At 43.4% G+C, this 265,562-nt stretch overlaps 8 protein-coding genes, 2 non-coding genes and 1 pseudogene across 12 annotated transcripts; 7 read left to right on the top strand and 4 right to left on the bottom strand.

The window, feature by feature from the left end:
- Nucleotides 1-7,186: 7,186 nt before the first annotated feature.
- ANKS4B (ankyrin repeat and sterile alpha motif domain containing 4B) lies at nt 7,187-13,959 on the top strand. The gene is made up of 2 exons (XM_065893437.1): nt 7,187-7,350; nt 12,885-13,959. The coding sequence occupies exons 1-2, from the start codon at nt 7,187-7,189 to the stop codon at nt 13,957-13,959; spliced, it is 1,239 nt and encodes a 412-aa protein (XP_065749509.1).
- Nucleotides 13,960-18,726: 4,767 nt separating this feature from the next.
- CRYM (crystallin mu) lies at nt 18,727-36,175 on the bottom strand. The gene is made up of 8 exons (XM_065892844.1): nt 35,921-36,175; nt 35,267-35,420; nt 33,080-33,142; nt 29,765-29,866; nt 25,432-25,615; nt 21,713-21,834; nt 20,909-20,993; nt 18,727-19,066 (listed from the first exon to the last, which is right to left on the bottom strand). The coding sequence occupies exons 1-8, from the start codon at nt 36,088-36,090 to the stop codon at nt 19,002-19,004; spliced, it is 945 nt and encodes a 314-aa protein (XP_065748916.1). The 5' UTR covers nt 36,091-36,175; the 3' UTR covers nt 18,727-19,001.
- A 10,841-nt stretch (nt 36,176-47,016) lies between these two features.
- On the top strand, nt 47,017-48,185 carry LOC136135512 (apoptosis-associated speck-like protein containing a CARD). Of its 2 annotated transcripts, none has more exons than XM_065893388.1 (2): nt 47,017-47,275; nt 47,869-48,185. In XM_065893388.1, exons 1-2 carry the CDS (start codon nt 47,017-47,019, stop codon nt 48,183-48,185), a joined length of 576 nt encoding a protein of 191 aa, XP_065749460.1. The 2 variants fall into 2 exon arrangements, with proteins under 2 accessions (XP_065749460.1, XP_065749461.1); XM_065893389.1 differs by having other exon boundaries at nt 47,017-47,282; nt 47,930-48,185.
- Nucleotides 48,186-61,424: 13,239 nt separating this feature from the next.
- On the top strand, nt 61,425-93,873 carry UQCRC2 (ubiquinol-cytochrome c reductase core protein 2). The gene is made up of 14 exons (XM_065892429.1): nt 61,425-61,575; nt 64,334-64,417; nt 64,515-64,664; nt 65,610-65,674; nt 67,059-67,115; nt 67,335-67,459; nt 69,402-69,499; nt 78,931-78,988; nt 83,840-83,935; nt 84,238-84,437; nt 87,215-87,295; nt 89,915-89,991; nt 92,275-92,428; nt 93,604-93,873. Exons 1-14 carry the CDS (start codon nt 61,543-61,545, stop codon nt 93,685-93,687), a joined length of 1,362 nt encoding a protein of 453 aa, XP_065748501.1. The 5' UTR covers nt 61,425-61,542; the 3' UTR covers nt 93,688-93,873.
- Nucleotides 93,874-95,165: 1,292 nt separating this feature from the next.
- PDZD9 (PDZ domain containing 9) lies at nt 95,166-108,973 on the bottom strand. 2 transcript variants are annotated; one of them, XM_065893567.1, is made up of 4 exons: nt 108,943-108,973; nt 106,898-107,077; nt 100,209-100,398; nt 95,166-95,562 (listed from the first exon to the last, which is right to left on the bottom strand). In XM_065893567.1, exons 1-4 carry the CDS (start codon nt 108,971-108,973, stop codon nt 95,166-95,168), a joined length of 798 nt encoding a protein of 265 aa, XP_065749639.1. The 2 variants fall into 2 exon arrangements, with proteins under 2 accessions (XP_065749639.1, XP_065749640.1); XM_065893568.1 differs by lacking the exon at nt 106,898-107,077.
- A 5,937-nt stretch (nt 108,974-114,910) lies between these two features.
- Nucleotides 114,911-170,933, top strand: MOSMO (modulator of smoothened). Its single transcript, XM_065893591.1, has 3 exons — nt 114,911-115,016; nt 165,934-166,146; nt 170,749-170,933. The coding sequence occupies exons 1-3, from the start codon at nt 114,911-114,913 to the stop codon at nt 170,931-170,933; spliced, it is 504 nt and encodes a 167-aa protein (XP_065749663.1).
- A 12,415-nt stretch (nt 170,934-183,348) lies between these two features.
- VWA3A (von Willebrand factor A domain containing 3A) lies at nt 183,349-232,971 on the top strand. Its single transcript, XM_065893195.1, has 33 exons — nt 183,349-183,520; nt 187,316-187,394; nt 187,713-187,836; nt 191,965-192,092; nt 192,189-192,266; nt 194,311-194,365; nt 196,336-196,434; nt 197,825-197,931; nt 200,245-200,370; nt 200,682-200,790; nt 201,002-201,067; nt 203,032-203,157; nt 204,803-204,938; nt 205,048-205,151; nt 206,801-206,881; nt 207,302-207,396; nt 208,857-208,976; nt 213,695-213,769; nt 213,949-214,093; nt 214,537-214,732; nt 216,984-217,054; nt 220,242-220,394; nt 222,127-222,217; nt 222,891-223,001; nt 223,553-223,650; nt 224,458-224,595; nt 225,538-225,646; nt 228,369-228,513; nt 228,983-229,127; nt 229,543-229,694; nt 230,626-230,749; nt 232,634-232,731; nt 232,920-232,971. The coding sequence occupies exons 1-33, from the start codon at nt 183,349-183,351 to the stop codon at nt 232,969-232,971; spliced, it is 3,708 nt and encodes a 1,235-aa protein (XP_065749267.1).
- Nucleotides 212,006-212,113, bottom strand: LOC136135800 (U6 spliceosomal RNA). The gene has a single exon (XR_010656639.1). It is a non-coding gene; the product is annotated as a U6 spliceosomal RNA (small nuclear RNA).
- Nucleotides 232,972-238,922: 5,951 nt separating the features above from the next.
- On the top strand, nt 238,923-256,324 carry SDR42E2 (short chain dehydrogenase/reductase family 42E, member 2). The gene is made up of 12 exons (XM_065893194.1): nt 238,923-238,977; nt 239,842-240,038; nt 240,518-240,613; nt 241,888-241,945; nt 242,627-242,745; nt 243,445-243,520; nt 247,434-247,516; nt 249,093-249,230; nt 249,741-249,806; nt 251,426-251,489; nt 252,995-253,068; nt 256,085-256,324. The coding sequence occupies exons 1-12, from the start codon at nt 238,923-238,925 to the stop codon at nt 256,322-256,324; spliced, it is 1,266 nt and encodes a 421-aa protein (XP_065749266.1).
- Nucleotides 256,325-262,763: 6,439 nt separating this feature from the next.
- On the bottom strand, nt 262,764-262,845 carry TRNAL-UAG (transfer RNA leucine (anticodon UAG)). Its single transcript has one exon. It is a non-coding gene; the product is annotated as a tRNA-Leu (tRNA).
- Nucleotides 262,846-263,579: 734 nt separating this feature from the next.
- On the top strand, nt 263,580-263,943 carry LOC136135129 (large ribosomal subunit protein eL22 pseudogene; annotated as a pseudogene).
- Nucleotides 263,944-265,562: the final 1,619 nt, after the last annotated feature.

The raw sequence follows: 265,562 nt of genomic DNA, 5'->3' as shown, positions 1-265,562 counted from the left end.
CATGCAAATGGAAATGACAAGAAAGTGGGAGTTGCAATACCCCTCAAAATTAATGTTGAAAAAAAAAAAGAAAAAAAAATTAATGTTGAAGCCTCCCCCTCAAAAACCAAGGTACCTCAGAATGTGATTGTGTTTGGAGCTAGGGTCTTTACAGAGGTGATTAACTTAAAATGAGGTTATTAGGGTAGGCCCTAATGCAATATGACTGGTGTCCTTATAAGAAGAAGGAATTTGGGCATAGGCATATACAGAGGGAAGACAATGTGAAGACACAGGGAGAAGATGGCCTTTTACAAGTCAAGGACAGAGGCCTGGAACCAATCTTCCCCTCATCACCCTCAGAAGAAACCAATTCTGCCAAAACTTGGATCTCAGACTTCTAGCTTGCAGAACTCTAAGCAAAAAAAAAATCTGATGTTTAAGCCACCCACTTTGAGGTACTATTTATGGCAGCCTTAGAAAACCAATATAAACTCCCAGATTGAAATACAGCTCTGTGTGACTATAAAATATATACTCTTTTTTACTGTGTTGTAAGGTATAGGATGATAAAACCCCCAGGACCAAGTTGTTGTCCTTATTATCAAAAAGAAAAATGCAGAGGAAAGAGAAGAATGTTTAAGAAAATGCAGGGTCTAGTGTCTAACGTAAGAATCTGTGTTCTTAACCATACTGTACTCTGGCTTTATTTCAGTGCAGTGCTTGACATTCACATTTTCCTGTCTTCTCAGTCCAACTATCAGCTTTGAGAAAGTTGAATGGTTTTGATGGTATTTGATAATCTGCTTAACAGTGCTATACCACACCTCCCTTGTGGTAAATTCTGCCATCTTGAAACAAAATGGCCACTGATGTAGGTTTCCCAGTGATCATTGTTCCTGAAGTTTTTATAGGACTTAAACTTTGTGTGAGGATTTAGGTCATATGATTATGTTGATTGAGGTCTTCAATCCATAAAACCACAATTAATTAGGAAGGGGAAAAGACATAAGATAAAAGGAAATTTGTCCAGCTAACAAAGTCAGTTAATTCAAGCGTGGAATTTAAATTCATAGCCCCTGCTTAGACTATCTAATATTCACATTTTAAAGAATTTGTTTTTGGAAACCTTTATAAAACTCTCCACTGTTAAAACGTACTGCCATCTGGGGCTTAGCATTTATAAAATGTGCAGTTAACAGATGCCAAGAGATTCCTCATGCAAACCAGATGGTATAATAACAGCTCCATTTTTCTGGCAGAAAAAAATAGGACTTTGAGTGTCTTGAAACTTATGTGAATAAATTAAGCCCAATCAATACCTCAGGGACATTACAATTTCAATACTCAACTTATCCACCTAAATATTTTCATAAATGTTTTCATTTGGAGAAGAAAAAACAAAAGGGAAGACAATGGTTCTTTTGATTGCTTCATGCTTGTGTTTAAACAATGCTTCTAAGGAAAACAACACCAATGATCTTCACTGTGGGAAAGAAAGTCTCTGTATTTTAAGAGTTATATATGAGTTTAAATGACAAGCAGGATTGTTGAAATCTCTTTTGAATAGAAAAAGTCCACATCAGATAGGTTGAACAGTTTTATTACAGTGATAAAGAGGAAAAAGTACACATGTAAGTGACATTTCTTAATAATCCATATGAAAATGTCTTTACCTCAACAGATACATTTCTCATAAACCCATTCAGCACATGCGGTAGTGTGTTAACGATGCTTGGTTCTGCTCTTGCCTGATTCCTCTAAGTTTTCTGGGTAACAACAGGGCTTTTGTAATCCCTTTATTTTCATTTACTTTCTGCTATTGTTTTTATTTTCAATAGAATTCATAATAAGAGGCTCATTAGATGAAGTAATCTTGTTAAAAGCAAATGTTCTGCTTGGATATTTTCTTTTTCCTTATTACATAAAAATGTGCTTCCCTACCATACAAGTGAATTTCCTCTGTAATTAGATGTGAGTAGCTTTGAGGAACAAATAATGTCTGCTTTTGAAAGCCAGACCTCTTGCGGTGCAGGGGGCAATCCCGTTAATAAAAATATAGGTTGCACAAGCTGTTGAATTTCTTTCCCAAATAGCAGTGAATGGTTTTTCAGAACAAGGGAGAAGTTTGTTTTCCACTTTGCTGGCATTGGTTTTTCGTGGGGTAGACTGGAATTATCAACAACCACTAGTCTTTGTCCCTTCTTTTCCTCTCCCGAAGCAAGGGAACATACAGGATTCTGTTTTATAGATAGGTCAAAGCCCTGGATAAATCCTCCATCCAAGGACTACTTGGCCAGGATTGCATTCATGGTATATGGGACTCCTGTTCAGACCACTCAGCTATCAGGTAGCTGCTATTAAAGCAGGAGAGGTCACAGAATTATAGACACAACAATGAAGAGTTGAAAATGGCATTGCTCTATGGGAAAGAGGAGACCCACTGGTGAGAGAATCTCTCCAAATGCTGCCCCTGGAAGCTCGTTAACCCCATTTTCCTATGAGTCTTTGGCAAAAAGAAGTGGTGTCTAGGCAGAAGGGGTCTCAGAATTACATTCTTGGGGATCCTGGTAATAGGCTGAGTTTCTAGAGTTTTAGAAAAACAAAGGAGGAAATAGAGTCTACCCCTCTGAACCTAAGTAGCAACCAGAACAACACAGAAGACACTTGCAGGATGTTTCTCTAAAGTTATACTAATATTGCAGGAGTGTAGTGAGTTGAGGGCAGCAGGGTTGATTCCAATAGGATGGTTGATGAGGGCCTTAACTTGCTAGCTAATAGAACAATACAAGGGAGGGTCATCACCGCTTAAATCTAATCCTCAAAATCTCTGTGTATATGGCAGGTCTTCTCTGACCTTCCAAGCGTCCAGCAGCATACTTTTGGAACAGACTCAAATACTTATTTCCATAAGAAAAAAAGAGTCAAAAGTCACAATTGCCCCACAATTATCCAACCCCTCATAAGGAATTCGTGTCTACATTATACGTAAATCTGTGTTAGTTATTTTCATTAATCTTGGCCCTTACCATCTTCTACCAGTTTTTCTTTCTTTGGGCTTTGGGGAATAAGGAAGTAGACCAATTATTGAGCTATAGCGCTCTCTCCCTGTCCCCTAAGCCACAATCACACTACTTCCAGTTTGTAATACCATGCTTTATAGTCTGTAAGGAATTTTTTAAATCTCATTTCACCCTTATTCCTGTAAGCTTAGGTGATGATGATAGGATCATGAGCAATTTCCTCCAATTTTATCCACAAAGAAATAGAGACTCAAATAGATAGTATAACTTGTACCAGACCGTATGGACTCTAGGCCTTCTAGCTCCAAGTTCAGCCCTCCTTCTCAACCTCATCTTGAAGGGATGAAGTAAGGAGGATCTTCAGATTCATAAAGATTTGTTTCTGCTTTCCCTCTCCCTCCGCATCCATTCTTCTCTCAAGGAAAAGTTTTCCCAAGGAAATGCCAGAGGGTGCCAATATCTTCACCATAAAAAAAAAAAAAGCTCAGTTTTTTAACATTTCATAGGAGAGTTTAAGTCCAAGTCGTAAGTGCTACTGGAGTTGAGAAACTCTTCCTTCTCCTCTTTGTCTTGCATTTCCAATTCTTATTCCCCTCCTCTATAATTGTTCTGTCCTTCTTTTCCTTTGCTTCTACCCTAATTCTTATCATTCTGCTCTTCTCATCATTGGTATCATTATCATTAATATCACCATCATCATCTCTGTCTGGCAGCAGACTCCTTGTTTGATTGGCACTTAGCATTCTATTACTGTAGAATAGAATAGAATACTGTATAATAGAACAGAGTGTTCTCGTCTATTAATCCATCTTTGAGAAGCCCTTTCTCAGGTTACGTAAGATTTTCTATTTAGAGTACATTAGTGAATGCAATTGTGTCTAAATTAAAGTGGCTCATGCAAAAATGATAGAGCAACAGTGTTACATTGTTCTCAAAGTGCCCACAATCATGTTTGGGTATTTCACTTTCTCTAGGCTAAAAAAATTCCTTTTTTTTTTTAACAAACAAATAATGCTGCCTTCCAGGCTTTGCTTCTACAGCTTCCACTGTTGTTCTCATAGAAACCAAAAAAAGGAACACACACTGACCTTTAGAGCTAATTATTGTGAGAAATTTGCAGATGAAAGCTTTGTACTATTTCAGAGTGGGCAGATAATTTATATTGGACTAAAGACTTGGACAAAAAGAGATAAGAGGAATAAACAGTCACAGACTTCAAATATATACCTTCCTCACATCAATTACATGGACTATTATCCAAACTTATTAAATATTTTATAACAATATGGGAAATAGTTATGACGTATTAAAGAGAAGAAAAATTACAATGCAAAATGGTAAGTATTTGATGATGAAAGTGATGTAAAAGTTATATCACAAGAGAACATGTGAACTGTTAACCAGTTGTATAAGGATGATGGTTTCTAATTTTACTGCAGTGTCTTCAGAGAACATGATCTACATGAAGCCTATTATTTGATGTTTGTTGAGGCCTGCACCGGTTCTATTAAGTGGGCAATTTTTATAAATATTCTCGTGTGCTTGAAAAGAACATGCATTTTCTTTTGAGTGCAGTGTTCTATATAGGATTGTTAGATAAAGCTTCTTAATTGTGTTCAATTTTTTTATACCTTTCCTAATCTTTAGTCTGACTGATATATAACATTAAGGAGTTATGTTAAAATCTCCCACTATGATTGCAGATTTGTTCTTTCTCATTAAATTCTACTACTGTTTGTTTTCTCTATTTTGAGGTTATGCTATTAGGTACATACAGGTTTAGGAGTATCATATTTTCTTGATGAATTGTTCCTTTTATCATTATGTATTATCTCTCTTTATCCCTGGTAATATTTTTGGCTTAAACTATTTTTTTGTCTGATATAAATATAGCTGTACCAATTTGTTGTTAGTATTTGATTGATATAACTTTTACATTTTTCACTTTCAATTTTTTTTGCAATTTTATATTTTAGATGTCTGTTGTAAATAAGACATACCTCAGTCTTCTAACTGGTGAATTTGGTCTGTTTACATTTATTTTGATTGCAGATAAATTTGGACCATGTTTTTGGTCTTATATTGTGCTCTTCATTTACACTAATTTTTCTATGCTTTTCCTTCTTTCCGTAAGGTGGAAGTTTAAGTTAAGGATTTGAGATCTTCTTTTCTAACACAGGCATTAAAAACTGCAAATTTCCCACGTAAGTTATGTTTTAACTGCATCCTGTAAATTTTGCAATGTTTGCTTTCATTTTCATTAAGTTCAAAATATATCTGATAAAAATTTGTATCTAGAATATATAAAGAACTCCTATATAACTCAATAATAGTAAGACAACCTAATGAAAAAATGAGTAAAGAATTTTTTTAGAAGATGTAAGAATGGTTAATAAGCACATAAAAAAACATGCTCAACATTGTTGTTCATTAGGGAAATGAATATTTAAACACAATCATACCACATCACACCCACTAGGATGGCTGAAAATGAAAAGACAGATAACAAATGCTGCAAGGACATGGAGAAATTTGAAGCCTCATACATTGCTGATGGAAATGAAAATCGTACAGTCACTTTGGAGAACAGTTTGGCAATTTCTTAAAAAGTTAAAAACAAATCGTCGTGTAATTCAGCAATTCCATTCCTCGGTATATACCCAAGAGACAGGAAAATATGTGTCCACACAAAGACTTGTATGTTCATAGCAGCATTATTCATAAAAACAAAATGTGGAAACAATTCAAATGTCCATAAACTGTTGAATGAATAAAGCCAATGTGGTATATTAGTATAGAAGAAACTATTCAGAAATAAAAAGGAAGGAAATATTGTTACATGCTATAGAATGGATGAACCTTAAAAAATTATTTTAAGCTGAAAAAAAGCTAGACACAAAAGACTATACATTGTATGATTCTATTTATATGAAATGCCTACAAACAGCAAATCTGTAGAGACAGAAAGCAGATTCGTGGTTTCCTGGGGCTGAGAGTAGGAATGAGGATTGACTACAAATTAGCATGAGGGATATTTGGGGGGTTATGGATATGTTATAAAATTGGATTATGGTTGTTACCAAACAGAAGTTGGGTCTGCTCACCCTCAGTGCAGCAAAGCCAATCTACTGAAAATACAGCACTTATTGCAGAGTGCCAAGCAAGAAGAATGGGCAGCTTCTGCTCAAAAGACCCAACCTTACCAACGGCTTTCAGGGAAAGGTTTTTAAACACAGTGTAAGGGAGAGGGTCGCAGGATGTGCGATCAGCTCATCCACAGTTCTCTTACTGGTTGATGGTGAGGTAACGGGGATATTTTGGGAATCTCAATCATCAACCTTCTGGTTCTAACTGGTCTGGGGTCTACGTGCTGGTGGTCGGCATGCAGTTAACTTTTTTCACCTGGTGAGGGGTTTAGTATCTGCCAAACAACTCAAGGATATGGTTCGATATATTATCTATAGTCCTCAAGAAGGAACTAAAGGCCCTTGACTTTGTTTTATGGCTAAACTGTTATTATTTTGTTTTGCTTGATGGTTTTTCCTTTGTTCCTGTCTTTTCTCCCTTCTCTGATTAAGTTTGCTCTTTAGAACTCGGGGAAGGCCTAGGAGGCTACAGCTTTTCTATAAACAAGAGGTAGGGGACTAGGTGAGGAGGGGGGTCTGTCCCTGGGAAGGCCTCACAGGGTCCTGCTTGGTTTCATGGTGATACTTACAGAACTCTGAATTTAGTAATGATCATTGAATTGTACACTTAAAGTGGGTGAATTTCATAGTTTGTGAATTATACCTCAATATAGCACTTTAAAAAATAGACCTCTCTGGGGAACTAGACTAGTTCTGAGTTGTTTTGAAATTATTTTCTACGTTCTGTGCCTAGATGACCAATATTACATTCAGGACTTGTTAAAGGACAGAAAAAAAAAAAACAGTGCCTCAAAACATTCAAGATGAACACAGCAGTCCTCGGTATTCAATGTCATGGCCATTCCAGAAAGAAAAGGTCTAAGTTCAGTGCTGTGAACCTTTCTGGCTGCCTTCCACGGAGGGAGGTTGGAATGAGCTTTGCCCTGGGCTGACACTCTTCCTTGTCACTGATTAACAAGCTTCGTAGGAAGGCTGCTTCACTGACATTCTGCTCTGCCTGGAGAGTGATATTTGACAAAGCTTTGGTGAGCAGAAAAAATGTCCACTCGCTACCACCAAGCTGCTAGTGATAGCTACCTGGAACTTCTGAAAGAGGCTACCAAGAGAGATCTGAATCTTTCTGATGAAGATGGCATGACTCCCACACTCCTGGCAGCCTACCATGGGAACTTGGAAGCCCTAGAAATAATCTGCAGCAGAGGGTAATATCAACCTGATGGTTTTGATTGGAAACTGTTTATGGTAGGATTTTGCAGACAGCAGCAAGAGGCAGGGGAAAAGTGAAAATACTTTGCTTTCTTTCTAGTCTGTGTAAAAAATTGTCTTTTTTAGAGAAAAGGAGAAAATGCTTCAGAGATGCTCTCTTTTCACCTGAGAACTGGCACCATGTGTTGGCTGATCCTTTATGAGCCACACACACACAGATCCTGAACTCTAAGGCACTATTATTTGCCTTGGGGGAAGATATTTTAATTCTGTGTCTTTAGAAATCTTTTCCGGGCTTCCCAGGTGGCGCAGTGGTTGAGAGTCCGCCTCCCGATGCAGGGGACACGGGTTTGTGCCCCGGTCCGGGAGGATCCCACATGCCGTGGAACGGCTGGGCCCGTGAGCCATGGCCGCTGAGCCTGCGCATCCGGAGCCTGTGCTCCGCAACGGGAGAGGCCACAACAGTGAGAGGCCCGCGTACCACAAAAAAAAAAAAAAAGAGTGCCATGTTTTACAGGCTTTTGGCACATATTGTGCCAGGAAATTTGAACCACTTTATGCTTCCTCCAGCATTGTTCATTTCCTCACACTCCTGCCAAAACTGAGTAGTAGTATTCTTTTTATTTGTTGCCTATCTGATAGGCAAATAGACGGTGGTGCATTGTTTTCACTTGCATTTATTTGATTACTAGTGAGTCTAAATATTCCTTGCTATGTAAAAAAACATTTCTTGAAGGAGTGATTTTTTTTCTGAGAACAATTCCAAGAAAATCAAATCAACTTCAAAAGGAGAAACTGAAATGGAACAGATTCTCAGAGTAATTTAATATAAGCAAATTGCCTATTTTGTGACAATAATAGCAATCCAGCTCTAAAAATTATTGCCCAAATGTACTAATCTACAAAAAAGCAAGGGCAAAATATGATTACTTAAAATCTTTTCATTGAGTTTATCTTTTGGGAAAAGAAGGATAGGAAAAAAGTCAAATCAAAATTTTATGAATTTAGCTGAAGGAAACGATACATTGAACAACATCAGTATTGGACTCAGATCATCAAATGAGTTTGTGACTATCTGGACAGGTATGTGTAATGGTTCTATCAAGAAATGTGAAGGATATCAGGGATTGAAAGACAAGGACTGATTTTAGAAGGACCCCCAACTTGTCAATAGTAAACATTTTGATTTAAGTTGTACATTAATTTGGAAAGTTGTCTGTAAACAGAATTTATTTCAAGTGGAAATAGCTTAAATGCACCAGGGAAACTCATGAATCAGCTTACTGACAGTTTCATCTTTAAATTTGGAATTTTGTGTTTCTTAAGAGAAGAACAGTCTTTGGGGTCACCTCAGATTTTCTTCAATAGGAAGGATCATTTAAGGTCCCTCAGGATGGGAAAATTCCACTATTTTATGACCAGAAGCATGTAGATTTAACCCAAACTTTTTAATACCTCTAACATCCTTACCACAGTTCACTCCTCTCAATAATTTCTCTTTTAACTTACCCAATCTAATTTCAGGCAAACTTAATCCATATGTTTATGTTTACAGTAATGTCTTAGATGTTTTACAATCGCTCTTTTATGTCTTTTGAGTGTGGTGTTTGGTTAAAATAAATAAGAAGTGAAACTCCATCTTTGGGGGTGAGGTACTGTGCTCCCCTAAGATATACAACTATTTTAAGGTTGAAAGAGGTTTCCTTTGATCCGAGACAATTAAATCAGGAAAAAGGCTGTGCAACAGAACTGTGTTATTTAATATATTTGCTTTCCTTAGGTTCAATTTTATTTTCTTTCCTTCCTCTTTGAACTTATTTCCCTTCCCTTATCTCTGGTCACACTGAAGTATACTCCTGGTGCCACAAATATGTAACATCACCTATATGTGCGTCTGCTTACACTGTTCTCTCTGCTCAGAAGGAAGTTGCCAACTGCCAGCTTATGGCTGGGTCTAGCCCACAAATGTGTTTTATTTGGACTTCACTGTATTTTTCTCTTAAATTTGAGCCAACATTTAAAAATCAAAAAGCTTCACATGAAATTCTGGATTTCTGGCTTTGTTTGGAAAATGGAAACTCTGGCAATATTGTGTCTGCTTTTATTCAAGGTAGCAATCAGCCACAGCTGATCAATGTCTGTTCTTTTTAGATGGAACTTGCACTTAATTATGACTTCGTTGAAAGAACAAACCTGGCCCCATTAAGTTACTTACATTACATTCTTGGCTTCTTTAGGTTGAGTTTGAGACATCTGCTATGAGATATGGATGATATAAAGGACAAAAGACACAGGTTTTGCCCTCTGAAACATATTATCTAGTTGGGGGGCAGGGCATATTTGACAAATTAAGACTATAAGTGTTAAAAAGCCACAAGAGTCATCGCAGTACTGCAGGAATTTACTAGATGGGTGTGAGAAAAAAATAAATATATGAAATTAAGGATTTTGAGTTTAGAGACAAGGGAAATGGTAACAGGTAAAGTTTATTGAGTATTCATTATGTACCAAGCACATTTCTAATGCTATATGTATGTTGAGTGATTCATGTAATAGTTCTATGAGTAGGTAATATTATCCTAAATTTATAGATGAGGACTCTGAGTCCTAGAAAAGTTGAACTTGAGGCCTCACAGCAGGTAAAAGGGAAAAGCTGATGTGAGTTAACGTAAGACCATATTGTGTTGGAGACCAGTAGACTTGGAGGCAGGCCTGATCCAAAGTGTATTGCCCGTGTACTGGTGGGAAAATCAATTACGTGCTTGGAGTCTTATTTTACCCCTCTGATAATTATCCTTTTCTTCCTTCTCTAAGAGAAAGATTGTGCTTGTTGGTGGTAGGGGGGAGGTGCAGAGAATGTGTAAGTGCTTTGTAACCAAAAAGCATGAAGAAGCCAAGGATTCCCATGGAGGAATTACAAGTCTGATTCACCAAATTATAGGACACTGGTTGGGTCACCTTAACTAGTACAGCTCTCAACCTGCAGTGACCCTAACCTGGGGATCTTGTTAAACTTCAGTTTCTGATTCAGGAGGTCTGGGATGCAGTCCAGGATTCTGCAGTTCTAACAACTTGCAGGTGATGCTACTGCTGCTGCTGCTGCTGGTCCAGGGACCAAATTTAAGGGGCAAGGAATGGAAGGGCCACAGTGCATTAACATGCCAGTCGCAAGGGCATGGACCTTCTCTCCTGTTTCCACCTGCTACTTACCAGGAATGTTAAGAGGCCTTCTCAGGCTCTCTCTCCTGCCATCCCATGGGGCCAGCCTGGCCAAAGTTTACTGAGATCCTGATTTTGGAGTCTAGACTAGGGCAAAGGAAGATGCCCTTTAGTACCTGTATTATCAGAGTTCTCAACAGTGGCTTTGGGTCAGAGCCATAGTTAACAATAAGTTATTACTTTACTTTACCTTAAAAAGTTATTACTTTTCATTTGTGCCTATTTGTAACTCAAGGCCTCACAGGAGAAGGGCAAGGGGTGGGGGTTAAAGCCTGGGGCAATATTCCAGTAGATATTCATTCCTCAAATCTTTTTTATCTACCATGTACCCGATTCTGTGTCAGGCATGGGGTCCCTGGCCATAATGCTATCTAATAATGCCCCCAATTCTACCTTAAACCATTGCAGAACTACTCATAATTATGTGGAAATAAACTGAGGAATCAGTAGACTCTTTGTACAAATATTAGTTGTATTAGACACTGTTTGCTTCCTGCCCAGTATCCATTCTTCTCTTCTTTTTTTTTTTTTTTTTTTGGAATACATTTTTTTTAAATTACTTAATTTATTTATTTTTGGCTGTGTTGGGTCTTCGTCGCTGCGTGCAGGCTTTCTTTAGTTGCGGTGAGCGGGGGCTACTCTTCATTGCGGTGCGCAGCCTTCTCATTGTCGTGGAGCACGGGCTCTAGGCATGCAGGCTTCAGTAGTTCTGGCATGTGGGCTCAGTCGTTGTGGCTTGCAGGCTCTAGAGCTCAGGCTCAGTAGTTGTGGCACACGGCTTAGTTGCTCTGCGGCATGTGGGATCTTCCCAGGCCAGGGCTCGAACCAGTGTCCCTCGCATTGGCAGGCGGATTCTTAACCACTGCGCCACCAGGGAAGCCCCATTCTTCTCTTCTTTCTTGCTGATGGGGAACCAGTTTTGTTCAGTTTTCGCTTCCCTACCTGTGACTCAGAGGAGGGTAGCAGTGGTATACTGGAACTGGAACTGAGCGAGTGGGCTCGTTGCCCACTGTGCAATGGAAAGACCAAGGCAACAGTCTTTTGCAGAGAGAAAAGGCTTTACTGCGGGGTTGAAAACAAGGAGACAAGAGGCACTGCTTTAGATCTGGCTCCTTGACTGGCATTTGAATGGAGTATTTATCTTGGAAGTAGGGAACAAGAGGGGGAGGGTGCTCAGAAATGACTGATGGAAAGTAAGTACAAGTTTCAACGTAAGTTTCGAGAGTTCAGGCGTTCCCTGCACAGGCCAGACAGTCCTTCACGCCTCTTCATGGGTTGCATGTACAATTTCAGAGGTGGAGGAGTCCAGTACATAACATGCAGTGGACTTTCAGCCTGCGGCATTCAAAGTGTGCTCTCGGTCACCCTAGTCCCTCAGTGCGCCCGTGTGACACTCATGCTCAATGGGAGGGGCTGTCAGCAAGTTGTTTGCATATCTGTGGTTTCCCTGATACTCTGCGAAACAAGCTTGGTGTCCTCCATGTTACGATTTTTGTTTCTATCTTGTTTCTACCTTAGAGACCAAGATCCTTTAAGGTACAAGGTATAGTTTCAGAACCAGCTCTTACCAGCTCAGGAGAGATGACTGCTAAATTTTAGGAAGTTTGAATCAGATAAACAATCCATTATTAAAAATAAAATTATATAAACTTAAAATTTAGTAAACTATATTAAAAAGGTAATACTCAAAACTTACTACTTTCTAATTATTTTACCACACTTTACTGTTATCTTTGCTCTTAAGATTACGCACATCTATTAAATATCTATGTGGTGGGAATAATTTATACTCAACTGACTGTGCACCTCTTCCAAATTCTGTGTCCAGTAATGTCACATTAGGAGCTTGAAGTGTGCTATGGTGGTGTGTTTACATCACAGAAATTGGCGCGTGCTATATAAATCAGAGCTTGATTTTTTTCCTGGGTGAGCTGGTTGTTAACGTTTACCAGCACACCACGGGGTAATGCTATACAGGGAAAAAATCTAATTGATTTAAGATAAACAAGGTAGCTCTATTTCCTTTCCCTTAGGCATGTGGCCCAATTCTGGCCAATGAGACAAGAAAGTTGCTCATGTTGGGAGTTTCTTAGAAAGCTTTCCTTGCTTCTAACGAGGAGATACAGGGTAGATATGGGCTCTTTCTGTTTCTGGCCATGTGATGTCTGGATGTGACATATGTGGACCTTCAGAAGTTATCTTGTAACAGTGTCAAGGCAGGATTAACATGCATTTTGTTCTTGTTTTTATTTTTTAGACCTCATGTTCAGAGAAAAAAATTAGCACGTATTTTTTATATTTTCTCTTCTAGAGGGGATCCTGATAGATGTGACATCTGGGGAAATACTCCTTTACATTATGCAGCCTCCAATGGTCATGCCCACTGTGTCTCATTTCTGATCAACTTTGGAGCCAACATCTTTGCCCTGGACAACGATTTACAGTCTCCACTGGATGCTGCTGCCAGCAGAGAGCAGAATGAATGTGTTGGTCTCTTGGATAATGCTGCCACTGCCCAGAACATCATGAACCCCAAGAAGGTCACCAGGCTGAAGGAGCAGGCTCAGAAGAATGCCAGGAGGCAGATCAAAGAGTGTGAGAGGCTCCAGGAGAAGCACCAAAATAAGATGGCCCGCACCTACAACAAGGAGGAATCTGGGACTCTTTCTTCTTCCAAGGACACTTTCTCCAGGTCATCCCTTTCAAATGTTTCTGCTTCCAACACATTTGGGTCACTGTCAAAGGGCATTAAAGACACCTTTAAAATAAAGTTCAAGAAGAATAAAGATACAGCAGAGCCGTTAGGGAAGGAGAGAACAAGTGGGCAGAAGAATGTGATGGAAGTGTTCAGAGAGGAGGACGAAGACCCCTTCTCAGGGGACTTCAAAGAGAAGCTCCAGTTCTCAGTAAAGGCGGACAGCTGTGTGCAACACGAATCCATTCTCAACCGTCCAGGTCTAGGAAATGTTGTTTTTAGAAGGAACAGAATATTGAGCCCTGAAGACATCTCAGACAGCAAGAGGGAGTTGGGGTTGAAAATGCCCAGTGAATTGCTTCAGAGACAAGGAGGACCTGAGGCTGATGAAGAGGGAGCGGAAAGCCACCATGAAGATGATCCGCCTTGGGATGAGGATGAAGTGGAATGGGAGGAAGATGTGGTTGATGCTACTCCCCTGGAAGTGTTCTTGCAGTCCCACTACCTGGAAGAATTCCTTCCTATTTTCATGAGAGAGCAGATTGATCTGGAAGCTCTGCTGCTTTGCTCTGATGAGGACCTTCAGAGCATACAGATGCAGCTGGGTCCCAGGAAGAAAGTCCTTAGTGCCATAAACAGAAGGAAGCAGGTGCTACAACAGCCTGGGCAGTTGGTCGACACCAGCCTCTGATGGAGTGTTGGGTCAACTGGGTGAGTCTGCAGCAGTGGGGTGATGCTGTGGCCCACTAGAAACATTTCAGGCATTACCCACTCTCTACCCAGTACCAGACTACTGGGTTTCTAGGGTTTTGGAGGTGTCCATCTGAGAGGCCCAAATTCTACTCTGAGAAATACTCTATACCTGTCCACATAAACCGCTAATGAGAAACTCAAGGAGACCTGGGAATAAGAAAATGACATTTCTCTTCAATTATCTTTTTTTTTTTTTTTTTTTTTTTTCAGTACGTGGGCCTCTCACTGTTGTGGCCTCTCCCGTTGCGGAGCACAGGCTTCGGATGCGCAGGCTCAGCGGCCATGGCTCACGGGCCCAGCCGCTCTGCGGCATGTGGGATCCTCCCAGACCGGGGCACAAACCCGTGTCCCCTGCATCGACAGGTGGACTCTCAACCACTGCGCCACCAGGGAAGCCCTTCAGTTATCTTTTTGATATTTTTGAATACAGAAAGGATTAAATGGATGACAGAGAAGGGAAAAACTTTCTTCACTTCTGGACTTAAAATTATAATCTCTCATCACATTAGCTGCTGCTTAATTTCTGATCCTCATAGCTAGGGATTCGAACTCCAGTTCTGTCCTTAGCTCTATGACTTTACCTGTTGGTGGAGACTAAAGTTCCTCCATTGGCCCGTGGCATGATGCCCAACTTAAATGTGTCTAACCCTTCAACAGATGTTCACATGTTCACAAGTAATAGAAATGGGTCTATAGTACTCCTGCCTGGGAACAGAGAGAGGATGGCAGGTAGAGAGAGAGAAGAAAGAAACAGAATGTATGGTACCTGTATGGACTGAATTTTCTCCCTCCAAAATTCTTATGTTGAAACCGTAGTCCCTAATGTGACTGTATTTGAAGATATTTCCTTTATTAAAGAGCTGATTAAGGTTAAAGGAGGTCATAAAGGTGAGGCCCTAATTCCATATGACTGTTGTCCTTTGAAGAGGTAGAGACACTGGAGATGTGCACACACACAGAATAGGCTATGTGAAGACACAGCAAGAAGGCAGCCATCTGAAAGCCAAGGAGGAAAGCCTCAGGAGAAATCAAACCTTCTATCACCTCGATCTTGGACTTCCAGCCTCCAGAGCTGTAAGAAAATAAATTTCTATTGTTTAAGCCACACAGTCTGTGGTACTTTGTTACGGCAGCTCTAGCAGACTAATAATACAGTGCTTAAGGAAAAAGAAATCTAGGTTCTCTGTAGGGAAAATTCAATTGTAAAAGTAAATGTTACCTTTTATGCTTATTATATACATATCTTTTAGTTACTGTTGTCTATCACCATTTCTGCACGTCTGAATACATGTAGGTTCTACAATATAAACTGTCAACACTAATACTGCTGCTGATGTTATTTAAATGGAAATCCCAAATTTAAGTTGAAACCCTACTTGAATAGCTAAGCTTCACTGGATTTTTATAGCCAGCCTTGCATTAAATGGAATTGACCATTGATTATGTGTATAATATAGAAAAAGCTTCAGCATGCTTCCTGATTCACAGCTGTCTGTGTTACTTTAAGAGGCACCATGGAGGATACAGATGCTTAAATCTGATGAACAACTGGCACATTCTTCCTCAATGAATGGATCGAAAAGGTTGTCAGTCATTGAACAAATATGTTACACTAGGGGATGATTATGTTCACAAATACTGCATTTCATTGTTCTGGAGTAAACTGCAGTTGTACATGAAATAATGTACATGAAAGCAGCAGCCACATAGAAGGCACTCAGAAAAAGTTTGTAGTGTCTCAGTCTTTCTCTACTAGTATGTCCTTATTGTAGATGCCAGGATCCTCTCTCCAAGTAACCCCCAGAATCTGCCTAATGAGACACTCATTGCTAGGATATAGGAGAAGTATAAGCCCCTAGGAAAGTACTACTGTTAACAAAAAGGATGCTTTCCAGCAGTGCTTTGTACATCATTGTCAGAGGTAAAAATAATATAGAAAGCCTGACAATGTATTCTAGCAAATGAGAGGTAGCATAAAGAATTTTGAGCTGGCAACCAGCATTGCTACTTGGAAGATGATAGAATAGTAAATGGAAAGGTACTCTTAGGGAAAATAAGAAAAGACAGGCCAGCAAAAATGTTACTGGAATTCAGCATTATAGGATTTAGTCCTGCTTCATGGGATTTGATTACTTCTAGTTGGAATTTGTCCATGTTGCCCTACTGGAGGGGTAGCAATTTGCTCAGAAATATGGGAAGGGGATGTTTGCCCAGCAGGACTGGAAGTTCTCACCAGGACCATCCCATTGGACTTTATGTCAGTTCTGTGATGAGATAAAGGGATATGAATTTGAAAACACCTCAAGCAAGTGCATGTTCCGTGGGTTTAAAAACCTCACATAAAACTTCCTTAACATTGCTGGATTAAAAAGGAGAGAGCAAACATAATCCCTTTATATAATAACAGTGAATAACATAAAACACAGTGAGGCCAGGATGGGTTGTTAGAAGGTGTTGGGTTTTTTTTTCTCCAATAGTTGCATTTTATTTTTATTAAGGTATCCCAGCTTACAGACTCCATAGGCTCATCTACCATTCTCTAAATAACTCCTGTTCCATTTAAAGGGTAAATACTATTATTGATGATTATTGCAAAGACTGGCTTAAAGTGTATGAACCAAACAGAATTACCTTTGGTCTTACATATCAAGGAGCAAAGGAGGCAAATTAAACAGTTCCAGCTCCTGGGAATTCTCCTATGCCCTAGCAGAGAAGCTAGGTTCTGCCCTACTACAGTGTAATAAGCTCCTTTAGGACAGGGAATTTGCTCTGTCCTGTATTCACTGATATATCCCTTGTACCAAGTGCCAATCCATCACACAGCAGGTATTCAATAAATATTGCTGAACAGAATGTGATGCCTAGGCGGAAGGCGGGATGCAGATTACTCTGGTCTGTTGATTCCTATGATTCTGACCAACTTCAGTGGTTCACACGGCATTTGAGGTGGGTGGGCAATGTGAAATGGAAAAGAGTTAACTTTGAAAGGCAAAAAACTTCTTATTGCAACACTACTTTCGATCCATTTCCTGCCCTAACTCTAATATAGTTGGAGAGAGTCATCTTTGGTGTGAGGACTATTTCTTTTCTGTTAGCAGCCTAGCATGAGTTATTGTAGGGACTCTTATGAATGAAAGAAGAAACCTATGAATAAATTAAGGTGCTTTTGATAGTCTCATCGTCACACACCCTTCTCTACACATCCTTAGAGTTGTGACCATTAAGATCCCCGGGAAGACTCCATAGTCACTTGAGGTGTGCAGAGCAGATCACGTGGGTATTTTGTTCTAGCACGAAGGCTAGACAGTCTGGCAAACATGATAAACTTTTGGGTAAGCTACCTACAGCATGAAGAGGACCTGCCAGGAGGAATTTGGGTAAGAAAACGAAGCAAAATAATATGCTTCTCTTTGCTGCTGACTTATAACCAGCCTAGGGATTGGAGAGAGAGTATTTGAATGGGTCTTTGACAGGACACGGACAACACAGCTCTGCTAGTAACCCAGGGGACCTGAGGAAAGCATTGCTGCAGCTCAGTTTTCCCACCTGTAATTTGAAGAGGTTGGACTGGATAATTCCTAATGACCCTTCAACAATGATACTGTAGTGCACACCTGTAGATTTTGCCTACCCAATATACAGTCCTCCCCCTTTTTGGTAAGAGACCCCTTTCCTTTTGTTAGCTAATGTGGTCAGATGGGCTGATTGCACCACTGACTTCAAGGCGGGGGGGCATGTGACCCAGGCCTGGATAATAGGGGAATTAGATCCCCCTGGATGATGCAGTGGTTCAGGGATAATAAGCATATGGGCCTGACCTGGCCAAACAGCATATTCCATTTTCTTTAGCCACTGTGTGTGTTATGCATATGGGCATAGGCCCTAGATGGTCTGGTATGTCTCCATTCTGAAACTTTTAGCTGTTAAGGAAGAGAATGTCTCTTTCTGCCAAGGTTGCTGAAGAGGACAGACTATGATTCAAGAGCTGCTGGCACCCATCCTGCCACTATCAGGGGAGAGCTTACCTGATAATGCAGCCAACACCAAAGAAAACAGAGCCAAGGAACAGAGAGAGCAAGACTGGGTCCTGATGACACTTGGACCCCCTGGATCCAGCTATAGCTGAAACCAGTTACCTGTGTACTTCTTAATTATAAGAGCCAAAGAATCCCATTCTTCACTCATTCATTCAACTTAAGGTAGTTTGAGTTGTGGTCTCTACCGATTGTGACTGAAGGAGTTCTGACCAATAGAGAAGCTCTGCTGTTCCTTGAAATTTCAATTATAAGAAGCCAGAAACAAAAGGCTACATAATATATGATTCCACTTATATGAATGTCCAGAAAAGGCAAATCCATAACAACAGAAAGTAGATTAGTGGTTGCCAGGGGCTGAGAAGAAGGGGGAATGGGGACTGACTGCTAATGGCTACTGGGTTTCTTTTTGGAGTGATGAAAATGTTCTGAAATTAGACAGTGGTGATAGTTGCACAACCCTGTGAATATACTAGAAAACAATGAATTCTAAACACTTTACACACTGAACACTTTAAACTGGTGGATTTTATGATATGTAAATTGTATCTCAATCAATAAAATAGAAAAAATTTAACTATAGCCATCGGAGCTCCTGCAGGGAGTGAACGGGAGCATTTCATCCCCTCACTTTCATTGCTGTGAGGGATGGAAGTTACCAAAGCAAGAACTGCAGAATTGGAAAAAGCTTTATTTCAAGGGATTACAAAAGGTAGTGAAATACAGGGGAAAGGGAGTGCTAATATAATCTGGCATAACAGAGAATGGCCACTTAGTTTTGCTTTCTAACTACAAACACAAAAGGGGATCTCATTATTTAAGGTTAAGACAGGATAAGCACAAAACTATAGATCACTGGGCTCCCTCATTTAATCTAGAGATTATGAGACAACTAGTTTAATACCCCTTGAGCTGTAGCATCCATTCAACACAAAGTTCCTTCGTTTTATTTACCAGATGACCAGGAATCGTACACAAGTTTGGCTGCAACCATGTCTTCCACCGCCATTCCTGGAATGGACAGAAATTTGGTTCACCTTTTGTCAGAACAACTTTTCCACAAACAGCCCAGATCCCAGAACTGGCAGTCCCCTGATACAGTGTCCATCAGGGTAACAAGGACTGATACCCAGAGGTGAGTTCAGGCTTGAAGTATTGGCAAAGGGCAGGACAAGGCAAGAAACGCCCACCAAAGAAATTTTACGTATCCTTCAGACGTTAGTTCAGGGGTCAGAAAACTTTCTGTAAAGGGCCAGATGGTAAAAATTTCAGGCTTTGCGGGCCAATTACTTGCAATTACTCAACTCTGCCATTGGAGTGCAAGGGCAGCCATAGACAACAGGGAAACAGATGAGCCTGACTGTGCTCCAAGAAAAGTTTCTTTATGGACACTCTAGTTTGAATTTCTTAAATTTTCACATGTCACGAAACATTCTTAATTTTTTCCCCAATCATTCGAAAATGTAAAAACCATTTCACTTGTGGGCTGTACAAAAACAGGTGGTAGGTTGGGTTTAGCCCGTGGTCTGCAGTTTGTTGGACCCTCTGGTCTAGTCCAAACCCTGAATCCTTCAGCAACGGACCCTTTGTCTTATAGTTTTGGGCACATACCTTAAGCTTGAATGGACATATGTTCTTAAAGGCCAGGGGCTGGTTTTTATTAACTTTTGTAGCTACCACTGCACCCGGTACGGAGCTTGATACATAGCAGGTATTTAATATGCACCTGCTAGATGAACGGATGTGCCGATAAACCAGCCCCCAAAAGTGAGAAAGTAAAAATTGCTCAGAAGTGTAGAGCAGGGCTATGCAGTGCTGTGTCTCCTGAAGGGAGCCGGCTGACCTCTGATCTGCTAGGAACAATGAGACTTTCAGACCCAGCTAGACCAGTGTGATGTCTTTGAACCAGGCTCTAGATAAAGCTTATACGGTGTTTGCCTGTCTTTCTGTGCATGAGGTTTAAAAAAAATATTTAACAGATGGCAAGGCATGGATACTGACTGACCGGCATGGGTGCTGGGTGGTCAGAGTACTCTTAATACTCTGCCATGCATTAAAGCTTTGGTTGCTTAATCATTAACAAATACGTAAGGTCTGGTGAGGCTGAGGGGCTCAGGGCAGCAAATATTTACCAACCATTTTGAGAGTATTTCAATATTTTAGGTGTAGGAGCTGAATATTAGCTCTGTTACCACGTGTGTCCATTTCCTTAAATCTGGTGGGATGGGAGAGCTGGGCTGAGGGGCAAACCAGCCGCTGGGAGCCCCTTCTTTGTTGGGCTTCTGCCTGTGCTAACTCAGGTAGTAATGGGGCTCCCCACTGAAGACCTTAAATCAGCAAGCAGAAAGGTAGGGAAGGAGGGGGAAAAAAGGTCTCAGGCTGTACTTCCTGTCTGGGTCTCTGTCAGGTTGGGGCTCCCTGCTATTTCTCTTAAGCTCCCTGTTTTTAAACATCTTTTTCTCCTGTCCTCCCATCTCTGAAGGATATCTTCTTCTGAGTGTCATTGTCTTAATGCTGACACTTGCTGTGTGCACACTGTTTTATATACACATCTCACTTAATTCTCACAAAAACTCCAGGGAACAGGTGGTGAGAAAACTGTGGCTCAGAGAGGTGAGGTCACTTGCCCAAGGACGCGTGTCCAGGGAGTGGCAGAGAAAGGAATCCAACCCAGGACTGACCAGTTCCAGAGTTCATGGGCTTCACCACTATGCCGACGTAAATAATTGACCTGAGTGATAGATTTCACAATGCTTCAGCTGTGGAGCCTGCTGACCCATTCCTCTTCCCACCCATGGGTAAACCTACCTTGTGCTCTGGTTAAGTTTGTGCCTTGGGAGCAATGGCTCTTACCCAAAGACTTGAACACCGTAGTCTTCTCACAGTGGGCTGGTTTCACTCCCTTTACCACTTCTCCGAGCTCAGCGAAGATCTCGGCCTGTCAAATGAACACACACTGACCCAGGCCATGGGGCTAATGTCTGCTCAGGGCCGGCTTCTGAAGCCAGGACAGGGTGTCCCTGAACTGGATAAGTGATAAACTTGATAAAAGGACCTTTTGTAAACTGGATGATGTCAGGAAGGAAGCCTCCACCTTAAACCTCTTTTTTTTTTGGTGGTGGGGGGTGGAGGCGGGCACGGGTACCATCTGCCTCTGTGATACTGTGATTGCAGAGATACAAATCTGTAGCCAGGGGAATGTCCTGCCAGGATACTGTCAGTGAGGAAATAGGCCTGTTCTTATCTGAGCACTCATTTTGGCAGCCCCCTTCTTGCCTCTATGCCCTGATTACAAAAAAAAAGGCCAGAAAGTGGCCAACCCTAATCCTAATTTGTTGGCCACATTGGGAAAGTTTCCAGGCTGTAACAGCCTCCTATCTTCCAATCCTACTGCTTTATAGGACAGCCCAGTTCAACAGAAAAGTCCATCAAGCCGCTCTCTTCAGGCAAAGGGGACAGGAAAACACATCACCACATAACTGCCACATTATTCTGGGAGGGGATTAGAAAAGGTTGAGAGATGTTTGGGAGTTGTCATCCCACAAAGAGGTAAGGGTTACCGAGGTCTGAAGCAGGCCAGACAGAAGGGGGTGTTAATGAAACCCTGGGATCCAGGTGAGGCCATCCAGGAAACAGCCCACCAGAAAGGAGGCTCACCCCTGACAAGAGGACATCTCCAGACTCTTTCAGGGCAGCCTCCTGGGAATCCACATACAGCACAGCCTGTGTCATGAGCTCATCATCCAGCTCTCTCCAGTCAGGTCTGCTGGCGCCGATGGCTAAGAGAGAGCAAAACAGACCCTGAGCCTAGAAATGGTCACAAGGGATACCAAACACTCCAAAGAATGAAAGGGGTGGGGAAAAGGAGGTGACAGAGGACACATGGGAACAGATGTGGAATGCCCCATTTCCCCAGGCCAACTCCCTCCCAATCGACAAGACTGAATTCACTAATAAGAATGATACCTGGGCATTTTTTCCTTTCCATTTCATATCCATTCTCATTACTAAAAAAAGACTTCGAGGCAACTTGGCATTCATTTACTGTGTGCCTACTATCTGTGGGATGTTTCACACATACTATTTATAGTCCTCACAAGCACACTTCACATGTGATTCCCATTTAAAAAGTACACAAACTGAGGCTCAAAGAAGTGGTACATGCCAAGGTTAAGTATCTAATAAGTGCATCTATAGCTCTGAGACAGTACATGCCTTTCATGCTTCTTCCACTTATCAGGAACAGAGACTTCCTTACAAAACCCCTAAAACTAGAGACATTACTTGGAGCTTATTCAGACCCCACGCTCCTCTATCTTCTGTCTGTCTGCTTGTTCAATCATTCCCATCCCTCACCCCCAACCACTTCTCCCTTAATTCACGAGAAAAGAGCCCAGTGTTAGGGTCAGAGAGAAGCCCCAATAAAGAGGAAACTGGCTGCACCCTGGCACCAAGGTTTCACATCCTCTGCAGAGCCCAGAACCATAATGATGAATCCAAGGAATCATGACTCCTGGCACTGGAACACAGGAATACGCAGAGGCTGCAACCAAATGCCTGCAGGGCCAGGAAGGTAATGAAAATGAGCAGAACTGGTCAGAGGAAGTGGATTGGAAATGGTGGAGACTGAGGTACAGAGAAGAAAGCAGACCCTTCTAAAGCAGACAGTTATTGTTCAGCTCAAGCTAATTGTTGCCATGTGAGAATGCAGGGCCACTGTTAGAAAGCCTCCCCTACCCCTGCTCCTTTTTTAAAAGAGAAGCAGGAAATCTCTTTGCATGTGTTAGTTCTTGATTTTCAGAACACTCTACGGTCTGAAAAAAACACATCTGCTGGCTGGATCCAGCCCATGCCAGCCAGTCTTTGGAAACTGCTATAAAGCTTTATACAAATATAAGGCAGCATTTACAAGCCTTCTCTCACTGCCATCCAGTTTTCTCTACTTGTTCCCTCTCCTGCTGTTCTCCCTCACTCTAATTTTCAAAGAGAGTGGTGTCAAAATGTCCATCTTGAAGGCTGTTTGTGTGAGAAGTTCTATAGAACAGAAGCACCAACTAATGAAGCTCATAAATAAATCATAAGCTGGTGGGAAAAACCCTAGCTTCTCAAGCCCCCTCTTCTGATTGCTCCTGTTGCCCCCAGTCTGGAAGCAGGGTGAGTTCTCGAAGGACTGCATAAGGCCACTCAGGCTGATGGAGATGGTCCGGGTAGCAAAGGGAGGGGCTTGACTCGGGCTGGGCCTTGGCCTTCCTGCAGTGGGGCGAAAATGGGTGAGGGTCAGACACTGGCTGTTGGGCTGCAGGGATAGGATGAGGGACGTGCAGGGGGGGTTGGAATTGGGCGTATCTTTAGCCAAGCTGTAAAGTAAGTAAAATCTGTTGTTGGTGTTTCCCTGTTGACTGCACTTACAACATACTTAAGTATATTTAATGCCTCTGTGAATACATAAACCAATTTCGTCTTTAGGCTAGGGAAAGATATGAGATGGCTTGACTCTCCTTCCTGGAGAGAGACTCAAAGTGTGACAGGGATCCAACATGACGGATAGTCTCTGTTGTTGGCTTTGAAGGTGGAGCGTCCACATGAAAAGGAATGTGGACAGCCTCTAGGAGCTGAGAGCAGCCCCAAGGAAAAGGGCACCTTTGTCCAAAACACAAGGAACCTGCCACGACCATGTGGGCTGGGAAGAAGACTCCGGGCTCTGGATAAGACTGCCACCTGAACAACACCTTGATTTCATCCTTGTGTGAGCAGAGGACTTAGCTAACCCATGCCCAGACTCCTAACCACAGAAACTGAGATAATAAATATGTGCTGTTTTAAGCTGGAAAAAAAAAAAAAGAAAAAGCTGAAAAAATGTCAAGTCAGTCTTGCTGAAGATTCAGCTCTTGTCCATTTCACCAAGAACTGGTTTCTCTTGATTCCCTCAGTCCTTCCAGAAATGGTCTTACTGTTCGAGTCTGGCTTTATGAAGAGTAAGACCTACCCCCTGGACCCACATTCATAATACCAGTCCCACCCAGGCTGAGACCTTCAATTTGCTATGGCCCATTCCTCAATCATACCACGTTTTGTTTCCTTCATAGAACTTATCCTCAGCTGGAACCATCTAGCTCATCCGTTCATTTACTTGTTTGTTGTCTACCTCCCTTCTCTGGAATGTAAGCAGCGGGAAAGCAGTGATCTTGATTGCTGGTTTACTGTGGCCTCCTCAGCATCTAGAACAGTGCCTGACACATGGTAGGGATTCAATACATATTTGTGAATGAACTTGGCCCTTGCACGTGTGTGCAGACATTTTAGATTTTGAGTTCACACTATGTGCTTGTCACTAAAACATGGGGCACTGATATCATGTTTAAATTCTTGAGTCTTCAATTGTTTGCTCATCAGAATCCAGTCTTCTTATTGAAAGATACCATAGGGTATCATTTAAGATCTTGGGCTCTGAGGGTGTATTACCTCAGTTCAAATCCCAGTTTTGCCTCTAAGAACCTCTGACTTTGGGCAAGTTTCTTAATCTTTCCATGCCTTGGTTTACCTACCTGTAAAATGGGGGTCATGATAATAATAGCTCCTACCTCATATGGTGGTTGTGAGGATTCAGTGATATAGTACATACAAAGAATTTAGAACAGCACCTGCAATAGTAAGTATTCAATATAGACCAGATCTTGTTATAACCCCCAGGGCCATTTGAGGATCTTCAGAGGCCCCAGGAACTCTTATGTTTAGAGTCCCAACCATCCTATCCCACATATTAAAAAGCATCCACTTGTCACATTAAATGTCTTTGGTGTTGTAATTTTAAAAAATTTGTTTTTGTAATTCCAAGTGTCGTTAAAGAACAAGTGAGTCATTTGGCTTTTGTAATTTAAATTTCATAACATTTAAGAACTGAGCTATAGGGCTTCCCTGGTGGCGCAGTGGTTGAGAGTCCGCTTGCCGATGCAGGGGACACAGGTTCGTGCCCCGGCCTGGGAAGATCCCACGTGCCGCGGAGCGGCTGGGCCCGTGAGCCATGGCCGCTGAGCCTGCGCGTCCGGAGCCTGTGCTCCGCAACGGGAGAGGCCACAACAGTGAGAGGCCCGCGTACCGCAAAAAAAAAAAAAAAAAAAAAAAAAAAGAACTGAGCTATGATTGATCATTTGCTATAATGATACACTTTATAAAACTTTCATTAAATTTATTAGTTTCAGGTTTGTGATTTTTGTTTCATATTTTGGAGTATCATTTTTTTCAGAACTCAAATGTTTCTGAGGCCATTAAAAAGCTCAAGCATTTTGCATGAGTAAAACAGCTCTGCAGATGCAGCCCCCTTGGTCCAGCCAAGGGAGAGTCTGGCCACCCAAGGCTCATGGAGCCACTCTGCTTACCATTGATGTGAGCCCCGGGCTTCACCCATTCACCAAACAAAATGGGCTCCGTTGCCATGGTGACTGTGATGATCACATCTGCCCCGGTCACAGCCTCCTGAACCGATGAACAGACCCGTACCTCTCCTTGCACTGTGTTCGCAAACTTCTCTGCATTTTCTTTGGTGCGGTTCCATATCCTCACCTTCGTTGGGGGTAATAAGAGGGACATTGGTGCCATGATTATTTGGCTGTTTATGTTTCATTAAGCCCAGGGGTGCAAGGAAAAGTTGAACCACTCTGGGGTTAGGGCTGTAGTTATTTAAATCATTCCGTATGGTGAATGTACATTTGTCTGGGCCAGATATTTGAAAATGACCTTTCTCTATCCCATTCGCCTTTCAAGAAGGGGGGAAGTTTTTCACTTCTAGCTTGGGACACACAGCCTCAGTAGCTTAATAGCTACTATATAGCTTAATGATTAGCAGAGCAAGTTCTGGAGCTAGACAGGCTTAGAATCAATCCTTGCTGTCACTTACTGTTTCTGAAGTATATTTAACTTCATTCAGCCTAAGTTTTCATGTCTGTAAAATGCAAATGATAACAGGCAAAGTCAGTATCAAACTCACAGTTTATGTTTGGGAGTCTGTAAAGGAGTCATAACAGGTATGAGATTCACAAACAGGATGTGCAGGGCTGTGCTTGGAATAGCTTGATCTCTGAAGGATATGTAGGGAATTAAAATCTGGAAGGGTTTCAGGAGTGAATGATGCAGCAGAGTAGAAGGCCAAGAGTAATAGCTACGGTTAGGTTCCTGGGAAGCGCTGGCGGGAGAGGGGGGGTCACTGGCATCACCAGGAGGTGGGGACTTGCTAGCTGGCTTAACAGATTTTGATGTCTGTGGTGGCAGCTGTCAGCCTTCAACTGAAAACAAGGCCTAAAGAATCTCTCATAAGGAAATATAATAAATATGGAAATAAATGTTATGTCTGAGTAAGTTCATTAACTAAGGTGAAGAACAATACAATATGTCCATTTATAAGAGAATGGTTAACTATACCATCTTGCTTGATAGAAAAATATGAAATACCATACAAAAATTAAGTAATCTGGAAAAGTGATGCTGTTACAACATGCAGTGAAAATACAGTATATACAACTGTGTATATCTAACATGATTAAATCTTTAAGAGGTTAATATTCAAAATATACAAAGAAATTATAAAATTTAATATTAAAAAATAAAGCAACCTTATTTTAAAATGGGCAGAGGACCTGAATAAATATTTTTCCAAAGAAGGCATACAAATGGGCAACAGACACATGAAAGGATGCTCAACATCAATGGAGCATAGGGAAATGCAAATCAAAACCACAATAAGATATCACCTCCATTTCCCTTGGCATGACGACTATGAACAGACCTATGGTCAATTAATCTCTGACAAAGGAGGCAAGAATACACAATGGAGAAAAGACAGTCTCTTCAATAAGTGGTGCTGGGAAAACTGGGTAGCTACATGTAAAAAAAAAATGAAATTAGAACATTCTCTAGCACCATACACAAAAATAAACTCAAAATGGATAAAGACCTAAATTTAAGACCAGATACTATAAAACTCTTAGAGGAAAACATAGGCAGAAAACTTTTTGATATAAATCACAGCAATAACTTTTTGAATCCACTTCCTAGAGTAATGAAAAAAACAAAAATAAACAAATGGTACCTAATTAAACTTAAAAGCTTTTGCACATGAAAGTAAACCATAAACAAAACGAAAAGACAACCCACAGAATGGGAGAAAATATTTGCAAACGAAGTGACCAGCATAGGATTAATCTCCAAAATATACAAGCAGCTCATGCAGCTCAATATCAAAAAAACAAACAACCCAATTAAAAAATGGGCAGAAGACCTAAATAGACATTTCCCCAGGAAGACATACGGATGGCCAAAAAGCACATGAAAAGATGCTCAACATCACTAATCATTAGAGAAATGCAAATCAAAAGTACAATGAACTATCACCTCACACCAGTCAGAATGGCCATCATCAAAAAGTCCACAAACAACAAATGCTGGAGAGGGTGTGGAGAAAAGGGAACCCTCTTGCACTGTTGGTGGGAATGTAAATTGATAAGCCACTATGGAAAACAGTATGGAGGTTCCCGTAAAAATCTCAAAATAGAGCTACCATATGACCCAGCAATCCACTACTGGGCACATACCCTGAGAAAACCATAATTCAAAAAGACACATGTACCACAATGTTCACTGCAGCATTGTGTCCTAGCTATTAATTTACAATAGCCAGGACATGGAAGCAACCTAAGTGCCCATCAACAGATGAATGGATAAAGAAGATGTGGCACATATATACAATGGAATATTACTTGGCAATAAAAAGAAATGAAATTGAGTTATTTGTAGTGAGGTGGATGGACCTAGAGTCTGTCATACAGAGTGAAGTAAGTCAGACAGAGAAAGACAAATACTTTATGCTAAACCATATATATGGAATCTAAAAAAAAAAAAGGTTCTGAAGAACCTAGGGGCAGAACAGGAATAAAGACACAGATGTAGAGAATGGACTTGAGGACACAGGGAGGGGGAAGGGTAAGCTGGGACAAAGTGAAAGAGCAACATTGACATATATACAGTACCAAATGTAAAAGTGATAGCTAGGGAAGCACCTGCATAGTACAGGGAGATAAGCTCGGTGTTTTGTGTCCACCTAGAGGGGTGGGGGAGGGAGGGAGGGGATATAGGAATATATGTATACGTATAGCTGATTCACTTTGTTATACAGCAGAAACTAACACACCATTGTAAAATAAATAAATAAATAAGTAACCTCCAATAAAGATGTTAAATAAATAAATAAGTTAAATAAATAAATAAATAAACAAACCACTTGTGATTTCCAGAGGGGGAGGGTTGGGGGATGGGTAAAACAGGTGAAGGGGATTAACAGGTACAAACTTCCAGTTTCAAAATAATTGTCATGGGGATATAATGTGCAGCATGGAGAATATAGTCAATAATATTGTAATAACTTTGTATGGTGACAGATGGTAACTAGACTTACATTGGTGACCATTTCGAAATGTATATAAATATCAAATCACTACAATGTACACCTGAAACTAATAAGATGTCGTATGTCAATTATACTTTAATAAAAAAAGCAGAGAAAAACCATACAGCTACGTTACAAAAAGCAGACGAGAGAGATTGGAAATGTTAACTACTTGTCTTTGAAAACAGATAAAAGGGAATTTTTCTTTTGTTTTCTTCATTACAGTCTTCATTTCTCAAAGCAGAAGTATTATTTTTATCATAAGAAATCATACCTTAAATATACTCCACCCCTCTCACACACATAGAAAAAAATAAAAGTAGCATCAAATGTATCAAAAATAATAGGAAGTGTGAGCCAGCCAGAATGGGGAAAAGTAGACTAACATCTAGGCTGCAGAAGGCATGCTGTGGCCTCCTGCTCTCTAGGCCTCATTCCCAGCTCCTGAATCCCTAAGCCTGAATACTTAAGGACCCCAGATTCTCCTAAGAGAAACAATAGAAAGGGGCCAAAAGAACACCTGAATGTATGTAATGGATATGACACAATCCTTTAAGTAACCGAGTAGGCTCTCTGCGTACTTCGGCATACCCTGCAAACTGAGAAACTGGAGGGGGTGATTCAGGCCTTTCCCCCAACTCTTCACGTCCAGTGGGACTTCTGGGCAAATCGTTAAAAGAATGGTCTAGGGGGCTTCCCTGGTGGCGCAGTGGTTGAGAGTCCGCCTGCCGATGCAGGGGACGCGGGTTCGTGCCCCGGTCCGGGAAGATTCCACGTGCCGCGGAGCGGCTGGGCCCGTGAGCCATGGCCGCTGGGCCTGCGCGTCCGGAGCCTGTGCTCCTCAACGGGAAAGGCCACAGCAGTGAGAGGCCCGCGTACAGCAAAAAAAAAAAAAAAAGAATGGTCTAGGGACTTCCCTGGTGGTGCAGTGGTTAAGAATCCACCTGCCAATGCAGGGGACAGGGGTTCGATCCCTGGTCTGGGAAGATCCCACATACCACAGAGCAACTAAGCCTGTGTGCCACAACTGCTGAAGCCCGTGCACCTAGAGCCTGTGCTCTGCAACAAGAGACTCCACCACAATGAGAAGCCCGTGCACCACAACAAAGACCCAATGCAACCAAAAATAAATAAATAAATAAATTTATATTAAAAAAAAGAATGGTCTAGATGGTGGGACTCTCAACCTGACAATTTCAGCATAACCCACACTGTAACAAAGGAGTACAGAGAAAGGTCACTGCTACTTCCTCCACAACCCTCCCTGGACCTACCTCCTTAAAGGAGAACTGCTCTGTGAAGACCTCATAATGGCTATAAGCCTGGACGCCAGCTCCAAGGATACACAACACTTCACTGCTGGGGGGTTTCAAAAACTATTTGAGAGAAATGAGATAGAAAAGGTCAAGGGAGACTCTAGGAGCCAGGAGAAGATCAAATACAGTTTGAGAATCAGGTGAACTTCAAGACCTCTCAGGCAATCAAGGAGATGTCATTGTGTATTTCCGTTTCCCCAGAGTGGGGAGGGAGGGAAGGAGCCTTCATTGGGTACCTAATATATGCCAGTGCTTAAGCCTCATAATCTCATTTAGTCCAGACAATCGACCCTATGAGCTAGATACTCCCATTGTTATCCTCCTCTTACAGATAAAGAAATTGAGGTCCAGAGAGGTTAAGTAACTTACTCAGGGCCCTATGACTACTGAACGGCACAGTGCGGCTCTAAAACCACATCTTTCATTCTCAAAGCCCACATGCTTTCTGCTGTGCTACCCTATCTCAGGGGCGTGATAAGCCACACCTACTTCTGAGAGCTGTTAGTTGCTTCTGGAATCCATGAATCCTTGGGAGCCTAGGTTCTCAGCTATATTTGCTGTGCCCACTCTCTGTTGATCCTGACTCAGCCTCCGTCTTCCTTTAAAGAGGGATGTAGAGATGGCATTTGTGGCACCTGCTAAGGGTGTATGTGTGTCTTTATTTGTGAGTGAGGTTCTCTGATCAACTCTGCCGTAAAGTCTTTCTGAGCACCCTGACAGATTTCACCACTTCATAGCACTTGTTTGTTTACAAATTTATTTTCCTGTACTGGTATGTAAGCCCCGGGAAAACAGAGACAGTCTTATTTGCACAGAATTGGCACATATCTACCATTACCTATGAGAAACACAGCAGGGTTTCTTGACCTCAGCACTACTGATATGTGGGCTGGATAATTCTTTGTTGGCAGGTGGGTGGGCTGTCTTGTGCATTATAGGATGTTGAGAAGCATCCCAAGTCTCTGTCCATTAGCACCCCCTATGTCCTCAGTTGCAACAACCAAAACTGTCTCCAGACATTGCTAATTGTCTCTGGGGCAGCTGGCCAAATTGTTTTCAGTTAAGAACAACTGGCATTGAGGAATGACAACACTTGCTCCTCAAACCATCCATATTTAATAAGACCGTCTTCTGCCTTTCCTCTATTTCATTTAACAAAAATTGAGCTCCTTGGGGCTGCTCTTTCTTGCAATGCTAATTATTGAGATTCTGGAGTGCAACCTTAAAAATGAAAGTATTCTTAATTATTAATCACTTGCAAAAAGGAGTCTCAAATATTGGCAGGTGATTAGAGATGATGTCTCCTGTAGCTGCAGAAGGAGAGATAGCATTTTGTGCCATCAACTATAGTTCAAAGAACCTTGATTTGAAAAGTTTTCAAAATGACAATATCCACAAGACTAGTAATCTTATGCTCCTGTCCAATAAGGAGAATTATGTAATTTTTCCTTAACTAATTTTTTTTTTCTGTTCTCAGTTAATATGAATCTATTCTTGGAAGTACACGTGGGCTTCAGAAATTGTTGCAGTATCCTGTAAAGTAACCTTTAACCTCTGACAGAAGAATTAACCTGGTTGATCATCAGAATCAACCAGATACCATAAAAAGCCAAAACATCCAGTTTCTTAGGCCCTACCCTCAGCGATTTCAATTCAGTGGTTTTGGGAATCTGAATTTAAAAAAAAAAATTCCCCAGATGCTGCTGCTCCTGCATAGCCTGGGTTGGAAACTACTGATCTGGGACGAGAAGACGCACAGCTACCTGGGTTGTCTGACTACAGGAAACCCTAGACTCCATTTCCTTCTGCACAAAATGAGGCCAGTAATACTTGTTCTGCCTTCCTCCCAGAAATCCAAAAAGTGATTTATTTCAAACAATGGTTTGGAAATTATTTTGGAAAAGATCAAAGTCCTTTTCAAAGGTAGGGCAGTATTGTTAGAGTCGCTCTGTTCCTAAGTTACCAGGGAACATACTTCAGAGTCCCTTGATCATTTCAATCTGAACTGGGTCTGCATATAATTTTTCAAAGCCAGTTCATCAAGCTGCACACTGTAGTCTACTCCCTTCCTATATAATTACCAGGTTTATGCCCACAGTCTTCCCTCCCCATCATGTGTTTAGAAAACCTTAACACACTCACAATTTGAACACCTGGTCTTTTCTCCTCCAACCCTCCGATAGACCCCACATTTCCTTTATGCTCAGGCCTCATAAACCGGCATTCCCAGACCTTTAATGTGAAAGTTCCAGCCTTTAACTGTTCCTACAGATACCTCGTCTTCTTAACCCTAGCCTCTAAAAATACTGTTCTTCTTGTAGGATGCCTTGGCACTGCTTAGAAATATCATCACCTCTATCACTTGCTTTTCCTTCTGCCTGGAGAAATCCTCCCCTCTTCCTGTTTCACTCACTTACTTCTTTTTCGGTCTTTACTCAAATATCACCTTCCCAGTGAGGTCTTTCCTCGATAATTTAAAATATCACCCCTTCCCAATGCTCTCAATTCTGCTTTATTTTCATCCTTCTAGCTGGTGGTGGGGGTGGGCGTGTTATTTTTTTTAAAGCAAGTCCTAGCCTATTAGTAAACTCAAAAGGGGTTTGCTGTTGGTTAATTATTTTTTTTAGCAAATCATACTATGTATTTTATTTTTTATTTTATTTATTGTCCCACCTCCCCTCTGCATGTAACTCTCTGTTTCGTGCAGTACCACATCTCTGACATTTAGAACAGTGCCTGATATGTGGTAGGATCTCAGTCAATACTTGCTGAATGGATACATCTGTGTGGCTTGGATCTGTTTATCTCCCCCTCTGCTTCTTGTGCAGTACTGACTCTGGCCTATGGGGCAACCACACTGATTTGCCAGGAGCAGTGTGGTAGAGGGGAAAGAAAGCAGTCCTGGGAGTCAGAGAGATCAAGTTTTAAATTCTTGCTCTGCCACTTGTTAGCTGTGTGACCCTGATCAACTCACACAACCTCTCTGAGCCATATTCCTTATACCTGGCAAATGAAGATAATCATATCTACTTTGCAAGGTTGGTGTGAAGATCAGGAATAGCACATGTGAGGTACCTGGAATCTTGGGCTCATTAAATGGTAGCCAATCATTTCGTGAATCACTGTGCTCAGCTGACATCCCATATATGGCATATGAAGTTCCAGCTATGCCCAAAGAAGTTCCAAATGAGCTCCTCACTTCTACCTTAGACATTCAAACTTGAGACACTCAATCCCACCCACCAGCTCAGCACAGCCAGGCACTAATCTCACCTTGGTGGCGATGGCAGACACTGCAGCTGTTCTCTTTGCAGTTATGATATTTCCATCCATGACCTTGGAGGAAAGGAGAGACAGTGAACAAGGGGCACCCCTATCCACCACTTAAGCAGAGAGAAGAAGCTCTAGAAGCGTTAGCCCTAGGAAGCATCATAATATTCTATAAAGAGAAGGCTTTGCCTGGATACAATCCCTCCACTTACAAGAAATGCAACTTTGGGCTTCCCTGGTGGTGCAGTGGTTGAGAGTCCGCCTGCCGATGCAGGGGACACGGGTTCGTGCCCCGGTCCGGGAAGATCCCACATGCCGCGGAGCGGCTGGGCCCGTGAACCATGGCTGCTGAGCCTGCGCGTCCGGAGCCTGTGCTCCGCAACGGGAGAGGCCACAACAGTGAGAGGCCCGCGTACCGCAAAAAAAAAAAAAAAAAAGAAATGCAACTTTGAAAAAATATGTTAATCTTTAAGCACCGATTTCCTACCTGTAAAAACAAAGATCATGGCAACCACTCAGAGGGTTTTTGTGAAGATTAAATGCACTGGCATACATGAAAACATCTAGCATATGGTGAGCCCTCAAGAATTGCCCATCTGCTTTACTTGCCCTGGGATTCTCAAAACATCAAATTAAGGAGAAACTTCAGGAATAAGAGTAAGTCACTTGACATCTGTGCAAGGGCCCTGAAACTCTATCTCAGGGGCTCTCAACTCCTCCTGCACATGTGGGGAGGTTTGTGAAGATACAGATGACCAGACACAACCCTTAGGTTGACTGAATCTGAACACTAGGGATGGGACCCACACACTGTTGTTTTTCAAAGCTCCCCAGGTGATTCTGAATTACGCCTTGCTAGTAATAACTCCCATCCTTTGCACTGTTCTCTGTTTATATTAATCATCTCAGTTGGTCCTCACCAAGTAGTATCAGTACTCTCATTTTATGGACATGGAAGTCAGTTGCTTGGCTACTGATCGGATTCAGGAAGAATCTCAGGCCTTGTCATTTAGTTCCAAAGCCTGAGGTGGTCCCAGTTTCCTGGGGAAGCACTGTTGGTAGGTAGTATGGATGCCATTTCCATTGGATGAGCAGAGACTGGGAAGAGCTACATACTCTTTTCAGGGGAGTAATAAATGGGCAGCTTCCTTGGGGAACCAGAAATTCTGAGGAGAGTCTAAGGATCCAGGGGTGGTTTGGATTAAGGAGTCTGTCCCTGATGAGGACTCAACCGGCTGGCCTCAGAGCTAGGCTGGAGGGCACAAAGCACTTTCACTAACCAGTTGTGTGACTTCAAGCAAAGTGACTCTAATGCTCTGAGCCTCAGGAACCTCAAAAGAAAGCGGGTGGGGAGGTGAGGGTGTAATAAAAACTCCCGCAGAGGAGTGTGGTCAGAATTGAATGAGACCAATTTCTCCTGCCTGGTACATGATAAGTGCTCAGTAAACAGCAGTGAGAAAGGCAGTAGAGCATAGTCTTAAGACAGTATAGGCCTTGGACTTACACAGAGTGGGTGTGAAGTCCATCCAAGCCACTATGAGCTATGTAAATTTTGGTAAGTTTGGCATAGTTGCTCTATGACTCAGTTTTCTCATCTGCAAAATGGAGGTAATAAATTTACTTGCCTCACGGAGTGGTTCTAAGTATTAAGAGAATTAACACATACAAAGTATTTAGAACAGTGCCTGACGCACACAAGGTGCTTAATAAATTTGGACTACTACTATTTTTTGATATTATATTATCATTAAATGTTAAAACAGGTCATTGTGTACCCCTTAGAGAAAAACTCCCAGGTATTAGAGAGCACCCCTACTCTGTAACTCACGTAACTCCACATTGCAGAGATGCACTAAAAAAACGTTTCCTTGGCTACTGGGTTTGTGCAAGCTGTATATTTGGAGTAACCGGTATAGGACAAGAACATTACAAGAATGACGAGATTATTACTTCCACACTGTCACACACTTAAAGCAGCAGTGGGCTCTGGTGCTGGGTTATGCATCCTTAGGCAGTTCTGGAATCAGATACACAGTCACAGATAACCTTCACTGTCACTGGCATCCAGTCACTCAGAGAGGGTCATGGGTGGTCACACTCAAAACTCCCCCTGGTCAACAGAGAACTAACTTCTGAGCCTAGCTCTGTGCACAGGGGCCCTGACCCACCCCTGGCCAGGGAGTTGCTCACCGCCAGAAGGGAGCCATCGCTCGGCTGGAAGAGTAGCACAGTGGCCTGATGGGAGGGGACAGTGGAGGCGGTGCTGTGGCCCTCATAGAAGGTGACCAACTTGGTGGTCAGGGCGTCCTCTGCTGCACTGTAGGCGGGCATGACCCCCAGGAAACTACAAGAAGAGAGAGAGCAGCTTCAACCCCTTCCGGTCAATGCTGAGGTATCCTATCAAGTCCCCATGTCCCTTCCTTTCTCTTTCCTGGCTCAATGCCCTACTGGCCTTCTCCCTCGCCCCCCCACCCCCGTCCGTCTGCCATTCCCTTTGGCAGTATGCTGAGTACGTTCAAGAATCCGGCTCTGGATGAGAAAAGTCACCCCAGTTCTGCCACTTACTAGCTGCGTAACCCTGGGTACTTCACTTCACCTCTCTGAGTCTCGGTTTTCCCATCAGTAAATGTTGCATCAATACCTACCTATATATGGAGTGTGTTGAATTAAACAAGGTAATTCCTGTAAAGCGCCCACTTGACACGGTTGCAAAAATCAGGTGGGAGCTGTTATTAGCAGTGGTTAGGTAAGCCCTCCCTTCCTTCCTCCCGCTGCTTCCATTCTCACCCCTCCTCTTCCTCCTTTCCAGTTTCTCCAGACCCTGGCCCGGCCTTCCTCACTCACCCACTGTGTTTGGCCACGGGCACCACGGTGCGCACCGGCTGCGTGACCCCTCCTTCGGGGCCGCTGGAGAAGTTGGCCAGAGCCGCCTCCAGAGGCGGAATGAGTAGGCTGGAGCTGCGGAGGTGGTCCTGCACATCTGCCGCGCTCAGGAACGCTGGCACAGAGCTCATGTCGCCGCGGACCTTCTACCTCCGCGAGCTCACGGGGATCCGCGCTTCCAGCGCTGTGCCCTATGCGAGAGCGCCCAGGGCGCGCTGCCGCCTACAGGTCACCGCCCAGCTCCGGGGGCGGAGCAAAGCCGGTTTCCTCCAACCCCCATCCGCAGGGGTGGGCGAGCTGGGTCTGCTCCAGACACAGGTTCCGGAAGATTGGAGGTGACGCGGCGGGCTGGCTGGCAGTTAGTACTCTTGGGTCCACTTTCTCAATTCCTGTAGTTAGCTGTAGTCACATTCCTTGCAAAACATGTTAGTTTGGCGCCCTACCTTCTTCCCTCCCCCCAACTCCACTATTTGCTGTCTAGGTCCTGCTGCCTGGGAAAGAGGAGACAGAGGGAGATGGGGGCAAACAATGATGGGCTCCCTTATTTCTTAAATTATTGCCTGCTTTTTAGGAGCTCTTAGATGAAAGGAGATAGAAGGTTATTAAAAAACATTTTCCTTTAAATTCTGTCCCCATCTGGAGTCTCTTATCCCAACCTCGCTCCCACCCCTACCCCATCCCCACCCCGAGATCCCGGGCTGTTGACCGCTTCGAGTGCACAGTATTCTCCTGGGCTAATTAATTGAACTAACCTTCATCTTTAGAAAAGGGGGAAGTTCCCAGGACAAGATATAATGGCCTTAGTCACAAATCGCCAAGTGCATAAGTTGTCATGTCAGCAGAGGAGTTGGGATCTGCCCTTGAAGTGAGACTCCAGAACTCTACCCCTAGCCATTAGGCTACATTGGCAGAGAGGGTGTAAGAGGGCATTTCGGGCCAGGTTAAACCCAGGGGTGGAAGGAATGTTGTCTCCTCCTTGATGACAGAGTTGGACTGGAACCAGGGACTGATATCTAGGAGCACCAAGACATTAAAACTGGGATGCTTCTTGAAGTCAAGCAGCTAAGAGGGTGATTCTTTGGAAGGGAATTACATGGTTAAAGAGATTAAACATTTAGATAGAAGGCTCTTGTACCAATGCAGAGGGTGAAACAAATGAGCAAGAGTGTAGCCTGGGACACAAGTCAGGAGACTCCAGTGCATAAGTTGTGCTCCCCTGATATTTTCACTGGGAGCTACATAGGGCACTTCTTAGGAAATGGTCACATCATAATGAAAGACAGTGTAGTAAGTGTCAAAATATGTACCAATGAAATAATAAATCACATGTAATGTACTTAGCACAGTGCTTGGCACAGAGTAGCCACATAATAAATGAAAACCTCTTATATCATCAAAACACAGAGAAGATGTGGCGGTGGTTGGAAAAGCTTATTTCAATTACACAAATTTGTTTCTTCAGTTCACCATCCTTAGAAATGCAGGCCCAGGGCTGCTGGGATTACGGAAATGTTTACGGCTCATTATTTGTGTTGTTATAATTATTATGACGTAACAATTATTGGGTTTAAAAAATGACAGAGGTATAAAGAAAATAGCAGTGTGTCTCATTATTCTTGAGGAAAAAAAAGCAAAACCAAATACTCACCAACTAAAAGAGAAATGAAATAGGAAAGCCAGATGGTTTTTTGTTTGTTTCCATTGTGTATTTAAAAATTGAGCCCTGGTCAAGTAGAAAGCTTTTGTATTTGTTTCTAGCAAATCCTGTAGGAACAGGACTAGTCTGTAAATCACCTCAAATCGTGTTCTTAAAGCTTTGCGTACCATCACCCAGGCCCTCACTAAAGTAGCGCTGGGAAAATTGGTCTTGATTGAATTAATTCTGTTGGGACTGGAGACCCAGGGAACTAACTGGTCCCAAGTATCCAGAGCCTTTCCAAAATGAAAGTTATACAATATGCAATATCTGGTTAGGATCAGGAGTTGCACAACCTGGGCAGGTAGAAGGGAATTCTTAGGTGATCACATATGCTAGGAGTCCAACTGCCAGGTTCTGTTGAAGCTCTAATACCTCTTTGAGATCTTTTATTATTTACTTTAAATATATTGTGTTAAAATTTTTACTACTCCTTTTAGCTTCACTAGGAGCAAAATTAGCCTGCTATTGTAGTTTAATATGCTATTTCAATCATTTTGAATTTGCATCAAAATAAATGCATGATTATTCAAAAGACAGTAGGTCTGTGAGTCACCTCAAACCATCTTCCTCATACGGCTTTGGGTGATATCACTCAGGTCCTCAGCAAAGTTTTAGCTGCCAAACATGGTGGTCTGGTTTTAGCTCAAGGGTCTGGAAAGAAGTCATCATAAAAGGGGAGGGCAGCCTTCTTCCTCCTTCCCAGCCTGGTGTAGCAGCAGTGGTTCTGGGGAGGCTGGTAGGAATTCCAGGGGAGCAGCACAGGTCTGGTGGCCAACTGAAGATCAATGATCTAGAATATAGGTTAGAAGCTGTTTTGCAGTGTGGACTGACAGCAGATTAACCAGTGTACAACAAACATTGGCCCAAATTGTCCAGAGGGAAGGGGGTTGCTGGTGCCACACCACTTGGCTGGGCTATGGAGTTAGCATACTTTTGTATAACATGTAAATAAATACCTTTCTAGGCTTAGTTTACAAGGAGCTTCCGTGGAAATTATCATATTGTTTTTTTTTAACTCATTGATGTGATACATTGGAAGAGCAGATATCCTAACATCTCAATTTGTTTCTAAGGTTTTTATTGGAGTTCTAATGCTTTGGAGATGAAATCCCCAAGTCATTTCCAGGTAGAGGATTAGGAACTTTGTACTTTGTGATTCCCAAGTAAAGGCTCTGTGGTCAGCCAGTTTGGATTTGAATCCTAGTTCTGCCACTGTACATGCTGGATGACCTTAAACAAGAGATTTAGCCACTCTGATCCTGTTTCCTGCACTGTAAAATCAGATAGTATTAGTAATATTAGAACCAACCTCCCAGAGTTGTGGTGAGGCATAAATGAAATCATTTTGTGAAGTGTTTAGCTGGTAGGTGTTTAATAAGTATTGTATTATATAAATATTATTGATGCTTTTTAGTTTATATTATTAAAATAATGAAACTACTATTAGCAGTAATGACTTAAGAGAAAGAGTATTAATAAACTTATTAGTAATGTAGGGGCCAGTAACCAGGATGCTGGTGTAACTCTTCCTTCCCTGCCCTCCACTGAGACCTTGTGCTGGGACATGCCTAGAGGGTTTACAGGCCCCTGTGCCTACACCTCTGGAAGCTCCTTGCTAAGCCTCCACAGACTCTGGGGAGAAGGTGGCCACTTGCACTTCCCTACCCTTCCGTACTGCCACTACCACACTGAAGCTGACAGTAGGGCAGGGCTGTCACTAGGGTAAGCCAAGCACAGTGACTGAAGTACTCACTTCCAGCGCAAAATTTAGGGACATACTCAGAACTCAAGATACTCAGTACTGAAGATTAAAAAAAATTTTTTTTTTTTTTTTGCGGTACGCGGGTCTCTCACTGCTGTGGCCTCTCCCACTGTGGAGCACAGGCTCCAGACGCGCAGGCTCAGCTGCCATGGCTCACGGGCCCAGCCGCTCCGCGGCATGTGGGATCTTCCCGGACCGGGGCACGAACCCGTGTCCCCCGCATCGGCAGGCGGACTCTCAACCACTGCACCACCAGGGAAGCCCCTAAAAAATTTTTTTTAAATGTAATATTGAAAAAAAAAAAAACACTAAAAGAATTCCATGATAACGAAACTACCAACATTTTAAATAAAGCTAGGATCAGGAGTACTGATTTTTCCTTTTGTTTTAGCCTCCCATATAGCACCTCATGGTACTTTTAAGTTTTTTATTTTGAAAAAATTTTTAAATGTCATATTAAAGTATTTATCTTGCTTATTGAGTTGGTTTCCCCTTAAACAGGCAGGCAAGGCATCCTGGTTACTGGCCTCTACATTACTAATAAGTTTATTAATATTCTTTCTATTAAGTCATTACTACTAATAGTAGTTTCATTATGTTAATAATGCCAAGGCAGGTGTCTCACTCCTAGTCTGTCTTCGGGAAGTGGGGGACTGTATGGTGGGCCAGGAAGAGCAAGTGGTAAAATATTTGGGAAACCTGAGACAGGTGGGTTGGGCGAGCCAGCAGCTGGCAGGTTGCCAGGAAGGTAGGGGCTCCAGGGTCCGTGGGCGGGAAAGGGGCCGAGGCAGCGATTGCTGGGTCCTCCCGCCCGACTGGTACGGGATCGGGCCTCGCCTTTGAGGGGTCTGTGAGGGGAAGAGGCTGCAAACCTGTCCGCGGGGCCGCCGGCGGGGCGCTCGGTAAAGCGTTGGAAGGAGGTACCGCGCTCTGTCGACTGGCGCCCCTCAACGGCGGGGCGAAAGCAGTTACCAAGGCCTCGGCCGTGAGTGTACGGACCTCCTCGCCCTTCCTCCTCCTCCCTAAGCCCTCCAAATCGGGATGCTCCGCCTACCCCCCCCAATCTTCCTTCCAGCCCAAGAGCGTGCTTCCTCTCCTCCCCCCGCCCCTCCCCTCCCCGCCCCAACTCCCTACAAACACGCAAAAACCCACTAGGGACTTAGAGTTAATTTTTAACTGTTTTTATTTTGGTTGTAACAGTGATTAGAAGGAAGGTTTTGGGAGGTTCAGTCAGCTTTAATTTTAATTTGACTTTAGACAAATGAGTTGACCTCTGAATCTCAGCTATTATGTAGGAATATCATTTTACCCATCCCATAGGATTTTTCTTTTTTTAAAAAATTGAGGTAAAATTCACCATTTTAAAGTATTAGAATTCAGTGGCTTTTATTACATTCACAATGCTGTGAAACTGTCACCACTCATTCCAGAACACTTTAATCTTCCGTAAGATAAACCCTGTACTCATGAGCAGTCATTCCTCATTCCCCCCACTGGCAACCACAAATCGGCTTTCTGTCTGTACGGATTTACCAATTCTGGGCATTTCTTATGTGGATGGAAATAATCAATAATCCAATTAGAGCCAAATTGAGGATGATCGTCCGGCAGACGGTCTCTCAGATAACTCTGAGGAACTGCTCCAGAGAAGCATTTTCCGCATAGTTTTATATCTCATCAGAACAAAGAACACCAAACAAGTCAAGAATACATTCCTTCAAGATTTTACAAAAACAAAAAAAACAGATCAGCCTGTATACAATGAGTCAGTATGGCCTTGGCACCTGGGAAGGGAGTCTTATCTAAGAAGTATGCAGCACTGACATCCCAGGAAGGGAGGCATTTAATCTTTATTTTTAAAAAGGACATTCTTTACTTCAGGTACCCTTTTCTTTAATGATTAAAGCAGATGTACTATGTATGTTTGATAGGCTACGAATATCCTGTTTTAGCTAGCATAAAATTCAAGTTAAATCCTGTATAAGCTAGAATGACTGCCTCATAACTCAATATGTGAAAATTTCTTCCATCACATTTATATATAGAATCATTATAATATATGGTCTTTTGTGTTTGGCTTCTTCCACTTAGCATATTTTCAAGATTCATGAGTGTTGTGTCATGTATTACATTTTGGATAACACCACATTTTGTTCATCCATTCTCACGGACTTTCGGGTTGTTTCCACTTTTTGGGTATTATGAATAATGCTACTGTGTACAAGTTTTTGTGTTGACATATGCTTTCCGTTCCTAGAAACCTAGGAATGGAATTGCAAGGTCATATTGTTACCAAGCCTAAGCTCCTTCTGCTCATCGCACAACAGGCCAATAAATCGGGAGAGGAGTTGTTGGAATAAGGAATAACGATTTTAATGGGAAAGCTAGCAGACCGAGAATACGGCAGACTAGTGACTCAAAAATCCACCTTACCTCAGTCCGAATTCGGGCTCGTTTTATATACCAGAGGGGGGAGGGGGCGGGGCCACTGTGGCACCGACCAATGGCTGAGCGGGGCTGCTACAGCTCGCGCCAGCCTCTCAGGTCTCACACCCTGAGTAGAAAGGTGCGACCCCAGAAAGCCGCCGGGTCTGAAGAAGTACCAGGTTGCTCCAGCAACGTCGTCCTCCAGGTCTAGGTGAAGCGAGGCGCAAAAGCCGCTGAGACCCCGGTGGCCACGTGGAGGCTGTTGACACACCCTTTCCTGGGATCGCTGTCTGAGGCGGCGGGCCCCCTGGGCTCAACCCGGGGCTGGCCTCACCGATCAGTTCATGACTGATGACGTGGCCTGGGAGCGGGTGTCCCCAGGGCGGAGCTCCCGCCCGCCTGCCCGCTTGCGCAGTGGGTGGCCGGCAGGTGCGGGGCCAGGCCGGTGGGCTAGGCCCAGCCGGAGCGCGGAGAGGAGCAGCGGAGCAGCCCCTGCCCCAACTGCGCAGCCGCCGGCGCCAGAGAGGGAGGAGGAAAGGGCACGTCACAGTTTGGGTTCGGGCTGGGGAGGCCGCTATTACAATATGGTAATTATATGATTAACTTTTTGAGGAATGGCCAAACTTTTCCACAGCTGCTATATACCACGTTACATTCCCACTAGCCGTGTGTGAGGGTTCCAGTTTTCTACATTCTTGCCAACACTTTCTGTTTAAAAAATTAAAATGTTTTTAAAATTATAGCCCTCTTAGTGGGTAAATGGTTTCTCATTGTGGTTTTGGTTTAAATTTCCCTAACAGCTATGTTGAGCATCTTTTCATGTGCTTGTTGGCCATTTGTATAATTTATTTGGAGAAATGTCTATAGATCGTTTTGCCTTTTATTTTATTGGTTTGTCATTTTGTTGTTGAGTTGTAAGAGTTCTTTATTCGTTCATAACGTGAAATCCTTATCAGACATATGATTTGAAAATGTTTTCCATTCTATGACTTGTCTTTTCACATTTTTGTCCTTTGATGCTCAAAAGTTTTGATTCTGATGAAGCCCAATTAACGTATATTTTCTTTTGGTGTCATATCTAAGAATGCATTGCTGAATCCAGGTTATGAAGATTTACCTATGTTTTCTTCTAAGAGTTTATTGTTTTAGCTCTTACTTTTGGGTGTTTGATCCATTTTTAATTAATTTTTGTATATATTGTGAGGTAAGAGTCCAACTTTATTCTTTTGCGTGTGCCTGTTACCAGGCCCTCTCCAGATTCTTGGACAGCAATACCATAGAAATGAATTTCACTCCCACAAGGCTCTTAGGTAAGCAAAGCTTTTTATTAAAAGGATAGTTTGTGCACAGGGGAGAAGGCAGAAAAGAGTGCCAACTCCCCAAGGACTTTCAGGGAACAGGTTTTAAAGCGAGTGTGAGGGAGGGGGCAGCAGGTGACCGATCAGCTTGTGCTCGATTCTCAGATTGGTTGGCATCAAGATGAAGTTTCAAGAATCATCAACCGTCAACTGGTGTGGGGGTCTATGCACTTGCGGTCAGCAGTTCTCATCTGGTGGGGATCTGCCTCCTGCAAAAACAATTTGGGAATGTCTGCCAGGCCTTTATCTATATCTTTCAGGGAACTGGAAAGCTTTAGGCACTTTGTTTTAAGGGATCTGTGAAGCCTGCTTGAGCAAGGTCGTTCCCTGGGTCCTTTTCAAAAATGGCTGTACTCTTGTCTTCCAGTCTCACGCCTATTTAGTTGTTTAAGCACTGTTTGTTCAAAAGACTGTTATTTAATTTGTTGAAAATCAATTGACCATAGATGTACGGGCTTATTTTTGGATTCTCAATTCTATTTCATTAGATTAAGATATATCTATGCTTATGCCAGTACCAAACTGCTTTGATTACTGTCACTTTTGTAGAAAGTATTGAAATCAGGAAGTGTGAGACCACAAACTTTGTTCTTCTTTTTAAAGAAATTTTTGGCTATCCAAGGTTCCTTGCAATTCTATGTGAATTTTAGGATCAGTGTGTGCATTTCTGCAAAAAAGGGAGCTGGGAATTGACTGACTCTGTAGATCAATTTTGGGAGTACTGCAATGCTATCAATATTGAATTTTTCATGAACATGGGCTGTCTTCATTTATTTAGGTCTTCTTTAATTTCTCTTCCCCCAGTTTTACTGAGGTATAATTGACAAATAAAATTGTACTGTATTTAAAGTGTACAACACGATGATTTGATATATGTATACCTTGTGAAAGAATTCCCACATTCAAGTTCACTAGCATATCAATCACTTCACAAAGTTGCCCCCTCTCCTTTTTTGGTAAGAACACTTACAATTTACTCTCTTAGCAAATTGCAATTATACAATACAGTATTATCAACTATAGTCACCATGTTTTACATTAGATCCTCAGAACTTATTCATCTTATAACTGAAAGTTTGTACTTTTTTGCCAACCTCTCTCCATCTCCCTCACCCCTTAGCCATGGCAACCTAGAGATTACATTTAATCTATAGATGACTTTGGGCAGTAGGAACATTTTAACAATAACTCTTCTGATCCACGAACATGGGATAGCTTTCCATTTATTTGTGTATTCAATTTCTTTCATTAATGTCTTATTTTCAGTGAATAGATCTTTCACTTCTTTAAATTTACTCCTTATTTTATTATTTTTGATGCTTCTGTGAATGGGATTGTTTTTTGTCTCCTTGTTGAACCTGTCGTTTTGTTCTTGTATTGTCTTCCTGATTTCATTAAATTGTTTATGTGTTCTCTTGAGCTCTCTGAACATCTTTTGAATAATTATTTTGAATTCTTTGCCAGGCAATTAAATTATCTCCATTTGTTTGGGGACAGTTACTGGGAGTTTGCTATGTTCCTTTGGAGGTGTCATGTTTCCCCAGTTCTTTGTGACCCTGGTAGTCTTGTGTAGGTGTCTGCACAACTGAAGAAATAGTCACCTCTTCCAGACTTTATGGACTGACTCTGGTAATGAAAGACCTTCTGTGGGTGGGAGCATGCTGGAGTCTGTTGTGACTCTGTATCTAGTGGCGCAGGCTGCCAAGGGCAGGGGCATGTGGCAGCTCTGGGTACAGGGTGGGGAATGGGGGCATGATGTCTCTCCCGGTCAGGCCACAGGGGTCCACAGCATTGACAACTATGTGGTCCTTGGTGAGCATAGTGGGGTATGTGCAATGGCTACAAGGGCTATTGGGGTCCTTGTGGTGCCTCCAGGTCCAGAGGCTACATACAAGGGCAGGCAGCAGTGGCATGGAGCTGGTGGTGGTGTGTACATACCACCAACTGGTGCCTAAGTAATGGCAGAGGCTGGTTGCGGATACACACACAGTGGTAGGGGCCAGGGCCAGGAACGAGGGCCAGGGCCACGTGAGGGTACACAGGCAGCTTCAGAGGCCCTGGATGTTGGTATATGTACATTCTGTGCCTGCAGGATCTCACATCAGACACGCACAGCAATGGAGGCTTAATGGGGATCTAGCTGGCTGGGTGCAGGTACACAGTTTATGGGGACAGCTGCAGGTGAGCCTAATGGTGCAGGCCAGTGACAGGAGATAAGGCCAGAGCTGAGTCCTCAGGCAGCTGTGGGGGCCCCAGCTGTCAGTGTGCAATTCCATGGCTGCAGGATATTGCTACAGGTATGCACACTGCCTTAGAGGCTGGTGATGGGAATCTACTATTATTGTATTGCTGTCTACTTCTCCCTTCAGTTCTTTAAATATTTGCTTTATATAGGTGCTCTGAGGTAGGGTACATAAATATTTATAAATGTTGTATCCTCTTAGTTAATTGATCCCTTTATCATTATATATTTTTTTGGAATTTTGGGTTTTTTTTATACACCAGGTTCTTATTAGCTATCTATTTTATACTTATTAGTGTATATATGTCAATCCCAATCTCCCAGTTCATCCCACCACCACCCCTCCCCTGCTTTCCCCCCTTGGTGTCCATACGTTCATTCTCTACATGTGTCTCTATTTCTGCCTTGCAAACCGGGTCATCTGTACCATTTTTCTAGATTCCACATATACACGTTAATATACTTCCTCCCAGAGGAAGCAGCATTTAACTTAAGACCTAAAGTCTTGAGAGTTTGTCAGACAAAAAGTGAGGGAAGAGAGCTCCAGGCTGAGGGAACAGCATGTGCAAAGGCTTGGAGAAGCAAAGGAGCCTGGCAGATTTGAGAAACTGAGAGGCCAGTGTGGTTGGAACTCAGAGGTGGAGTGGGGGGCAGGGTGTGGTGCAAGACAAGGCTGGTGAGGTCCACAGGGACAGACCAGCAGGGCCTTCCCAGCCATGTTAAGGTCAAGTTAATGATTCTGGGCATAGCTTGGCCTCCAATGCCATCCCACGCCACCTTTCATCTGCTCTTCTGGGTCAAGCCCTCTGACCCCAGAATTGCTCTCTACCCATGACTTTCCCTCCAGTCAAGAATTTTCTCAACCATTGCAAGTGTCTCTTGTCATCACTTCCCAAGAAATTCAATTCCTGGGGGACCAAATTCTGGCTCTCCCAGGAAGCATTTGGCAAGGTCTCAGGTACCATCAGGTAGCCCATGTTATGTTGGAATATTTACTAGGTGGAAGAGTGAGTGTTATTATCCCCATTTTATAGATAACGAAACTGAGGTTTGGAGAGATAAAGCACACACAGTTATCTCTACACTCTTTTTGACACCTCATTTCTCCCCAGTATTCCCCAGAATTTGGGAAGCTACATGGTCTGGCTGTTAGGATTCTATGACTCTGATTCTATAACATGTCAGAGAGGATGCTAAGGTTTAGGGAAACATGGAGATTTCAGGGTTCTAAAATTCCACAGTTCTAAGCCTTAGCACTCCAATAAACCAGGTTCCTGATGTGTGCTAGCTAGTCCAAGCCTGGAGAGGCAGGCACCACCCATGAGCCCTTTCCACCTGGTCTCCTGGGTCCCACCTCATAGACCAGCCAAAGGATGCGATCTGGGCACCCCCTGATAGCCAGGAGAGGATGGGAAGGAACGGGATAGTCGGGAACCTTACACCCGAGGGCAATGTTCTGGGGCAGAGGCCGGAGTTGAGAGAAGGCGGAGAGTTCCAGGTCCCGCCGCAGAGCAGACTTCCTGCTTGGCAGACAGCCTGAGTGAGCTACAGTGGGGGACCCCGGGAGCCATGGGGTGCATGCGTGATGCCAGCCTGGATGCGCTGGAGAACCTGACTGCAGAGGAGCTCAAGAAGTTCAAGATGAAGCTGCTTTCAGTGCCGCTGCGTGAAGGCTGCGGACACATCCCACGGGGGATGCTGCTGCCCATGGATGCTGTGGACCTCACCGACAAGCTCGTCAGCTACTATCTGGAGGCCAACCTCACGGCGCTCGTGCTTCGCAACATGGGCATGCAGGAGGTGGCGGAGCAGCTGCAGGAGACCTTGGGCAAGGGGGAGCTCACCTCCTCCACCCTCCGCGCAGAGGTCCAGACGAGTATGCCCTCATCTGTACCCTCCTCCCAACCCGAACATTTGCCTCTCCCCGCGCTTTCGCTTCCTGTTCCTCCTACCCTTTAATAAAAGCATCTCCTGCTGGGAAGGCTTGGTACTGACCTTGGCTTCCAGACCAGGAGATCCCTGACCCCAGAAAGACTTGGAGACACCACTTAACATTTTCTTACAGGCCCTGGAACCGTGCCAACCGAGATGAAGGCCCCTCGCCAGACAGCAGCCAAGTAAAGCCTTCAACACCCAACCTCACCTACCTGGGCACCTCACCAGCCCCGCCCCACTGCACCCCTGCACAGCCTAAATCTGTTGTCCCAAGGCCAAGAGCACCCAGAGAGCGCAAAGCTAGGCCAACCCTCCCCACCCACCTACTCACACACCTCCAGGGCCCGAGCCTGGTTGGGAGGAGAAAGGGAGACAAAGTTAAACTCATCCCACTATATGTAGAGTCCCGGTGGCATGCCCACCTTGAGCCCCACCGCTTAGGGTTGCATTCAGGGCAATTTCTGAAGAAAGCCTAGTGTTCAAGAGGGACAGGCTCCAGCACCCACCCTGGTCCCAGCTCATCCCCTCCCCTCCCTCCCACCCCAGCACTGCACTTTGTGGAGCAGCATCGGGCGGCCCTCATTGCGCGGGTCACAGACGTGGATGGGGTGCTGGACGCCCTGTACGGGAAGGTCCTGACAGAGGACCAGTACCAGGCAGTGCGGGCGGAGCGCACCAATCCTACCAAGATGAGGAAGCTCTTCAGCTTTGCTCCAGCCTGGAACCTGACCTGCAAGGATCTGCTCCTCCAGGCCCTGAGGGACACCCAGCCCTACCTGGTGGTCGACCTGGAGCAGAGCTGAGGCATCTTCCCTAGCAGCGGTCCCACAGACAATCCCTGGCTGTTCCAGCCATCTGACAAAGGGCCTGGAACTGTGGGGGGCCATATTTGACAGATGCATTTAGAAACAGACTCGTCTACCAAGCTTCTCAATCTCTCACTTTTTCATAGGAAAAAAAATTTGCAAAATGAAAAAAAAAGTGACAAGAGTATCATCTAAACAGGACAGAAGAGCACAAGCCACCGAGTGTCCCTAGGGCTCCTTCTGGCACGGACACCAGCAGGTGTCACTCCTCCCTCTGCTCCCTCCCACCTAGTGCAAGAGGGGTTATAGGTCACACTTTGCCCAGAAAACATGCCAACCACAAAAGCAGAACTTTAGGAAACGAGTTCTAGTAGCTGTTCCTTCTCTTGATGGAATTGTGCCAACAAAAGAAAATATGGATATTTATTTCCAGAAAACAGCACTTAAGGGGCCTTTCCAGAGGCTGTTAGGGAACCAGGATCCTAGGACAACATCCTGAGTATATCTTGCACCCAAATTCTTTCTGGCCTGCAGGGGGTGGATGCAAAGCAACAGGCAGGCCCCAAGGAGGCCAGATATCCTATCCTTAGGAGTCAGATCATCAGACTCGGGGATCCAGGTATGAGGGTGCAAGGTGTACCATTCACAATGATACAGCAGCGCAGAATGAACAAAGCTGTATGAAGACTTCACTTGGAATACCCTCCCTAAACACAAGAATTAGCAAATGTAGTTTTTATTCCCCGCCTCCCTACACACACACACACACACACACACACACACACACACAGACACACAGAGTCTGTGTAACATTTCCCTATTCTGATGACCAGATCACCAGAGCAACAGGAGAGAACAAGTAATTTGCTGTAGGAGGAAGCTACCAAGAAGCTAAGCTAATGACCACTGTCAAGGCTACACAGTCACATGGGACTGCTCCTAATGCCATTTAGGACTCCAGGAGGAAAGCTGAGCTTCCCCCAAATCGGGAACCAGCCCCAATACTGAGGATCCCCTGGGCTTATCTTCTTTAGTCAGCCACCCCATAAAATAAATGCTGATGTTCCCCATTTCACCCTCAGCCCTTTTCTACCAAGTCTTCTTAAATCTTATAAACCAAGCCTTATTCAATCCCTGAGATGTGTTTGTTCACTTATGTTCTTCAAGGACCTTACCATTTCCCAAACTGAAGTTGTCTTCCTTTTACCACCCCTGTATCTCGACATATGGCAACAACAGCAGCCTAACCAGAAAACAAGAAATCCTAGCCTGTTCCATAAGCCCAGATTTAGTCAGTCTTCCAGCTTATATCCAAACACCTTCCTTTTCAACTTCACTACCCCCATCTGGCTTATGCCTTCATGTCTTACCCACAACAGGCTTCCTGATCTCCCTGCTTCTAGTCAACCACCTTCAAGGTCCTGAGTGATCAAAACTGATGATGGAAATGGACTCCCTTCTAACACTAGGACACCTAAGCCCCTCTTCCAGCCTGATCCTGAATGATCCATCCAACCTCTCCTACCTTCCTTTTCACCTACCCCTGAATCCCAACACTGCTTACACCCCATGCCCTAGCACACATTGGTCCCTTAACTCTGGACACCTTGAAACCCACCTGTCCTAGCATGCCCACAGGTGGCCTTCCTCTGGTCTCCAGTGGCACTTTCACGTACTGTCCCTGTGGGAGAGCAAACCATATTGTCATGTCTATTTTCACACAAGACCCTCCCATTAGAGTAAGCCCCATAAAAAGACATATTTTCAACTTCTGTACAGTGCCTTGCATATGAAAAATAATAAACAGCATTTCCTGTGTATGTCTAGTGTCTGACAGAGGATTTCTTCAAAAACTTCACAAGAACCCAGTGCTTCTCATGAGATGGAGCCATAACTAACACTTCCCTGCACAGCAGATGCTCAAACAGAGCAGCTACAAAAACCAGGGCAGGCCTGAGGCAAAAGGTATGGTTCTAAGAAACAGCTCCACTAAGTTGATAGACTTCTTGGGGGCTTTATTTTTCCTTTTTATTGGAGGGGGAGGAAGGGCGAGGCTCAGAGTTCTACCAGCCACAGCATACTGGTTAAGGACACAACTTCTGCAGCCAAAGGATAGATTCAAATCCCCGCTCCACTTCACTCACGAGTTATGAGACTTAAGGGCAGTTTGTACCTAAGCATCCCCATCTATAAAGTACGGACAACAGGACACAGCTCATCACCTAACAGCAGATGCCCACAGTGAGCACACATTAGTGCCAACAGTGATCTCCAGGATGTTTTTGTTTGTTTGTTTGTTTTTTGCGGTACACGGCCCTCTCACTGTTGTGGCCTCTCCCGTTGCGGAGCACAGGCTCTGGACGCACAGGCTCAGTGGCCATGGCTCACGGGCCCAGCCGCTCCGCGGCATCTGGGATCTTCCCGGACCGGGGCACAAACCCGTGTCCCATGCATCGGCAGGTGGACTCTCAACCACTGCGCCACCAGGGAAGCCCTCCAGGATGCTTTTGTTCCTAGATGCTCAATGGCTTAGGCTCCTCAGTGGCCCTCAATCTGAAACAATCACCATTTTCTGCCCAAACCTCTAAGCATCACAAGACTGAAAAAAGAACAAGCAGATCAATACCCAGTGTTCACTGGGCCTGTGCTAATTAGAACAAAAACCCATATGCAAGACCCAGCCTTCTGTGAGTGACCTTTTTCTTAGCTCCTGGCTCAAATTGTCTACACAGAAAGTTTTATACCAAATCACTTACCCCTTCACAGAGAAGGTGGGGGGAATGAGCAGAAAAGGAGTCTCTGCAGAACTTTAGAGCATGGCTCTAAAGTGTGCTGCTGAAACAGCAGCATCAACATCACCAGAGAGCTTGTACCCCACCAAGACCTACACATAGAATTAGAACCCACCTGCTAACCATACTTCCAAGTGATTCAGGTACATATTCAACTTAGACACACAACGCTACAGGGAGGATCTGGCTCTGCCACCTCAGTTAGACTGCGACAGGTTTGCAGAAGCCTTCTTACATGGGGATTTGCCTTGCTTTTCACTCAGGGAAAGAGTACACAGGATGGGCCTGCTTCCCCTCAAATTCTGGGAAAAAATAAAATAAAACAAACAAACAAATAGAAAACAGCCATCAGGCTAGATCTAACAGACAGGTTCTTAACTGTGAGCAGGCTGCAGTGAGGCCCTAAGGATCCTGCAGAAACAGCTACAGAAAATCAGCGCAGTTGTGCAACACTGCCACCCTGAGGTGCATGTGCAAGACGCTACCTAGAAAGCCTGGCTCCCGTTCCCTTCAGTTTCTTCTTCCTATACCCACCCCACCCCACCCTCCTTGACATTCTCTACCTGCAATTGCCTAAGCTTGGTTCCCCGCTACACACAAGGAACCCCCAATCTTCGACCCTGTAGGCCAAGCTCCCTTCCTGTCTCCAGTCCCCACACTGGTGGCTCTCAATCATCCTTCCTGTTAAAGGAGCCCTTCTTGCTAGCACTATAACCCCAAGGTTTAAGGCTAAGGCCACAATCCAAGGAGCTGAGAGAGCACAATCCATCCACAGAGCACTATTCCCAGACCCAAACTCCTGACATCCGTCTGTTCCTGCCTCAAGCATATTAGGAATTTTAGTATGGTTGCACAGGTCCCAGGCCTGAGCCCCGTGTCCGCCAAAGCCTCTGAGGGTCCTGCGGTCCCAGCGGACCCGAGCACCAGCCCTCCCCCGTCCAAGCCTCTGTGGTGGCCCATGGGCCACCCCTGACAAAGCCTCCTCCGGCCACATGGGTCCAGGCGGGCCAAGTGCCACCACCCTCCAAAGCCTCCTCTGGCTGTCCCGGCCCCTGTGGACACACCTGTGGAAGCCTGTGCCCACCTGGCCTACACGAGCATGTGTGCTCCAGGCCAGGTTCAGGAGCAGATGCTGGTAAAAGGAACACATGCAGAGGTGGGGCTGACACAGCAGGTCCAGAGACCTACCTAGAGGTCTCGGAGGGCCTCCTGGGGAGGCGGGGATTGGCTGTAGCTCACTGTAGGGGCAAGGACACTGATAGCAGAGGCACCAGGGAATTTTTCATTTTTTCAATTTTATTTTATTTTTTGCTGTTATCCTCTTTCATTTTGTCATTGCTTCATTTTTATTTTTTTCTAATATATTTTTTATTTTTCTTATTTTATTTTTATTCTGTTATTGTTCTGCTCTTTTCCACTTGTTGTCTGTTTTTGTTTTTGTTTTCTTGGTGGTAGTGGTTTGTTCTTTTGATATTTTTGTGTTGTTTTCTTTCATTTTGTTATTTTTTTGCTTTTTTATCTTTTGTTTGTTTGTTTTTGTCATTTTAGTGTTTGTCTTTTCTCTTAGCTTTTCTTTTAGTTTGTTTTTTTATTTTGTATTATTGTTTGTTTTCTGTTTAGTTTCATTTCTATTACTGGTTATGGTTTGAGGGCCCTCTTGTTTGTTTTGGTGTTTTGTTTTTTGCTAACCATATTGTTTTGTTGCTTTGCTTTTTGTTTGCTTGGATTTGTTTTTGTTATTTGTCTCAGGTTTTGTGTTTTCTTTTTTTGTTTGTTTGGTTTTGTTTTTATTATTTGCCTTGGGCTTTGTCTATTTTAGGGTTTTTCTATTTGTTTGTTTGTTTTTTGCCACGCCATGTTGCTTGTGGGGTCTTGGTTCCCAGGCCGGGGGTCAGGCCTGAGCCCCTGTGGTGGGAGCACCGAGTCTGAGCCACTGGACTACCAGAGAACTTCAGGCCCGAGGAAATATTAATTGGTGTGAGCTCTCCCAGAGGTCCTCATCTCGGCACCAAGATCCAGTTCCACCCAACTGCCTGCAAGCTCCAGTGCTGGACGCCTCGGATCAAACAACCAGCAAGACAGGAACACAGCCCCACCCATCAACAAAAACGAGACGACAGAGAAACATGTTACAGATGAAGGAGCAAGGTAAAAACCTATTAGATCAAATAAATGAAGAGGAAATAGGCAATCTACCTGAAAAAGAATTCAGAGTGATGATGGTAAAGATGATCCACAGTCTCGGAAATAGAATGGAGGCATGGATTGAGAAAATATAAGAAATGTTTAACAAGGACATAGAACTAAAGAACAAACAAATGGTGATGAACAACACAATAACTGAAATGAAAAATACACTAGAAGTAATCAATAGCAGAATAACTGAGGCAGAAGAATGAATAAGTGAGCTGGAGGACAGAATGGTGGAAATAACTGCCGAGGAACAGAATAAAGAAAAAAGAATGAAAAGAAATGACTGTCTCAAAGACTTCTGGGAAACAGTTAATGCACCAACTTTCGAATTATAGGGGTCCCAGAAGAAGAATAGAAAGAGAAAGGGTCTGAGAAAATATTTGAAAGGATTATAGTCAAAAACGGCCCTAACATGGGAAAGGAAATAGCCACCCAAGTTTAGGAAGCACAGAGAGTCCCATACAGGATAACCCTAGGAGAAACACACCAAGATACGTATTAATCAAACTAACCAAAATTAAAGTCAAAGAAAAAATATTAAAAGCAGCAAGGGAAAAGCAACAAATGACATACAAGGGAATCCCAATAAGGTTATCAGCTGATTTTTCAGCAGAAACTCTGCAGGTCGGAAGGGAGTGACAGGATATATTTAAAGTGTTGAAAGGGAAAAATCTACAACCAAGATTACTCAACCCGGCAAGGATCTCATTCGGATTTGATGAAGAAATCAAAAGCTTTACCAACAAGCAAAAGTTATGAGAATTCAGCACCACCAAGCCAGCTGTACAACAAATGCTAAAGAAACTTCTCCAGGCAGGAAACACAAGAGAAGAAAAAGACCTACAAAAAGAAACCCCAAACAGTTAAGAAAATGGTAATAGGAACATACATATCAATAATTCCCTTAAATGTAAATGGATTAAACAATCCAACCAAAGACACAGACTGGATGAATGGATATAAAAACAACACCTATATGTACGCTGTCTACAAGAGACCCACTTCAAACCTAGGGACACATACAGACCGAAAGTAAGGGAATGGAAAAAGATATCTCATGCAAATGGAAATCAAAAGAAAGCTGGAGTAGCAATACTCATATAGGACAATACAGACTTTAAAATAAAGTCTATTACAAGACACAAGGAAGGACACTACACAATGATCAAGGGATCAATCCAAGAAGAAGATATGACAATTGTAAATATCTACGCACCCAACATAGGAGCACTTCAATACGTAAGGCAAATGCTAACAGCCATAAAAGGGGAAATCCACAGTAACACAATAATACTAGGGGACTTTAACACCCCACTTTCATCAATGGACTGATCATCCAAACAGAAAATAAATAAGGAAACACAAGCTTTTTTTTTAAATTTAACTTTAGTTATTTATTTTCGGCTATGTTGGGTCTCCATTGCTGCCCGCATGCTTTCTCTAGTTGGGGCGAGTGGGGTCACTCTTCCGTGCAGTGCGCAGGTGTCTCATTGCAGTGGCTTCTCTTGTTGCGGAGCACGGGCTCTAAGGCGCATGGGCTTCAGTAGTGTGGCACATGGGTTCTACAGTGCAGGCTCAGTAGTTGTGGCGCACGGGCTTAGTTGCTCCATGGCATGTGGGATCTTCCCGGACTAAGGCTCAAACCTGTGTCCCCTGCATTGGCAGGCAGATTCTTAACCACTGTGCCACCAGGGAAGCCCCAGGAAACACAAGCTTTAAATAACACATTAGACCAGATGGACTTAATCAATATTTGTAGGACATTCCATCCAAAAACAACAGAATAGAAATTCGTCTCAAGTGCACACAGAACATTCTCCAGGATAGATCACATCTTGGGTCACAAATCAAGCCTCAGTAAATTTAAGAAAATTGAAATCATATCAGGCATCTTTTCTGACCACAACGCTGAGACTAGATATCAATTACAGGAAAAAAAACTGTAAAAAATACAAACACATGGAGGCTAGACAATATGCTACTAGGGAACCAAGGGATCACTGAAGAAATCAAAAATGAAATCAAAATACACCTAGAAACAAATGACAATGAAAGCACGATGACCCAAAACCTATGGGATGCAGCAAAAGCAGTTCTAAGAGGGAAGTTTATAGCAATACAATCCTACCTCAAGAAACAAGAAAAATCTCAAATAAACAACCTAACCTTACACCTAAAGCAATTAGAGAGAGAAGAACAACAACAACAACAAAAAAAAACCAAGGTTAGCAGAAGGAAAAAAATCATAAAGATCAGATCAGAAATAAATAAAAAAGAAATGAAGGACACAATAGCAAAGATCAATAAAACTAAAAGCTGGTTCTTTGGGAAGATGAACAAAATTGATAAACCATTAGCCAGACTCATCATGAAAAAAAGGGAGAAGACTCAAATCAATAAAATTACAAATAGGGGACTTCCCTGGTGGCACAGTGGTTAAGAATCCACCTGCCAACGCAGGGAACATGAGTTCAATCCCTGGTCTGGAAAGATCCCACATGCTGTGGAGCAACTAAGCCTGTGAGCCACGACTACTGAGCCCACGTGCCACAACCACTGAAGACTGTGTGCCTAGAGCCCATGCTCTGCAACAAGAGAAAACACTGCAATGAGAAGCCGCACACCATAACAAAGAGTAGCCCCTGCACGCTGCAACTAGAGAAAGCCTATGCGCAGCAACGCAGACCCAATGCAGCCAAAAATAAATAAATAAAATAAACAAATAAATTTATTAAAAAAAAAGAAGAATGGTACAAGAGGCAAGGAAGGACACTACATAATGATCAAGGGATCAATTCAAGAAGAAGATATAAAAATTATAAATATATATTCACCCAACATAGGAGCACCTCAATACATAAGGCAAATGCTATAAAATGGCTATAAAAGAGGAAATTGACAGTAACACAATAATAGTGGGGGACTTTAACACCTCACTTACTCCAAAGGACAGATCATCCAGACAGAAAATTAATAATGAAACACAAGCTTTAAATGACACAACAGACCACATGGACTTAATCAATATTTATAGGACATTCCATCCAAAAACAACAGAATAGAATTTCTTCTCAAGTGCACACAGAACATTCTCCAGGACAGATCACATCTTGGGTCACAAATCAAGCCTCAGTAAATTTAAGAAAATTGAAATCATATCAAGGGTCTTTTCCGACCACAACTCTACGAGACTAGAAATCAATTACAGGGAAGAAAAAGTAAAAAACACAAACACATGGAGACTAACCAATATGTTACTAAATAACCAAGAGATCAATGAAGAAATCAAAGAGGAAACCAAAAAATACCTAGAGACAAATGACAATGAAAACACAGCAGTCCAAAACCTATGGGATGCAGCAAAAGCAGTTCTAAGAGGGACGTTTATAGCAATGCCTCAAGAAAAAAGAAAAACTCAAATAAACAATCTAAACTTACACCTAAAGCAAGTAGAGAAAGAAGAACAAACAAAACCCAAAGTTAGTAGAAGGAAGGAAATCATAAAGATCAGAGCAGAAATAAATGAAATAGAAACAAAGAAAACAACAGCAAAGATCAATAAAACTAAAAGCCGGTTCTTTGAGAAGATAAACAAAATTGATAAACCACTAGCCAGACTCATCAAGAAAGAGGGAGAGGACTCAAATCAAAAAAATAAGAAATGAAAAAGGAGAAGTTACAACAGACACTGCAGAAATACAAAGCATCCTAAGACACTACTACAAGCAACTATATGCCAATAAAATGGACAACCTGGAAGAAATGGACAAATTCTTAGAAAGGTATAACCTTCCAAGACTGAAAAAGGAAGAAATAGAAAATATGAACAGACCAATCACAAGTAATAAAATTGAAACTGTAATTAAAAATCTTCCAATAAACGAAAGTCCAGGACCAGATGGCTTCACAGGTGAATTATATCATTTAGAGAAGAGCTAACAGCCATCCTTCTCAAACTCTTCTAAAAAACTGCAGAGGAAGGAACACTCCCAAACTCATTCTACAAGGCCACCATCACCCTGATACCAAAACCAGACAGACATACTACAAAAGAAGAAAATTACAGACCAATATCACTGATTAATATGGATGCAAAAATCCTCAACAAAATACTAGCAAACAGAATCCAACAACACATTAAAAGGATCATATACCATGATCAAGTGGATTTATCCCAGGGATGTAAGGATTCTTCAATATATGCGAATCTATCAGTGTGATACACCATATTAACAAATTGCATAATAAAAACCATATGATCATCTCATAGATGCAGAAAAAGCTTTTGACAAAATTCAACACCCAGTTATGATAAAAACTCTCCAGAAAATGGGCATAGAGGGAACCTAACTCAACATAATGAAGGCCATATACGACAAGCCCAGAGCAAACGTCATTCTCAAAGGTGAAAAACTGAAAGGATTTCCACTAAAATTAGGAACAAGACAAGGATGTCCACTCTCACCACTATTATTCAGCAGTTTTGGAAGTCCTAGCCATGGCAATCAGAGAAGAAAAAGAAATAAAAGGAATACAAATTGGTAAAGAAGAAGTACAACTGTCACTTTTTGTAGATGACGTGATACTATACATAGAGAATCCTAAAGATGTCACCAAAAAACTGCTAGAGCTAATGAATGAATTTAGTAAAGTTGCAGGATACAAAATTAATGTACAGAAATCTCTTGCATTCCTATACACTAATGAAAAATCTGAAAGAGAAATTAAGGAAACACTCCCATTCACCATTGCAACAAAAAGAATAAAATACCTAGGAATAAACCTACCTAAGGACGTAAAAGACCTGTACTCAGAAAACTATAAGACACTGATGAAAGAAATCAAAGATGACACAAACAGATGGAGAGATATACCATGTTCTTGGATTGGAAGAATCAATATTGTGAAAATGACTATACTGCTGAAAGCAATCTACAGACTGAATGCAATCCCTATCAAACTACCAATGGCATTTTTTACAGAACTAGAACAAAAAATCTTAAAATTTGTATGGAGACACAAAAGACCCTGAATAGCGAAAGGCAATCTTGAGGGAAAAAAATGGAGCTGGAGGAATCAGACTCCCTGACTTCAGACTATACTACAAAGCTACAGCAATCAAGACAATGTGGTCCTGACAAAAAACAGAAATATAGATCAATGGAACAGGATAGAAGGCTATCCTGTTCCACGCACCTATGGTCAACTAATCTTTGACAAAGGAGGCAAGGATATACAATGGAGAAAAGACAGTCTTTTCAATAAGTGGTCCTGGGAAAACTGGACAACTACATGTAAAAGAATGAAATTAGAACACTCCCTAACACCATACACAAAAAGAAACTCAAAATGTATTAGAGACCTAAATGTAAGACCGGACACTATAAAACTCTTTGAGAAAAACAGAGGCAGAACACTCTTTGACATAAACCACAGCAAGATCTTTTTTGACCCACCTCCTAGAGTAATGGAAATAAAAACAAAAATAAACAAATGGGACCGAATGAAACTTAAAGGCTTTTGCACAGCAAAGGAAACTAGAAACAAGACGAAAAGACAAACCTCACAATGGGAGAAAATATTTGCAAATGAATCAACGGACAAAGGATTAATCTCCAAAATATATAAACAGCTCATGCAGCTCAATGTTAAAAACACAAACAACCCAATCAAAAAATGGGCAGAAGATCTAAATAGACATCTCTCCAAAGAAGACATACAGGTGGCAAAGAGGCACATGAAAAGCTGCTCAACATCACTCATTATTAGAGAAATGCAAATCAAGACTACATGAGGGGGCTTCCCTGGTGGCGCAGTGGTTGAGAGTCCGCCTGCTGATGCAGGGGACGTGGGTTCGTGCCCTGGTCCGGGAAGATCCCACATGCCGCGGAGTGGCTGGCCCTGTGAGCCATGGCTGCTGAGCCTGTGCGTCTGGAGAGACCACAGCAGTGAGAGGCCCACGTACCGCAAAAAAAAAAAAAAAAAAAAAAAAAAAAAAGACTACATGAGGTATCACCTCACACAGGTTAGAATGGGCATCATCAGAAAATCTATAAACAACAAATGCTGGAGAGGGTGTGGAGAAAAGGGAACCCTCTTGAACTGTTTGTGGGAATGTAAATTGATATAGCCACTATGGATAACAGTATGGAGGTTCCTTAAAAAACTAAAACTAGAATTACCATATGATCCAGCAATCCTACTACAGGGCATAACCCAGAGAAAACCATAATTCAAAAAGACACATGCACCCCAATGTTCATTGCAGCACTATTTACAATAACCAGGGTATGGAAGCAACCTAATTTCCCATTGACAGATGAATGGATAAAGAAGAAGTGGTCCATATATACAATGGAATATTACTCAGCCATAAAAAGGAACGAAATTGGGTGATTTATAGAGATGTGGATGGACCTAGAGACTGTCATACAGAGTGAAGTAAGTCAGAAAGAGAAAAACAAATATCATATATTAACACACATATGTGGAATCTAGAAAAATGGTACAGATGAACCGGTTTGCAAGGCAGAAATAAAGACACAGATGTAGAGAACAAACGTATGGACACCAAGGGGGGAAAGTGGGGGAGAGTGGTGGGATTAAAAAATAAAGAAAAGTACTGGAGACAGAGATTTGTATGCCATGTTAATCAATTTGAACTTTATCCTGAAAAACATGGGAAATCATTGAAAAAGTTTAAGCAGGTGGGTGACTTGATCAGCAAAATGTTTCTCAAACTTCACTCATTATAACACCTTCATGATTTTTGCCTTATCTTCATATCACCTGTAGTTAATTTACTTAATGTTGTTCAAACTAACCTTTTATTCTTTTACAAACATATGTCAAGAGGAAACTCATTACCACCATTGCTTGCCATAATAAATATTCAAAATAAATATATAACTATTAAAGTAGAACAATGTTCATTTATGTACCAACTTTAAATCATCTCATGCACCACTATGTAAATCTACCACAGTTTTGTGCCAGAGTCTTAAGATCTGTTTGTTTTAATATATTTTGGCCACACCACCCGTGGCTTGCGGGATCTCTGTTCCTGACCAAGGATTGAACCCATGACAGTGCAGAATCTTAACCACTAGGCCACCAGGGAACTCCTGCCGGATTCTTAATGACCGGGTCTTAGATGTCACCTGGAATCTCCTGTTAGAGAACCACTTGTAAGTGTGAAGAAATTCGGACACAGGCCTCGGGCATAAATTTTGTCTATGCTCTGTAACGCCTAAGACCAGCCCTTATGAAATTTTAATGTGCATACGAATCACCTCGGGACCTTGTAAAACTCAGATTTTGATCCATTATGTAATCTGAAGATTCTGCATTTCTAACAAACCCCTAAATGACATTAATGTTGGTTTCCCAACCACGCAACGTTGCAAGGTACGAGATTATACTTCCCTGAAGGGGAGGAACCGTGCCTTAATCTTTAGTATAGTGTCTGGCACAGGCAATTTATTAGCTAACACTCGTTGAAGACAGCATAGAAATTTCTTCCCACAAAAGCTGTCACGTGACTCTCCATATGCAGGCTTCAGATCAGAAGTCTCTCACACACACACCACTACTATTCAAAACATTTTAATTTTTCTAAGATAAAACTATATTTCAGTTTTTATTTTATACGTAATCTCAGCCTAGAATATAAACTCCATGAGACCAGAGACCTCAGTCGTAAGCATTTCCTAAGTTTCGGTCTCACCTATGTGTGTCCCAAGCCTGGTCTGCCAGTTAGAGCGGCGAATTCATTGGACAAGGGCTCTGCTCCTATGGAGCTAATGAGCTAGTGAGGACCTCACCAAGCAAGAGGCGATCACACCCGGCTTCAATGCCTATGTCTCTGTAGAGGGACAGATATGGAATAGTATCCTAAAGCCGCAGGCTTCCACAGTGCAGGAAGTCCTGAAGTTCAGAAGACTGGAGCCCAGAGGCCGTGGGTGGGATCCGGCGAACCGGGGCTCTTTCATTGGACAGCCCGGATCGGAAGAATCCAAAGTGGGGGGGGGGGTTGCGATGGGCTGTCGCAGGCGTAGTCAGAAGAGGATTAAAAAGCGGATATCCGGGCCAGGAAGAGAAATCAAAAAGCGGTAACTTAAATCATCTAAATTATCTTCTGAAAACTGCGTTACGAAATTATGCGTCTCCCTATCCTGAGTCTTGGAGGAGTTGGACTGTTCCAACCTCCACCAAGGAGCAGTAGAGTGCGGAGGGTCGTATAGAGAGTCCCCTCACGTAGGAGGCGTGGGAAAGAGTGCCGCGGGGCAGTCTGGGCCGCCCCCGCCGTCCGCCGCCATCTTGCTTTACTCTAAGGCGGCTGTGACCGCGGCTCGGAGCAATCTTGAGCCATGAGGCTAATAGCCAGAGCTGGGTCCCTCTCGGTGAGTACAGTTGGCGGGCTTGGGGGAGGGTGGGGGAGCAGATTGTCAGCAAGGTCATACGGACCGGAGGTGCCTGGTTTGGGCTCCCGGGGCCTTGGGTTTTGTTCTGCCCTTCAGGTGAATCCTGCCGGCCAAGTGGGCTGCAGGCTGGGTAGATTGGGCGTTGGATGGCCAGCTCTTTCTTTGAGCAAAGAAGACTTAATGCTGGAAAACCTGAAGAGAGGGGGAGGGCTTAAGAGCGGAGGTGAAGCGACTCGGGTGGAGACACCTTTGAAGGTCACTGCTGCACTTGGCGTGCAGAAGAGACCGCGAGATCTGGGCCGCAGGAGGCCGGCGTAGACCTAGTCCCCCATCCCTAACCTATCAATTGCGGCCTCTTCTTCTTGGCGTATCACGGAGCATCAGCTTCCCCAACGGTTAAGTGGGCTTATGAGTAAAATCAGAAAGAAAAAATGAGTTAATGCCTTTATAGCATTTTTCACTGTGCCTGGAACTTGATAGTTACTGTGGTGTCCTGGCTGTATAAAGTGTGCTTTTCTTGATCTCTTGTTAGAGTTTATCCAGGAGGGTTTCTTGGCGTGCCCTCTAGAGCTTCTTAAGACTCCTCCTTCAAGCCCGAGTGAAACACAGCTGTCGCTTGGGGAAAACTCCTCTGGGGTCAGTGTTATATCAGTGTGAACCGGTGGTTGTCAAGGGGGGACAGTCTCAGTCTCTGAGATTTAAAGTTCAGCGAAGGGCTTACCTGGTGGCGCAGTGGTTGGGAGTCCGCCTGCCGATGCAGGGAACACGGGTTCGTGCCCCGGTCCGGGAGGATCCCACATGCCGTGGAGCGGCTGGGCCCTTGAGCCATGGCCGCTGAGCCTGCGCGTCCGGAGCCTGTGCTCCGCAGCGGGAGAGGCCACAGCAGTGAGAGGCCCGCGTACCGCAAAAAAAAAAAAGTTAAGGGAGGCCAATTTTGCCCCCCAGGGGACAGTTGGCAATGTATCTAGAGACATTTTTGGCGGTAACAGCCTGGGGGGAAGTGCTACTGCTGAACATCCTACGGTGCACAAAGCCACCCACTATAAAGAATTTTCCAGCCCAAAGTGTCAAGAGTACCTGGGTTACTGAGTAACCTAGTAACCTTCTAGAAGGAGGTGCAGAAGACCAGGGAATGGTGTTTCCCTGTGCTTAATGTTTAAATAGATAAAATATGAATTATACAAATAGCTGTAATTTAGGCTGTAATTCTCTTACCCTTCTTAGCACCCCTAGACTAACCAGTGATTAATAACCCTTAGAGAGAAGCCCGGTTAGACTGGCAAAAGGCCCCAAAAGCTCTTCCTCCATTGCATCCATCCCCACCTTCCAGTAGAAAAAAGAAGAAGATAACAGAGTTGAAGAGGACCAATGTAAACAAATTGCAATAAGCTTGAAAGCAATTGTTTCTACTTATAACACTTATTTTACATAAGAATAAATGTATACATCTTTTGTTATTTAAACAAAATAGTAGTTGTATGGACAATTACTAGGATAATATTTTGCAACAGATTTGAATGGGACAAATTATAGGAAGTACCTAACCAACAAAGTATCACTGTTCAGGCACATTTGAGAGGAGAGCACCTAAATGTACCTTAGCAATAGAACTATGGATTATTTGAACTGCTGTGCCCACAGCAGTTTTTTTACTTTCTGGAAAATCAAAAGCTAGAATCAATAGTAGGGTTAACTATACCACACCCAGGAAATGAAATTGATGATGATAAAGCAAAGCTAATTGGAATTTATAATTTAAAAGCACTAACAGCAAATGAAAACTAGGAACCAGCTTATCGATAGTATAGCACTGATGCTGAATGCACAACAAAAAACCGTCCTGGACAACACGGAGTAGAGGCATTGCAGCCTCTGAGGGGGGTCCTTGGGAAACTCTAGCAGCATGTTCATTTGATCCTGAGAGTACCAAGGATTAACTCAACATCTCCACTAGTAACCTTAAGATCCTTAGACATAATCAAAATGAATTATGTGGCATTATATATCATTTGCCAAAAAAAACTGAATAAAGTTATGCATTTTGGATCCATTATCTGACATTTAAGAGGACCCCTTTACCTTTCCAGTGGCTGCATATTATATATACTGAGAATCTACTATGGATGAAGCTATTGTTAATCTCAGGGTATGTTAGTCAAAGAAGATAAAACCTTTGGTTGTGTAGTCTTAATGTAGCACACAAGAGAGTGAAGATACTATGGGAAATATCGGGGGCTAGAGGAAGTTTTCTTTGATATACTTTGTCTTTTTTAAAGGTTACTAAACTGATTAAGGAAATGAAGTCATATTGGAAAATAGACTAAAAAGATGAGACTAAGGGCAGATAAGGGAAACAATAATGCTGAAATCTATAAAAGGGTATGAATGTGGCTATTCCACACTTTTTCAAAAAAATTCCAAAGCATTAGAGCTAGAAAGGACTACTTGAAGTTTTAATAAGGTAGTTAAAAGGTAAAAGAAAATACAGTAATTCTTTACACAGTACAAAATGAACATGTTCAACTCAGTATTCCTTCAGGCTCTACAAATCACAAATAACTAGAGATTTAAGAGTGGCATGGGTAAACTGGTGGGTAGTAATTTCATAGTAAAGTTAATCAGCTAAATCCCCCCATGGAGTTCTTTTACCACTGAACACCCTCTATTGCTTGGGCCCACTTGGATACAATGCACTGTTCTTTTGAGAAATGTGGTAACCTGTATTTTTTGTGTTTAGAGATTTTATTCCCTCAAAGTTGCTCCCAAAGCTAAAGCCACAACTGCCCCTGCAGGAGTGCCTCCACATCCTCAGGACCTTGAGGTTAGTCCCACTGAGTTGCTCACTGGACACATATGTGCCTTACTGTCCTTGGTAATATAAAGACATTAATCACATCCCTACTTTATTTTAAATACAGTTTACCAAATTACCAAATGGTTTAGTGATTGCTTCTCTCGAAAACTATGCTCCTGCATCAAGAATTGGTTTGTTCATTAAAGCAGGCAGCAGATATGAGGACTCCAGCAATTTAGGAACCTCTCATTTGCTTCGTCTTGCATCCAGTTTGGTAAGCATCTTTACTACCTCAATATGTTTAGAAATCTGTGGCACCTGGTCCTACAGAAAAGAAAAACTAAAAGCAACATCCCTATATTAGTTTCCTGGAGCTGCCATAACAAATTACTGCAAACAGGGTGGCTTAAACAACAAGAATTTATCCTCTCACAGTTCTAGAGGCTAGAAGTCAAAGTCAAGGTGTCAGTAGAGCCGTGCTCCCTCTAAAGGCTCTAGGAAGAATCTTGCCTTGTCTCTCCTAGCTTCTGGTGGTTGCTAGCAATCCTTGGCATTCCTTGGCTTGCAGCTGCATCATTCCAATATCTGCCCCTGTTCTCACATGGCCCCCTCTGTGTCCAAATATCCCTCTTATTGAATTTTCACAGTCATATTAGATTTAGGGCCCACTCTAATCCAGCATGACCTCATTTTAAATATTTATATCTGCAAAGGCTATTTCCAAATAAGGTCACATTTGTGGGTTCTGGGTGGACATGAATTTGGGGACACTTTCAACCCAGTATAGTCCCCTAATACATCATGAAAAACCACAGGATATTTACCATAGAGAAGCATTAAATTAGTGTCCATCCGAATGTTAGTGCTAGAGCATAAGAAATCAGTAAAAAACAGAATTTTTAATTTTAAAAAAGAAGTGCCAGAAACGAAAAGAAAATTACTCTTTCTCATATGCAAATCTGTTTCAGAATAAATGGATGAATCCAGTAAGCTTTTTTTGATAATGGAATTTTTACCTAAATGTACTTTGTATAAAAATCTATACTTGTGCTTTTTGGTCAACTTTGTTTTATAATTCTTAAACTAAAAAGGATTCACTATTCGGTTAGCGTTCCTTTTGAATTTAATGACAATTAGACTTTAGATTTTGACATAAAATGATGTTTGGCAAGCTTAGCATTAAAAAACTACTAAAAACAATTGTTTTTTCATTTCTAAGACTACAAAAGGAGCTTCATCTTTCAAGATAACCCGTGGAATTGAAGCAGTTGGTGGAGAATTAAGGTTTGTTAAAAATAAGTAATCAGAAATAGTGAAAACACCAGAAGATAATCAATTGTAAAGGAACTTTTCTCTGTTATCAAGGTGGTTAACAATTTCTTAAGGCACAAGAAGGAAAAGACTGATGAATTTGACTGCATAAAATGTAAAATATCTTTATGCCTTACAGTAAAAATTTAAGTAACTAGGAATAGATATTTGCAACATATGTAACATGGAGAGGATTATTTGGAAAAATAAAGAACTACAAACTAGGAAAAAACAACCAAAGAGTAAATGGACAGACATAGGAGAGGAACAGGCTGTTCCCAGAAGAGGAAGCCAGAAACAATGATATTTACTTATAATCAACAGTGTGATACCATTTTATACTGCTGGTGGGAGAATAAATTGATACATCTACATAGGAAAGAATCAAGGACTATCTATTAATGTTGAAAATGAGCATATTCTACAACTTAACAGTTTTTAATCCACATGCACAAAGGGATTCTTTATCGTTATTGAGACTGGAAACAATCTAAATGCCTATCTTTAAAGACATGCATAAGTGAAGTATGATATAGTAATATGCTGGGACTACTACACAGCAGTTAAGAATGAACTCAATCTGTTTCAACATAGCAGGCTTTAAAACAAAATGTTTTGTGGAAAAACAAGTTTCAAGATTTTTTTAAGGTATGAGGTTTTTAACAAAATAATATGTAATGCCTATGATTATGTTTGTCTCTAGAGTGGGAGAAAGTGTGAGAGTTAGCCTGGGAATGGTACAAAGAGACCTTCAACTTTAAAATTGCCCTTTTTTTTTAAGTAGTGGTAAAATATACTTAACATAAAATTTACCATCTTCTATTGTATAAGTTCTATGGCAATAAGTGTCATTAAGCAACCATCACCACCACCCATGTCCAGAATGTTTTCATCTTCCCCAACTGAAACTCTGTAGCTATTAAACACTAACTCCCCATCCCCCTCTTCCCCTGGCCCCAGGCAACCACCATTCTGTGTTCTCTTTCTATGATTTTGACTACTCTAGGTACCTCGTATTAGTGGAATCATACAGTATTTGTTGTCCTTTCATGACTGACTGACTTTACTTAGCAAAATGTCTTCAAGGTTTATCCATGTGTAACATGTCAGGATTTTCTTCTTTTTTTTAAGGTTGAAATATTTGCAGTTTTCTTTTTTTTTTTTTTTTTGCAGTTTTCTTAAGATTTTTTAAAATATTTTTTAAAATTTAGTTGAGTGTATTTTTGTTATACTATTATTTATACTTTATGTACTTCAAAATAATTTTTTCCAAAAGAATTGGTTGACTTAACAAAGATATAAGGGAAAGCTTGTTCTTCTGATTTAGATAATTCACTGTAATTTATTTTTGACTCAGTGTGATTTCAACAAGGGAAAACATGGCTTATACTGTGGAATGCCTGCGGGATGATGTGTAAGTACCTTTGTGTGTTTAGAACATCTGCTTTTAAAGAAATACTAAGTTGCTCAGTTGTAGTCTTTTTTTTAACGTGGCATTATGACCTCTGATGTTGGTTTTGGATTATTATTCACAAATTGCCTAAAGTTTAATAATGAGAGCAATACAGTTATGTAGAATGGATGTTGGTTTTAAATTTTTGACTGGTAACCCTTATCTTCATGTCTTCTGTAGTGATATTCTAATGGAGTTCCTGCTCAATGTCACCACAGCACCAGAATTTCATCGCTGGGAGGTAGCTGCCCTTCAGTCTCAGCTAAGGATTGACAAAGCTGTGGCTTTTCAGAATCCACAGGCTCGTAAGTACACTTTCATATTATATTCTGTTGTTTCTAAGATACTGGGTTTTTGAGAAGATCAATTTGTAGAAGAATAAAATTGCTATCGACATTCTTTTTCTCCTTGGGTTTGAAAATACCCTCTCCAAAAATTTGTCCACTTTTTAAAACATATTGTTCATTTCTAAACATTTGTATTGTTATTTTTCATCTTTGATAGCAAGTAAATTGACTATAGAATCCTAGGCCTTTTGCCTGTGTCGTCCGCCTCCCCCATCTCCCCACCCCTGGTGTTTTTTCAGTGGTTGTTTTGTTTACACTAAATCTGGCAGCAGTTTATTGTTGCTGCTGCTGCTATTATTGTTTAGCCAACTCACTTTTATTGTGTCTTTCCAAAGTAATCAACTTAATTTTTTTTTAAAAAAAACTTTTTTGTATTCATACTTGTGTTTATATAACGTTTAGTTATCTAATCTTGACAAGCACATCTGGCAAAACAAATCTTTAAAAAAAAGCACCACTGATTCTCAGAAGTCATAGCGCTTCTGGTAGGAGCGGAAGTATGCAGGTAGACCACTGAGGTGTAAGCAGGTGACCAGCTGCAGGGGCTCAGAATGGGATGGACTTCTCAGATGCAGGCCTGTCGAGAGGGTCTCCTGTCAAGTGTCTGGAACATAATGAGTGCTTGGTTCCTGTTAGCTCATATTATTTCACGGAGATAACTTTGTTTCTCCACACCTCTACCAAAGAAATAGATAGAATGGTAAAATTGTACAAAAGATGATTTCAGTGTCCAGAGTAGCTTTCTTCCCCACTGGTAGCAGTGAGGCTCCAGCCCTTATCGTTTCTGCCTGGACAGTTATTGTAGTCTCCTGGCTTGTGTCTCTGCCCCCAGGTGTACATCTTCCACCAATGGCAATGTACATTTTACATTGCCATTACAGTGATCCTTCTGACATGAAAATCCAGTGAAAATCCTTTAAAGGCAAGCTCTTTAACTTAGCATATATGGTAACTCTAATGATCTGTCCCCTGCCTCCCTCCCTTGTTTCTTGCTCTCTTTCCCTCCTAGCTGCAATTCCCCTTTGAATCAGACTGTTGTCATACTTTATGCCTTTGTCTGTGTCCTCTGCCTCAAATGCTGTTCCCAGATTATTCACCTGGGAAACACCTACTCATTCTGTAAGACTCATCCCAGATTTTACTTTTATTACTCCTTTCCAATTCCCACTGCCCTTCCCTAGTGCTCCCGCTGCACTTTTGATATACTACTAACATCACACCCATAATACTTTATTTTACAGTTTTTCCCCCTCAACATTTTGAGGGCACACATGTGTCTTACTGTTCTCTGTGTTTCCAACACAATGCCTGGCATGGAGGGACACCCAAATAATAAGCAAATAAAAGAGACATACCTCAAGCAAAGGCACTGAACCAGGAAAGTAGGAACAGTGCCAGGGAGGTGTACAATTCGGCAGTAGCATTTGACCCCTGTAAGCTAGTAATATGACCTAACACTGATACTTTCATATCTCCTCTTACCCTGACGACTCCCTTGTTACTTTGAGAGGGAACCTAGAAGTAAGCAAAATTCAGATTAGATGACTTAATCAAGGTCACATGGCAAATCAGTGGCAGAACTGTAATTAGATTCAGACTTCTGAATCTAAAACCCATATATGGTTTCCAGATGATACCAGGTCGATTAAAGTTAGAGAAGAGTTTAGGTGGACTCTGACATTTAGAAACTGCTATCATAGAAACTCTTATTTTTCTCAGCACATTCGAGTGGCAGAATTTTAACAGTTGTTAGAGGTTAAATGAAATTATATTTTCAGTCCTCTTAATACTTGAATTTGATGACCAAAGTTGTGTAGTTTAGTTGCTTTCTAGGCTCTAAACGTCGTGTTGTCTTTATTTAAATCACACTTCTGTAACTGCTTCTTTACTTATTTTACAGACGTCATTGAAAATTTGCATGCTGCAGCTTACCGAAATGCCTTGGCTAATTCCTTATATTGTCCTGATTATAGGATTGGAAAAGTGACACCAGATGAGGTACTGATAAAACACATTACATTTTTTTTTAATTTAATTTTATTTATTTTTTTATGCAGCAGGTTCTTATTAGTCATCAGTTTTATACACATCAGTGTATACATGTCAATCACAATCGCCCAATTCAGCTCACCACCACCACCACCACCACCGTGGCTTTCCCCCCTTGGTGTCCATACGTTTGTTCTCTACATCTGTGTCTCAATTTCTGCCCTGCAAACTGGTTCATTTGTACCATTTTTCTGGGTTCCACATATATGCATTAATATGTGATATTTGTTTTTTTCTTTCTGACTTACTGCACTCTGTATGACAGTCTCTAGATCCATCCGCGTCTCAACAAATGACCCAGTTTCGTTCCTTTTTATGGCTGAGTGATATTCCATTGTATATATGTACCATAACTTCTTTATCCATTCTTCTGTTGATGGGCATTTAGGTTGCTTCCATGACCTGGCTATTGTAAATAGTGCTGCAGTGAACATTGGGGTGCATGTTTCTTTTAGAATTGTGGTTTTATCTGGGTATATGCCCAGTAGTGGGATTGCTGGATCATATGGTAATTCTGTTTTTAGTTTTTTAAGGAACCTTCATACTGTTCTCCATAGTGGCTGTATCAGTTTACATTCCCACCAACAGTGCAAGAGGGTTCCCTTTTCTCCACACCCTCTCCAGCATTTGTTGTTTGTAGATTTTCTGATGATGACCATTCTAACTGGTGTGAGGTGATAACCTCATTGTAGTTTTGATTTGCATTTCTCTAATAATTAGTGATGTTGAGCATCTTTTCATGTGCTTCTTGGCCATCTACATGTCTTCTTTGGAGAAACGTCTGTTTAGGTCTTCTGCCCATTTTTGGATTGGGTTGTTGTTTTTAATATTGAGCTGCATGAGCTGTTTGTATATTTTGGAGATTAATCCTTTGTCCGTTGATTCATTTGCAAATATTTTCTCCCATTCTGACGGTTGTCGTCTTGTTTATGGTTTCCTCTGCTGTGCAAGAGCTTTTAAGTTTCATTCAGTCCCACTTGTTTATTTTCGTTTTTATTCCCATTACTCTAGGAGGTAGATCAAAAAAAATCTTGCTGTGATTTATGTCAGAGTGTTCTGCCTATGTTTTCCCCTAAGAGTTTTATAGTGTCCGGTCTTACATTAGGTCTCTAATACATTTTGAGTTTCTTTTTGTGTATGGTGTTAGGGAGTGTTCTAATTTCATTCTTTTACATGTAGCTGTCCAGTTTTCCCAGGACCACTTATTGAAGAGACTGTCTTTTCTCCATTGTATATCCTTGCCTTTGTCATAGATTAGTTGACCATAGGTGTGTGAGTTTATCTCTGGGCTTTCTATCCTGTTCCATTGATCTATATTTCTGTTTTTTGTCAGGACCATATTGTCTTGATTGCTGTAGCTTTGTAGTATAGTCTGAAGTCAGGGAGTCTGATTCCTCCAGCTCCGTTTTTTTCCCTCAAGATTGCCTTTGCTATTCAGGGTCTTTTGTGTCTCCATTCAAATTTAAGATTTTTTGTTCTAGTGCTGTAAAAAATGCCATTGGTGGGCTTCCCTGGTGGTGCACTGGTTGAGAGTCCGCCTGCCGATGCAGGGGACACGGGTTCGTGCCCTGGTCCAGGAAGATCCCACATGCTGCGGAGTGGCTGGGCCCGTGAGCCATGGCCACTGAGCCTGTGCGTCCGGAGCCTGTGCTCTGCAACGGGAGAGGCCACAGCAGTGAGAGACCCGCATACCACAAAAAAAAAAAAAAAAAAAAAAATGCCATTGGTAATTTGATAAGGATTGCGTTGAATCTGTAGATTGCTTTGGGTAGTATCGTCATTTTCACAATGTTGATTCTTCCAATCCGAAGACATAGTATATCTCTCCGTCTGTTTGTGTTATCTTTGATTTCTTTCATCAGTGTTTTATAGTTTTCTGAGTAGAGGTCTTTCACCTCCTTAGGTAGGTTTATTCCTAGGTATTTTATTCTTTTTGTTGCAATGGTAAATGGGAGTGTTTCCTTAATTTCACTTTCAGATTTTTCATCATTAGTGTATAGGAATGCAAGAGATTTCTGTGCATTAATTTTGTATCCTGCAACTTTACTAAATTCATTGATTAGCTCTAGCAGTTTTCTGGTGAAATCTTCAGGATTCTCTATGTATAGTATCATATCATCTACAAAAAGTGACAGTTGTACTTTTCTTTACCAATTTGTATTCCTTTTATTTCTTTTTCTTCTCTGATTGCCTTGGCTAGGACTTCCAAAACTGTTGAATAATAGTGGCGAGAGTGGACATCCTTGCCTTGTTCCCGATCTTAGAGGAAATGCTTTCAGTTTTTCACCATTGAGAATGATGTTTGCTGTGGGTTTGTCATATATGGCCTTTATTATGTTGAGTTAGGTTCCCTCTATGCCCACTTTCTGGAGAGTTTTTATCATAACTGGGTGTTGAATTTAGTCAAAAGCTTTTATTGCGTCTATTGAGATGATACATGGTTTTTATTATTCAGTTTGTTAACATGGTGTATCACATTGATTGATTTGCGTATATTAAAGAATCCTTGCATCCCTAGGGTAAATCCCACTTGATCATGATGTATGATCCTTTTAATGTGTTGTTGGATTCTGTTTGCTAGTATTTTGCTGAGGATTTTTGCATCTATATTCATCAGTGATATTGGTCTGTAATTTTCTTTTTTTGTAGTGTCTTTGCCTGGTTTTGGTATCAGGGTGATGGTGGCCTCATAGAATGAGTTTGGGAGTGTTCCTTACTCTGCAATTTTTTGGAAGAGTTTGAGAAGGATGGGTGTTAGCTCTTCTCTAAATGTTTGATAGAATTCACCTGTGAAGCCATCTCGTCTTGGACTTCTGTTTGTTGGAAGATTTTTAATCACAGTTTCAATTTCATTACTTGTGATTGGTCTGTTCATATTTTCTGTTTCTTCCTAGTTCAGTGTTGGAAGGTTATACCTTTCTAAGAATTTGCCCATTTCTTCCAGGTTGTCCATTTTAATGGCATAGAGCTGGCTGTAGTAGTCTGTTAGGATGCTTTGTGTTTCTGTGGTGTCTGTTGTAACTTCTCCTTTTTCATTTCTAATTTTATTGATTTGAGTCCTCTCCCTCTTTTTCTCGATGAGTCTGGCTAATGGTTTATCAATTTTGTTTATCTTCTCGAAGAACCAGCTTTTAATCTTATTGATCTTTGCTATTGTTTTCTTTGTTTCTATTTCATTTATTTCTGCTCTGGTCTTTATGATTTGTTTCCTTCTGGTTACTTTGGATTTTCTTTGTTCTTCTTTCTCTAGTTCTTTTAGGTGTAAGGTTAGATTGTTTATTTGAGATTTTTCTTGTTTCTTGAGATAGGCTTGTATAGTATAAACTTCCCTCTTAGAACTGCTTTTGCTGCATCCCATAGGTTTTGGATTGTCATGTTTTCATTGTCATTTGTCTCTAGGTATTTTTTGATTTCCTCTTTGATTTCTTCATTGATCTCTTGGTTATTTAGTAACGTAGTGTTTAACCTCCATGTGTTTCTGTTTTTTACATTTTTTTCCCCAGTAATTCATTTCTGAACTCATAGCATTGTGGTCAAAAAAGACGCTTGATATGATTTCAATTTTCTTAAGTTTACTGAAGCTTGATTTGTGACCCAAGATGTGATCTATCCTGGAGAGTGTTACGTGTGCACTTGAGAAGAAAGTGTAATCTGCTGTTTTTGGTTGGAATGTTCTATAAATATCGATTAAATCTATCTGGTCTACTGTGTCATTTAAAGCTTCTGTTTCCTTATTTATTTTCATTTTAAATGATTTGTCCATTGGTGTAAGTGAGGTGTTAAAGTCCTACACTATTATTGTGTTACTGTCGATTTCCTCTTTTACAGCTGTTAGCAGTTGCCTTATGTATTGAGGTGCTCCTCTGTTGGGTGCATATATATTTATAATTGTTTTATCTTCTTTTTGGATTGATCCCTTTATCATGTAGTGTCCTTCCTTGTGTCTTGTAACATTCTTTATTTTAAAGCCTATTTTATCTGATATGAATATTGCTACTCCAGCTTTCTTTTTATTTCCATTGGCATGAAATATCTTTTTCTATCCCCTCACATTCAGTCTGTATGTGTCCTTAGGTCTGAAGTGGGTCTCTTGTAGACAGTGTATATATGGGTCTTGTTTTTGTATCCATTCTGCAAGCCTGTGTCTTTTGCTTGGAGCATTTAATCCATTCACATTTAAAGTAATTATCAATATGTATGTTCCTATGACCATTTTCTTAAATGTTTTGGGTTTGTTTTTGTAGGTCCTTTTCTTCTCTTGTGTTTCCCAGTTAGAGAAGTTCCTTTAGCATTTGTTTTAGAGCTGGTTTGGTGGTTCTGAATTCTCTTAGCTTTTGCTTCTCTGTAAAGCTTTTGATTTCTTCATCAAATCTGAATGAGATCCTTGCCGGGTAGAGTAATCTTCGTTGTAGGTTCTTCCCTTTCATCACTTTAAGTATATCATGCCACTCCCTTCTGGCTTGTAGAGTTTCTGCTGAGAAATCAGCTGTTAACCTTATGGGAGTTCCCTTGTATGTTATTTGTCGTTTTTCCCTTGCTGCTTTCAATAATTTGTCTTTAATTTTTGCCAACTTGATTACTATGTGTCTTGGTGTGTTTCTGCTTGGGTTTATCCTGTATGGTACTCTCTGCACTTCCTGGACTTGGGTGACTATTTCCTTTCCCAGGTTAGGGTAGTTTTCGACTATAATCTCTGCAGATATTTTCTCTGGTCCTTTCTCTCTCTCTTCTCCTTCTGGGACCCCTATAATGCGAATGTTGTTGCGTTTAATGTTGTCCCAGAGGTCTCTTAGGCTGTCTTCATTGCTTTTCATTCTTTTTTCTGTATTCTGTTCTGCAGCAGTGAATTCCACCATTCTGTCTTCCAGGCCACTTATCTGTTCTTCTGCCTCAGTTATTCTGCTATTGTTTCCTTCTAGTGTATTTTTCTTTTCAGTTATTGTATTGTTCATCTCTGTTTGTTTGTTCTTTAAGTCTTCTAGGTCTTTGTTAAACATTTCTCGTATCTTCTCGATTTTTGCCTCCATTCTTTTTCCGAGGTCCTGTATCATCTTCACTATCATATTCTGAATTCTTTTTCTGGAAGATTGCCTATCTGCACTTCATTTAGTTGTTTTTCTTGGGTTTTATCTTGTTCCTTCATCTGGTACATAGCCCTCTGCCTTTTCATCTTGTCTTTCTTTCTGTGAATGGGTTTTTTGTTCCACAGGTTGCAGGATTGTAGTTCTTGCTTCTGCTGTCTGCCCTCTGGTGGATGAGGCTATCTAAGAGGCTTGTGCAGGTTTCCTGATGGGAGGGACTGGTGATAGGTAGAGCTGACTGTTGCTCTGGTGGGCAGAGCTCAGTAAAACTTTAATCCACTTGACTGCTGATGGGTGGGGCTGGGTTCCCTCCCTGTTGGTTGCTTGGCCTGAGGGAACCCAACAGTGGAGCCTACCTGGGCTCTTTGGTGGGGCTAATGGCAGACTCTGAGAGGGCTCACACCAAGGTGTACTTCCCAGAACTTCTGCTGCCAGTGTCCTTGTCCTCACTGTGAGCCACAGCTACACCCCACCTCTGCAGGAGACCCTCCAACACTACCATGCAGGTCTGGTTCAGTCTCCCCTGGTGTCACTGCTCCTTCCCCTGGGTCCCAATGCACACACTACTTTGTGTATGCCCTCCAAGAGTGGAGTCTCTGTTTCCCCCAGTCTTGTTCAAGTCCTGCAATCAAATCCCACTAGGCTTCAAAGTCTGATTCTCTAGGAATTCCTCCTCCTGTTGCCGGACCTCTAGTTTGGGAAGCCTGACGTGGGGCTCAGAACCTTTACTCCAGTGGGTGGACTTCTGTGGTATAAGTGTCCTCCAGTCTGAGTAACCCACCCAGCAGTTATGGGATTAGATTTTGCTGTGATTGCACCCCTCCTATCATCTCATTGTGGCTTTTCCTTTGTCTTTGGATGTGGGGTATATTTTTTGGTGAGTTCCAGTGTCTTCCTGTCGATGCTTGTCCAGCAGCTAGTTGTGATTCTGGTGTTTTCACAAGAGGGAGTGAGAGCCCGTCCTTCTACTCTGCCATCTTGGTTTAGGCTCCAACACATTACCTTTTAAAATGTGCTTATTTTCACATTAAATTGAATGTTCATCTACCACTTCAGTTTCGTTTGCTAGTTTTTTGTATCTTCTAATTTTTTTTTTTTTTTTTTTTTTTTTTCTGGTACGCGGGCCTCTCACTGCTCTGGCCCCTCCCGTTGCGGAGCACAGGCTCCGGACGCGCAGGCCCAGCAGCCATGGCTCACGGGCCCAGCTGCTCTGCAGCATGTGGGACCGGGGCACGAACCCATGTCCCCTGCATTGGCAGGCAGACTCTCAACCACTGCACCACCAGGGAAGCCTGTATCTTCTAATTTAAGAAATTTTCTAGCTTGCTTTTTTTCCATCAGCTTGCTTTTTTTTTTTGTCCACGCCATGCAGCTTGTGGGGTCCTAGTTCCCCTACCAGTGACTAAACTGGTGCCCCCTGCAGTGGAAGAGCAGAGTTCTAAACACTGGACAGCCAGGGAATTTCCTATCCAGCAGCTTGCTTTTTAACTAAAATTCCATCTGAACAATTTTTGTGTATCTTTCAACTAAAAAAGTTTTTATTGCAAAATGGACATGTTCCTTACAGAAATTTTGGAAAATAAAGGGGGACAAAAGATATCTCACACACCTAAAGGCACCCATTGTTAGCACCTAGGTGTATTTTTCTTCTAGACCCTTGTCTATGTATATCTATCTTTTAAACAGTATGTAAGTGTTTAAATACCATAATCTTGTGACTAAAAGTGTTCCTTTAACCACTCTGAATACATAGGTAGGAATGAACCCCACTTTCTTGCCTCCCGTTCTGTCATCAGCCTGCTCACCAGCTCATTTACCTTCTCCAGCACACCTGCCTCACTTTGCTGGCAGTGCACATTTGTCATATGTCACAGCCATGTATATATCATAGAACTTTGTTTCCAAAATGTGAAACATTGAGCATTAAATTTGCAAGTGTAGGTATGTGTATACAATCTTAATTTCCTACTCCTACCCCTCACCCACCTCCAAAAAAACTTTTTACCAAGAGACATAAAGAGAAAAACTGAGAATTATCAACACTTTCAAAGTATATATGACTCAGAAATTAGGCTTTTATTCTCATTTCTGGTTATCCACTACAGAAAACTGAATTTTGTATCCCTTTCCTCTTTTGACTTATCTCCTGATTAAGAAAACTCTCCAGTTATCAATTTAATGCCTACCATTCATATGGTACTGTTAAACAAAGTTATAACTGATATCATCCAACTTGGAACAGCCAACATGTTTCATAAGACTGGCCTCTAGTAAGTTTTTGAAGTTTTTCAGAAATCAGATTCACTCTTGTGAAGATATATTATTGAGGTAGCTAAAAGGATGCACATAACAAAACATTTACCTACAAGGATGTCTATTGTGGCATTGTTTGTAATTGTGAAAAATTAGAAGAAACAAATCAAATATCCAACATTAGAGAACTAGTTAAATAATATATTAAATATCTGTAGAATGGAATACTATTGAATCATTCAAAAATATTAATTGATAATGAAGTTTTCATAGCTTATTGTCAAGTAAAGGAAAGGTAATTTATGAATAGGATGTACCAAGGGGTCCCATTTTTAAAAAAATAAGGTGTGTGCATCATAGACAAATACCAAGATGTTAACCATGGTTATCTCAAAGTTATTAGCATTTTAAAAATGTATCCCTAGGCTAAAGGAAATTCTAAAGAAATGGTTGCTAGAATAATTTGAGCAAAGGCAGCATTCAATAGATAAACATCAACATTTAAAAAAAAAGAATATGACTTTCCAAGGTGGCTCCATAGATGGAGACACCATTGATTTTAGGGCACAAATTCTGATAAATTGAATAAAAGTTTAGTTTTATTACCTTAGCTTCACAGTTCTCAACATTAGCCAAGGAGCCTTTTCAGCCAATACCCACCCCTCGTGAATTTTTTTTTTTAACATCTTTATTGGAGTATAATTGCTTTACAATTGTGCGTTAGTTTCTGCTGTATAACAAAGTGAATCAGCTTTATGTATACATATATCCCCATATCTCCTCCCTCTTGCGTCTCCCTCCCACCCTCCCTATCCCACACCTCTAGGTGGTCACAAAGTACCGAGCTTATCTCCCTGTGCTATGCGGCTGCTTCCCACTAGCTATCTATTTTACGTTTGGCAGTGTATATATGTCCAGTCCACTCTCTCAATTTGTCCCAGCTTACCCTTCCCCCTCCCCATATCTTCAAGTCCATTCTCTAGTAGGTCTGTGTCTTTATTCCCATCTTATCCCTAGGTTCTTCATGACCTTTTTTTTTTTTCTTAGATTCCGTATATGTGTGTTAGCATACGGTATTTGTTTTTCTTTTTCTGACTTACTTCTTACTTAATGCCATGGATATACTGTATATCTGTTTATGTACTGTATGTATATTTGTAGTTCATATATAAAGGAATAAGGTTTTTTCTTACCCCAAAGAACTAATTTTCAATCCTGTGGGAGCAATAGTGTGCCTGTTTAAAATGCATGTTTTAGCCCTACTTTTGAATATTAGGTCTAAAGTGATAGTATAAACCAGTGATTGTCAAATCTCGCTGATCCTCAGATCACCTGGGTGGTTGATTAGATGGGTGGGTGGTTTGTTTTAAATAAAGATTCCAAGATCTCACATTGAATCTACTATATCAGTCTATACAGTGGGCACAGGAATAGGATGGGGTGGGGAGACATTGTTTTTGTTTTTTAAGCTCCCCATATAATTCTGTAATCATCCAGGTTGGAAACCCTGGTGTAGACAGTAACCTCAGAGCAAAAAAACCTTCAAAGATGCGCAATAGGGTTATAGTGATATAACTCTATTAGCCCTGCTATAGAATGTTAATAGCAGTGCTTTATTACTACCTGTATAAAGACAAAAGAAACCTGATGTACTACTTAAATCACATTATAATAAAAATCATACTTAGTCCCATATCTTCAAGTTCAAGCCAATGTGTGCTCTAATTTTTAATTCTATTTTTTTTCCATTAACAGCTTCATTGAGATGTAATTCACATACCATACAGTTCACGCATTTAAAATGCACAATTCAGTGGTTTTTATTATATTCATTGAGTTACATAACCATCAACACATTAAGTTCTAGTTCTTTTTAAGCAATGGTTTTTGAAAGCTCAGTTTAGTTCAGTACTAAGTAGTCCTTTATAGTTCATTATAGCAGCTTTTAAGCCTGAGTATTTATCTTCTGCTGAACTGTGGTTTCACGTTTTTATAGCTTTTTATATTTATACCAATATAACCTAATAAATGTTTTTACTTCCTCAGTTACATGACTATGTACAGAATCATTTTACAAGTGCAAGAATGGCTTTGATTGGACTTGGTAAGTTGGGAATTGCCTGCATGTCAGTTTGCTTCTTTTAAGAGTAGTTTTTTAAGTCACAGACATAGAAAACAGACTTTTGGTTGCCAACAGGGAGGGCGACAGGGGAGGGTTGGATTGGGAGTTTGGGAATAGCAGATATAAACTGTTATATATAGAATGGATAAACAACAAGATCCTATTGTACAGGAAACTATATTCAATATCCTGTAATAAACCATAATGGAAAAGAATATTTATAACTGAATCACTTTGCTGTATACCAGAAACTAACACAACATTGTAAATCTTCAGTTAAAAAAAAAGAAGTATGAAAAAAAAAAAAAAAGAAGTATGACTTGGCAGATAGTGAAACATGTGACTGACTTATTCAATGAGGAGGTAGAACTATCCTTGAAACTCTGAAAAATCAGGTACTATCATATATAACTATGTATATATACATCTTTTATAGTTATATATAGAGCGATATTTAGATAATTTACAGTTCCATGGTTCTTGGCTCCCAGAGAAAGTGGTAGATAGTCAGAAAATTCACTGAGGCTGCTGACTTTTCCTTTATAATTTGGTGTGGTAGGGGATGGGACACCTTTCCAGTACATTGTAATTCTGTCACTATATAGGTAACCAGCCTCAATTTATAATATACTCACTTGGGTATTTTCTTAAATTTTGATTATACAATTCTCCATTATGTTGTTCTGTCTCATTCTAGAAAGTGGTTAATTGAAAAAAGAGAAACTCTAAGATGTGCTACTGTTAAATGTTGCACTTATAGTTATGAATAAAAGTATTTTTTCACTGTCTCAATGTGAGTCATTAAAAAAAAAAGTAGTTCTTTAAGCTATAATTATGTGAACACAAAATTTCAGAACTCATCCTCTGTTTATGTCAGAAAGTCAGTATGTGGGGCTTTTCTGGTGGCGCAGTGGTTGAGAGTCCGCCTGCCGATGCAAGGGATGTGGGTTCGTGCCCCGGTCTGGGAAGATCCCACATGCCGCGGAGCGGCTGGGCCCGTGAGCCATGGCCGCTGAGCCTGCACGTCCAGAGCCTGTGCTCCGCAATGGGAGAGGCCACAACAGTGAGAGGCCTGCGTACTGCAAAAGAAAAAGAAAAAAAAAAAAAGAAAGTCAGTATGTGGTAGGATTTTAATAGCTAGTCTTTCATGGAAACAACCTAAATGTCTATTGACAGATGAATGGATAAAGAAGGTGTGGTACATATATACAATAGACTATTACTCAGCCATTAAAAAGAATGCAATAATGCCATTTGCAGCAACATGGATGGACATAGAGATTATCATACTAAGCGAAGTAAGTCAGAAAGAGAAAGACAAATACCATATATCACTTATACATAGAGTCTGAAATATGACACAAATGAACTTATCTAGAAAATAGAAACAGACTCACGCAGAGAACAGACTTGTGGTTGCCAAGGGGGAGGGGGCTGGGGGAGGGAAGTATTGGGAGTTTGGGATTAGTAGGTGCAAACTATTATATGTAGAATGGGTAAACAACAAGGTCCCACTGTATAGCACAGAGAACTATATTCAATATCCTGTGATAAACCATAATGGAAAAGAATATGAGAAAGAATATATATATGTATAACTGAGTCACTATAGCAGAAATTAACACAACACTGTAAATCAATTATACGTCAATAAAAAATAAAAAAAATACAACTTCCCCAACACAGTTTTATAGCATATAAATAAATCCTCCACAACTCTAAAAAAAAAAAATAGCTAGTCTATTTTATTTTTGAGCAGAATCCAGCATTTAACTTTTTAAAGCACTGGCTTTCAAATTCATTACAGTATTTGCAAAACCTATGACAAAGGGCAGATTTCTCTAAGCAAAGAGCTTTTACAAAGAGCTTTTGTTTTTGTTTTGCTTTGTTTTAAGTACAGTTTAGTAGAAAAATAGACAAAGGGCATGAACCAATTCGTGGGGAAAGTGTGTGTATGTGTGTGTGTGTGTTGTGTGTGTGTGTGGCCAATTATTGTAAAAGATGTAATAGCTAAAAAAATTTTTAATCTGTGAAATTGACAAAAATTAAAAGATTGGCACTGCCCAGTATTAACCATGGTATGGAGAAATAGGCACTCAAAAATTATTGGTGAGAGTGTAAAATGGTACTTTTTTTTTGCGGTACGCAGGCCTCTCACTGTTGTGGCCTCTCCCGTTGCGGAGCACAGGCTCTGGACGCACAGGCCCAGTGGCCATGGCTCACGGGCCCAGCCGCTCCGCGGCATGTGGGATCCTCCCGGACTGGGGCACAAACCTGTGTCCCCCACATCGGCAGGTGGACTCCCAACCACTGCGCCACCAGGGAAGCCCCAAAATGGTACATTTTTGGAGGACTTTTTTTTTTTTTGGCTGCATTGAGTCTTTGTTGCTGCACGCGGGCTTTCTCTAGTTGTGGCGAGTGGGGGCTACTCTTCGTTGTGGTGCGCGGGCTTCTCATTGCGGTGGCTTCTCTCATTGTGGAGCACAGGCTCTAGGCGTGCGGGCTTCAGTAGTTGAAGCACGTGGCCTCAGTAGTTGTGGCTCACGGCCTCTAGAGTGCAGGCTCTTTTGTGGCGCACGGGCTTAGTAGTTGTTGCCCTGCATCATGTGGGATCTTCCCGGACCAGGGATTGAACCCGTGTCTCCTGCATCAGCAGGTGGATTCTTTTTGTCTGTTTGTTTTTGCGGTACGCGGGCCTCTCACTGTTGTGGCCTCTCCCGTTGCGGAGCACAGGCTCCGGACACACAGGCTCAACGGCAATGGCTCACGGTCCCAGCCACTCCGTGGCACGTGGGATCTTCCCGGACGGGGACACGAACCCACATCCCCTGCATTGGCAGGTGGACTCTCAACTTCTGTGCCACCAGGGAAGCCCAGCAGGTGGATTCTTAACCACTGTGCTACCAGGGAAGTTCCTGGAGGTTTATTTTAATATATTAAAATTGTAATTGTTTATACTCTTAGGCCCAGCATTTACTTTTAAGAATTTACCCTGCCAAAACATTTGGTCAAGTTTACAAAATAGTCGCATGAGAATATTATTTGCAATATTGGGTTTTTGTTCATTTGTTTTATAAATAACAGCCTAATTGAGGTATAATTCACATGCCATAAAATTCACCCTTTTAAAGTGTACAGTTTGTGGTTTTTAGTATACTCACAGAGTTGTGCAACTATTGCTACTATCTAATTCCAGAACATTTTCACCATCCCCAAAAGAAACCCCATACTCATTAGCAGTCACTCCTCGTTCCACCTCCTCCTTGCCTCTGGCAACCATTAATCTCCTTTCTGTCTGTATAGAGCTGACTATTCTGGACGTTTCATATAAAGGGAATTATACAACAATAGCCTTTGTAACTGGCTTCTTTCACTTAGTTACTTAGCATAATGTTTTCAAAGTCCATCCATATTGTAACATGTACCAATGTTCCATTCCCTTTTCTGGCTGAAAAATATATTTCATTACCACATTTTGTTATTCATTCATTAGCTGGACATTTGGGTTGTTCCTGAATGTTTTGGCTTTTACGAATATAAACATTCATATATAAGTTTTTTAACAAAACATCTTTTTCATTGTTTTGGGTGTATACCTAGGAGTAGAATTGCCAGGATAGGGTATCTCTCTGTTTATCCATTTGAAGAACTGCCAGACTGTTTTCCAAAGCAGTTGAACCATTTTACATTCCATCAGCAGTGCACAAGGGTTCCAATTTCTCCACATCCTTATCAACACTTATTATCTGTCTTTGATTATGGCCTTCCTAATGGGTGTGAAGTAGTGTCTCATTGTGGTTTTGTTATGCATTTCCGTAGTGACTGATAACATTGAACATATTTTTTGTGCTTTTTGGCCATCTATATATCTTATTTGGAGAAATGCTTATTCAAGTTCCTTGCCCATTTTTTAATTGGGTTATTTGTTTTTTTTAATTGTTGAGTTATAAGAGTTCTTTATATATTCTGGATACTAATCCTTACCAGATTTTTTCCCATTTTGTGGATTATCTTTTCACTCTTTTGAAAATGTCTTTTGATGCACATTGCCATATTGTTTTTTTTTTTTAATTTATTTATTTTATTTATTTATTTTTGGCTGTGTTGGGTCCTCGCTGCTGTGCGCGGGCTCTCTCTAGTTGCGGCGAGCAGGGGCCACTCTTCATTGCGGTGCATGGGCCTCCCACTGTGGCAGCTTCTCCCGTTGTGGAGCACGGGCTCCAGGCACGCGGGCCTCAGCAGTCGCGGCACGCGGGCTCAGCAGTTGTGGCTCACGGGCTCCAGAGCACAGGCTCAGTAGTTGTGGCACACGGGCCCAGCCGCTCCGCGGCACGTGGGATCTTCCCAGACCAGGGCTCGAACCCGCATCCTCTACACTGGTAGGCGGATCCGTAACCACTGCGCCACCAGGGAAGCCCCTGCCATATTGTTTTAATAGCCAACTATTAGAAGCATACTAATGTCCCTCAAGAAGAGATTGATTAAATAAATGATGGTATATCCATATAATAAAATTCTTTATAACCATTAAATGTTTGGTGTAGTCCATTCACTTAGATGTAAATTACAAAAAACAAGTTAGAAACAATATCAATAGAATGACACCATTTTAAAAATAAAAAGGATAATATTTGCATAGAAAAAGTTCTAGATGAATATATAGTAAAGCTGTAAATGCGTATGTCTGGAAGAGTGGCATTATGGGAGGCTTATTTTCTTTACTGTTTATTTCTGTAATATTTGAATTGTATAATGATGTATTTTTAAAATAGTGTTTTACAATTGTGTTCTAGAAATTCTGGTTCTAGTTTGTTTTTGTTTCTTTTGAAATAGGTGTGAGTCATCCTGTTCTAAAGCAAGTTGCTGAACAGTTTCTCAACATGAGGGGTGGGCTTGGTTTATCTGGTGCAAAGACCAAGTACCGTGGAGGTAAGCGTTTTGTTCCATTAAGGTTAATTTACCAGGATGCCGCCTCTCCCCCCAGTAGCATATTGGAGTATAATAGGCCTGATTATTTACTACCAAATAGTATCAATGTGGAAAGAAAGAATTAGATTGCTTGAGTGTTATGTATTAAACATGTTTGTGTATGTGTTGGGGGAAGGGCAGGATAGCAAGGAGAGCCAGACTAGGGAAAAGCTTAATCTTAATGGGTTAATACTGTGTTGTAGAGAATATTGAAGAATAAAACCAAAAGCCACTTTCTTCGCTCTTGCCTTACCTGGCCCCAGGTGAAATTCGAGAACAGAATGGAGACAGTCTCGTCCATGCTGCTCTTGTAGCAGAAAGTGCTGCTGCAGGAAGTGCAGAAGCAAATGCGTTTAGTGTTCTCCAGCATGTCCTCGGTGCTGGACCACATGTTAAGAGGGGCAGCAATGCCACCAGCTCTCTATACCAAGCTGTTGCCAAGGGAATTCACCAGCCATTTGATGTGAGTCTGAACAGTCGATATCTCTCCTTTTGTTTTCACAGGCTCAGTGTTTACGATGTAGTCCTGATAACTTGCTCTTAATGTTAATCTGCTTTTAAAATTTAAGATGAGGGACTTCTCTGGTGGTCCAGTGGTTAAGACTCAGCACGCTTCCACTGCAGGTGGCACAGGTTCTATCCCTGGCCGGGGAACTAAGATCCCACATGCCACGCGGTGTGGCCAAAAAAAAAAAAAATTAAGATGAACACAAAGAAAATCTTTGTAAAATTGAAGAGACAGCCAGGCTTAATTTTAGTACCTTAGTGGGTCTATCAAAAACTTGCTGTTATTCTAATATAAAAGGAAGAATTGAATGCTTAAAGAGTCAGAAATTCACACTCCGTTCCCTTTAGAATAAAGTTTTAGATATTAAACATTCCCCTAGATTCTAATTAGTCGTTTTTTCTGATTTCTTCTGTCCCCTTCTATTCTTGTGGCTACTTCCTGAATTTCACTGCCCTTCATGTTTTCCAACCAGTGTACAAGATACACAGCAAGAAATTACTTACAGACCTGCTCCTCCAGGTTGAGATTAAGTTAAAAGAGAAAAATGACATTTAACCATAACTAAAAGTTATGTTGCCTTAGAAGACACCTTTTTATGACAGTGAGGAAAGTGCTAAAGCTTTCAAAATAACGATACTCAAATCAAGAATGTAAAATGTCAACTGACAAAATATTTGATGAGTGACGGTAGTTTGCCCAATGTAATGCCCCATGTGACCTTCAATTATATCTTTATAAAGTAACAAATGTGCTAAATTGTAGGATTAAGTATCGTTCATAATTTCAGCAATAGTACATGGCGCAGGTAGGTTTATGCCTCTGAGTCTTCGGCCATTTGACACTTAATGGTGAAAATTAAAATCAGTCATCTTCTCTTTTTGTTCCTCTGTTTAATACTTTAGTGGTAGTGTCAGACTTTTTTTTTTTTAGCAGAGGAGCCTTTTTCATCAGTGCCATTCCCCAACTGCAATGCCCAACACAAAAGTTCTTGCTTTTAAAGAAGTTTAGAAGGCTTACTTGACAGTGAAACCCTTGGAATCTTCTGTACATAACCTTAGAGTTCCCTGGAGCACAGTTTGAAAACCATTATCTTATATATTTTTTTAAGTTTATTTATTTTGGCTGCACTGGCTCTTAGTTGTGGCACGTGGGATCTTCATTGCAGCATGTTTAGTTGTAGCATGCGGGATCTTTTAGTTGCAGCATGTGGGCTTCTTAGTTGCAGCATGTGGGCTTCTTAGTTGCGGCATGCACATGGGATCTAGTTCCCCGACCAGGGATCGAACCCAGGCTCCCTGCAGCTCAGAGTCTTACCCACTGGACCACCAGGGAACTCCCAAAACCATTATCTTAAATTAGTCCTAGTCCTTGATTAGATATCCTCCAGATTTTCTTTCTCCTCGTTCATGGTCTGCTCTGTTTTCTTTTCTTCATGCTTTACTCTTCACCATTGAATGTTAATGATGCTTTGGGTAGTTGGAGTTTAATCTAATCCAGTGACATAATATAATAGAAATTCCTGGGAATTCCCTGGTGGCGCAGTGGTTAACGATCCGCCTGCCAATGCAGGGGACATGGGTTCAAGCCCTGGTCCGGGAAGATCCCACATGCTGCGGAGCAACTAGGCCCATGCACCACAACTACTGAGCCTGCACACCACAGCTACTGAAGCCCATGCACCTAGAGCCCATGCTCCACAACAAGAGAAGCCACCGCTATTAGAAGCCCAGGCACTGCAACGAAGAGCAGCCCCTGCTCTCCGCAACTAGAGGAAACCCGTGTGCAGCAATGAAGACCCATTGCAGCCATAAATAAATAAATAAATAAATTTAAAAGATAAATCCACCAAAAAAAAAAATTAATATAAATTCCTACTTCAGAATTTGGCCAGAAATTTGGAGGATGACTAGTTAGTCTCAGAATTGTAATTAAACTTCAGGTGATTGAAGTGCATATCTTTGTATGCTTCGTATGGGCCAAACAAATGGTTTTCAAACTTCATCTGGAACACTAGTTTAAAATTCAGAATCCCAGACTGCATCTTTAGTGATCTGAGTGAGTAGATCTGTTGTAGGAACCTGAAAGTACATTTTTAATAACAACTCAAGTGATCCTTATGTAAACGGTCCACATAAACACTGAAAAGCACTTTACTAGGGTGTCATGTCCACCTTAAGGAACTTAACACTCTACTCAGACTACAGACAGAAATACCCATTTTTCAGAGGCTAAACTTCTTGCTCCCTTGGACATCTGAATAATAGATACTAAGCAGAAATTTTTTTCCTAACCCTTTAATTTTAGTCTATAGGAGAAGTGAAAGCGAATTGGTGAAAAGGAAGTCACCACCAACAGCAGAGGGAAGAAAGCAGGTTTATCTAATGCCAAAGCCCATGATTTATACCACTCAGCTGTACTGAATCTACAGTAGTAATGTTCACAAGTTAATGTTTGCATTAACTTTTAATCATCAAAAGGTTAAAAAATACCAAGGAAAGTGAGCCGTCATTTTAGAAAGAGTTAAATGAGAAAAGCTAAAACATTACAGTTGTGAAAGAGGTAACCTGTATATAGAACACTTCAGTCCTTAATAGAACCATTTAAGTGAAATATTAATCCATGTCTTTGCTTATACTGTGAAGGTATACGTTTTTGTGTAGACAGCCTTAGGGAAATTGTGCCCTGTTTTACCTGGTAGAATGACATACAGTAAAGTTTCATTATATTTTCAGGTTTCCGCTTTTAATGCCAGTTACTCAGATTCTGGACTCTTTGGGATTTACACTATCTCACAGGCTGCAGCTGCTGGAGATGTAAGTTACAAACTCATCAATTCTCACAAGATTTTTTCCCCCATTAACATATTTTTAGTAAGAACATGGAATGTTTGAATGCCATGATTTATCAGAGTTCTGTATAGTGTAATATCATTAAAGTGTTATCTGCTGTGGAGGAAAGTTAGAAATGAAAAACGCATATACTGATGCTTCCAGAAAAGAGGGAGGAAATGTTTCCTTGGTATTTTCGTTCTGTGTGGGCATGTGGCATTGAGTTGTCTCTGGGATATCTAAATGAAGAACTCAGTTGAGGTCAAGGCCAAGATGTATACTGGGAGTCATCATTATAAAGAGTGTGTTGAAGTCAGGGTTACATGTGAAAGGTTGGAGGAGAAGAAAACTGAAGGTCAAGCTAAGGAAAATGGCCAAAAAGAAACAGAAAGAAAAAGAAGAGAAACTGGCACGTTTGGAGGCCAGAAAAGAGAGAATGGTTAACACTGTTTCGATATACTCTGGATTAACATCCGTTTAGTTACCACAGAGAGGTCTGGTAGTTTTAGCAAACTAGGATAATATTGGTGATACTATCAGTTTTTATCAGAGCATTGGAAGTGAACTAAAATTTGTAATATTAAGGAATGAATGGGAAGAAAGAAATACAAAGTTGGTGCAGGCAGGTGGAGCTTAGACTTGTAAGGAGGTGGGTGGTAGTTTTAGGAGAGTTTCCACTGAGAGATTAAGTAGGAAGAGACATTCACACTGAAAGGAAAGAAAATTGGAGCGAATATAGGAGATAAATTATAGGTGGATGAAGTCTGAAAAAGCAACAGTAAGCAGGATCCAAAGTACAATCGGACATTTTAGCCTTGGACACAAAGGCTGATGGGAGAAGAGGATGTCGGGAAGATGAGGAAGTACATCCCTGGTAAGGTAGGAGGCTAAGTCATGTTTTGAGAATAAGAGAAGGGAGGAGGGCCTTCCCTGGTGGCGCAGTGATTGAGAATCTGCCTTCTAATGCAGGGAACACGGGTTCGAGCCCTGGTCTGGGAGGATCCCACATGCCGCGGAGCAACTAGGCCCGTGAGCCACAACTACTGAGCCTGTGCATCTGGAGCCTGTGCTCCGCAACAGGAGAGGCCGTGACAGTGAGAGGCCCACGCACTGCGATGAAGAGTGGCCTCCGCTTGCCACAACTAGAGAAAGCCCTCGCACGGAAACGAAGACCCAACACAGCAAAAATTAATTAATTAATTAATAAACTCCTACCCGCAACATCCAAAAAAAAAAAAGTCTTAAAAAAAAAAAAAAAGAGAGAAGGGAGGAGAGTTTAAAGAAGGTAATGAGGTTTGGGACAGATGAGTGGCTAGATGCACACAGAATGAGCATAACAGCAGTACAGATGTCTCCTTGAGATAAGTGACCACAAATTCATAGTACAGCCAGACGTCTAGCCTAATGCAGAAATGGAGGAGGCAGGCAGTAGGGTTGATCCCAGGCTGGAATCCTGCAAAGTAGGCAGGTCAGAAGTATGAGCAGATGGCAGGAAGTTGGAAACACTGGCAAGAGTGATTGAAGAGATGATTCATGGATTTAGGCTAAAGAAGTGAAGCCAGGGGGACCTGATAGATTGAAAGTGGACAAATCAAGGACCTAGAGATGTTGATAAAATGGAAGATAAGGATAGCGTGATTAAAGACTTAGGCCGGAGGTCTTGGAATTGAGGATTTCAGAGGTAGGTCAGATCTAGGTTATGTGCAGGTCTGGGGTATGGCTATGGAAATGGGTAGCTCACCTGGAGGGGAAATGAAGGTCCTAGAGTTTAGGTGATTAGAAAGAACAGTAAGTAGCAGACCCAGAATGGTGCCAGGGTTGGGAGGGAGAAAATCATGGGCCAGGTTTATTATTAATTTATTTATTCAACATATATTTACCAAGTACCCACCCATATCACTAGAACTTGATTCCTTCATGACTCTAGCACTCCAGGTATGGACAGGCTTTACAGATTTGGCTGTGTATGGATTACTACTTTTTTCTTAGTGAATAGTAAGAGATAGCAGTATTAATTATATGATACTTTGAGAGTCTTGGGGAAACTTTGAGGTGCTTATTCTTTGTAGGCAATTATAAATCCCTGAGATTTCTTTTCCTAAACCCTACTGCCATCCTCTGCCCTCTGCCACTTAACGTTTGTTAAGAAACTTGGCCACTTGGATATTGTACAAACAGCTGCTTTATGGAACCTTGGAAAAGTAAGCAGCACATAGTGACTTAAGAATTCCAAATGGACACTATACTGTTTCTCTGGAACTAACCTTCCATCTTTTGTTTTTGCCTCAGTAGAGGAGCATTTGAATGCTGCAGCAGACTTTGTTTTTTGTTTGTTTGTTTTGTTTTGTTTTTTTTTGCGGTACGCAGGCCTCTCACTGTTGTGGCCCCTCCCGCTGCGGAGCACAGGCTCCGGACGCGCAGGCTCATCGGCCACGGCTCACGGGCCCAGCCACTCCGCGGCATGTGGGATCTTCCCGGACCAGGGCACGAACCCGTGTCCCCTGCATCGGCAGGCAGAGTCTCAACCACTGCGCCACCAGAGAAGCCCCTGCGGCAGACTTCGGCACTGATCAAAGATGACCAGCTTTTACTTGTCTATCCTAGGTTATCAAGGCTGCCTATAACCAAGTAAAAACAGTTGCTCAAGGAAACCTTTCTAATACAGATGTCCAAGTTGCCAAGTAAGTTTCAATATTAATGTTTCAATTATTTGAAAGTTGTATTTTTTCTAGTTACAACACTATTGTAATAAATACACAAAAAGGATTGAAAGGCACAGAAAAGTATTTAAAACGAAAGGGAAATATACTCCTACCCCCTAGAGATATAATTGTTAACATTTTGATTATTTTCTTGACCATTTTTTTTTTTTTTTTTTTGTACACGGGCCTCTCACTGTTGTGGCCCCCCCCCCGCCGCGGAGCACAGGCTCCGGATGCGCAGGCCCAGCGGCCATGGCCCACGGGCCCAGCCGCTCCGCGGCATGTGGGATCCTCCCGGACCGGGGCACGAACCCGCGTCCCCTGCATCGGCAGGCGGACTCCCAACCACTGCGCCACCAGGGAAGCCCCCTTGACCATTTTTAAACATAATTGTTAATATTGTATATATACTTGTTAATAAATAATACTTATTACTGTTTATTGTAGAAATTGAAAGTTACAAAGACAAAAATTATTTTTCATTCCCTGCCAATGATTCTTCTCTTTTTTTAACATTATAATGCTGTTTGCATTTATTCCATTTATTTTTATTACTAAAAATTTGTCATAAACAGTTTTAATTGGTGTATCAAAATATACTTATTGGACATTTTCAACAAGTTGGCAGTTTGAAATTATAAACTATAAAGGATATCTTCGGGTTTTAAAACATTTTTGTATTTCATATTACTTTCTTGGTATAGATTCTCAACTGGGCCAGGAGTTATAAACATTATAATGAAAAGGCTGTGCATTAAAATATACGTTTGTGTTTATGTATTATTTTTATATTTTGGAGTCACAATGTTGAAAGGTTTTACCAGTTGATAAGCACGTTGTCAGTATATATGAGAGTGCCTGTTGTACCATAACCATTGGCAACATTTTCCTCTTTACTGATTTGATAGACCAAAAAATATATCTGATTAAAAGATTGCAATATCTGTCTCCTATTTGGTGATTTTTAAATTCGCACATTGAAAGTGCTAACAACTCCTCTTAACTCAGTAGCTCTGGGAGTTTCTCTAAAAGAGACAGATTTTGGACAGAGTTGGAAATCAGCTTGCATTTTCATACAGGAGTTCAAAACATTTAAATTTGACCCCATCCATTTAGGACAATTCAGAATGTGTGAATCCTAAAACTCCGGAGGCCTCTATGATCATTTAGTATTGCCCACAAAGGAAATATGACAGGGTGAATTACAACCCAGGAGGGAACAGTCTTTTACCATTTCTGTTCTCATTAGTATTATTACTTTTGTTATACTGAACACACTAAGAAGTGCATCTCTCAAATAAGTACAACACAATTTATTAAATATTGTATACATGGAACCAAGGATCGATAGGATGCAGCTCTGCATGATTGCATCAGAAACAAACCTTATAATAAATTGAAACAATGGATAAGCTTCGGAGAAATCTGTTTCAAATCTAATTTATTTAAGAAAATGTATTTTCTTAATAAGTGTGGCACAGTTCTTATCAGGTATAGCAACATTTAGAAAATGGAATTTTAGTTGTTAATGTCAAGATATATTTATTTTCTGCCATTTTGATGGAGTTGATACTTTTTTTGTAAGGTTCTTAATCCTCCTATAGTGAAAAAGAGAAGGTGAGGTGTCATTGCTGAAGGGACAAACTAATAATCACTTGGTAAAGTTTATTGCAGGTAAAATCTTTTTTCAATTAAGTGGACAGTGTGGTAAAATTGCTACATTAAATTGTAATTATGTTTAAATGGAAGTCTTGCTACAGAGTGCCAAGGAGATTAGTTTGAGTTAAATAACTCAAGTGCCTTATTGAACATAATTTCTTTCTGGGATAAGTATGAATTGGATTTTGTTTTATTTCAAATTGATGTTTTTCTGCCCATATTTAAGCTACAGGGACTTATAAGACCTATACTGTTCTTCCCCACTTGCCCTACCCTCAGTGAGACAAATCGCAGCACACAAATGGGCTAGGGGTGGGGTTAAGGGAAGTTATATTATCAGCACACAGCATTCTGCTAAAGAGACAGTGAGAAGAGCCCACATAGGGATGTTCTTTAATAGAGATACCTAAAACCATCACCAAAAATGTATCTAAAATAGTTGGTGAATTGAAGAAATAGAATGGAGACCTTTAGCACTGTAAGATTTCAAAGCTGTTAGTTAGTTTGTATATTTACCCAAACATGTTTAAGGGTGTGGGAACATACTTTGCCTTGCTCTGTAAAACTGGCGTCTGCCTTAGTTACACACCTTTTATTGGACAGGAACAAGCTGAAAGCTGGGTACCTAATGTCAGTGGAGTCTTCTGAGGGTTTCCTGGATGAAGTTGGGTCCCAGGCTCTAGTTGCTGGTTCATATGTGCCGCCATCCACAGTCCTTCAGCAGATTGACTCGGTAGCTGATGCTGATGTCATAAATGTAAGCAAATGAAAATTTATTTAACATCAAATAACTTGTCCTTAATGATCCAGTTTCAGAAGGAATGCATAACCTTCCTTGGGCTGTTTATGCTGTTCTCGTGGTGTTTGGTGCCTATGTACCTGGTGTGGAGGGAGAAGGGCTCATCCCCATATCTGCAGATAGCTTCCTTGTCAACTCAGGGTGATGTATCTTCCTCATGCAACTAAATTACCATTAGGTTAAACCATTTTAAATTCTTAAAGGTCAAGAAGAGTCAAATATTGGCAGTTTCATACGATTCAACCTAATTGTCAAGTTTGGTATTTTCCTCCTCACTCCTAAGAAATAAACTCTATCCTGCCAATCTTTCGCAATCTACCATCTCAAGATTTTCTTTAGTCTTCTCAACATAAGACCTTCTCCTGCCCCTGCTCTATTTTTTTTTCACATATATTGTTTCCTATAAAATTGAGTTGTTTTGAGGGCAAGGACTATGTCTTATACCTCTTTGTATTCCCTGCTATGCCTAACAAGTACATGAACTACAGAATGAACACAAAATCAGTCCTTTCTGTATTAAAAATGCCAACTCCCCTTCCATGGTCGAGGTCTTAACCATCTTCTCACCAAGGGGTCTCCCCTTGGGGATAGAAAAAAGAAGCAGGCTATTTTAAGATAGCAGCCCTGACTTGATTTCACTTGAACCATAAGTTCATCATTACATACTCTTCCAAATGGCTGTGCTCATCTTATATACCATACTATCATGTGAGTCCAACCCAGCTGCCTGCAACACTGTCTCTTTATTAAAAAAGCTGACCTGAGATAATGTGGGACTGCTCCTCGTGGTATTGCACGTAACCTAAACAACCAGCCTTTGGACTCAAAGTAGCGGCGTAAGGAATACTAGGATATAAAGTGTAACTTTTAAGTTAACAATCAGTTTATTTTTATTGACTCAGACTATTTGCCATTGCAATACCAAAGCAGGGAAGTACAGCTCTGCTCAAGGAGACTCTGCCCTGTTTTGCAACGTCAGAAGGGTTTTCTTTTCCCTCTTTAACAGCTACGCTCATATTTAGAGCACCACACTTGCTCAGTCACACGTAGGATGAAATACTCAAACGAACAGAAGTTTATCTACTTGCTTATTTCTATTAACTTTCTGTCTTATTTTGTTTGTTTACTTAAAGGCTGCAAAGAAGTTTGTTTCTGGCCGGAAGTCAATGGCAGCAAGTGGAAATTTGGGGCATACACCTTTCGTTGATGAGTTGTAGTACTGAAACACATATTGCAGGAAAGAGCTGAACATTTTCTCAACTAAGAGCAGCAAGTATGTGAAAGTGAAAAGTCTCTAATGTAACATTTACCTTTTTTTCCAATGAGATGAAATATCATAAAGCATAAATGCAGGTAATTGTTCCCAACTGACCTAAAGTCAATAAAACTTCTGTTTAAATGTTTTTCTTGCATTTTTCCTAATCAGTTAATCAACACGTATTTGATACATGCTGAGTTTTTGTTTTAGATGCTTTAAAGGAGAACAGGAATATAATAATAAAGTACAGAAGCATGAGAAACTATTAAAAATTAAGGCTAAGTGGCTATCAGAGTAACTATTTCCAGATTATTATTGGTGGCTTTTTAAGATAAACACAGTTAAAAGTCTGTCTTCTTGGGTAAGAATAATTAAATGGTCTGGGTTTTACCCCCTTTTTTGCCGTTTTTGCGAAAGAGTTATTTGTGAAAAATATAAATTCCCTGCCAGTCATATCCTGTATTCACACTGCTTCATTTTATGTTTATCTTCACTGTGGCAGAATTTTATGGGGTTTTTTTCTTGCCTTCTCCCTCATCTGTTTCTATCCTGTCTCTTTCAAGTAATTAACTATCAACCCAACATTCAAAGTAACAGTAGGGGGACTTCCCTGGTGGTCCAGTGGTTAAGAATCCACCTTCCAGTGCAGGGGACACGGGTTGGATCCCTGGTCGGGGAACTAAGATCCCACATGCTGTGCGGCAACTAAGCCCGAGCGCTCAAGGGCCCATGTGCCACAACTAGAGAGCCCTTGTGCCACAACTGCTGAGCCTGCACGCCACAATGAAAGATCCCACATGCCACAACTAAGACCCGGTGCAGCCAAATAAATAAATATTTTTTAAAAAAAGGTAAAAGTGGGGCTGAAAAGGGGGGAAAAAACTAGTGTGAACAACTAGGCAAAAATCTCATTTTAAGTAGGGCACTTGAAGTTTACAAACGAGAAACTAAAGTAAAATGTGATACTTGAAGAGTAAAATTCTCTACTGTGTTTACACATTCTGATATTGGGTTCCTCTGCTGCATTTTCTAAATGATGAGACATTCTTCTCAGAAAGGAGGGTCCTAAGGATCTGAATAATTGTGAGGCCTGTGAAACCCCAAGGAAATCTTTGGATATCACACTGAAGAAGGTCTCTAATGGCTTTACAACACACTCGTGAAAGAGAAATGTTAAGTCTGTACATATTCCTGTAAGTATAGCAAACGTATACATGGCAGTGCACAAAAAATGGGTGTTTTCAAGACAAATGAAATGTGGCCATTTCAAGACAAATGTTTTCAAGACAAATCTGTGGTCACAGATTTGCAAACTGCTGCCCAACCAATTTTTTTTTTTTTTTTTTTTTTTTTTTTTGAACTTAAGCAAGCTTTATTTGGGAACGCTCCCGGGCAAGGTTCATTGGTCCGAGAGAAAGGGGCCAGGGAAGTCGCCTCCTAACCAACTTTTGATACAGGTTCACTCTTGCCCTTTTCAGCATGGGCATAGTCTTCGAGCCAAAATGCATCTGAGGTAGAGGAGGCCGAGGAGGAGGAGGAGCTTTTGTCGTCTTGCTTCACCATTGTCCAGTATGGAGAAGGGGCACTCACTTCTTTCTTGTGGTCTCTGTGAATCATCACATCACAGTTACTGTCTTTTCCTACACTAAAAGTACAGTTCTTCTTTTTATATCCATGCCATTCTCTGGAGATAGACATCGGTCTCCTGGCAGGGTAATGCCCAGTGGACCGTGGGTATTTATAGTACTTAAGTCTTTTATCTAAAACTGCATCTTCATCGTCATCACTGCTTGTGAAAGAGTCATCTTTTGCCTCCTCAGTTTTCTTTGTGGTGCTGAAATGAGAATAATAGTGAATGAAATGGATTCTTAATGTCTACACATTCATTATCACCTAAGAGATTCTTACAACCTGCTTTGGTTCGTAAAAGAAAGAATACAATTTAGCTTTAACACTACCTTTCTGTGTTATTGAAAATTTTCTCTTTTTAAAATTACCTGTAGGGAATTCCCTGGCAGTCCAGTGGTTAGGGCTTGAGCTTTCACTGCCGAGGACACAGGTTCAATCCCTGGTAGGGGAACTAAGATCCCACAAGCCACGAGATGTGGCCAAAAAAAAAATTACCTTTAAATTTTCCATTCCTAAATGGAAATCAAATTCTGCCCTAAATTATATCACATTACTTTAAAAAGCTTTGCACAGACTTAAGCCAGACTATTGACCAGAATATTAGCAGGCCTTAACGGTGGGTTAATTTCACTTCACACAGAATGACAGGTCAATGTGGCCATCTCCTCCACAGAACTCAGTTTTCATGGGTCACGTGGGGTCAGCAATAACAGAATATTACTGATTTCCAAGGGGGCATCCAGAAATAATGGCCCTCAAAGATCTTCAACATGCTAATCTGAGTCTTTTTCTTTCCTCCCCTGAGCATCATTCTTTGCTTCTCATTTGGGTTTACATATGTGGATCTGTAGAATACCCTTCTATCCAGATGTCTCATCATTCACTATTCCACCTCGCTGTTGCCATCCAAAACCTTATAAAGACTTTTTTTTTGTAATTTGCCAACAGCAGGTTTCTTGAACTTTTCTAATGGCAGCACGTGTGCCTGCTATTATTTTTCTGAGCAAATGCTGTCTGTTACCTGCTACCTCTCATTCTGGTGTTGGATTTGCCAGCAGATCCAAAACCAGACCTTTGTAATTATGAACCTCGGTTACTTTCTCTGTTACTTTCTGTGCTGCTAATAGGAAATAGATTTCTTCCCTACACCAGTCCCTCCAAGCTATCAGACTTACTGGTGTTTTCACTAACATCCTTGGAGGCCTGCCTGTTTTATTTGCTCCTAAGCTTTTGAAGCTTTTCCTAAAGTTTATCTCTTCTGGAAGTGACAGTTGGTATGGAGTCAATTTTACAAAGGGCCACTAGTTTTAATTGTACTATTTTCTTTTAATCCTTGATTTAGTGCTGTGCAAGGAGATTCAGATCTCAGGACTAGAACAGTTTGCCTTCAGAGTGCAAAGGACATCCTTTGTAACTGTGTTAGATAACCATCAAGGACAGGCGGCAGAGCCCGGTTCTTATTGAACTGCATTAGATAGTGACGCCACAAGCCAGCAGAGGTCAGGGTTAGCTGGAAGCAGTTTCTATACGACTAGGCCTGCCCAGAGCATCATATGGAGTATTCTCTCTGTTGTGCACACAGTGCTGTTTGCTCCTGAAGGAAGTCATACCAAATAAGCCTTTTCCTTCCACTTCTGCCCCTTCCCCGCCCTCTTCCACAGAAGATGCTAAAATGCCTTAGCTATAAGCACTTTGCTTAATTAAGAAAGGGATTCAGAACATGATTGATATTGTTCCTAAGTTTGTGGATTTTAGCCTCATACTTAAGTTGTGCTGTTCTGTGTTTGCTTTTGAATGGTCAATCTGCCATCCTTAGATTTTTAGTATTCTGAATCTCAAACTCTGCTTAGAATGTAGTTGTTCTATAAGCAAATGGTTAAGAGCTCAGGTTCGGGAGCTGAACTCCCCAATACAAGGTCTACCAGCTACGTGTGGCTGCTAAATTTAAACTGGTTAAACTTGAATAAAATTTAAAATTCCTCAGTTACAAATCTTCACATTTCAGGGGTTAGTAGCCACCTGTGGCTAGTGGCTACCACATGGGATAACGCAGATACAGAACATTTCCACTATCACAGAAAGTTCTTATTGGACATTGCTGCTCTAGAGACAGTCATATACCACTTAGCCCTGTGGCCTCTGGCAAGTTTATACACTCTATTGCCTTCAGTTTTCTTATCTATAAAATGAGGATAAATAAAAAGAATTGGCATGAGGATTAAATGGTATAATGCTTGTAAAGCAGTGCCCACCACATAGTAAGCAGTTATCACTATTATCATTAATGATTTTTAATCAAATCAGGATTGGCTTAGTTATTGCGAATTTTTTCCCCAATCTGTACCTCATCTGAAGGGGACAACTGCCCAGCTCTAGTCCACTGTCACCGTGTGGGAATGCAAGCCCATCTTCTAGTTTTTTCAGGAGAAACCAGAGATAAAGACTCTTTGCACGAAATCTTAGATTTGTAAATTTACCGATTCAAATATTTTTTCATTAAAAACTTTTTTGAGGGCTTCCCTGGTGGCGCAGTGGTTGAGAGTCCACCTGCCAATGCAGAGGACACGGGTTCATGCCCCGGTCCGGGAAGATCCCACATGCCACGGAGCGGCTGGGCCCGTGAGCCATGGCCGCTGAGCCTGCGCGTCCGGGGCCTGTGCTCCACAACGGGAGAGGCCACGGCAGTAAGAGGCCCGCGTACCACAAAAAAAAAAAAAATTTTTTTGAAATACACAGAAAAATGCAAAAAAGTTGAATGAAAAAAATTATAAATACCTTGGTAGCTACTGCCCAGGTCAAGAAATAGCGTATTACTGCCCCCTGGAAAAGCACCCCCTATGTATCCTCCTTTCTCTCTACAGTGTTTAAAACACTGAGGAAGACAAGCAAAGCACATCTGCTGGCCATATCAGTTCCTAGGGCCACAAGTTGGACTCTAAAGTAATGTCTATGGAATATGGGCCATTTTTTAGTCTTAGTAAAGTCCCTAGCCATATTTCTTTGAGCCCATCCCAATAAGCAAAGGTGCACAGCTGTAGCAACTAGTGGTCAGTAATCTGGTCAGAATTAATAAGGACCACTCTTGCATCAGAGCACTGAATTTGTCACTTAAAGAAAAGGAGAGATGGAGAAATCAAGCACAACCCATAAATTTCTGACTTGTTTGACTATGTGAGTGTTCTTCCACTAGGACAGTGGCAAGCTGGCTTTTGATTTTAGGCATAATGAGTTTGAGGGGTTTATGATACATACAAATGCAGATATCAAGTGGATATTTATACAAGTTTGGAGACAATACAATTTGAAAATTATTAATTTATGGATACTAATAGAAACCACAGAAATCAAGTTTTTTTTAAACATCTTTATTGGAGTATAATTGCTTTACAATGTTGTGTTAGTTTCTGCTTTATAACAAAGTGAATCAGCTATACATATACATATATCCCCAGATCTCCTCCCTCTTGCATCTCCCTCCCACCCTCCCTATCCCACCCCTCTAGGTGGTCACAAAGCACCGAGATGATCTCCCTATGCCATGCGGCTGCTTCCCACTAGCTATCTGTTTTACATTTGGTAGTGTATATATGTCCATGCCACTCTCTCACTTCATTCCAGCTTACCCTTCCCCCTCCCCGTGTCCTCAAGTCCATTCTCTACATCTGCATCTTTATTCCTGTCCTGCCCCTAGGTTCTTCAGAACCAATTTTTTTTTAGATTCCATATATATGTGTTAGCATACGGTATTTGTTTTTCTCTTTCTGACTTATTCACTCTGTATGACAGTCTCTAGGTCCAGCCACCTCACTACAAATAACTCAATTTCGTTTCTTTTTATGGCTGAGTAATATTCCATTGTATACATGTGCCACATCTTCTCTATCCATTCATCTGTCGATGGACACTTAGGTTGCTGCAGTGAACATTGTGGTACATGTCTCGTTTTGAATTATGGTTTTTCAGGGTATATGCCCAGTAGTGGGATTGCTGGGTCATATGGTAGTTCTATTTTTAGAGAAATCAAGGAGTTTGCTTAGGAGATTGAGAGAAGAAAGCCAAAGATTAAACCTTGAGGAACTCCAAGGTTGGGTAAAAGGAGATCAAGAGGAAGTGACTAGAGGAAATAGGAACATCATGGGAGTATGGTATCCCAGAAGTCTGGGGAAAATGATGTTTCAACCAGAGTTGAGTGTACAGTGTCTAATGCTGTTCAGAAGCCAAGCAAAATAAAGACTGAGAAGAGCCCACTGAAATCAGCAGCATGAAGGTTGTAGGTGACCCTGGGAAAAAGGACTCAGCCAAGGCCTGCACTGAGGGGGGAAATGGTGTCTCCTGAGGAAATGGCAAAGTCTAATACAGCTCTTTCAATGGGTTTGGAGTCAAGGGACAGGGCAGTGGCTGGAAGGGAAAGGAGAGGAGAGTGGAATTAGGTGGGGTTTGCTAAGATGGTAGAGGTTTTAAAAGGGCTTAAATGTTATTGGGAAGGATCCAGAGAGAGAAGTTGAATATGCTGGAGACAAATGAGGAAATGGGATTCACAGCACATGTTTAAGGGCTAACTTTGGAAAAGGCAGAGTCACGTATGTAGGTTTGGAGGTGGAGTTGCCATTGGATAGTTTGGTCTTTTTTTAAACTCCATGTCCAAGGCTCTTGCCTTTATCATTCTGCCTCATATTAGGTCCTACAGATTGTACTTTGCAAAAGGACTTAGAAACCCACTAAATTGTGGCAGTGTCATCAATCCCTCCTACATGGTCCAACTGATAGTTCTCACATTAAACTAAGACTCTACTTCATAGACCCTGGGGAATTCTGTAGTATAACAAAGATTTCCTAAACTTAACTACTTACCGTGTAATTGGGAATTTGGTCTCAGGGATTAAATCATATATTTCTTGCCATTCTTGGGGTATGTCAATAAAATTTCGGTAAACCTTGATTTGTAGCACTGTTCCTACGGTGATATGTTGCAAAAGCTTTAAAAATTCTCGAAGAGTATATCCTAACACATTGGCATTGCCAACAGTAATCAAAACATCACCTGGAAAGGGAAAAAAAAAATCAGTAAAATTAAGATAATGGTTTAAAAGGACATACCATTTCTGGCTTTATTGTGCGATGTTTTTCTTTTTTTTTTTTTTGGGGGGTGAGGTATTTCATTTTATGGGTTCGTATTGTTGGTTCATTTTGAACCAAAGCCAGGCTTCAGCCTTTATTTAATAAAAATGACCCTCTTAGTGACATAAGTATCCTCTGAATAATGAAGAATACATGCAAGATGTTTTTTTAATAGTGTGGTGGTAGATACTGTAGCACATTTTTACATTTCTAAAGTCCTTGGTGTGACAGAGGCTAAAAACCATTTATAATCTGAATCATCCTTTAGGATTCTAAAAATGTGTTTCAAGTAAAATAAACTGGCTATTACTATTAAAGAAAAAACCACTTAACACTAAGTGAATAAATGACCTTTCTATTATACCTGCCTGGCCATTTCCAATGCCCTCCACGGTAAGCAGGTCATATTAAACATCAAGCCTTTCAGTTTAATGTTTGCCCTTACATAGTATTCGTTGAGCAAGTAATTCTACATGAAACACTGGACAATTAGCATGCTTTAATTAAGTTTAAGCTATGTATACAGAGAGTATGTCAGCTCAAAGGGATTTGACAGCTAGGTCCCCTACCATAGCACAGTGCTGAACAGACAGGGGAGGGTGATGGCCAACCATGGAGCTCCTGAGCCCCCAGCAGATAGGAAGAGAACCACATCTTGACAGCAAGCTCCTGGATCTCCAAACTGGATGTTTAAAAGACCAGTTATTCACTTGTACGCAGCAGCTAGGGCATGAACATGTAAACTAGGTCCAGTTATTTGTCAGTCTCCCTGGGTCACTGAACCTGGAGCAGGAGATGCAGAGATGTGACAGGAGCACCCAGTTTCCATGGCCCTTTGTTCTCTCACCATTTTCCAAACCTGGTTCTCCAGGCTTTCTGGCAATTCTGTCAGACTCAGTGTTCTAAATCCAATGCCTTAACAGAACTTTTCTATTACTTGCATTGAAGACCTCTGACTACTACAAGGGCATTCAGCAAGAGAGGAAGGAACAGGGAAATTGCTTTTTAAGGACAGACAGACTCACATTGGGTAAAATCTTAGTCATCAGCTCTTGCCAACATCCTGCCAAATGGTCATGGATACCTTATAGCTAACATCGGATAAAGTGACCCCAATGAGTCCCAAAGGATATGTTCACCTCTCTGTGCATGGGAAGCTAGAGACCCCTCAATCAACCTCAAAGACAGCTGAAGCCTAACCTCAGAGGAGAAAAGTCAAGATGAAGTACATTCTCTGATACTACTCCCCACTGTGCTATAATTGGGAATTATGCTGATCCCAAAGGAAGCCTCCAAGGAATGCCAAGGACAAATTTCCATAGTGCTAGATCCTATCAGAAACGAAAGTTCACAGTATTAAAGAATACTTAGAAGGGTGAAGAAAACCTTCTACTTTGGTCTTTAAAAAATAGCTGGGGCTAACTTCAGAATGCAACAGGGCTTCTGCCGGCAACCTGCAGATTGTGTGATCTAAAACTGTTCACCCTATGGAGGTTAATTAAAATGGTGGGGGGAGGAAGAAAACCTCACTGGATGAGCTTACTTGCCTAATCTTAAAAGGAGTGTTTATGGGGGCCTTCCCTGGTGGTCCAGGGGTAAAGAATCTGCCTTACGATGGATGCGGGGGACGTGGGTTCGAGCCCTGGTCGGGGAACTAAGATCCCACGTGTCGCAGGCAAATATAAATAATAAATCTTAAAAAAAAAAAAAAGAAAAAAAAAAAAAAGGAGTGTTTATGGCTTGTCATTCTGCTTATGTTGTTAAAGGGTGACTTTTATCATGAGGGCAGAAAATAAACAGCTTAATTCCCTGACCGTCCTGGCTGTAAACCAGACATATCTTTGTGTGAATGTGAGTACTCTGGCAATAGACATTAATGTTGCCTTTCATAAAGAAACACCAATTTAGTATTTATGAATATCAACATTATACATTTTCTTTCTGATTTAATGGGCTATAGGAGCTACATTATATAAACTGTCTTGATTACCTATATTTAATCAACTTTGCAGCAGCCAAGCCACTACCATCTCTACAAACTAGGCTGTAAATTCCATAAGCTCTGTGTGGTTAGAGACCATGTATGTCTGGCTCATCATTATACCACAGCGCCTAGCAGGATGCCTACACAGAGCAGGCATTCAGGAAAGGCTTATTGAATGAATGTGGCCTAGTAAGGGTGGTGACCAGTGCATGACTTGTATTTACCTTCAAAGCTATATTAATTTCTCCGAGAAAAGGGAGAAAAAGCTATATTAATTTCTTAAGACTCTGGATATCAGAGTTTGCTAAAGCTATACTAGCCAAAAGGATTTTAAAGTTTAGCCAGAATAAACTAATTAGGAAATCAAGATGAAGCCCTATTATTAAACACCAAAAAGAGAGAAATTCAAAGCACATGAATGAGAAATAATGGGGCTGGGAGGTAATGGGGTCAAAAAAACATCAGGTTCATCACCTCTCAGAATCTCATAATCATTGTCAAAAGGACTGAGTTACAGAGTCTTTGAAACCTAGACCTTGAAGAGAAGTGGCTGACTTGTCATGAAGAGATTTGGGGCCCTGGACTTATTCTCTATTGAAATCTCTTTTCTAGTCAAAGGTATGGACTTTCTAAGCAGATATGGTTTCAAGTCTCAGCTCTGACCACCCACTTAGCTCTGTATTGAACAAATTACTTCATCTCTCTAAGGCTCTATGTTTTGTTATCTACCTTCCAGGAGTGTTGCAAAGATTAAATGAGATAATAGATGTGGAAACACCTTGCAAAATGCCTAGGACAAATACTTACTTGCTATTCACTTATCAAACACAGACATAATTAATGTGCCAGTGCTGTAGGTAAGTTGTGGATTTAAAAGGTGATTTCAAGACTGCCTCTGACCTCCAGGAGCCCACTAACTGTAGCCCCACCAGGAGATCCTGTTTCATGTGCATGAAAGCATACTCCTGTCCCACTCTAGTGAGTGTGCACTCTGGTTGTCAACCAGCATCTGTCCCCTGACCCCAGAGAAGCTAAGGAGAACAAGCAGAAAAGGCCCATGGGACCTGGCCTAGAGCTCTTTTGGTCTGGAGCGTCCAGAACTCTCTTTCTGTCAGTTTGTTCCCCAGCACCATTTTCTATGTGGAGAAAGTGCTTTGGATTTTAAGATGAGGTAAACTTTTGTAATAGCCTCATTGATCTACTTAATTCTTTAATCCACTGCTTCTAACCCTAGCTGCAATTAGAATCACCTGAGGAGCTTTTAAACCATGAACTGCCCTATCCCCAAAGCCAAACCAATTGAATCAGAACCTCTGGGGACATGGGGCCAAGGCATTTTTGCTTTAAAAAGGTCTCCAGGCGATTCTAATAGGTAACCAGAGTTGCAAACCAGTGGTTTAATCCACTGGGGGCTCCTGTACCACAATCATTTGTGGTTAAAAACAACAACGAAAAAGATACCAATCTAAAGAATCTCTAAGTAAGAACAGCCTAAGAGAAATGACTGCCAGTATTTCCATAGCACTGTAGTCCTCAAAGCACTTTCATAAAGATTATCTCATCAAATCCTAGCAACTTCTGACAAAGGTGGTATTATCCCAATTTAGAGATGAGGTGACTAAGGCCAGAAAAGTTAATGGATTTTGCCCAAGGTCACAGAACTAGAAAGTGGCAGAGCCTGGGCCTGAATTCAGGCCAGCTCCCACTGAATGGTCTTTCCTTCCCACCACCTTACCATCCCATTGTGCATCCCTGACTCCTGAGCACAGCACCAGGCCCAGAGTAGGCACTGGGAAAATGTCTTGAATTGGATGGAAAATTCATTCACCCAAAGCCAAGAGAAGCAGGGCAGTACTGACAAAGAGTGTAACAGAGAGGGTTCAAATCCCCACTCCTTGGTGTGACAAGGTACAAGTTACTAAATATCTGATTCCTTCTCTGTAAGGTGGTTTAATGTAGAATCTAATCAAGGAATTTGGTAAGGTCGCAGGATACAAAATTAATGCACAGAAATCTCTGGCATTCCTATACACCAACAACGAAAAATCAGAAAGAGAAATTAAGGAAACACTCCCATTTACCACTGCAACAAAAAGAATAAAATACCTAAGAATAAACCTACCTAAGGAGGCAAAAGACCTGTACTCAGAAAACTATAAGACAATCATGAAACAAATCAAAGATGACATAGACAGATGGAGAAATATACCATGTTCTTGGATTGGACGAATCAATATTGTGAAAATGACTATACTACCCAAAGCAATCTACAGATTCCATGCAATCCCTATCAAACTATCAATGGCATTCTTCACAGAATTAGGACAAAAAATTCATATGGAATTTTACAATTCGTGTGGAAACACAAACGACCCCAAACAGCCAAAGCAATCTTGAAAAAGAAAAACAGAGTTGGAGGAATCGGGCTCCCTGACTTCAAACTATACGACAAAGCTACAGTAATCAAGACAGTATGGTACTGGCACAAAAACAGAAATCTAGATCAATGGTACAAGATAGAATGCCCAGAGATAAACCCATGCACATATGGGCACCTAATTTATGACAAAGGAGGCAAGAATATACAATGGAGAAAAGCCTCTTCAATAAGTGGTGCTGGGAAAACTGGACAGCTACATGTAAAAGAATAAAATTAGAACACTACCTAACACCATACATAAAAATAAACTCCAAATGGATTAAAGACTTAAATGTAAGACCAGACACGATAAAACTCTTAGAGGAAAACATAGGAAAAACACTCTCTGACATAAACCACAGCAAGATCTTTTTTGACCCACCTCCTAGAGTAATGGAAATAAAAACAAAAATAAACAAATGGGACTTAATTAAACTTAAAAGCTTTTGCACAGCAAAGGAAACCATAAGCAAGGCAAAAAGACAACCCTCAGAATGGGAGAAAATATTTGCAACTGAAACAACCGACAAAGGATTAATCTCCAAAATATACAAACAGCTCGTGGAGCTCAATAGCAAAAAAACAAACAATCCAGTTAAAAAATGGTCAGAAGACCTAAATAGACATTTCACCAAGGAAGACATACAGATGGCCAAGAGGCACATGAAAAGATGGTCAACATCACTAATTATTAGAGAAATGCAAATCAAAACTATGATGAGGTATCACCTCATGCCGGTCAGAATGGCCATTATCAAAAAATCTAGAAACAATAAATGCTGGAAAGGGTGTGGTGAAAGGGGAACCCTCTTGCACTGTTGGTGGGAATGTAAATTGATACAACCACTATGGAGAACAGTATGGAGATTCCTTAGAAAACTAAAAAGAGAACTAATTACCATATGACCCAGCAATCCCAGTACGGGGCATATACCCTGAGAAAACCATAATTCAAAAAGAGACATGTACCACAATGTTCATTGCAGCACTGTTTACAATAGCCAGGACATGGAACAGCCTAAATGTCCATCGACAGATGAATGCATAAGGAAGATGTGGCACATATATGCGGTGGAGTATCACTCAGCCATAAAAAGAAACAAAACTGAGTTATTTGCGGTGAGGTGGATGGACCTAGAGTCTGTCATACAGAGTGAAGTAAGTCAGAAAGAGAAAAACAAATACCATATGCTAATGCGTATATATGAAATCTAAAAAAAAAAAAAAAATGGTACTCATGAACCTAGTTGCAGGGCAGGAATAAAGAGATAGACATAGAAAATGGACTTGAGGACATGGGGTGGGAGGGCGAAGCTGGGGTGAAGTGAGAGTAGCATTGACATATAGGCACTACTGAATGTAAAATAGTTGGCTGGTGGGAAGCAGCAGCATAGCACAGGGAGACCGGCTCAGTGCTTTGCAATGACCTAGAGGGGTGGGAAATGGAGGATGGGAGGGAGACTCAAGAGGGAGTGGATATGGGGATATATGTATGCATATGGCTGATTCAACAGAAACTAACACAGTACTGTGAAGCAATTATACTCTAATAAAGGTCTATTAAAAAAAAATTTTTTTAATGTAGAATCTACCTCAGGGATTGCCAGAAAGGTGAAATAAGATCATGCTTCTAAATGTTAATGATGATTAATACTGCCTACAAGAGAAGAAAGCTTTATCCACAGAGAGCCATAAACGCTGGAGTGACGCTGTGCCTGTATATGAATCCCACCTGCTAGATGGGGGTGAACCTCGACAAGGAACTCGGTCTCCCTGAGCCTCAGTTTCCTCACCTGTAAAAGGGCGATGATAATAGCTCCTACCTAGAGGGTTATTGTAAGAATTCAATGAATAAAAATGCCCAACGGCGAAGGTTATACAAGTAATACCAACTGGCCTGCCCATTGAAAGCTCTCAAACAATGTCATCATTGTTACAGTGAAACCTGAGTCTCCCTGAAGGCAGATGGGAGAGAGAAAGCGGTGGAGTGTTTGGGAGGCATGGGGAAAGCACAGTCACCTGGCTGGAGTTTTCCATCCCTGGCTGCAGACCCCTTCTTAATGAGGTGGGTGATCTGAAGGTAGGGCCCATGCTGGATGATGATCAGGCCTAATCCCAGGCTGCCCACAGTGAGTCTGGTCTGCTGAGTTTTGCTCAAGTTGTGTACAGATGGCTTGACCTTGAGGCCGATTTGTCTTTCTAAAAAAGGAGAGATTTGTTTTAGTCCTTCACCTAGACATCAGCATGACAGTAGAAAGCCAGACCCTTGGGGCAGTTACTCAACCTCTCTCTTCCTTAGTTTCCTCATCAGTAAAGTGATGATAATAAAAATGCCCACTCAGAGGGTTGTTATGAAAATTAAAGGAGAAGGTTAAAGGGCTTTTGCACAGTGCCTAGCACACTGAATATTTAATTAATGTTAGTTATTATTATCCATTCACTTAACAAATAGTTATTGATACGGGCAGTGTGCTAGGAAACGTTAAGTGTTTCTTGCCCTCATGGATCTTCTAGCCTAGTGGCTGAGACAAATATCAATGAATCATGTAAACATATTTAGAACAACAAACTGTGACACATGCTATGAAGGAAAAGTTCAGAGAGCTCTGAGGGTGACCAACAGGCTAACGTCTCCCGTGAGGAAGGCGGGTCAAGGCTTCACAGAGGAGGTAAAATCTGAATTGAGGTCGAAAAGACCAACAGGAAAGCTTTAAGCAAAGTAGGATGGGAGAGAGCAAATTAGATCAAGATTCTGAGACAGGAAAGAACATAAAGGAGACCAGTAGGGGGCAGGCAGGAGGGGCAAAGGCAGAGCAGACAGGCTGCTTGGCAGGTTTACCTCACTGGAAAAGCTTAGAAGCAATTTCAGCAGGACAAGCTAAGGTCTGCCTTCAAAGAAACACACAAACAAAAACCTCTGGCTCTTACATGGATTGTGGAGTCCAGAGTGGAAGTGAGAAATGAAAGAGTTACTGCATTCACCCAGAGCGTGTCACCCAAGCAATGTCAGTGGAAATGGACAGTAGAACAAAAGCATTTGGGAGGAAAATCCAGGAAAAATGGGTAGGGAGGTGTTGAAGTATGTTTTCTACAAAACTAAATCTCACAAGAAAAGTTTCGAAGATGGAGGAGTGATTTAAAACAACAAGTTATTTTCCCCCAAGAGGAAGCTTCTGAGGAGACTCATTTTCAGTCTACAGGAAGCTTCTGGGGAAACTTGTTTTCAGCACACTCTTCCAGCATTTCACACACACAACACTTTCCCTTAAGGAGAAGTGACAAACTGCTACCTTGCCAAATCCATGTGACTGTGGTGTTTGGGGGGCCCAGGAGTCCTCCCCACTCCTGGGGGAGGGGCTTCCCATGCTCCCACATCTCCAGCTGCAGGGAGCTGGGAGGTTTCATGGCCCTTTCGACTCCAAGCAAGTGTCCTTGCCTATCTCCAACCTCACCCTCCCCCAAACCACAGATGCTCTCTGTCTGGAAAATAAAGTAACCTAGTATAAAGAAGTTACCATCTTCAAGACTTTCCAGGATTACAGGTCATCCCCTCCTTGAGCCTCTGGCTCCTGAGCAAACAGAGAACTGGCATCATAGACAGGGTCTGAGTTCCAACCTCAGCTTGCAAATTAAAGTGCTCATGATATAATCTACTATGAAGCCCAGTCTCAAAAGACAGCAGTGTTAAGTGAAAGAAGCCAGATTCAGAAGACTCCATACTATATGATTCCATTTTTGTGACATTCTCCATGGAAAGGGCAAAACTGTAGAAAACAATCAGGAGTGTCAGGAACTGGGGTGGCGAAAGGCACTGGCAGCAAAGGGGCTTCGTCACAAGGTAATTTTGGGGGTGGTGAGACCTCCACACCTTGATTGTGGTGGTGGTTAAACGTGGGTATATGATTATCAAAACTCACAAAGCTGTACACTAAAAGGGGGTGGGCTCTTCCTGTATGTAAATTATAGTTTGGTAAACAAATGATGGTGAGAGGCCCAAGAGTGTCTTTCCCATTTTACAGAGGAGGAAAAGTGAAGTCTTGGTCCCTAGGACATCACCCAGTTACCCTTAACGCTTTTGTGGACGGCCTTCTTCATGGCCCCGGGACGGCAGGCCGATCAGGAGGGTCTCCCGGAACCGAAGCTGGAGTCAGTCCAACTCCCAACTGTTTGGAACCCTCCGGGAGCCGGCGCACTGCGGGCCGACCGCGGGCGGCGAGGAGATCTCGGGCTGGCCCCCAGGGGACGCTGCGACAACGCTGCCCCGACGTTGCGCTGCAGTGCGGTCACCACAGGGTCCCCAGTGGACCCTGGAAAACGCAGTATGTGAACATTTTGGTGCAGAAAAACAAAACTTTTACGGACTAGCACAGTGCCTGGCTCAGTGGGTTCCTCACCCATTCTTGGGAAACGGAAATGGAGACGGTGGAGGAAGCCCAGAGCAGGGTGTCTCAAAGATGTGAATGGTCTACGGAGGAAGATCATAGCTAGTTCATACAAGAGCACAGATGCCCTGCTGCGCTCCCGATAATGGTGTTTTCAAATACTGTTATATCAACCGCGCCAACTGCTTTGGAACTGCGCTTTTTTCACGGATGTTTTGAATAAGAAAAGGCCAAGGGTGACCTGAAAAAAATGAGTCACGATTAGGAGAGGAATTAATTCTTCCTTCTTTTTTTTTCCAAAATAATTCTTCCTCCCCCAGACACGTTTACTCATACAGCAAATATTTACTGGAAGCCCGCTCTGTGGTTTTTGCTGATGCTGGGGACACAACAGTAGACAAAACAAGCAAGGGCTCTATCCTCTTGGAACTTAGATTTAAAAAGCAGATGGAGTGGACAATTTTAGGAAAGTATGAAGTATCAAAAATAAATTCTAGAAGAAATAGAAAACAATGTAATGTAGTAGGTCCTATTGTCATCCCCACTCTGATGAAATGGAAAGGCAAAGCCTCTTGCGTTCATGCCTTCAGCAAATAGTAATCAAGCACCTATTAGTGTGCAAAGATTTCCATGGTGTAAACTGGGAGGTCCCAGCTTATTCAGCTGTTTCTGTGGCTCTACCCAGACAATAAACCAGGGCAGATTTCTGGTTGGATAAATCTTGTGTTGTAGTGGCTGCGACAGAGGAAATGCAAAGAGTCATCCCATTCCCTGTTACTCTCAACATCAAGGCATCTCCTGCAGGTAGCGCCTTGTGATAGATCGCCTGTTTCCTCCTCCAGTCTGGCAAGGCTTCGGTCCAGACACGAAATTAATTCTATTATGAAATGCATCCTTTTCCTCCATTTTCCTATCGGTAGAGAACAGTGAGAGTTTGAAGGAATAAAGCACATCAGCATTTAAGGTTCTGTGAGGGGAGCATATCAGTGCCTGGCACACAGGGTCCATCCACCTTCCCTCCATCCCAGACTGAAAGCTCTTTATCGTGAATGCCAAGATCACACTGATTGGTGGAGCTGAAGGATACAGACTGTTATGGATGCTGTGCTGCCCAGATTCCCCCTTCAAGACTGAAGGACCTATTCCTTTCCCTCCACCCCAAACCTGCCACTAGCTGAAGAGAACCCCTTGCCCAACATCACACCTACCCGGGGCAGCTAGCATCCAGTGACTGATGAATGCAAGGCAAAAAACCTGGCTCTCTCAGCCCAACTCTAGAGGGACATCCCAGCTTCAGAGCTCCCTAAAGGGTCTGCTGAGGTCCTCCTATGGCTGCACTGCAACCCGACTTCTCCCTCTGCCAGATCCTGCTTCCTTCTCTCCCTCCACAGATGTGGGTCCCAAGAGCACTCCTCAATAAATGTTCTGCAACTCAAGAGTATTTCCTAGAGAACCCAACCTGCAACAGCTTGTGCCAGGGACAACAGGAAAGAGTAGATGCTAAGATGGGATTTTGGAGCTGGATCTGCTGCCCAGGTAATAATGAGGACCCCATCCCCAGTAGAAGAGAAGCATACGTAGCCTCCAGCACAGGGAGGCACTAAGATTGTTCAGTTTTTCACGAGTAGTAAAATGGAAAGATGTGGCACCCACACGATCCACCTGGTGTCTCTTAGTTCTCCTTTGGCCTATTTTACAGTAAATGGACAAAAACAGTAGCCACAGCCTGAGAAGTATAGAGGTGCTAGCAGAGGGTGAGAGGAATCTAGGATGGATAGGAGAGGAGGGAAATGAGGAGTATGTCAGTTACACCTTAAGGTGAGCTACAGCAGCAGCAGCAACAGCAAGAGCTATACTTTGTCCCACTAACTTTCCTCTTATAAGTTTCCCACAGGAAAAGACGTCCACCAGGGTCCTAAAGGTGCTGCTTTCAGAATAGAAACAGAAGCGAGTGGATCTGTGCAGCACTATGGGTGCACTGTTGCAAGTGCCTCACTGTCATGCATAGTCCCCTTTCAGGACAGGAGAACCTAGGCCCCAGCTCTTGGGGAGGTTGTAGGTTGACTGCTGTCAGCTGTCAGCTCTCTCAAGGAATTGTCCTTGGCTGGAGAGCCGCCTTACCCAAGGTCATGCCCCATGACTAACATCCAATGACTGGTCCATGCAGAGATACAAAGGCTTGGTTGGCCCCTTTACTCCAACTCAGAACAACTCAGAACAGCCATCCCAGCTTCAGAGCTCCCCCGGGGCTCTGCCAAAGCCTCCTGTGACTGCACCACAGTCAAACTGCTCCCTCTGTCCAATCTTGCTTCCTTCCCTTCCCCCACAGGAGTCGATCCTAAGAGCACACCCTAATAAACTTCCTGCACAGTAGACAATAATCTCTTGTCTCCAAGTCAGCTCCAGCAGAACCCAATCCATGAGACTAAATGAGACTTGAGCTCAAGGCACAAACTATTAACCTCTGGATTTAGCTCTTTTGTTTTGTCTAGTCCCAGAAACACCAGGTGAACACATGTGGTGCATCCACCACATTCTTGGCCTGGATGGTAAACTTAACCTCCAGGGAGGTAGTGTGTTCTCTATCCTGTCAGGTCAAAGATCCTCCTTAAAGAGAAGAGTGATTGCACACTCCCCTCCACAGCTTTCCCTGAGGTCCCATTTGGATTCAGCCTCTGCTGGGCTGAAGCCTACCATCCATCACCATAAAGCACGCTGTGTTCACGGCCCTTTAACAACCACAGAATGACTATTTATGACTTCAGGCTGCCAGCATAGCTCCCTCCTGGGGGCCTTCTATGTTCTTCCGGGTCCTCAAGGCTTTTCTGCCTTAAGTAGCCTCATGGCTCATCCTCTCTCTGAATAGAAAAGGCCTAGCTGGTTTGCTTAGGGGTGAGAGGATGGGGAAGTTCTATCACTGAAGCCTGACTCTGGGAGTCTGTTGGTCAGATAGGGGAAAGAGGCCGAGAGGTGACATGACTTTCCCAAGTTCAAGTCAGTAGCACAGGCGGGACTAAAATATGGTTCTGTATTCTTTTTACTCCATCACGCCACCTGTCCCTAACTCCTAGGGTTTGTCTCTACTAAAATCTAGATTGAGATATAGAGGAGAACAGAATTGATCTGTCCTGTCCTGAGAGACTTGAGACTTTGAAACACTAGGTACATTGGCAAGCAAGAATGAGACTTGGGGCTAAAAACAGCCCCAAATTAATGGGATTAATGGGAAATCTGTAAACAGAGTATTTGGTCCTACCCATGCCACCCACCCCACATCCTGGTTGGTAAGGAATGGGATAGGTGACTATTGTCTGTAGTGATATGCAGCTATTAACCTGGTTAAAAAAATGTTTTAAATCCTTTTAACCGTGTACTGGTTGTTTTTATGCTTTAATCTTAGATCCAGAACATTTCGTGGAGGGGCAAAGGCTGGAGGGACCAGGAAGGGATGCCTGGGTAGAAGGAGGGATTTATACTTGTATTGTTTAAACACAAGAATCAAGTCATAGTTCCACTTAGCTGGAGTTAGAATAGGTAAATGTTCCAACATTTCACCCTAGGATTCTCATCAACTGCCCAGTAGTGAACATCAGTGGACATTATTTGAGAATTCAGGACTGTATAGTTGGAGTTTCTTCTATTACTTGGCAACAGAAACACCAGAAAGAAGCCAAGAATATGACTCCACCAAACTTCTCCAGTGTTTAAACAACAATAAACAGTGAAACCTCCTGCAGTAATGTGATACTCATTATGTCTAAATCCCTGGAACATATAAATCAGCTTGTATCAGTTTCTGTGGCAGAGGAAAAATTAATGGTTTAATAATAATAATAAAAAACTACCCCCCCACCCCCAAGAGACCAATGTTTGGACAGGAAAGTCTGCAGGCTAGCAATCAAACTTCTTTGCCCAATCTATGTGGTGATACTGATAACTCTGTGCACTTCTGCAAGGCTGTTGGATTGGTGGAATTTGAAACTTGCTGAGTTCTGTGGACATGTAGGCATTCCAAAAATAGAGACAGATGTCAATCTTCTAGGTCTTTCTAGAGATGACCTAGGTGGCGTTTATGGAGAAAATGAGCGTCTCATGGGGAACTAACTGGGAAAGAAAGAGCTGGACTCAAAGTCAGGGTTAATGGTGGTTTAGTCCATGAGCCATGGAAGAAAAGGAAATCTCCACTAGATAGCAAAACTGTATATGGTAGACCATCTGTATTGCTAATAAATTATGCCAATGTCTTGTTTATTTTCTGATTCTCCATCCAAGCTAAGCCCCTCCCCACATCCCACCTCAATAAATAGTATCATCAAACACCCCATTACTCAGGCCAAAAATTTAGGAGTCATGCCCTGAGTCCTCTCTTTCTTTCAACCCCTCCCCCGTTTATCAGCAAGTCCTTCCCTCTGCCTACAAAACATCCAATCTGCCCATCATCCCCTATCTTCACTACTCTCGTCCTAGCTAAAGCTACATTTCTCTCTCTCCTGGACTACTGTGCTTCTTAACTGGTATCCCTGCTTTCATTCTTGCCCCTCCCCACCTACAGTCGACACTCTCTTTACAGATTAAATAAGCCCTTGTCACTCTCCGGTTCTAAACCCTCCGGTGCCTTCCCGTTACATTTAGAACAAAATCCAAACTCTTTATCATGGCTCTTAAAGTCCTACATCTGGACTCTGCCCACCTCTGTCTTTTCTTACCACTCTCCAGCCACACAGGATATATTGCGGTTCCTTGAACAGGCCAACCTCTTCCTTGCCCGCTCCCCGAATGTCCTTTGCACTTCCTTTTCCCTCTGTCTGGAACAGTCTTGCCCAGATCTTCATAGATGAGGTTTTTATGAACCTGGCGTTCTCCGTGTAACCTTCCTTCCCTGACCATCCTATGTACCATCGCCGCCCCCTAAACCCCCCATCAGACCGACCCCCAACTTAATTAATAGATCAACACCTAACATTATCTTTATTCTCAAGATCAGTTTTTAACAGTTTCCGTTTCTTCCCCACCAGGAGGTAAGCTTCCTGAGAACGAAAACTTTCTCAGGTCCACTCCAGCAGCCCCAGCACCTACACCAACAGTGCCTGACGCACAGCAGGTGCCCATAGCCATTTCCTAAAAGGCGCAGTCCCGGGGCTGACAGATAGGGCAGAGGCAATGGTAACACAAGGTGACAAGGCGTTGTCACCGACTCCCTCCGCGGGCTCGGGGCCGCCTCCTGCTGAAGACAGGCGGCTCCTGCCCTGTCCAGGACAGCGAGGCGGGCGGCCGAGGAGAAGTCGGGCGGAGCGGGGCCCCAGGCGGGAGGGCCGGAGGGTCCGGGTCGCGTGCCAGGGCAGGACCGAGAGGTCGGAACAGGGTCGTCGCCGGCCGGGACCCGGAGTCGGCCTCGCCAGCGCCGCGGCTTTGCTTCCGGGTGAGGGGCGGGCGGGCCGAGCAGTTCCGGGGCGGGCGGCGGTTCCGGCTGTGCGGGCCGCGCCGCGGCTGCTGGTCCCGGGCGCGCGGAGGGCGCGAGCGGCGCGCGGGGGCCGAGGGGGCACGAGGCGGCGGCGCGGGGTCTCCTGGCCCCGGCGGCGGCCCATGGGGCGGGAGGCGTGAGGCCGCGGCCTGCCCGGGGCTCGGGGGGTGGGGGGAGCGGGGCGGGGAGATGGATAAACTGACCATCATCTCAGGATGTCTCTTTCTGGCCGCCGATATCTTCGCCATCGCCAGCATCGCCAACCCGGACTGGATCAACACCGGGGAGTCCGCCGGTGAGCGGCGGGCGCGCGGGGCCGGATGGAGGACTGGCTGAGGGCGAAGGGAGGGGAAGGGAGACCCGGCTGAGGAGAAGACCGGGCTGGAGGGTGCGAGGCGGAGGCCGGCCTGAGGAGAAGGGGGCGGAGAGGCGATCCGGGCTGCCGGGCCGGGTGGCCGAGGGGCAGAGGGGATGGCGAAGGGGACGCGCGGGTCGCTAGCGGGACCCCCGGGCGGAGGGGAGCTGCGCCCCAGGCTGAGTGCTAAGTGGCGGAAGGGCGAGGAGACCTGGGCAGGGCTGGCGGTCCTGGACCGGGGAGGGAGAGTGAGGGGAGACAGCCGGCGACCTGAGGGACCGTGGAGGAACGAGCTTAGTCCTGGACTTAAACAAACAAACAAAAGTCATGGTGGGAGACGGGAGGAAACTGAGGCGCACTGTGAAGGAATTAGAAACCCGCCGGGGAGGCTGGGGCCGGGAGCGAGGCAGCCTATGGAGTGTGAGAGACACCCGAGAGCTGATGGTCGATGAGAGACCAAGAGGAGTCGGGTCCGACCGCTGACGTCCCCCCACCTCTCCCCAGGAAGCGGCGTCCGGGGGAGAGGTCCGGGCGGGGCCGGGTTCATGGTGCCGGGAGCAGTGGTGCCGGTGGAGGGCGCCGGATGAGAGCCCCCTGCCCGCGCCCCCGCCCAGCCCCTGCTCACTTGGCAGTGTTTGAGATGCATGTGGCTTCCGAGTTTCCCTTTGACGTCTGTGTGGTTATAATTTTGCTTTATTTTAGGCCCCGGAGCTGTAATAACCTTAATAATAAACTTCATTTTATGGAGCATCACAAAACGCTTTAGCGATCCTAATAGTAGTTTCAAAATTAAATAACACATTAGAGTTGCAGGCAGCCCAGTAGCAGTGCCTGCTGTAACACCACGGAGCTGTGGGCAGCAGAGACAAGGTGGTGCCCTCAGGAAAGAGGCAGGCATCTTTCTGAAGGGTATCCTAGGTGAATGCCCTTGCACGATTTTTCTCAGCTCGGGCCACCCTCCACCCTCCCACACACACACTCACTCACTCACACTCACCCAGACCTGTGAGACCAAACCTTTAATTAATGTAACAGCTGCAGGGAGAGCTGATGGGAATAAAGGAATGAGCTTGTTTTCTAACTGCTTGTTCAGTGCAGATGAAGGGAATAATGGGGGGTGGGAATGTCAGACTCCCTCCATGAATAATTTGTTGTAAGAATGTATCACTATGCTGTCAAACTTACTTCTTAAGTATTACTTATGGTTCTGTATTTATCCTGCAATATTTTTAGCCCTTAAAAAAAGCTGTGGCTGGGACATTTGTTGCTTCCTCCTCCGTTCTCTCCCCCATCTAGACCTAGTAACACAAAATCATGCCGTCAGATTTACTGGTTATTAAAATAACACTAAAAATTTCTGCTCCTTTTCTTGCCTATATAGTCTTAGCAGAGTTCTTAATTGTAAAGCATATATGATTGTTATGTGACCCTATAGAGGTGTTAGCTAATGCTACAGTGGTAATATTGCAATATATAAATGTATCAAACACTTTGTGCACCTTAAACATACACAATGTTATATGTTAATTATATCTCAATTTTTTAAACTGTAAAGCATATAAAGAAAATATCAATGATTTAGAATTTGGTGAAACTATGGGCTTTGTTTCTGAAAATACTGGTGATGTCAGTGTTAGTACTAGTTTGTAGTTATATGTGTGATGTCCAGTTCATGACCTGTTGTTGTTTTTATCCTGATTATGTGTGCAATGACTCCTTTTATGAGACTTTCTTTGAGACTTAACATACTTAGGGCAAACATACTTAGGGGCAAAGAGGTTCACTGTTCTAGCAGATCTTTTTTTGTAAAGAAGTGTCAAGTGGAATCCCAATGTATAAAATAGACTAAATGTCCATGGGAAAGATAGAGTTGAGAGAGGGAAGAGAGAGATAAGTAATAGCATAACATTCCTGAGATGTTATGCTCTATTATATTTGAAAGAAAGCAAGAATAGGATGAATACAACTCCTTCAAAGTAGGCAAAGTCATCTGCTGTGAGTTGCCTTGGAGATGGGAGGGACAGAAGTCCAAGGTTTGAAAGAAGTAGAAGATGTTTGAAATAAATAAATAGTTGTGAGAGAAAGCATGCCAACCAGAGACAGTAGGATTATCTAGCAGTGTGGACACTTCATTGAAGTCAGTGGTCGTGAACATACAGTGTGATAATGGATCTGCTTTGTTGACTGTCTCTGGTAGTGCTCAACTACTTTGTCACCAGTGTGTGGTGAAAGCCAATAGAAGGCTTCATTCAGGGTTGGGATTTGCCAGATATATGCAACAGAATGACAGAGGAGCAAAGGTGTTTAGGGTGTTAGTCAAAATATTGTAATGATGGCTCATGAAATCTTAGCTGGATAAAGAGTGAAAGGGAAAAGGGAAAAAGCTGGTATATTTGTCATTGAATAGCAGTTGGTATATGGTCAGTGGAATAGTTGACCTGGGCCCAGTGGAGCTGAAGACTTGACTGGGAGTGATTGATACAGCAGAATGGAAGGGCAGGGCATTGTGGGCACCAGGTCCAGAGTGTGACAGTGGTGATGTGTGGCTGAAGTGGCGTGGAGGCAGTGATTTTTTTTTTTCTAACAGTTTCCCTTGCCATCTCAAGATATCTTCAGTTAAATATTCTGTGGCTAGAAAGAGGAATAGGAGGAGATAGTAAGAACAGGGGGAAATTGTTCAAAATCGTATCTAACCCGTTTTTTTTTTTTTTTGGCCTAACCACTGTACTGGCAGGGAATCCCCTAACCCGTATTTCTTACGGCTAAATATGTCAGACAATAAGCCCCCCCAAATGTAAAATGAATGAGATGGTATGGTATGTTCCTTTGTTCACTCTTGGGCTTTTGCATTGTGATAAGATGCACCTGAACTTTGCCTAGTGTTTGAGCTTGTATGCTCACTGTACTCTTTTACCTGGACAGATCCAGTCTTGAGTTTAAAAAAAAAAAAATCAGTGCAAAGTTATACTTTCCAAATCAATGAAACATTTACAGGAAGTTCAGTTAAGATCTCAGAGGTGACAGGACTAGCTTTATGCTAAGATCTGCATAAAAGTGACTTCACCTGGTAGCAAAAAGTTAATGTGTTGATTCCCTTTGGTGCATTATACATTGTACAAAAGTCTTGATTGTGATGTTTTTACTGCAGTTTTTTAAATGAACAAAATATGTTTTGAAAATAGAACTCCTGGAGCCTGAAAGTTTCTGTAGAATGTAGTTTGAAAACCACTTCAGTAAACTAGTAAGGGAAAGTTTAGGATTCAGATCCAGACCTTATCACTTACTAACTCTGTTACTTTGGAAAAGTTACCTAGCCTCTCTCCTTATAGTTCCCCTTCTGTAAAATAAGGGTAATAATAGTATCCATCTCAATGGATTGTTGTGATGATTGAGTTAATCCATGTAAAACATTTAGAACAGTGCCTGACACATAGGAAGTGCTCAGTAAAATTTAGATATTGTTATATTGCTGTTCTAGTTTATAACAGGTGTCGGAATCCCAATTTTGAAACTAAAGCTCAGAACTTATTACTGTGAGAACCGACACAGTTTCTTTATTAGATGTTCTTGGAAATGAAGAAACATCAAGAATAATATAGCCAGGCTTAGTGTAAGTCAAATAAATTTGTCTTCCCTCTTGGCTTTGGACTTCTCCATCGCTGTTTCTCCTCTTTCAGTCTCTCATCTCCATATTCTAGTGTCTCTACTCCTCAGCTTCTACTTGAACTACCACAAAAGGAAATGAAATATCCTAAAACAAAAAGCTGAGTAGAAGAACTTCCTAAAATCCCAACTAATAAACTATATTACCATAATATTATGGACCGTGCTTCATACCAGCAGTTTTTATAGTATTGGCCCCAATACAGAGAAAGCATGTTTCTTTAATTTTCATCTGTGTGTGATAGCATTTCCTGAGTTTGTTCTAATAGCTTGCGGATTATGCACACAAACTTTTAAAGATATGATGACTGCCACCTTATTTATTTATTTTTTTACTCATTCTTTTTCTTTTTAAAATTGTTTAGATTGGATGTTAGGGTGTCTAAGGAGTCTCAATAACACCCTCTTCCCTACTTATATCCTGAACTAATTGAGAAAAAAAAAAGAATAAGATAATTAGGAGCCAAAATATTATTTATTATTGATAAAGAGGATATTGGAGAATGTGGCTTATATCCTTGGACAAGTCGCTTCCTCTTACTGGGCCTCAAAATTGAACAGACTTAACTGTCCAATCCCAGGCAGGACTTGGGACCTGCCCTATAAGACTTCCAGCATGAAAGAACAGAAGAGATGAATGCTCCCTTTAGGCAACTTGCTCCCAAGGGCAAAAAGTTGGACCACTTATGCCCAGTTTTTTCTCCTGAACTGTCAGTCAAATGAAGTCATTCCTCCTGATCTGAGAAGGATTGAGTGAGGGGACACAGATAAGCTAAGATATTCTAACAGCCACACCTCTACCCCGCCCCTCATGGATAGAAACATCAGAAATGGGAAAAAAGCATTACCTGGTTGAAACCCAGGATATGGCTGTCATTTTGCAATGAAGAATTTTCTTTTTCCTCAAGTACAAAGACTGGCAGATGCTTGGGGAAATAAAAGACTTTGTGGGGAGGGTTTCATTTCCCATTCTGTTACTCACTACGCTCTCCACAGGAAATGCTGGTAAACCTCAGATAGGGGACTGTGGGCTTGACATCTATCACATAAGAGTTCAAGATCTTTAGGTAGATCCTAGCCTACAAGTTGGGAGTCTTTGGTTTAAAGCATTAAAATTACAAGCTTCCCAAGCAGACCCGTTTATTAAATACTAGAAAATTGTTAAATAATAAGCCTTCTCCTGAACTGTGACAACTTCAGTAATCACAAAGTTGGTTTGGTGTGAAGGAGCTCTGTAACATCAGTTGTTAAACAAACCTATCTATAACTTTGTCTTGTTAATCATCTTGGACATGACTTACAGAGAAGGACATAATTGGGTTACCTAAGAGGGCAAAAATCTTGAGATTGTGCTTTTCTTTAATTTAAAAAGCATTAACAAAACTTTTTCAATGGCCTTTTGAGTCTTTTTCCAGTAAATTTCTTTTTTAAAAGCAGCTTTATTGAGATATAATTCACATAACCATAAAATTCACCTATTTAAAGTGTACAATGCAGTGGCTTTTAGTATATTCATAAAGTTGTGCCACCATCACCACAGTCAATTTTAGAATAGTCTCAGTACTCCAAAAAGAAACCCCAGATGCCTTAGCTATCACCCTCCACCTTCCTGGTTCTTAGTCAGTCTGCTTTCTGTCTTGGTAGATTTGCCTATTCTAGACATTTCATATAAATAGAGTCATACAATATGTGGTCTTTTGTGATTGGCTTCTTTCACTTAGCATAACATTTTCAAGGTTTATCCATATTATAGCAAGTATCAGCAGTTCATTTCTTCTTATTGCCAACGAGTGTGGTATATCCCCGTTTATTTATCCATTCATCAGTTGATGGAAATTTGGGCCAGTAAATTTCTTTGCCTTCCAAGAATAACATTTCTTCATAATGGTAAGGGGGTATAAAATTTTCTCCTTGTTTTTTTTTTTTTTTAATGGAAGATTGTTTTTTTTTGGCTGCGTTGGGTCTTTGTTGCTGTGCGGGGCTACTCTTCATTGCGGTGTGCGGGCTTCTCATTGCGGTGGCTTCTCTTGTTGCAGAGCACGGGCTCTAGGAGCATGGGCTTCAGTAGTTGTGGCACACAGGCTCAATAGTTGTGGCTCACAGGCTCAGTAGTTGGGGCGCACGGGCTTAGTTGCTCTGCGGCATGTGGGATCTTCCCCGACCAGGGCTCAGTCCTGTGTCCCCTGCATTGGCAGGTAGATTCTTAACCACTGTGCCACTAGGGAAGTCCTCCTTGGTTTTTTAAAAAGTAACATTATCAGTATTATTTACTTCAACATATCAAATAAGAACTTTGAATAAAAATTCAAAGACCTCACAGCTAGAGAGAGAAAACCCGCACGCCACAACTAGAGAGAAGCCCTTGCACTGCAACGAACATACCACGCACCACAATGAAAGATCCTGCATGCCTCAAGGAAGGTCCCATGTGCCACAACTAAGATCCAGTACAGCCAAAAAGAACCCCCAAAATCAAAGGCCAGTCTTTTTACAGTGTTCACAGGTCGTACTTGAAACTTGAAATCACTTATAATACTGTGAATTTCACAGCATAGGCCAGATTTTCCAATATGAGATTATATTTCCTGAACAAAGCATTTATTCCCTTTACAACCTTAGTTCCAGAAAGCCTCTGTTTTTACCATTATCAACAGAGATGTAGCCACTTCAGGATGAAGGGTGTAAGCTAGTTGGCCTAAAAGTTTGGAGAAGGGGAATTTGGGACCAAGAACATGGACAGAAGCCATGAGAGAATGGAAAAATCTAAGAGGAAGGAAATTCCGAAAAAGATATTACAGAGTGATGACTACTGTTGCATTTATTAGACGCAACCAGACTTGTTGAATTTTTCCTCACTCGACTGCCTGAGCCCCTTTCAAAGCTGGCATAGTAGGAGTCGTATACGTCAGTCCTCCACTGTTCAGCTTAGTGTGTCCTAAAATAGTGTTGTTGTTTAACCCCTTTCCTCATAAATATTGAGTTTGTATTGGAGTTGCAGTGTAGTAAAATGGTCCTATGGGATTTGAGTCAGACATATCTAGATTTGATTCTTGGATTCCCTTTTTATGAGTTTTATGATTTGGGGCATGTAATTTGATTTCTCAGCTGTAAAATGGGGATGATATATTTATCTCAAAGGATGCTTGTGAGAAAATAAAATGTGGCATATGAAGAATTGGCACATGGTCTAATACATAGCAAATGCTCAAATGTTAGTATTATTATATGAAAGATCAAAACATCTGAATTTAAAAATATTTCCCTTTTGTATTATTTGTGTTATTTATTTACTTATATCTTGCCTTGTTCTAAAAAAGTTTTAAGGCAACACGATGTGTCTGTATTGAATATTTCTGAAGTCCTACTTGGTGAGGGGAGGTCTCTGGGAAGACAGACTTTGAGGTCAGTTGTAGTGGTGATATAAGCTTAATGGGATACACGTAAGTACCAAAACCAAGGAATGCATTGGGTTTATATGTTTCTGGAACAGACTAAAGAGGTTTTCTAAGTGAAAGGCAGCCTGGCATAGTGGAAAGGGCTCACAGCTTTGGGGGCTAAACCAACATGTAGTCAAATCCCAGTCCCACTATTTGCTAGCCATGTAATTGATCTTAGACAAGTTGTCGTTGAGGGTTTTTTATTAATAAAAACTATATCATTCAGATGTACTTAATACCTCTTGCAGTACTTCCAATTGTTATGCAGGTTCAGACCCCAACTTTCTCTTCTTCTGTAGATTAGAGTAATATCTGCAGCGCACTGTGAAAATCATTTATTTTGTAAGTTTTTATTTTTTGGCTGTGCTGGGTCTTCATTGCTGCGTGCGGGCTTTCTCTAGTTGTGGTGAGTGGCAGGCTACTCTTCGTTGCGGTGTACGGGCTTCTCATTGCGGTGGCTTCTCTTGTTGCAGAGTACAGGCTCTAGGCGCATGGGCTCAGTAGTTGTGGCACATGGCCTTAGTTGCCCCGTGGCATGTGGGATCTTCCCAGACCAGGGATGGAACCTGTGTCCCCTGCATTGACAGTCGGATTCTTAACCACTGGACCACCAGGGAAGTCCCGGAAGTTATTTTTAAAGGGATATAGTGGTCTGTAAAGCTTTACAGTTGGAGTATAGAGAGTCAATTAGTCTCACCTCAAAGGCTGAAAATAAGTTTGAAATATATGAGATAGTTGTTTCTTAATAGAATAGTACAACTGAATAGCAAATAGTACAACTGTATAATAGCAAATAGTACAACTGAAAATTTAGTTTTTTTTTTGTTTTTGAAAATTTAGTTTTTGGCATAAAATTTCTTCTAGTTGTCATTAGCTTCCTCAGTGCAACTGTGAATCTTTGAATTTTTTCATACCCCATTTCAATGCATACTTAAGCAGTGGGCCATATTACATAATCTTATAGGGGAAATTTAGACGTGTAGTAAAGTATTACTGTTTATGAAATTGTTATTATTGAATTATAAATAAGAGCTTAATCGTGCAACCTAAATGGATAATTGTTTACATAGTGCCCTTGTTTTATGTCTTCTAAGTAACCCAAGAAATTAGGTTGTACAGTGACAGCAATGACAATGTATAGGTATAAACTTCATATTTACAACTTTATGATGATTTATGTAAACATGACATTCATATCTTTTTGGTTGTCAGAATGTTTTATTTTCTAGCACTGAAATTACACATTTTTTCCAAGTACTTTTTGGAATTCTTTGCCCAACTAGCAGCTAGCTGCTGAAAAGTTTGATACTTATAAAACCTGGTCCACTGGTAACAACAGGTTGGGGGTGGTAGTAGTAACATTATTTTATTCTTTATTGACTGTAGACTGATGAAAAAGTAATATTTAGCAAAGCTATTGTTGAAATACTAGAGAGGTTAGATAAGAGCATGAGGAAGGATCCTTAAAAATCAAGGTACCTAAAAGTAAATATCTGGATCAAAATCACTTTTCAATAGTATACCTCTGTAAACTTTACTATGTATTCTCTCATTAGCTGTAAATTACAGCTAAATTACATATCCTTACTGAATATGACATGGGCAAGTAGGACGCAGTAGTCCTTTGGGATTTATTGCTTTAGAGTTGACAAAATAAAGATTTGGGTATTGCTATCAATGATACTTACATGTATTTATGAGTATATATAAACCAGCAAGTATAATTTGCTTACATGAAGTTTCAGTATATGACTTCAGTTTTGAAGCAAACATTTCTTTGAATTGCTGAATTTTTTTTTTAATTGGGAGGAAAAGACTGTACTTTTTATGTGTCTTTATACTAGCTTTGCTATAAATAAAAGGTCACATTTGGTATTTTGACACTTGCTGTTGTGTATATTGAGCAAAAAGGCAGCTGCTGACTTTTAATATAGATCTGTTCAACCAGAGACCATATACTGCTATCGTTAGAGATGTAAAAAGAGTAAAGAAAATGCAGTTGGTTGGGTCAAGTAAGAAAATGGGAGAGGAGAATTTCACTAGGTCTCCCCACTTGTGGTCTATTCACAGTAAGTTATTCACATGGAACATTATTGGGTCTACTTTCAGCTATAATAATAGAAATTTTTTTCAAAAATAGATAGGACATGTTCAAATTAAGGCAGAGATTTCCAAAGCCATTTCATTTATATGACCATTTCATTTATAAAGTACCATCCATTTTAATAAAATAAATCTTTAATTTACTATGAGTATTCTGTAAATCTTCCCGTAGATATTTCGTATACCACTATACTTTATTCCAGACAGTCTCACAACAGATGTTTATTAAGGTATGTGTGGTCTGTAAGGAACTGTATTAAATATCCTGAGGGATTGCATTTAAGCAAATGAAAAAGTATTTTATCCTTGAGGAACCTGTACTGTGTTTGGGAAGATAAAGTTATATACATAAGAAATAAGTGTCATAGGTGATGAAACTACTTTCTGCCCAGGTGGTTGAGGAGGAGGTAGAATTTGAGCTTAATAGATTATACATTTAATGATGAGTATTTATGAAACTCAATTCTTTCTTTTTTTTTTTTTTGGCCGCGTCCTGCGGCATGTGGGATCTTAGTGCCCCGAGCAGGGATCGAACACATGCCCGCTGCACTGGGAGTATGGAGTCTTAACCAGTGGACCGTCAGGGAAGTACCAATGATGGTATTTAAATAATTAGGAAGACTTGGGCAGTGCTTGAAAGTGGAATGGCAATGAGTAAACATATATAGAAGACAGGGAAATTTCCATTTCAGTTCATTTCTATACATCGCTGCTAAATTTATCTTTCTAAAGGATAAGGATAGTAATAATTGCAAATACTTATATAGCATTTACTTTATGACAGATACTTTTCTAGGCACTTTACATGTATGAACTAATTTAATCCTCACAGCATCCCTAAGTGCTGTTAGCCCCACAGAGATACAGAGAAATTAAGTAACTTGCCCAAGGTCACATAACTGGTAAGTGGAAGAGCTGAGGTTTGAATCCAGGAACTGTAGCTCCAGCGTCCTGGCTCTTAACCACTGCATATGCTTGAAACAGAAACCTTCAGTGACTCTTCATCTGCCATAGCACAGAAGGCACTCACTCAAGGATCTTCACAATATGGCTCTTGCTTACCTTTCCAACCTTAGATCCTACATTTTCCCTATGTGGATCTACATTCCAGCCCCTCTGTATTACTTTGTTTCCTAAATGCGATATATAGTCTCATCTCTAAATCTTTGCTTATGTTGTTTATTCTCAGTCTGAAATGCCCTCTCACTCTTCACAGTTCCTGTTGTATCAGCATCCTACCCATCTTCCAAGCGTGTGTCAACTGCTGTCTTCATAAAAACCTTTTTTGATCCCCTACCTAAAGTGATTTTTCCCTCTTGCATGTTTTTCATGGTAGCATATCCATATCATGGTTATATGTGTGTTACTTGCCCTGTTTTCTAGTGTAGATTTTTTAAAAATAAATTTATTTATTTTCGGCCACATTGGGTCTTTGTTGCTGCGCACAGGCTTTCTCTAGTTGCAGCGAGTGGAGGCTTCTTATTGTGGTGGCTTCTCTTGTTGTGGAGTACAGGCTTTAGGCACGGGCTTCAGTAGTTGCGGCGCACGGGCTTAGTTGCTCCATGGTATGTGGGATCTTCCTTGACCAGGGCTCAAACCCGTGTTCCCTGCATTGGCAGGCAGATTCCTAACCACTGTGCCACCAGGGAAGTCCCTCTAATGTAGATTTTTAAAGTTCCTTAAGAACAGGGCATAAAATTTATTGGTCTCTGTACCTTAGGTAGCACTCACACCAAGCTTGCACATGGCAGGAAAGAGGAAGTGTTATGGTTGACACTAAGATTTTGAACCTGGAGTAGGGAATAGAACTGGGAACTTTGGAGAGTGAGCTGCTTTAAGGACAAAAGTGATGATTTTGGTTTAGACGTTATGTTTGAAGTGAGAGTAGAATTCAAATATCAAAGCAGAAAGGAGCTAGTCAGGAAAGAGGACTATTTGGCATTCCTAGTTGTCTTATCTCATTTTCACAAACACGATACTTACATTGTTACATATGCCAAATTTTTGTTCAATAACTGCATGTCCACAAAATTCATTCTTAATTTTTTTGACAGATTATCAGTTGGTTTTTATTTTGGAAAGTAAGGTCCAGCAACCATCTAGTTATTCCCAACTTTGAAAAGATATTATAAGATGAAAGTTAATTTGTAGGTTGATTAGTTGATTCTCTGGGTCAATACAGAAATTAGATTCCTAAGCAAGTCTGTAAGGCCATGTTATAACTGAAACATTTACTTCTGCATCAAAAAAAATAGTAGAAAGCAATACAGTTGTATTACTAATAAATAGCTTTTAAAACGTTAAAAAGGAATAAGAAATGGTGGCTTATTTCTCTGATCCTTTAATTTGTCAATTTGACTTTAAAACTTATGACATTTCTTTTGTGTGATATAGGTGCTTCACTGAGATTCTTCTTACATTTGTCAACAATATTTTGGGTCATTTTTTTACTTACAAATTGCCCTGTCAAAGGCAGAAAAAGGACTTGCAGAAAATGTATGTTTAAGAGATTTCCTGAAGTGGAATAACCTGAGATATAATTAACTCAGTGGAGATGAGGAAGATTGGTATGAGTGCATGAATGTGCATGTGATATGTATGGTGCATGATGGTGGTGAGTGGACATGGGGAAGATAAGGAACTTGTAATGGGTAAAACAAAGTGATACAGAATAGGCTAGATCCAACGCTCCTCATTCAACCCCCATGGGAGGGGCCGTGAGTCCTGGCTAGTATGGTTACTGTTTGTTGAGGGGCCCTGTGAATGGATGGAAGGAGGAGGAAAACAGTATTTTATATGCCAATTGGGGTACAAAATGGTACAAATTAAGTATTTTTAACTTGAGGAGTACCTCTATTGAAACTTGGCTTCTAGTTTAGGCTTTGCTGTAGATGTTTTGTTTGTGCTTGAAAAATTACCTAAATGTTTATTCTTTATTTTCCCCAACCAAAAAATAGTTCTGTGTTCCTCCTTCACCCTCATGAATCCCATCTCTTGATTTAAAATAAAAGTGGGTATATATGATACATTGAATTCTTAGAAAATTATTTTATTAAGAAAGTTATAGTGAAAGGAGTATGGGGGTGAAGCCAGAAATCAGTTCAAATTCTGGCTCTGCCATTTCCCAACTATGTGGCTTTGGACTTGTTGTTCGGCCTCTGAGCTTTAGTTTCCTCATCTATAAATGGGGATAATACCTCTTATCTTGCAAAGTGGCTGTACGAATCAAAGTTAATATACCTGAAGCACCTACCACAGTACAGTCACCTATGATAGATAGCTGTTGTTAAGCAACTAAATGGATTAATCTGTTATCACATGTGATACATAAAATAAAATGTTGCAGTTGGCTATTTGCCCATCATATAGTCACCAAAAGCAATCTGATTTTTTAAAAAAATATTTATTTATTTATTTTTGGCTGCATTGGGTCTTCGTTGCTGCACATGGGCTTTCTCTAGTTGTGGCGGGTGGGGGCTACTCTTCGTTGTGGTGCGCAGGCTTCTCATTGTGGTGGCCTCTCTTGTTGTGGAGTGCGGGCTCTGGGTGTGCAGGCTTCAGTAGTTGTGGCACGTGGGCTCAGTAGTTGTGGCTCACGGGCTCTAGTGCACAGGCTCAGTAGTTGTAGCAAATGAGCTTAGTTGCTCGGCGGCACGTGGGATCTTCCCGGACCAGGGCTCGAACCGGTGTCCCCTGCATTGGCAGGTGGATTCTTAACCACTGTGCCACCACGGAAGTCCTGATTTTCTTTTAAACTAGGGTGTATCACTGTGTTAGATCTGGTTGACCCTATCATTTTTACCATACATGCTGTACGATGCCCCTGATGCTTAACCTGGATTGCTGCCTTCTTCCTTCCACCTTAGTGCACTAAGAGAAAAAAGTACCAGGAAGCCTATTTAAATGTTTTTATACAAGTTCTGTTCTGCATATCAAAGGTAACATGTATTTGGGGATTTTCCAGTAATGATGACATATTATACTAAACCATTAATATTTTGTCAACCTTCTTACTCTAGCTAACATTTGCTAAGTGGGTTATGGATGTAGTCTGCCGTCCTAAAGTAGATTTCTCCCTAACCAGCTAAGTATATAAGTCATGACGCTGACCTCATTAGTTGAAGTCAGTAACCAAGTATAAAGAGTTCTAAAAGTAAAGGGTGATTGATAATCACGGGTAGCCTGTAAGATAATTTGTTACAGTTCTATTCATTTGCTTATTATGAGCATAAAATGAGAAACTCTTTATATTTTCTTATCCTGTAGATAAAATAATTACTTTGAGAGTTTAAAGTTTTAAAATCATTAATTGAATCACTTAAAAAACCATAGCAATGAATCTTATTTAAAACAGATGTAGACAGTCATGTTAGATCACCTTTAGGACTCCTGCTCTCAGTAACATTTAATGTGTTAGGATCAGAAGACAAACTCATGTATGTTGAAGTGTGGCTGATATAGGACTAACCCCCAGAGCTTTGGAGGACTATTTCTAGTATCTGCCTACTAACCATCCAGTAGGTAGCTATCATCCATCAACCATTTACAATCACACCAGTAGCTGGTAAGATGTCTGCTTTAAGTGGACCACCCTGTATTTAAGATTTCATTTTATTTTATTGTTTTGACTTACAAGTTTTATTTTATTTTAAAATTTTTATTGGAGTATAGTTGATTTACAGTGTTGTGTTAGTTTCTGCTGTACAGAAAAGTGAATCAGTTATACATACACATATATCTACTCTTTGTTTAGATTCTTTTCCCATATAGGTCATTACAGAGTATTGAGTAGAGTTCCCTGTGCTATACAGTAGGTCCTTATTAGTTATCTATTTTATATATAGTAGTGTATATATGTCAATCCCAATCTCCCAATTTATCCCTCCCCCTTTAAGATTTTAATTAATGTTATTGTGAATGTCTTCAGAGTTATCGGGGGGTTGGGTGCATTATTGGTTTTCCCTACTGTGCTATTTCTTTTATTTTTTTTTATTTTTAATTTTTACCTCTATAAATTGTTGGCCGGTGCTTTTGTTCTCTTTGTTAGCCTAGAGTTAACAAAAATACTTTATCCCTCATATATCACCTCCTACTGCCCTCTGCCCTCCCTCTTTAGGAACTTGATGTGGCAAATCCCCACCTTGACTTCAAGCAGTTCACACCCAGGTGAAAAAGTCTGGCTGGCAAATGTCATCAGCCATCCCAAATGGTCAGGACACTGGTGCAGTTCCCACTGACTTCTTGTATCCACTTAGATATCACCCAAAGCCCTCTACTATGGTTGAGGGCTCCAATCTTCTGAGCTTGGGGTTTTTCTGAGTTAAAAAACTAAAAAGGAAACTCCATCCACTTCTCTGAGGAAGAGGACTGTCTTTTAACTGTATTATTATAAGCAACATAGACACTTACTCCTTTTCTGTGAACTTATTCTTTTCTACATTCCAGAAATTCTTTAGTGATTCTGCTTTGTTGTTGACATTTTCCCATGCTGTTATAGAATTTTTCTACATATATATTGCTTGGGTCATTTCAGTGGGATTTGGAGAAGGAAGGAGAGCAAATTGATTCACTTTATCTCCCAAAGGTGTTTAATAAATGTTAATTGAATGAGAGAAATCAAAAGAGATTTAGTCCATATTTGCTTATCTTTTAAATTTTTATTAATAATGGGAAAAGTTGTGATACAGTAATTTTCCTAAGTCACACTTCTTTTTTTTTTTTTTTGCGGTATGTGGGCCTCTCACTGTTGTGGCCTCTCCCGTTGCGGAGCACAGGCTCCGGACGCACAGGCCCAGCGGCCATGGCTCACGGGCCCAGCCGCTCCGCGGCGTGTGGGATCTTCCCGGACCCGGGCACGAACCCGTGTCCCCTGCATCGGCAGGTGGACTCTCAACCACTGTGCCACCAGGGAAGCCCAGTCACACTTTTTTTCTTAAGGTAAGCCAGAAAAGGTTTAAATTCTGTAGTCCCCATATGGCAAGAACATCTGTGTGACTGGTTAGGATGCAGGAGACATTATAGTTAAGTGGCTAATAACACAGACTCTGGAGTCTGGATTCAAATTCTACCTGTACCACTTGCTAGCAGCATGATCTTGGCCGACATACTTCAGAGGTCTCTTTGAAGGTTAAAAAGTTCATGTATATAAAACAGTGCTTGGCACATAGCACTGTGTGTCAACTAAAATTAATGGGACTAACTTTTGAAGATTCTTTGCTATAATCTTTTCAGTAGCCGTAGGCAGTTATTTTAAAATTGATCATAAATGCTATGTAGTTTTAGGTTATAGATATAAATGTCACCATACTAGAATATAGATTCTAGCCCGTGGACAAATGGTCAAATTTTTACCCTATATAAAGAATAGTACCACTACTGTAATGAAGGGCAAAGAGGACGCTTTGCTTGAACCACATATGTGTGTCACATATTCAAAAAAATAAATTAAAAATGATAGCAAGAAAGTAAATCCTAGTATTGAATACAAATTGAAACCAGTGAGCCTGACTATATGTCAAATTGATAATGTAACTATCAAGGAAAAAAGAATTAAGTAACTTTTGAACATAGTGCTTTCTTAATAGTATATAGCCTAAGGGCAAAGAGACCAGCAAAGAAATATTGAACTTAGCAAACCCCCTATAGTAGCTCTTCACAAGAAATGTTATTCCCATTTTGCTGAAAAAGAAGCATATTTAGAGAAGGATTTGCTTGGCATCATTTAATTAGGTGGTAGACTGGATTTAAAAGCCCGTGCTCTGTTCTTTATGCAGCACTACTTTTTTTATTTTTATAGCGTGCTGTTCAGGTGAGTCCCTGGTTTCTTTAGTACCTCCCTTTTCTTGGCATCATCTATAATATTAGTCAGAACCCCATTTTCAAGAGCTTCCTTAACCTCTCGCATCTCTTTTCCTTCAAGAATTTCATTCCGTGCAATCATGCCTACCTTTTTGAAATCTGCCTTCCTAAATTAAAGGGTATGTGACACTTCCCACCCTTTTCTTTACGAATTAAGGTGGCCTGACAGATCTTTCTCTTGATTCTCATTCCTCCTACTTCACCAGTAATTAGTTTCCTGCTGAATTATAGCTAGTGTCAAAGTCATGATTACTTACGGGCATAGTCTATTGATAACTGAGCCTGAAAGTTGTAAATGAGAGACCTGCCTTCTTAAAGACATATATCTACTTGTAATTTAACATATCTTTTGAGGATTTGGTGGTGAGACATGTAGCGGGGAGAGTGATAAAGAATGCAATTGTTGGACCTGCATTTTTTCCATGAGAGATAGTAGAAACAAGTATCACTTTATAAACTGTGATTTTGAAATGATTCATTCATTAAAGAAGGCAAACAAAAATAGCAACGAAACAAAGACATAATAACTGGTTGTTAAATGAACTCTGTCCTTTGAAAAGCGAATGATTAAGGGAGAAAATATGTAAATAACTTGAGTACACAAGCTGCTATTTGAGATTTTGCAGAGTAAAAATGATAGGAAGAATTAAACTGTACAAGAATTTAGTTGGATCTTGCTTAAAGTACTTCGTGTTGTAAATCTCCAAACTTACTTTTAAAATAAATTACAGAATTTAAAGAACTTCTTGAATTAGCAGAATCAAAATGGAATTCAGTCTATTTTTTAATCACTCATGAATTACTGTCTTTAAAGTGCATGGCTTTAAAATGTAATTTTAAATAATATACCAGAGAAATTGTCCAGAAAATCTAGGCCCAGAATTTCAATATAATTTTAAAAGGAAGTAAGGTTGGCAATCAGATTAATTTTTAAAAATTGCTTTTTATTAGAATTAAGAAAGTAAAATAGTGTTATAGTCTTTTATTGGATTAACTGAGTTTCTAAACACCTGGAGAAAATTAATTTAGTATTTCCTGTGCAAAGTTGTTTGTGGAGAATGTGCCATTGTCTGTGGAAACAGGGTCTATGAGACCTCTTTGTTGATGTTTCTAAGGTTTTAACTCTCTGGACAAACATACAAAAAAATTAAACTGTTCTACCAAAATATTACTAAATAGTAAACTTTGAGCACAGTGTCGAATCAGACCGTTTTCATGCTGGTACCTATTCATTTAGCCTGTTATTCAGTTCCTTCATTTGTATTGTTTTGAGAATTAAATGAGCATATGTAAAGCACTTAATAATACCATGAATGGCACTAAAAAAGTGCCCAGCATATAGTGACAGCTATTATTATTTATCCTTTTTCCTCCTCCAGATTTATGAGTGATAGGGAAACAAAATTTATTTTGAGCACCCTTTATTCTAATGTCAAGGTTTTAAAGGAGAGTTTAGGACAAAACCAGATTTTTCTGAACCCAAACACTTGAGATTTTGTTTGGGAAATGAGAAAGACAGATGCCAAATATCTACTCTACTTGTGCAGTGACAAGAAGATTGAATTTCTAATTTGTTTCCTGCCTCAAGCCCTTGCCTTCAGTTCCTTTGTCTCAATATGAAAATTTCTGTATTCGTTTGGAGATTCTTGTCTGACTGAAACAACAAAGAACAGTCTCCAGGAGTTTTAGTATGGCTAGCTAACCATAACTTTCTGGAAGAATATCTGGATGCAGTTTCAGCTTTTAAAGTCTATCATGTTTTATGTCATTAAATTTCTGTAGTTCTAAATTATTGATTTCAGTTCTTTTCCTAGGTTGTGCCCATCCATTTTAAGAGCTGTATATCTTTTATGCAGAAAATACAAAGAATGTAGTTGACTATCAATAAAAATTATTATTATCAATTAAGCTACTGGAGTTTTCCCTTCTTAGTTTCAGGATGTAAGCATTACACCAAACACATACATGCATATACGTATATACCCATACATACAAATGTAATTTTCCTTTATTGTGATTACTCAGTTGCTTAGGTAGTAGAAGTTATGATATTTGTTTGATTATAATCATTTCAGCAATGTCATGGATAAGCTGCTGGTCCCTGGACTTTAAAGAGAGAGGCTCCGGGACTTCCCTGGAGTTCCAGTGGTTAAGACTCCATGCTTCCAATGCAGGGGGTGTGGATCGGATCCCTGCTCAGGGAACTAAGATCCCACATGCCGCACAGCATGGCCAAAAAAAAGAGAGGATCCTAACATCAGAAGCACATAATAATTAATACTTTGTAAATATCAGAAGGGTGTCTTAAACTTATTTCTAAAACAACTTGTTTTTAAATTGAAGTATAGTTGATTATATTAGTCTCAGGTGTGTAGCATATTGATTCAGTATTTTACAGATGATATTCCATTAAAATTTATTATAAGATAATGGCTGTAATTCCCTGTGCTATATAATATATCCTTGTTGTTTATCTATTTCATACATAGCAGCTTATATTTCTTAATCCCATACCCTTCATTTGCCCCTCTCCCCTTTGGTAACCACTAGTTTTTCTATATCTGTGACTCTTTCCTTTTTTTTTTTTTTTAAATGGTACGCGAGCCTCTCACCGTTGTGGCCTCTCCCGCTGCGGAGCACAGGCTCCCGACGCATAGGCTCAGTGGCTGTGGCTCACGGGCCCAGCCGCTGTGCGGCATGCGGGATCCTCCCAGACCAGGGCACGAACCCATGTCCCCTGCATCGGCAGGTGGACCCTCAACCACTGCGCCGCCAGGGAAGCCCACTCTTTCCGTTTTTAATTACCTTTTACTATACTGAACCTCTTTGTTTTAGGAATTGTTATATATAACCTTCTCAGTCATATTTCCTTTAATTTTTCCTTTTCTAAAACCTTATTTTCCCAAAGGCGATAAATTATATATTTCGTGTTCTACATTTACGTTCTGCTTAGCATTCCCTCACTATCGTATATGTGGATGAGTGTATATGATCAGAGCATTGTTTCCTTTACACTTTCTGCAATGTTCATGTTTTTAAAAGTTATAAAAGGTAGATTGTTTAATGTACATTCCTAGCATTTTAAATACTTCCAAGTTCAAAAGTACTCTTTCTCAAGGCTGTTAGATACATGTATGATTCATAACATGAAACAGGGTTGCCTGTTTTTCTTTCTTAATTGAGTTGACATTTATAGTCTTCTAGCCTTATCATCTGTCTATGGAAAAAAAAAATCTAACATACTTTAATGTCATTATCATAGATCTTATGGTTTGAGAAAATTCTCCTTTCTTCAATCTCCTTTCCAGTTTTAAAGCTTTTATCTCCTTTCATTGTGTCACCAAAATGTAGTTTGGCAATCAATTGACTTGGAACTTCAGACAATTAAATCTTCTGGACAGAAAATGCTGTTATGTTCTTAAAGGCTTTTCAGCAGTTATTTGGACCTCTCATAGAAATTTCTAAATTACAGGATTGCTAAACAACTTCACACAAAACAATGTTTGGCTAAAAAGACCATTTTCTCAGATTCCTTCCCCATAAACCCATGTTTCTCTACCCAACCCCCCAGATTCAGAACGTTTCCTAGCAAAATTTCTTCTGAAGTCCGTTCTTAAGTTAGAAGAAATCTATACAAAGGACAACACCACATTGTTTTAGACATATTATATATATATATATATATATTTTTTTTTTTTTTTTTTTTTTTTTTGCAGTACGCGGGCCTCTCACTGTTGTGGCCTTTCCCGTTGCGGAGCACAGGCTCCGGACGTGCAGGCTCAGCAGCCATGGCTCACGGGCCCAGCCGCTCCGCGGCATGTGGGATCTTCCTTCCGGGCCAGGGCACGAACCCGCGTCCCCTGCATCGGCAGGCGGACTCTCAACCACTGTGCCACCAGGGAAGCCCTAGACTTATATTTCTTAATCCCATACCCTTCATTTGCCCCTCTCCCCTTTGGTAACCACTAGTTTTTCTATATCCGTGACTCTCCTTTTTAACTTACCTTTTACTCTACTGAACCTCTTTCTTTTAGGAACTGTTATAATCTTCCATATATATGGAATCTATACTGTCTATTCAAACTTGACCCAGACTCAGAACTGATAAGTGCTCTGAGCCTTAGTATTCTCTTGGGTCTTTTATTTTGCAGACTTACCTGTGGATAGATACTCATTGGGATTCAGAACCTATCATGCATCATCACAGGAAAAGATTCAAATACAGTCAAAGTATGTGAAAATCAAAACTGTATTTTCCAAACAGTCATGTTAAACGTGTATGTCTGTATAAAGCTTAACCAGCTAAGGCAGGTCAGTATTTCTCCATTTGAAAACTTAGAGTGTCGAAACATTAAGTGTTTCATGCATATTTCTAGGCAAATTGTGTGCCAGTGCTTTTTTTTTTTTTTTTTTTGTGGTACGCGGGCGTCTCATTGTTGTGGCCTCTCCCTTTGCGGAGCACAGGCTCCGGACACGCAGGCCCAGCGACCATGGCTCACGGGCCCAGCCGCTCCACGGCAAGTGGGATCTTCCCGGACCGGGGCACGAACCCGTGTCCCCTGCATCGGCAGGCGGACTCTCAAACACTGCACCACCAGGGAAGCCCGCGCCCGTGCTTTTCTCTTTACAATTAAATATTTCCAGTAGTTCAGGTCTTTTTTTTTAAGTATTCTATTGAGCTGACTAATGATCACAAAAGTGATTCTGGCTTATGGTTAGTTTATTCCATTCTTTGCAAAGTATTTTTTACCTACTCTAGAGCACAATGCAATAAATAAGACCCAGTTTTAGTGAGAACTACAAACAATTAAACAGTTAATTGGAATTCAGTAAGAAGAGTGCTGAAATAGTAGTAAATGCATATTGCTGTGGGAGTGCATTGGGGTGCATCTAATTCAGGCTTGGAATGTTAGAAATGGCTAGCTACATGGAATAATGACATCCACCGTGAGATCTAAGGAATAAATTGGCCAAAGAAGGGAAGAATGTAAGAATGTTTCATGTAGAAGGAAAAGCAAGTTTAAAGCCTCAGAGGTTTAAAAAAAAAAAGTTATATGTAGGGAACCTGAAAGCTCAGTGTGCCTGGTAACAATAGTTTGAAGGGAGGAGTGGTATCAGATGATGGTGGGGAAATGGGGACTAGATCATGAAGAGCTTATATTTTCCATCTCTCTTCCTCCTTTTTTTATAAAAACAGATTTATTGAGGTATATAATTTACATGCCACATAGTGCATCCCTTTAAAGTGTACGGTTTTTAGTATATTAACAGGGTTGTACAACCATCACCACAGTCAATTTTAGAACATTTCATCACCTCAGAAAGAAACCCTATACCCTGAAGCTATTAACCCCCCCACCAACTATCCCAGCCCTAAGCAACTACTAATCTACCTTCTATCTCTATATATTTACCTATTCTGCAGATTTTATATAAATGGAATCATATAATATGTAGTCTTTTGTGACTGGCTTCTTTCAGTATAACGTTTTCAAGGTTTATCCATGTCATAGCATGTATCAGTACTTCACTTCTTTTTATGGCCAAATAATGTTCCATTGTATCGATAAGCTAAATATTGTTCAGCATTTCATCAGTTGGTGAACACTTGGGTTGTTTCTACCTTTTGTAGCTATTATGAGTGATGCTACTGTGAACATTCATGTACACATTTTTATGTGGACATACCTTTTCATTTCTCTTGCTTTCCTAGGAGTGAAGTTGCTGGATCGTATCTTTAACTTTATGTGGAGCTGACAGACTGTTTTCCAAAGTGGTTGCACCATTTTACATTCCCACCAACAATGTATGAGGATTCCAGTTTCTCCATATCTCACCAATACTTGTTATTTGTGTTTTTGATTATAGCCATCCTAGTGGATATGAAGTAGTTCTCATTGTGGTTTTGATTTGCATTTCCCTGATGACTAATAATGGTAAGCATTTTTCATATGCTTTTGGCCATTTCTCTTCTGTCTTTGGAAAAATGTCTGTTTGATCCTCTGCCCATTTTTATGTTGAATTATCTTTTTATTATTGAGTTATAAAAGATAACTCATTGTTAGACCTATGACTTGCAAATATTTTCTCCTGTCCTGTAGGTTATCTGTTCTCTTTCTTTATGGTATTCTTTGATGCACAGACGCTTTTAATTTAGAAGTCCATTTTATCTATTGTTTCTTTTATTGCTTGTGCTTTTGGTGTCATATCTAAGAAACTATTGCCTAATCCACTGTCATGAAGGGCTTTTCCTAAGTTTTCTTCTAGAAGGTTTAGCTCTTACATTTAGATTTCTCTTCAGTTTTGAGTTAATTTTTGTATATGGTGTGAAGCAGGGGTCTACATTTATTCTTTCACATGTGTCCCATCACCACTTGTTGAAAAGACTATTCCTTCTTCATTGAATAGTCTTGGCACCCTTGTTAAAAATCAATTGGCCATGAATATGAGGGTTTATTTTGGGACTCTCAGTTCTACTCCATTGATCTGTATGTCTGTCCTTATGCCATTGCTACACCATTTTGATTACTTGTAGTTTTATAGTAGGTTTGAACTCAATAAGTGTGTCTTCCAGCTTTGTTCTTTTTCAAGATTTTTGTAGCTATTCCAAGTCCCTTGCATTTCCATATAAATTTTAGGGTCAACTTGTCGATTGCTGCAACAGTAACAAAACAAAACAAAACAACCCAGCAGGGATTTTGATAAGGATCACACTGAATCTATAAATCAATTTGAGGAGTATTATCTAAGTCTTCCAATCCATGGGTATGGAATATCTTACCATTTATTTAAAACTTCATTAATTTCAGCAACATTTTGTAGTGTTCAGTGTAAAAGAGTTATACTTTAAAAAAAATTTTTTTTTAGTGACTGACCTTAAGTTTGCAGTATGTATTTATAGCTAATCCAAGTCCTCTTTCACATAACACTACACCACTTCAGAGGTAGTGCAGCTACCTTATTATAAAGTATTATTCAATTCCCAGTTCCTCCTTGTAACATTGCTGTCATTCACTTCACTGAATACATCGTTGCTATTATTACTTTGAGCAAACTGTTTTCTGTTAGATCAATCATGAATAAGAAAAATAAAAGATTTTATTTTACCTTCATTTATTCCTTTATGCTCTTCCTTTCTTTTTGTAGATTCAAATTTCTGATCTATGTAATTTTCCTTCTTTCTGAAGAATTTTTTAATATTTCTTACAAGCAGGTCTACTGGTGGAAAATCTTTCAATTTTGTTTGTATGAGACAGTCTTTATTTCTCCTTTACTTTTTTTTTTAAGACTACCTTTATTTACTTTTTTTTTGGCTGCGTTGGATCTTCGTTGCTGCACACGGGCTTTCTCTGGTTGCAGCGAGTGGAGCTACTCTTTGTTGCAGCGCGTGGGCTTCTCATTGTGGTGGCTTCTCTTGTTGTGGAGCACAGGCTCTAAGCGAGTGGGCTTCAGTAGTTGCAGCACACGGGCTCAGTAGCTGTGGCACACAGGCCCTAGAGTGCATGGGCGTCAGTAGTTGTGGCGCGCAGGCTCAGTAGTTGTGGTTCAGGGGCTTAGTTGCTCCGCAGCATGTGGGATCTTCCAGACCAGGGCTCGAACCTGTGTCCCCTGCACTGGCAGGTGGATTCTTAACCACTGCGCCACCAGGGAAGTCCCTCTCTCCTTTACTTTTGAAGGATAATTTCACTGGATGCAGAATTCTAGATTGATGGGGCTTTTTCTTTCAGACTTTAAATATTTCACCCCACTGTCTTCTTGCATGGTGCCTGATATAACTCTTACCCTTGCTCCTCTATAGGTAAGGTGTTTTTTGCTGTGGCTTCTTTCAAGATTTTCTCTTTGATTTTCTTCAGTTTGAATATAATATATATACTTGTGTGTTTTTTGGTATTTATCCTGCTTGATGTTCTGTGTTTCCTGGATCTGTGGTTGGTACCTGTCACTAATTTTGGAAAATTCTTGGTCATTGCTTCAAATATTTCTTTTGTTCCTGTTTCTCTTTCTTCTCCTTCTGGTATTCCCGCAACACTATGTTATACCTTTTGTAATTGTCCCACAGTTCTTGGATATTCTGTTTTGTCTTTTCCTTTCTATTTTCTCCTTGCATTTCAGTTTCGGAAGTTTCTAGACATTTCTTCAAGCTTGCTGATTCTTTTTTCAGCTGTGTCTAGTGTATTGATGAGCCCATCAAAGACAGTCTTCATTTCTGTTACAGGGTTTTTGATTTCTAGCATTTTCTTTCTTAGAGTTTCTGTCTCTCTGCTTACATTGCCCATCTATTTCTGCATGATGTCCACTTTTTCCGTTAGATATGCCTTTAGCATATTAATCATAGTTATTTAAAATTTCCAGTCTGACAATTCCAATGTCTTTCTTATCTGAGTCTACTTCTGATGCCTGTTCACTCTTTCTCTTCAAACTGTTTATCTTTTTAGTATGTCTTGTAATATTTTGTTGACAGCTGCACATGATATATTGGGTAAAAGGAAACTAAGATAAATAGGCCTTTTAGTGTGAGGTTTTATGTTTATCCGGCTAGGGGCTTGGCTGTATTTACTGTAGCTGTTGTATCAGTGGCTAAAATTTCCTTTAGTGTCTTGTCTTTTTTTTTTTGTCTTTTGTCTTCAGTGTTGTCTGGAGGTTCTCTAGAGACTTCTTAAATAAGATCTGATACATGCAGTTATTTGAGTTGTATTCCTCTGCTATTTTACAGGAACCCTATTTAGGTGATGTCAAGGTATGTAGGGAGGGAGAGCATTTTACAGTTCTGTGGTCAGGTCTTTTAGTGAGTCTTCTAGTGAGCCTGTGCCCCTGGGCTGTGACCTTTGCAAGTATTTCTCAGTCCCCCTACCCTCCTTAGGTGAGACATTAAGGCTAAAAAGGGCTGGAGTTGGCTCTTTCTCTTTCTCCAGCTCCATTAGGCTCTGGTAAAAACCCCAGTCTGTTAGGCTCTGGTGAAATGGTTTCTTTTGAGGCCAAGCCTCGTTAAGAATAGAATGTTCTGGGTTTATTTTAAAATAGCTGTTTTCTCCTTTTACATGCTGGATGCAAAGGGAAATTTTTCTCTTATCTCCACTGTGAGAACCTTGTAGAGCTCCCAGAGGTAAAACTCACAAAAGTGTGGGAGACCTTCTAAAACTAGACACTCCTGGAGTTTTTAACTCTTAAACTTGATCACACTGAGCCTCCAAGAATTCATAAGTTACAGTTTAGATTTTCCTACCCTGGTATCAGTCCCCATGGAAGTTTTAAGGTTTCTGCTCCAGTAGGTTGTAATTCTCTATATCTGCCTGTTTGTTTCTCTAATTTTAGAGGTAGTGGTTTGCCCTGTGTCCTCAGTTCTCAGATGGATCTAAGAAGAGTTGTTGATATTCAGTTTGTTCGTCACTTTTCTTGTTCTGTGGGCAAGAATGACAGCTTCAAAGCTCCTCACATACTGGTCTAGAAACCAGAAGTTACCACTTTTTTTTTTTTTTTCGGTACGCAGGCCTCTCACTGCTGTGGCCTCTCCCGTTGCAGAGCACAGGCTCCAGATGCGCAGGCTCAGCGGCCATGGCTCATGGGCCCAGCCGCTCCACGGCATGTGGGATCTTCCCGGACTGGGGCACAAACCCGCGTCCCCTGCATCGGCAGGAGGACTCTCAACCGCTGCGCCACCAGGGAAGCCCACCACTTATTTTGTTAAATTTATTCCTGAGTATTTTGTTCTTTTTGCTGTTATTGTAAATGCAGTCATTACCTTCTTTTTTTTTAATTTTTAATTAATTTATTTAGTTGCATGGAGTCTTAGTTGCGGCAGACAGGCTCCTTAGCTGTGGCTCGTGGGCTTCTTAGTTGCAGCTCCAGAGCTCCTTAGTTGTGGCATGCGAACTCTTAGTTGTGGCATGCATGTGGGATCTAGTTCCCTGACCAGGGATCAAACCCAGGCCCCCTGCATTAGGAGCATGGAGTCTTATACACTGCACCACCAGAGGAGTCCCTCATTACCTCTTAATTATCAGATTGCTCATTATTAGTATATGGAAACACAATTAATTTTTATGTATTGATCTTATATCCTGCAATCTTTTTAAAGTCATTTATTCTAATAGTGTTTCCATGAATTTATTTTTCTTGCCCAGTTGCCTTAGCTAGAACCTTTAGAACAGTGTTGAATAGAGGCGGCAAGAGTAGATATCCTTGCTTTATTCCTGATCTTAGGGGGAAAGCATTCAGTCTTTCTCCATTAAGTATGTTAACGGTGGGATATATACATCCCACTGTTATAATGTGTTATATATATATATATGATATTTATCAGGTTAAGGAAGTTCATTTCTATTCCTAGCCTATTCCTATTCTATACCTACATTTTTGCAAACCTATAGTATAATATCACAACTAGGTTATTGACATCGATGTATTTCACAGATCTTATCCAGATTTACTTACTTTTACTTGTACTCACTTGTGTTTATGTATTAATAAGTGCTACCCAGTTTTATCACTTGGGTAGTTTCATGTGTCCACCACCACAGTCAGGATCAGACATCCCAAGTTGTGTGTGTCAATAGTTAATTTGTTTTTATAGTTTGTTTAATCATTTACCTGCTGAAGTGCATCTGGGCTAATTCCAGTTTGGGGCTATTACAAATAAAGCTGCTATGAACATTCACGTACAGGTTTTTATATGAACCTAAGTTTTCATTTCTCTGAGACAAATGCCCAGGAGTGCAATTGCTGGGTCATATAGTAGTTGCATGATTAGTTTTTTTAAGAAACTGCCAACATGTTTTCTAAAGAAACTTTTAAGCTATGTGAAGAACTTGGACTTGATTGTTAGGGCATTAGGGGGCCATTTTAATATTAATCCCAATTTTTTTTTTTTTTTTTTTTTGCGGTACGCGGGCCTCTCACTGTTGTGGCCTCTCCCGCTGTGGAGCACAGGCTCCGGACGTGCAGGCTCAGCGGCCATGGCTCATGGGCCCAGCCACTCCGCGGCATGTGGGATCTTCCTGGACCGGGGCCCGAACACGTGTCCCCTGCATCGGCAGGCGGACTCTCAACCACTGCGCCACCAGGGAAGCCCCTAATTCCAATTTTAATATTTTGAATTTGAAGAGCTTGTCAAAGTGGAGAATATGCCTGCTGGGCAGGTATATAGGTGAACCTGAAACTGATAAATCAGACTTGGAGTGAAGATAAAGAATAGTCATTAGTATATGATTTATTTTAGAAGCTCTGTGTAGGGATGGTATTTCCCAGGGAGAGTACAAGGAGTGAGGGGGGAAAAAAGAGAACAGAACCTGGGACAAACCTCTGAAGATTACCAACATTTTTAGGAGGCTGAGAAAGAGCTAGACTTAAGAGGAAAACCAAAAGAAAATTTGATATTGTGGAAACCATGGGGAGAAAGTGCCTTCAAGAAGAAAGAAATGGTCAGCAGTGTTACCAAAGTAAAAAGATTTTTAATAACCTTGATGAAAGAAGTTTCAGTGGAGTGGTAGAGTAGGAGCCTCATTCACAGTGGGTTGAGAAGTGACTAGGTGAAGTAAGATAGCAATGGAGATGGAATTTTGCCAGTGGAAGGGAGAGGGAGGTTAGTTAAATAGAAAAGAATGTGGGGTCCAGGGTGTGTCAGTTTTAGCTTGAGAGGAGTTGGGCTTATCTTGATGGTAATAAGGAGTCGGTAGAAAGGGAGGGGTTGATAATGCACCAAAGAGAAGGAATTCTTGATTGAGTAAGGATCCTAATGATACAAAGCAAAGTGGTAGACAGAGCATAGCAGAGAGATAGACTTCAGGAGACAAGGTAAGTTTTCCTTTGTGACAAGAGGAAAGGAAGTAAGGGGCAAGTAGATTAAGTTAGTTTCTAGATCTGATGGTAGAAAGTTGAGGGAGTTTACTTCTGATGGCTTATATTTTCTCTGTGGTATAACAGAAGGGGTCATTTGTTAGGAGTGAAAAAGGAATGATAAGGTTGGAAGTTTGAGGAGAGTGGAAAAGGTTGAGACAGCTGCTGTAGAGAATGGGAGAGAGAGAGCTGGCTAGAAAAGTAGGAAGATTTCTAGGTCATGATGAGGGCCTAGCTGGGCCTATGGGGCATAAATTTTTTTTAATGATCCCAGTCTTCTGGTAATATATTTTTTTCCAGTAGAGTTCAGCAGACTAAGTGGAGATATGGGAAAAGATCATTGTGTTGATCCAGGGTTGGAGTTTGTTCCACATAACATTGAGTTGATTAAGCATAGTTGTCTAATAGACTTTTAAATCAGACGGGTCTCAGTTTTAATCCTATTTTGACCACTTAGTGATTTAGGAAGATTACTTAAGCTTCTCTAAGCTTCAGTTTCCTAATAATCAAACCACACCTAACCCTATCAGTTTCCTAGTCATAATAATACCTATCTCTTTCAGTGATGAGGAATAAATGAGACAAACAAGTAAGTCCCTTAACACATAGTTTGGCACATAAACGTTAATAAATAGCAGCTTTTATTGTTATTTGTGGCCCAGGCCTGTCTGTTATTAGCTGAATGATTTTAGGCAAGTTTCTTTTCTTTTTATTTGTAAAAAAGACATTATAATACTTGTTGGGAGTATGTATTCATTTGGATATCTTGAAGGGAAAAAAGCACTATGCCAAGGCTTCCCTGGTGGTGCAGTGGTTAAGAATACGCCTGCCAATGCAGGGGACAGGGGTTCAAGCCCTGGTCCGGGAAGATCCCACATTCCTCGGAGCACCTAAGCCTGTGTGCCCTAGAGCCCATGAGCCACAACTGCTGAAGTCCACACACCCTAGAGCCCATGCTCTGCAACAAGAGAAGCCACCACAATGAGAAGCCTGCGCACCACAATGAAGAGTAGCCCCCTCTCACCGCAACTGGAGAAAGCCTGCGTGCAGCAATGAAGACCCAACGCAGCCAAAAATAAATAAAATAAATAAATTTTAAAAAAAAGAGAGCACTATGCCAGGCATATCCTTTTCACTACTTAGTAACTTTGAGTTGAAGCAGAATCTGTAGGAGATTTTTTAGAAAATTAAATTGGAAATTAGGTGGGAATTTTGGCCTTTGTTTTATAATCAATAGGTAGCCTTTAAAAGTTCATTAGCAGAGAGATAACATGAAAGTGGTGTTTTGAGAATATTAACTTAGTAGTGTGATAGAATTTATAATCTAAGCCAGATACCACCTTTTCAGAGATGCCTTCCATAACCACCCTGAGAATCTAAGATTTGCTTCCTCCTCCTCTTTAACCCCTTACCCTATATCATTTTCCAGTGTCATAGTAACATTTGTAAATGTCATAGTAACATTTGTAACTATCTACAATTACCTTGTTTATTTGTTTATTTTTTTCCTGTCTCCCTCTGCTGAGATATATGCTTCATGAGAAAAGGGATGCTGTTTGCCTTACTGCTGTATCCCATTACCCAGAAGAGTGCCTAGCACATAGAAGCCATTCAGTAAATATGTGTTGAATGAATGAAATATAAGAAGGAACTAGAAGGAGAGAGACTAGTTAAGAAATTATTAGAGGGCTTCTCTGGTGGCTCAGTGGTTAAGAATCTGCCTGCCAATGCAAGGGACATGGGTTTGAGCCCTGGTCTAGGAAGACCCCACATGCCGTGGAGCAACTAAGCCTGTGTGCCACAACTACTGAGCCTGCGCCCTAGAGCATGTGAGCCACAACTACTGAGCCTGCGTGCTACAACTACTGAAGCCTGTGTACCTGGAGCCCGTGCTCCACAACAAGAGAAGCCACCACAATGAGAAGTCGGCACACCACAACTAGAGAAAGCCCGTGTGCAGCAATGAAGACCCAACGTAGCCAAAGATAAATAAAAAATAAATAAATAAAAATTTTTTTAAAAGGTTACATTAAAAAAATTATTAGAATAATTTCAACATTAGGGTATGAAGATCTAGATAGGGATGATAGCAGTGGAAATGGAAGGAACAAATAAAAATGACAAAGAAAGAGTGATTTTTAATATATTAGAAGGGACAGAATGAGGCAAGCAACGAGATGGTTCCATGATTTCCAAACTGGGTGATTGGAGCAGTGAGTTTCATTATTGAAAGTGTCTGCCTCCATCTCCTTTTACAACTTTTTATGTCCAATACTTAGAACAGTGCCTAGCATATAGTGATAGGCAGTAAATATTTGAATGAAGGAAGGAAAATGGGAAATCAGAAGGTTCCATCTTATATGCATTGTGTGATTGAAGTAACAATAGGACACCCAAGCAGGTAGAAGATGAGGCTAAAATTCTGTAAAGGATTACGAGCCTTGGGATTTACAGCATTTAAGGGGAAAGAACCAACCAAACAGAAGAGGCAGCCCCAGAGATGGGTAAACAACAGGAGTATGGTTTCAAGATAACAAAGACAGAGCCAGGAAGAAGGAGCTATCCATGTTGCATGCTTCGGAAAAGCTGAAGAAAATGAGGACTGGAGAAGACAAGAATGACCTTGGGAAGAGCAACCTACATAGAGCAACGAAGTGAAAATCATATTACAAAGGGTGTGAGGAATGAGTGGATAATGAGATAAATTTCCCCCACAGAGCTAAAGGAAGAGAGGCAGTGTGGCAATCTGAGATAATCATTTTAAGGAAGTATAGTTTGCTTCGTTTTGTTTTTTATATAAAGACATGAACATCTTGTAGACAGAAGGAAGGTCGATAGTCTAAGACAGTTGTCAAATTTTAGTGTGCACAAGAATAACAAGAAGCTTTTGCCTGGACTTCCCTGGCGGTCCAGTGGTTAAGACTGTGCTTCCACTGCAGGGGGTGTGGGTTCAATCCCTGGTCGGGGAACCAAGATCCCACATGCCATGCAGCCAAAAAAAAAAGAGAGAAGGTTTTGTTTGAAATGCAAGTTGTTGGCACCGTATAAGGAGAACCCGATTCAATAGGTCTGGGTACCAGATATCAGCATTTTAAAACAAGTAACTCCCACGCCCAACCCACCCCCCCAAGACACACACAGGCACACATACCCATTTAAGAGAATCTGATATGTTTAAATACTAAGACCACACTCTGACCAACACTGGCCCAGGGAGTAATTGAAGTCAAAGGAAAGGGTAGGAAGGGAATTAGTTAAGAGTTAAGCTTTGGGAAGGAGAAGGAGTTCATCTCCTTTAAAAGAAACAGGAAATACATCAACTATACGTCAATTAAAAAAAAAAAAGAATCACTGTGAAAGTTACTATTAAGCTCTCAAAAACCAAAAAACTGGAAGAGGTGGTACAGAGAAATTCTGAGATTGTACACTGAGCTTCAAAGATGTTTTCAGGTGGAGAGATAGACAAATAAGTTTGCTTCATTTACATGACCTTGATTTTTCCTTTAATTGGGAAGAAAGGTTATCTACTCTGGGCAGGCAAGAGAGAATTTGAGGAGAGTGGAAAGGTCCAAAACAGCTGCTGTGGGAGATGCAACAGAGTCACCAAGGAGGAACTTAAGCCCTGCTGAGCAGCATTAGGCTTCTGTTAAGTTAGGTGGCATGACTGGCGGACCCAGTCAGCAGTTACCTGACAGTTTTCAAAGTAAGGAATAGTCCTAAAAACATGTTTCTTCTCTTGGTAATTCGTCATGACTCTGTCATCTGTAGATTTACGTACACCTTTTTTGATGATTTTACCCTGTCTCACACTTCATGGAATAATGAACTACATATACAGGGTATTTTACTTTATAAGTATTTAAAATTTACCTGACTTTCAACTCAAAAGGTAGTTCCTGTGATTTGCTAAAACATAATTACATTCATTTTCTCCATACTCTTCAAGTTTTTATGGACTTTGATTACAATTCATGTGATGCTTGCTGTCATTTTACAGATGGGTGTTTCTAAGGCCAGCTCTGTGGAAGGTGTATGTTTTCACCGGAGCACCAGAAATTACCAAGTGAATGTAGGGCCCTGGCTCAGGGCAAAGGAAACCAACCTGCTTTCTGTAGCTTTCTGTAGATTTGGATAAATAGGAATCAGTTGGAACTAAGTGGGGAGGAACACCTAGGCACTATACTGTTTATACTATACTTATCTTACTAAATGCTTTCAACAATCTGTATAATAGATAATAGAAGATCTCTATTTACAAATAAGGAAACAAGCTAAGATGCCTAGATTGCCTCAAATATATGATCAGTTGAGGTAGGTCTGATAAATTCTGAAATATCAGTTGTCTGAAAATAGTATAGAAAATAGTTGTAAAGAATGCAACCCATGATTGTTTAGTTACCTGTTCCCCAAGTTAGGTAGCCAGAAGTGTTTTGTTTGTATTGTTGAAACACCTTCTTAATATTAGTAATAGTAACTAATTTATTAAGCCCTTCTGTGTGCCAGGTATTGTTCTAAGCTTTTTGCAAGATTAAACTCATTTAATCTTCAGTAACCCTATAAGGTAGGTACTATTTATCATCCTCATTTTACAGATGAAGAAAGTGAGAGGATAAATAACTTGCCCAAAGCTACAGAGCTAGTAAGCGACAGAGCTCCAGACAGACATGCTCTCCAGCTTACTATGCAGTGTTCTGTGCTACCTTTCACTGGCCCTCATGTTAAATAAGGGTAACTTTTCAAACAGCTTAGCAAGTTATTCTGCATCATCTGATGACCTTATGTTTAATAGCAATAATATAACTAAGTGAAAAGAAGGAATCAGGTCTTTGCTATAATCTCTTATGCACAGTCAAGATTCTAACGTCTGTATTTAATTCATAGTGTGAAGTTTGGGTATTTGAGAAGAATGCAACATGTTTTCTCGTGACACTTTGCCAGAGTGGGAAAGGCATAAGAAGAGCAGTGTTCGTTTTGTTTTTTTCGGCCGCGCTGCGCAGCTTGCAGGATTTTAGTTCCCGGACCAGGGATTGAACCCTGGCCACGGCAGTGAAAGTGCTGAGTCCTAACCACTGGACCACCAGGGAATTCCCAGAAGAGCAGTATTTGGAATAGATCTCCATGATCTTTGTAAATAAAATGTATTGAATTCTCTAATGTTGGCTGTGGGCATTGGTGGGTAGTAAAATAATTGGAAACTGATAAAAATTAGTGGTTATTGGATCCTGAAAATAAAAATTTGTCTGCTCGTTGCATTTCTTAAAAGGACTTTAATTAGTGTTTTTTAAAAAATTTTATGATACATATATTTCAAGTTCTTAATAGTCACATGTGGTTAGTGGGTATCATATTAGTTTAGGTCCAAGCTGACCAAGGGGTCATTTATGTAGTAAGATCTTAAGTCTCTTTGGATGAACCCCGGGTGTCAATAGTAATTTTTTCTGATTTCTTTAATTCTTTTGTGGGGCCTTGTGAAGAAAAATTTGAGTTAATAAAAGTCCAAACAGCTGTATCATCACCGTGTAAAAAGCAGGCAGCTCAGGGGTGTGGAACTTGAGTGCACAGGAGAGCTAAAAGGACACTTGACCCCTATTGATGACTTTATTGCTCTGTTTTTAAAGGACTCTGGTTAACATAACTCTTGTGCTTTTTTTTTTAACTTTAATAACACACTTGATTCTTATGTGGTAGTTATGTTCTATAAAATCACTGTGAACACCGGATTAGTAAATAGTGGATTATTGTCCCCAGGGGTTAGGTTGTTGCGAGCCTATGGTCACATTTCATCAACTAGTCAATACGTAACCTAGTTTTGTGAGTGTTTCTGTTTAAAGACACCTTAAGGCTTCAATGAATCAACTATATATTAATATATAATATTATATATTATATACTACTACTAATATATAATAACATCGTGCCAACAGCACCATAACTCATGTCTGAATGAAGCATATCGAATACATATATTTTCTCTGAAAGGCACGTCACAGCCTTCCTGCTCTTAGGAACACTAGGCAGCACTTCAGCATTACACTTGGGGCCCATTTTAAACAGCAAAATCACCAAGAAAAAGCACAAAAATGTAAAAAAGACAGTATAAAGAGACCATGGAAAGAACCCTTGTTTTCTGTATGAGAGCTGAAACAAGGCAGAGCATCACCTGGTTTGACTTCAAATGAAAGTGTGTGTGTCAGCTGACTGTTTTTTGCCATACCGCACATGTGCTGTGTCTTTGGATGACCACTAAAGTGCCACAACTATCGATTTCAGGGTTACAAATAAAATTTTTTTTTTTTTTTTTTTGTGGTACGCGGGCCTCTCACTGCTGCAGCCTCTCCCGTCGCGGAGCACAGGCTCCAGATGCGCAGGCCCAGCGGATATGGCCCACAGGCCCAGCCGCTCCGCGGAACGTGGGATCCTCCCGGACCGGGACATGAAGCCACGTCCCCTGCGTCGGCAGGCGGACTCCCAACCACTGCGCCACCAGGGAAGCCCACAAATAAATTTTAATGAGTGGACGTATTTGCAAGTATGGAATCTGTAAATAATGAGGATCAACTGTATATGAATGCATTCTAAATTTTGAAATGAAGAATGGGGGAATTCCCTCATGGTCCAGTAGTTGGGACTCGGCACTTTCACTGCGGGGCCTAGGTTCAATCCGTGGTCCAGGAACTAAGATCCCACAAACCGTGAGGTGCAGCCAAAAAAAAAAAAGGGAAAATACAGGGTTTTCTCGCCCAGCTCTAACTTTCCTACCCCCAGCTCCATCTTTCCTTTCCAGAAGTAACAGTGGTTACTCAGTTTCCTATGCATCTACATATATGTGTACTTACAGAAATAAATATTTTTAAACAAGTGGATCTCATGATACATACTGTTCTCTGGTTTATTTTTTTCTCATGATGTCTTAAATCTTTTCATATCAGTATGCACAGAATTATCTCATTCTTTTCAGTATTCTGTGGTGTGTATGTACTACAATTTAATTAACCATTCCTCTATTGATCCGTGTTTAGTTTTTTTCATTATTATAAGTAATACTGCAGTGAACATCTTTTTTTTTAATTTTTCAAACAGAAAGTCACAAAAATTATAATCATCCTCATCAGTTCTGCAGTGAATATCATTGTACCTGTTTCTTTATCCATATGTGCAGGGTTTTCTCTGGATTACATATGTAAGAATGAAATTGCTGGATAGAAGGGTATATGCACTTAAAATTTTGTTAGGAAGGCAGTTGAATCAGTTGGATCCTCTGGGAAGCTGACACTGAGATGGAGTTAGAACTGCAAATAATATTCAAGGGTTAGTGCCTGTGAATGACAAGGGGCAGAAGCTGAAGGAGAGGGAAAGTGGTCAGATCATGGTACAGATCTATCAGAGTCTCAGCCAACTCAGCAGGATACTCTGAAGTAAAGATTACTTCTTAGAGGAGTAGTACTGTGTTGGAAAGAAATGGCTAGGCCCTAGAACTCCTTCATGCTCAGTTATTGACCGGAGGCTGTCTAGGGAAAAAGTGGCTCCATCTTGAAAAATCAGGTGAATCTTAAAGGCACAAACAGCTGTAGGCTAATTGCACTTTGGAGTTAAACTTGGAGGTGTCTTCAAGGGAGATCTGAGCAGTGTATTTCCAAGGCTGCCACTGCAGGATAATATAGCATAGTGGATAATAGCAGAGTCTAGAGCCAAACTTCCTAGGTTCAACATCTTTGTGTATGATTTACTCAACATCTCTATGGCTCAGCTTTTTCATCTATAAACTGGAGAAATAATAGTACCTACCTCATAGTATTGTAAAGAGATGAAATGAGGTAATTTATCTTAAGCAATTAGAATAGTACCTGGGACATGTACTACATAAGCATTAACTGATATTGTTGCTATTATTATTATTTCAAATTGCTCTCCCAAAAGACTGTACCAGTTTTCTTCCCACCATCCCAACAGTGTGTAAAATAGTATTTATTTCTCTATACCTCTTCTGGTACTGGCTAATATAAATCTTAGTTTTTGCCAATTTAATGACCAAAACATGGTATTTTGTCTTAATTTCTATTTCTTTATTATGAAGTTGAACTTTTTTTTTTTGGCTGCGTCCCACAGCACGTGGGATCTTAGTTCCCTGACCAGGGATCAAACCCAGGCCCCTGGCAGTGAAAGCACAGAGTTCCAACCACTGAACCGCCAGGGGATTCCCTGAACATCTTTTCATCTTACTGGCCACTCTTCTGTTTGTATACTTGAAGTTTTTAATTTTTCCTCATTGATTTCTAGTACCTATTCATATATTCCAGATATTAAACTGTTACATAGTTGTAATACTTTCTCCTAGCCTCACATTGGTTTTCAGATTTATTTTTCAATATTGTTTATGGTTTCTTTTGTCGTAAAGAAGTTTAAAGTTTTAATTTCTTTTTTTTCTTCGTGGGTTTAGGGTTTTGTGTCTTTTTTTTTTTTCTTTTCTTTCGAAAGTCCTTTCAAGTTTATCGTTTTCTGTTTTGTTTTGTTTTACATTTAGCTGTATATAGCATTTTATTTTTATCCATAATTTTAAATAATTAGCTTTTATTTTTTCCCCCAACTATAGGCAATTGCCCCAGTGCTATTCATTGACTAGCACATTTTTTCCCGGATGTTTTGAAATGCCACCTTTACCGTATTCTAAATTCCTATATGTATTAGATTGGAAGATACGGATATTTTTAAACGTTTGTTGTTTTGGTCTGCATTTCTTTGATTACTGGAAAGCATGAACTTTAAAAAATATATATCCTTTTGATATCGTGTGTGCCATCTTCATATCCTTTGTCCATTTTTCAATTTTAGTGTTTGACTTCACATTGATTTGAAAGGACTCACTATATATAAAGAATATTACCCCTTCATGTGTATTGCACGATGGTTATTATTTACTTTTAAATTACAGTCATGGTCTTTTTCTTTATAGAATCTGGCTGTATATATAGGTGAAAGGTCTTCCCCATTCCTAAGACCACACAACTAGACTATTTTCCTTTTTATTTTATGATTTTCATTTTTATATTTCTGCCATCTTATTTTGATGCATGGTATTAAGTAGGAATCTATCTTAATTCTTTTCTAAATGGTAAACCAATTATCCAAAACAGTTTACTAAATAATCCATTATTTCCATTGATTTCTAATGCCATCATATATATATTTGGCCTGTTGAGGTGTATTTGATTCTGTTTTATTGATTGATGCATCTATTTTGTGGCTAGATAGTTTACCTTGGAAAGAAAGCACTCTGTGGAAGTATTTTCAAACAGTTTAATTTTGGAAGTTAAAAGGAAAACCCCTCTTAAGCTACAGTAAGTGAAGTGAATTGACTTGGGTTCTGCTTGTGTTCCTCTATCAACATTCTGCCTTGTGATCTTTAACGAGCATAATTCATTATATCTCTAGCACCAGAAAATTTACTTGGTGATTTAAAATATTAAACTCCAAAAAAAATAATTCCATTGTTTAAGAAACACCTTTCTTGCCAAATGTAATTGGATGTTACTCTTTAGGTCTGATCATCTCTATGACTAGAAGCAAGTATTGAAGGTAAACCTATCTCTAGAGCAGGAGTTCTCAAAATATCTGGGATAAAATATCAGTAGCTCAAATCACAGACAAGTAGTTAATTTCTTTAATATTTAAGGAGCTCTTTTACTTCAATAAGGGAAATGCAGTTGTGCCTGCCTTACCGCCCCCGCCCCCCCGCAAGGGGATATGTTCCAAGACCCCCAGTGGGGGTCTGCCTATCTGCCTAAAACTGCAGATAGGACCCAACCCTATATACTATGTTTTTTCCTGTACATATATACCTGTGATAAAGTTTAATTTACAAATTAGGCACAGTAAGAGCTTAAAAACAATAGCTAAAATAAAGAAAACAATTATAACAATAGACTGAATAAAAGTTATGTGAATGTGATCTCTCTCTCTAGCTTCAACTCTGCCAGAAATGTGGCAGCAGCTTCTTCACTGGCAGATACAGTTTCTTTAATAGTTTTTATATTTTTCGTCCAAACCTATTCCTGAAGCCGTGTAATCATACTTTACTTGCAGTAAATGGCTTGGTATCACTTGTTTCAGGGGATCCTTTGCTGAAGTTTTCTTATAGGCTCAGTGCTTTCTGGCTTAACACATTGCCATCAATCAGCATGTCTTCCACCCACAGATTTAATGCCTTTTCCACCTTAGCTAAGCACTTATCACACACTGTGGCCGTAACTTTTGCAGTTTGAGGTACAACAGCAAAACTGGCATGAATTTCTTTTTCCATCTTCACAATTTCACAGAAAGAAGATTCATTTTTACTGTAGATCTTAGCAATCTGAGCATACAAATTTTTTTTCTTATTAAGTTGAGAACTCTCACCTTTCACATAAAAGAAGCACTTTATGGTTTTGCTTTGGCATATCCTAACTGCCAGCATCACTAGTCTTGTACTTTGGGGCCATTATTAAGTAAAGTAAGGGTTCCTTGAACACAAGCACTGCAATGCTGCAACAGTCCATTGGATAACTTAGATGACCAATAAGTGATTAACAGGTGGTAGGTAGCCCATACAGTGTGGATGCACTGGACAATAGAATGATTCACGTCCCAGGTGGGCTGGAGCCAGATGGTACAAGATTTCATCATGCTACTCAAAACAGCTTGCAATTTAAAACTAGTGGATTGTTCACTTCTGGAATTTTCCATTTAATATTTTTGGACTGCGGTTGACTGCAGGTACAAACTGCATAAAGCAAAACTGTGGATAAGAGGGGAATACTGTATTCCAGCCTACGCATAATGGGAGTCTCAGAAGGGGAAGAGAGAAGAGACATAAAGAATATGTGAATAAATAATAGCCAAAGTCTCTCCAGGTTTAATGAAAAGCTTTAATCTGCACATTGAAGAATCTCAACAAATTCCAAGTAGAATAGACTCAAAGTAATTCACACCTAGACACGTCATAGTCAAACAGTCAAAAGCCAAAGACATAAAGAGAATCTTGAAAACAGCAGGAAAAAAGTGAATCCTCATGTACAAGGGGTCCTCAATACCATTAACAATTGACTTCTCATCAGAAACCAAGAGACCAGAGAGCAGTGGGATGGCATATTCAAAATGCTGCAAGAAACAGACTGTCAACTAAAAATTCTGCAAAACTATCCCTTAGAAACAAAGGAGAAATCAAGATATTCTAAGATAAACAAAAACTGAGAAAATCCATCACTAACAGACCTGTCCTATAAGAAATACTGAAAGGAGTCTTCAAACTGAAAGAAAAGGGCACTAGGCAGTGTTTTGAATCCACACAAAGAAATAGGGCACAATAAAGGTAACTACAAAGGTGGATATAAAAGTCAATATGTAGATCATCCAAAATGAAAATAAATAAGGAAACACAAACTTTAAATGATACATTAAACAAGATGGACTTAGTTGATATTTCATCCAAAAACAGATTACACTTTCTTCTCAAGTGCTAATGAAACATTCTCCAGGATAGATCATATCTTGGGTCACAAATCAAGCCTTGGTAAATTTAAGAAAATTGAAATTGTATCAAGTATCTTTTCCAACCAAAATGCTATGAGACTAGATATCAATTACAGGAAAAAAATGTGTAAAAAATACAAACACATGGAGGCTAAACAATACACTACTAAATAACCATGAGATCACTGAAGAATTCAAAGAGGAAATAAAAAAATACCTAGAAACAAATGACAGTGAAAACATGATGACCCAAAACCTATGGGACGCAGCAAAAGCAGTTCTAAGAGTTTATAGCAATACAGTTTATAGCAATACAGTCCTACCTCAAGAAACAAGAAACATCTCAAATAAACAACCTAACCTTGCACCTAAAGCAATTAGAGAAAGAAGAACAAAAAAACCCCCAAAGTTAGCAGAAGGAAAGAAATCATAAAGATCAGATCAGAAATAAATGAAAAAGAAATGAGGGAAACAATAGCAAAGATCAATAAAACTAAAAGCTGGTTCTTTGAGGAGATAAACAAAATTGACAAACCATTAGGCAGACTTATCAAGAAAAATGGGAGAAGACTCAAATCAATAGAATTATAAATGAAAAAGGAGAAGGAACAAATGACACTGCAGAAATACAAAGGATCATGAGAGATTATTACAAGCAACTATATGCCAATAAAATGGACAACCTGGAAGAAATGGACAAATTCTTAGAAAAGCACAACCTTCCAAGACTGAACCAGGAAGAAATAGAAAATATAAACAGACCAGTCACAAACACTGAAATTGAAACTGTGATTAAAAATCTTCCAACAAACAAAAGCCCAGGACCAGATGGCTTCACAGGCAAATTCTATCAAACATTTAGAGAAGAGCTAACACCAATCCTTCTCAAACTCTTCCAAAATATAGCAGAGGGAGGAACACTCCCAAACTCATTCTATGAGGCCACCCTCACCCTGATACCAAAACCAGACAAAGATGCCACAAAAAGAGAAAACTACAGGCCAATATCACTGATGAACATAGATGCAAAAATCCTCAACAAAATACTAGCAAACAGAATCCAACAGCACATTAAAAGGATCATACACCATGATCAAGTGGGGTTTATCCCAGGAATGCGAGGATTCTTCAGTATGCGCACATCAGTCAATGTGATACACCACATTAACAAACTGAAGGAGAAAACCCATATGATAATCTCAATAGATTCAGAGAAAACTTTCAACAAAATTCAACACCCATTTATGATAAAAACCTTCCAGAAAGTAGGCCTAGAGGGAACTTACCTCAACATAAGAAAGGCCATATATGACAAACCCACAGCCAATATCGTTCTCTATGGTGAAAAAACTGAAATCATTTCCACTAAGGTCAGGAGCAAGACAAGGTTGCCCACTCTCACCACTCTTATTTGACATAGTTTTGGAAGTTTTAGCCACAGCAGTCAGAGAAGAAAAAGAAATAAAAGGAATCCATATCAGAAAACAAGACGTAAAAGTGTCACTGTTTGCAGATGACATGATACTATACATAGAGAATCCTAAAGATGCTACCAGAAAACTACTAGAGCTAATCAATGAATTTGGTAAAGTAGCAGGATACAAAATGCACAGAAATCTCTTGCATTCCTATACACTAATGATGAAAAATCTGAAAGAGAAATTAAAGAAACACTCCCATTTACCATGGCAACAAAAAGAATAAAATACCTAGGAATAAACCTACCTAAGGAGATAAAAGACCTGTATGCAGAAAACTATAAGACACTGATGAAAGAAATTAAAGATGATACAAACAGATGGAAAGATATACCATGTTCTTGGATTGGAAGAATCAACATTGTGAAAATGACTATACTACCCAAAGCAATCTACAGATTCAATGCAATCCCTATCAAACTACCAATGGCATTTTTCACAGAACTAGAACAAAAAACTTCACAATTTGTATGGAAACACAAAAGACCCCAAATAGCCAAAGCAATCCTGAGAAAGAAAAACAGAGCTGGAGGAATCAGGTTCCCTGACCTCAGGCTATACTACAAAGCAAGTAATCAAGACAGTATGGTACTGGCACAAAAACAGAAATATAGATCAATGGAACAGGATAGAAAGCCCAGAGATAGACCCCTGCACATATGGTCACCTTATCTTTGATAAAGGAGGTAAGAATATACAATGGAGAAAAGACAGCCTCTTCAATAAGTGGTGCTGGGAAAACTGGACAGCTACATGTAAAAGAATGAAATTAGAACACTCCCTAACACCATACACAAAAATGAACTCAAAATGGGTTAAAGACCAAAATGTAAGGTCAGACACTATAAAACTCTTAGAGGAAAACGTACTATAAAACTCTCAGAGGAAAACGTAGGCAGAACACTCTGTGACATAAATCACAGCAAGATCCTTTTTGACCCACCTCCTAGAGAAATGGAAATAAAAACAAAAACAAATGGGGCCTAATGAAACTTAAAAGCTTTCGCACAGCAAAGGAAACCATAAACAAGATGAAAAGACAACCCTCAGAATGCGAGAAAATATTTGCAAATGAAGCAAGTGACAAAGGATTAATCTCCAAAATATACAAGCAGTTCATGCAGCTCAGTATCAAAAAGCCCAATCCAAAAATGGCCAGAAGACCTAAATAGACATTTCTCCAAAAACGATATACAGAGTGTCAGCAAACACATGAAAGGATGCTCAACATCACTAATCATTAGAGAAATGCAAATCGAAACTACAATGAGGGGGCTTCCCTGGTGGTGCAGTGGTTGAGAGTCCGCCTGCTGATGCAGGGGACACAGGTTCGTGCCCCAGTCCGGGAAGATCCCACATGCCGTGGAGTGGCTGGGCCCGTGAGCTATGGCCACTGAGCCTGCGCATCTGGAGCCTGTGCTCCACAATGGGAGAGGCCACAACAGTGAGAGGCCCACGTACCGCAAAAAAAAAAAGAAAAAAAAAGACTACAATGAGGTATCACCTCACACCGGTCAGAATGGCCATCATCAAAAAATCTATAAACAATAAATCCTGGAGAGGGTGTGGAGAAAAGGGAACCCTCTTGCACTATTCGTGGGAATGTAAATTGATACAGCCACTATGGAGAACAGTATGGAGGTTCCTCAAAAAACTAAAAATAGAACTACCATATGACCCAGCAATCCCACTACTGGGCATATACCCTGAGAAAACCATAATTCAAAAAGAGTCATGTACCACAATGTTCATTGAAGCTCCATTTACAATAGCCAGGACATGGCAGCAACCTAAGTGTCCACTGACAGATGAATGCATAAAGAAGATGTGGCACATATATACAATGGAATATTACTCAGCCATAAAAAGAAAGGAAATTGAGTTATTTGTAGTGAGATAGCTGGACCTAGAGACTGTCATACAGAGTGAAGTGAGTCAGAAAGAGAAAAACAAATACTGTATGTTAACACATATATATGGAATCTAAAAAACAAAAAGGTTCTGAAGAACCTAGGGGCAGGACAGGAGTAAAGACGCAGACATAGAGAATGGACTTAAGGACACGGGGAGGGGGAAGGGTAAGCTGGGACGAAGTGAGAGAGTGTCATGGACATATATACACTACCAAAAGTAAAATAGATGGCTAGTGGGAAGCAGCTACATAGCACAGGGAGATCAGCTCGGTGCTTTGTGTCCACCTAGAGGGGTAGGATAGGGAGGGTGGGAGGGAGACGTAAGAGGGAGGAGATATAGGGATGTATGTATACGTATAGCTGATTCACTTTGTTATACAGCAGAAACTAACACACCACTGTAAAACAATTATACTCCAATAAAGATGTTTTAAAAGTCAGTATAAATATCTTTTTGCTAATAATTCTTTTCTCTTTAAAATAAAGCAGTAAGGGCTTCCCTGGTGGCGCAGTGATGGAGAGTCCGCCTGCCGATGCAGGGGATGTGGGTTCGTGCCCCGGTCTGGGAGGATCCCACATGCCGCGGAGCGGCTGGGCCTGTGAGCCATGGCCGCTGAGCCTGCGTGTCTGGAGCCTGTGCTCCCCAATGGGAGAGGCCACAACAGTGAGAGGCCCGCGTACCAAAAAAAATAAATAAAAATAAAATAAAGCAGTAATTATAAAAGTGTGTTGATGGGCTTATAATGTATAAAGATGTAATTTTACAAAAGAAAGGGAGGGAATAGAGGGATATTGGGGCAAAAATTTTGATACACTGTTGAAATTAAGTTGGGAAATCTAAGCTGTTGGGTTTCGTTTGAGATAAAATCCACCATTTTAAACTGTACAGTTCAGTGATTTTTAGTATATTCACAGTGGTATGTGGCCATCGCCAATATCTAATTCCAGAGTATTTGCATCACCCCAGGAAAAAGAAACCCCAAACTTCCTAATTCCTCCTCCCGCATCCCCTGGCATCCACTAATGTCTTTGCCTCTGTGGATTTGCCTATTCTGTATATTTCATATAAATGGAATAATACAATATGTAGCCTTTTGTGTCTGGTTTTTTTCACTTAACATAGGGTTCATCCATATTGCAGCTTGTATCAGTACTTTAAAATTTTTTCTGAATAATATTCTATTGTATGGATTTTGTTTATCGGTTGATGGCCATTTGGGTTGTTTCCCCTTTTCTTGCTATTATGAATAATGCTATGAACATTCATGTACAAGTTTTTGTATAAATGTATGTATTCTAACTCCAACTGAGTACACTGTTATACACTTCAATTCTGACACTAGCCACCTAGAGTTAGCACAGATCCCACAAATTAAGGGCTCTGTCCTCCACAAGATTGCCTCTAATTCAGACACTGCCACAAGTTCGGGGGGGCGGGGCACTTCTGACCTACTGGCTACAAATTTGGGATTTCCCACGACCCCCTCTAGTTCAATAGAGAGACAGTTATGATACTTTGAACGGGGCCATGGAAGCATAGAGGAGCAGTCAGCCCAGAATGGGAATGTAAGCTTGTCGAGGAAGACTTCCCAGAAGTGACTTCTAAGCTGTGACTGGAGTTTTGAATCATAGGTAGAAACCAGGAGAAGAAGTTTGGAAGAGTAGTTTAGGCAGAGGGAACAGCATATACGAACACCTGGGGTGTGTGTTAGAGATGATTTAAGAGTTAATTTAAGAATTTGAGCATCAAATGTCAAAAAAGAAAAAAAAAGCAATATCATCCAGACCTTTGTAGGACATTTGGACTTAGAGGAGAGAGAGTGTGTAGAAGGAAAACCAGATCCAACAAAGACCCCTAAAGAATGCCAAATTTTAACGCATGGCAGAGAAAAAGGTGTCTGTGAAAAAAGACAAAGAAAGAAAAACTAAAGAGGCACGAGGAAAATAAATAGAACATGGAGTCATCAAAACTAAAGGAAATGTGTTTGAAGAAGCTGTATCAGATGCTGCTAAAATATTAAGGAAAGGACTTAGAAATGCCCATTAGAGTCAGCAGTATGGAATGAGTGAGCGTGGCAAGAGCTGTGTCAGTGGGGCGGTTGGGGTAAAAGCCAAGCTGCAGTAGATTAAAGAGTGAACAAGACTCTGGGAAGTGGGGACAGGGACTCTCGACAGGGTAGGGGACAAAGGATAGTAGGCGGAGCGGACAGAAACACAAACATGTCGACACCAGAGGATGGCTTGACGTGATGGGATAGTTTTGTTTTATGATAAGGGAGACTTAGGGGACTTCCCTGTCAATCCAGTGGTTAAGACTCCACACAGCTAATGCAGGGGGTGCAGGTTCTATCCCTGGTCAGGGAGCTAGGATCCCACATGCCGCGCGGTGCGGCCAAAAAATAAAATAAAATAAAAAATAAACAGTTGAAAAAAAATAGGGAAGACTTAAGCTTATTCAAACAATTTTGCAATCCAGAAGAGAAAGAAAATAATAAGTTGGGCAAGCTCCCAAAGAAAGTGAGAGGGAATGGGATCCAAAACAAAGGGAGAAAGATCAATAGGATGAAAGAACAAGTGTGTGCAGATAAATTCATAAGTTTTGATGGTGGACAGTTGAGGGGTTGCTGTCTGATGGCCTCTGTCTTTTCTGAAAGGTAACAGACACAGGCACCTGCTTAAATGATAGGGGTGGTGAATGGCTCTCGTATTGAGGGAGAGTGCAGCAGACTTGGAATGGTCACAGTAGAGAATGGGGAAGCGCTGAATTAGGAAAATCTAATTAGTTTCTGGGTAGTGGTGATGGTCATGAGATAGAAACTTAGGAATTTATAGTGGCACACCTCTGCTCTGAGATATGATTTTCTTCATCAGCATTCAGCATACTGGAGGTAAGTGCAGGAGGGGCAAAACCTATGTTGAATCAGGGTTATGGTTTTTGCCAGGTGGGTGCAGTGAAAGGATAGAAGTTAGGTGGTAATATGATGGATCAAGGACTCTAGGCTGGATAAGGAAAGAAGTGAAGACAATAGGAAAGTGATGGAGGGAGAGAAAATAGGGGCCAGTGCCAGGAAGTGCCAGGGAGGTACAAGAACAGGTGAAAGTAATAGGAATGGACACTTACTATAGTGGACACTAGTGACTGGCCTAATAAACCTATTATGTTACTCGGGTTTTCAGACATTGCCTATGTATGGTTCATTAAGTTTCCTTGTTTTACGTGTTGACTCTTTTTGGCCAGTTCACTATTTATAAGCACCCGCATCTTAAGGTAGAACCCAGAAATCACAGCTGATAAAAAATAATCACCACGAGCAGTGCTTCTGGAGGAAAAAAATTAAATATGTGAAGTTTTTAAGTTACCTATAGACTATTATTTTCTGTGCTTGTGCTTCTAGTCATTTAAAGTATGAGCTGCCAGGGTATGACTTACACCGGAAGGTATGTGTCACTGCCTACATTGGGGCCCCGTACCAGGCCCCTTCTCACCTGCCTCCAGGTTCTCCTAAATTTCTTCAGCCAACCTGTCACTGAAACATGAAACTCTATAATTTCAGTTAAGTTGGAATATTGTCCCTTACTTAACTACAGGTGCTCTTGGAAAGGGCAATATGTTAAGCCTTTATCAGTCACTAAGACTTTTGTGGTAACGTGTTTGGTTTGTGTTACCAGTAGGATAGCTTGCCAAGATTAGATTTTTATATCCCCAGGGAGAAAGTAGAGTAAGAAATCCACATCAGTTGTAGGGATTGGGTGGGCCAGTTCACAATACCTACAGCTAACGGAAGAGGGCCCCCTGAGAGGAAGAGAACATGAGTAGGAAGAAAACTCAAGGGAGAGATGGGAGAGGGCAATAGCAAATGTTAACTTCACAATTTTGTTCAAATTCAGCCCTATCTTGGAAAACCCTCTCCGTAGTCAGTTTAGCGAGCAGTTACTGCATATGATTTGCTCTGACAGTTTGGTGGGAATGTGTGCTTTTCTGATGTACAATTACCGTGTTTCAAATTTTCTGTGACACAGCTTTTACATGTAGTGATGACATGCCTTGTAATCATCCTCATTGTGGCAATAGACATGCTCAGATTGTGTTAAATCATTTCAGCAGTGTCTGGATCTATAGATGATGGGTGTCAAAAGCCTCTTTAGTTAAGATTCCCCACTTAACAGGGTAAGATTCGTTATGACTTCCTTTTCTGTGTTTTGATAACACAGGTGAGATACTAAGAGGCATGTGGGATGCTATAGTTCCTAGTTGGTTTTCCTTTTTCCTATTGTGTGCAAGTTTTTATTTGGCTAGACTGATTACCTAGGAAACAGCTGCAGGGTAAAGATGGATTGGCTATTTGGAAAATGGAATTACAGGCCCCTTCAGGAGGCAAAAGACCTGTTGGATAAAACAAAAATTAGTGAATGGCTGAATTTATGCTTAATTTAGTGTGCTTCAACAAATCAAACTGAGACAGTTCCATAGGAGAACCTCGTTAATGCAGCATGATTTTTAAATTTAGCTTGTTTTTAATTTATTAAGTTCACCAGATGTTTATTAATTCCTGCTTTGTGCCCACTGCTGCAGGCCATTCTGAGGGTTTCCAATGAAGCAGAAGGTTCAGTTCCCTCCTGGAAAGCTCATTTTCTGTTTGGGGTTAAAAGAAGTTACCTTAAAATCAAGTGCACGATTATGTGATACAGTCTAAATGTGTTCAGAGAATTTGGAGGATGTAAAAGATCTTGGCTAGTCAATGTAAGTGATGGATTTGAATCTACAGGCAGGAGATAATTCTTTGAGGTAAAAGATGAAATTTAAAGACCTGGTGAAAGTTTGGGTACTAACAGTTACCTGAATGTACAAGATTCAATGGTAGCAGCACAGTTACCCTTGCAGATCCCTACACCCAGACAGCTTATGGAAAATATGTAATTGTGATATAAATTATATTGGCGTACAATCTTAAGAAAATGAATTTTAGTGACAATGTTGACCAACCACTGTTTGCACTAGCCTTTGCATAATTTAAGAAAACTCTATTTTCACTGAAAGTGTGACAGTATTAGTTTTGTAATCTCAGACCACTACAAAAATGTGAGCATATAAGAGACACTCAATAAAATATTTATGAATTGATTTGCTTATATACAGTACACCTTCTTGTTAGTTAGCATTAGCTTTCTTTTCTTCCAGAATGTAGCTGTTGAATATTTGGTCTTGATTTGTGGTGATAAGGACTTTCGTAAATACAGACGCATAACTCTTCTTTTACAGCGGAACATCTGTCAGGTTATTTCCATTGATTTGTAGAAAGTATAGGTATAATTTTCATTTTCTTACTTGTTCTCTTTGTATTCACTTGGTGTGCTGTGCCAGCCAGGAGAGGAGGAAAAAGCAATCCTACTCAGAAAGCTTTACAACCTATAGGCACAGGAAGTTAAATTTGAGCCCTCCTTGCCATGTCCATAAATGGAAAGTAAACGAGGCAACATAAGGATACTCAAAATATTTTGAAAGAGAAATGTTTTAGTTATGGTTTATTGAACCTACAACTTCAAATATTTGCCAGCAAAAAATAATTCTCAAATGTAAATCTCAGGACTTCCCTGGTGGCGCAGTAGTTAAGAATCCACCTGCCAGTACAGGGGACACGGGTTCGAGCCCCGGTCCTGGAAGATCCCACATGCCACGGAGCAACTAAGCCCATGCGCCACAACTACTGAGCCTGTGCTCTAGAGCCCGCGAGCCACAACTACTGAGCCCATGCTCCTAGAGCCCGTGCTCCACAACAAGAGGAGCCACCTCAATGAGAAGCCCGCACACCGCAACAAAGAGTAGCCCCGGCTCTCCGCAACTAGAGAAAGCCTGTGTGCAGCAACGAAGACCCAACGCAGCCAAAAATAAATAAATAAATTTATTTAAAAAAAAAAAAAAGTAAATCTCAGTCCACTAGCTATTTATAGAGTTACCAATGAAAGTTTCTTTGTATTTTAAATTTGTGAAGAGAATTGTTACTATAATCAGAATCCATAATATTGAATTTTGCCAGAGGGTCTTTCATTGCCTGTTGTCTATTCTCACTGTACTGATAGCTTTTATAAATGAGATAGTGACTACAGAGGGTAATTTGTTAGAAGATTTTTGCTGAATGATCAGGAGTGGTTTCCTGTTAGAAGAGCTTGAGCACTGCTGTGAATGCCTTCTTTATTTCCAAAATTACCATAAAATGCCTTATCATAATAAGACACGCCCTCTCCCTCAAGTTTTCTTTTCAAGGAAACTTTTTAATGTTTCATTTTAAGAACAATTATGCAACTCCCTGGTACCTACTCACCCCTATTGTTGTCCCTTTTCTGGTTTCAAGCAATCACCATGAAACTAAAAATGTTAGTAACTGTCAAAAACTTTGAACTGATTTACTTCTCTGGCCTGTGGAATCACTCCACTCCAAACAGCAGCTCGGAGGAGGGATAGGGTGGCATTACTTACTGTGACAGTTTGCTCACTTTCTATCCCTCTCCCGCCCCTCATCTGCCTCCATCTTGCTGGCGATGATCCTGTAATTATAATGCTGTTTGCACCTATGCGGAGATCACAAGAAGGACCTAATTATTAGATTATTTGAGAGAAAAAGGTACAACTTGTTTGCGTTATCGTCTTCCACTCTTTTGAAAAGTTATAGTCAGAGTTAGCATTAGAGGAAAAAAGACCACAACTCAATTCTGAGAGCAGAACTGATTTTTCTCTTCATTTTCTTTGAATACATTGCTTATTTCTACAAATGTACGAATGGCAAAGGCATGTTGCAGGAAAAACCCCTCCCTCCAACAGCCCCACCTACCCACATATACATCTGTATGTACAGGTTCAGCCCTGGTCTGTCTTCTCCCACCAAGGGCAGCTTCCCAAAATGCCTCTGGGAATTTTACTTACTGTCCTCAAAAAAGGCACTTGTTCATGGCAGGTGCTATGATTTTGAGGTTAATGTCTTTTTGTTGTAGTTGTTCATAATGAGAAAATAAGACCAATAAAAGATGCAGAAATCTGTTGTTTTCAGTGGCTCCAGAAATTTCTTTTCTTGTATTTTTGGCAGCTGTTTTCCCATTTGCAGTTGCCCTTAAAGGGGGAAGCAAGCAACTTTTACTCAAAAGTGACATTTTAGTTGTTCTTCTTACTGGGGAAAAGGATAAAATAATAATTCTTTCATCTTCCTTATCTAGGTTTCTGTAAATTAATTCACCCCAAATTTGCTAGAGAGGTTCCCTGGGTTTGACATGAGAACATGTTTGTTTAAAAATAGCAGTTGATGTTTTACAAAAACCACTTTCATTTATTTAAATGGAAGAGGGGGCACTTTAAAAATTAGCACCGATGCCTTTATGCTTTTCTGCTGAAGCATACTAGTAATGATTTGGCACTGTGAGTACTTGTACATTGTACAAAAATTGTTGACTTACCAAATGGGGTGAACCTACTAGTTTTTCCAGCATTTTCTTGGATTTAGTGGAAAAGTACTTATATTGAACTTTTCTTAGACCTTGTAAGTTTAATAAAATAATATTAGTTCCAGTATTTAATCCATTATTTAATTTTATTTATGTATTACACTTAGACATATTTCAAGTTTGCCTTCAAATTTTTAAAACGTGTGTTTCTCCTCAGCCAAAATAAAATCATATACATTTGAGTCTTGGATCTGGAATAGAAAAGTTCCAATTCTTTTTGCTAGTATGGTAATCTCAGCAAGAGCGGGAACCTCATCTCTTGTTCACTGTTATTTTCCTGGAGCCTAGAACAGTGCCAGACACAAGTACCGAGAAAAGTATTTAATAAATGACTGAATGAATTGCCTTCTATGACTTGTGAGGTTGTTTTTTTTTTTTTTTTTTAAGTTCACTTTGTACCTTAAACAAAGTATTACTACATAGTGGACTACTGCAGGATACTGAAGAATAGGACTCAGTGGAATTCAGTGCTTGAATGACCCACTCAGAGAGAAAAGGACTAAAGGGGTTTTGGTAGGGACAATTCCCTGGGTGTGCCAAACCCACTAAAATACTCCCACGTTTTGCATCTCTCCAGGAGCACTCACTGTGGGCCTTGTGCGACAGTGTCAAACAATCCATGGACGAGACCGGACATGCATCCCACCTCGGCTTCCCCCAGAGTGGGTCACCACACTGTTTTTTATCATCATGGGAATCATTTCATTGACTGTCACATGTGGTTTGCTGGTGGCTTCCCACTGGCGAAGAGAAGCCACAAAATATGCTCGATGGATAGCATTCACTGGAAGTAAGTAACCTGTGCTAACTAAATTTGTCTAGAAGGCACTCACCCTGGAATCAAGACTCAGTAATAAGGACTCTCTAATCATCAAAGGGCACCACTTGCATACGGCCATCAGATAGACTCTACGCGGTCCCATCAGCTCTTCCGAATTCTCACCATAAGACCAGGACATCCAAACCTTAATTGCTTTGTATAACGTGCTATTTTAATGAATTTTATTTTTGCTCACATTGTGACCTAAGTGTTCCAGGTCTGTGACTCAGAGCTACCACTAACCTGAGTCTTCCTCTTCTTAAAGGTATTGGTATCGTCTGTCAAATAAAGATAAATCTAGAAGAAAATATACAGAAATACAAATTAGTTTAAGGTGGTGATTTGCTTTTTAATATCATTGATTTGAGTTTCTACCATAAGCTGTGGTGTGACCATTGAAAAATCAACACATTTGGTTATTTAATAATCGTTTCTCAACATCTCTGATGCCATTTAAGCTATGCCCAAGGGTGTGATAATACTTATATATTACACATTCTCTTGTACTTTGCAAAACTGGTTTAATTTCAGAGCACAACGCAGGCTTTTCCCAAGCCAAAAGCAACAAAAATGCTCAAAGGGAAGATTTCTGTAGTTCTGCTTTCTTCTTTCTAAAGCAGGTTTGTCCCCCAGGGAACATTTGTCAAAGTCTGGAAACATTTTTGATTGTCCCAACTAAGGGGATGCTCCCGGCATGTAGTGAGTAGGGTCCAGGGGTGCTGCTGAACAGTGTACAAATGCACAGAACAGCCCTCCACAACAAAGACTAATCTGGCCCCAAATGGCAATAGGGCCCTGTTGAGAAACCCTGCTCTAAAGAACAGGATAACTATCCCTATGCCAAATACTATGGGATTTAATTTCTAATTCAGTGTCTTATAATCATCTCAGGTTTTCTTAAGTTTTTAAAAAATGAATATTACAACACAGCTTACTTTCACCTGATATTGTCATGTAGAACTTGTATTACAGGGCTAAGGCATAATCCCTATTAATGTTAAAACTCAATTTATTCTTAAAGATCATAGGATAGGGATATTAGTTCGTGAGTCTCTGTTTCTCCCTATCTCTCTATGAAACTCTCTTTAGAGAATGTATATGTTTCTGGATCTGTTGTTTTATTTTTGTATCTGTTTCTCCCTTAATTTTGAAATTTAGATCAAGTTGCAGTTGACATAAAAAGGCTTCTCCATCCTTGTTAAGAAATGTGAAACAAGTTGATCTTTTTTGAGGTCAAACAGACCTCCTGAGACAGTTCTTTTCTAAATAGTAGGGTCTAGAGGCAGTTATAGAGACAGAGCTACTAAATTAAAGGGTATTGATGGGGAATTTAAAGAGAATCTTTACTCACAGATACAGTTACTTATCCACTCTTTAGAATTCACTCTTTAGGAGTAAAATAAAATCAAAGAAGAAGGATTTAGTTTCTGGATTTAGTTGAAATTTGGGAGTGCATGTGCTCTGAATACCAAAAATCTGAAATATTATTTAGCAAAGTAATATCAGTCAGAGAAAAGCATTAAGGTGCTCACATGAGCCATTGGTTCTTATAACCCAATAAAGGGAAAGAACTTTGATTATCTTGTTTTTCGTTCCTCTTCAAGAGAAATATTTAAGTACATATTTAATATATAGCCACCTTGAAATGCAGAATGTTTTTCCTTTATTTTCCATTTTAAATAATTTAACTTTTTAAAATAATATGTGCATGATACATAATTCAAAGCCTATGAAAGGGTCACCAAGTGAAAAGTAAATCTCATTTGTGGCCCTGTCACCCAGTCGTCTGATACTCCTTTCCTGGAAGCAACCATTCTCACCAGTTTCTGGGGTTTCCTACCAGTGGTGTTCTATGCATAGAAACATATATGTATATGTGTGAGTGTTCTATAAATACATATTTATTCTATTTATACTATTCTGTATCTTGTTTTTTTCGTTCAGCAATATATCTTGGTGTTGATGTCATCTAAGGAAGCATAGAGCTACATTCCCAGAGCTAGTTTACTGGGGTGGTAGTCATAAGAGGGATTGGGCTCCCCCTAGTGTTTCCATTCAGTCTTTGAAAATGTACTTCATCTCTATTTTATGCACTTCTATTCCAGTTAAGCTATAGTTTGGTAAGAATATAAGCTAACATTTTCTGATGGATTTACACAGTGGAAATGTTCAAAGGAGAGCCACACATGAGGGGGCTCACCTGTGGGGGCAAGGCTGTGCCTTTTTCTTCAAGTCTGACCCTTGTCCTTGCTTTTGCCACCCTAATTTACTTGTCTACCAGTACACCTGATTGACTTTCACCACCAAGAAATCTATGCTATACAGGATATGAAGTTATGTCTTTACAGACTTATTTAGGACCCAGAACTTAATTGTCAAAAGTTGATATGTATTTTCAACATTAACAGTATTTTAAGATCTAAAGTAACTTCACAGGTCTCAATACCTAAAAAAACCCACAAAAAACAGGAAAACAAAGACAAAAAAACCTCACCCACCAACATTACATCTCCCCAGGATAGAGAACTCGATTCCTTGGATTAAAAACAAATATTGGATAGAATTAGGAGTTCATTGCTTCCTTAAAATTTGATTAAGCTTTTCCTCACCAATTTGGAAAATGTTTAACACTTGTAAAATATTAAACCCTGCTTTAAATATAGTCATTAAATGATTACTCCTTTATAAAAGATAGATTTTTATTTTACAGTAGAAAATAGGAAAGGACAGGAATTAAGTTGGCACATCAATTAACAGAATGAACAACAGTAATATCTGCATATCTTTTAAGGACTTCTAAATTATTTTAGTGTTTCTTGAGGTTAGAGATTAATCCACGTTAAAGAACAAATTGTTTTTAAGGCAATAATGTTTTCCCATTGTTTTTATTAGATTGTCTATAGCTATTTAGATTGTGGTTTCATTTTACTTACCAAACCATATTAAGGCATAAGCACCGTTAGAGATTGGTGACAGATACCACAGATCAGCGGGCACTGGCAGCAGTAATAAAGTTATTTATTGCTAACTATGCAACAGAAAGGCCGAAAGATCTAATACTGAATACCTGAATTTTTCATTTGTTCTGTAGTAGGTATCCAAAAGAATTTAAATCCGCTTATGTAACATTATTTGGTGTGGTCATATGCCCAAAATGAAACAGATTCTATGTCTGCTTAATATAAAATAATCCACCCAAATGGTGCGAAGCAAACGAGAGTGCTGGTGTGTTTCTTAAGCTAGTGTACTACTTAAGAAAATGTTACGTTTTACAGCATTTCTGGAGCTTCCTTCCAGGAAATATTCCTAATTGGCTTTTTCAGGACTCTCCTATTAAATTTTGTAGACTGAGTAACACAAAAATAATTTAGGACAAGTGTCAGCTGGTATATTTATCCAGGACTCTGTCAGTATTGCTAGGGATGGGTTTAACTGAGAAAAGTTTTCTCATTCAGTTAATATTGGGAATGACTATAGAATGACATTACACTGAAGACATGTTTCTGCCTTCAAAGAAATTTGAAAGACTATGAACATTTGACCAACATGCTTTCAAAAAGCATAAAATAATAATAATAATAAAAAGCATAAAATATTTTCTTGGAAACGCCAGCCTATCTATAGGTAATTTGTGTTCCCTAAGAAGAGTGTTTCTTTGTTAGCACAGGGGGGCACGTGGTTTCCTAAAACAGCCAACTGTGGAATTACTTCTGCCCAGACACTGGGTTTTCTGATATCTTTCTAGAAGCATTTTAGCAAATAATATATTTCATTCTGTTTGCATACAAAATTCAAAAGATTTCCCCACTCTCCCCCACTTTAAACTATGTAGTCAGAAACCTGGGAGATTTTTTTTTTTGGAACGTTGTCCGTGATGAGAGATAACCAGTCTGACAATTTGCTCCTCATCACAGAAGCCTGTGGTTCTTTCCACTAGCTGGTTTTAAATCAGAGTAAGATAAATAGTATTTATATTTGTATGCACCTTTTCTCAATTCCTCATAACTAATACCAACTGAGAGAGCAGAGAATTGGCAAAATAATGCTAGGACAATAATAATATACAGCATTTATTCAGCACTTACTATCAACCTGTCACTCACTGTGCGAAGGACTTGACATTGTTTTGTTTATCCTTGTACTATATACTTACCCATTTTCAGAATTTCAGAAGCCTAAGATTACACCATTAGTAAGTAGTAGAGCTGGAACTTAGCCCCTGTCTGACACTAGCTAGAGCCCTTAGTCACTACTTTTTTTTTTTTTTTTCTTAGTCACTACTTTAAATGGTCAAGAATCGTATATACGAGTACTTAGTAGGCTTGGAGGCCTTCCTTAATGCTGATATTCAAAACTATGTAAAAGGCTAAGCTAGCTTTTACTGTACTTAATTGTTAGGCTTTGGGGATCTGTAGTATACACAAATCTTTTGATAAGTGATCCATATTGTAACAGATTTGACCGTGTCATCAATCCACAACCCTTCTTATAAACTTCCTTTGTGCCAAATTTTCATTGTTTTCTTAATCACCAAACCATGTTACTAATGTTGTGTTCTGGTTTGTTTTACAGTGATCCTTTTCTGTATGGCTGCCCTAATATTTCCAATAGGATTTTACATCAATGAAGTCGGAGGTCAACCATATAAATTACCCAACAACACAGTAGTTGGGTCATCATACGTACTTTTTGTCTTATCAATTTTCTTTACAATAGTAGGACTTCTATTTGCCGGCAAAGTTTGTTTACCAGGCTGATGAATGTCTGAATTGCTTGACTCTTATTATTTTTAATTTTATTTTATTTTTTTATTTTTGGAGGGTGGGGAGGACAAAGGCAAGGCATCTGAGTAGTCCTCACATAGGAAGATGCTTAGATGAAACTGATGCCGAAAAGAAAAAAAAATGCTTTGATTTGTTCTCACTATGCACTTTGGATTTAAAAACAAAAAATAAGGAGAGCCTTTTCCATAACCAAATACAGACAATATTGACTAAATCTCCTGAGCATATTCAGGCAGTCAGGTCTGCACTGTGATAGCAACCTAGTGAAGGAGAATGCTTTATACTGAAAAGCACGTGGCCCTTTGTGACTCTGTGGTTCCATTTTTAACGTCTAATGATTCATTTGAGGGAGGAAAAAATAAGTCTAAGTATTTATGAATCATGGCGGACCAGAGGGATGCAAGAGAAGTTCATGTGGGGCTGGCCTCACCTCCTAAGAAATTAGAGTTCACAGCTTCCTTGTAATGGTATGAGCCTTTGGCACCAGAATGGATTGCCATTGCATTACCGCACCAAGAAGCCAATAGATCAAAACTCGTTTGCTAAAATGTATGTAAAAATTCTGAAATTCCCTATTCTCTGTGTACAAAAAAAAAAAAAAAAAATCAAACACTAAGAAACATGTCGTTGGGGGGCGGGGGGTTGGGTGGGGGAAATTTTCCTTATATTTATATAAATATATATATAATATATATATTTTGCTGATGCAGTATACAGTGTGTATATATGTGTGTGTGCGTATGTGTGTGTGTAAATTTATATACACACACATGCAAACAGTTCCTGGAAGAGAACTCTGAATGCTTTGCTAGCAAAACACTGTGGTGTGCAAACCTAGAACTCAATAGAAAAAAAGCCATTTATCTGAAGGCTGCATAGTGGAGAGAGTCTTCAGTTTACCTCATTCTTTGTAGCAGCCCTTGATTTTAACAGGTTTTTGTAATAGGTACAAATAATCCCATACCCTTCTAGGTGCAATTTTAAGTTAAGCTAAAATTCTTTGTAGGGTTAATTTATTTGTTTATGATAGTAGAAGGTAAGATCATGTCAAACCTTATAATTTGGGGAATCTGACACTATTTAAATTATTGGCAACTGTTGTCTGTTGTACAGAGGTTCTCTTTTTCTACTGGCTCGTTCTGTTACATTAATAAAGCATTTTATATGTTTAAGCACACAACTTTACATAAATACAAAATTCACTAGTAATATCAATTTACAATATTTTGGCTATTTATAACACTAACTTCACTCTGCCATAAAAATTAAATTTATGTTTCTTTTCATCTAAGCATTATTAATAATCTCCTTTACCAAAAACCTGAGCAATACAGTATTTTCTTTAAATGCTATATGCCTTTGTTTGCTAAAAGCTAACATTTTTGCATTTACTTTAAAGGGCTGTACTAGACCCACAGCTTTACATTTCTTCCAGAAAGAAGCATTGCAGCTAACCCTTGAGCCCACAGATAGTTTAAAAATATAGTATTTCTCTTCTCCACATCTCCATGTCTTTATGTCAATGCTTAGTTGTTTTTCCAGGTGAACACAATAGATAATCTTCTGTTTGAAATGTGGGGCAGGAGGGTTTTTCATGGCAATGGAGTCTTTCATGGCAACGGCAACCGAAATGTTCCTATCAGAAGAGTTAGGGTACCTTGTTAAACACAAACTGAAATGAATGCACTGTTTTATTGTTTTTTTAAATGATTGCTTCAGAGATGGGGCTGCCTCCTCAGATATTCAAGGTATGAAATGGAGGAGCCTGATGTATTTCACACTGGCTTGTTTGACATTCATATATCTTACTGTTAATTCAGCAGTATTTTATTGTGGAAGAAAACCCCAGTGTTTCAGCTCACTCAGGAGTCAGGTAAGAGGTAGACCACCACTGGGGTGAGTTCCTTGAGTGTGCTGGGGGCGTGTCACCCATTTCCTTCCCAGAGTCCAAAGAAACCTCTAGGAAATGCCTGAGGGAGACTAATTTTCCCCAAGTATTACGATGTCTAGTCAGTTCTAAGAATACCACTGGACATGTGCTGTGGACATTTGGGATGGCAGTTCCCATTGCGATTTGATTGGACCTCAGTCAAATGGATCACTTTGAAGGAAAGCTTTGGTTGTCACCATTATACCACTGAAATAAAGGGTTAGCAAAGTATGGTTCAAATTAACTTATGATATGACCAAGAGCTTTTCTCTTCCAAAAGTTGAATTTTATTGTAAATAGTTTCTCAAAATATTTTTAACTGGATCATGAGCATTGGGGAGAGAAAGTTTCTCAGCTGCTAAGAATTTCCCCACTGTTTACGTCTTTCACTTACAGTGGTATTGCATATAAGATTGCAGAATTTAAGGTTTTATTTGTATCTATTACACAAACCATGAAATTGTCTTTAATTTCATCATTGTCTTGGAGGTCCAGTGCACTACGGGCTGATAGGGGAAAACTCCCTCTAACCAGTCAGCACTCTAACCCAGGCTTAAAACCATCCCATCAAGTAGTATGTGAAGTCAAATCTTTGTACTCTTCCAGACCAAACATTGAAATGGACTCATTCATATAAAATTCTATAAATCCTGTAAGTGAACAGATAGACAACTTCAGCAGTTGCATTTAAAAAGGTCACTATAATAAGTACTATATAGTACAGTATTAATTTATAGCAGGAAATCATATCTTGTAAACTGTATATAAAACACTGTTTAATGGTGCAATCATTTGTCAAATTTTTGTCTGTTACATTGTTTTTAGAGTGTGTGCATTCTTCTCATACCTAAGAATATCACTGTAAAATCTGCTGAAAAATATTTATAGGTTTTATTTGCACAAGACAATTAGTTTGAAAGTTTTGGAAGCTCCTATTGAACATGCCTAAACATCTGTAAACATGAAAAATCTTCAATTCATTAAAAGCAAACATTTCAGTATGATTCTTTCCAAAGGTAATCCATGTTCTATGTTGTTAATGTGTGTATGTAATTTTTCTGACTCTTCTTATAAGCCTATTTTCCGTTTCATTTGTTTTGTTTTTGAAGGATGGCTCTTTTTTTTTTTTTTTTCTTTTTAATGTTCTAGATGACCAAAACACTTCATTGGTTTTTACCCTTTTGCCTAAATCTTTGATATCCCCACTTGATGTTCTATGAATTCACTGTTTAATCTCTTAAGTAAAACAATGAACAGTCCTGGTGACATACAACCTATTGATTTAGAGGAATGACCCTAAAAAAGTATTGGAAACTAACTTTGAATATACTACTCCTAGCTATTATTTTGCATCGTGGGCTTCATGGGAGGAACATGTTGCATTTATTTTGTCTTTATTAAAAGACTACTAGCCACAGTTACTCTGATTGTAGTAACTGTTTTAGCAACCCACTTTGATCTTCTTTAAAATATTGAATTTACATTCACAATTCAAAACAGTAAGCTGTCTTTCAGAACTAATTTTTGAAGGATAAAAATATATGAAGGAAAAAAGTGACCTGTGTAGGTTGGATTCCCTGCATAGGACTTATTAGTTATATCACCTCAAGAGATTTTAAAGTTTGTCATCAAGGCCTGTATATTACCCCAACTTTATTAAGAATTGTTTTCTAATTGGTTATAACATTTTTCGATTAATAGTTTCAAAACAAATTGTTAATACAAACTGTATAAAATGAACATAATTTTCTTCACTTGTATTTTTGTTATTGAGCAAGTTTATCAAAATAAATTGTCTACTAAAGAAACTAAAAAGGCTTCTATTACTTTGAAATAAGCTTTGAATTTAAAAATTTATTTCAGAAATGAATTTCTTATAGAGGTTTCACATATTCACACAGTGACACTTCCATGCCTCTTGGTTTAGTTTTGTTGTTAGCATTTTGCCAGGGGAATGTCTCCCCTCTCTTCTTCCACTCTCACGCCTAGCTCCCCCTTCGGGAGGAGATGCTATTAATGTCACAGAACATGGATTAGGCTATGTTTACCAATAAGAAGAGGCACTCAGCAATAAGAGACCACACACATGTGGCACTCTCTTCTACATCATGTTTCCATGGACCAGGAGAGAGGTACTGAGCCGAGGCTCTCATTTTTCTTTCCTTTTTTCCTTGCACATCGACCTAAGCCCTTTCATCTTTGCTTCATTCTTCTGTTTTTACTTTATTTCAGGCCAAAGTCCTTTTGGCTTGTAAGATTTTAAAATTCGGGTTGAAGGAGCAATAGAGAACCCTTTGGTCTCTAGACTTATCCGTGTGCTCCATCACAGCTTTACTGTAACTCTCTCTAGGAGTATCAGGAGTGACCTAGCCTAATAATAACCAGTAATCAAATGAAACACTATATTTACCCGTTGCTGCTGTTTCTCCTTTATGTGGCCTCTGCAGGAGCCTCATGTGGAGTTGGGAGTTGAAGACAAGGTAGGATTTGGGTGTTCTTGGCTTCTGGACCTTAACGTCATCTTCTTAGGGTGACCAACCATCCTGGTTTGCCTGAGACAGGGCTCTTCTGGGACATGAGACTTTCAGTGCTGTAACTGAGAAAGTTCCAGGCACACTGGGATTAGTTGGCCACCCTACCTTTCCACCATTCAAATCTTACCCTGATTTATAACACAGATTAGAGGTATTTGAAGAGTTCTTTTCTATAAACATTAATGAATAGGTCCACTGGAAATTGTAATGGTTGACTAAATACTGAACTTCTAAGAGAGGAGAAGGAAACACTTTTCTTCTTTTTGGTAATACTGTAGGAAATGGCAACAGACAATCTTTAAATACAATAACATGGGTGAAAAAATTATTTTGAGTTACTCTTCCATCAACTCCCTTCTAACCACTGTATGAGAAGATTATAGGAAAAACACCAAGACTAGTGGACTGTGGGTTCCTTTTATGCAAAGTCAACTCTTCTGGGTCACAGTTACCCGGCAACAAAATAAAAGTAGTTATTTATAAATTGTATTAAAGATAGAAAGCATAATGCTGTATTATTTTTTTAGAATTTTGGTTCTTTTCCCAGCAGGAAAAAAAAAAATGCTGGGATGATATTTTGAAGCACATTTAAGGTTTCTACAAAGAAGCCCCAGTTCTAAAGACTAAGACCACCCAAGGTTAAATTTCAAGAAGAAATTTTTCATGAGACTTGTAAAATTTCAGAGCTGGATGAAATCTAAAAGCATGTTCAGTGTTTCCATTTTCCAGATGAAGAAATCAAGGACTCAAAGGCTTATGGACTTTCCCAGAGTCACATAACTAGGTCTCAGGACACTCAGTGTAGAAAAGAATGTCTTTGACAAATAGGCCTTGGAGAGTTTTTGGCCTAGGACAGTTGTTCAAATTCTATAGCCACTTAAACGAATCTTTCTTCAACTAATCTCCATCTACTTCAATTCATCCAGATCATTTCTGCCAAAGTAATCTTGACACAAAAGAAACTTTTCACTTCGTTATTCGAGTTCCTGTCACGCCAGCAGTCTACAGAATGAAATCCAAACTTCTTTAGCATAATACTGAAAACCCTTAACGAGCTGGCTTCAGGCTGTCTCCTCAGCCTTACTTCCCATCATTCTCCCTTTTCGCTTTTTACTGATAAATCAGCCTATTCTCCATTCTTTTACTACCCTCGCTCTCTGTCTTAGCTGTGCCTGTATGACCTCCCCCTTGCAGTTTCTTTAATCCCTCCTCTATTTGAAATAATCTAATTTTTTGTGCTTTGTTTCTCTTTTGCTTGTTCCTCTGTAACAGAACTTACTAGAGGGGAATCGACTGCCTGGCTTCAAGTCTCAGTTCCACAATAAAGCACTTAATAAATCACTTAACCTCTGTGCACCTTGGTTTTCTCATCTGTAGACCAGGCCTGATAGTACCTACCTTATAGGGTTATTGTTGGTTTAAATGAGATAAAGTGTGGAAAGTTCTTGGTACAAAGTAAGCCTCCGAGTGTTAGCTGCTGATGTTATTAAACACTTCTCTATAACTAGATCATAAACTCTTGAACTCAAGGAACGTGGCTTTCTCATAGTCCAGAGACCTGACACAGTGCTTTACACATGAATTATCATGATTAAATTTGGGGCTAGGTTATAAAGGAAAATTATGAAACTACATTTCCTGGAGATGTGAAAGGCCCAGTCACCTGTCTTCCAGGATTGTTTCAGTGAAATTTTTCCTGAAAGCAGAAGCTTGTATAGATCATCAGCCTTTATAAGTAAGTGTGGTTATTTTACTGGTAAGTATTTGACTGTATAATATGCCAGTCTTGCTGACCTCCTTAGGATTTCTCTGGACTCAAGACCCTTTACTACTAAACTCACAGCGCTCTAATATTGATACTTATACAAAGGACCAGGATGATGCAAGTACCCTGTGGATCCTGAAGAGAACCCTCTGGAGGCTCCTTCAAGCTTGTGGGTTCTCCGTTCTCTTGAAGCCATCCATACATTTGGTATGTTTTGCAGAGACTTGGTTCTGCCAAGATGGTTTTAATTATTTCTGCTAAAAGGAACGGACTCAAGGATTTGATCTCATTTTAGATGTGGTTATCCCCAACTGGCCATCTTATGGCGCATTTTAGATACTTTCAATGTGTTTGGTCACCATTAAATCAATCTCTATTTATTATCTCTTGGGGCAAGTCAGTAAAATAAATACCGTGTCCTGGCTCTGGTACTCTTTTCATGTTGTTTAAATACTTAATTTAGTTGTATAAGACAATTCAAGTATTTTCTTTAATAATAATAAAAAAAAACCTTTCTTTTACATTGCTTTGTTTTCTATGGCTAAATACAAATGCAGTTGAAGAACCACCCAAAAAAACCCCTTCCACTATCCACTCTAGGGGAAAAAAAATAATCCACATATCTAAGAAAGTTTTTTGCTACCTCATCTTCTACATATTTTGCTAATTAATTAGTGAGAGCAAAATGGACTTGTGTGTTGCAGTCACACACACCACTCAAATACTTTACCTCATTTCTGCTTTCTGGGTCATTAGTAACTTTTTTTGGGGGGGGGCTGTGTTGGGGGCCTTCTCTAGTTGCGGCGAGTGGGGGCTACTCTTCGTTGAGGTGCACCGGCTTCTCATTGCGGTGGCTTCTCTTGTTGCGGAGCACGGGCTCTAGGCATGCGGGCTTCAGTAGTTGCGGCGCGCAAGCTCAGTAGTTGTGGCGCATGGGCTTAGTTGCTCCGTGGCACATGGGCTCTTCCCAGCCCAGGGATCAAACCTGTGTCCCCTGAATTGGCAGGCGGATTCTTAGCCACAGTGCCACCAGGGAAGTCTCAGTAACTTTTTCTCTTGTCCTAAGTGCTACTATGGAGAAGGAAGTTAACATGACCCTAAACTGGGACAAAAGAATTTTTTTTTTACAGTAACACCTGTCTGTAACTGTTTTCTAATGAATATAGGAAATTAAAAGTTCCCTCCCACACAATCCACCTTCCAGAGAGTACCACTGTTGACAGTTTATTAGGTATTCTTCCAGACATTTTGGTTTCTTTACGGTGTGTATGTGTGTGTATGGTGTGTTTATGTGTGTGTGTGTGTGTGTGTGTGTGTGTGTGAGATGGGTGTGTCCTGTTCAGTTGTTTTAACAAAAGCAAGATCATATTATACATAACTACCACTACTTTCTTTTTTAACTTATGATGAATATCTTTCAGTGTCAGTAAATATAGATCTTCCTCATTTTTAATGGCTGTATAGTATAGATAGATACCTCTATTACACACTGTAGAGATATAGATGTATTTCTCTTCCCCTGTTGTTGTACATTTAAGTTGTTTCCAAGTCTTTGCTCTTACAAATAATGCTGCTCTGAACTTAGCCCTTAGATGACAGAAACCTCCGAAATATCATAATAAAACTGAAGCATATCAAGAACTCTATTAAGGCAATTCATATTTTTTGAAAAACTGTGGTTAACAAATAGTGGCATTCGTAAGAGTCTAGAGAAAGAAACTAACATTAAATTCATGTTGTGTTTTTCCATCTGTCATCTTAATTAATACTCCTCCTATGAAGTAGGAGATGGTATTGTATAGATTAGAAAACACTAAGGATCACAAGGGTGAGCTATTTACCCAAAGTTCTATTGGGGCATCTGGGTTTCAAACCTAGGTTCCCTGACTTCAAATCTAGGACTGCTTCTGCTGTCCCACATTGCCAGTTTGGCTAGTCTAAACGAAATAAAAATAGCTTGTCCCGGTTGCATGATTCCTTGGCTCAGACATGAGCAGCTAAATCTATGGTTTGCTGCTTCTGGATGTGAATGCAAACAACCATAAGAAGTAGTCTCTACTTGTGAATATTACATATTTTGTTGAAAGAAAAAAATTATGTAAGTTATTAAGTTGTGTTTAATCTGCCATCATTCCCTGCTCATTGTCAAGATTTCTGCAATCATTGCTCAGTGGTATTTTATAGCACTTACTTCCTTGACTGGTGAATTATACCATGTTATCCATTGGTTTTATCAGAACCCTTTTGAGAATTGAGCACCCAGGGAAATTTTTCCAAAGAAGCTATCTCCTATCCTCCCTGTAGCACTTTAAAAAATCAACTAGATCCCTTCTTCCTTGTTGGTAGGAAATCTATTGGCCATTGGGGATACCCTAGGGTTGTGCGCAGATCCATGGCTGAAACTTTAGAAAGTCCCCTCTGGTCGTCTGTCATTTGCCTATACCCATTGCTGCTGAAACATCAACTGTTCCGGGCCGAATGGTGCAGTAGTTCTACAGTACCCAATCCCACGCTTGGGGCATGGTAACCTTTGGTGAGCTGTGAGCCCCTATGCCTCTGGACTTTCTTCCTGTATGTACCGAGGACCCATTTCCTTTCAGGTCTTGCCATCTCACCACTGTTGCTACCAAACACGGGGCAGGTCCCTCCTCCCTCTGATTTTTCAGATCTGATTTCTTGACCTCTGTTTATCTGGGGACTGTTCTCTCCCCTTTGGCTTTCCTCAGTCTTGTTTGCCTAGTGTCCCCTTCTTTGTTTGGTTAAACAAAACAAAACAAATAAAACAACAAAAACAGCTCTTTTCATGGGGCTGGTTTCACCCTCTGGCTCCAGGACTAGGTGCAGAAACCAGGTCTGGCCAATTAGAGTCACAGTGATTGGTTCAAGAATGAGCATGTCCTGTGACTAAACCAAGCCTGGGACTTTGCTGGAACTCCTGGAAAAGAGTTGTTCTCTTTCCTTTACGGTGCTAAAAGCTATGGAGGGGAAAGCTTAGTGCTGATGTCCCAAGTTTACCAACCACTCCTAAAGAGCCTACCTAAGAATAAAGCCATCACAGAAGAAAAGAAGCTGAGAAGTGGAGACAGATTTCTGTTAACATTTTAGCCTTTGGATCAAGCCATGCCTGAAGCCAGAACTATCCCTGGATTTTTCTTTTATCTGATCACATAAATTTCCTTTTTCCCTTAAGCCAGTTTGAACTGGGTTTCTGTCTCTTTTAACTGAAAGAATCTTTATATACCTTCCCACTTTCCTCTTGACATTAAACACATCCCTCACATCCCGTGCTTTGGCACGTCACTTTATAATCTTTCAGGTAGCTTAGGCTTTTACAAAAGACAGAAAAAAACTGTTGACTTCAAGCCACTTCTTTTTTTTTTTTGCTGTACGTGGGCCTCACTGTTGTGGCCTCTCCCGTTGCGGAGCACAGGCTCCGGACGCGCAGGCTCAGCAGCCATGGCTCACAGGTCCAGCCGCTCCGCGGCATGTGGGATCTTCCCAGACCGGGGTACGAACCCATGTCCCCTGCATCGGCAGGCGGACTCTCAACCACTGCGCCACCAGGGAAGCCCCAAGCTGCTTCTTAAAAAGCACCTGCAACTGCTTGAAATGGAGGAAAGAAATAGAGCAAAATACAAAATAATACCTAAAGAAATATATCACACAATAATACTGTCTTAGCCTGTTTGGACTACGATAACACCACAGACTTAAGTGGCTTATAAAAAACAAATTTAACTAGATGTTAACTAGAATTATTGTGGTGATCATTTCCCAATATATACATATTATGTTGTACACCTGAAACTAATGTAATGTTATATGTCAATTATACCTCAATTTTAAAAAAAAGGGAAAGAGGATTTTTTTTTTTTTTTTTTTTTTTTTGGCCATGGCGCGAGCAGCTTATGGGATCTTAGTTCCACAACCAGGGGTCGAACCTGGGCCCTTGGCAATGAGAGTGCAGAGTCCTAACCACTGGACCACCAAGCAATTCCCGAAAAGAGGAATTTTAGATGCTGAAAACAAAACCATCAGTCACCATTATCTGCTCATTTTAACACATGAAGATAATAGGGACTAAATATAACACATCACTACAGTATTTATCAAAAAGCTAAAAGATCTTTGGAATTCAATTTTTTCAGACAAAAAAATCAATGAGGTGCCTACACTATATATTATGTAACATTCCCATCAGAGAAGGAAGCAGTATTCCGTAATCACAAAACATCTAAATATTCACATTAAAGGGAACAAATAAAGACTGTAACTAGCCTCATGCCAGTTCAAGTCAGGCTTTGCCATGAAATGAGCGTGCTGTGAACCTAAGATACAAAACAATATTCACTGCAACATCACGTTTTAAACATTTATTTCTCACAGTTCTGGAGGCTGGAAGTTTGAGATCAGGGTGCCAGCACAGTCAGGCAAGGGCCCTCTTCTGGGTTGCAGACTTCTCATATCCTCACATGTTGGAAGGGGGCTAGGGAGCTCTGTCAGCTCTCTTGTATAAAGGTGCTAATCCCATTCATGAGGGCTCTGCCCTTATGACCTAATCACCTCCTGAAGACCCCAACTCCTAATACCATCACATTAGGGGTTAGGTTTTTAACACATGAATTGCGGGGTGGGGACACAAACATTCAGATCACAGCAAATATATTTTGAGTAATGGGAACAGTTTAGAGCTCCTAAATAAAGACCAGAGGTAAGGTGACCCATCACGTCCCAAGAACCTAAGGTAAGAGGAAAAGAAATTCCTACTGTGCTCTGATTCCTTACGTGGGGCCAATCGTGAGCTATATACAGCCTGAGGAGAACTGAGAAAGATGGTACCAGCACGAGCTTTCTCCTTGGCTGGTCATACAGCCTGAAAATCGTACTCTGCTTTATCCATCTGGCACAAATACGTCCAGAACATGTGTCATGTAAACTCAAGTAGAAAAAAGAGCTTTTCAATGTTAGGTTTTACTTCTTGTAAAATGTTGAAAACCCATGTATCCAGGAGCAAAGGACGTTGTGAAGGTGATAAGCCATGTATCTTGAGACCCTGTGTCTACAAAAATGGTGTCTCAAAGTTAGCCAGCCCTTCTATCCAGGATTTCCAGTAAGGTGGGCACGAGGACACTTACCTCTTGCTCACAGAGTAGCCTTTGGTTGGTTGCTTCCCTCTTCTGACTTCCTTACCTCTTTCTGAGCTCCCTCCTCTTCTGCCTTGTTGGTGCTGACCAAATGCCATGATTTACACCCCGTGACTCTTCTGCCCAGAGCGACTGGTGGTAGGTAAGCTGTCTCTATTTTGAAGGGTTTTGTTGTTTCTGATCTGGCCTATAGGAGGCACTGGGGTCAACATCTGAAGGGCTTCTCTACCAGACAGTGACTACCACAAGTAGCACATGTTCTAAATTATAAATTAAGGATTCAGAAGTGAAGGTTGTGATTTGAGAAATGACCTGGATAAGAAAAACTAAGTGCAGTTCCCTTAGCCACTACAAGCTAGCTGACATTGAGCACATCACTTCATCTCTCCTGATTTCCATAGAAGGAGTTGGAAAGGTCCCCAGCTGTGGACTAAGGGCTGGTTACATCATAATCACCTGGGGCCATTGTTAAATATTCATGTTCCTACACTTTGCTACAGTTCTGTATCAATCTCCCAGATGGGAATGTACGTACGTTTTCTTAGCAAACAACCCAGATCATTCTGATGGGCACCTGGGTTTGGGAACCACAGCAGTAGATGATCACTTGTTATGCTAAGAGGTCACTGAGTCTGCTGCTGTGTTAGCCTGGTTTGGGTGGAGATGGACCTGGCAGGGGTGAGGGACTGCCAGACCTCTCCCAAGGAGTGTGTCTGGGGGGCTCTGCGGAGGAAGAGAAGGTTACCACCTTTCACGTGTGTCGCAGGTTCTCTGCTGTCTTTCTTCAGTTCCTACCACGGGAAGGCAGCACGCACCAGGGCTCCACTGGTCTAAACCACAGTTTTCTGCTGACCCAAAGGTTCTAAAAATAGAAAAGACGTGCAAATCCTGCTCCCCAGCCTTTGCGGGGGCAGAGAAAAGCAGAGTGCCCAGGGAGAGGTTGTTATGAACGACAAAGTGGTAATTTCTTCCCAGGGGTGAGGAAGGTTCTTCCCTGTCCCTGCCTCAAGCTGCAATGGTGCAGTCTGTTACCTTGGAGACCAGCAAACACTTCCCGACAGGGCAAGCTTCCCTGTTGAGATGCTTGGAGGAGCTTGGAGGAACTAGAAGTGGGAACCAGCGAAAACAGTCCTGGGATGACCAGGGGCCCTTCTCCCAAAGATGGAGAAATAAATGGAGAAATGCAGGTGAAGTTGAGAGTCACAAGCGTTGACAGGGTGATAAAAGAGTGGGCGGGGGGAGGCCCAGACTCTAAGCTCTGGACTAAGTGAGAAAGATTTAGGGAGCCTGGGTCTGAAGCACCCGCTCCCTACCTGCCAGACATTGTGCTACGTGCTGGGGGTGCAACAGCAGACAAGGAAGTAATGGGGCTGCTCCCGAGAAGGTCTGTGACAACTTGGTAAGAGACGGCCAGGAGGCAGCAATAGGAGGGAATGATTTCCTCCTTGGGGGTTGGGGGGCAGCAAATGGGGTTCAGGAAAGACTTCCTGGGTTTTCTTGTCAAACAAAAAGGGCAAAGGGCAATTCTAGAAGTAGGTCCAACTTGAACAAAGAAGAGTATGAATTAGCAAGGTGTGTGTAGGTAGGGGTTACCAGGGTGTGTAGAAGGATGCAGGATGAGGTAGAGAGGTAAGCAAAGAATAGATCCAAATGGAATGAAAAGCCTTGTGAAGAAGGTTTGACTTGCTTGTCCACGGTACTGAGAAGCCATGGCAGGGTTCTAAACAAGTAGTAACATGAACAATTCTGCATATCAGAAAAATCGTTCTGGCAGCAGGCTGTAAAATGGATTGGATGGGGGAAAGACTGGAGGTTATTAGGCAGTTAAAAATACAAACGCTGGGGGTGGCTTTATCCTGGATATTTAGGAGAATCCTAGATCTAGCTGTTAGCAAATCAGGAAGTTAGCTGAAGATTTTCTTTTATCCACTAATCAGGGCTACCTCTCTCCCTTTGACAAGATGCCATCTCCTAAGGACCGGCTTGCATATTCTCTTCCCCTCCTGTGACCAGTCTCCCAAGGTAATGTGGCCCACCTTTCTCTAAACTCTGGACCTGCCCTGAGTACATTTATTCAACAAATGTTTTTTTAGCAACTACTATGTTCTAGGCAACGTTTACATAAAACTGTTCTAACAGTGAACATAACTAAGTCCCTGCCCTCATGGATCTTACTTCTAGTGGATTGATGGATGAGGGAGAGTGGGCCAGAGACAGATAATAAGTACATATATAGAACATCAGATGATGAAACGTGCTACAGAGAAAACAAAACAGGGGCAGGGAGGTACTGTCTGAGATGGGGTAATCAAAGAAGACCTCTCTGATAAGGTTTCATTTGAGCAAAGGCCTGAGGGTAAGGGCTGTCCAGCTCTGCCTACGAGCTCTCTCTGGCACCTAGCATGCACTCTATAAACGTGCGTGGAATGAACGAGTGCTTGTGTCATATGCAGAAGTTCTTGAGGATGCAGCAGATTTCGAAATGGTATCCTGCACTCCTATAGCCCTTTGTATTTTACAAAGCTCTTGTACGTTCTCCGTTTCATTTGATCCTCCTGACGGTGGAGTTGAAGTAGGCAGGGCAGTTACTATTATCCCCATGCCATTCTGTAGATGAAGAAACCAATGGTTCCGTGCTCCTTCTAGCACACCACATTGTTTTGCTAGTTTTATGCAACCCAAACACCCCTCTATTGGCCAACACAAGTCATCCCAGAATCCAGTCGTGCAAGCCTCTGAATTCTTTAGGTTGTTTTGTTAATCACTCACTGAAAAGAGGGAACTAAGACTGCGGGATGTCCAGTGTTGATGAGGTATTTCTATTCCAGCGGTCTCTGCCACAAGAGTCTCCCAGCAAAGCATACTGAAGTGAAACCGCTTTTTCTTTTTTTGATACATTGTCACATTATCTTGGTGCTTCTCAAGAGAAAATTCCTCTGAATAAGAGATTAAAGACCCCAAAGAGAAAAGCAAGTTGCCGAGCCATCATTAGGCTATTTAATTTAATGGTTTCATAAGAACACACACTCCATGTTGAAGCCGCCACTCCATCTGGCGTTTCTCACTTGTGGTGTTTTAGACAATATTTTTTTTGTTGCAAGTATCAAGAAATATAAATGAGGTCACTTGGGCTTCCCTGGTGGCGCAGCGGTTAAGAATCCGCCTGCCAATGCAGGGGATACAGATTTGAGCCCTGGTCGTGGAAGATCCCACATGCCGTGGAGGAACTAAGCCCGTGCGCCACAACTACTGAGCCTGCGCTCTAGAGCCCACGAGCCACAACTACTGAGCCCATGTGCCACAACTACTGAAGCCCGTGTGCCTAAGAGCCTGTGCTCTGCAACAACAGAAGCCACTGCAATGAGAAACCCACACACCACAACGAAGAGTAGACCCCGCTCGCCGCAACTAGAGAAAGCCCGTGCAGCAACGAAGACCCAATGCAGCCAAAAATAAATACATTTATAATAAATAAATAAATGAGATCGCTTAAGCAAAAAGGAAGGGAATTAGAAGGAACAAGTATCTCATGGAACCCAAGAGCAGAAAGTGAAGTCAGTTCTTCAAGAACTGAGGTTTACCTTCCCTCCTCAGAATATTTACTGTCTTCCAGTCCCTCTCGCATAACTTACAGTCTAGTGGGAGAAAGATGCCAATTCTTAAAAATCACACTAGTAAATGTATTATTCTAAATTAAGATAATTACTTTTAAAGAAAGGAGCACAGTTCTATGACAGTTTACATAACACAAAGGAACCTGGAATAGAGTGGGATGGTAGGGAAGACTTCCTAGAGGAAGTAACATTTGAGCTGAAATGTCAAGGATGAGTGGTTGGGGGGAGGGGAGGAAAATGTTCCAGAGCAAAGCCAGCACATGAAAAGGCCCTGCGATTAAAGGAACCGTAGAGCATTCTAGGAACTGAAGGGGAACAGGGTTGTCGAACACTGAAGCAGCGAGCAGTGGTGGAGTGGGAAAGCTGGAGAGGTAGGTGGGCAGCAGCCAGAGCTTGCGAGCCTCGAATGCCATCTTATGGATCTTAGTCTTTATCCTAGAAATAAAGGGAAGCCTTTGAACAGCTTTGAGCAGGAGGGAGAAGAGGGGGTGTGACCTAGGATTTGTGGGGGGGTTTGGCTGCATGGTGCGGCTTGTGGGATGTTAGTTCCCCAACCAGGGATTGAACATGACCCTCAGCAGTCAGAGCGTGGAGTCCTAACCACTGGGCCGCCAGGGAATTCCCTGGATTTGGTGGTGGTGGTGGTGGTGGGGTGTTTATTTATTTATTTATTTTTGGCTGCATTGGGTCTTTGCTTGCTGCAACTAGAGGAACCCTGCGCACAGCAACAAAGACCCAATGCAGCCCCCCAAAATAATTAATTAGTTAAAATAAAATAAAATAAGATACTTTATAAAAACAAAAAGGTCTAAGCTCAAAAGACACCTTCACTGATCACCTGACCTATGCAAAGCAGATTCCTTTCCTGATTACTATCATATTATCCTGTTTACTTCCTTCACAGTACTTTCCACAATTTGTTATTACTATATTTACATCACTCTCCCCCTCTGGGAGGACAAGGACGATGCCTAGCTCAGTGATTGTCAGCTGGGGACAACTGTGCTCCCCAGGAGACATTAGGCAATGTTTAGAGACGTTTTTGGTTGTTACAACTTGCAGGGGGGCAGGGTTGCTACTGGCATCTGATAGGTAGAGGCCAGGCGTGCTGCTATGCATCCTTCAATGCACAGGAAAGCCTCACGACAAAGCATTAGCTTGTCCAAAATGTCGAAAGTGCTGAAGTCGAGAAACCTTTGTTATCTTGTTCACTGTTGTATCCTCAGCATCTAGCACAAAGCCTGATACCTAGTAGGTGTTCAATAAGTATTTATTGAATGAATGAATTAAAGAACAGTTGAGCTGTTGTCTATATGCTGCACTTACCCTTTTCTTTTCTGGTATTCTTTTCCTCCTTAGGAAAATAAGCATTGGGTGTTTTTATAATGGCCACACAAACTAGTCATATCTTCCATGGTCAAGATAATAAGTTTCTGGAAAATCATTGGTAAGCATCTTCTCTGACTTTCCAAATGAAAACAACAACAACAATATTTTGTTCACGGGAGTTGAGGGGGAAATACCTGCCTTTAAGTGACACTGGGTAAATGGTCGATGCCTCATCTTATACCTGAGGGCTTCAGTTACCTAACTACCAAAACAATAGAATAAAATGTCTTATGAGCCTGGAGTCCACATTTTATCGGGATCTACACAGGAAACTTGCCCAGTTACTACACAGAAGTAAAATGTTTCTGGAGGCCCTGACAACGTGGAGTCAATGTCTGGTGCTGGGGCATTGATCAAATTACTTTGTGTTTTTTAGCATGAGGAGAAACAATGACAGAGATCCAAAGAAGCAATTGAACCAGAAGAATATCAATGAACGTGGCCAAAACCTAGACAACGGACTACTGGTTACACATATTAACCAGACACAGGACTTGCTGGTAAAAACCATAGTGCTTCAACTGAGTGGCAGTGCTTACAAATCATAGTCTGGGAATGCAGAACGTGTTAAACTCTGGGTATTTCTTTCTTCACGTAGGATCTCAGGACTGAAAAGGATTAGTTACACACTCATCTCTGATCCCCTGCCTTTAGAAATGACTGAAGAATCTCTATGCTGTTTATAGAAATTGTATAGCCTTCTTGGCCATATCATTAAATATTCAGGGGGATGTGAAGACACTGTCCTTGTTATCAAATCTTGAAGACTAAGGAATTTAATGCTAAGATTCTCCTTCCTGAGATTTGTTTTTCTTGTAGGATTCCCTAAAATCTAGATCCAAAAATCAGTTTCAGGGGCTTCCCTGGTGGCGCAGTGGTTGAGAGTCCGCCTGCCGATGCAGGGAACACGGGTTCGTGCCCCGGTCCGGGAGGATCCCACATGCCGCGGAGCGGCTGGGCCCGTGAGCCATGGCCGCTGAGCCTGCGCGTCCGGAGCCTGTGCTCTGCAACGGGAGAGGCCACAACAGCTAGAGGCCTGCGTACCCCTAAAAAAAAAAAAATCAGTTTCAGGAAGTGCCATTGGAGTGAGAACGTTATGGCAGGAGAATTAACCTCTAGAATGACCAGAACTCTGGTCTTAGGCTGACTCTCAGTGTGTTGATGAGCTCTCTTCGCGTGGTGGTGAGTGGATTGTCTAGAACTCGCAATTCACTCTACCATAGAAACTATTGTCATCAGGGGTTGTCCGTGCAAGTCTGGCCCATAACCGTGTACCTATTCTACACTAGAGTTTAACAATGGTCCTTTGAAATGATAATCAGTCAAAAACAATACAGTTTTAATGCTAGCAATTAAACATCAGGAAAATAGTTGTGCTTTACTTTTCTCCAGTATTGGCACTTATGGGAAAGCGAGTTTAATTAAAAGGAAATGAGCAAATGTCAATAGAGTCTGGAAATTCTGAAGGATCCTTTCAATGACTTTAGATGTTGATACTATGAGTCTTTATTTCACCTAATTTCTTATCAGATACACGACTTTCCAGGTGTACAAGGACCCCTCTTATTTATCAGCCACAACTGGGGCCTCCTTTACTTCACAAATGAATAGCAGTGGGAAAGAGGGAAAGGATTGCCCCAGCACAAAGATCTTATTCTTCTGTATGTAAAGCACATCTTTCAGTATATAATCAGTATGTCCTACAGTCAAAATCCATCATGTTTAATGGTGGCTCTTCAAATATTAACAATACAAAATCCGTGTCCTAAAAAATGATGGATCATTTCAAATGCAAGTAAAATGGAAGAGAGGTGAATTAGAAGTCTACCGGGTTCAGTGTTACCAAAGGGAGGTGGTTGTCCTGAAAGATGAGAAGAGTGACACCTAGTGTTTATATGCTGCAGAGCACCATTTTCCTAAGCGAGCGGCTGGGGCTGAGATTATAGGCGGTGCTGTTCTGGGGCGGGACATTAATTAGCAGAGAATCACATACTGAGAAAGCTGTCTTTTCAGTCAGTTCTCTCTAGATCCTTCACAAAGATAGTCACAGTTTGGTGGTAATTTAAAGGCAATGTAGTATCGTGATTATGAGCGTGGCTCAAGCTATAGTGCTTGGGTTTGAATCCCAGCTCCACCACTAACTAGCTGTGTGACTGCACAAATTGCTTAATTCTCAATATTTCAGCACCCTTGTCAGTAAAATGAGGTTAATACCGATGGAACCTATTTTGTAGACGTAATTAAGTTAACATACGGAAAGTGCTTGTCACATAATAAGCACTATTAAGAGTTTGCTCTAATTATTCGTGTTTTCACACTTCTTTAACACTTGCTAATTTCCTTTTTTTTTAACATCTTTATTGGGGTATAATTGCTTTACAATGGTGTGTTAGTTTCTGCTTTATAACAAAGTGAATCAGTTATACACATACATATGTTGAAACAGAGGGTGAGGAGGTGTCAGGCACAGAACTTACGGCATCCAATACTATCTAGCTGGAATATGATAGAAGCAGTTTATTTTCATTGCCTTTGTTTGTTTGTTACCTTCTGTTTATGACCCAACCTGAGGGGAAACAAGAATCACTGTTAAGAACCATTTATGCAGCAGCACTGCAGGCCACGCTCTAGATCTTAGCGTCACGCACCCATCTTACAGGTGGAGAAAGAGACACGGGGGCTTGCCCAGCATCACAAAGCTAGTAAGTTGGGGGCCCAGGACTGCACTCCCTTCTCCCCTCCCTCTCTTCCTCTGCCCTTTCCTCCTTCCGAATCCTCTGTCCGATCTAATCCTGTCTCATGCAGCTCGGTCAGCCACAGCAGATAATTTCAACCCCTTGTCTATCACCTCACCGTCTACAGGGAGAGCCTGACAAAGACAAGCCCAGACAGTACCCACCCTGGGTTCAAGCAGGCGCACAGGAGACAGGCAAAGCCATCTTTGGGTGTAGCCGGGGGCTGCGGTGGGCTAAGCGGTGCGCAGGCCCTTTCCACGGTCCCTGGACGCTGCAGGGCGGTTTCTCTCACTGTGGGACTGAGCCGGCCTCTCCCCTTGTGAGGCCGTGTCCCACACCCTGAGTCACAGCCAACCCTGGCAACATGTAAGTCCCACTGATTCACACAGACAATGGCGGCCGTGCTGGAAGCTCTTGCAGCATCCCTGTCTGCTCCAGGCCTTGCACACCCTTCCAGCCTCTTCTCACGTCACGCTTACCCTGCATTCGCTACACTCCAACCACCGTGGCCACCTTTCTGTTCTTCCAGCACTCTGCCCCTGCCCCCAAGCCCACCTCTGCCTGGACTGTGCGCGCCCAGAGACACACAGGGCTGGTTCCTCCTGCACCTTCAGATCACAGCTCAGAGGTGTCTCCCCTGACCCCCCATCTCAGCTAAAGTGACCTCCCCATCTCCACTCGAGTCATTTTCTATCACATTGCCCTGCCCCACTTTCTTAATACAGTTCCTTGCTGAAATTATGGACATTGATTTTGCTTTTCTTTACTGACCATCTATCCACACTAGAATGTGAGCTCCGAGAAGGCGAGAACATTTCTATCTTGTTCACACGGTAGCCCTAGGACCAGGGACAGTGCCTAGTTCAAAGCAGGGCTCGGAACAAGGCAAAGTGGGCTCAGAGTCTTAGGTCAGCTCTCTCCACCTTCTGGCTCTCAGAATGTACCACCAATGTTGAATGCTTGCTGTGAGCGACCAAGGCCACCACCCACGTCCCGAGCTTAGTACTATGTAAGTGACACTGGTATCACTCAGCACAAGCAAGGGGGCTTGTTCATTTCATGGCCAGACTCCTGTGATGGCTCGGAAGTTCTTCCTCTAAAACTTTTACCCACTGCTCCTGTTTCTGGCCTCTGGAATGGACAGGGAAACCCATTCCCTCTTCCATCAGTCAACAAATGTTTGTGGAGGATCCCTCAGACTGAGAGGGAGGCAGAACTCATATACCTGAAAGGATGCAGGGAATGCAAATACAGAAATAAACAAAGACGCCACCATCACTTGTGTTTGACAGAGACTCAAAGGTTGGCAGGGGAGAAGGAAAGCTTTATGGTGAAAAAAGGGGAAAGCTTCAGGTGTACCCTGAAGGGAGCCAGAGGCGGGCTAACTAGAAGCCGGCGTCTCCTGTGACTGACTTGGGGGCATGTTTGGTTTTCTCTGGTTGGTCCTGAGCTAAAAAGGGGATGAAAGGTAGGCAAGATGGCAGTCACTGCCAGAGCCCTGACTTCCCGGTCCAATTGCCGCAGAGGTTGTGGTCTGGCTCCATGGTCTGGTTGCTACCCGTGTGGGTCGGAGTGGTGCTGTCATACAGGGTCTAGCCACGGTGTGTTTGTGTGTTCAGTCTCTCACAAGGCAGGATGTGGCGAGTGGCGCTTGACTCCTCCAGACACATACTGGGGATGACGTGAGGGATGGGAACGGGTATTTCCGGGCCACTGGCCCAGAGCACCGGCCTCCGCATTTGTCTGTTGCCTCAGCAAGGCGAGTTCTTGAACGGACTGCTCTCGGGTGGGACTGGTCAGGCTGGCACCCCTTAGGGGTCCACGTGGAGGGAACCTAAAACATCCTCAGCTTCACCCTCTCTTTCCACCGGTTTCTGTGACTCTGTCTTGCAGAGGCTGCAGGGCGATGAGACCCAGCTGTCTTCAGCTTGGGAGGATTCAGAAGATTGGCTTTTAACACACAATTTAAAGTCTATGAAACTCACCTTGGCTGACCTGATAAGCCAGGGCACAGCCATGCTGTAAGTCTGAAGCCATTCCCCTCTCCCCCCAAGCCTGCAAGACACGTCCATCCCCCTGAGCCCAAGAGACCCTTTCATAAGACTTTTCTTCTTCAGGAAGGAGGGTAGCAATGTCACGAGGAAAATGCACATCTCCACCCAGACCGTCCACCAATTTGAATCCAAGCTTTCTGAGTAAGTATGCTTTTCAGCGTCTTCCCAACAACCCAAGAGCTCAAGAAGTACCTGGTTTCAGCAGCCTGAAAATGACTTTGTTCAAACAACAGTCTCTGTGGGACCTTGGGCAGGCTTCTTTCCGCTTCTAGCCCCAATTTCCTGTTTTTGCAAATAAAGAGGTTGGACCATATCAGTTTTTCTCAGCCTTTTAAAATCCATGGTCCCTTTGGATGAACACATAAAACCTCACAGCCTCATCTGATGTGTGATGGTTAAGAGTGACCACTTCTGATGACAGATTGATTGGGTTCATACTTTTACAGATGTATGTCAAAAATATTCAGGCTCCCCACTTCCCAACCAGATTTTTTTTAAAAGCTTCTCTTTGGTTTATTTATTTGGCCACACCAAGAGGCTTATGGGATCCAAGTTCCCCAACCAGGGATCGAACCTGGGCCCTTGGCAGTGAAAGCGAGGGGTCCTGACTACTGGACTGCCAGGGAATTCCCCCAAACCAGATTTTGACGCCACCATCCATCCCCGGTGTAGCAATCTATGGGCCATGATTACTGCTTGCCTGAGGTTTCTTAAAAGGTTAGAATAATAATTAATAGCCAACATTTCTTAATGTGTCAGGAATTCTGCTAAGGGCTGCACACATTATCTTATTTAATCCTCACAACAACTCAAAATATAGTGTTACTCTCAAGACCGTTAACCAAAAGTCAATTACTAAATAACCAATTTGCCAAATTTATCAAAACATTTTAACTGGGGCTTCCCTGGTGGCGCAGTGGTTGAGAGTCCGCCTGCCGATGCGGGGGACACAGATTCGTGCTCCGGTCCTGGAGGATCCCACATGCCGCGGAGCGGCTGGGCCCGTGAGCCATAGGCCGCTGAGCCTGCGCGTCCGGAGCCTGTGCTCCGCAACGGGCGAGGCCACAACAGTGAGAGGCCCGCGTACTGCAAAAAAACAAAACAAAACAAAACAAAACATTTTAACTGTAACTTTTATAGCAAGTTTTATTGGGTTGGAAGGTTAAACAGATTTTAAAGATTTCTGCAATATTTTGGCTGATTGGTTTTAATTGTGAATCCAGCAATTTAAGGACTGTTTCAGGTCTCTTCAGTTAATTGGTCATTTGGCAAATTGATTTTCAGAGAATTGGTTTTCAGTAAACTAACTTTTGGCAAATTGACTTGGGTAAAGTCTTATTATCTTCATGTTGGAGCTGATGAAGCTGTGGAGTTTACCACACTTGTCCAAGGTCACACAGTTAGTAAACAGCAGAGCTGGGTCTCAAAGACAAGCTCGTCTCATTACCTGCCCATGACGTTACCTGCACCCACACTCATGCATGCCTATGACTCTGCCCACTGCCCCATGCCCATGAGTTTATATCCAAAAGCCTTCCCTGCCCTTCTCTGGGCCCCCAAATCCCACCTGCTTCAGTGAAGGCAATTCAGTTAAGTTCACGTGGCTGAGTCCTTAACTTGAGTGCCTGTTACAGGCTGGTCTCCAAACAGCCACTGGAATCGTTTGCAATAAGGGAAACTCAAGAAATTCCCCTGGCCACTCACTATTCAAAAACTAAGCTTTTTGTTCATCAATCCACTGAGAAACTGCTGCTGAGTTGCCTCCCTTGTGCATTTATGATCATGTCCAGGTGACTAGGAAGTCTCACCTGAGAAGACACAGATTTGAGAAGAGCAAGAATGTTCTTCCACCTGCCTCATGAGAACACCCCCCCATCCTCCATAGACTGGCCCTCCCTCGAAGCCCACCTAGTTCCACCAAACCACAGCCGTTTATAATGAACATTGCATCAGCAAAAGGACCCCACACACGCTTGATCCCTTTCAAAATCCCCTCCATCCTTTATCCCAGAAAACAGACCTTCAGTTTTCTCTTTGCTAGATTTTGCCTTATATTCTCCCAATGCCTTAGACACATTAAAAGAAAGAAAGTCCCATCCACACTTTCCTTCCATGTATGTAAGTGGCTGTTGTGCTCAGTGATGAAGCTGACCTTGGGTGACAAGTCTTCCTGGTGTTTTGACAGAGCTATTGAACTCTATCAACAGAGAATTCAGTGGCTCACAGAAAACAGCAAGAAGGTAATAGATTTCATTCTTTACCTCCTTTCACTCATTCCACCTGTACTTGTTAGAACCCTTTCAGATGCAAGTGCTAGACCTCCAATTTACATTAGCCGAAGCTAAAAAGGGAATTTCTAGACCTACAGAAATGAAAAACTCAAACACAGCTGTATCCGGGGGTTCAAATGATGTCATTCTTTGTCTCTGAGCTCTGCTTTCCCCTGGGTTGGTTTTACTCTTGGGAAGGATTTCCCCAGTCTTGGGAAGATGGTCACCAGCAGCTCTAAGCTTACATGTCACCAACTAAAGTGACATGTCAAAAAGGATCTCACCTTGCTTTCCCAGTACGCCCTTCCAAGTCCTGGGATTGACACTCTCTGGACCAATTTAGACCAATCACCATAATCAGGAGGATGAGATGCACTAACTGATTGGGCCTGGAACTAGTGCTCACGCCTGGGGAAAGACGGGGGGTGAGGGAAGTTGGGGGAGGCTGGGTGAGCCCCCCCAAACCTCATGGACTGAGAAGAGGGAGACAGATGGCTGCACATGGAAAGCCAGAGTGCTGTTACCAGAAGGGGAAACAGGTCCTGGGTGAGAACAGCAGAAATCCCCTGGACCGTTTCACCTCAGATCCCTAATGAGATTTATGATTAAGGCCGATCATCTGGACATAACTTTTGAAAGTTTGATTAAACGTTTTCCTCAGACCCGAAGAGTAGAAGAGTGATCATGGGCAAATTAACCTTTATTTTGCCTTCTTATTTGCTTTAGCCTATATTCTTCCACTGATGCTTTTCTGGGCCACCATTTGCTTTCACCTTAGGCAATCCTCAACTCTTTTCTTAAACCCTGGGACAGGCAAGATGCTGAAATCCATGCTCCCCACCCCCAAGCCCCACCTCTACTACCCAGGCCGATTCCAGGGTGTAGTCTACATCTCAGATCCAGAACCATCTTCAGTTGCTTAGACAGGTCAGCAAATGCCCATCTCCAGCTGTGGCATGCCCCTTCTGGTTGCACGTGGTAACACAGGCAGAGAGAACTGAGAGGGGTGAAATCCTCACCTACTCCACAAACATCCATTCAGGGAATGTTGCTCTCACCTGCCTACCCACATCACACCTGTCCTGGCACTTTTGACAAAGGGGGCAGGGATTGCTGGTTGGGTCCTTCTTCCCCTTACCCCTTTCTGATGGAGTTACCGCGGAGCCAGGAAACAAGCTCCGATTGGATTCCAGGGAAACAATCACCTGTGAACCAGCTCATGAGTCTTCTGCGTGCTGGGGCACCTGGGGTGATGCATGGTCCATCACAGGGCCCAGTTCCCGACTCTGCTGTCAGCAAGGCCTCACTTCTCTGGGTGTCCGTTTCCATATCTGCAGAGGATAAAAGCAGGGGTTATTAACCGGTGGCACGCAGGCAGATCTGGCCCTACAACCATGTTTTTCTTGGCCTCCATAGTTTTATTTTTTGAATTAGTTGTCAAGATTTTAAAATCCTGATATTTCACTTTTATGTCTGCTTTCAGTCTTCTCTTGAAAAACTGGGACTATCTGGCATCACTGGGCTCCAATTCCCTCTTATTTACTTTTCCAGTTATTTCTATGGGATGAGTTTCTAGAATTTCAATGGCTAGGTTTAAGAGGATGCATGTTTGTTTGTTTTAAATTTATTTTTTTAATTTTTGGCTGTGTTGGGTCTTTGTTGCTGCGCGCGGGCTTTCTCTAGTTGCGGCGAGCGGGGGCTACTCTTCGTTGCGGTGCACAGGCTTCTCATTGCGGCGACTTCTCTTGTTGCGGAGCACGGGCTCTAGGCGCACGGGCTTCAGTAGTTGCAGCATTCTTCTATAAAATGGGTCTTCCTTCTGCGGCTTCTTGTCGAGGTCGGGGAGCGCTTGAACATCTGCTACACAGAGCTGCCCAGTAAAAGGTTTGTAGAAGCACAGAGCTGTGCTAGTTGTTTCCGCACGCCCTCTTTGGTTTTAGGCATTTGGCCTCATCAAGGGGGCCAGAGTCGGCGTCCTCATTGATGTGTCAGCTGTCAGCAGTGGCCCTCAGAAGGAGGAGTTCCAAAGTGACCTCATGGTAAGTCTCTCTGGCACGGAGAAGGACCTGGAACTGGCACCTCCACCCCACCCTCCCCTTGTGAGCTTGCTAATGGGCTTTGTTTATAGCAAGTGCAAAATGGAGTGTCTTGCAAAGAACAGTTCACACTTAATTAGCACCTACAATTAAAAAAATATATATGTTGAGTTCTGCAAAACCCAGCCTCAGAGTCTTTCTCAGCTGCAGTGTGAGCTTCTAGTATTCACACCACAGCAGTCCCTAGTAACCTGATTTTGTCTCAAGAGCCCGGAAGGAGGGCACGCAGGCGATAATCAGTTGGACTAACTTCAGCACAACACGGGCTTCCGGCCTTTTCCAGACAAGGAGCTATCCTGCTTGGCCGTAACTCAGAAGCTAAGAACTCTAGGGTCAAATCCCAGGCACCTCCACCACTTCTCGGCTGTGTGACCGTGTTACCTCATCTGTAAAACAGGGATGATGACAGTCGCCACCTCACAGGGTCACCAGAGGACAAAAGGAGTTCATGCAAATTAAGTGCTCAGTACAGAGTGTGGCATCGAAAAAAGCCTCTGTAGTCTCTGTGAAGTGTTATGGAGGGTCTGTTTTCCTAGAGGGACCTCTAGAGCTTTGAATGAGACCTTAGCAGCAACAGCTGGTCCCAGGGCCCTTTAGAGGGATCAACATGGGCCAGTTTCCAGACTTGTCCCTTGTTCCTGGTCTCAGCAGGTGTCAGGGAACAGGTGTCAGTGAAGGCCCCTCTTCCTGACAGGTCCCAGGACCCGGTTTCTAAAGATCCCCCAGCTGGGCTGGTCCAGTCTTAGCCAGGGCAAGGCTCGTGTTGGCAGTAACAGGTGAAGTTTGTAGCTGGCCGGGAAGAAGAGGGATGAGTTATCTTATTGTTGGATACTCACCAGGTTGAGTCTGAGAGCATCCAATGGGTTGGCCATGCACCCATCGCTCTATCCCCAACTCACACGCCCGGGACAGAAACCGCTGCCCCTGACCTCCGTTCTCCTCCCTGGGCGCCACAGTGAGGTGCTGAGGGTCCAACCACAGCACACGCTGAGGTGGGTGCTCATCCCACTGCACCCGTGACCTAAGTGCGCAGCAGCTACGGCAGAAGAGCACGTAGTCTGCGGTCAGCGGGAGTGAGGGCCCAGCTCCCGGACTGGCCCGCCAAGCCTCGGGCTGACCACCCAGGCCCCATACCCGCCACGCACAGCCAGGAGCAGGCTGGGGTGGGCAGCAAGCAAACGTCAACATGGGACTACTAAGTTGGGCCTTAAGCGACCCTGTTTCAGCACGGCTCACACCCCAGCCCAGAGGGCCCAGCCACGGCGTGAGAGGTGGAGCCAGGCTCCACGTGGCCCGTGGCCCTGACAGCCAGTGATGTCCTTTTGCCCACCAGAGCCTCATTGATGAGCAGCTGAGCCACAAGGAGAAGCTGTACGTCCTGTCCTTTGGTACCACCACCAGCACCCTGTGGCCCAGCCCGGTGGAAGTCGGCACCTCCAGGTGAGTGACTGCCCAGCCTTAGCCCGGATGTCTACCTGGTCATCTTCCTCCCTAGGTGTTAGTGTCTTTATTGCGTGATTAAAGTGCAAGACCCCCAACAGATAAGTGAGACAATTCACAAAAGCAGAAACACAGGGAGCCAATAACTTTTGGAAAAGTCACCCCACGAGCACCACAAAATGAAAAGATGAGACACCATTTTTACCCAGAAAACTAGCAAGGTAGTTTTATTATTACGAAAATAATACATGCTCATTTTCAAAAGTTGGAACAGAATAAAAGGATAAGTACTAGCAGATGAGTCTCCCTCTTACCTAGCTCCCCCTCACCTCCCAATAGCAGTTTCTTCTATCTACTTCCACAGGCTTTGCACATACACACATCCGTGTACTTATCCTCTCTTATTTAAACATCAGGCGCACATTACACTGTTTTGCATCTTGGCTTTGCACCTAATCTTGACTATCATTTTCTCTCAGTACACAGAGATCAACCTCATTCTTTTTTTTTTTTTTTTTTGTGGTACGCGGGCCTCTCACAGCTGTGGCCTCTCCCTTTGCGGAGCACAGGCTCCGGACGCACAGGCTCAGGGGCCATGGCTCACGGGCCCAGCCGCTCCGCGGCATGTGGGATCTTCCCGGACCGGGGCACGAACCCGTGTCCCCTGCATCGGCAGGCGGACTCTCAACCACTGCGCCACCAGGGAAGCCCAACCTCATTCTTTTTAATAGCAGCATAGTATTCCACTGTGTAGATATACTGTAATTTATTTAGCTAGTCCTTTGGGAGTTTCTGGTTTGGAGGGATTTTTGCAGGTGGGGAGAGGGGGAAGGTAAGAATTTCTGCTTATTTACACCAGTAAATAGATATCTCTTTTCCATGAAGGGAATAGCCTTGATCATCCACCTTGTGTTAGGTGCCATGCTTGGTACTTCACATGTACTCTCTTACTTAATATTTATAGCCAACACATGGGACAGGATTACTACCCCCGTTTTGCAGATGAGGAGGCTGGGACTCAGGTTAGGGAACTTTTCCAAAATGGCAGAGTCAGGATTGGATTCCAAAGCCCAGAGCGGATCCCAGGGAAAACCACGTGCTTGGGTTTCTGGGATGGAGGTCCCCTTGCCCGGCACTAGCTGTAAAGAGGAGGCCTTCCGGGTAGAGAAGTGCCGGTTCAAGAAGCGCAGGCTTTGAATCCTGGCTCTGACAGTTACTGGGGGATCTTGACAGGTCCTTTAACTCTCTTATTAGCAGAATGAGGTAAGGACAACTGTTTCTCACAGGGTTGTTGTGAAGATGAGTGAGAAATGAGTACTTGGCATGGGGCAGGTACTCAGTGGGTAAGAGTGTCTTTTACTGTGATTTCCACTCTTGTTCAGCCCCCGAGCTCTGGAATGTCAGACCTGGAAGTCACCTTGAGACCGCCTAGCCAAGAGTTCCTCAACTGCGATTATTCCTGGTCTTGCCTTGTGATGTTTGTCCTATCCCTGCCACCTGAACTATTATTTACTCTGTGCTACTTGTACTATTATCGATTTTTTAAAATATCAACGCTATATTTACTTTGATGGCAACTATCAATACCATAACTGAGAAGCCCGTATCACTTGCCATAATTAGAAAGTCGCTATAAAAATAAATAGAATGAAAGCAGACAAAACAATGTTATTAAATTCCAGCTTGAAACCTATTGGCTAGAGAGGGCGCCAGGCCTGGGATTTGTTCTCTTTGCTTAAAAGGGAGATTCAAACATTTATAATAATGAAAGACAGACTTACTGGCAACGAGCTGAGGGGTCTTTTTTGCAGGGGGAGGTCAGACTGAAAGAGAAATGGAAAGAGAAGGGCCGTCTCACTAGTGCCACATGAGGCATTTAACCAAGAAAGCTCTGTGTTATGTCATCTTCCCTGTTGCGAGTGGTGTGCATCCCAACCCATGTGGAATGTAGCCACACAGCCTCGGTGCCTTCTCTTCAAGCCCTCTTAGGGTTAAGGGATTAACTCTGTGCTTCAGGCTGAGGTCTGCCTCCCAGGAGAGTTGGAGGGGAAAGGAGCTTAGCCCCAGACCCCCATGTAGCAGAGTCGCTAGAAGCTCAGGCCCTAGAGTCACACCTGGTTTGAAATCTCAGCGTTGCCAGCTGCTTACAGTATCACCTTGGGCAAGTCCTAACTCTGAGACTCAGTTTCCTCATCTATAAAATGGGAATAAAAGTATCCACCTCAAAGAATGATTGTTAGATTTATACCAGCTCGTACCTGTCCTGGGCCTGGCCCCTAGTAAGAGTTATTAGGTTGTTATCCTCTCCCCCAGCCTCCAGGAACTCAAGCTCTGGGTAAAGAAACTGCAGCCTGACAGAGGCAGCAATCTGCTGCAAGCCCTGAAGAAAATCTTCGCTCTGAAGGGGCTGAATTCTCTGGTGATCATAATGGGAAGCTGGTAGGTCTCCTTTCCTAAGCTGATAACGTGAAGGGGTTGGAGAACCAAACCATTGTTAGAGAAAAGACCATCAAGACTCTTCACGTACGCTTGAGAGAAGGATTGTGTTTCCAGGCCATTTGTCCACAGATGCAGGGGCAGGGCAGCCAGCGTGGTCAGGCCTGTGGCCCAGTCAGCCCTGCATCTTACACAGGTGACCTGGGACACATGAGGTTGATTAGATTTGGTAGATGCTCCTTGGGAATTACCATTTTGCTGGGGAATGTCCTCAGGCTGAGGTGTCCCCTTCTCTTCTTCCGTCTTCTCCACAGCCCAGATCAGCCTTCTGAAATCCTGTCCGAGTACATGCAACAGTCCATCATGGGACGGGACCTCATCACCCACATCATCACCTACAAATGCGATGATCAGGTGCCCCCTGTAAGTATCGAGATTCTCCAAGGCTTCCCCTGGATTGGCTATAGTGAGCTGGGCCAGCCTTTGAGGTCCCCGAGCTGCGGACCAGAACACAACTCTCCTTGTACCTAGTTCTCCTGTTGGTAAGCTCAGTTGGGAGGCTCAGACGAGGAGAAAGTTTGTTAAGGTACCGGCATTGCCCTAGTGACGGCTCACCCTGTCACCATCCCTGCAGGCTGTTCTGAAGCACCTTGCAGAAGCTCTTGGGGGCTACCACCACTGCTACAGCCCAGAGACAGAGGTAAGCCCTTGGGCCAACACACTGCCCCCTCCTCCCATCCCTGCCTGCCTCCAAGGTTGTGCCTGGGGAATCTGGGCCAGACAGACCATGCTGTGTGTGTGCTTGCTTTCCCCCCTCCCCAACTCAGTGGGTTTACAACGGTAAAATCAGGTTAAAATGAATATGTGGGAAGAACAGAAACAACATGAAGTCACAAGAGATCCTTTTGTCAGTGTGTGTGATGAGTTGATTATACGCCGGCAGAATCCTGAATCCCTATCCAGTTGCCATCAACATGGGCCCCAGCCCACCTCTGCTCCCACCAGCGCTCTGAGTCTGAAGCAGTTGCTTCAGTTCTCTCTCCTAAATGGACCCCACCTACTGCAGGAGACGCACAGCAATTAATCCTGAATGAGCAAGTAATTCTGTACCGATCCTTCCATTAGTATCCTTGTCCCGGTTAATAATAACATCGCATACTCCGTGTCCGCAATGGAGGTGACAGTTAATAGAATGTGCCTTGCCTGCTAACCTAATCGCCGTGAGCACATGAATATTTGCATCTCACAAGTATGTCCAAGTGTCAAAAAGTTGGACATTTCCCATGAGGGAGCCAAGGTCAGGCAACATTTTCCTTGGGCAGGACCCCTTCTTGTTACCTCATTGCCCAGACTCTAGAGGAGTCACAGACTCCAGGGGCTAGGAAAGTACAGTGAGTGAATGAAACTGGCTGGTTTAAGAAATATTTTCTGTTAAAACCTGTGAACTTCTTGGCTTATCTGTTGTTTTTCCACTCTTGGTAGAGGTATGGGTAAAACAAATTTCATTGTCTTTGTTATTATGGGCAAAACCACGGTGCAGAGGTGACAAAAAATGACAACTGATTCTGATGGGGACACAACAGTGAGCGGTAAGGAGTGCGGTGAACGAAACAACACTTGCCGCAGCTAAAGAGGCACCTCCGCGCAGCCCGAGCCGGGTGCTCTGTAGAAGCGTGACCACCAGTGTTGCCAGGTCTTCTGATTTTTCAACAAGAGCCAGAAACCTGGATTTTTGTATGTGTGTGATTTCTTTACATTTTTAAAAAATTGCAGTGAAATTCTCGAAACATAAAGTGAACAATCAGGGGAAGTTACAACTTTCACGATGTTATGCAATCACCACCTCTATTTAGCTCCGAAACATTTCCATCCCCCTGAAAGGAAACTCTGTACCTATTAAAGCAGTGACTCCGTGATCCCCCTCTCCTGCAGCCCCAGGTAACCACCAATCTGCTTTCTGTCTCTAGGGATTTACCTTTTCTGGATATTTCATATAAATGGAATCATACGCCTTTCACATCCATCTTCTTTCACTTAGCATCCTGTTTTCAAGGTTCATCTGTGTTGTAGCCCGTATCAGAACTTTGTTCCTTTTGCGTTGAATAAGATTCCAGTTTCCGGATACACTACACGTTGTTTATCCATTCATCGGTCAATGGACATTTGAGCTGTTGTGAACTGCTATGGTTAAAGGTGTGCAAGTATCTGAGTCCCTGTTTTCAATTACTGTAGGTATAAAGCTAGGAGTAGAAATGCTGGGTCAGGTAGTGATTCTGTTTAATTTCTTGAGGAGCCACCAAACAGTTCTCCACAGCAGCTGCACCATTTTAGAATTCCACCCTCATCCCACAGTTCCAATTCCTCCTGCTTCCCCTCCCCCCCTCCTCCTATCATTATTATTATTGTCATCCTAGAGGGTGTAAAGTGTTTCTTTCCATTTTTAAGGCTAGACGGCCCTTCAATTGTTTAAAAACACTGCAAGCCAATACTGTACAAATGGAACACTGACTTTCGCAGGCTCCGTCCTGCACATGGACCCGGGTTTATAACGTCCGCTTTAAAGAGCCTGCCGCTCCGCCTTAGGGATTCACGTGGCTGCCTGTCCTTTCCCACTGCCGGTAGCCAGGTGACTGCTGGATGACTGATTGCCCTCACCACCCCCAGATCTACAGCAGCCGGGAGGTGGATGAGCTGCTGGCAGAAATCCAGGAGGCCCAGAGCCTCCGGGGCCATGTGCAAGCCCTGCACCAGAGCGCCCCCTTCGAGGAGCGGACCGGCTCGATGCACGAGGTAGGTGGTGAGAGCCCCAAGCTCAGACTTTCCGCGGAGGCACGCAGCTGGCCTTGCTGTGCTCTCCTGTCTCACCTGTCGCGCAAGGGAGCGGCTGCCAGGCCTCCCACGTCCCGAAAATGGAACAAAGCGAGGCCCCGCCCCGCGCTGTCCCAACAGCTGTGAGCTGCCCAGGCTTCCGCTGGAAGGATCCTGGTGGATTTTCTATCCGAAAGATTTATTTCAGAGAAAGGCCAGCAGGCTCCTGCCACCCCTTCCCCCTACCACTGCCCCTCCCTTCCCCCCAGTTTGGAGAATGATGAAAACCTCAACCACACAGGTTAGGCTGTCTTGAAGACGGTCTTCCCACCAGTATCTCATTCAGGGCAAAGGCCCTGCTTGAGGACGCTTAATTTAACACCAACAGAGTAACTCAGAAAGCTTATGGACACAATCACCGGTAAAGCTGCGTACCGAGGAGAACTGGTAATGCGTTTATAGCTTCACAGAATGAATGTATGGATTTGGGGTACCAGACGTTTTGACCTGGCTGGATGTAGTGAAAGAAACACAGCACCTAGACTGGGATTTTAAATTTTAGTTTCAGCTCTTCTACTATCTAAAACAATAACAATAATTATTAGTATTATAATAGTTTTCATTTGCTGAGTGCTCACTATAAGATGGGCACAATGCTTAATTCTTTAAATGCCTTATTTTATCTTTACAACGACAGTCTGCGGAAGGTATGTTATTACCCCCATTTTACAGATGAGAAAACTGAAGTTAAGAGTTTAAGTAATTTGCCTGAGATCACAGAGGGAAGCTGATTAGTCTCAATTGAACCCAGGTCGGTTTGATGCCAAAACCTTGCCAGATGTTTCCCCAAATGAAACACATGTACTATTTGTAGTTTGCGAGATGATTATAAGGTGATACATAGATTAATATTCTTTTCAATGTTATGCATTTAAAGCTAGCTCATTGTGGCAGAAATAGATCTTTCTAAAATTATTTAAGTACAAAAAAAGGAAGTCAAAAATTAAAATTGAAATGAACATTAATTTCAATTAATATTATTAAAATTAAAATGATTTAATGTTATATGTTTGATTTTTAAAATATTAAGTAAATAACAGTACAGTGGTACTCGTAGCAAAGTTCATGAAGGAGGTGCTCGAATGTCTGGAGTTTGGGGATTGCTGTTCGGTGTTTTCCTCGTACGTGAGCTATATGTGATTTAACCTCTCAGAACCTCAGGTTTTTGGTTGTAAATGTGGGCGAGGGCGGGTGGGCTAGATCAGGGCTCCCTAAATGATTTGGTGCAGGAGATACTTTTTAGTTCCCTGGAGCCTTATATTTGGGCCCTCGGCAAGGCCACCTGTCATCTTGGAGTCCGAGGTGCTTATCTTAATGGTAAGGGTGGGAAGGCGTGAGGAGGATGGACAAATGAAAGAGGAAGGGAGTTTCTGGGTACATCTCTCTCTTCTCCTGGAAATTCCAGAAATCTCCTGAGAAGCGGATGGGGATAGTGGGAGGGGAAGGCAGAACTGCTTTTAGTTTAGCAGGTAATGTTTTAAGATGTTCCCTTGGATGGGTGGGGGAGACTGCGGACTTTCCAGCTCTAAAAGATGATTATGTAAGGATGATTTTTCATTTCGATTAGATTTCCACAGAGGTTGCAGAGACGCCACTCACGAGTCTCTTGCCTAAACCCCCAAAGCATGAGGATCCCCTCACTATTGAGTTCCCAAACTTGGACAAGACTTCTGCAGAATGGCTAAAGACCAATAGCCTGAAAGGTAAATACCCAAAGAGGGAAGAACCCAGGACTCAGGTGACTAACTGAAAGGAATGAACCCTTTGGGGCTTCATGAGTGGTGCCTCAAACCCCACCATTTATTTTTACAGCCAAGAAGCTAAGCCTTTATCAGGTTCTGGCACCCAATGCATTCTCTCCCGTGGAGGAATTTGTGCCTATTCTCAGGAAGACAGTATCATCAACTATCCATGAGGTAACTCAGATTCAGAGTTCTGTCCAGTCCTTTGCAGGGGAGCTCCTGCGTGGTATTTCCTTTCTGAAATGTTCAGGAAATAGAAGTCATAAGACAGAGCCCATGGAGCAAGGGCCTGAGGGCCTGGAGTGGGATGGAGGCATTCCACCTAGGACTCTAGAACTCTCATCAAATCTACTCTAACTGCTGTTTTTCAAAGATACGAAAATGAAACTTGGGAGACTGGGGTAAGAGGGAGTATATTGGGCACCACGGTCACCTCCTCCATGGAGGTTTTCCTCCTCCCCATTCAGAACACACTCTCTTTGTGTCCTTGCTGTACCTTGTACAGACTTCTACTATGGCTCCTGTAATACGCTAATGTGTGTATTTGTTACATGTCTAATCCCCACCAAAGTATGAGCCCTTTAAAAGAAAAAGCTCTTCTTCAACCCTCTATCCCCGATATCTAGTACAAGTAAGCACTCAGTGAATGGTGGCTGGAAGGAAGGATGGAAAGAAGAATGGAAAGGATGAATGAGCAGATGGATGGAAATGATGAATGAACAGGTAAAAGAATGGATGGATGGATGGTTGGATGGATGGATGGATGGAAAAGTGAACAGATGGAAGGATGGAAGGGAAATTGGAAGGATGGATGACAGGATAAAATTAAAAAGATGAAAGGATGGGGACTTCCCTGGTGGTCCAGTGGTTAAGACTCTGCACTCCCAATGCAGGGGGCCCGGGTTTGATCAGGGAACTAGATCCCTCATGCCACAACCAAGATCCTTCACGTGGAAACAAAGGTCCCATGTGCTGCAACTAAGACCCGGGCACAGCCAAATAAATACATTAATTAAATAAATAAATATTTTTAAAAAAAAGACGAAAGAATGAAAGTAAAGATTAAAGGAAGGGTGGAAGGATGGAAAAATGGAAGGACGGTGTAATGGTAATGGGCGAATAGAAAGATCAGTGGAGGGACTTCCCTGGTGGTCCAGTGGTTGAGACTCTGCGCTCCCACTGCAGGGGACATGGGTTCGATCCCTGGTTGGGGAACTAGGATCCCACGTGCCACACCGTGTGGTCCAAAAAAAAAAGAAAAAGAAAAGGAAGGAAAAGAAAGATCAGTGGAAAGGCAGAAGAATGAAAGGAAAGAGAGAGTGTGGGCATGTAGAGTTCTGGCAGCCCACGGATGGATGACTAGATGGAAGGAGTGATAATTAGAGATATGACAACTTGGTGGAGGATGAAAGAACAAAATGAACAAATTTGATTTTCAAAGTGTCCATGAAGGCCCATCTGGGTTCCCAAACCTAAGAACTCATGGCTAGTATGTTTTAAGGTCTCCAACTCTGCTATTACCAAACCTCCAGCCATATCTTGTAGTAAAGACTCTGATGTTCAGAAGAGCCTCCTGAGAAGGGAGCTGGCTTGCTGTCAGGCACAGTTCATTCAGGGGACTGCATCCCGAAGGCCCTCTGCTGCCAACTCCAGACAAGGCAATGGCCTGGTGTGTGGAGAAGAATCCCACCCCAGATGTGCTAAGAGCCCATTTCCCTCTCTTGCATCTCACTTGGAGAGCCCAGTGGCCAATTTACACTTAAAATCCTTCCCCACCTGTGCTTCTGTTCACCTGCTCCCCTCCTGGCCACACCTGAGTGCAGAAGGCAATGGTACAATTTGAATGGCATGATGGGACAATGAAGAATATTCACGTGGACCTGCCATTCCTGTATGAGTACCAGGTCAGTGGTGGGCCCCATCAGTCAGAATATGGGGTGCGGGGAGGGAGATGGGTGGAATGTGGAGGCACCAAGCCACTGACTGAACTCCCTCTTATAAACAGAGACTGTGCTCCACCCACAGGCCCCTGTGGAGCTTCCTCCACCTCCTCCCCAGGCAGGGACCTGGATCAAAAGCCTCTGATCCTTTGGGTCAACATTTACCTCCTCCCCATTTGAGGCAATGAAATACTTTGACTCTTCCCTTCCTGATCCTGTGGCAGACTCGTCCATGCTTTAACGGCATGTTTGTACTGCCTGGATACCCATGGCCTTGACACACCATTCCCAGAAACCAAGTGGGGTACACCCCCTTCCCCCCAGACCCCTTAATCGGCCATGCTCTGCGCAGTCGCTCACTGTGTGTGGTGCATGAGTTTGCAGAAGCAGCTCAGCAGAGCTATGCGGATGTATGAGAGACGGATGGAGTGGCTCTCCTTGGCCAGCAGAAGAATCTGGGGCACCGTCTGCGAAAAAAGGTACCTAACCCCAGTAATGTTCTTGTCCTTCATGGGTGTCATGTGTGACACAGCACTCAACCAACTCATGAATTCCCTGTTGGTAGCATCAGAAGCCATCATTTAGATTAAGGATCAGTAATCACTCAGCAGAACCCCTGGAGGGAAAAGTCACCACCATCATCCCCAACATCAACAAGCATCACTCAATACCAACAATGTCACTCAGGAATCTTTCTGCTAAAAAGCAACAGAAACTAAGTGCAAATTGACTTAAACAAATCAGGGAAGTCTGGTTAAGGTAACTGAAAATTCTAGACTAGATTTGATAGCTGTCTTCAGGCATGGCTTGATCCAGAGGTTCATGCATGTCAGGAATCTCTCTCCATCCCTCAGCTCTGTTTTCCTCTCTGTTCGCTTTGTTTTCAGGCTGGCTTTGCCCTCCAGGTGGCAAGATAACCACCCCAAGCTCTCAACTTCCTTCCTTCCAGTTTAGTACTCCCAGGGCTTGGGGCAAGGGTCCATCCTTGAGCTATTCACTATGGCCAAGAGGGTTTGATGTTCTGATTGCCTGGGGTCAAATGTCCACTCTTAAAGCTTGGGCTGGCGTCAGCTCTACTCAACTCAAATGGACTGTTAGAGACAGAGGTATTCCCCCTCCTCGACCCCCAAAAATCAAGATGCTGCTGTGAGAAGAGGTAATGGATGCTGAGTAGGGAGAAACAATAGGTATCCAAAATATCATTATCGCTTCCATACCTTGCTTGATGCCTTACCACCTACCAAGTATTATGCTTTGTAATACTATTCACCTATTATATCATTTACTTCTCAAAGCAACCCTATGAAGTCTCATTATAAATAGTTTATAGTTAAATATGCCAAGGATCAGAGAGGTATTGTGACTTGCCTAAGGCCACACAGGAAGTGGGACTTGAACCAAGGCCTTCTGACTCTCTATCCAGTGGATTTTCTTTTGCTATCCATAGCTGTCTCAAAATGAGGATGGCGGGGGAGGAGATGGGACTATAAGATTTGAAGTAATAAAAGGAGAAGGCTGAATAGCACTAGAGATCTTAAAACAGAGAGAGAAAATAATGATACATTTCCCCAGAGGCCCCAGTTACGCCTAATTCCCCATCTAACTTGCTTAGCTTGTTTCTGTTTTCCCTTCATAGACCCCAACCTATTATAATATTGAATACTAGTGATTTAAAACAAGGAAATGTACGAAATCATTATATGCAGCCCTGCCCTTAAACCATCTCCACCACGAGGCTTTATACCATGATAGACCCTCCTGGAGACAAGGTTCTACTGTTGTAAACCCGCCTGTGTTGACTTCAGACCATGGAGATTTGGCCAGCTATGAATTTGGCATGCAGAACTCCCCTGGAAAAAACGTTAAATAGTAAAATGGAACAAAATAAACATTATCTGAGAGGTTCGGTTCTCCTCTTAAAGCTTGTGTTTCTTTTTAGGGTGGTTATACTGCTCGATATCTCTGTGACCAATTCCATGTACATTATTCATATCCAGCACTCCCTGAGACTTCTGCTGGAGGAGCAGCTGTCCAACAAGGACTGCTTCAACATCATCGCGTACGCTTCCTGCTTCCCGCTTCCCGCTTCCCGCTTCCCGTAGTGGGGAGGGCGTGTGCACTCGGATGCCATCCCTGGGCTGAGGCTCCTGGCAGGACAACAGATGTATGGGCACCCAGCATCCTAGGAGGGCCGTCAGTTTATCTGATTTGAATGATCTTGTTTGGGGCATTGAATAATTAAATGGTTGCAGGACAGTCCCACTGGGGCGAAGGTGATAAGCGGACCCAAAACACATTGCTTGATCAGCCAGGATAAAGTAACTCAGCCCATTGCCCCATTTGGCTACCAAGCTGATAAACACAAAAGAGAAAAAGAAGGGCCCCCAGGCTTGGTTCCTAGCTCAGTTCTAGCAAGCCACAGTATTTCAAACATTCAGAATTCCAATTATAAATTTTAATTATACATAGATATATCAATATAATTTTTGTATATAGTTCTATGTTGTGTATTATATATAGCTTATAGAATTAAATTATACAGTTATATATAAAACTATGATTTAATTATATATAAAACTATATATTTAAATTATATATAAGTATATATAGTATAAATTAAAACTATATATTTAAATTATATATTTTATATAAAAATTTTAAATATAAATAAATTTAAAATGTAAATATTCAATATATAACAAGTGTTTACATATACATTTAGATTATATGACTATATATAATACTATATATATTTGTTATACTTCTGTCTACATAGTTACTTATATTTTTAATCTATAATTATATATAATTTAAATATATGTATAGTTATATATATACATTTTTAAATTAATTTTAATTTTGGCTGCATTGGGTCTTCGTTGCTGCGTGCGGGCTTTCTTTAGTTGTGGCGTGTGGGCTTTCTCTAGTTGCGGCGAGCAGGAGCTACTCTTCATTGCCATGCATGGGCTTCTCATTGCAGTGGCTTCTTTTGTTGCAGAGCACAGGCTCTAGGCACGCAGGCTCAGTAGTTGTGGCGCACAAGCTTAGTTGCTCGGCCGCGCATGGGATCTTCCCGTGACCCTGCATTGGCAGGCAGATTCTTAACCACTGCGCCACCAGGGATGTATATATATATATATTCATTTATTTATATATTTTATAAATATATAAAAATATATATAAATATATTATACATATAAAATATTTATGTATATTTTTATACATATAAAAAATATATAAATATATTATACATATAAAATATTTATGTATATTTTTATACATATAAAAATATATATAAATATATTATACATATAAAATATTTATGTATATTTTTATACATATAAAATATATAAACATATATATTTTTATACAACTTCACATGAAATAGGGAGTGTTCTAAACCTAATAAGTCAGCAGTTAATATTATATACTAAACTGTACCAGAGTCTAATCTTTCCCTAATAAATTCTACAGAAAAAATGCCTAGAGAAGCATTTTGGACAATATTTTCATTCGTTCATCCATCCATCCATTCATTCATTCAATGAACTTTTATTGAAAGCCTGCCATGCACCGTCACTATGCCAGGCATTAGGGATAGAGAAGCTAAAATACACAATACCTATCCTCAAGGAATTTATGGGCTAGTAGTAGGAGACAGGTGTGTCAAAATATAAGTGCTATTAAATGTTTTCTGAAGAAATAAGTAAAAGGGAGGGTATGGGACTTTGAGGGCTCAAAGGCAGGGTCAGTCTATTCCACCTGGGTAGAGTAAGGTCAGGAAATCTTCACAGAGGAAGTGACCCTTTAGCTGAGTCTTGACAAATGAGTAAGTGTTTGCCTAGCGCATGGGAGTGATGGAGGAAATGGGGAGAAAGGGCGTTCCAGGTGTAGGGAACAGCATAAGCAGAGGCACAGGGGTGTGACGGACGTACTGCAGAACCCTGGGAACTGTCAGTGTGAATAGTTCAGTGTGAGTCAGGGGAGAGAGGGAGAGACTGGGCATGACCAGAAAACAAAATAAAACACCAGGGGATGGAGGCTTTATATGGGAGTTTTTATACTCTAGGACGTATAGGTATTGAAGGATTTTAAGCAAGAGTAATAATCTTGAAACGCTCGAGCTACCAGGGGAAGGATGGACTGAAAGGATGCGATACTGGTGGGGAGACCAGTTAGACCACTGCCGGGGTAGAGGGGGCTTGAGCCAAGACAGTGGGAATGAAAGACGGGGAGGCCTGTGAGGGGTGCGGGGGAGTTAGAATCTACAGAATGCAGTCACTGTTTGGCTGTAGGGGATGAGGGAATGGTGAGGAGAGGATGTGCCAGGTGGAGCAGAGCTTGGAAGATAAACATATAGAGTCTGAGACCCTCAGGAGTCTGGGGATTCTCCTGTTAGGAGCTCTAGCCAAGAAGCACGGGTTTGCGAGCCATCAGCATTTTGGTTGAAGACATGGGAGGGCATGAATTACACCTGTGGAGACGTGAAGCGGGAGAGATGACAACCAAGGACAGAACTTGGGAAGAACTGCCATTTGGAGTGTGGGCAGAGACAGGGAACTGCCAAAGAAACAAGAGAGGAACAGCCAGAAAGGCAGGAGGAAAATCAGGAGAGAAAGGTGTTTACCCTTTCCCAAGGGAAAAAAACAGAGTTAGAGCCTGCAGAAGCAAAGAAGGAAGGGGAAGAATGCAGGAATCCACTGAATCTGGCAGTAGCGCTCCCTGATAGGAAAACAATGAGATATAATGTTTCTGCAATTCATTTTGGCAAGTACTTAAAAGATTGATAATACCCAGTGCTGATGATAATCTGGTGAAAAGGGCACTCTTGGAAAGTATTGGTGGAAGTGTAATTTGGTATAGCCCTTGTATTAAATGTTTTTATTCCAGTATAGTTGATTTACAATGTTGTGTTAGTTTCAGGTGTAGAGCAAAGTGATTCAGTTTCATATATATATATGTATATATATATATTCTTTTTCCGATTCTTTTCCATTATAGGTTATTACAAGATACTGAGTATAGTTCCCCGTGCTAGACAGTAGGTCCTCGTTGATTATCTATCGTATATATAGTAGTGTGTATCTGCTAATCGCAAACTCCTACTAATTTATTGCGTGTCAACCTTGCGCAGGGACCGTGCTAATCTTCTTGGTATCGTTCCACTTTTAGTGTATGTGCTGCTGAAGCAAGCACTAAATCTTTTTTTTTTTTTTTTTAATTAATTCATTTATTTATTTATTTATTTTGGCTGTGTAGGGTCCCCGTTTCTGTGCGAGGGCTTTCTCTAGTTGCGGCGAGCGGGGGCCACTCTTCATCGCCGTGCACGGGCCTCTCACCGTCGTGGCCTCTCTTGTTGCGGAGCACAGGCTCCAGACACACAGGCTCAGTAGTTGTGGCTCACGGGCCCAGTCGCTCCGTGGCATGTGGGATCCTCCCAGACCAGGGCTCGAACCCGTGTCCCCTGCATTGGCAGGCAGACTCTCAACCACTGCGCCACCAGGGAAGCCCAAGCACTAAATCTTTTAAGTGTATGTTCTTTGTTTCTTCGATTAAGCCTTTCAGTGCAGAGTTCTAATGGTTGGCAAACCTGGAAAAAAGCAAGAGGAAATTGGTAAAATAATCCTGACAATAGAATTCTGTTCTATTGAATAGAATAGAATATGCAACTATGCATATTTTAAATACATTTTAAATACATTAAAAATTATGTATTTGTCTGCGCTGGCTCTTAGTTGCAGCCCGCGGGATCTTTTAGTTGTGGCACGCAGGATCTAGTTCCCTGACCAGGGATCGAACCCGGGCCCCCTGTATTGGGAGCATGGAGTCTTAGCCGCTGGACCACCAGGGAAGTCCTACACATTTTTTTTTTTTAAATCCGAACGAATATAGAACAAAGAGTTAACAGAAATTGGGGGGGGGATAAAATTGGAGGAATTTTCACTCTTTGTATATTGTTAGAATTTTTATCCAACTGAAATAGAGATATTTCCATGGGAGGGGGAAAGGAGGTCCTTGTTAATAGTTATCAGAGAACTGGGAAGGAAGCTTAACTGCAGGGGGTTGAGAAGCAGAAGATGAGGAGGATGTGGTAACACTGTTTTTCTAGGGAGCATGTCTGTGAGGGGGAAGAGGAAAGAGAGAGAAGTAGCTGGTAGACGAAGAAGTTATATTTAAGAGAGGCGATGGGGAAGACGGAAGTAGATGCTGGGCATGTGTGTGGGAGAGAGGTCACTGTGGGACAAGGTCTCAGAAGAGATTGGTGGTGGTGAAGTCAATAACCCAGGTGGAGGAATCGCTCTTGAACCAGAGAGGGGACATCTTTATCTTGATAAAGGGGATAAATCCTCTTCTCAAAGATTTAAGTTCTGTCTCATAGGGAAAATGAGCTGATACATATACAAAAGAAAAGCTATAGTGCAGATGGAGAGTGAAAAATGTGTTGTGAGGATGAATCAGAGCTAAAAAGGGAGAAACGACTTCTTCCCTGGGGGTGAGGAAGTTCACACAGAGAAGGGAGTGACCCTTCTTCAGGAGGGAAGTCTGGCCAAGCTGGTGCTGGCTGTGTCTCCACTGAGGACACAGCTCTGCTCCCACCATGAATGTGCTGAGACGTGTCATGACCAGCAAGGAGATCTTGTGGCTGGCCCAGGCCAGTGGCATCCTAACATTTTGGGGGTGTAATCAAAATCTTGCCCCCTTAAAATCCTGGGGAGCCCAAAGAGCTGGGGCATGTATTTCCCCCCTAAGAACAAGCCCTCTTTCCTTTTTTCCAAGGTTTGGAAGCACCATTGAAAGCTGGAGGCCCGAGATGGTTGCCGCGAGCCATAGCAACTTACAAAGCGCCTGGCGGTAGGTGACCTGCTGGGTCTGACGTCAGCCTCCCCTGTGCTATTATTTTCTGGCCCCCCTCCCCCAGAAAGGAGCTCTATCTAGAATCTTTGCCATCCGAGGGACTCAGGCATGAATCAGGAAACAACGGCCTTCCATTCCTCGCCCTCCCCCTCAGCATGGCCCTCCCTGCCCCCCAGGTGGGTCCTGAGCCTGCAGTGTCAAGGCAGCAGGAACGTCCTCAGCGCCCTGCGGAAGGCTGTGGACGTGGACTTCAAGGACAAAGACAAACAGCAATCACAGGGCATCTACCTCTTCACCGGGGGCATCCCTGACCAGGACATGGTGGGTAGGCCACGTCCTGGGCATCCCTTATCCTTCGCGACCCCACATCTTCTGCTAGGTGGATGCCTAGCAACTGGTTTCTCCAGCATGATTTTTCTAGTCTGGACTTTATCATGCCGAAGAATCACCTGGAGATGTTGTTCAAATGCAGATGTTGTTAGACCTGGTTCTGGAGGGGCCTGAGAGTCTGCGTCTCTAACAAGCTTCCACGGGATGTCGAGGGTGCTGGTCTAGGATCTCAGGCCCAGGTCCCCGGCCAGGCCCTATTAAGATAGTAAGAGAAATGGTGACCCAGGCTCTTTCACCTTTCCATCCTCAGTGCCACATACTTACTAGACCAGGTACACAGTAGGTCCTCAAGAAAGCAATTAGGCTGAATTGACCCGAGATCAGCGGCTTGGAGAGCCCTCAGCTGTGGACCCCTCCTCCCTGTCTCCGCACAGGCCATGCTCAGCGCCTACGTGGCCGAGGCCCGTGTGGGCTGTGACTTACAGCTGAACGTGTGTCTCTTCTACGTGGGCGAGTCACAGATGGACACCACGCCACCTGCCTGCTATGCCAGCCGCAGTGACACGGCCGCCGCCTACCGGGAGTTCACCCGGGCTGCTGGGGGCCGCTTCCACTGGTTTGGAGACACAGGTGCGTAAGAGTTGGCTGAGCTCTCCACATCTTTCTTTCCAGACAGTTGTCTCAGTGCCAATATAGCTCCCTATGCTATAGACATATTCCAGGAAAGCGGCGTGTGAAAATCACATTTGCAAATGTAAAATTACTGTTCTGGAGATGGATGGTGGCGATGGCCGCAAGGCAGTGTAAACGTACTTAATGTTGCTGAGCTGTACACTTAAAAATGGTTACGATGGTACATTTTATGTTACGTATATCTTCCCATAACTGTTTTAAAGTGAAAAAGAAAAAAAGTAAAACTACTTAAAAAGATTTTAGGGCTTCCCTGGTGGCGCAGTGCTTGAGCATCCGCCTGCCGATGCAGGGGACACGGGTTCGTGCCCCGGTCCGGGAGGATCCCACATGCCGTGGAGCGGCTGGGCCTGTGAGCCATGGTCGCTGAGCCTGCGCGTCCGGAGCCTGTGCTCCGCAACGGGAGAGGCCACAACAGTGAGAGGCCCGCGTACCGCAAAAAAAAAAAAAAAAAAAAATATATATATATATATGTATATATATATATATATTTTTTAGAATGTCGGGGCTGGAAGGGGCCCTAAAGGTCCCTTAGTTTAGCGTTTCTCAAAAGGTGATATCTTCGCAGCAGGTGGTTGGCAAAACAGTTGTACATGGAACACAAAGCAACAATCTTTGGTCATAGCTGTAGGAGATCAGAATATGCCACCTCAATATGTGCCACTTTGGCGTAAGGATTATTTTGAGCTGAAGACAATTAAGAAACAGCAAATGCCAAAAGACCTCTCTGCTTCCCCTTCCCCCATTTGCCTAAAAGCAGGACATAAATTTCTATGTCCTGCTTCTGTGCCAGGAGGAGAAGGATGAATCTTAGACTCTTAAGCTCTGGTTGGCAGCTCTGGGCTCTTCACAGCACCAAGAGGAATCTACGTAACAACCCTCACCTAAAAAAGCCTTGTCTTCCATTAGTTCCCCCCAAATATTTACCTTCCCACAGTTTGCCGGCCCTCAAAGCCAAACCCCATTTCCTTTGTCTTGTCATTTCTATTGTTCTTCCTTAAGATGCTACAGAAGCCCCAAGTTCCAACCACTCCCTCTGAGTAACTCATTGCTGAGTTTCTCCCCCATGTATGCACACCGCATGCATTAATAAACTCTATTTTTCTCTTGTTAATCTGTCTTTTGTCAGTTTGATTTCCAAGGCCCCAGCTGGAGAATCTAGGAGGGTAGAGGAAAATTTTTTTCCCTCCCTTAAATGGTTATATGATTGTTTTCACAATATACACAAATATCAAATCATTATGTTGTACACCTGAAAGTAATATGTTATATGTCAGTTATATCTCAATTTTGTATATGTGTGTACTTTTAAGTAAATGAAAGTGAATTGATTAAAAATATATGTTAAGTAGATTATGGTTTAGATGATGTGCAGACAGGGCAAAATTGTGACGTGATTCAGGAGGGACTGAAGCTTGGGACATGCTAGTGCATTCTGACTTCTCTGATTTATGGATGAAGAAATGACTCCCAAGAACATGAGGTGCCTGGGGTTACAAAATTAGTGGCATAGCCAGGGGTGGAACTCATGAAAAGTGCTAGGCATATACATTTAAGTTATTATTGTTGATTATTATTAAAATAGCAAACATTTATAGAATAGGTATTATATGCCAGACACGGTTTTACATATGCGGTGATTCATTCCTCACAGTAACCCTATGAAGTGTGTTATTACTATTATCCCCACTTTACAGATAGGGAAGCTGAGACACAGAGCCCAAAGCATAGATGTAGTAAGTAGTAGAACCAGGATTTGAACCCAGAGTCTGTCTTGTTAGTCATTACACTCTAGTCCCTCTCAAATGAGTCATATTTGAGATATTACTATACAGACATTATTCACTACAGGCATTAGCTACTTTAATTAACCCCAAGGTGGATCTTTTTATTCACTGGAGGAGCAGGACCTTTCCCCTGACCTACGCTTCCTGTGGGTGAGAGCTCTTGGCTGGGTACCAGGGTGCTGGGTCCCAAGGCCAGCCCCGCTCTTGGTATCCTCACTATACCCATCCATCCCCTTTACCACCAGAAAGTATGGGGGGTGGCTAGTCAGCTAATCCCATTAAGACCCCACCCTGCCACTTAGGCTGAGGTCACCTCCACATGGCCCACGTGTTTACAGATGTGGGCACTTGCCAGGATCTCCATCCCTTCCCCACGATCGATCATGACTTTGCTTTGTTTCCAGGTATTTACGAAAGCGACGATATCAGTGCCATCACGTCTGAGATGGAAAAGGCTCTCAACTACTCCCAAAAGGTATGCCTTAGGTGTGGGGCAGATGACTGCGCTGGCTTCTGTGTTAGGGTCCTGGGGCTGCCATATGAAGTACCACAAACTGGGTGGCTTAAAACAACAGACGTTTATTCCCTCACAGTCCCAGAGGCTAGAGTCTGAAATGAAGGTATCAAGAGGGCCATGTCCCCACCGAAGGCTCTGGGTAGAATCCCTCTTTACCTCTTCCTAGCTTCTGGTGATGGTGGCTGTTAAAGAAATGAAATTGCCCCGGACGCTTGTTAAAAATGGCAAGGAGGGCTTCCCTGGTGGTGCAGTGGTTGAGAGTCTGCCTGCCGATGCAGGGGACACGGGTTCGTGCCCCAGTCCGGGAGGATCCCACATGCCGCGGAGCAGCTAGGCCCGTGAGCCATGGCCGCTGAGCCTATGCGTCCGGAGCCTGTGCTCTGCAACGGGAGAGGCCACAGCAGTGAGAGGCCCGCGTAACGCTTAAAAAAAAAAAAATAAATAAATAAATAAAAATGGCAAGGAAGGGCTTCCCTGGTGGCGCAGTGGTTGAGAGTCCACCTGCCAATGCAGAGGACACGGGTTTGAGTCCTGGTCCGGGAAGATCCCACATGCCGCGGAGCGGCTAGGCCCGTAAGCCATGGCCGCTGAGCCTGTGCGTCCGGAGCCTGTGCTCCACAACGGGAGAGGCCACAGCAGTGAGAGGCCCGCATACTGCAGAAAAAAAAAAAAAATGGCAAGGAAGACATTATTCAAGATGACTGCAATCGGGGAGAGAGATTGAGCTCAACTCCAATTATACAGCAAAGATAGCTGGGCATTTATAGCCAGTGAGCAGAGTGAGAGGGTCAGTGGATGGAAAATTACTAAGATGAAGTTGACTAGATATCGAGGGTAGGGGGGTTCTTGCTAAACAGGCTCAACAGGGTTCTTTGCTAAAACTGGGTTCAGCAGGCCAAAGTCAAAGCCCAGTCAAGAAGAGGGCTCAGAGGAACATGACTAGAGTTTGGTCAAGGAGGGAGTCCTTGGCACCAGCAATCCTTGCCTTTCCTTGGCTTGTGGCAGCAGAACCCCAATCTCTGCTTCCATCTCCACATGGCTCTCCTCCCTCTGTGTGTGTGTCTGTGTCTCTTCTCCTCTTATAAGGACACCAATTGTATTGGATTAAGGGCCCACCCTCCCACTACAACCTCATTAACTTACATCTTAATTACATCTACAAAGGCCCTGTTTCCAAGTAAGGTCATGTTTATGGGTACAGGGGAACTTCAACATGCCTTTTTGGGGGACACGACTCATCCCACATCAGCTTTCCACCTTTGTGCTGATCCACAGACACCAAAGGCTTCCAATGAGATGTGAGAGTGTCCTGTAAGTCACTGGTTTCAGGTCCGTGTGCTCTACATCCTGGCCCGTACACTCTTGAACACATCAGTCTCATTCCTAAACTCAAGGCCTTTGTACCTGCCACTTTCTTCACCAACTGTTCCCCTCCCAGGTCATCCATGGATTGCTCCTTATGAGTCAAGTTTCACTAAAATGTTACCTCCTCAGAGAGGGAGTTGAGCAGTTCAAGGTGAGATGAGAGCGGGACCAGATCGCGTCGGGAGCAATGAGAATGGAAATAAGGGAACAAATGTGAGAGCGTGTCTTTAAGGAAGAATTGACCAAACTTGTGGCTGATTGAGTGAATGGGGTGAGGAAGAAGAAGAAATCCCAGGATGACTCCCAAGTTCCTTGCGGTAGGACCTGGTAGACAGTGGTGCCATTGACCCAGAGAGAGAAAACAGGTGGGGATTCAGGGAGGGTGGGCCTAGAACAAAGGTGAGTTTGCGGGGCCTGTGAGATAACAAGTGGGGGCATCCTTCAGGCAGGTGGATAAAGATGAGGCCTGGACATAGAGGTGTGGGGCAGCTCAAGCCATGAGGATGCACAGAGAACACGTAGGTGGACGTGACTCACATTTCAAAAACGACCATTGTCAGGACTGCCCGTCTCCCCAACTACATGGTGAGCTCTTGGGAGGGCAGGGCCATAGATTGGCAGACCTGCAGCTCCCCTAGACGTGCCTGAGCTGTCCTCCCGGAAAGGGTCCCTCTTTGCTGCTTTATTAAACTGCTTCTCAGGTGCACATTGATCCTGCTCCCTCATCTGATAAACTCACTCACAAGGTGTTAATGGGCACTGATGGTTTAACCCACCCTTCTTAGGGTGTTAGTTACATTTGGGTGGTGTCTTCTAGTGCCTTGGAGAATAATTACTGAAGAATCTTGGAGGCAGTTGAGAGATATATAGGCAAAGGAACGAAGTATCACACCACTATTCTGCCAGCATCCAGGGTCGGCCCTGGGCACATGGTGAGCCGACCACCACATGTGGCTGCTGGGTCCACATATGGAGAGAACACTGGCTTTGGAACAAGACCTGCCTGGGATTGAATGGAAGATCCTCTGCTTACTCACAGTATGGCCTTGGACAAGTCCTTTAAATTCATAAGCTTTGGTTTCCTTACCTGTAAAATGGGGATAGGATGGCCCTTGCCCTGCCAGTGTAGTTGCATGTCTTGTTGGCAAGGAGGTTTGAGACCCCCAGGCAGTAACTAGCCCGGTGCCTGATGCATCCCAGGCCCTCCATACATGGTACTTATTATTATTATTTTGGCTGCATTGGGTCTTCACTGCTGCACGCGGGCTTTCTCTAGTTGCAGCGAGCGGGGGTCTACTCTCCGTTGCGGTGCGCGGGCTTCTCATTGCGGTGGCTTCTCTCGTTGCAGAGCATGGGCTCCAGGCACGCGGGCCTCAGCAGTTGTGGCCCATGGGCTCAGCAGTTGTGGTCTGCGGCCTCAGCAGTTGTGGCCCTCAGGCTCAGCAGCTGTGGCGCACGGGCCCAGTTGCTCCACGGCATGTGGGATCTTCCCGGACCAGGGCTCGAACCCGTGTCCCCTGAATTGGCAGGCAGACTCCCAACCACTGCACCACCAGGGAAGTCCCATGGTACTTATTATTAATAGGCCTGATCCACGGTGCTCTTGGCCCCAGACAGCACTCTAGGGACAGAAAGAGGAGTACAGGGGCCCCAGTGGCCCCAGCGCCTCCCGCTCGTGTGTGTGTGTGTGTGTGTGTGTGTCTGCGCGCGCGCGTGCGCCAGTGCCCTGCGTGGAGACACGCTGGTTCAGGTGCTGCTGGCGCTCCCAATCCCCCTGCAGTGTGCCTTACTCGTGTCCTCTCTGAAGAACCAGTCTGGAAAGGAACAGGAAAGTGCAGTCCTCCTGAGAGAAAAGCCGAAGATGCTCAAGCTGAGAAGTCAGCCCGGGAAGTTCTGTCCCTCCAAGCCCAGAACACGCTCTGTGGCCAGAACGGTTTGACTCCCCTCCCTAATAACACACAGGGGATTCTGTTTCTGCCTTGTCTCCTGGTCTTTCCTAGATCTTGAAGTGGCCTGGGCCAGGCCCCCAGACCCCAGGGCCAGCAGAGGTGGGAGCAGGGTCCTCAGTGGTCAGTGTCCTGGCCTCCAGGGGGAGGGGACCCCCGGGGGGCCTGCTTCTCAGCTCTGGCCACGCCTCCACCCCACCTTTGGCTCTGCCTGGCTGTCCCAGCTTTGCGGTACCAAGGGCTCCGTGGACTCGGCACCCTCCGTTACACATGCTGGTTGTAAGGCAAGAGGGCTTGTCCGGGAGGGTCTCTCGGGGCAAAGGAATTAGGGGCTTGGGGCGTCTAATGGTCCTTTCTGCTGCTGCCTGAGGCTTTTGGGGGCCTGAGAGGAGCCTGAGGGTGGACCTGGGCCTGCCCGGGGCTGATCCCCGTTCACAGCCTGTCAAATCTGTCCCGCATAAAATACCCACCTCGGCAATCAGAAGGGGGCTCTAGAGGTGTGTCTGGGGGGAGACCCCAGACTCCACAGCACTTGTGAGCAGAAGGGCAGTGAGATCTGTGAGCGCTTCAGCATTTCACCAACTGACAGGCTCTTGTGAACACAGCACACTTTCAGAATGAAGAAATCCACCCAAACCGTGTACAGCTAACTCCCTTCCTGGAGTCAGCACTTCCGAGCGGTTCTGTTCCCATGGGCACTGCCCTCGTGTACAGAACTCCACCAGGTTTTGGGCGCCGGCCCAGAGACATCACGCCTTCCCGTCTTCCCAGATTCTGAGGTGAAACCCTGCGGTCTCGGAGTCCGCCTTGGGCCTTCAGTGGTTCCCAAACTGGCTCGGTTACGAGGAGGCTTGGGCTGCGCCAGGGCCTCTGGCAGGCCTCCTGAAATGCAGGTGTGGGAAGCTGGGTTGCTGGCGGGTAGCCCTCTGGGATGGCAGCTCTGGGCGTTTTTCACAGCCGCCACCCAGAGGTCTCCTCTGCTGGTCCAGGCCCTGGGTGACTTTGTTTAACCATCACCATGTTCCAGTTGTACCCGGTAATGAAGGAACCCCTTCCTTAAAACCAAGGTGCCCAATAGGGCATGGAAGTTACCTGAGTGGTTGCTTGTCATGCTGGAGGCCCAGAAATCCCAGTCCAGTAGGAAGAGGGGCAGGTAACTGGTGAAGAAAGTTCAGGCAAATCCCCACAGTTGTCCTAGCAGGCCCTCTCTCATAACACACACACTCACACTCACACTCACACGCACACACATGCGAACACACTCTCCACACACATGCACGCACACTCACACACGGATGCACTCTCACACTCCCCCACACACTCACACATGCACGCGCACACGCACGCTCACACACTCACATATAACGCATACCCACACACACACATACACACGCATGTGCACGCACACCCACTTTCACACTCACACACGCACGTGCATACACTGTCACACACTCGCAAACACAGTCGCACACTCACACACGCTCTCACTCACACACACACACACACACTCACACACACACACACACACACACCCTTTTCACCTCAAACCCCAGAGTCCTCTCCGAATGCACAACAGGAGATGGGGCGAGCGTGTGAGAAGTCTACTTCCTGAGGCCTCGCCATGCAAAGGTTCCTACTTGACAGATTGTGGCTGGGATGACTGGGGTACTGCCCCCCACAGAGAACAGACCTCTGATGGAAAAGACTGCTGTTTTCTAGAGCATTAAAGATGACCCTGACAAAGAGAAGAGTCCCCCCTTGAAAGCTCTGCTGTGGAGTCCACTCAGTGGCAAAGCGGGTGTCCCCCCAGGTAAGGCAAGGCCCCGGGGGTGGAGGGGTGGACAAGCACGGCTGAGGCATGGGTTCGTGATGACAGTAACTAAAGTGATCAGCAATCGTGTGCCAGCCCTTCTGCTAAGATTGTCCCATTTAAAGCTTATAACAATCCGTCCTGTATGGCAGGGAATCTATTAGTTCCTCCATTTTACTGATGAAGAAATTCAGGCTCGGAGGGGCTAAGAATAATGTCCAGTGTCAGCCAGTCATGACAGGGCACCAGTATTTTTATGAAAGTACTCAGCTCATAGAACCTAAGACCATGTGTCTTCTAATGTCAGACACATAGCAGAGCGGCTCAGAGCAGAGTTCTGGAGTCAGCAAGACCTGGATGGCATCTTTACTCTGCTTCTTACTGACTCTGAGTCCCACTTACCTCATCTGTAAGCTGGGTTACTATGAGGATAAAACAAGACAGGCTACGGGAAGCACTTCGTACCAAGCCTGGTATATATCAGCAGCTCTGGCTTTACTGATCCAGGGGAGGCCAGAGGACCCGGGTGGTCCCAAAGGACCTCAGGTCCACCTGGGAGCCCCATTTCAAGGGCAGAGCATAGCTGAAGTTGACTAGTCTCTAAGCCAAGCTGCACAGCTCCACCACATAAACCCTCAAGGCTGCTCCAGCCGACAGGCCAAATGTCCTCTAGCTACAGCCCAGCCAGTGAAAGAAGGGACTGCAGATCGGAGGAGGAAGACCAAATCAAAGGACGCAGAGACCTCTCTCTCGCTGTTCTATACAGAGACAGGGAATAATGTGGGTAAGTCGGAGGCTGCACAGATGTCTGGACAGCCCCCTTTCCCCATGGGACCTGGAAGGTGATCAGGCCCCAAGGAAAGGAGAAATCTCCCGCAGTCCCTGGACATGGGCAGTAGTGCACCCCAAGCAGGCCTATCCTCAAACCACTCACATCTCCCAGCCCAGGGAAATGAGCTCGCAAAGTCTTGACACAGGCAGGAGAGTGGGAAGAATTGATGCCGGCGTCTCCCCAGGTCCCTGGGCGCGGCACTCCTGCTCTGTGCATGAGGGGCAGTGTCCTCAGACTGATGGGAAAGGAGTGGAGACGAGCCTCCCAGGCCAGCCGGATTGATTGCTGTGAAATGGCACGGGTCCCGGTAGTAACTCATTGACACGTAGAGAAGGAAGATCCCAGCATGCTTCCCCAGATCAGCACAACAGCCTCCCTCCTACCTCTCAGCAAATTGCACCTAAGGAATGTTACAGCTGACTTGATTGACAGAGAAATTGACATGGAAAAGGGAGGCTAGGGTAAGAGAATTGCACAAAGTAACCCTGCTCTGTTTCTCCCAGGCTTCGTGTACAGGAAGTACCTTCAAGGAAGAGGCCTAAGAAGGACTAGCTCTTCTATTGAGTTGCCCAGAAAGGATACAGTCTGCTCCAGCCTAGAGGTATTATGCTGTCTGTACCAGCACATGCCCCCACGCAATAATTCCTTCCACCAACCATTATTTCTGAGAGGGTGGGTATACTTGGAATTGAGGCCAAACCTGCTTAGAATGACTGTTTAAAGTGTCAGGATAAGGATTCAATAGAACTACGTGGGAACCTGGGTCTGCCACTTCCTAGCTGGGTGACCTTGGGCAAGTCACTCAGTCTCAATGTCTTCCTTTATAAAATGAAAACAATTGTACCTAATAGGATTGCTGATTAATTGAAGTATATTTTGTGTAAAGTACTTAGTGGCGTCAGATCCTTTTGGATGCAAGCAGCAGAAATCCCCCTTCTTGTACAGATCCAGAAGATAGAACATCTTTTCTTCCCACAACCTGTCAATAAAAGTCTGAGCTTGGTTCTGACCCTGGATGCCATGCTCTGATTGCTTTAAACCGAGCCATTCTTCTATCTCTCATTGTGACAAGGAGCCTGAGACTATCCTCATTGGTTTAGAGTCTAAACTTTAGAACAATCAGATTTCACGGGAGAGGGTTGAAATGGAAACTGGGGAGGCAACAGTACCCACCAGACTAGGGAGTAGTAAGTGCTCAATAAATTTTGTTCCCTGTTCCCCGTATTTCTTGTGCATCTCTCCCCAGCACAGGGGCAGGAATCTGAATGTGATGGAGGCTCAGTGAGGACCTGGGAACCCCACATTTCAAATACAAGACAGATTCCAAACATGAGGTTTTAAAAGATGAGTCGATCATTCCATTAAGCCTGAATTACCCAAGATAATAGTTCTTTCCCTTATTCTAAAGTGGGTAGCAAATTATGGACTAAAAAAACTGAAGATGGAGATCTCCAGATACCTCGGTCCCAACTGCACTCATCAAAAGTCAACACAGACGTCAGCGTCAGCCAAATACTGCAGTATCTTCCCCAGCATAGAGATCAACGTAAGTCAAGATTGGTGTTGGTTTTTTTCCTCCCAGCTCCTGTCTCTTCTCAGGCACAAATGGCTGAGTGTGTTGGGGAAAACTCCCCATGAATGTATGCCCCTGGCTTCAATTCCTGCTTCTAAGAACCCCACCCCCCAAAGGGGGACTGCCCTCAAGGAATAGGAGATGCAGAATCCTGTTGGAAGAAAAGTCAGCCCCTCAGAGTGCTGGAGACCATGCTCTAGGGTTAGAGGGGCTCAATGGAGTGAGAATTAGAAACAACTGCCGAGAATCTAGGGCAGTGGCTGGAATCCTCACTAATAAGAGCTCTGTACCCTGACACTGACGATGGTCCCATCAGGATGGCCGGGAACAGCGGTTATGACAGGAGGTGAGGGGGTTCTCTATTTTCTCGTTTTGAGGTCATTTTTTTTATTGCTTTGACACTGGAACAGGTACATTTAGTAGAAAATGAAAATCTAATCGTGCTTTTAAAACAGAGACCCCATTTTCTCTCCTTGCCCTTTGATATGACATTGTCAGCTATAAAGCTAAAAATAGCCACCAAATTCAAAATTATCCACCAGAAAAATTTTATGGGAGTTTAATCATGCTGCCCCCCTCCTCCATCAGAGGTCGTCTTTTAGTTTGAAATGCATCGACCTCCCCTCCTACCATTAAGGGTTTTCTATTTAAAATTTAGAGATACTATGTTTTTTTCTTATTACAGTGGCCACATCTGCCACAGAAATCATCATCCCAATTCCCACACGCCTTCCGAGAGCTATGCATTTGGTAGTTCAATAAAAGAAAAAAGCTTTTAAACAAACAGACAAAAATGTATGTTAACAATGTTTTGAAAATTGTGAACCACGGTAGACTAAACTATTTTAGGGGGTAATGGGGAGGTGAAGAAATAGGAGACGGGGTTGGAATTTCCCTTTGCTTGCCTTAATCCAGGGCATGGTGAGACACATTCAGTGTACACCCAGGGAAATCGAAGCGTACATCACACACCTGGAGAAGGTGATGCGGTGCTATGTCCAAAGGCTGCAGTGGCTGCTGTCTGGTGAGCCTGCCTGCTATCCTGGAGGGCGGACGAGCGTGATGGGCAGCGGGAGGGCAACCCCAGTGACCCCAGGGTCAGTCCTTCTTCCCAGGCTAGGCACTCACAGACTGTCACCCAGGGGCAACATGACTTCTGGGTTCAGAGGTCAGGCAAGGTGCTGGATGACAGGGCGGTGGAGCACGAGCCAGAGCAGCAGGGAGACCCAGGCCTGGTCAGGCCGCTCTGCCAGCTCGTCTCCCACACCTCGCCTCCTGGGTGTGACTGAAGGGCTGCTGCCCCTCGGGAGCCTCAATTCAGTATTGATTGGGCCCCACAGAACCAGTCCATGAAGGTAGAGATGGGAGGGGCTCCGGACAGAGAAGATGCCCCTGTTCTTCTTTACAGAGAGCACCAAGGCCCCTCTGGGAGAGGTGAATGGCAGGGCTGGCTGAGGAGAGCCAGGCTCACATCCCAGAGGAGGCTGGGCTGGGCATTAGGAGATGGTCTGAAGCATCAAGACCAAAAGGCCGGGCAGACAGCTAGGACTGCACCGGAGGCTCAGTTCAGGCTTTGGGGCCTGGAGGGTTCCTGGGACGATAGAGGAAGGATCCCAGGGTGGGCCACTCAGGTGCCTGCCCAAATTCATTAGGTCCAGTCCTCTGCAGTAGAACCTGGTATAAACAGTCCTTGGGCTGACTGCTGCTTTCCAAAGCCTCTGGAGCGGGCAGCAGGCTCGGGTGCAGCTGTCAGGTCAGAGGATGAGGCGGGGCGATGAGGTCGTGTGCGTATTCCCAACACACACTTCCCGCTGGGGAGAATGTGAAGGGCAGCCATGCAGCCGCTTCTTGTGTGGTATGAGTCGCGCCCCCACCTCACATACAGCTACACACCCGACACCATCTAACGCCTCCGAACGTACCCAGGGGATGCTGCACTGAGCCACTCATTCATTATTCAACGAATAAGTGTTGTTCTCCCGCTCCGTGCTGGGAAGGTGGTAGGGAAACACTTCACAGGTTCCCTGAGCTCATGGTCTAGGGGAGACAGTTGTTACCCAAAGAGCAGGGTGACAAGTGTAAGGAGGAGACAGGCATGGTGCAGTGAGAGAGGGACAGGGAGCCTGCACAGAGAGATCACGGAGGGCTTCCCAGAGGAGGTGACATTTGAGCTGAGATCTGAAGAATGAATAGATGTCACCTGAGGAAAGAGAGGGAAGACTCTCAGGGCATGACTGAGGTGCTCAGCGGGGGAGGAGGCTGAGTACAAAGACTGAAGGAAGCAGGGTGGCTGAGATTAAAGGGTGCCACCACTCCAGGGAGATGAGACCATGGCCCAGACTTTATCCTAAGAGCAACAATCCCTCTGGTTGCTGCGTGGAGTATAAATTGCTGAGGGGACGGAGTGCAATCAGCGGAACCTAGTAGGAATCCAGGGGAAAGATTAGGATAGCTGGGACGGGTAGTGATGATGGAGACGGACAAAAAAAGCAGAGTTAGGGAGGCGATAACGGCAGGGCTCGGTGGCTTGCAGGGTGTTTCCGCTGTCTGGTTCCCAAGATGGATCAGCTGGCCTTCTGTGGTGGGAGGCCCCTCGACCAGCTGGCTGGCTGTCCCCGCGGAACGTCCCACACACCTCAGGATGGCTCCCCTCATGTCCTTATGTTGCCATGAGCATTGCCAGAGAACAGCCCAGATGAGTCCTGGAAGATTCCTGGGCAGTGGGTCCAGCCAGCTCAGGCCACCTTTTCCTGGAGACCAGTGGACCCTTTTTGCAGTAGTTTTCCATTTTTTTCTACTCCTGCCTCCAGTGAGGGCTGAGGTGTGATTCGGGAATGCTGTACACGCCATCTTCTTCTCTTTGGCTTCCCCCGTGTTACCTCCATTTAGCCTTGGGGCACCAGAAGGGCTGGGGTTAGCGGTTGCCTTAAAGTGTGGATCAGAGGACCTGGATGTGAATCTTGGCTTCGCTGCCAGGCTGTGTGACCCTGGGCAAGTTAATGGCCCTCTCTGTTTCCCCTTGGGATAAATCCCAAATCCTTTAACAACCTCTCCCGCTTTCTCTCTGTCCCTCAAGCATGACATGCTCCTCTCTCCCACTCAGAGCCTTTCACAGTCTGTTCTCCCCACACACACCCCCTCTCATCCTTCAGCCGTAGCTTGTCTGCTCCCCATCCCACATCCATCAAATTCAGATTCTCCCAAGTATGTACTTCTAAACTTTGTGTCGTAACTCTCAGCAGAGTGGTAGCTGTTGGTATAGCATCCATCTTCCCTGCCTGACTGGTAGCTCCGTGAGGGCAGGGACCCTGTCTCATCTCCACTGCACTTTGCTCAGTGCCGGGCACACAGTGCATGCTCACTTGATTTCTGTCAGCCAATCTACAGACTCCATGCTCTGTAACATCATTTCCAGCCCCAAACAATACTGTGACACCGCTTAACCCAATCACTTAACTTTAGGGGTGAGGAAGCTCAAGCCCAGGTAAGTTATAATCACTTGGACAAGTCATCCCAGGCAAAGCCACAGCCGAAACCTTGACCTCCCAAAGCCCAGTCCACGCACCGGCTCTGCCCTTGGACAATGACCCCTCTAGCAACAGCACAGAGGCCGTCTCCCAGTGGGTTCACATCTGATCTGTGATCACTCAGGCAATGGGTATGGCAAGACCTTGGATTTGATAGCTGCAGTGAGGAGAGCCACCCTCACTCCTCCCCTGCCTCTGCCTCCATCCGCCTCCGAGCAGGGAGCCGCCGACTCTTTGGTGCCATTTTGGAGAGCAAAGTGTGCATCCTGCTGGACACATCGGGATCCATGAGCCCCTACCTGCAGCAGGTGAAGACAGAGCTCACTCTGCTGATCTGGGAACAGCTGTGGAAGCACTGTGACAGGTAAGAGGCAGGGGTGCTGGTGCGCGGGGGTCAGGAGATCCAAGGGATAGTTCCTGAGGCTCCCCTGGCCAAGGTCACTCCCTCCTCAACACTTATAGAGCACTTTCCCTGTGCCAAGCGCTTTACATGCGTGATGTCATTCAGTCTGCACAACGGTCTTATTATTATCCCCATTCTTCAGCAAAGGAAACAAGGGCTTAGAGAGGTTAAATCATTTGCCCAAGATTGCATAACCAGTAAGTGGCTGAAGTGGGATTTAAATCTATTTCTGTCTGCACCCAGAATCTTCACTGTGTATGTTCTCATCCTCAGGTGGTCCACAGGGGGCCCAGGGCTTGCTGTAGGGTCTTCAGGGATAGGTGTGAGTCCTCACGGAGGTTACTTCCCCTGAGGTCAGTATAGACGGGTACGTTCTAACCAATCTCTTTCACCTCCTCTCCGCCCCCCACCTCTTCTCCGCTCTCCACAGTTTTAACCTGCTCAGCTTTGCAGAGGGCCTACAGCCATGGCAGGACACTCTGGTGGGGACCACAGACGCAGCCTGTCACGAGGCTCTGCAGTGGGTGACCAACCTGCATGCTCAGGGGAGCACCTCAGTCTTGCAAGCATTGCTGGCAAGTTCCACCACCAAGCCTGACCCAGTGGCAAATCAGAAATACCATCGCCCCTATCCTGACATTGCGCCATGCTTTGCAGTTTACAAAGAGCACTTTAGAATTTACTGTTAAATCATTTCATCTTCCCAGCAACCCAGTGAGGATGAGATTCTCGCTGTTCTCACTTTATAGATGAAGACACAGAGGCCCAGAGATGTTAAGTGACTTGCTTGGGGTTAACCAGCTAGGAAGTGGGCTGAGCTCTTTCTCCTAAACCTCAGCAGCTTCCTGGTCTGTCATAGGCTGAAAGAGGAGGCTCTCAGTCTTAATGACAAGTGGGTGAGATCCAACCAGACTTGGGGACAGCGGGCCAGTGGTTTCTGAGTCCCGGTTGGCCCCTCTTCTGAGCCAGACAACCTACATGCTCTCTCAGAAAGCTTTCAGTTTTCCTGATGTGGAAGGACTGTACCTCCTGACGGACGGGAAGCCAGACACAAGCTGCAGCCTTATCCTCAGTGAAGTGCAAAGACTCACGGAGAAGAGAGATGTGAAAGTGCACACCGTCTCCCTGAACTGCTCAGACAGGTGGGGGGTCAGGAGCTGTATCCCTTCCCCACGGCCGCGTGTCTGAGGGGCAAGGCTCATCCTCACCTAATCCAGGGACTCACGTTATATGCTGAGCTCTCCTGGGCCCAAGTCCTCTGTGTGAGCAGTTAGGAGGCCCTGGGCAGGCATTACACCGGAGAGAGCCCCTCGGTGCCCCTGCCCACCCATCAGCATCCTGACTTTCTCCAGCGTGGAAGTGGATTTGCACCGATTCCCACAGTCACACGCTGTGTTCTCCCATTTCGTCTTCCTTGGGGGTACATTTGTGAATATTTAGGGGGAAAAAGTTTAAAGTAGCTATGTGTTTTTGGTTTTTTTTTTTTGCGTTACACGGGCCTCTCACTGCTGTGGCCTCTCCCGTTGCGGAGCACAGGCTCCAGACGCGCAGGCCCAGCGGCCATGGCTCACGAGCCCAGCCACTCCGCGGCACGTGGGATCTTCCCGGACCGGGGCACGAACCCATGTCTCCTGCATCGGCAGGCGGACTCTCAACCACTGCACCACCAGGGAAGCCCGCTATGGTTATTTTTATAGAAGAACATGTGTTAGACAGGAGAGATTCAGCTCCTTCAGAACATTCATATTTAATCTCTGTCTAAACCGTGAGCTCCGTAAAGGTCACACTGTGTCCCTGCCAGGCCAGACATATAGTAGGCACTGGATAGATGTCCAGTTAAGGAATGGGGCCCCGTGCTTTGAGGGTGAGCCTCATACGGTGAATCCACTTCACACAGCAGTAGCCACTGCCACCCACATACCAGCTGGGAGAGTGGGCTTGGTGATGCTGAAACAGTCTCAGTGGCACCTCAAGGTCCAAGACCCCTTACCCCACTCATGTGACTTCCCCAGGGGCTGGGGGCTCACAGAGACCTCGGCGGGCCTGGCTCCAGCCCTCTGTTCCTCCCCACAGGACAGCGGTTAACTTCTTGAGAGATCTGGCCTCTCTTACTGGGGGCCGCTATCACTGCCCTGTCGGTGAGGACTCGCTTTTCAAAATGCAGGGCCTGCTGACCAGGGGCTTCATCAACGAAAGGGTAGGTTGTGGAGCTACTGGGTGAGTTCTGTTGAAACAGCACAATAAAATGTCAACAGGTGTGGCTTTTTCCTCCTGATTGATAAGATCTCTGCTCCTCTTGTAAAACAAAGTATTGACTAAAAAAGGTTGTGTTTCCCTGCTGCTCTCCTTTTAGGCTGCCTCCCCTCCAGGTTGGGAAAGAAGCAGGGTTAGGGCCATTATTTAATAGCAGATCAGTTCACATTCACCGAGCACTTCCTACATGCTACAGGTTTGTTGCATTATGTAAATTACCTCTTTAAAGCCTTCCAACCATTATTATACCCATTTAACAGATGAATGAACAGACTCAGCCAGGTTTTGGAATACACCTAAAGTCGGAGTAAATGGTAAAGCCAGAGCCCAGACACCCATGCTCCTAAGTTCTGTGCTTTAATTCCTGCATATTTCTGTCTTCCCGCCTTAAATTCATTGAAGCCCAGATATTCAAATGATCTGTTAAAAAATAAATACAGTAAAGTCATAGGGTCTTCTTCTTTTTTGCGGTACGCGGGCCTCTCACCGTTGTGGCCTCTCCCGTTGCGGAGCACAGGCTCCGGACGTGCAGGCTCAGTGGCCATGGCTCACGGGCCCAGCCGGTCCGCGGCATGTGGGATCTTCCCGGACCAGGGCACGAACGTGCGTCCCCTGCATCGGCAGGTGGACGCTCAACCACTGCGCCACCAGGGAAGCCCAGTCATAGGTTTTATAATGCATGCAGGATAAGATCTTACAATCTGATAGAAAAATTATGTACATATTCATACCTTCTAGGAATGTGCTGCTGTGTGAATTACATTTCCAGGCCAGCAAATCATCCAGTTAGACAACCAACAAGAGTTCCAGATTTTTTTTTTTTTTTTTTGGCGGAGGGGAATTAAAGTTTACAGAACATTGCATAATTTTTGAAGTCAATGCTTTGCATGATTTCTTTGAGTAACGATTTAGGGGCAAATATTACAAATAATACAGAGACCAGAATAAGTAAAAGTAATGAATATTCACCCATATCCTTATTACACAGGAAAACAAACGATGATATTGGGAAGGTTCTCTGTTTCATACCTTATTAAATCAGATTCTTTGAATAGTTTCTGGGTGCAGAGTGGGACCTTTGCCACTACTGCTCCCAGGGAGAAGGAACAGTTTCATCTCTTTCTTAGATTCTCTTGCTAATTATGAGAACTTGTACTTTTTTTTTTTTTTTTTTTTTTGCGGTACGCGGGCCTCTCACTGTTATGGCTTCTCCCGTTGCGGAGCACAGGCTCTGGACACGCAGGCCCAGCGGCCATGGCTCACGGGCCCAGCCGCTCCGCGGCATGTGGGATCTTCCCGGACTGGGGCATGAACCCGCGTCCCCTGCATCGGCAGGCGGACTCTCAACCACTGTGCCACCAGGGAAGCCCCAGAACTTGTACTTTTAAGGCTAGGCTCTAGAATTTCATTAGTTGACATAAGAAAAAGGCATATCTGTGGAGCTGTTTTACTAGAAGAAATAGAGAAGGGGCTGGATAGGTTTAACTGATTAACAGTGAGATAAGGTGTATATACTACTTCTGTTCTACTGGGCGGAGCTGTGCTGACTTCAGTGAAGTGCTTAGACCCTCTTAGTTTCCACCATCCCCTCCCTACACTGACTCTCAGACATCTAACTGCAAAGTGTCCTCTTTGCAGAATGACTGCCTTGACAGGTGGTGAGCTCCCTGTCACTGGAAACATGCAAGCTGAAGCCCACAAGATTTCCTGCACTGGGAGGAAGGCTGCTTTGAGTTCACTCTAAAACTTTTCTCCTGAGATTTTGGATTTTCAGGTCCCACCCAGTCATTTAATGGATCTAATTTCATACTCATTTCCCCTTTTCAAGGACCCCATGCTGCCACTATTTGAAGGAGATGATTTAAGGAGATTGGCCCAGGAGATCACCAAGGCCAGAAGCTTCCTCTGGCAGGCCCAGTCCTTCAGGTATGCCCTTCAAGCAGCCCCTCCCACCTGCCTCGTGGCTCCAGCCCACCCAGACCCTGGGCCCCCCTCAGGTCAGTGCCCACTCGGTCATGACACCCTTGCTCCAAGAGCTCCTGCCCTGCTTCTCCCTGCCAGGCCCAGAAATTTGGGCATCGAGGGTCCATCTTTCTTCATCTCCTGTTCACTAGGTCCCAACTCCAGAAGAAAAACAACACAGAACCGAAGGTCGCTCCATTTTAGAAAAGTGTTCTCAGGTAAGGGGAGGGGATGAACTCATCAACTTTTGAGCGCCCGTCAAGGACCAGGCAGCGTGCTGTATTTTGTGGACAGCAGTGACTACGGGCAAGGATCAGAAACAATGATTCCTCTAAATAGAAAGGCCATCCTACAAAGAACCACTCAGCAAATGTTGGCCCAGAGGGAAAGGTGCCCTAGAAAGCTGTAACCCACAGATCACCATGATTCCAGGCACCAGAACTCCCTGGAAGCCGAGAGCTTTTGGGTCCACCCTGATGTTCCCGCATTGTCCCCAACACACCCGACACTGCAGTCACAAGACTGTCACTTGCTGGAAGTCCTGCACTGAGCCCCCTGCTTGGAACATCCTCTGCCACCCTCTGCCTGGTGACTCCTTCTCTTCCGTGAAGACACAGTGCAAGTGGCATCAACTCCACTGTGAAGATGCCCCTGGGACCCATCAAGAGCTGGGAGATTCCAGTCTTCCCCCTATAGCATCCTGACCACGCATCCCTCTTTATAGAGGTGACACTTAACTACACTTAGCACTCCACATTATGCTTCCTTGCTCCCTTGTCTCTTCTCCTTGACCATGAGCTCCCTCAGGATGAGGCTGGTGTCCTAACCATCTCTGGGTCCCAAGAATCTGCCACGTGGCAGACACATAGTAAACAGTGAGCATGAAGCTTAGTTGTGAGGGCCCAGCTCTGGAGACCAGCCAGATAAGATTGTTTCTGCCCCAGTCCTCTTGTTCTATGCTTCCCCACCACCCTGATCCACGGGTGTGACGCAGATTCACCGTCAACCCCTCTTGGAGGAAGAAGAAACAAGTGAGCCTCACCGCCACCCACCGCCCCTGCTCATCTGAACTGAACTGAAGTCTGCTCTGGAGCCCAGTCCAGAGCGAATGCTCAGCTCAAGCATGTGAAAATCGGGCTGGAGCTGCTGGGCCAGCCCTACTGTGTACATATGAAGTGATCGTGTCATGTGTTATGTCAGCTGGGGTCATTTCTAAGACAGGAAAAATTGCTTTTATTTTATTAATAGGATCAAAGTTACTTTTAAATGGATCTGATCATTGGTGTGTGTGTGTGTGTGTGTGTGTGTGTGTGTGTGTGTCTCTGTAAATTTTTGGTGTGATAAAACTTTATTAAAAGACTCGTATCTAGATATATGAAGAACTCCGAATCAATAAGAAAATGATAAACATCCTATTTTTAAAAATGGACAAAAGGCTCAGACAGGTATAAATGAACAAGAGGTATATGAAAATAAGCGCTCAACAGCCTTACCCATCAGTGAAATGCTAATTAAAACTACAGTGAGAACCACTACACACCCACCAGAGTGGCTAAAAATAAAGACTGGCAATATGAAGATAGGCACCAGCTGGAACCCTCACGCGTTGCTGGAGTGGAGGGTGGAGCCGTGTAACTTGGTGCATCCACGCTGGAAAACTGTCCGCCAGTTTTCACCAAAGTAGAACGTGTGCCTTCTCTCTGCCAGCAATTCCACTCCAAGAGGAATGAGTGCCCACGTTCGACAAAAGACATACACAAGAATGTTTACAGCAACTTTATTCGTAAGAGTCAGAAAATGGAAACTACTTAAATGCCCATCAATGGTAGAATGGACAAATAAATTGTGATATATCTGTGCGGTGGAATACTACACATCAATTGAAAAGGATGAACTACAGCTATATTCAACAAGCTGCATCAAGTTTATGAGGAATATTGGGCAGAAGAAACCAGACACAAAAGAGTACATACAGTGTAATTCCAGTTATATGAGGTTCAAGAATAGGCAAAACTATTGTTGGTGACAGAAGTCAGAAGGGTGATTACCTTGTGTGTTGGGGCCACTACGGGGCTATACCTTGATCTGGCGGTGGTTACATTGATATATACACAAGTAAAAATTCATCAGATTGTTTAAAAACACAGTTTACTGAGACTTGACAAGCCATGGCTTTGGCCAGGCTCTGTACCGGCCCAGGGAGACAGCAGTGACCACAGCCCCTTCCACAGTGGGTCTCAGTCTAGTCACTGTCTTGGACAGCTGCCCTCTGCATCATCTCTATCCACGCCTGTGGTCGCTGCAGTACGTCACTCAGGCTGTCATAACAAAGTACCACAGACTGAGTGGCCAAAATAACACAAGTGTATTGTCTCCAGCTCTGGAGGCTGGAAGTCCGAGATCAAGGTAGAGATAGGCCCATGCTCCCTCCGAAGGCACCGGGAAAGGTCTGTTCCAGGCCTCTCTCCTGGCTTCTAGCAGTTCCTTGCTTCTGGCAGCAGAACTCCAATCTTCCCATGATGCTCTCCTTGTGCACACGTCTGTGTCCAAATTTCCCCTTTTTATAAGGATGCCAGTCATACCGGATTAGGGCCCTACTCTAGTATGACCTTATCTTTAATTACATCTGCAACAACTCTATTCCACAACTCTATTCCCAGCTAAGGTCGCGTGCTGAGGTACTGGGGCTTAGGACTTCAACATATGAACTTGAGGGGGGCACAATTCAGCTATAACACTTGTGTTGTAAACTATGCTTCTCCTAATGAGATGATACCAGCCAGATGACTCTTGGGCCTGGGGAACAAGAGTTCACCAGCCCTGCTGGTGGGAGAGGAAGAGGCTGGTCTTTGTGAATGGAAGGACAGACCAGAGACGTGGTTTGCAAATCAGCGAATCACAGGTAGTGGGTTTGAATCCCAACCTCCTCTCATGTAACGATGATAACAGCTACCGTTGGTTGAGCACCAACTGGGCAGGCATAATACTCAGCATTCTGCATATGGTACCTTGGGAGCCACACGGCTTGCAACATCACAACTGTAAAGTACACACCAGTTCCTGTTAATGGATGAGGAAACCAAGCCTTGTAGCTGCCCAAGACACACAACAAGAAAGTGGCAGGGCTGAGATTTAAACCCAGGGCTGACCCCACGGCCTTTTCCCACTACACTCTGAGCCCTTTTTTCTCTCTCTGAACCTGCTTCACTGTCTCTAAAATTGGGCTAAAACAGAGTTGTGAGGATTAAGCAAGATACCTTACCACCTGGCACATCGCATGTGCTGGCTGAGGTTTTTCTCTTCCCCGCACCCACCTATGTCCACAGAGGAGGTTCATTTAGGTGAAGCCTTTCCAGTAGCCCTCTTCAAACCGAAGTAACCAGCCCTTGGTGCTCTGCAGCTGTGCCCACTGTTGGGCATATGCCTGCCCTCTGCCACTGGCACTTGCAAATGAATTTTCCAGGGATGGTGCGATCCATCCGGGTCCCCAGTGCAAGGGAAAGGACAGCACTGAAGAATCACCTATTAAATGTGGAATGATGGCATTGGAGAATGGCTAACCCAGAGGTGGGTGGAAGGATGTAAGAAAGGAAGGGTAGATAGATGGATGGAAGGCAGGACAGAAAGATATGAAATAAACTGGATGGATGGAAGGCTTGATGGATAGATAGGTGGAAAGACAGAATAACGGGTGAATAGATGAATGGATGAATGGACAAAAACATAGTTTAAAATTGGTGGAAGGATGGACGAATAGACAAAGAGATGGATGGAAGAATAGGTGGGATAATGAATAGATGAAAGAGAGGAAGGAGGGAGGGGAGGAGGGCAGGAGGAAAGAAGGCAAGAGGCAGGCTGAACAGACGGGACCACGTGGGAGGGGACATGGATGGGTAGGTGGGTGGAGAAAGAAGCACCGTTTCTTGGGGTTCTAGGCCGTCTCTGCGGGCAGGACCTTCGCGCCCTTTTCCCACTAGCATCGTGGCCCATTTCACCCTTCGACCGGCCTCAGTTTCCCCTCTGGGAGAGCGTGCGTGTCCCCGCCTTACAGACGACGGTTGCGGCGGAGGGGGTAGTGGGTGCAGCCGGGACGCAGGAAACCGGCGCGGGGCGGGCGCGGGGCGGTGCCAGGAGCCCCGGTCGGCCCCGCCCCGAGGAGGGGGGCAGCCCCGTAGCGCCGGGCTCTGCGCGGAGACTGACTGACGCGGGGTTGCAGCCGGGATCGCGTAGCGCCGCGGGAGCCGGGCCGGGTGAGCGCAGCCAGGGCGTGAGGCTAGGGACGCGGGGCGGTGGGCGCACGCGGCAGCAGGGAGGACCCGCCCCCGAGCTGCCAGGCGGCCACTCTCAGCTTGGGGGTCCGCTCCTGCCGCCCCATCGAGGGGGGCGCGCCCGCGCCGGGAGGGATCCCCGACCATCTTCCACAGATTCCTCTCACCCAACCCCGCTTTGGGTCCCCAGCGACCTGGATCCAGGGCCAGCCATTCACTGAGACTCCATCAGAGTTCGCAAATGTTCTCGAGCCTCAGTTTCCCTCCCCGGTTGATGGGAACAGTAGCCCCCGCTGCACAGGACCGCCAGGAGGATTAAATGTGGCAGTGCCGGGGGGTCAGCCGGGTGCTTGGCCCTAGGCTCCCTCATGCAGAACAGTCCTGAGTGGTTTCATTCACTCAGCGGCTGTTTACTGACAGCCTGCTTTGTGCCAGGGTGCCATGTACACTATAGTGATCCAAGCCTTCTTGGAGCGTGCATGCCAGTGGTCTGTGAGGACTCTGCCATCTGTGAGAGTTATGGGGGTTCAGTTGACAGACGTGGATACTGAGGTGCAGTGAGGTTATAAGGACTTTGCCCAAGGGCACACCCAGCAAATGGGACCTGAGGCAGGGTCCCAGCCTTTGTCACTGGAAGCAGCCCCATAGGATAGAAAGACAGTTCTGGTGCCACAAACCCTTCCCCAGGACAGAGTCCCCTGGGCCTGGGTAGAGGAGGGCTCCACTCTGTGGTTGTATTCCCCCCTCCCAGTTGGAGGAATTAGACCCATCCCCTGTGACGACTAACATCTGGGGTGTCTCCCCTCCCTGTCACACCCATGAGTGTCAGTGCTTGTATGGGGCATGACTATATCCCTCACTCAGAACTTCGGAGAGCAGGGCAGTGACAGAGGAGACTAGAAGATGCTGTATAGCTGTCCCGGCCCCTGCCCCGTGACCACCACCAGCAACACCTGTGGGGCTCATTAGTCAGTCATTCGGTCACCCAGTTGCACCTGTTCTTTTTTTACAGCCACTGTGTGCCACGCAGGGCAGAGTTTACCTCTCTCTGTATCCACGGGGCCTGGCGCACAGCAGGCTGACAGTACACAGTTGCTGCTGTCATTAATGATGATAATGGTGATCCGGCCTCTGGGCCAGCCTTATCCTCAGATGGAGCAGGAAGTGGGGGGCTGGGAGTGAGACGATGGTAACAGTGACTGACAGCCTGGCTCGCTTTAAGTCTAGAGTGAGGAGGACGACATCCTCAGTGCTGGCCCCCGAGACCCACAGAGCTGATCCTGAAGCCCACAGGGGGCTTGCTAGGCCTTGTGGTGCCAGCCATCTGCCCTGCTGGGGGACCTGGGAGAAACAGAGACAGCAGTTGCCAGGGCAGAGGCGGTGCAGCACTTGTGCAAGTTTCCAAGGCCCTTTGGATCCCATGTGGATTCCTCCCTTCTCTCCTTCTCCAGGAAGCCCTTCCCATTTCCCCATCAGAAAGCAGTCACCCCCCCAGTCAGGTGGGGTTCCCCTTGGCACGATTTGATCTGTCTCCCTCTGGTACTACATGGGAACCGGGATTTTAAGGAACTGGTAGAGAAGTCAGGAATTCTTGGTGTAAATCTCAGCCATGCAGTGTGACTTTGGGCCTTGGTCTCCTGAGCTGTGAAACCCAAGGCCTGGCTGCTTTGTCTCTGACTCTGAGGAAGGCAGCGGCCACCTTGGAAGTTCTCAAGATTCTGAAAGGGACAGGTTTGGGAACTCAGAGGGTCTCTAATTCCCACCAGGAGGTCTCCTAAGCCCCCAGGAGTCTGATAATCCACGTGAGTTGAGACAACTCTAGAACGTACGTTCTTCTGTTTTTTCCCACAGGTGGACAGATCCCGGGTCCACATGGCTCAGTAGAAGATGAAGCCCAACCTGGCAGGCTCCTCCCCAGAGGCCTGCAAAGCTGCAGGGCAGGGCGAGCAGAGCTGCCCTGTCTGCCAGGCCTGGGGTGGGGTCTCAAGCCTGGGGTCTGAGTCAGGGCCTGGGCCGGGACCTGGTGCTGTGTCCAGACCTGGGCTGGGGCCTGGTGCTGTGTCAGGACCTGGACCTGGGCCTGGTACTGTTCCAGGGCCTGGGCCGAGTCCTGGTGCTGTTCCGGGGCCTGGGCTGGGGCCTGGTGTGGTTCTAGAACCTGGATCAAGGCCTGGTGCTGCTTCAGGAGCTGGGCCAGGGACTGGAGCAGTGTCAGGGCCTGGGAAGGAGCCTAGTGCTGTTCTGGGACCCAGACAAGGGTCTGGCGCAGTGTTGGGGCCTGGACCAGGGCCGGGTGCTGCTTCGGGGCCTGGACCGGGGCCTGCTGCTGCTTCGGGGCCTGGACTGGGACCTGGTGCAGCTTCGGGGCCTGGACCAGGGCCTGCTGCTGCTTCGGGGCCTGGACCAGGGCCTGGTGCCGCTTCGGGGCCTGGACCAGGGCCTGCTGCCGCTTCGGGGCCTGGACCAGGGCCTGCTGCCGCTTCGGGGCCTGGACCAGGGGCTGCTGCCGCTTCGGGGCCTGGACCAGGACCTGGTGCCGCTTCGGGGCCTGGACCAGGGCCTGCTGCCGCTTCGGGGCCTGGACCAGGGCCTGGTGCTGCTTCGGGGCCTGGACCAGGGCCTGCTGCTGCTTCGGGGCCTGGACCGGGGCCTGGTACTGCTTCAGCACCTGGACAAGCTCTGGGGCCTGGGCCAGGAGCTGGGTCAGTACCTGGTTCAGGAGCTGCACCTTTATCTGGGTCAGGGGTAGGGCCCGGGCCCAGACGGGAATCAGGGGCTGGGCAGAAACCCAGTGAGCCAGTGACAGCCCCAGTGCCAGTACTGCAGCAGAAGACTCAGGCCACACCTGTGCAGGCCTCTAAGCAGAAGGTTCTGGTGACTGGAGGAGGAGGCTACCTGGGCTTCAGCCTGGGTTCCAGCCTGGCCAAGAGCGGCACTTCTGTCATCCTGCTCGACCTCCGCAGACCCCAGTGGGTGCTGTGCCCGGGGACCGAGTTCATCCAGGTGCAGTGATGGCGGGGGGCAGGCTGGTGGTGGAGGTCAGGGGATGGTGTCTGATGTGTAACCAGTGCCTGGAGTTGAAGAGCACAGGCTTCGGAGTCAGACTGTTTAAGCTCCAACTCCAGCTCCCAGCTGGGCAGCCTTGGCCACAGGGTCCCGCACCTCTGAGCCTCGCGTCTTCATCCACAGAAAGGGGACACTAACAATATCTGCTTCGCAAGGGTCTCGTGGGGAGTTGAGAAGACAGTGCATGTAAAACACTGAGCACAGCCTCTGTGACTTAGCTCCATACATGGGGCCGATGATGATGAAGACGCCCAGTGGGATCATCTAGTAAATCCTGCCCCACAGCCTGTCTGGGCCCTGCAGGTGCTGGGCCTGGGGTGGGGAGAGGGGCCCAGCCCCAAGACCTGGCACAGCTGTTACCTCTGATTGCCTTGGACCCAGACCTCCTACCTCCGTGTATTCCTTCTCTGTTTCAGGCTGATGTCCGCGATGCAGAAGCCCTGCACCGCGCCTTCGAAGGCGTGGACTGTGTATTCCACATGGCCTCCTGCGGAATGTCTGGTGCCGAGCAGGTGAGCGCCTCACACGCAAGGCTTAGGCCCCGGCTCTGCCCGCCCCCTTCATGCCCGGAGTTCATCAGCCTCCTCACCTACTCCAGGGAGGATTTGGGCTACACCCATGGGACAAAATGCCAGTTCTGCCGTTTTCTAGCTGCGTGGCTAGGAAAGTTAACCTCTTTGAGTCTCTGTTTCTTCACCTGTAGAGTGAGGACACTACTAGTACTTATGTCACGACCTCCCCAGAGAGCAGTATAACAGTATCTATCAAAGCACGCAATACCCTTTGACTCAGAAACTACACTTACTTATGTATTTGTAGCATTGTTTTTAATAACAAAACAGGAAATAACTGAAATGCCCATCCGTTGGAGATTATTTAAATAAATTGTGATATAGCTAAACGATGAAATTCTAGGCAGCCATTCAAAAGAATGAGGTAACTCGATATGTACTGATAACAGAACAATTTCTAAGATACGAAAACAGTGTTTGACACTGTTTTTTTTTTCTTTTTTTAAAAAAAGCTATATGCTCACACATTGTGTGCGCTGATATTAATGTGTCAATTATCTCTAGAGATACAGAGACTGGTAACAGTCTGGGGAGGGAAAAGGGAGACTTGGAATCAGGATTGGGAGGGCAATTTCCTCTTCACTGCATTCTTGTTTTACTGTTTGAGTTATTTTTAACCTTGTGACTATATTACCTATTGAAAACAACCACAACAAGAATAAATATAGTTTGAAAATCAATAGTGAACCCACCTCTCATGTGGTTGTAGGGATTAAATGAGATGTAAAGGCTTCGCCCAATCCCTGGCGCACAAGCAGCTCTCACTGTAGCCCAGTTGTTTTTATTTTTCAAAGCCCAGCCCTCTCACTTGGGTAGGGACAGTATTACTTGTCCGTCTTATGGATAAGGAAGCTGAGACTTCTAGAGCCAGGAAACAATCCAACACATCTGAGGCTCTTTTCTGTGTCAAGCCCTGTGGCATGTCCTCTCATGGGGCTTATTAAATCCTGCTGACCACCCAAGGGGGTCTTCCCTCATTTCATAGATGAGGGAGCTGATGGCCAGAGTCGGGGGTAGAACCTCCCCTGTGGCCCAGGCATATGGGGACGGAAAAGGGCACGAGAGCCCAGGGCCCCCGCACTGCCCATGGGCCCCTCGGGATCCCTGCCTCTGAGCTGCAGCCCCCCACCCTGCCACCCAAGCCCAGCCTCATGGCCTCAGCTACAAGGCATGAGACAGCACCCCAACTCTCCCACCTCCATCTTGTCTTTTAGCTGCAAAAAGAGCAGATTGAGTCTATAAATGTTGGAGGCACCAAACTAGTGATTGATGGTAGGCGCTCAGAGCAGAGTGTGACCTGCTGTGTGTTTGTGCTTCTCTCCCCACCCCTGCGCAGGCCCGGCTCTGGGGGACAGGGCAGGGGGACAAAGGTGGGAGTCTCCCCCCGATCCCCGCCCTCCCCAGTAGAGGGCCTGTGGGCAGCACATCTTTCCTGTTCTGCAGGCCTGCCCAGGCCCCGGCATGGGGCTCAGCGTGGCCTCAGTGTGTCTGGGGACACGGGGAGTGGAGTTTGCACAGAGGGATTAGGGGTTGCGGGCAAGAAAAGTTGCTGAAGCACCAAATTAGAAAACTCACACCTGGGCTCTCTGGGCATGTCCTGCCTTGTCCTGCATTTTTCTCTCTGATTCTAGAGTGTGTTTTCCCTATGTCCCCACTGAGTGAGACTTTCTTCTGACCTGTCCCTGGCAAGGTAGCTAAAGGGCCGCAGCCACACTGAGAAGGAAGAATGAGCCAGCCCGGCCCCCAAGGGCCCAGGGAGCGGGGACTTGACCCCTCCCCAAGTTAAGGGAAGGAGGCTCTTCCGTCCCAAGCCAGGATGTGTGCAGGAGGCTGGGTGGAAGATTCGCCCAAGGAGGTCCCCATGGGTTCCTCCTCAACCAGCTCCCTGCTCACATCAACTGTGTGTGTGTGTGTTTGTGTGTGTGTGTGTTGCCGTGTGACCTGTCACTGTAGTCTGTGTCCACCGGCGGGTTCCAAGGCTTGTCTACACCAGCACCGTCAATGTCGCATTCGGCGGGAAGCCCATAGAACAGGGCGATGAGGACTCTGTGCCATATTTCCCACTGGAGAAGGTACCTGGCTTCCAGGAGAGGTGGGCGGGGCCAATGGACTTGGAACCCACAGTCCAAAGGGTAGGGATGGGCGGAGCCAGGGTCAATTTCACAATTCAGGGTAAGACCCAGGAAGAAAGGGTCCCCAAAACGGCGTGGCGCAAAAGCCTTCTCCTATTTCGGCTGGTCGTGCCAGTAGGAGCTTTGAAATCACATAGACCTGGCCTTGAACCAGCAAAGCCACTTTCTACTGTGGAACCCTGAGCAAACCACTTCACTTGGAGGCTCTCCTTCTTCGTCTGGGTGTGATAGCACCACCCTATGGGGACGTGGAGACCAGGAAATGAGTTGATGTATGTGAAAATGCCCCGTGAGCACTAAAGGACTCCATGTGAACAATCCATCAACTCACGTCCAGCATTCACATCCCAGAGCAGGCATTGTGGCTTGCAGGAGCCTCCCTGAATCAGGGAGCCCCTGGTCGTTTTTACTGCTCTGAACTCTCTCCTCTGTTCCTGTGGCTCCCACCCAGAGGGAGAGGAAGGGGAGTGGGGCTCAGGGCCTGGCCATTTCCCAGTGGGGGTCCCAGAAGTGAACCCCCATGTGGTCTGAAGCAGAGGTACAGCCCTGGGGCCGGGAGGGCTGGGTGGGCCGGGCAGGTGTGGCCAGCAGTGTCTCTGACCCCCGTTCGGTGGCTCTGTACTTCCTGTTCTCTGATAGCACGTGGACCACTACTCCCGAACCAAAGCCATTGCTGACCAGTTGATCCTCATGGCCAACGGGACGCCTCTCCCAGGTGAGTATTGGGAGGCCCTGCTCACAGCCAACGTGCGTGCCCACTGCTCCCTCCCTGAAGCACATGTGCGATTCTAGCTTATAGCTGGTATGTTCCCAGCTTCCTTCCAAAGAACACTTCCCCAGGGCCTTGGACATTCGTCATCCAACAAATTCTGAGCACCCACACTCCACCAGGGATACAGCCCGGAAAACGTCAGGCCCAATCTCTGCCCTCACATTGTTCATGTCCTGGTGGGGAGACACTTGAGCTAGTCCACGTCTAGCTCTCTTTTCTGCCATATAGGAGGGCATCCAGTTTTGGGGACCCTCTTTATAAGAGTACAAACTTATGAATATGCATGAAATATAGCGCTTTGGAAGGGCCGTGCAAGTGAGGAGCCCTTCAGTAACTCCCAGAAAAATTGGCCTTGGCTGCCTTACTGGATCGCCTCTTCTTACTGTATTGTGATAGAGAAATAATAGTAGATTAAGGACAGGTGGCAGCATGGCACAGTGGCTAAGCACCCACGTACTGGCATCAGACTGAAATGAGTTCAAATCCAAGCTCCACCGCCTCTCATCTATGTGATCTTGGGCAATGCACTTACCCTCTCCTAGCCTCAGATTCCTCACCTATGAAACAATGGATAGTGGAATTTACCTCAAGGAGCTTGAGTGAGAATAAAATAATGATGGGCACTGTTAAAAAAAAAACAACAACACTAACATGGACATTTTGTGTTTACTGAGTGCTTACTACATGCCAAGCCCTATTTTACACGCTGATTTTACCTGCAAAAGTCTCAATAACTCTTCATAGCAACCATATGAGGTAAGAACCTTAGCTACCCCTTGCTTTCCAAACTCAGGAGTCAAATATCAATAGATTCAGATAAATTCCTGCTATCTAAATTATCATTATTTGCTTTCTGAAGTTCAGAAACTAAAAAGAAACAGAAAACCTGGTTTCCCTCACTGTCTAAACTCAGGAGCCAAGTGGATTTGGAGAGCGAAGGTTGTTTGAAATTATAATCCCCAATTTTACAGGAGAGAAAACTGAGGCTAAGAGGTTAACTGACTTAGCTCAAGGCCACATAGCTCTTAGGTGGCAAAGGTGGGATTTGAAAACCCCCTCTCCCCCTAGGGGAGTCTAAAACCAGAGCCTGGGGCTTAACCATTGTGCTCCACTGTAGCTATGGCTGAGTAAGTCTCTGAGCATGAACTCTTTTCCCTAAAAGCCTCCCCACCCCACCCTCTCACCCTGGGCCTGTCAAGCCTCAACCCCTTATCCCAGTGGGAACATCCATCTGTGTTTCCCAGGAGTTTGACCCTCGGCAGTTGAATTCTCTTCTCTACCAGGGCCTCCCCTGGCTGGACCAGCAGCCTACAAGCCAGACACCTAATCCTCTGGCTGAGAATTATTTATACAAGCATCCCCAGCTTTCCGTGGTCAGGAGAGTCATGGATACCCTGGGCGCAGTCCCTCTGTGACGTGGCCACCCAGTGCCCCACTGGCCAGTGTCAGCTATAGCCCAACCAACCTCCCCCCACCATGCCCAGGTGACCCAGAGTTTAAAATTAGCTGCAGGCTGTTTACAGAAAAGCTCACCTGATACCTGCCTTGCAGGAGCCCAGCCACATCACCCTGGGTGATTTCCAGTCCCTACTACCCAAGCTGGTCCCTGAGACTCTGCCTCTAACCTGGCATGGAGCACCCTGGTCCCTGTAGCAGAGTCCTGAGACATGCAGACCCCAGCTCCATGTGAATGTGTTGTGTCCTCCTGTCTCTGGGTTCATTAGTGTCCTGGGGCCGCTGGCACAAATTACCACAAACCTGGTGGCTTAAAACAACAGAAATTTCTTCTCTCGCAGTTCCCACAGTTCGCAGTCAGATGTCTGAAATCAAAGTGTCATTTGGGCTGCGATCCCTCCAAAAGTGCGAGGGGAGAATCTTTCCTTGACTCTTCCAGCTTCTGATGCCCCCAGAAGCTTGGGGTCCTTCTTTGGTGTGTGGCTGCATCGCTCCAGTCTCCTCCTCTGTCTTCACATGGCCTCTCGTCTTCTCCATCTGTCTCTTCTCTGTGAGTCTCTTATAAGGATACCTGACATTGGATTTAGGGCTCGCCCGGATAATCCAGGATCATCTCATTTTTAGGTCCTTAATTACATCCTCAAAGGCCCCTTTTCCAAATAAAGTAGCATCCACGGGTTCCAGGACACCGGCATATCTTTTGGGGGCCACTGTTCAACCCAATACACTGGGCCTCATTGTAAAGTGAGGGTTTTGGTGGGGGAGCAGTCAGGGTGTTTGGCTATGACCCGGAGATGCTGACCCTGGCTAATTTATGGAGAAAATGGAATTTATACTGGGATAGCCTCTGGAAAATATATTCCAGAAAAATGACCACCAGGGCTTAGAAAGGACAGGGTCAGGGCAGTTCCAGGGACCTGGGAGACAGGAGCTGGTGATCAGTCTCTCAGGGTGAACCCACTCCTGTGATTTTCGATCCCGTGTCAGTGATGCACAGAGTCACATTGCTGGGTGAGAACATGGCATCGGCCCAGCCTGGGCCCCGTGGCTGCCATCTCAGGGAAGACAGGTGCATCTAGACTGACAGTCCCCCGCTAGACCTGGTGCAAAGGGGAAGGGGCCCCCAAAGGAAGGTGGGCTTCCGGTCCCAGAGGATGGCATACACTAGGCTCCCCAAACTGGAGGCACAGCCTCTTGGGAAACCTGAGCCTTGGAGGAGTGAAACATCTTCCAGGAGACTCCATCTCAGTTAAGGAGTTGGGGTTAGGGATCGAATAATTTACAAATAGTAATTTTTAAAAATTTTAATCTTAAACACAAATGAATTATGAGAATAAATTGAAAAATTTGTAGGCCCTCTTAAGACTTAAAAAGAATATGTTTGGAGCAGCCCTTCAGGCTGTACGCCCAGACTTCCCCTGGGGAGACATGCTCCCCCTTCCACCAGTGGGGGCCCCTCAGCAGAGAATTTGGGAAGCCCTGGACCAAGCTTTGTCTTGGTCTGGGGACTCTGCTGGCACAGAGCTGCGAGAGTTAGGGGAACAGACACCCAGCTCTCATGCTGATGGCTCTAGTCTTTTCATTTCTCCATTGGTTGTCTGGAAAGTATAACTGCTACCACCAGTTACAAAGCACCCATTTTCCAGGTGAGGAGACCCAGGCTGAGAGAGCTGAGGGCCTGTTTGTTAGTACTGTATCACCAGAGGTATTAGTGGACAGTGCCTGGACTTTGGTCCCCATCTCAGCTCCGCGAGGCTGAGCTGTGTGCCCTTAGGCAAATCACATCCCTTCTCTGAGCCTTGGTTCTTTTATCCATAAAACAGGAATAATAACAGCTCCCACCTCATAGGGCTGCTTTGAGGGAAAAATTCCAGGCTTACCAGAGCACCAGACACATAGTAGGACCTCTCTGAGAGCCATCGTGATCCTTATCTGATGACCAGAAAAAGTAAAGTACTATAGCTATTGGCATGAGGACGTGTGGGTCTGTGCGCATCTGTAAAATGGACACAGTAGGACTCTGGGAGTTGAAAGAGATCATGTCTGTCAAGTGCTGGTTAAACTCTCACGGGCCATGCAGATACCTGCATCTAGGTCTTGCCTCTGTTACTGGCCTGAGAGCATTGTGAGGACAGGGACCATTTCTTGGTCATCCTTGGATTCTTCACAGCATCCATCCCAGGGCCCAGTGCTGAGGTGGGTGGAGGTGGGGAATGATTCTGAACAGTGTTTGTTGAATGACTGACTGAGAGAATAATTAATTGAATGAGGAAACCCCAAGGCCCTGCCTTCCCCACTAACCTTTCCAGGTAAGAACCAGGAGATGCGGACGGCCTTTCTGTCCCTCTCCCTGCTCATCCGCCCCTCCCCAGGCCCCTGACCACCCTCCCCTGTGTTGTAGGAGGAGGCGCTCTGAGGACATGTGTGCTCCGGCCCCCAGGGATCTACGGCCCCGAAGAGCAGAGGCACCTGCCCCGCGTGGCGGTATGTTGTCCCAGCCCCAGGCCGGAGGCACAGGAGAAGCCTGGCTGATATGTGTGTGAATGGGGACCCACGGTCACCGCGTCAGTCTTAGGGCAGTGTCCCGAGCGGGGGACCCTCAGTTCTGGGAGAAGTCCTGCCCCCATGAGGCCCACCAGGAACAGAGCTCTCAGGGTGCGCCAGCCAGGCCTGGGTACCGGTAGAGGAGACATGGAGCTATGACCCCAAAGAAGCAGAGGAAACTATTGCCCTGCTCAGATGTGAGCTCCATAAGGGCCAGATGGCTCATCTCATGCTGCCAGCACCAGGCTTTTCACGCAGAAATCCTGTCTCCAGAGAAGGCTGGTTGCCAGGGATATAGCTACGGGGGCTCTAGATCCTGTCCTCAAATTTCTCACAGCCTAGTCAGGGAGACAGACTCCACAGTCACAGATTCAGGGTGGTAAGGGCTGTGTAGAGGTGAGAGGGAGAAGATGGGAGCACAGGAGAGGGGGCCTGGCAGGGGAGGTCCAGGAGGGCTTCCTGGAGGAAGTGATGGCTGTGCTGTTTGGATACAGAAGGAGCTAACCAAGGAAATGGGGTGGTAGAGAGAAAGTGGTCCAAATAGAGGAGACAGCTTGGGCACAAAGCTGGAAATGAAAAACTGTTCCAGGTTTGGGGACAGGTCAGTGAACAAAACAGATGATTCCCGCCCCTGTGGGGTTTATATTCTCACAGGAGGAGAGAGAGAGAATAAACATGATACAATACAAGGAACGTTTGAAGGTGCCAGGGACTATGGAGAAAGAGGAAAAGTGGAGTGGGGTTGGGGGAAGCTGGGGGTGCCGGCAGTCGGGGAGCCTCTTCAAGCAGGGATATTGAGCAACTTGAAGGAGGTGACCAGGTGCATCACACAGCTATCTGGAGGAAGAGCCTTCCAGACAGAGGGAACGGCTAGTCCGAAGCCCTGAGGTGGGGCCCTGCTGGCACGTTCCAGGGAGGAGGCCGAGTAGCTTGTGCAGAGTGAGCAAAAGAGTCGGTGGGAGACACGTCAGAGAGTAGCTGGGGCCAGAGCAGAAGGGCCTCCTCTGCCACCCGCGCCCGGAAGTTTCTGAGCAGAAGAGACACGATCTGACTTAGGATTCAAAAGGATCCCACAGCTGCACGAACAGGCCACAGCGGCGGGGGGTGGAAGCAGGGGACCAGTTAGGAGGCTCTTTCAGTGTCCAGGTGAGAGATGAGGGCGGAAGTCAGTACAGTGAGGAGTGGCCGAATTTTGGACAGATTGTAATGGCTGAGACGACTGGGTTTGCAGACGGGTTGGGTGTGGAGAGTGAGGGAGGGGACAGCCAAAGCTGGCTGCAGGCTTTAGGCCTGAGCCCTGGGTGCTGTGGGCTGAGGGGGTGGGGAGGGGCGGCCAAATGGGGATAAGGCGCTCACAGGACAGGACAAGTCTGCCTTGTCTATTGGGCAGCCAAGTGGAGCCTTCCGGAAGGCATGTGGGGCTGGGACAGAGGAGTCTGGCCTGGGAGCCTTCTGCATGTAGATGGAATTTAAAGCCGCTAGGTCTGTGTTTCTCGCCCTCTCCCCCCACCACCAGAGCCACATCAAGAAGAGACTGTTCATGTTCCGATTTGGGGACCGCAGGACGAGGATGAACTGGGTCCACGTGTGCAACCTGGTGCAGGCACACGTGCTAGCAGCCGAGGCTCTCACCGCCACCAAGGGCTACGTGGCCGTGAGTCTCCTGCAGTGCTCCCCCGACCTTACCCCTCGGGCTGCAGGCGGGTCCCCCATCCCTCGGGGATTCCTGGCTCACACACAACAGCTCCCCAGTTCAAGCTGCCTGATGGGGTGGGGGGAAAGTGGCCTTTTAGAGCATCATTAGCTCCTTGAAATGACCCTGTGAGGTAGGTGTTGTTGAGCCCGGAATTTCAGTCACCAAATGCTAAATGTTTTACGTGTATTGTCACCTGCACCTTTACAACAGCCCAAGGGGGAGATGCCATTATTATGCTCCCATTTCTCAGATGCAGAAACTGAGGTACAGAGAGGTTAAGTGACTCCACTGAGGTCATACAGCTAGTCAGTTGGCAGCCCTGGAACTCAAAGGGACTTGCTCAGGTCCGTCTCCAGGGCTGTTGAGGAGAAGTGGGGAGTTGGGGCAGCTGCTGGGAGCCATCGGAGAGGGTGGGGTCGGGCAGCAGGCATGTGACTGACCATCCCCCTCCCCATGTGTCCCCCTCAGAGTGGGCAGGCGTACTACATCAATGACGGGGAGAGCGTCAACATCTTCGAGTGGATGGCCCCACTGGTAGGTGCCTGAACACCGCCCCCATCCCAAGTGAGAATTCAGGGATCCCCATGTCTTCTTTCCCTGTCACCTTTTCCCAAAAAATCAGAGGATTTCACATTAAAAACCAGCTCTGGCAACAGTTGTCCACTGGGCAACATCGGAACTGGCTGGAGCTGGGTGGTGGCTGCCCCTTTGGGGGACTGTGCTCTCCCCCAGTTTGTCATAGTCCCTCCCAGCCCGCTTCCTGATTTATGTCGATGTCCTGCCCTGTGGGATTTTGCTTGTGGCCCCCGTACTATGTGGTGAGGCCCTGAAAGAGGTAAGTAGAAGGTAGGCAAAGCACAAAGGGAGGTGTTGGCCCTCGGGCCCCTACGCTGCAGCCCCTCTGAGAGTCCTGGCCTCCTCTCGCAGCAGCCTACAGATTCCTGGAAGGGGTAGACCAGAAACCCCGCGCTGGAGGATCCACCCTGGGGGCATTCAGGCCCTTTGCATGTCAACTTTTAACAGCTTTATTGAGATATAATTTATAGACCAATTGAAAGCGTACAAGTCGATGGTTTTTAGTATGAGTTGGGCGACCATCAGCAAAACACATTTTAGAACATTTTGTCACCTTCCCAGAAAAGAACCTCCCCAAACCATACCTTTTAGCTGTCACTTCTATTTACCTCTCACCCCACCCCACCCCTAGCCATAGGCAACCACTAAGCTACTTCCGGCTTTCTGTAGATTTGCCTGTTCTGGACATTTCCTATGAATGGAATCATACAGTATGTGGGCTTTGTGTTAAGTGTCTTTCATTTAGCATGTTTTCAAGGTTCATCCATGTTGTGGACGTGTCATACAAGTACTTCATTCTCTTTTATTGCCAAAAAGATATTTCATTCAATCGCTGTGCCACATTTTGTTAATCCATTCATCAATTGATAGAAATTTGGGTTTTCCATTTTGGGCCTGTTATCAGTAATGCTGTATGAACATTCGTGTGTAAATAGTTGTGTGGACATATTTTCTCATTTCTGTTGGGTATATACCTAGGAGTGGAATTGCTGGATCATACAGTAACTCTATGTTTAACCTTTTGAGTTACTGCCAGACTGTTTTCCAAAATGGCTGCACTATTTTACATTCCCACCAGCAGTGTAAGAGGGTTCCAGTTTCTCCACATCCTGTCAACACTTGTTATTATCTGTCTTTTTGACCTGGAGGGTTTTCATACAAGTGAAGACCTCAGTTCATCCTATGCCAGCCCATCTCTTCATGCTTCTCCCACCACCCTCCACACGTATGCTTTTTTTTTTTTTAATTTAATAGCAGAAAAGCAGATTCTAGAAAATAATCAGATTCTATATAAGTGCCTTAGAGTGTCTTTGGGTGTACACAGATGTAAAAAATAACTAAATGATGGGACTGCACCCCATGCAGTCAGTTCCTACTTAGTTTTCCAGGTCACAGTGTGGGCTTCATTTAAAGACTGGTGTAAACTTGGGGCTGGCTGTGGGGTCTGCCCCCTTTGGTGGGCAGCTGAGGAGGGGCCAGGAGGTGCTCTGCTCTGCTGGCCCTGGGGTAAAGGCAACACGTGGCCTATACCAGCCCCCCAAGGATCTGTTCTCACCTTAAGCCATGTTTCCTTGCAGTTTGAGAAGCTGGGGTACAGCAAGCCCTGGATCCAGGTTCCTACTTCCTGGGTTTACCTGTCAGGTGAGGAAAGGAGTGTGTATGTGAAAACCCTCCATGTGCCAGATGTACATGCATTACCTCATTTTAAAACCAGAGCCAGGACCTGGCTGAGGCGAGTGGGGCACTGAGAGTACAAAATTTAAGGAAACCTTCACTCGCAGGAGTCAAATGCTCCAAGCCCCATCTGCACTTGCCCAGCCCTGAGAGCAAGTGCCTCCTTAAATTTTGCACTCGAGGCACCTCATTCCCCTCACCCTAGTCCTGGCCCTGTTTAAACCCTATCCCACTCGCCAGGTGGGTGGGGTTAGGCCCATTGTAAAGATGAGGCAACTGAGGCTCTGAGAGGTTAGCAACCTGCCCGTGGTGCCCCAGTGAGAAAGTGGGAGAGGCAGAATTCCCACTGCGCTCCAGTCCTGCTGGAGTGCCCCATCCCCCAAGGTCGCCCTGGAGTTAAGGCTGCTTTTGGACATGTGAGGGTTCTGTTTGACCCTAGAGTCTCCTCCTCACCCTGAAGGTCAGTCTCTACTCTCACGCCCCAGCTTCCCTATGCTGGCCTCCTTCCAGCTGGAATGAGCACGGGCTTCAGGCTTGGAGTGATCAGCCCGAAGGGGCAGGTGGCCCCCAAGTCACAGATAACTGTGTTCCTGGAAAACCTCAGCTGGATCTTTAAATGCACTGGGGGACTTCCCTGGTGGTCCGGTGGTTAAGACTCCGCATTTCCAATGCAGAGGATGTGGGATCGATCCCTGGTCTGGGAACTAAGATCCCACGTGCTGCACAGCATGGCCAAAAAAAAAAATAATAATAAGGCATTGGGATGCCCGCCATTTAAAGCAGGGGTTTGCACATTTTTGTCCCCCAGGGTGCCCACACAGGATGACTTCCCCTGCATAGCATCACCACCAGGATTGACACTCCTTGACCCCCAGCTGAGAAGAGTTCAACCGCAGGTCCTGGCGGTTTTGGAGACTGTCTATAAATTCCCAATTCCCAGTGAGCTGACTGTAAACTCAGTGCTTCTTAACTTTGGCTGCACAGTGGAATCACCTGGGAGCTTTTAAAAATGCCTTAGCCACACCCCCAGACCAATTACCTCAGCATCCGCAGGAAGCAAGGGGGTGGGGGAAGAAGGAACGTTTTAAAAAGTGGTCCGAAGTGCAGCCCGGGCTGAGTTGAACCACCGTTCCCACTTCTTTCTCCCTGATTCAAGAGAGCACATCGGGATAGAAGTGCGTGAGAGAGACGTGATTGTAGAGATCACTTTGAATCTGCTCAGATTTATTTTAAAATGTCAGTCTTTTAATATTAATAATAACTTACTTGTGACATATTTCACAGCCAAACAAGGCACCCCAGGGTGTGCGGAGACTGCTGATTTAAAGAAATCCAAGGACAGGAAAACTTGGCAAAGTGGAGATTCCCCCTAGCAAAGCAAATAATGCCCCCAACTGACTTGTCTCTGACGACCTCCCTGGAGTTTGCCTAGAGCAGGCCCCCTGGTCACTGGTCCCTCTCTCCCCACACAGCCACGGTGATGGAGTATTTGCACCTGGCCCTGAAGCCCATCTGCAGCCTCCCGCCGCTGCTCACCCGGAGTGAGGTAAGTGGGCTGCTGTGAGGGGAGCCCCTGTGTCCTGGTGCCCCTCACTTGCCTTCCTGCCCCTTCTCCACTGCCACAAACCCTCACCTTTTGACACCATAACTGGATGCTTGTCTGAGGTCTCAGAACCTCCCATGTGGGCTCAAATCTAGGGCCAGCTCCTGTATAACATCCCAACCTCTGAGCTTTTGCTGAGGCTGTGCTCTCTTGGTCTGAAGGGCAACAGCTCCAAGCCCATCCTTTTTTTTTTTTTTTGCGGTACGCGGGCCTCTCACTGCTGTGGCCTCTCCCGTTGCGGAGCACAGGCTCTGGACGCGCAGGCTCAGCGGCCATGGCTCACGAGCCCAGCTGCTCCGCGGCATGTGGGATCTTCCTGGACCGGGGCACGAACCCGTGTCCCCTGCATCGGCAGGCGGACTCTCAACCACTGCGCTACCAGGGAAGCCCAAGCCCATCCTTTATCACTGTCATTTCATTCATAAGCAGTTTGTCTTCCCAGCCAGACTGGAGGCTCCCAAAGGCAGGTTCCATGAAATTCACTTTTTGGAATGTCACTACTCCCAGTAACCGTCAATACACACACACACACACACACACACACACACACACACACACACAGCCTGTTGATTCGAGGCTCACAGTTCCTGCTCACTGAATAATAAGTATATATTAAGTACCTACTGTGTTAAGAACACTGTTCTCAAATAATGATGATGCAGTTTTCTATTTGCATATACAGTTTAAGCGAGAGGGTGTTTTAAGGCAGGTTGTAAACAGTAAAGCAACAAGTGGTGTTTGGTGTTATTTGCAAAATCCTTCCAGTCCACTCTCTCATTTGATTGTCCCTGATGCTCTGTTAAGTTTGGAGGGGAAAAAAGATTATGATCTCATTTAATGGTGAGAAACTGAGCACTAGAGAAATAAGTGATTTGTCCAAGCTCCCACCATTCTGGAATTGGCTTCACATTCCAAGCTCAGTGCTCTCCACCTCAGAGAATCGAGAATGGGCCACAGAAAGAAGCAGTTCCCTATGGTCTCTCCTTTGAACTAGCAGAGGAAAGAGAATAGTAAAAATAGGGACCATCTATAGAGTGTGAAATGGCAAGCACTGTGTTTATCTCATTTAATCTTCACAACTACTATAGACTGTGGATTCTGTTATTATCACCTCCATGTACAGAGAAGGAAATGAAACACTCAGTGGGGGGAGGGGGGGTGAAATAACCTGGCTCATGACCATTCCCTTATGTAGCAGCATCGAGATTTGAACCCAGAGGAGACCTAAATGATTTCAAGCTTAACCACTAGCTTGTGAAATGTCAGGAATCATAGTCACATAAAATAGCTGCCAAAGTGCTGCTGAGTTGTGGTCGGGTAGGGAGCTGGCTCTCCTCTCTCCACTCCCTGGTGGGTTTCATCGTTCAATTCAGGGGGGGGGGGGCAAAGGATCCCTAGTTAGCTTGGAAGTTTCTGGGCACTGTAGCTCGGGCGCCCTCTTCTGGTCAGTCTATGACACACCAACTAGCCCTCTAGTTTGACTTCATAGCCTTTTTTCATTCGTTTGACGTGTATTGAGCACCTAATGTAGGCCAGGCACTGTGCTGAGGAGTGGAGGCAAGGCAGTCCTTGCTTTCTATTCACACATACAGTTTAAAAGAGAGGGTGTTTTAATGCAGATTGTAAACAGTAAAGCAACAAGTGGTGTTTGGTGTTATTTGCAAAATCCTTCCAGTCCACTCTCTCATTTGATTGTCCCTGATGCTTTGCTAAGTTAGGAGGGGCAAAAAGATTATGATCTCATTTAATGGTGAGCTCACAGTCCAAAGGGGAAGGCAGCCCAGCAAGGGCTATACTGGGGGAAGTAATGAGGAACTTCAGAGTACACAGAAGGGGCACCTAAGCCAATTCTGAGGAAGTTAGGGAGGCTTCCCAAAGGAGGTGACATCTAAGCCTGACATCTGAGAATGCTGTGTCCCAGGACCCTGCCTATCTAGTTCACAGCTGTACCCGCCAAAGCCCTGAATTTACTAGCTGAGGCAAAAAAGGACAAGAACTGGCCTCTCTCCCTCTCTCCTCACACAAGCATCCAAGACCAGGGGCTTGACCCCAAGGGCTGTTTCAGGGCCACTGCAGAATCAAGCAGCTAGTGGACTCCTTCCCAGTGTCCAGCTGAGGAACAAAAGGCAAAGAAATGAGTCAGGTGGGAGGGTATCTTCTCAATCCTAGCATAGCTGGGAAGGGCGTGAGCTAGAGTTTGGCTTCTCTGTGTGACCCTGGGCTAGTCACTTAACCTCTCTGATCTTCAATTTTCAAAAGAGGAGATGGTGGTATTACCACTTCAGAAGATTAAATGAGATATAGCCTAGAAAGAATTTAGCCCATGACAGGCTCAGAGTGCTTACTCAGTAATTGTTGTTGTCAGCACCACCTTTGAAGCCTGTGGGACCCAGGCCATCTGGCATCAGGAAACGCAGCTTCAAACCCTGGAGAGAGTAATCACTTATGCATAATTGAATTCCTCTCTTAGGGAAGCTCAGTTAATCAGCCAGGGCGTGAAGCTTGCACCCTGGAGCCTGCCTGCCCAGACTCCATCTGGGGCTGTGGGCTGAAAAGTCAAGGATGTTTCCTGGAGACAAGTTTTCCGGATAGCTGCACTCAGGCCACAGGCAGAATGTATCAAGGGCCTCCTGAGCCCCGGCATCGTGCTAGGGCCGGGGAAGGGGAGTGCAGAGGTGGGGCCTTTACTTTTGGGGGACTGAGGAGTTCAGTAGGGTGGGGAGATGCAGAAAATGTACCCTGGAGGCGGCCCCCCCCCCGAGGAAAATGGAGGTGGAAGAGAGACAGGAAGTCCTCCCCATGGGGGCGTCGCAGACGCAAGATCCAGCATAGAGGTCCTTTTAAATCTCTGTGCGACGGAAGGGAAATCCCTACCCTCTCTTATCCGAGTAAAACATGGTAGAGGTTGCTCCCCACGCCCACTAGTCCCGTCCCTCGGCTGCCCCGCCTCTCCCCGCAGGTGCGCAGCGTGGCCGTGACGCACACCTTCCAGATCGCTAAGGCCCGCGCTCAGCTTGGCTACGTGCCCGACAAGTTCAGCTTCGCAGACGCCGTGGAGCGATACGTGCAGTCAACGGGCCGGGGAACCCGCGGCTCCACAGCGCGGACGCTCCTGCGGGTACTGCTCGGGCTGCTGCTGCTCCTTGGCCTGCTCGTGCTGGCCCTGCACTTCCTAGGCCCGCGGCCGTTCGTCGTCTGACCATCGTCGCCGGCCTGTCCCTGCCCCTGCTTCGCCTTCAGGACTTGGACCAGACCCTGCTCCGTCCTCCGGTCTTGGGCACTCCCTTGAGTCCTGGGCTTGTCCCTGCCCCACCCTCTGGGCTTGGATCTGCCTAGCAGGTCTTCCGCTTGGGTATTCCGGCGTTCTAACCCCGCCCCTGTCCCGCCCTCTGGGTTTCGACGTGCCCCTGCCCCGCCTCTTGAGCCCTGGCCACGCCCCTTTCCCTCCCTCCGGCCTTGGTCTCCCTCTGACCCGGCCGGCATGCCTACGAGAAGGTCCTATCTTCACAGCCTGCTCCGCCTTCCAGGCCTTCTCCCCGCCCCTGCCCAGGCCTGGCCCGCCCCCGCGTTCTCCCCTGCTCTGGTCCGCCCCGTTTCTGGCTGTAGCCGAACGCCTGAATCCTCGCCTTGGTTTCTCTTTTGGTAACTAGACTTGCTCATCTCTCTTGGTCGGTCCCTCTCCTCTCCTGTTTGTGATTCAGCCTTAGCCCCATCCCCTCCCGTCTGGCTCCACTCCTAGGGACCTAGCTGCAGCCGCTCGTGCAGCTGGGCTGACGTTTCCAAGTTTTCGCTGGCTGCTGCTACCTCTCTAGGGACACGGACCCTCCTCGCTGCCCGAGCTTCTCTGTGCTTGTCCTGAGATGTCTCGGGATCTTGGATTAGACCCCTTCTAGGAGCACTGAGTTTGATCAGCTGCTATGCTTATGTTTTGGGTTCGCTCACTCATGCAGGTCTCCCTGTGTGTTGATAGACAGGGTTGGAAGGACACCTGAGACCCAGGCTTCTGCCCAGCCCAACTTGGCCTTTTTGGGTTTCCGGTGCATGAGTCTGGGGATGACTCAGTAAGCACAGACTTCAATACCAGAAGGGACATCAAAAAAGGAAAAGAAAAAAAATTTTTTTTAGGGTGGTCAAAAGATACAAACTTCCAGTTAGTTATAAAGTAAATAAATTATGGGGGTGAAATGTACAGCCTGGTAACTACAGTATTGTATAAATGAAAGTTGCTGAGAGTAGATCTTACGTTTTCATCACAAGAAAAATAATTGGAACTCTGTGTGGTGATGGAATTTAACTAGACATTGTGATCATTTCACAATATATACATATGGCAAATAATTATGTTGTACAGGTGAAACTAATGTAATGTTACATGTCAATTAAGTCTCAAAAAAAACCTTAAAAAAAATTGGATCTCTCTAAAAAGTACCAATATAGTAATAATGGGAATTATTAGAAATTAGTTGGTCATATTTTTTGTTTTACTATCGCTTCAATTTGTTAGTGAGGGGGCCAGTAGTGATCACCATAATCTTTAATGTTTAAACCACAAAATTTCTTAATCCAGCACTGCTCTCCACAGAAACAGTGCCTCCCTATCATCTTGGTATCAATTGTGAATACCAAAATATTAGTGTGTAAATATGTCTGTATATATATCATAATATGCACACGTGGAATTGGCTGATAAAACTATGGATCCTAGCAGAGAAGAAAACCATCACAAGCCTAAAGAAATCTGTGACGGGGTCGGGGGGAGCAAATGTGTTAGGGCCAACGTGGCCGTCGCCTGGCGTGGGCATCAGCAGTATGTTCTCTGCTGAACAATTAAGGAAGTTCGTGAAGCAGTTCAAAAATGTGTGCTCCTGTTTGCTATGTTGAATTTGCATGTGTGTACATAATTTTTAAAAGCTCAATAATAATCCTTTATGCTTTGTTTATGCTTTATCCTTTATGTTTAATGCTTGACAGTTTGAAAGAGCTTTCATCTGTATGCTCGTACTTAATTCTCAGGCCCACCCTTACATAAGGCTTATTATTCTTATTTTATAAATAAGGAAACTAGGGTTGCCTAACTTCAAAGAGTAGAGGAGGGTGGGGGTCACTTCTCTACAGGCGGGGTAATTTGGAGGACATGCCCAAGGCCCACTGGCCTAAACACGACACATGGTTATTTCTGCTTTTCTTAGCCACGTCAGGGCTTGGGTTGAGCTCTGGGATCTTTCTCAGTCTCAGATCCACAAACCTCAGGCCATGTGGGGCTTTCTTTCTTCTCAGTAACATGCTTGCATGTAAAATCACCTTCTCCTCTGACTTTCTCTACCAGTCCTGAGGAATCTGTTCTTAGGGCAGGGAAAACAGGTTTTCACTGTTCACATAATCTTCTAGATCTTTTGTCTACTGCCGAACCTCAGCTTGTGAAACCCAAAAGCAAAATCGATTTCTTTGTTTTCTGGGTTTCTCTAAGCCATCTCTTCCCCTGAAAGTAGACTGTCTAAACCCTGGGCATGGGGCCAGCCTGGGTCACTATGCCAGAAAGCTTCCTTCCTCTCAAGCGTCTTTACCCAATGGGAAACGAGGTAGCACTTCCACCCAGCAGAGGAACCAAGTGCCCATGAGGGTTTTAGAGGCTGCCCAGATAACCCACCCTCTGTGAGGTTCTTTTTTTTTTTTTCTTGTATACCTTCTCATAGATATTTTATTTTAAATTTTTATTGGAAATAGTTGATTTACAGTGTTGTGTTAGTTTCAGGTGTACAGCAAAGTGAATCAGTTATACATATACATATATCCATGCTTTTTTAGATTCTTTTCCTATATAGATCATTACAGAGTATTGAGTAGTTGCCTGTGTTATACATAGGTCCTTATTAGTTATCCATTTTATATATAGTAGTGTGTATATGTCAATCCCAATCTCCCAATTTATCCCCGCCCTTTCCCTCCTGGTAACCGTAAGTTTGTTTTCTACATCCGTGAAAACTCCAGTAAGTTCATGTGTACATTTTTTAGATTCCACATGTTAGTGATAGCGTATGATATTTGTCTTTGTCTGACTTACTTCACTCAGTATGACCATCTCTAGGTCTACCCATGTTGCTGCAAATGGCATTATTTCATTCTTTTTTATGACTGAGTAATATTCAATTGCATATATGTACCATATCTTCTTTATCCATTCCTCTGGATATGGACATTTAGGTTGCTTCCATGTCCTGGCTATTGTAAATTGTGCTGCAATGAACACTGGGGTGCGTGTATCTTTTCATATTAAGGTTTTCTCCAGATATATGGCCAGGAGTGGGATTGCTGGATCATATGGTAGCTCTATTTTTAGGTTTTTTTTTTTTTTTTTTTTTTGCGGTACGCGGGCCTCCCACTGTTGTGGCCTCTCCCGTTGCAGAGCACAGGCTCTGGATGCACAGGCTCAGCGGTCATGGCTCACGGGCCCAGCTGCTCCGCCATATGTGGGATCTTCCCGGACCGGGGCACAGAACCCGTGTGCCCTGTATCGGCAGGCGGACTCTCAACCACTGCGCCACCAGGGAAGCCCTTATTTTTAGTTTTTTAAGGAACCTCCATACTGTTCTCCATAGTGGCTGTACCAATTTACATTCCCACCAACAGTGCAGGAGGGTTCCCTTTTCTCCACACCCTCTCCAGCATTCATTGTTTGTAGATTTTTTGATGATGGCCATTCTGACTGGTGTGAGGTGATAGCTCACTGTAGTTTTGATTTGCATTTCTCTAATAATGAGTGATGTTGAGCATCTTTTCATGTGCTTTTTGGCCATCTGTATGTCTTCTTTGGAGAAATGTCTATTTAGATCTTCTGCCCATTTTTTGATTGGGTTGTTTGTTTTTTTGATATTGAGCTGCGTGAGCTGTTTTTATAGTTTGGAAATTAATCCCTTGTCAGTTGTTTCATTTGCAACTATTTTCTCCCATTCTTACGGTTGTCTTTTCGTCTTGTTTATGGTTTCCTTTGCTGTGCAAAGGCTTCTAAGTTTAATTAGTTCCCATTTGTTTATTTTTATTTTCATTACTCTAGGAGGTGGATTAAAAAAGATCTTGCTGCAATTTATGTCAGAGAGTGTTCAGCCTATGTTTTCCTCTAAGGGTTTTATAGTATGCGGCCTTACATTTAGGTCTTTAATCTGTTTTGAGTTTATTTTTGTGTATAGTGTTAGGGAGTGTTCTAATTTTGAGACAGCAAGTAGGAAGAGGTCCTAGCTTTCTTGGAGACACTAAGCAGAAGCATTATAAACGCAGAAAACAGAGTCATTACTGTGGGCAGCTCAAAGTGAAATAGCCAATCAGGATGGACCATTAAGGCGAATTCACAAACTTTCCATTATGGGTCATGGAGCTATTTCCCCTTTGTAGACCCAATGCCAGGCGTCTAAAACATCATCTGGTCTCTCTCATGTTAAAAATGTTTCTCTTGGGCTTCCCTGGTGGCGCAGTGGTTGAGAGTCCGCCTGCCGATGCAGGAGACACGGGTTTGTGACCCGGTCCGGGAAGATCCCACGTGCCGCAGAGCAGCTGGGCCCGTGAGCCATGGCCGCTGAGCCTGTGCGTCCGGAGCCTGTGCTCTGCAACGGGAGAGGCCACAACAGTGAGAGGCCCGCGTATCGCCAAAAAAAAAAAAAAAAAATTTCTCTTGACTCCCCATTCCCCCTCCTGCTACTGCTACCATCACTCATCAAATTTCATGATGAGATGTCCACACTTATGTTTCCATTTCTTCTCTTGAATTCACACCAAAATGGCTTTAATCAAGGTCATCAATGACCTTGTCCATAAATCATAAAACCAAAGAATATTTTTCAGTCTTTATTTTGCCAAGTCTCTTCTACATAGTTGGCTACTCCCTCCTTCTTGCCATAATCTTCTTGACAATAATCTATATGACAACACACCTGTCTTCCACTTGTGTCTCCAGTCCTTCTTTATCTCCTTCACTGGCTTCTTTTCCATTGCATTCCCTTTAGTATGATGGTCCTCAGGACTCCATATTGGTCCCTCTACTTCCTCTGCATGCTCTTCCTGGGCAAGTTCATCCATTCCCATGACCTCAGTCTCCAATGCCTCCCAAATCTGTATCAATTACTCAGAGTGTTCTCTTGGCCTCCAGACTTCTATGTCCAATCTACTCAACCCCATGTCCTAAATCTCAAACTCAGTGTGGATCAGAGTGAAATCATCTTTTCCACAAACGTCCTCTTCATCCTGTGTTCCCTCCTAGGGAGACGAGAGGCACTGCCAGCCATCCAGTGGCTCAAGCCCAAAACCTGGTCATCACTTTCGATGTGTTCTTCTTTTTCATGTCTTCGTCATGGAGTTTTGTCAGATCCACCTCCAAAATGTCTCCCTGTGCAACACACTGTCGCAACCATGGTACAAGCCACTCTCCTTTGTCCTAGACAACTACAGTAGGCTTTGAATGGAACCTCCTATTCCTACTGCCAGAGGCAACATCCAAAATTGGAACATGCCACCCTCCAGCTTAAAACCTTTCCATGGTTTCGCATGCCCTCAGGGCCAAGTTCAAAGCCTTAACTTGGCATTCATGGCCCTGCTTGCCTAACACTTCAGTCTCATCTCTAGCCATGCCCAGCTGCTCTCTGCCCAGCTGCCCTGAATTACCTTCCCAGCATCTCAGACTCACCAGGCTCTCCTTTGCCTCTAGGATATTCCACATGCTATTCCCTCTGCCTGGAACTCCCCTCTCCCACCTTCACTAGCTAATCTCAATTTCAAGTCCAAGCTAAAAGTCACTTGTTCCGTTGTCCCTGGGTCGGCTTCCGTATTCTGCATGACACTCCTTACAGGTCTAATTAAAGAAATTACAGTGGCTGTGAACTCTGTGAGGCCCAAAACATGTCTCCTGTTTTGCTCTGTAGCCTCAGGTTGAACTTGATTTCTGGCACATAGTAGGCCCTTCATAAATGGTTGTTGAATGAGTAAATAAACAAGCAGGAAGTGGATCAATGAAGCTGGGACCTCAAGGCTGATACACCTGGGGGGGGGCAGGGCTCCTGATACCCCAGACCCTCCATAAAGTCACCTGACACAGTTTCTACCAACAGTGATTTATGGAGTCAGCCTGAGCTCTCTGCTGATACAGAGCGGGCCAGAAAGGGACCCTTCCTAACTGACGTCTTGATTAAAATCACCTCCACCTAATCTTTGTCCTTGGGAGGTAAAGGGGCCCACTCCCAGTGGCCTCAGGCCTTGAAGCATTAAATTAAAGGCGCAGACAGACTGTTGAGAGCTTTTCAAGGTATCTCAGGATGCTTTCCCATGGAAATAGGGAGACGTTTTTGTTTCCATTTTTTAAGGTAGCGGGATTGGTGGGTTTGTGTAGTAGGCTAGGGAGTGAGGTGGATTGTCCTGCAGTTTCCTTCTTTTCCCTTCCCTTCCCCATTCCATTAAAAAAAAAAAAGGCTGAACTGGAAGAAATAACTTTTACAGGTTGAAATTCCTGTGTAAGGAGAAAGTGAATGAAATGAAGGATCCTTCTGAGGATTTTCTACTGTGGGGAAAAAAAAAAACGTCAGAAGGCAGAAAAAGTGAAGGGTAATTGGGAGAGGATATGGAAGCTGAAGGATGGAAAAGTGAGACCCTTGAAGGTGTGGCAGCGGTGGGATTCGAACCCACGCCATCGAAATGACTGGAGCCTAAATCCAGCGCCTTAGACCACTCGGCCACGCTACCGCCCAGTCACAATGCTTTCCGTTCATACTATATTAGTCTAGTGACGCGGCGCCTCATGTTCTCTAAACCCCACCCTCATCGGTTTACGCATGCCCGATATCAGCCTGACGCTTCACGCGCCAGTTACAGCATATTAACCCCTGGTTTCCTCCTGGGCTTTGGAGTCAAAGTGCTCTTGTAATCGGCAGTAGTAAGTTCAGTTGGGACGCAGCATTAAAAAGGAAAACAAAGTTCCCAATTGTTAATATTAATATTCACTCGTCATGTATGTTTGCATTTGATTTTCCACGAGCGTGGCATACTGCCTACGGCCACGTGGGGGCAGTGTCTCGCTGCCGCTTGCTCCTGGCTGGGCTGCGGGTCCCTGCGGGTTTGCGCGGAGACGGCCGAGTCCCCATCTTGTTTGGACTCTCTAGCCCTACTTCAGGGAACCTCTACAGCCTCGGGTGGCCCCATGGCCGGCCCCTGCCACCGCGATGTAAAAATCATGGGTCCAGGAAGGAAAATCATTGAACGTTTTTACAGATCCTTGCCTTATGTAGGCTCCCTCAATCATCACTCGTATCTACTTTTTACAGAGGGGGAAACTGAAGCTCAGACTGGCAAAGTAACTTGTGTTAGCTACCCCCAGGCAGAGCCAGGATTCCCTAGCCTCCCAAAACCCAGAGTTCTTCTATGTAGACTATTTCAGTGTGTCTTAAAATGCAGTAGCCCTTTCTGCCTTCGCTGCCTCCATGGCGCCCGTGAAAAAGTTTGTGGCGAAGGGGAGCAAAATAAAAGCAGGTCCCGAATTTTAACCTTGACTGTACCCACCCTATAGAAGATGGAATCATAGATACTGCCAATTTTGACGTTTCTTCAGGAGAGAATCAAAATGAATGGAAAAGCTGGGAATCTTGGTGGAGTGTTGTAACAACCGAAAGAAGCAAAAACAAGATTACTGTAACCTCTGAGGTGCCTTTTTCCAAAAGGTATTCGAAATACCTCACCAAAAAATATTTGAAGAATAATCTACATGATTGGTTGCGCGTAGTTGCTAACAGCAAAGAGAGTTACGAATTGCGTTACTTCCAGATTAATCAAGATGAAGATGATTAAAACTCAATTATCTGGAACATGTTGTGTGAGTTCTTGAATAAAACTTGGGAACCAAAATGGTGGTTTTCCTTGTAAAAAAAAGTAAAATAAAAACAAAATGCAGTAAATTCAGAGCAAACACATATCAATAAATACATAACAAACTTCCATTTTCTGCCACCGAGAATTAATTGTATTCAGCTCTTCTGAGATATCACCCCCTGCGGCCACAAGAAGGAAGCAGAGATCTCTTTGAGTCATCCCCCCACAAATGACTCAAAGCATTCTCCAGTAGTTTGCATCATTTGTTAACGGCAACTATAACAGAGAAGAACAAACCTGACTCCATGCTGAATCTCTTCCTTTAACTCTAACCTTTGTGCCCTGTTGCCTGTGCTTAGTCATGCTGGCTCTGCACCTTTTGTGAAAGATTGTTGCCTCTAGCCTGAAACATACAGTATACTCCCTTCTCAAGGCTCTGACCTTTAAACTTAACACTTTTCCATTCTTCTAGAGAGACAAAGTTGCAGAACAGAAAAGAACATTTGTCTTGTTGGAGGTTTACAGGAACATGGTGACCTGACCTATGTGGACAGCTGCGAGAACAAAGGATTCCAGCACCAAGAAGTTTACAACAACTAACCACACCCCCTCTCCTTTTAATATAAAAGCCTGAGTTCTAACATGGGGAAGATGGTTCTTTGGGACACCAGTCTACCACCTTCTCACTCTGCTGGCTTTCCAAATAAAGCTGCTATTCCTTGCCCCAATACCTCGTCTCTCAATTTATTGGCCTGTCATGTGACGAGCAGTACGAGCTTGAACTCTAATGTGACCCTTCCCCTCCCAACTCTCTCTGTTTCTAATAATTTAATTCAAGTAAACATTTATCCAACACCTACTAGGCCAGATCAGGCAAAAATCAGGTCTTTCGGGAGAAGCAGAGCTGCTCAGAACTTGCATGACAAAGGTGCTTCACCAGAACAAAAATCCAGTGGAAGTAAGGCCATGAGCTCGTCTGCTCCAGTGAGCAGGCCTGTCTCCCTGCAGACTTCTGCAGTAGTGCTGACTCGGCTTTCCTGGTGATTTATGCCTTAAGGTTGAGGCTGGGAGGGCAGTTCCTATCAAAACCTAGGCCCAGGGCTTCCTTGGTGGTGCAGTGGTTGGGGGTCTGCCTGCTGATGCAGAGGACGTGGGTTCGTGCCCCGGTCCGGGAGGATCCCACGTGCTGTGGAGCGGCTGGGCCCGTGGGCCATGGCCGCTGGGCCTGCACGTCCGGAGCCTGTGCTCCACAACGGGAGAGGCCGCAGCAGTGAGAGGCCCGCGTACGGCAAAAAAAAATTTTAAAAAAAGATAAAAAAAAAAAAAAAAAAACCTAGGCCCAGGCAGGCAAGGGTGGGGAGGCTACAGAAACCAGGGCAACTAGGCTCTGTTTAGTTTTTGTTCTTTTCTTTTTCTTTTTAAGTAACAGTTAAAAATAACTTTTGCTAAAATAATAAATACATGTTCCTTGTTGAAACTCCAAGCTAAGAAAGAAAAGCACAAATAAGAGAATAAAATCACCTTTAATTTCTCCACCCAGTTAAGCTCTGTCAACACTTTGGTAAAGGAAGGTGCTTCTTTGTCTTTTTAGATTTGAA

The sequence above is a fragment of the Phocoena phocoena genome, chromosome 15, assembly GCF_963924675.1.
Source record: "Phocoena phocoena chromosome 15, mPhoPho1.1, whole genome shotgun sequence".
Taxonomy (NCBI): Eukaryota; Metazoa; Chordata; class Mammalia; order Artiodactyla; family Phocoenidae; genus Phocoena; species Phocoena phocoena.
The sequence above is the reverse complement of the archived record's forward strand: the minus strand, read 5'-3'. Positions and strand labels throughout refer to the sequence as shown.

Bases quoted from the DNA above. Each gene is read 5' to 3' on its own strand.
- ANKS4B (XM_065893437.1), top strand. From the start codon at position 7,187: ATGTCCACTCGCTACCACCAAGCTGCTAGTGATAGCTACCTGGAACTT. The intron at 7,351-12,884 runs GTAATATCAACC...TTTCTCTTCTAG, and splicing joins GAAATAATCTGCAGCAGAGG to AGGGGATCCTGATAGATGTG.
- CRYM (XM_065892844.1), bottom strand. From the start codon at position 36,090: ATGAGCTCTGTGCCAGCGTTCCTGAGCGCGGCAGATGTGCAGGACCAC. The intron at 35,421-35,920 runs GTGAGTGAGGAA...CTCTTCTTGTAG, and splicing joins CCCGTGGCCAAACACAGTGG to TTTCCTGGGGGTCATGCCCG. The intron at 33,143-35,266 runs GTGAGCAACTCC...CTTTCCTCCAAG, and splicing joins GCGATGGCTCCCTTCTGGCG to GTCATGGATGGAAATATCAT.
- LOC136135512 (XM_065893388.1), top strand. From the start codon at position 47,017: ATGGGGTGCATGCGTGATGCCAGCCTGGATGCGCTGGAGAACCTGACT. The intron at 47,276-47,868 runs GCAAGGGGGAGC...AGTGTTCAAGAG, and splicing joins GCAGCTGCAGGAGACCTTGG to GGACAGGCTCCAGCACCCAC.
- UQCRC2 (XM_065892429.1), top strand. From the start codon at position 61,543: ATGAGGCTAATAGCCAGAGCTGGGTCCCTCTCG. The intron at 65,675-67,058 runs GTTTGTTAAAAA...TTTTTGACTCAG, and splicing joins GCAGTTGGTGGAGAATTAAG to TGTGATTTCAACAAGGGAAA. The intron at 84,438-87,214 runs GTGAGTCTGAAC...TTATATTTTCAG, and splicing joins GAATTCACCAGCCATTTGAT to GTTTCCGCTTTTAATGCCAG.
- PDZD9 (XM_065893567.1), bottom strand. From the start codon at position 108,973: ATGAAGAAGGCCGTCCACAAAAGCGTTAAGG. The intron at 100,399-106,897 runs GTGACTGTGCTT...TTCCCTTTCCAG, and splicing joins GGATGGAAAACTCCAGCCAG to GTGATGTTTTGATTACTGTT. The intron at 95,563-100,208 runs GTAAGTAGTTAA...TTCTCATTTCAG, and splicing joins ACCAAATTCCCAATTACACG to CACCACAAAGAAAACTGAGG.
- MOSMO (XM_065893591.1), top strand. From the start codon at position 114,911: ATGGATAAACTGACCATCATCTCAGGATGTCTCTTTCTGGCCGCCGAT. The intron at 115,017-165,933 runs GTGAGCGGCGGG...GCATCTCTCCAG, and splicing joins CAACACCGGGGAGTCCGCCG to GAGCACTCACTGTGGGCCTT. The intron at 166,147-170,748 runs GTAAGTAACCTG...TTTGTTTTACAG, and splicing joins ATGGATAGCATTCACTGGAA to TGATCCTTTTCTGTATGGCT.
- VWA3A (XM_065893195.1), top strand. From the start codon at position 183,349: ATGGTGCAGTCTGTTACCTTGGAGACCAGCAAACACTTCCCGACAGGG. The intron at 208,977-213,694 runs GTACGCTTCCTG...CTTTTTTCCAAG, and splicing joins GACTGCTTCAACATCATCGC to GTTTGGAAGCACCATTGAAA. The intron at 230,750-232,633 runs GTAGGTTGTGGA...CCCCTTTTCAAG, and splicing joins GGGGCTTCATCAACGAAAGG to GACCCCATGCTGCCACTATT.
- SDR42E2 (XM_065893194.1), top strand. From the start codon at position 238,923: ATGAAGCCCAACCTGGCAGGCTCCTCCCCAGAGGCCTGCAAAGCTGCA. The intron at 240,614-241,887 runs GTGAGCGCCTCA...CTTGTCTTTTAG, and splicing joins GAATGTCTGGTGCCGAGCAG to CTGCAAAAAGAGCAGATTGA. The intron at 249,231-249,740 runs GTGAGTCTCCTG...TGTCCCCCTCAG, and splicing joins CCACCAAGGGCTACGTGGCC to AGTGGGCAGGCGTACTACAT.